The sequence below is a fragment of the Lethenteron reissneri genome, chromosome 66, assembly GCF_015708825.2.
Source record: "Lethenteron reissneri isolate LAM-NWPU_2019-01 chromosome 66, ASM1570882v1, whole genome shotgun sequence".
NCBI lineage: Eukaryota > Metazoa > Chordata > Hyperoartia > Petromyzontiformes > Petromyzontidae > Lethenteron > Lethenteron reissneri.
The window spans coordinates 2,247,693-2,512,659 of record NC_083844.1 but is presented as its reverse complement, the minus strand read 5'-3'; the positions used below and the strand labels follow the sequence as shown (position 1 = coordinate 2,512,659).

Genomic DNA, 264,967 nt, shown 5'->3' with positions numbered 1-264,967 from the left:
CGCGCACATCTTCGGCGTAATCACGTAGATCTTCGCCAGGTTGGCGACGGCGCGCCTCTAAGGCCGATTTTGCTTCCTCCTCGTCACGCGTGCCAAAACGCTGATCGAGTCGGCGCATCAGCTCCTCTAGCTGTGTCTGTGCGCTCGCGGGTAACGCTTCTACAAAATCGGCTGCCCGCCCATCAAGATTCATATTAAGTTGACGTACTGCCTGCGCGTCCATCCATCCATTAATTTCCTTGGCCCCTAAGAGATTGCGGGCGAATGCCTTCCACGAAGGGGCACCCCGGCCGGTAAATATTAGTCTTATTTTAGCGTGAGGTAACGCGGGGGTCCGTACCGCTTCCGACACCATTTTGTGGGGGCCGTTGGCCCCCGGGGTCCCTCCCGCCTGCATCCCCTATTCCGTTTACGTTACCCCACCTCCCTATTACCCGCTACGGTTTCGCCGGCATTCGAATGCGACACCCCTACTATTACAGCCTCGCGCCGCGCTCCCACGCTGCGAGCATACGTGCGCACATCATCCTCAATCAAACGCCGTACTCGCAGTATAGCCCTGTGCGGCACGTTACCAATGCGCATCTGTATCCGACACGTAACGAACGTATGCGCACTCCCACACACAGCTCTGCACTGCACTCACTCAACACTGACCACTCGCGTTAGGATCGCGCACCTGTATTACACACGTTCACACTTATAACACGAGATCACACGAGGCCACGAAAACGGGGCACACGCCGACACGACGACTCAAGTTGCCGCCGCCGTGCGCGCGAGATAAACCGTACAACAATGCGCAGCCGATTACGCGCTCGAGCCGCGGGGCTGGGGGTCAGGAACTCACCACCGCGCCGCACTTTACGCACGTAACGAGCACACGCAAGCGGAGCACACGCCGACACAACGACTCAAGTTGCCGCCGCCGTGCGCGCGAGATAAACCGTACAACAATGCGCAGCCGATTACGCGCTCGAGCCGCGGGGCTGGGGGTCAGGAACTCACCACCGCGCCGCACTTTACGCACGTAACGAGCACATGCAAGCGGGGCACACGCCGACACAACGACTCAAGTTGCCGCGGCCGTGCGCGCGAGATAAACCGTACAACAATGCGCAGCCGATTACGCGCTCGAGCCGCGGGGCTGGGGGTCAGGAACTCACCACCGCGCCGCACTTTACGCACGTAACGAGCACACGCAAGCGGGGCACACGCCGACACAACGACTCAAGTTGCCGCCGCCGTGCGCGCGAGATAAACCGTACAACAATGCGCAGCCGATTACGCGCTCGAGCCGCGGGGCTGGGGTTCAGGAACTCACCACCGCACCGCACTTTATGCACGTAACGAGCACACGCAAGCGGGGCACACGCCGACACAACGACTCAAGTTGCCGCCGCCGTGCGAGATAAACCGTACAACAATGCGCAGCCGATTACGCGCTCGAGCACACGCAAGCTCGCACAAAGCTAACAGCTTCACTGCGCACCGCGGTTTCGCACACGCGAGCGGGGTGCACGCCGACACGACGACTCGTCCCCTCCCGCACTCGCGCGTACACGTCAACACAAGTATCGTGCAAGGACGACTCTCCTCTCACACGGCTGCGTAGGCACGCCAACACACAAAAGTGCTCTCCCCGGGCGTTAACACACACACCTCCGTACCCGCACCATCATACAGAGACCACGGCCTTTACGCATACAACGACCACACACCCGCGAATGCAGTGCACGCTAATACCACGTTCAAAAACACCCAACAACACGGTTTTGTTACTACGCTCGAGATTTTATTAACCCTTGTTAACCCACCGAGCCACCCGTGTGTGTGTACGAGCCAGCAAGGCGCTTCCAACCCACTCTCTAGTGGCGTGCAGCCCTATTCTATGCTGCGCTCTCTGTTACACCGCTTTCCTACTCGTCCTTACCCCGAACTAACCTTCTCCTACGGATCCTACTCTCCGCTCTGAGGTTTTGTAAGGCACGTAATACGATACCGTCTGTAGTCCTAGGTGACCTTGCGGCGCTCAGGTCGTCCTGCAGACGATCCTGCGGCTCGCCCGATGACTCCCTCGTCGTTGACCCCGTGTCACTACTCCAGAAGAAGAGAGCTCCCTACTGCCCCTGCGTTTTCTTTTAAACTATCCACATCAAAGGCTAGGCGCCCCCGTCCCGACCGCCTTGGTCTCTCGACCAATCCTGAGCCTAGGATTTCCCGCCCTTTTGCGATCCCGCCGGCCTTTGACCTTTTGGCTAAGCAGCAGCCCTGGGTCCTGATCCTAGCTATCTGCCTTGCTGACCCGTGTTTGTGTTTGTATGCGTTTCTAACTGCGGGGCTCTCTGAGCTCGCCGTGGTCGTGCGATCTCAAATCCGCCCACGGCGCCGCAGTGTTACTTAGCCTGGGAAGGGTCCTGTCCAATTCCCTGGCCCTGAGAAACCGTGGGGTAACCCCCCGAGGGGGCCCTCGGGTGAAAACTCAGGGTGGGTGACCCGACCACAAGGCCCTACGTGGGTGCGGGTGCGTGCTTATGTGGGGGGTGATGGGGGGCAGTGCAGTGGTGGAAGCCGGGCGGCTCCCTGGCTCGGCAGAGCGGCCCCGTCGTTGTGGCACCACACGCGCTCTCTCCACTGCTGCCCTGAGGGAGAGCTGCGCTTTCTCCACTGCTGCCCTGAGGCAGAGCCGTGCTCTGTCCATTACATTAGTACTGTAGTTGTTTTGGTGCTTAAATCCACTGCTGGATGAAGGCCCACTGCACGCTGTGCGAGTGGATCGTAAGGATTTACTTGACCAGTCTGTTGGGGGCCGCCGCAGGCTGTGGTTGATGGGGGGCGCCGCAGGCTGTGGTTGTTCGGGGGCGCCGCAAGCGCACCCGCCAAACCACGCCATAGGCGCCCCCCAACAACCTAGTAACTCGAATAGTTGTAGTTTATTCTCACGGTTGAGCTGTAAGCTGGATTGGCAAATAAGTTTTTTTACCTAAGCGGAAGAACATCCGTTTTTTTGCTGAATTGCATGAGGGATTATCTGTTGTAAAGCGACTTTAAAGGTTTTGATCAAAGCTATCTTTTTTACTGGAAGAGGACAAAAATTTATGCATTGTCTTTTAAACTGATTGGCCATCACCAGAAACAGCCTTCTTTATGGCCTTGTCTCACCAGTGTCAGACCTGTCTCTGGTGTATGCCAATCAGTTTCAAAGACAATGCAAGTACAGTATATTATCAGAGCATGTTTTTTTGCATGTTCACCACAAGTACGTGTGGTTAATGCAGACTTGATTCCGTGCAAAAGGTATCTATTTGGTGTTTGAACATCTGAACACAAGTCCTGTTTTATTTCCAGAAAGGGTAAAAACCTATTCTTATTTTTCATTCTTTGATATTGGTGTAGTGACATAGTACGCCCCCCTTATAATTAGACATTATGAAACATGCCCATAACCGCGATTACCCCTTCAGGCCGACAGGTGGCACCCTGTCTTTACACATATGTAATGACAGGGTGCCACCTGTCGACCTGGAAGGGTAATCACGGCTATGGGCAAGGTTATGTAACAACTAATCAGAAGGCGGGCATATCTGGGTTAAAGAAAAAAGGCGGGTTAGCCAGGAAGCTCCAGGAACCTGCTCGAAGGTACTGGAAGGGGGCGTGGCCAGAGGCGGGGCCTGGCCACGCCGAGAGGTATATAAGGGGGATGGACCCTAGGGTTCAGGGTTGTCCTGGCTGTGTCGCTGCTCGCCGTCATCTCTCCCTGTCGTCCGGCCGCATGGAAGATCCTCTGCACAGCTCCCATCGCCGTCATCGTCACACTAGTCAGCCAGCTGTGTGGTTGGATGTCGGTGATGGGACTATGTAGAGAGGTCAGCTGTCCGTAGCTAAAGTAGAGACATATATATTACCCAGTGTTGTGCCCAGTGAGAGGAGACGTGTATATATGTGTAATGCGGGCGCGGGCGACCTCCCGGATGTGACGTCACGGAGAGGTGGTGACGTGGGAGCAAGGTTAAGGTTCTTAAGGGATGAGACCGGAAGAGGAGGGGAGAGAGTGAGAGACTGGACAAGAGTAAGGCCACGTTGGGCGAAGCCAGGAAGAGTGGCACCGGCCGCCAGCGGTGGCCAGCTAAGGGAGCAGCCAGCGGAGCTGCGAGAGAAGACAGCAGTGTGGCTGCTGGAGAGAGGGCGGTTGAGGAGCTGCGGTGAACACAGCTGGCGAGGCTGTGTGTGAGAGGCTACGAGAGCGACGAGAAGAGAAACAGCAGCGAGTGCAGCCAGTGGGGGCTGCGTGAGGGTAACAGCGGCGAGGCTGCTGGAAGGTTACGAGAACAATGGGAGACCAACAGAGGAGCTGTTGGCGTGACGGGGTTAACAGCAGTATCAGTATCAGTGCGGAAGGCTTATAGAAGGACAGCCGTGTGGGTTACGAGGAAGGACCGAATAAAGGACACCAAGCCAGACTTCGTGGTCGAGTCCTTTATTACATTGGTGTCGGAAGTGCAACGGCATGTTGAAACAAGTGAGAAAGAAAAATGTTCCAGCGCCAGCATCGGCTTCTTCGTCCGAAGACGACGACTTCCCTCCAAACATGGATCCTGCCGGGGTGGTGGAGGAGAGCCCTGCTGAAACGAGTGCGGGGACTGGGGTTGAAGATGTAGCCGCAGTGTCGGGGCCGCCGACAACATCAGACGCTGATCCGCGATGGCTGCAGGTGGCGGAGCAACTGGAGACTCTCAAGGACGTCCTGGGCCAATTGTGTCATCTCGTCACCCCAAGGACGGCGACGGAGAGAGCGGAGAGTGTTCCACAGGCCGCCACGGTATCTTCGCTCCCGGCGCCATCGGCCACGCGGCAGGAGGCCGCCATCTTGCGCGTTCCGCGGCGGGAAACCGCCATCTTGACCACGCCGCGGTTTGACGCCATTTTGAATTTGCCACCGGAGGAGCCATCGGCGGAGGGCGGAGTAAAGAGAAGTCGGAGTCGCCATCTCACCACGGTCAAAGAATTCGCCATTGGGGGCGACTGGAGCGCTTTCGCCTGCAGATTTTTGGCGGCAGTCCGTTCTGCGAGATGGACCGATGCTGAGGCCTTAGAAGTGTTGCCGACTCTTCTGGACGACGAATCTGTTTGATTTTTTCGTTCCATTAAGGCCGAGAAGAAGAGGACATTATATGGAGTTTTTCAAGAAATGGCCGACGCCTACGAGCCACCTGACGACGCGCATCGGCGATTTGCTCAACGACAACGAGCGCCCGAGGAATCGCCCGTGGCATACAGGGGTGCGGTGCTTGATTTGGCTATGGCCGCGTATCCAGAAACAACACCTGACCTGCTCGAGCCTCTCATCTTGGGCAAGATGCTCGAGCTGTCGCGGGATCTTGGGATTCCCATGCCGGTGTGTGGGCATGAGAAGCTCACTTCCCCGGCGGCGGCAAAATGTCTGGATGCACAATTCAACCTCTGACGGTGGAAACAAGTCGCGGCGTGGACAGGGGGGCCCGTCGCAGAGGGTGACGCTCTGGGTTGGGACCCTACGAAGTCGGTATACATGCCGGATGGGGGGGGCCCTCAGGAGCTGACGGCCGCCTCTGGGCCATGGTCAGGCCGCGGTGGGCCGGCCTCTCGCGCTGCACCACCGGTACGGGGCCGGCGGGATGCAAGGCCTGCGCTTCGGCGCAACGACGCCGATTGTTTCCGCTGCGGACGGAGGGGCCACTACGCGAAGGACTGCTGGGCCCGCATCCCGGGTCCGCCGCAACAGGAGGCCTCATCCACGGCCAAGCCGACCAAGGAACCACCGAACCAGGCAAGTCGGCACGCACCAGACACCCGGCAAGGCTTTACACCTTACCCATCACCTTCGTTGTGCGATCCTAGTGTTTTTGTTAAAGAGAGACCTTCGACGGGGCCTTGTCGCTCTGTGACGCAGTGGCGCAAATTGGCACGGAGGGTTGTCGCGGCCGCTACGGGTTCGTCCACCGTGCCGGGGTCTATACAAGGGGTGGACGTGCGCATTTTGGTCGATTCCGGGGCGTCCGCGACTATTATTTCGGATGTCATTTTTCATCTGTTGGGCATCCCACCCGGGGCCGTGCGTCCGGTTTACGGGTCGTGCGTCGCTGCAAACGGGGGTAGTATGGGCATCGTGGGCCAGGTGGACGCTAAAATATCTATCGGGGATGTGTCGGCCTCGGGCGTTGTGTTGATTTCAAGATCCTTGGCAGTTCCTTGTTTATTGGGCACTGATTTCCTGGCTAAGATGCCTATTTTGATCAAAATTAATGAGAATTGTATTGAACTGCCGGGTGGCCGTCAAATTTCGTTTCTGCCGTCGCCCTGGGGGCGACCTGCTTCGGCCGTACAAGTGCAGGCGCTATCCGTGGCATCTGTTGACATCCCACCTGGTTCACAGATGCTTATTCCCTTGCGGTATCGGAAGCCCCTGCCTAGTCAGCTAGGAGCGGTTGGGGTCTTGTTGTCACCTTCAGCCTCGATAACGGCCGGGTTGGCGCTGGTTGGGGCACAGACCATCGTCCGGCCAGATCAATTGCCGTTTTTGCAGGTGCTCAATGCGGGTACTGAAAATGTTTGCGTGCCGGCTGGCACGGTTGTGGCACATGCCACTACGGCATTTACGGCTCACGATTGTTCGCATAGCCAGGAAGTGGTTGCTGGTGTTTCCGATCCTGTGGCTTCGGATGATCGCTGGATTGCTAGCTTATGTGACGGAAATTCTTCCCTGTCTGTGGATCAACGGGGTGCGCTTCACAAATTATTATTGACGTATTCGGATGTGTTCAGCTCCAATGATTTGGATTTGGGACGCACCTCGTTGCTTCACCATCATATTGATACAGGCGACGCTGCCCCTATTCGGTTGAATTCGCACCGAATGAGTCCCGCCGAGCGAGAACACGTTCGGGGGGCAGTGGAAGACATGTTGGCTGCGGATATTATATCGCCATCAAACAGCCCATGGGGCGCGCCTGTGGTTTTGGTTAAGAAAAAGGATGGCAAATTGCGATTCTGTGTTGACTTTCGAAAATTGAATAAGATATCGGTGGCAGATGCGTATCCCCTGCCGCGTATGGACGACTCCCTCGACGCATTGTCGGGGGCTAAGTTCTTCTCTACACTGGACCTCTCTTCGGCATTTTGGCAGCTTCCCCTTGACGAGCCCTCACGGGAGAAGACCGCATTCCGTACGCCGCAGGGGTTATTTCAATTTAACTGCCTTCCGATGGGGCTGAATGCGGCCCCTGCCACATTTCAAAGGCTCATGGAGCTCGTTTTGACGGGGTTGCAGTGGGAGACATGTCTCATATATTTGGACGATATTATTGTCTTCAGCCGCACATTTGATGAACATTTAAGGCGGCTGGAGACGGTGTTCACGAGGATGCGCTCCGCGAACTTGAAATTCAAACCAAAGAAATGTCACCTACTGCAACGGTCCGTCCGTTATTTGGGGCACATAGTGAGTGCTGAGGGGGTGTCTACGGACCCGGAAAAAACGGCGTGCGTCCGAGATTGGCCAACTCCGGCCACCGTGGGGGATGTACGTCGCTTTCTGGGATTTGCCTCGTATTATCGAAGATTTGTACCGAATTTTGCGACCATCGCGAGGCCCTTGCACCTCCTTACGGGTAAGGGACGTAAGTTTGCGTGGGGACCGCCAGAAGAGGCGGCCTTTCAGAGTTTGCGCAATCTGTTGGCTACGGCCCCAACATTGGATTATCCCGATTTCGATCAACCGTTCATCCTTGATACGGACGCGAGTGACACAGGTATTGGCGCGGTGTTATCTCAGTCTAAAGGGGGCATAGAGCGCGTCGTTGCGTATGGTAGCCGGGTCTTGTCGCCCGCGGAAACCCGCTACTGTGTCACTCGCAGGGAACTCCTAGCCGTTGTTTTTTTCCTACATCAGTTTCGACCGTACCTGTACGGCCGTTCCTTTATCGTACGTACGGATCATGCGGCCTTGCAATATGCCCTTAAAATGGATCAACCTTCCGGCCAGCTGGCGCGTTGGTTGGACACGCTACAGGAATTTTCATTTCAAATTCACCATCGCAAAGGGGTGCGCCATGCGAACGCAGACGCACTTTCCAGATTGCCGCAGCGCTCCCCTTGCAAATGCGCGTCGGGGACGCATAGATGTACGCCCAGCCTATCCCCCCCTCAGCCGCTGGTGTTGGCTGTTGAGGAGTCGGATGCTCCTGTGGAACCGGGGCCGACTGATGGGGTTTTGAATCTGCCACGGTCTGTTTGGATACGGGAGCAGATGATGGATGAGTCGTTAGTGTCCTTGCGGAAGCGATCTAAAGTGGAGATTGGGGGTCCGGTTACGGAGGGTGCGCCGGAAACCGCGATCCGAGATGGTCTGCTCATGTGGAGGGAAGGTCTCCAGGAGCGCTGGCGTCTGGTGGTGCCTGCGTCCCTGCGATACGAGTTGATTAGAACTCTCCATTGTGACACGCTATTACATCTGGGTGTGCAGAAGACCTTGTTGACGTTGCAACGTCATTATTTTTGGCATGGCATGGCGACGGATGTCGTGGGGCACGTCCGCGCGTGCCCTGATTGTGCCCGACGTAAACCACCTAAACATCCTTATGTGCCGCCTTTACAGTCAATTCAGGTGTCTCGGGTTAATGAATTGGTGGCACTGGACATTTTGGGACCTTTCCCACCATCGGCGAGGGGTAATAAATATTTGCTGGTCGGGGTTGAGTACCTCTCCCGTTGGCCGATGGCCTGGCCGTTGCCCGACCAATCGGCCTTGGCCATTACCAACGCCTTTTTGTTCGGATACGTTATGGACAAGGGTGCGCCGGAGAGACTCCTCACGGACCAGGGCCGAAATTTCTCTTCTAAATTGTTGGCGGAAGTGTGCGCGGGCCTAGGGACTAAGAAGGTCCGGACATCCCCATACCATCCGCAAACGGATGGTATGGTTGAGCGGCTGAACCGGACATTGTCCGCCATGCTGTGCCATACGGTGAGTGAACAACAATCGGATTGGGACCTGCACATCCCGGGGGTGCTTTCGGCGTACAGGATGACTCCTCATGCGGCTACGGGTTATTCGCCGTTTTACCTTATGTATGGTCGGGAAAACGTGCCGCCGATGGATGTGCAGCTGGGAACCGGTGTGAAGGGACCTTGTAAACCACTCCCTGATTACATTCGGGACACTGTTCGCCGGGTCTCGGAGGCGCGGGAGAGTGCCCGCGTGGCTACGGCCAAAGCCCAGGCCCGGAACGAGAGGTATGCGCGGCGTTCCAAGGGGGAATGCCCCTGGAAGGTTGGGGACCTGGCCTGGCTCCATTGCCCGCAGGTGCGGCCGGGTACCTCTCCCAAATTTCACAAACCTTGGCAAGGGCCCGTCCGCCTCATTGAGGTTCCTAACCCTCAGTCAGCGCGTGTTCAGATTGGTTCTCGCCGCTGGTTTGTTCACACGTCGCGCTTGAAACCGTATGTTGCTCCCCTACATGATGCTTCATCTCCCAATGTTGCCTTGCCGGGGTCTGTTGCTGCCGACTCTCCCTCGCCTGCGTCCATTGATCTTGCTAGAGCGCCTGTCATACCTGTTCCAGGCAGGCCGGCCTTGACACCAGAGGGGACGAGGCGCCCTGCTCGGAGGGTGCCTGCCAGATCTGCGGGAACTTCGAGCCCTGCAGCCCTTCCGACCCCGCTGCAGACACATCCGCGGGACACGCCCGAGACTGATCTTTCAGGGACACGGGACGTTGGTGGACTTCCAACAGCGACAGGGGGATTTCACCCTGTCACTCCTCAAACTCCATCACGTTCCCGTTCCGCGGGTGGGCCGCCAACCGTCCGGGACGGGCCGGCGACCCGCACACGTTCTAAATCCCTTGTGTTTCGTTGATTGTTACGTTGCATTATTGCTCTTACTGTGTATTTATTGCCTGCTTCTGGTACGTTCCTTGATTATTATGTTGTGTTGATTGTTCTTACTGTTATATTGCATGCTTGGTGTCCTTTGGTGTATTAGGGTCGGTTTCGCCCGCATTACTGTTGGTGTTGTTCAGCCGAGGTCGGCTGGGTTTTTCTCCACGGGGGAGGGTGGTGTAATGCGGGCGCGGGCGACCTCCCGGATGTGACGTCACGGAGAGGTGGAGTTAGGTGACGTGGGAGCAAGGTTAAGGTTCTTAAGGGATGAGACCGGAAGAGGAGGGGAGAGAGTGAGAGACTGGACAAGAGTAAGGCCACGTTGGGCGAAGCCAGGAAGAGTGGCACCGGCGACCAGCGGTGGCCAGCTAAGGGAGCAGCCAGCGGAGCTGCGAGAGAAGACAGCAGTGTGGCTGCTGGAGAGAGGGCGGTTGAGGAGCTGCGGTGAACACAGCCGGCAAGGCTGTGTGTGAGAGGCTACGAGAGCGACGAGAAGAGAAACAGCAGCGAGTGCAGCCAGTGGGGGCTGCGTGAGGGTAACAGCGGCGAGGCTGCTGGAAGGTTACGAGAACAACGGGAGACCAACAGAGGAGCTGTTGGCGTGACGGGGTTAACAGCAGTATCAGTATCAGTGCGGAAGGCTTATAGAAGGACAGCCGTGTGGGTTACGAGGAAGAACCGAATAAAGGACACCAAGCCAGACTTCGTGGTCGAGTCCTTTATTACATATGTATCGGCCTGTGTTGTGCCCAGTGTGAGAATAAATAAGAAGAAGCCCTCTACACGACGTGTCTTGGAAGTCGCTCATTTCATTTGTAATAAACAGAACTTCTGACTGTCATTGTCTTGTTAGCAAAGGCAAGGTGTTCCACAGTCTGGGAGCTGCACTGAAAACAGCCCGATCACCCTTGACCTCGGAGTAACTTAGAACAAGGCGATCTGAAGATCTCAGGGACCTTGTTGGAAAGTAAATATAAATAAGTTCCTGTAAATATTGTGGGGCTAACCCACTGAATGCCTGGTAGGTCAGCAGCAGGATCTTATAGTCCACTCGATATTTGACAGGAAGCAAATGTAAAGACAAGAGAGCAGGTGTCTGTGATGTGCTTGTGAAACGGTGGAAGTAACGGTGTAGGCCCATTGTTGCATTCAATCCAATAAATCTATTCGGCCTATGAGTAGCGGCTTTCTAACTTATGTTCATCTTCTTGGTTCTTTTGGTAAAGTCACGTAGAAGGAAAATAATAAAATAATAAAAATAAAACATAATAAAATAATTCTCACAACGTTTCAGCCACAACGCAAGCAGCCGTCTTCAGGTGGAATGGCACGCCCCAGGCTTGGAGCGACTATTTATGCTGGGATGGAGGGGCGAAGAGCGGCTTGACAAAATAATTTGCATATCAAGAGGAATTTAGCATATTTATGGGAAATGCAGATATGCGATTAGTACTACTTGTGAAATGCGTAGGAGGTGTGGCGAGGGGTTTAAAGTCATTATGCACATGCATTATGCAGGATTAGCAGTATCAAAGGGATAGTCTATAAGCATATTAGTTGCTGTGACGCCATATTATTAACATTCCTTCCTTTATTAATTCTAACCTTTCTCCCTCCATTCGATACTGCTAATCCTGCATAATGCATGGGCATAATGACTATAAACCCCTCGCCAAACCTCCTACGCATTTCACAAGTAGTACTAATCGCATATCTGCATTTCCCATAAATATGCTAAATTCCTCTTGATATGCAAATTATTTTGTCAAGCCGCTCTTCGCCCCTCCACCCCAGCATAAATAGTCGCTCCAAGCCTGGAGCGTGCCATTCCACCTGAAGACGGCTGCTTGCGTTGTGGCCGAAACGTTGTGAGAATGATTTTATTATGTTTTATTTTATTTTTTATTATTTTCCTTCTACGTGACTTTACTGAAAGAACCAAGAAGATGAATCCCTGCAGTCACGAAAGCTTTAAATCTAAATTTAACCTCCACTACGGGGTGGGTTTCCACAAAACTTTAAGATGCTTCAAGAAGCTCCGGGATAAGAAGGCTCAGCTAATCGAGTCTCTCACCTTTCTGAAGAGATGCCGCGACTTTAAGGTAATACCAATCGCACTAACCTTTTTTACACTAACCTCTGCTGCTGTAACTTCTTCTAATGCTAAACGAATTCTGTCTAGAACTAGCTTAGCTCTTATCTCAGAGAAAATCAGACTTACGCGCACCGAACTAGATTAGTTAGACAAGACACTCTACAAATCACACTTATCTTTGACTGCAACAATGTCTACATCGGATTGGGAACATGTAGACAAAATGACTGCCTCTTCAGCTGCCGCTATGTTGACCAAATGTAAGGATAATTTGATTTCCAAATTTAACCGCCTCTCAAACAAGAGACCGGACCCACACACTGAAAAGCTAGACGTTAACAAAGTCGTAATTAATCGCAGTAACAGTTCTATTTCGGACGGTCTGAAATCCGTTTTAGCTAAAGGACTAAACTTTGCAGTCACACCTAGACACATACCAGTTAATGATATCATTGCCCGAGTAGATGTGGCTCTCAAGGGCCTGAGTCACATCGCTGCAGACGTAGCAAGATCTGAAATCGCCGCAACCCTCAAAAACGCTAAGATGCCAGCTAGCAACATCAGCAAAGATTAGCGTTTTGAATTAGCTCAATTATAAAAGAGGGATGACATTGTCATCCTCTCAGCCGACAAAGACAATGCCACTGTCATTATGGACAAAATAGAATACAACAACAAAATTCAAGAACTACTCAACGATGGTAGCTATACAAAAATAAAAAGAGACCCCACCAACAGCCTCGTCATTAAAACCAACAAAATCATTTCTGATTCAACCGCATTATTGGATCAAACCAAACAGTTCTCGTTGAAACCTTCTGCAGCCAGACCACCAAGATTATATGGCTTGCCAAAGATACATAAAGAAGATACACCTCTTCGTCCCATTGTCTCTACTATCAACTCCCCCACTTACAAACTGGCTCGTTTTTTCTCTGAAATCCTGCGGCCTTTCACTGGAAAAACCACCTCTGCAGTACTTAACTCTACTGATCTGGTATCGACAATCAAGGGAATTTCCCTGTCCCCAGACGACCTGCTTGTCAGTTTTGATGTGGTTTCCTTATTCACCAAAGTTCCTGTACCTGACACCATCGCAATCATTGAAGACTTGGTTCATCAAGGACTGGATACTGGGGTACCCCCCCTGGTGAGACACTGCTTAACCAACACATACTTCACCTGGAATGGAACTTTCTACAAACAAAATGAGGGCACCCCAATGGGCTCCCCCTATCTCCGGTTGTAGCCAACGTTTTCATGGAGAAATTTGAGACTGACGCCATCCAAACTGCCACTCTACACCCGACCTTATGGAAGAGGTACGTAGATGACACTTTTGTCATCTGTCCACACGGCCGGCCTGCTCTAGACCAATTCCTCGACCACATCAATTCTATACATCAGATTCACCATGGAAGTCGAAAAAGATGGCAAGCTACCCTTTTGGATGTCCTAATTAAAAGGAAACCTGATGGTTCAATGAGCCACTCTGTCTACAGGAAAGCCACCCATATGGATGATTACCTAAAACCGGATTCCCACCACCATCCATCCCAGAAGAATTCCCTCATCAAGACTCTATACCATAGAGCCCAATGCATCTCCGACCAGGAACACATTGCCAGTGAACTCAAACACGTACGCCAAGCTCTTAAGGCTAATGGTTACTCTGACTACACAATCCGCAAAGCCATCACTCCAACCATCAAGAAGGATCCTGTTGAGGAGCCTTTCAAAACCATCACCTTACCCTGCATTGCTGGGTTCACAAAAAAGATCTCCAAAGTCCTGGTAAAACACAAGGCTAATGGTTACTCTGACTACACAATCCGCAAAGCCATCACTCCAACCATCAAGAAGGATCCTGTTGAGGAGCCTTTCAAAACCATCACCTTACCCTGCATTGCTGAGGTCACAAAAAAGATCTCCAAAGTACTAGTAAAACACAAGATCCAGGTCCGATTCAACACAGTACATAAAATCCGTGATCTGGTCCCGTCTGTAAAAGACGTCGTTCCAGACATACAGTACCCTGGCGTTTACAAACTAAGTTGCCTCTGTGGTAGCAGTTACATTGGAGAAACCAAACGACATGTCTCGGACCGCATCCGTGAACATAAAGCAGACTTGAAACACGGTAGGACAAACACCTCAGCCGTGGCAGATCACTGTTACAATTCAGTGGGCTCACATGATATTGACTTCTCTAAGACAGAGGTTCTCTGCAAGCCATCCGGCTACCATGAGAGATTCGTCCATGAGGCGATCTACATATACAAACACAGAGACAATTTCAACTGAGAAGATGAATTCTGGCTCAGCAATCATTGGAAGGACGTAATAAACCATTTCGGATCTTAACTGATTGTGTTCACGTTTACGGTGACTTTCAGACCGCAGTCCACTCACTGACATTGACTATATATCTTGTATTCTCCGCAGGGAATGGATTCTTTGCTCCGCTGCAAGCTCCCCACCACTACTCTCCCATTGACATATTTCGTTGCTTCCTCTTAGTACCTTTCACGCGACGGTCAATGGTATAGTGTATAGCATATTGTATAATAATAAATAGTATTAAAGTGTAATGTTTAATACAATGTATAAGGTAATATATAGTATCGTAATTGTATAGTGAATATATAGCAGTGTGGTATACAGTTGGGTGGGTAGAATAATACATATTGTAATATTACAATGTATAGTCTATAAGCATATTAGTTGCTGCGGCGCCATATTATTAACATTCCTTCTTTTATTAATTCTAACCTTACTCCCTTCCTTTGATACTGCTAATCCTGCATAATGCATGGGCATAATGACTTTAAACCCCTCGCCAAACCTCCTACGCATTTCACAAGTAGTACTAATCGCATATCTGCATTTCCTATAAATATGCTAAATTACACCTGAAGACGGCTGCTTGCGTTGTGGCCGAAACGTCGTGAGAATTATTTTATTATGTTTTATTTATTATTATTTTATTATTTTCCTTCTACGTGACTTTATCGAAAGAACCAAGAAGATGAATCCCTGCAGTCACGAAAGCTTTAAATCAAATTTAACTTATGTTCAGTTATATTAACAGGTGAGCCTCCAATTTTGCAGGGGAGTTAGTATAAGTATATGGAGGGCAGATTTGGAGAGCACACATGTTGGGGGAGTAACATTGAATAGTGAGAGAAATAGTGTGGAAAAACATTTTATTTTAAGAGAGAAGAGAGCTGCGGTGACCTCATAGCCGTGTGGCCAGCATTGAACGAACCGCTCCTACCCCTACTTCAGAAAATGTCATTTTTTTAACCAACAATTCACGTGCTTACCTGTGTAAGTAATTAGCGAGCGCCATCTCCTGCATAATTGAGGGGTTACACTTTACATACTGTCATAATGTCCACGCCTTATCAGTAGTTGGGTTCTATCTGGGGGGAAGGTTAATGGGTGGAGCTAGCATGGAAGCCTCTGGAACGTTCTTGAAGGTTCCTGGAGGTACATCGCCAGAAGCGGGGTTTAGCCTCGCAAAAGCAAATATAAGCATGGGATAGCGGAAGACAGGGGGTCGGTGATTGAAGATCGAAGAGGAGCTCCCCGTCGCTGCTGCCTCACCATCTCCACCAGCCACGTGGCAGCTCGACCTCCAGCCGCTCAGCTGCTCCCCAGCACGACTCCAGCCAGCGGTGCGGTTGAGAGCGGGGTGAGCGCCACGTGGTACGGGGCAAGCGCAGTCACGCCAGAGAGCAACAACGGCATCCGCGGGAACGAGAGGAGTCGTGACTGTGCAAGAACCTTTCATAAATATTAAATCAAGTTCTGCCGTGACGGAGCCACTTATTACACCTGTTTGATAGTTTTATTATTTTACTCCCTAGCCTTGGACATTTAGAGAGGGGCCTCGGAAAGCCGTTTTTTTCTCTTCAACTTCTTTGTTCAAACCACAGGCTCCTTAGGCCTCGGGCCTTTAATACGTAGCTCGAGCCTGACTTCGTGGCTAGGCCAAGGGATTCCCCTGCCCTCGTATCTGCGTGCTAAATGGAAGATAGAGCTCCCCCCTGGGAAAAAAACCACGGCTTAATATCCACTGTAAAGTCGAGACCGGAGGCTCCAGTGGGAGAAACACAAGAACTTCTACAAGCTGCCCTCCTTTGGGTTCTCAACCAGAGGTTGGATGAGGTTTGCGGGAGGGTGAAGAGGCATGAGGCAGCTACAGTGAGGGAAAAAAGTATTTGATCCCCTGCTGATTTTGTACGTTTACCCACTGACAAAGAATTGATCAGTCTATAATTTTAATGGTAGGTTTATTTGAACAGTGAAAGACAGAATAACAAAAAAATCCAGAAAAAGGCATGTCAAAGATGTTCTAAATTGATTTGCATTTTAATGATGGAAATAAGTATTTGACCCCCTCTCAATCAGAAAGATTTCTGGCTCCCAGGAGTCTTTATACAGGTAACGAGCTGAGATTAGGAGCACACTCTTAAAGGGAGTGCTCCTAATCTCAGCTTGTTACCTGTATAAAAGACGCATGTTAACAGAAGCAATCAATCAGATTCCAAACTCTCCACCATGGCCAAGACCAAAGAGCTCTCCAAGGATGTCTGGGACAAGATTGTAGACCTACACAAGGCTGGAATGGGCTACAAGACCATCGCCAAGCAGCTTGGTGAGAAGGTGACAACAGTTGGTGCGATTTTTCGCAAATGGAAGAAACAAACGAACTGTCAATCTCCCTCGGCCTGGGGCTCCATGCAATATCTCACCTCGTGGAGTTGCAATGATCATGAGAATGATGAGGAATCAGCCCAGAACTACACGGGAGGATCTTGTCAATGATCTCAAGGCAGCTGGGACCATAGTCACCAAGAAAACAGTTGGTAACACACTACGCCGTGAAGGACTGAATTCCTGCAGCGCCCGCAAGGTCCCCCTGCTGAAGAAAGCACATATACATGCCCGTCTGAAGTTTTCCAATGAACATCTGAATGATTCAGAGGACAACTGGGTGAAAGTGTTGTGGTCAGATGAGACCAAAATTGAGCTCTTTGGGATCAACTCAACTCGCCGTATTTGGAGGAGGAGGAATGATGCCTATGACACCAAGAACACCATCCCCACCGTCAAACATGGAGGTGGAAACATTATGCTTTGGGGGTGTTTTTCTGCTAAGGGGACAGGACAACTTCACAGCATCAAAGGGACGATGGACGGGGCCATGTACAGTCAAATCTTTGGTGAGAACCTCCTTCCCTCAGCCAGGGCATTGAAAATGGGTCGTGGATGGGTATTCCAGCATGACAATGACCCAAAACAAACGGCCAAGGCAACAAAGGAGTGGCTTAAGAAGAAGCATATTAAGGTCCTGGAGTGGCCTAGCCAGTCTCCAGACCTTAATCCCATAGAAAATCTGTGGAGGGAGCTGAAGGTTCGAGTTGCCAAACGCCAGCCTCGAAACCTTAATGACTTGGAGAAGATCTGCAGAGGAGTGGGACAAAATCCCTCCTGAGATGTGTGAAAACCTGGTGGCCAACTATAAGAAACGTCTGACCTCTGTGATTGCCAACAAGGGTTTTGCCACCAAGTACTAAGTCATGTTTTGCAGAAGGGTCAAATACTTATTTCCCTCATTAAAATGCAAATCAATTTATAACATTTTTGACATGAGTTTTTTCTGGATTGTTTTGTTGTTATTCTGTCTCTCACTGTTCAAATAAACCTACCATTAAAAGTATAGACTGATCATTTCTTTGTCAGTGGGCAAACGTACAAAATCAGCAGGGGATCAAATACTTTTTTCCCTCACTGTATTAGGACCATTTAGACTTTGCAAGAAGAGCGCAGCGGTGCAATGAAGACCGACAAAACCAGGCTACTGGAGCTTGAGGAGGCGTACAATGGACTGGATGCTAAGGTGTTAACTGAGGGTGTACGGCCTCCCAGCAGGGGTCGAGGGCAACGCTCCTCAGGGCACTTTATCCTACATTTGACTACATCTGTCTAAAGCTCTGAGAGGCCCTGATTCTCCTGGAACGCTGCCTGTTAAGCCAGAGGAGATTGTACATGCTTACCGGGAGAGACTTGAAGGAGACGAATAATGTAGAGACTCCGTCCCCTTCTGATCCCGTTTACAATCCGCCAGGGCACCTTGGAGGCTCTGAAGGCAGCTAGGGTAGCAAAAAGTGAAGGGCACTCTTCTGAAAGGCAACCGTGCTTTTCACTCCGGACCTTACCACGGTGGATGCCGATATGAGGAACCTCCTCCTGCCCCTACATAGGGATCTGGGTGGGAGAAATGGGGTGCGGCTCCCAGCTGCTCTATCCTGCAAAGCTGTGAATCCATATCATGGGGAGGCGGTTGGATTTCTTGATGCCGGACAAACCACGCTGGAGACGGCGACCTTCCGGCTCTGTGCGGCGGAGGGCAACCTGAGTCCACGACGGCAGTCCCCCGGGCAGTCTGCACTCATGAGGTGGCAGAGTGGAGCGGGAGGCTGCCATGCGGTTCCCCAACCCCTCTTTATTTAGCCTCCTCTTTTTTTCTTCCTCTTTTTCTTTAGTTTTCCCTCTCTCTTATCCGGATCTTGAACACACCGCGTGATAAATGCATGGCAGTGGACCTGTGAGTGACGATGCTGGACGCCCAGCCTTCTTCCCTTTTTTATCCCTTCATTGTGGAATGAACATGGTACCGTGGTCGCGCACATCACGACCTCGCAGCCCAGGGTGGTGGGGGCAGCGGTGTGGTGGGGGGGGGGAGAGCTCCTCCCCCTTCATATCCTCCTACTCTCTGCAACCCCAATTTTTTATCGCAGTTGCACCATATTTTGAACAATGTAAAATTTGTTTCAATGTGACTCCCGCACTTTCTCTTTCCCCCACCACCACATGGCAGCGCTCGCCCCAGGGATCCGTGTACTCCTTACTGGGGGCCCCTGCCCATGCCCTACGGCAGACATGGGCAAAGTACGGCCCGCGGGCCGTATACGGCCCGTTGGGCTTTTTAATCCGGCCCGCCGAACTTGTCCAAATATTATTATTAAATACAATTTTACCTTCCTCCTGTAATGCCCCCATTTCCCAATTAGATGGCGCACTTTGACCGGGAGAGAGAGAATATTCGTATGAGCAATTCATGTTTCTATTGAAAGTAAGTTAACAGTAATATTTGGGTACAGTTTTGTTTTTGAAAGCATACACTGTAATATCGTATGAACGTTTACTTCACCGCATCATCGTATGAATGATGCGAGAAGAGATTAACGGGTTTTTATGTTAGCGATTTACATACTCGGCGCTTTCGCTCTCTAAATTACGGCTTGAATGAGGGGGAGGGGTATGACTACATCACAAAATTAATATCTTACTAGGAATTGTATATAACAAAAGTTATATACATAACTGTTACGCTTTGTGTAATTCAACAAAACAAACAAAACTTAACTCCGAGTTCTCTCCGAATTTCACGAGTCCGTTCTAGACCCCACAGTTTTTAAAAGAGTTTTAAGCACAGAAAACATAATTAAAGTTTGAAAAATCATTAATTATACAAACTTTTCAATAATTTCCTTCTTCACTTCGATTTAAATTTTCTTTATAAACTTCTTCTCACCAACATTACCACTCATTACCACTTTCTCCGAAGGCAAGTTTGTAAAAGAATACATAGTACAGACAGCAGACATCTTGTGTCCGGAGATCAAAAGTAAATTTGAAAAAGTCAGTTCATCACGCAGGACTGTGACTCGCCGTGTGGAACTGATTGATAAAAATATAGCCAGTCAATTAAACAAAAAGTCTGATTCCTTTGAATTATATTTACTAGCACTGGATGAAAGTACGGATGTAAAAGACACTGCTCAGCTCCTCATTTTTATCCGAGGCATTGACGACAGTTTTGCGATAACAGAGGAGTTTTTGACCATGGAGTCCCTGAAAGGAACAACGCGGGGAGAGGACTTGTATAACCAGGTATCTGCTGTCATCGAAAGAATGACGCTACCTTGGAGTAAACTTGTCAATGTCACAACGGATGGATCGCCAAATTTAATTGGAAAAAATGTTGGGCTGCTGAAAAGAATCCAGGATAAAGTGAAAGAGGAAAACCCTGTCCAGGATCTTATTTTCCTTCACTGCATCATCCATCAGGAATCCCTGTGTAAGTCTGTATTGCAGCTTAATCATGTCGTGAATCCAGTCGTAAAACTTGTGAACTTTATACGAGCAAGGGGACTTCAGCACCATCAGTTTATTACGTTCCTGGAGGAAACTGATGCGGATCATCAGGACTTGCTGTACCATTCTCGTGTCCGCTGGTTAAGTTTGGGCAAAGTGGTACGAGTGTGGGAGCTGAAATAAGATATCATCGCATTTTTGGAGTTGATGCGGAAATCTGACGAATTCCCTGAGCTAAGCGACAAGAACTGGCTTAGTGACTTTGCGTTTGCTGTGGACATATTTTCACACATGAATGCGCTGAATGTGAAACTGCAGGGGAAAGATCAGTTTGTTCACGACATGTACAAACATGTGAAAGCCTTCAAATCCAAGCTCACTTTGTTCTCCAGACAAATTGCGAACAAATCTTTCGCTCATTTCCCCACACTTGCCATGCAGGAAGAGGCACCGCGAAACGCAAAAAAAATACAGCAAATCACTTGAGGACCTGCACGGAGAATTCTGCCATAGGATCTCTGATTTCGAAAACATTGAACAGTCACTTCAGCTGGTGTCCTGTCCCCTGTCACAAGACCGTGAAACAGCACCATAGGAGCTGCAGTTGGAACTGATAGATCTTCAGTCTGACTCCGTCCTTAAGGAGAAGTTCAACTCTATGGGGACCTCATTTTCCAGTAAAAATATGATAATTGGTTCTTTACCCTTCTATCTGGCAACAAAACTGACACCTTTTTGCAAGGAGTCATGTTTGCATAGACCGCAATACCTGCAGTCATAATACAAACAAAAGAACATAACTCTGATAATGTGCACTGTCCTTGAAGTTGATTGGTCCACACCCGAGACAGCTTTCCTTCGAGCCTAGTCTCATATGGGTTGGACCAGATGACGCCAAAAGGCGCCTTTTGGCGTCATCTGGTCCAACCCATATGAGACTAGGCTCGAAGGAAAGCTGTCTCGGGTGTGGACCAATCAACTTCAAGGACAGTGCACATTATCAGAGTTATGTTCTTTTGTTTGTATTATGACTGCAGGTATTGCGGTCTATGCAAACATGACTCCTTGCAAAAAGGTGTCAGTTTTGTTGCCAGATAGAAGGGTAAAGAACCAATTATCAAGTTCAACTCTGTTAAACTGAATGACTTTTATGCTTCAGTTAACAGAGCCACGTTTCCAAACCTCCGGAGGACTGCACAGAAGATACTGACTTTGTTTGGCTCGACTTATGTGTGTGAGCAGACATTCAGCGTCATGAACGCCAACAAAGCCCGTCACAGATCAAAGTTAACGGATCAGCACCTCGGATCTATCCTGAGAATTGCCACAACCAAAATATCTCCAGACTTGGATGCACTGGCAAAAATGGGAGATCAACAACACTGTTCCCACTGTAACTGAAAGTGATGATGTGTTGCTGCAGCGAGGTTGGAGCCAAATATCCGACACAGCCTGCGCGGCTGCTCTAACCTGTTAATGTAGATAATAAAGAAGTTCAAGTGAAGTAATTGGTTTGGGCGCAGGCCTCAGATGTTTTCATGATGTTTGATCAGTCACGTTACGACATGTTTTTGTATTGTTCATGTTCGTGCAATTTGTTAAATTGCCTTGCAAATATATGCTTTGCTACCTGTTAAAGGCCAAATCCTTTCATGTAATGATTTTTACATGTCATTTATATTAGTTCACACAAACACTCCATCTATCTGTTCCTGGCCCGGCCCCTCTGTCAAATTTTAGAACCCATTGTGGCCCGCAAGTGAAAAAGTTTGCCCACCCCTGCCCTACGGCCATCGACTTCCCCCGTCTCCCGAGCTTCCAGATCAGCCGGCGGCTGGACTTCCCCCGGTAAATACTCCAATGCAGCGTGGTCCCGCGTGGCCGCCGTTCTCTGCCACGTGAGCGGGGGGGGGGGGGGGCTTTCCTCGTGAGCGGGGGGGGCTTTCCCGAGAGTATGAAACGGAGGTAGTCTTCGTGCCTGCACGGAGCCATTCATTTCTGAACGACCCCCCCCCACCCACACCCCCCTTCGGACAGCCCCTACAGGCACCCGACTCCTATTCCCTCGAGGATCCGCAGAGGTGGCCCTCGGTGCCGCAGTGGCTGGGACCCGTCTCGGCTACCGTGGTGCGCACGAGGCGCCGATATTTCTCAAGAAAGCAACTCGAGCGCATGGGAATGGGCGGAGAATGGGAATTGGGGTACATTGGGGATACGGGGAGAATGGGGATATGGGCGGAATGTGGATATGGACAGAATGGGGATGCGGGCAGAATGGGGATGCGGGCAGAATGGGGATACGAACCAGAACTGAGACAGCACGATCAGCGGCGGCAGTGGCGCTACTCGCGCCCTCCCAATCCCCTGCCCGGCTGTGTCGCGCTATCCTTTTCGCACCTGGCCTCAAACATTTATTATTGTTGTTTAGCTTGTTGGCCCAAAATCTCAAGCCTTTTTTCAAGAGGGTCCTAAATTTTGGCAGTCGTGAATGAGGATGCTCTGTGTGCTCCCAAATGAGTCAATTATGCAGAATTAGGATACATTAATCACGTGGTGCATACCATTTATTTATTTATTTCGGTGTGATAATTTGGTGCGATATCCATCGGAAACATCTTGATAGGCTAATAGAGATACACAGAACCATTAGAAACTCATATAGCTACACAGATACTCGTAGAGATATAAAGACATACGTAGAGACTTATCGAGATACATATAGATGCATAACGATAGACAGAGGCTAATCGAGATGTATATAGACTCACAGAGATACATACAGGTTCATATATACACAGGGACTCATAGAGATACATACTCATAAAAACACTCAGATTCAGAGAGACGCATTGGTACTGGATAAAAAGTGGGTTAAGTGTTACCCAATCCTGGGCAGGTTGCTCAAAAATAATACAAAATAAAGTAAGTTGGGGGGGGAGGGGTGAAAGGGAAGGAGGGTGTGATTGGGACAGCAGGGGAGGGCGTGATGGGGAGAGGAGGGGAGGGGATGATGGGGACAGGCAGGGAGGGGGTAATGGGGAAATGGAGGTGGGGTGATGGGGAGGGGGGTGATGTGGAGAGGAGGGGAGGGAGTGTTGGGGAAAGGCGGGGAGGGGGAGATGGGGGGGAGAGGAGTGATGAGAGGAAGGGAGGGGGTGATGGGGACAGGAGTGGGAGAGGAGGCCAGCAGGTGATGGGTGATGGTAAGAGGTGGGGAGGGTTATGGAAAGGGATGGGGAGGGGTGATAGGGAGAGGAGGACGTGATAGAGAGAGGAGTGGGGGAGGTGACGGGGAGAGGAGTGGGGGGTGATAGGGAGAAGAGGGGAGAGGCTGATGGGGAGACGAGGGGGTGATGGGGAGAAAAGGGGAGGGGGTGAAGGGGCGAGGAGGGGCGGGGGTGATGGGGAGAGGAGGGGGTGATGGGGAGAGGAGGGGAGGGGGTGATGGGGAGAGGAGGGGGTGAAGGGGAGAGGAGGGGGTGAAGAGGAGAGGAGGGGGTGAAGACGCGAGGAGGTGCGGGAGTGATGGGGTGAGGAGGGGAGAGGGTGATGGGGAGAGGAGGGGAGGGGGTGATGGGGAGGGGGTGAAGGGACGGAAAGGGGAGGGAGTGATGGGGAGAGGAGGGGAGATGGTGATGGGGAGAGAAGGGGTGGGGGTGATGGAGAGAGGAGAGGAGGGGATGATGGGGAGAGGAGGGGTGGGGGTGATGGAGAGAGGAGAGGAGGGGATGATGGGTAGAGGAGGGAGAGGATGGGAGGTGTTGGGAATAGGAGGGGGTGATGGGGAGGGGTGATGGGGAGGGTAAGTGAGGGGAACCGATTCGCATCGCCCACACTCGTATTGGGCTTTGCTTTGCGTGGCACACTGACGAAAATGCTTTCTAAAATGAGGAACTGGAATATCTTGTTTTCGCGTCAAGCTTGCTCTGATTACACTGTGTAGCATTTTTTTTGTTCCTGGGTAGTCAGTGTTATTTCCTAATTTCTTATGCCTCTAAAGTATAGAAAATGGCTATTATTCCCCCCATATTTCTGCAGTCACGAAAGCTTTAAATCAATATTGATTCCTCACAAACGTTGCTTTAGTGACCAGGACAGCGATATTTCAAAATTTACAGATTTTCCAGAACATTCCAGATAGATTCAGTGTTGAGTAAACTTTAAGTAACTTCTAGAACATTCTAGAACTTTCCAGTAATATAAATCGTAGTATAAATACAGGTGCCTTAAGCTCACCAGTTCAATTTAGTTCGAGCTGCCTCAGTGGATACATATCTGCATTTTTCTGAGATGGCATCAAGAGGCTGCAAACAGCCTGTTTGGCTCAATGAGCCATTCTGTCTACAGAAAAATAACCCATACTGACGCCTACCTAAAACCTACTTCCCACCACCATCCATCCCAGAATAATTCCCTCATCAAAACGCTACACCATAGAGCTTAATGTATCTCTGACCATGAATACCTAACCAGTGAAATCAAACACGTACACCAAGCTCTCAAGGCGAATGGATATTCTGACTACACAATCCGCAAAGCCCAACCGTGAGGAAGGAGCCATATGAGGATCCAATCAAAACCATCACCTTGCCATACATAGCAGGGGTAACCAAAATATTTCCAAAGTCATGAACAAACACAAGATCCAGGTCTGATTTAACACAGTACGTAAAATTATTGATCTGATCCCATCTGTGAAGGACAAGATTCCTGACATGCAATATCTCGGCACCTACAAACTAAGCTGTATCTGTGGCAGCAGTTACATTGGGGAAACTAAGCGACATGTCTCGGACCGTGTTCATGAGAATGAGGCAGATTTGAAACACGGTAGGATCAATACAGCTGCCGTGACTGATCATTATTTTTATGCAGCTGGCTCACACGATACTGGCTATCAACAAAGATTCGCTCATGAAGTCATTCATATATACAGACAAAGACACCCTTCCAAACGTCTGACTGGCAAGAATGCACATGTTATCATGTATCCAGACCTTCCTTCATCCATCACCCCGGTGCCACAATGCCATGAGCTCCCCGTACCCACTCCTTCGGAGAGAGAGCAGCCGTCTTTAAAAGAGAGCAGCAAGTCAGAAAGCGAGGAAGACGTAGATCCAGATAACAATTATAGAGGTGGAGCTGAGGACAGAAACCCATACTACCCCAACCAAAAATACCTCAACGACTTGATCAGATATCTTGGTCTCACCAAGTCCAATGCCGAGCTTTTGACATCTAGGCTCAAGCAGTGGAACTTGTTGGATAAAAGTGTGCAAGTTGCAGATCAAAGGCAGCATCATCAATCTTTTTGCAGCTTCTTCACCCGTCAAAATGGGCTCTGCTTATGCCACAATGTGACCAATCTGTTCGAGGCAATCGTAATCACCTGTAACCAGAATTAATGGCGCCTCTTCATTGACAGCTCATCCAGGAGCCTCAAAGCCGTGCTGCTTCCATTATGGTAACAAGTACCCGTCTCTTCCCCTGGCTCACTCGGTAAACCTCAAAGAGGATTACAATAGCATCAAGACCTTGCTGGATGCCTTGAAGTATGATGAGTAAGGCTGAGAGGTCATCGGAGACTTCAAAATGGTGGCATTCCTGATGGGTCACCAAGGCGGTTTTACCAAATTTCCCTGCTATTTTTGCCTTTGAGACAGCAGGGACACCAAGGCGCACTACCACAGGCGGGACTGCCACAGCGGACCGAGTTCTTTGTGGGGGAGGAACAACGTCAAGTGGGAGCCACTGGTGGGCCTCCGGAAAGTGCTGATGCCAACACTGCACATCAAATTGTGCCTTATGAAACAATCTGTCAGAGCTGTAGATAAGGAGTCGGCAGCCTTCAAGTACCTTCAAGACTTCTTCCCTAAGCTGTCTGAGGCAAAGGTCAAAGCTGATGTCTTCGTCGGACCACAGATAAAGAAGATCCTGGAGTGCAATGAATTCCCCAAGAAGCTCACTAGTAAGGAGAAAGCGGCTTGGAAAAGCTTTGTTGCAGTGGTTCGTGGCTTCCTGGGCAATCACAAGGTCAAAAATTATGTGGAGCTGGTTGAGACTCTGGTGAAGAACTACGGCACAATGGGCTGTAGGATGTCCCTCAAAGTCCATATCCTTGATTCTTATCTTGATAAATTTAAGGAGAACATGGGAGCATACTCGGAGGAGCAAGGCGAGCGCTTCCACCAGGATATACTGGACTTTGAATGTCGCTACCAAGGACGGTATAACGAGAACATGATGGGAGACTACATTTGGGGGCTGATTCGTGAAAGTGATTTACAGTATAAACGTAAATCTTGAAAAACTACTCACTTCTAAATCTTTTGTAGTAAGTTTTGTATTACTTTAGTATAAATACATGTAAAATTTTGATCCATATGTTTTTTTCTGACTTTATTGAAAAGAGGAAAATGTCAAAATATCACTGTCCTGGTCACAAAAGCAAAGTTTGTGGGGAATAATAGCCGTTTTCTACACTTTTTAGGCGTGAGCAATTACGAAATAACACTTACTACCCAGGAACAAAAATTGTGTTACATCGTGTTATCATGGACGATATCGAATACTTCAGTGGCAATAAACGTTATCCTTGCAGATAATAATCCAGGAGGTGTTAAGATATTTCAAACATCAACCAAATACACACCCATTATCTATCACAGGGCATTTGGAGTTGAAGATGACAGCGTTCACACAGCCCACTCTGTTAATTGAGAAATTACGACGAATGCCGTCAACGGGGCAACCAAACATCGATCATCGATCTCCTGGTCTCCAGAGCAACAATACAAGCCACGCCAATGGCCTTGTTCATGACCAAACAATGCGCCAGTTAGGCCCAGGGACAAGGATCCTCCATTTGAACTTTGAGGGACTCTCCCGGGCGAAGTGCGAGTATCTCGCAAACATAATGCAAACCTCTTCTTGGTTCTTTCGGTAAAGTCACGTAGAAGGACGGCTGCTTGCGTTGTGGCCGAAACGTCGTGAGAATTGTTTCATTATGTTTTATTTTTATTATTTGATTACTTCCCTTCTACGTGACTTTACCGAAAGAACCAAGAAGATGAATCCCTGCAGTCACGAAAGCTTTAAATCGAAATATAATGCAAACCCATAACAAGGATGTCCTGACGCTCCAAAAAACCCACATCTTGGGTGACCTACATACCAGTCGCTACCACATCCATGGACACAACCTCACGACGGGCCATTACCACCTGACATATGGCTTGGCCATTTACACGTGAAAAACACCATCACAGAGTTATATGCCTTCACACCAATTGAAAAATAATTCACATACACCACCAGAATCAAGATAGGGAAGTTGCACATCACCAATGTGTGCCAGGCCCAAATTCAAAACGACCAAGGCCAGCCACCCAAATGCACAAATCCCAGCCCTATATGTTGGTGACTTTAATAGCCACCATCCTCTGTGGGACTATGCAGTAGCTCAGGCCGACGGCGAATACCTCACTGACTTGATATCCATCAAAGTTCTGCACCTGGTTTTCGATCCCATGCAGCAAGCAATTTTCCACTCTGCTCGCTGGCAACTAGACTAAATCCTGGACATCACCATCGTGTCCTAAGATCAAAGTGGGTGCACACTTAAAGGATTTTGCAAAATACTTCCAAGCTTCCCCAAAAGTCAACATAGACCCATCATTACCCCAAATCAGCATCCAACTCCCCGTGATTTTGTTAAAATTATTACCAAGGTCGAACCTGGTCAAAGCTGACTGGGACCACTATAAGTAGGCTGTATAAAGAGCGGTGAGTCGAATTCGCATGACATCAGAATGTTATCACCGTTCTGTTGGTCTTTTTACTGCAGCTAAGAACAGCATCCCCCGAGGCTTCTGGAAAGAATCCACTCCCTACTGGATAAAAATGACCCAGGACCTTGCTCCGACAGTACAATCAGTCGGACAGCCTACAGGTGGGAAAGGCCCTGCTACTAGATAATTTAGGCTCAGCTAGACATCAGTGGTTCACTGAGTGCGTCGAAGGCCTGGGCTTTACACACTCCAGTCGCCATACATGGGTCCTACTACGACGCCTGGGTGCTGTTAATCCAACAGAATACCGGACCTCAAGAGTCCTGCTCAACTCTATAGCCTCCAAATTAGTGGAGAACACAAAAGGACCACTCAATAAAAACATCCAGCAAGAAATACATTGCCAATTACAACAGAAATTGGCCTCATTTATCCACAAGACTCCACTGCCATCCAGCACAGACTAAGTGAGAGAGGGTCTGGCTGAAATGAAGACAGGGAAGGCTGCTGGCAGAGATGGTATCCTATTCTTAGGTTTTTTCGGTAAAGTTGGTATCCCCCCCAGAATTCCTCCATTACTGAGGCCATAGGGGACTCCAATGGCTGGCAAAAACAATACACCAAAACCATGAAAGCCGAATGCATCCCAAAAGCATGGCGGGACACAATGGTCATTGCAATATCCAAACGGAGCAAGCCAACCGACGACCCAGGAGGCTATAGGCCGATATCACTCCTGTGGTTTTGAAGTTTTCGTGACTTCAGGGATCCATACTCCTTGGTTCTTTCGGTAAAGTTACGTAGGTGAAAATAAAAAATATAAATAATAATAAAAAATTTAATGAAAAATAACTAAATTAAATCGCGTCATCAGGTGGGGACAACCACCGCGAAAACAGTTGCCAAGATATGCCCAAGAGATGGCTCTGACAAGGGATTATAAAGCTGAGGGGGGGGGGGGGGGCGGGGAAGAAGAAACACGGCAGGACTAACTCTTACGCCGTGGCTGACCACTGTTACAACGCTGTGGGCTCTCATGATATTGTTTTCTTCGATACCAAAGTGCTTTGCAAGCCGTATGGATACGACCAAATATTTGTCCATGAAGCCATCCAGATATACAAACATAGACATAACTTCAACCGAGAAGATGGATTCAAATTTAGCAAGTTAAACCTAAGCTGCCTTATATTTTATATTCATATCCACATCTCCAGTCTTTAACTCCCAGCCCTGCTCACTACCATCACTGGGAAATTTGACGTGCAGCGTTTCGATCGCGCAGAGTCGTCGTCCCCCCACCCAACGTGTCACAGCGATGTGCGCAGCTTTTGGATTGGCCTCTCCAGCCCACGCCCCGCCCCCACACTCACCCTGTCTTCGTCCCCCCCGTCTTCTTTCCCCCCTCTCAGCTATATAATCCCTTGTCAGAGCCATCTCTTGGGCAAACATCGGCAACTGTTTTTGCTGTGGTTGTCCCCACCTGATGATGGACGCTTGTGTTGTGCCCGAAACATCGTGATTTAATTTAATTATTTTTATTTTCACCTACGTGATTTTACCGAAAGAACCAAAGAGTATGAGTATCACTCCTGTGCATGACCGATAAACTCCGGGAACGCATCTGTGATGCCGCCGCCGCAAAGCCGTTCGGCAGGCGCCAAATCCCCGACCTCGCCACCACCAAGCAACGGAGCCGACCCCGCGTCCCCCTCACCTCACCTCACATGAACACACCCGCACTCATTTCCCCCCCCCCCCCATAGAGCTCCGAGGGGAGGTCGCCTGGCCGACCGGTTTTTATCCGAGAAACCCTTATCGGGATCAACTCTCACGGTTTCCAGCGATCAGGGAATTGGATGACCTCCCCCGTGCTACGTTGCGCCGCGGCGCTGCGGCCGGCCTTAATATTGTGTGGTCGCGGCGTGGGGCATTCGGCCACCGCGGTTGAGGCGCATTTCCCCCCACACACACCAGTATCGACGGGGCAGGCAGAGGGAATAAGCATTGTGATGGAGGAGCATCATTAGAAAACACGCAGCGCACCTGAACTGCATAATCCGGCACCCCCGCACCGGCAGCGGAGGGACGGCATAATTACGCTCGGGTACGCAGGCACCATTGTTAGGGGAGTTAAAGGATAAGGCTATTAGTATAAATAATCGGGAGAGGGGAAGCGCGCGAGGAGCCATGCACAGCTTCCCACGATGGGCCTTTGTGATGGACACCGCCGCATGAACCTCGATGATGGGGGCCTGCGTGAGAAAAGGATTGATTGGAATTTGCGCCGTGCAGGTCGCTCATTTGATTAGCGGAACAAAGGCACCGTGGAGTTGCCTGGCCCGGGCGAGGGGGGGTGCGTGCCATTGTTTGGAGTTCACGCCGCGCGGACAAAGGATTAATTAGCATAGCGAAGGCGCACGGTGCGTGGGAAGGGGGTAGGGGTCCGGGAATCAGGATAAATGGGGAGCGCAAGGGGGAAATCGCTCTCTTACTCCAGCGCCAGGCGACCAGACGCAGCTGCAGCCAGCGACCCGGACGTCCGTGTGACGCACCGAGGCACGCAGTTAGCACAAGGATCAGCGGACCGCCGTGGACACTTAACAGAGAGTAAGAAGGTGAATTAGAATCATAGCAAATAAATCGGGAATAGGTATAGAGGTATCAGCGTAGGCCAGCCTCGTCGACTCACTGATTTGACATCAATTCGCAGGTAGCATATAATAAATCATTAATAGCGAAGCGTGGTCTCGCGTGATCTTGTCGTGCAGAGTGTCGCGTGGGGAGCTGCGTGTGTGTGCGTGCGTCCACCCCGGGTGCGATACAGGTGCGCGATCATAACGTGAGTGGAGTTGGAGTGCGCGGAGCGGCGTGTGTGTGGGAGTGCTCATACGTTCGTTACGTGTCGGATACGGATGCGCATTGGTAACGTGCCGCACAGGGCTATAGGCGGGCACACGCTCGCAGTATACGAGAGCTGTACGTAGCGGTGTAAAGAGGGGGAGTGTGGCGTTTGATTGATGATGCTGTGCGCGTGTATGCTCGCAGCGTGGGAGCGCGGCGCGAGACTGTAACAGTAGGGGCGTCGCGTTCGAATGCCGGCGAAACCGTAGCGGGTAATAGGGAGGTGGGGTAACCTAAACGGAATAGGGGATGCAGGCGGGAGGGACCCCGGGGGCCAGCGGCCCCCACACATCATTGTCCAGAGAATAATCCCCATCGACGTCGTGATCCCTGAAGAACAAGTGCAGTGACTCCGGCCTAGACCCAGCCGCTGTGATCAAGTATTAGCCCTTGTGACACACATTGAGGCCAGATTCCAGAAGAAATCCAAGACTGACGCAGCCTTTGTGGACTTGTCATTGGCCTACGACACAGTCTGGATTAAGGACTTGATGTTGAAGCCCCCAAGGATCATTACTTGCCTCAAATAATACGCCTGATATTGACGAGTCTGAGCAATAGGTGACAAAGCCAGCTCACCCTCGTTCCTCAACAACGGATTGCCACAAGGTTTAGTACTCGCGCCAACGGTTTTCAATGCCTATACAACCAGCATGCCTCCAACCGGGTAACGCTAATTTGTATATGCGGAGAACCTTGCCCTGGCAACGCAAGCAGCCACTTTCAACGACATTGAATCTACTCTGAACCAAGACCTAAACACCAGGGGGAATACATCTAAAAATTGATTATTAAGTCAAATCCCCAAAAAACAACAATCACTGCATTTCATCATGATAACAGGAGCGACAAGCACACCCTGAAAGTTATCTTCTGCGACAACACTGTGCAACACGACCCCACTCCAACATATCTCAGAGTGAAGCTGGATCATACGCTAACCTTATATGACCACCTGAAAAAACAAAAACAAAAGGCAACCTAGTCCAGAAACTGGCCAGCATAAGCTGGGGAGCATCAGCACCAGTAACATGGACATCGACGATGGCCCTCATGTATTCTGTATTCAAATACTTTGCACCAGTATGGACCAGAAGTATTCACATTCGACTTGTTTATGTCCAACTGAACACTGTATTACTGGAGCCCTCAAGTTGACGCCAACACCCGAGCTGCCCATACTGTCACCACATCTCCCCCCCCACCCATCCGCCGCAACGCTGCATGCAACCCTCCGGAAAGTCCTCTGAATTGAGGAAAACAATCACCTTCCCATTCATCAGGACCTCTATAAGGTCCCTCGTCATCCCTTGAAGCCACACAAGTTATTTTCGACCCATGTGCACCCTAAATCACATCAGCACAAACTATGGCAGTAGATGCGGATACCTGATGCACAAATGGAAAATTAAAAACTCTCCAGTGTGTGACTGTGGTCATGCAGAACAGACCCAACAACATATAACGATGTGATGCCCGATTCACAAATACGAAGGAAACATCACAGCGATACACTCTGCTACTTCTGGCGTGGTTATCTGACTTAACCAACTTAATTGTAGTTTTAGCTCTGCATCTACATTAGCCAAACGAAAGAAGAAGACAAGTAACTTGAACATCTTAACACCTCCTGTATTCTTACTACAGTGATTTATGTGCACCATAGATTCAACACTGCCCATAGACTCAACACTACTCACAGATTCAAGAGTTTCCATACACTCAACACTGCCCATTGACTCAACATTGCCCATAAACTCACCACATGAAGCAGTCCCCCTCCTTAACCTCCTGTTCTTCTCTAAAAGCCTCCCTACCTCTTCTCCACTGCCCATTCCCTTCCTCTTCCCTCCCCTCACCACTCCGCTCCTTTCCGTCCCTCCCCTATAGCCCCTTTTGTGATCCCTAAGTATCCTTCTTTTGCTGCTGTCACTCATTCCTCAATCCTTGTAGCATTCCGCCTGTCAACTCTACTATTCTGTTCTGTGTCACTGCTTCATAAGCTGCCAAGCGCCTTGAGTGAAGGCACCATATACATATATTAGATATTTAAAAATGTTCACAATTCTACTCAGTAAATTAAGTCTAATGTAAAATAAATTTGCGAATTGTTGTTTGACATTTCACAATCGTGCACATTTTTGACAAAAAACTGTGTTATAGTGTATGGCATTTTCACTGGAAATACCAGTCACAAATTATTTTAGAATTTATTTTTTTGTTTACATTGTTCTCCTTCTCCTGCACCTCCGATTACCATGTTTGGCTATGTACGGTGTGAAAGAAGTTAAACATTGAGTCGATACATACATAATACCTGGCTGGTGCTAATATCTTATCGCTTGGCTCAGCCACTAAGCTAGCAATTCAGCTTCTAACAACTTTCCTTTATGGCCTTATCTCACCACCAGTGTTCGACCAGAGAACAACGCCAAAAGGTTAACAGTACAAAGACAATGCAAGTATCAGAACACTTATGGCAAAAAGGTCCCACAGACAACAGAACAAAAATATTATAAACAGACTACGTGGACATTTAGGAAAATGAGAAAATGTCCACACGCACAGTTTTCGATCTGGTTGGTCTGGGTTTCATTTGAGAGTTTTAGCGCAGGAAATGTGAGCCTGCAGTGTACATTGTTAAAACTCATCCGCATCAAAGCTAACCACCGTATTTCAACTCGCAAGCATAACTTCCTCGTGCTCTCATATATTTACACATACCACCGTTCACAGATTTTGTTACATATGTTTTATTCCCTTGTCCACAGCTAATTCATATTACCTGATACATTAACTAAAAACGAAAATAGAAAAAATTTGTTATTTACCAGGCAAAGCTCACTGAGCTATTAGCTCTTTATCAGAAGCGACCTGGCGACAAATGGCAGCACAACAAAGTGGCTTATCACATGTGGGAATGTATAGTAGCACCCATATCATCTAAATGTATGTTGATTCTAAATGTGGAGGGAAACCCCGGAGAAAAATCCACAAACCACGGAGAGACACGCAAACTCCAAATATATAACAGGTGTCAGGGTCGGGATTTAACCCACAACCTCCTGCATACGAGGCGAGGGAGATAACATCTCGCGACCGTAGTGCACCAACGGGTGGATGAAGGCCACCCCAATGAACCAGCATTAAGGCCCTTGAGGTACAAGGATCCATTAATGCACCTTCACATTAACCCATTACATTGCTCTATACCTTTACTGCAGCCTTGCACCACTTTGGTTCTCAATCGTAAAAAAGATATATGTATCATGTTAATAAATACATTGGTTTGATGAAACAAAGTAGCTGTACTTACGTGCCCGTGTTTAATTTGTGTTTCAATTATTTACCTTTAAAAAAAATCAGGCATGTCTCGCACCCCCTGAAAGGGCATTTCGCACACTCAGGGGATGCGTGCGCCACAGGTTAAGAACCACTGCTCTAAGGTATGTTCACCCCTTTGGCTGACACTCTGTCTCTAGCATCGACTACCAACCATCATCCCCTATAGGGCGCTGTTCTGCCCAATCCCACTTGATTTTCTATGTCAATGCCATTTTACTATTGCCCAATAGCAGCATGAGCCATTATGTATCCACTGCTGGATGAACTTGTCCACAAGTCGTCGACATTTCTCTGCAGTGTGATACCATGTAACATCGCGCCATGGTGGCGAGATGTTAACTACCTCGTCTTTTATACAGGAGTTCGTGAGTTATCCAGGTCCCCCGGTTTGTCCCTCCACATTTAGAAACGTGCTTTTAGATTATTTGGCTGCCATACATTTCCACGTGATAAGGCACGTCGTTGAGCTCTCAATTGTGGCCAGGTCGCTTCTGAAAAATAACTAATAGCTCAGTGGGTTTTACCTGGTAAAATAAAAATAGTGACGTTTATTTATTCATTTTCTGTTATTTGCTTACCTTTCCTATACTTTTTTTGTATTGTTTGTTGTTGTAACTTTCTGACCTACACCTACTGGACATCTGTAAAAAAAACCTTCCTATCTCAGGATAAATACAAATTCTGATTCTTATTCACTCACCCACCCACACACTCACTCACGCACCCACGCATTTACCCACTCATTTACTCATGCACTCACTCAACCACTCACCCACCCAATCTCCCACTTGCACAACAACAACAACAGCCGCCATTCACCACTAAGTGGTGGTGACATCACTACAGCGCCTGTGCCAGACCAAGTGCACTTTGAGGCCACGTGTGAAGTGTCGAATGCATATTGGCAGCAGGTTATGGGATAGACCTAGGTGCCATAGGTTGACTGACTGAGATGACTGGCAGGTGCATCAGTTGTGCCCCCTACTGTGCCAAGTTGCTGCATTTTATCCACCTGGCACTCCGCACGTAGTTGTAAGCATCGCTCCTCTGCCCTCAGTTGTTGCTGGACGGCGAAAGTCTCCAAATGCCCAGTAGCATCCTTCACGGGACTCCCCCATAGAGGCCGATCTTGACACCGAAGGTATCAGTCTTCGACAAGTTCCCTCTATCTGGCCAAACATAAGCTGCTTGGGAATGTGGTGGCTGGGCATGCGAGCTACATGACCCAACCAACGCAGCATTGCCTGCCAGAGGAGCTCGCTGATGGGAATGTGTCCAGATATTCCTATGATTTGTGAGCTCCTCACACTGGAATCCAGCCTACTTAACCCCAGGCAGGCCAACCTGAATGTTTATATCTTGCACAGATGTTCCATTCGAGAGGTCCACGTTTCACAAGGATAGAGGAGGAAGGGCATGACTGTGGCCGAGAAGACCCAAAGCTTCGTGTTGAGTAAAAGACCAGGTAGCCTTCACACACCAGTATGCAGCTGATGATAAAATAATGCCACCCGACTGATTGGGCGTGAGACCTCTGCTGTCAATCCAGAACTCGTCATAAGCACACTGCCCAGGTATCAAAAACTCTCCATTCGCTCCACAATTGCTTCATCACCAACTGGGTGTTGAGGGGTGGAGCGTTTGATGGCACGAAAAACCCAGGCAGGTACTTAGTTTTGGTGGGGCTGATGTTAAGGTCCTACTTCTTCATGGCATGCGCCAGGTTCAGCAGCAGCGCCTCCAACTCCTTCTCTGAGTGAGTAGCTGTCATAAGATTATTAACATATTCTTAGTTTTTTTCGGTAAAGTCACGTAGGTAAAAAAATTTAATTAATAAAAGTAAAATAAAAATAAAAAATCACGACGTTTCGGAGGCAAAGGACATCCCTGTCGCACCCGAAGGTGAACAGGGAATGGCTTTAACTGCTGGACACGCAGCTTTACCTAGGCCTGTGCACCACCTGAAGACGGAAGCTTGTGTTGCCTCCGAAACGTCGTGATTTTTTATTAATTTTAAATTTTTACCTACGTGACTTTACCGAAAAAAACCTAAGAATATGAATCATTGCAGTCACGAAAGCTTCAAATCTAAGATTATTAACATAGATAACATGGTTTACCAATAGGGAGCAATCCCTCAACCGCACCCGGGCATCGATCAACCGCCCATTATATTTGTACCAGATAGAAATTCTTCCAGTACGGCCTTGAAAAGCGTCTCGAACTACGTGATCGAAGATGATGTTAAATAATGTGGGAGTTAAAGGACATCCCTGTCGCACCCGAAGGTTTTACAGTATGTACTGTAAAATCTAGCTATGTCCGTCCAGTGCTCGCTGAGTTGCATTGGCTTCCGGTTCCTGAACGAATACATTATAAGGTCGCACTCATTACACACAAAGTGCTTGCACAAATTAACTACAATAACTTACTAATCTCGTCAAGGAACATAAACCATCACGTGAACTCCGGTCATCCTCGCAGCAGCGGCTTTTGACTGGCCATCGAACAATTACAGTCACTGCATCACGCGCTTTCAGATGTGCTTCTGCAGCCATCTCGAACGCTCTTGCTTTCCATATTAGGAAGCCACTGGAGCTATGCACTTTTAAATCTGGATTGCAAACTCTTTTTAACTGCTCTTTGTGTTTAGTTTGTTGTCCTTCCCTCGCACCTCCGATGAGCACGGTTGGCTACATACGTTCGAAAAGAAGTTCGGCATACATACGTCGCGTCGGAAACGAGTACGCACACACTGCCTGTATCCACTTACCTGCAGTTACAGCCAGAGGTCTGTAGGGTGTGCTAGCCTGTACAAGGGGATAGAGAGAGAGCCGGACTTAGGGAGGCTGGGTTCCCCTCTACCCCAGGCGGGGGGAGCCCTTCCAGGATCCTCTGGAAGGTTCCAGAAAGGGGGCGTTACCAGGGGCGGAGGGTCCCCTGGGCCCGTTGCATCTCCGACCAGCACCACCTAGCCAGTGAGTTTGAGCACGTACACCAATCCCTCAGGATGAACGGATACTCTGACGGTACAATCCGCAAAGCTGTCTCCAAAGGCCATTTGGAGACAACTTTCTGACGATCCAACCAAAACCATCACTTTACCATACATAGCAGGGGTTACCAAAAAGATTTCCAAAATCTTAAACAAACACAAGATCCAGGTTCGTTTCAACACAATACACAAAATCCGTGATTTAATCCCATCTGTAAAGGATGTGATTCCTGACATGTAATACCCTGGTGTCTACAAATTGAGTTGTGGTTGCAGCATCAGTTACATTGGGGAAACGAAACGACATGTCTCGGACCGCGTTCGTGAACTCAAGGCAGATCTGAAACCCGGTAGGACCAATACGTCTGCCGTTGCTGATCATTGTTTAACGCTGTGTGCTCACACGAAATTGATTCGTCCAAGACGAAGGTACCCTGCAAATGACTTATTGTTAGTAGTTCAGCTTATTGGAGATTATATTGAGTATATTGATGATATTGATGTAGTTTATATTTTAGTTTTTTATCGGTTCACTATATGACAGTCATTATAAGTGTATTGTATACCCAGTTACTTAATTTTCGATTTAAAGCTTTCGTGACTGCAGGGATTCATCTTCTTGGTTCTTTCGGTAAAGTCACGTCGAAGGGAAGTAATAAAATAATAAAAATAAAACATAATATTACGTTTTATTTATTACTTACCTTCTACGTGACTTTACCAAAAGAAACAAGAAGACAGTTACTTAATGTTAATAGCTCAGCTTATTGGAGAATATATTGAGTACATTGATTATATTGATGTAGTTTATATTTAGTTCTTTCACATCGGTTTATTGTATGATAGTGGGTGGTTGCAGTTCTTTTGCGTCAATATACTAAATGCCTCTTGATATGTAAACTATGACGTTAACATAGCCACTTCCGTTTACCAGTTACATGCTAATTCCTCACATTAACATCATGCTAATCTCCCAGTTACATGCTAATTTCTGACTTTAACACCCTGCTAATTCTCTCACATTAACACAGCTTAATAAATGGAAAATTATTCTGTTGATATGTAAACTCCTTTGTCAAGGCGTTCTTCTCCTCCCAACCAGCTTAAAATATGCAGCCAAGCTTAGCAGTGTTCATTGGAGTGCTGTCTTTCAGACAGCTCTGTCTTCACCTGAGGACGGATGGTTGTGTTGTGGCCGAAACGTCGTGAGAATTTTATTTTATTATGTTTTATTATTATTTTATTATTTCCCTTCTATGAGACTTTACTGAAAGAACCAAGAAGATGAATCCCTGCAGTCACGAAAGCTTTAAATCGAAATATATACAATATAGTTGATATAATTTCTGCTTTTTTCTTCACTTTGAGCAAACTAATATTGATAACTATTCAGTAGTGCACAACTGGAGATTGATATCTATGAGACTTTTTGCTAGTATCAAGATGATGATTTTTTTGGGCGTTGTTCTCTAGTCTAATAATGGTGGTGAGAGGCCATAAAGGAGCTTGTCTCTGGTGTAGCCCAATCGGTTTAAAAGACAATGCATACATTATTATGGAAGCACGTTCGTTTGCATGTTTTACCACAAGTGTGATGATGTGTGGTTAATGCAGAATTGATGATGCCTTGTCATGTGTGTCTATTCGGAGTTTGAACATTTTAACACTGATGAATTGAGCCTTATGAGGTTGCAAGTTTGTATTTTGCCATACTCTCTGGTTCTTTCGGTAAAGTCACGTAGGTATAAATAAAACAAATCATGACGTTTCGATTGCAACAAAGGTAATCATCATCAGGTGGGAAAACCACAGTAAGAAAAATTAAGCAAAAAGGGCAGCGTACTTCAATAGGGATTACCGTTGGTAGGGCTATTTTAATAATAAACACAATAGACAGGAATGGCAAGGTCAAAGGGCTCGCATAATGCACATGCATAATGTACGTTGCCTCAGTAATCCCCCCCCCCCCCCCACATTGTGCAAGAGCGCAGAAGGGTGTTCAACACAACTACGCCTCTATATAAGAAACGAAACAGTAAGACTTCTCCACAAATCTGGCTGTCGCCTGATGAAGCTAGTTGTAATTACTGGCGAAACGTCGTACTCAGTTTGTGAATGTTGTGGCTTGGTACACCAACACGACGGAGTGCTGTACTAGTGTAGTGGAGTAAACGCACGCGGGGTTTTACAAGCAGGGTGTGCACCCTGCATGTCTGAGCCGCGGACAGTGAAGTCACACCAGGACAAGCAGGTGCGACATGAGGTCGATCCAGAGAGAGACGACCAATTAAAGTTCATAGCTGTGATTGGCTAGCTGCAAATGCAGGCACGGAACAGGCGCGAGCTTGACGGGAGATTGAAGCGATAGCAGCAGACGCCACGTGCGAGAAGCAGAACTCTGCCATTTCTGGATATTCTGCTCGGACGGGGTAGAAATTATAAAATAACACACAGTGTTTACCGAAAGAAAACGCATACTGATGCCTATCTGAATGCAGTCACACCATCACCCTGCACATGAAATCTGCTCTTATCAGGACGCTCATTCAACGAGCTAAGAAAGTGTCGGATGGTGAGAGTCTGAGAAGTGAAATTCAACATGTTAAAGAAGCGCTGCAAATGAACGGTTACAATGATACACAAATCAACAGGGCATTGCATACCAAAACCAAATCAAATAACACGAGCATTGAAACTGCCCATTGCGGGAGTAACTGATCAACTAGCCAGATGTTTGGAAAAACAAAACATCCAAGTCAGATTTGGCACGGTACATAAAATACAGATTTTAATATATGGTACAAAAGATGCATTACCGAAGCTATCAACAGAAGATGTATACAGGATTAACTGCACTTGTGGTAAATGTTATGTTAGAAAAACAGGACGAATGATCAGCACGAGACGAAAAGAACATAACAGAAATATTAAATTCTCCCAAATACAACTGTCAGCAGTAGCAGAACACGCGTACCAACAAGGATACTCAATTGATTTTGATAATCTTCTTGGTTCTTTCGGTAAAGTCACGTAGAAGGGAAGTAATAAAATAATAAAAATAAAACATAATATTATTTTATTACTTCCCTTCTACGTGACTTTACCGAAAGAACCAAGAAGATGAATCCCTGCAGTCACGAAAGCTTTAAATCGTGATTTTGATAATGTTGAAGTTCTGTGCAAAACCAGCTACTACTGAAACAAATCAAAATAACTTTAACCGTTCGGATAGCTACCGTCTTAGTGCTGCGTGGAAGCGAATAATCAAATGATACTTGATTTAAATGCATGCCTACAAAGGGCAGCGTACTTCAGTAGGGATTACCGTTGGTAGGGCTATTTTAATAATAAACACAATAGACAGGAATGACAAGATCAAATGGCTCGCATAATGCACATGCATCATGTACGTTGCCTCAGTAATCCCCCCCAACATTGTGCAAGAGCGCAGAAGGGTGTTCAACACAACTACGCCTCTATATAAGGAACTAAACAGTAAGACTTCTCCACAAATCTGGCTGTCGCCTGATGAGGCTAGTTGTTATTACTGACGAAACTTCATACCCAATTTGTAAATATTGTGGCTTGGCTCTCCAACACACCGGGGTGCTGTGCTAGTGACGAATTGGCATGTTCTGTTTACGTGACAACCCAACCCTTAGGGGCCGTCCATAAATGACGTCACGCACCTAGAGGGGGGGGGTCAGACATTTGTGACGATGTGTGACGAGGGGGGGGGGGGGGGTTGAGAAATGTGACGTCACGTAAAAATGCGCAACTATAAATAAATATAAACAACACGTTCTATTAACATACTTTTCACATTAAATACGCACTACAATGACAATAGTTTAAAGCGATTTGAAGCATGTTTTATATATTTGGGGGGGGGCAGAGCTTTGCGACGTCATCTTTGAGGGGGGGTCTGATTTTTTGTAACGTCGTGTGACGAAGGGGGGGGGGGGGTCAAAAATCGTCCAAAATCGCGTTACGTCATTTATGGACGGCGCCTTACTAATTGGCTGTGTCGGGTGGTGGTGGGTTTTAACGACATATTTACGCGCTCTAACCCAAAAAACCTCTACCATGTAGTTCATGGTGCATGATATTGATGCTCCACCACCAACACTCTATGGGCATGCGTCCGTGGTATGAGCATGCTCGCTCTGCGTGCTTGTTCTTTATTGTGTTTACATTTTTGAAAAACAACCAATTCTGGACCAACCTGGCTTCGGGTGTAATTTTATTTTGTTGCAACCTGTAGTCTGTATTTTCTTCTGAAAAAATGGGACATTGTGAACAGGCGTTCCATCGTGACTCACAGCATGCGAGGAGAGGTGAGCATTCCCAACACCGTGCCAAGTCGTGGGGGTTAATTTAAACCATTATTTACCACTCGGGTCAGTGACGTATCATATAAACGGCTAAATATTCACGGAAGATTAGACGATTTTTTTTAAATCTTGACTTGAAGCGTTCGTGACTGCAGGAATCCATACTCTTTGGTTCTTTCGGTAAAGTCACGTAGGTATAAAATAAAAGAAATCACGACGTTTCGATTGTAACACAAGCTATAACACAATATATGCGCTGCAATTCAAGTTACTCATACGTTATATTTATTATTATTTATATTTAGTGACTCGCTTACTTTTTTCGATGTTGCACTTCTATTGTTGTTGAAATGTTTGTTGTTGTAACTTTACTGATCCGCCCCCTACCGGATATCCGTGAAAAAGAGATTCATAGCTCATCGGATTCCTCCTCCCTCCTCTTCCTCCCTCCTCCCCCACCCTTCCCCCTCCCTCCTCCTCCCTCCCCCCTCCCTACCTCATTCCTCCTCCTCCAGTCGAAACAAATATTCGGATATTTGTTCAGAGCGCAGTTTGAGGTGTTGACCTTGATCGGCGGACATGGCAGCGGGGTGGCGTTGTCCGCATCTTCTGCTGTGGATTTTACTCACAGCCCACACGGGTACGTGACTTGCGAATTACGCTTACAAGTTAAACAAAAACACATCACTTTCACGCGGTCTCTATAACGCATTGCAATTAGGCATAGCGAGTATACTTATAATTGCAATCAACACGAAAGTATTTTATTTGCAAAAGATGAATATTCGTATTTTTTTGTGCAGGTGACGCGCAGACCACGACATCATATCCACGTAAGTCGCACCACCTCGTTTTGCTGCAGACGTTCAGCATGTTGGGACAATTACAATATTGTACTAAATAACGATACGAAATTAGCATTCGCTTTTTAGTTTTGTGTGAATTATATAGGTGACAATATATACAAGTTAGACACTACGTCTCCTTCCATCTATCCCTTCACGTTAAACAACTAAATATTAATCTTTACACATCCCGTCAGCCACATGGCCTTGTGGGAGTGCACGTCTTCAGCAGCATTGGTTCAACATAAGCAAATAACTCTGGGCCGGCTTCAACAATCAGTGTCTCATCAGCAGAGCCGGGCTTCGCTTGAACCGATTGTCTTGTGCGTATTTACAAGGACCCTGTCTATTGGATACGAGTCCTAGTGTGGTGCAAACCTGGGATAGCATCGTTTTGCAGAATGTAACCAGGGTCAGAGATGGGAAGGAGGTATCGTCTACTTATCTGTTTAGATTTGACAGGTCAATTTCCTTGACGGTCATCATATTACAAATGTGAACCTTATAATGCCGGGATTTTTAATAGAGCATCAATCACAAAACATGGTTCACTCACTTGTACAATATAATTGAATACAGTTTATTTACTACTATAGTTACTCAATAATGTCAGTGTGTAACGCGCGTGACGTCACTCCACGTCGCCCAGCCCCCCTCATTAATACTCACGAACAGGCGACGTCCTCCAAATGGACACCCCCCCTCCATTAATAATAATTAGCGGGTGACGTCACTCCACATGGGAGGGCGAGGCGCCTCCTCCCCCCTCCTCGGCGTCAACTTACAACCCTCACTACAAAGGCAGAACCCTCACGTCACGCGATCTCCGTAACGCTATTGAAACATAGAAGTGTTGTGTACTTAATGACGACGTGAAGGCAGGTCTTCATGTAAGGGCTTGCGCCGGTTTATTAATAAGGGTTGAGACAACTTCACCAGAGGTAGGTGCCCTACACTGGGTCCTTCACGTGGACCCTCGGCTCTGTCTGTCCCTAGCTCGGCTAGCTCTTGGGCTCTCTACCTCGAGTCGGATCGGGGGATCAGCCAACACCAACCGACCGGGAATAGCAGCACCTTCCACAACTTCAGCTGGCTTCTCTCCAGACTCCCTGAGCTCTATCCCTGGCTGTCTCTTCAACCTCTCTCCATCCGGGCTCCCACAATGACCCCGCTTTCGTCACGGGGTCCCCCTTAAATATCACAAGGAGACATGACGTCATCGCACCGCATAGCGCGCATGACGTCACGTCCCCATTTTACTCCTCTACAGAAGTAAAAAAGACGTCTTGATGAACAAGGGATTATAATCTTTTAATTAAATAAGTCTGCGTCACGGCAGCCTTACAAATTGCGCACGAATGGATGCAATAAATATTACGTCACGCGTTGCTTTTCGCTTTTTTTTGTTTCAGATTTACTGCTATAGGCTAGTATATAGAAAACCTGCACAAGTGCATTGCAAACACACACCGAATAGGCATTACCCTTTCCGGCGATAATGCAACAGGGAGTGTCAAGATGTTTAAACACCAAATAGATGCACCTATCGCAAGACATCATGGTTGCGGTAAAACATGCAAACAAGCACGCTCGGAAAAAATGTATTGTCTTTGTTTCTGATTGGCCTACACCAGACACAGCCTCCTTCGTGACCTTGTGTCACCACCAGTCTTAGACCAGATAATGCCAAAAGGCGAGATGTACAAAGACAATACAATTATCAAAGCATTGATAGCTCGGGTTGAGCAGTTATATATTGCAATAGGTGTCTATTTGGTGTTTGAACATCTTAACACCTCCTATGTTCAGATGTTTTGTTGATTTTTAACGAGTGAAAATAATCAAAGATAACACCAAATACCATGTGTTGTCCAGCACGTCGATTGACACGTGCAAAGTAAAGCACATAAACGCACCTGAAATGTCGGTATAGCAAACCCCTATTTTCTCTAGCGGGTTTAGCTATCGCGGTATTAGGGCTTTTTCACGCCTAAATGTATTGAGGTATAGTTTGCTGATCGCACCCCCGCGAGATTCCTGCTGCACGGCATCGTAACTGCACTGCTCGCGATGATGACGCCGCCGCTGCTGCCGTGGAAGAAGAACGCACGAGGCGCCATTTTGTCTCCATCTCGTCTCGCACGCGGCCCCATTGCGGGTCCCAGGCCACGTGGCGGCGTTCCCAGCCTCGAGTGAGGAGGAGGCAGCGAGGGTTGAGCCATTTGCGATGTTTTCCCATAGTGTACTACAATACTGTACACGGATACTACGTTTGCATTATTGGCCACGGGTAAAATACTCAAATTCCAAATATATATTTTTAAAAATGTCTGTATACAGTATTGCACACTACATTTTTTTTTCATTGTATTCAAGTTATGTTCAACACTCGACAATATTAATCATATTTTACATGAAAAAATACTTCCTGTTTAACGTTTGAGTTGATCTACATCATTCGACCTCCTTTGCCAGTACCAAAATACAAAAATAGGGTTCAATTCTAGATTTAAAGCTTTCGTGACTGCAAGGATTCATATTCTTAGGTTTTTCCGGTAAAGTCACGTAGGTAAAAAATTTAAATTAATAAAAGTAAAATAAAATAGAATTTTTTGTTGCTATTTCATTTATACCTGATGATGATTGCTTGTGTTGCAATCGAAACGTCGTGATTTTTATTTTTATTTTATTTTACTTTAATTCATTTTAATTTTTTACCTACGTGACTTTACCGAAAAAACATAACAATATGAATAAGAATAGGGTTTTTCCCCTTTTTTCAGGCAACCGAAGATGCCAAAAGGCGTCCTCTGGTCTAGCACCAATTGAGACAAGGCTCAAAAGAAAGCCGTCTCTGATGTGGACCAATCAGTGTCAAGGACAATGCATATATTATCAGTGTGTTTTTTGTTTGCATTTTGACCACACGTATTGTGGTTAATGCAGACATGATTCCTCGTAAAAAGGTTTCAGTTTTGTTGCCAGAAAAAAGGGGAAAACCCCTATTCTTATGTTTGGGTTGATGTTTGGGCACGAGTCGAACTCCATTGGACAGCGGGCCGATTTGGATTCAAATGCATCTCCCACGGGCCACACAAGTGAAAAGCATAATAATACTGTATCAATTTACTGAAAATCAGCTTTAAAAAAACGGGAAAGCTAAATCCATGGCAACAAAACCACGTAAAGTTTAAAATGCTTAATTTTTTTTTTGTAATTGCATCAAAGTTCAGAACAATCGGATTGGGATCTCGCTACCTTTCATTGCTTGTGTAGTGGATTCAACTGAGTCGCAGACGTACTCTTTGGAGGCAACACATTTATTAATACCAACACACGGGGTAATTACCCCTTAACACTATAACAACCTATGGTGGTGGATCACCAGGCTAACTGCACTAATTACGCAGTAACTAGCTACAATGGACCGGACCACAGCTTGAGTCCAGGTCCACGTGTTGGACTCTGTAGGAAGTAGAAAGTAGATTAAGGTTTCTTCAGGATGAACAACAGCAGCTGGTCCCTTTCGGGGACCCGGCTTATATCCTCCGTGGAGTGGCTGGCTCCGTTCTTAGCCACGATCACCTTCGAGAACCCTCGAGCAGGATCTTGGCCCTAACATGTGACCACCCCTAGCCCCCACTTGGGGGCCCTGTTGTAGACATAACCGGTCACGTGTCCTCTGGGGTCAACCAGAGTGCCACGGCCTATAGTATCCCCATTCCCTGTGGCCAACACTCTCACACCGTATCCTGTAGGGGTCGGCACTGCACTTAGAGCGTGGTGCCATCCAGCGCTGTCAGCGCTCACCGAGCACCCTCCAGGGCCGGTACTCCACCCACATACACGTGGTTCCAGCGATGTCAATACACCGCACATCGTGCCTCTCTAGAGCCGGCATTACACAGTGACATCCGTGATGTCACTACATCACCCCCACTTCGTAACACTCAGCCGTCACGGCTGCCACCCCCCCCTATTAAAATGAACAAGGTGACTAGCAATATAAAGTGAATAAAGCGAGTAAAACCCCTATTTGTGCCTCAACAATAACAATTAACAAATAAATACCCAAGCCCACCTATACAATACATACACTATCTACAAATGTACAGTAATGAACAGGAAAGATGGCGGAAGTATAGAACAAGAACCACGAGAAAAAAACCAAAATGCAATAAAACACGAATGCTCAGAACCCGTTCCATCACCAACATCTTCCACCCTCACCATGTAACAACACCCACACGCACAATAAAGGCCAGGTTCAGCCAATGACCGATACGGCCTGCCGAGTGCGACAACCAACTGATGGTGTGGGAGCGGGTGTGTATGGGGATCACAAAAACCGAAGAGTCTTTGATCAAGTCCGTGTGCCCGGGCCCCCAGGAGAGGTGGGCTCGCTCTCGCTGGAGGTCCCGGAAGAAATATGCAAATGTCCCTTCGAAGCCGGCTCCTCATGAAGAGCAGTCGGCCGGGTGGACGGGTTCTCCTTTCCCGAATCTGGAGGCGACGGCACAGGCGGCGGCTCGGGGGACGTTAGGTGCATGGTACCTGAGAATGGGATCACACGACTCTGCTGAGGACCAACCTCAGCGGAAACACACCTCACCTCACCGGACACATCTGACTCGGCCCCTGCGGTGTGGAGATGGAGTGAACTCACGCAGAGTGATGAAAGGCTTGAGGCATGAGGGATGTACAAACCAACTCCCCTGCCCCAAGCGGATCTGGACACACTGTGGTCAAATGACCCGAATCACATCAACTGGCTCTTTCCAGGGTTTAAACAATTTGGGCGATATACCCACCGGTACCTGTGGACAGTGCAACCAGGCTCCGTCCCCTGGCACCCACTCATGTGCAGAAGTACGGGAACCCTCAGCTGCTCTTTTTCCGATTGGCGCAAATTGGTATTTTCCCTGGAAGCCTCCCGCACTTCGGAAAGCTTTTGAAGGGTAAAGCGCACGGAGTCAGAAATTTCAGATTTAGCCTTGTTGGGCGCGGCTCGTAACTGGACATCAATCCGGGGGTCGTGTTCTCTCCTGTACATTAAAAACGGTGAGTAGCCGGTAGATGCATAAGGAGCCATCCTATATGCAGCCAGGACTCCGGGAATATGCAAATCCCAGTCGAACTGGGATTCGCTGACCTGATGGCTCAACATGGAGGTCAGAGTTCTGTGCAGCCGCTCAACCATGCCATCCGTCTGCGGGTGGTATGGTGACGTGAGTACTTTCTTTGTTCCCAACAAATCGCACACCTCCCGCAACAATTTTGAAGAACATGAATTGCCCTGATCGGTCAGAAGATGTTCGGGAGCACCCTTGTCCATTACATAGCCATTAAGGAATGCCTCAGTGATCGTCGCTGCCGACTGGTTGTGGAGCGGCCAGGCCACAGGCCATCGTGATAAATACTCGACTCCCACTAGCAAATACTTATTCTCACACGGGGTAGTGGGAAATGGACCAAGGATGTCCAGAGCAACTAATTCATTTACGCGGGAGACCCTAATCAATTGCAAAGGTGGACAACAGGGTTTCGCCGGCGGTTTCTGCCGCGTGCACTGCACACACCCTTTCAATAAATTAGCGACGTCTTCAGCCATGCCAGGCCAGAAGAAGTCCAGCTTAAGTGTGGCCAATGTCTTATGCACACCCAGGTGCAACAAGCGCTCGTGTACCGCCCAAATGGCCTTACCCCGCAGGGCAGTGGGCACAACAATGTTATAATGGTGCAACCCTCCATCCAGGGTAACTCAAGGGCGGAGCACTCACCAGGGCATCACGAAGGGAACGGAAAGCGGTCTCTTCCTCCTGTCCCCAATAAAATTTTACGCTCTTTGCCATCAAGGTGTGGAGGGGTTTGTCTATGGTGGAAAAGTTTGCGACGAACCGCCAATAGTAGGAGGCAAACCCGATGAAGCTACGGACCTCACTGACCGAAGTGGGCGTAGGCCATGAGCTGACACACTGTGTCTTAGCGGGATCCATAGAGATACCTGAACGACTCACAATGTGCCCCAAGTACCGCACGGATTCCCGGAGGAGGTGGCACTTCTGCAGCTTAAATTTCAAATTAGTGGACCGCATTTTCAGGAATACCACCCGCAGTCGTTCGAGGTGTTCCTCGAACGTCCTGCTGAAAACAATAACGTCGTCCAAGTAAATCAAACAGCTATCCCATTGGAGACCAGCCAAAACTAATTCCATTAACTGTTGGAATGTCGCGGGAGCTGAGAAGTCCCATAGGGAACCGATTGAACTGAAACAGGCCCAAAGGTGCCCGAAAAGCGGATATTGGGTCTTGACTCCTCGTCAAGGGGGAGTTGCCAAATTCCGATAGCAGGTCTAATGTGGAAAAATATCGTCCATGCTAGGGAGTGTTAGCAGACAACATGTCATTAACAGACGATTTGACATGTTCCTTTTAGGAGGGGCTTAGCCGGAACGGATTTTGACGAATGGGGGCGGCGTCACCCGTGTCGATGTGGTGGCGCAACAAGTTAGTGCAGCCGATATCATATTTATGTTTACTGAAAACATTGGAAAATTCAAGTAACAGGGTGCGCAATGCGACAGGTTGTGAACTGGACAGGTCACTGGATCCGGAAGAAAGCGAATCCAGCCACCCTTGATCACGGCCCAAATGCGGATGCGGAGCAGGATCAGTGTTCACATGCCCTATCACCGGCTCCCCAATGGGTGCCGGCACCACGTGAGCCAGCACGGTCCCCTGTGGTACCACAGCCGTCCGTGATCCCGCATTTAGGACCATGACGCAGGAGTCCCTGTCACCCCTCACTATAGTCTGTGCCACCGCCAAATCCAAACCATTTACCGCTGCGTTAGACGGACCCAACAGGACACCATGATCCGTCATACCCACACCGAGAGGTTTCCACAACCGTAGGGGCACCAACATCTGCGACCCTGGCGGTACGTGTACCGTCTGGGTAACCACCGCTTGTACAGTCCTGCAAGCCGTACGTAGACTGCTAGGGGAGGCCAAAAACGCTATGCGGTGGCCCGAAGAAAGCTCAATGCAGCCTTGGTCAATGAGGATTTTAATCGGAATCTTAGCCAAAAAATCCGTTCCAAATTAACATGGGACTGCGAGAGAGGATGAAACCAAGACTGGCCTGGACAGTTTAATATTTCCAATGCAAATTCTTGCCCAGATTTGACCAATGATGCCCAAAGATCCTCCGTTTGCCGCATAGCACGGAATGTCAACTGGAAGTAACGGCCGACATTGAACGGGGAGTATGTTATAAATGAGGTCGGAAATGACCATTGCCGATGCCCCTGTATCAACTAGCACCCGAACCTCGACACCCTCAATTGATCCTGTAACCAAAGACGACCCGGCCGACGCAGCAACTACCCTATGAGTCAACTCGGACCACTGACCTGGTCCGAGCTCCCGTACAAACCCACCTCCCCTCACCGAACCGACACCCGAAGCACAAGAATTGTCAAGCTCGGCGCGGTGAGTCGTGTGTAATGTGTGTGGGGGCCGAGCATGTGTGGTGCCGCGACTTCCCGGAGAATGCTGTGATGACTTGGGAACTTGGGTATCGTCCGGTCGAGGTCCTGATTCGGGCTGCCGCGGAGCCCAGCACCATGAAGCAACGTGGCCCCGGAGGCCACAGTTGTAACAGGTCACGAAGGCCGTCGCCGGCCTTGGTTGCTCCTGTTTTCGCGCCGTGTACTGGGTTGGACCTCATTCTGTGGGATCACACGCACCCCCCAGCCGTCTCCCCTCAGGAGGCCCTGGTGCTTGATAACACAACCACCTAGAACAGGTTTGTACTACTTCCCATCGAGGGGCGGGGTTCTGTGGGATCACACACACCCCACAGCCCCCTTCCCTCAGGAGGCCTGGTCAGGGATGACACAATCACCCGCACCGGTAAGTATTGTAAGTCGCCCGGTTTGGTGTGTGCGTGTTCCAACATCACCACCACACATGCGCGGGTGAACCGGGTGGGGGTGGTGGGGGAGAGGGAGTGGTGGGGGTGGATGTCTGGGCGAGGGCATCGAGAGGTGGGGTTAGAATGTGTGGGAAAAGAGAGTTGGATTGAGATAGAAGCTTTAAAACTAAAATGTATAATAGCTCGTAAATATTAAAACACGTGGCACGCCGGAGGAATGGGCTTTAGGCGCTGGGTCTGGCCCGTGGGCCGTATGTTTGACACCCCTGATGTATGGTAACTTCAAACAACAGGATGGGGTGGGTGTCATTCGGAACCGTCAACCAAACTCGAGTTTTCCTATTGGTTGCTTTTGAGTTTGTAGATCGCGGATTTGCTGACTGCGACTATTTTCAAGGATGTAACCAGACCTACCTATGATGGGCAAGGGTTTGTGCTGTGCTACGATACATCCAGTGGTAACACCAAGGAGTGCGTGGCGTTGAATTACAACTTGAGCCCCTTTTATGGGGTCTATGATTTTCTCTCATTACAAATGAATAGCAACGTAAATGGCATTGGCCAGACATACCAATTTTCACAAAAAACATCTCAAGGTGACGAGATGTTATCTCCCTCGCCTGATATGCAGGAAGTCGTGGGTTCGATCCCAACCTTGATGCCTGCTGCATGTTCTCCCTGTGGTCGTGTGTATTTTTCTCCGGGTCCTGCTGTTTTTCCATCCAGATTTACAAACAACTGCTTAAATAATGTCTGCTATAAATTTCCACACGATGCTAAGCTACTTCCTTCAGCTGTCATTTGTGGCAAGGTCATTTCTGAAAAAAAGAGCTAATAGCTCAGTGGGCCTTACCTGGTAAAATAAAATATTTTATCATGAGGCCTCCTTTGCCAGTACCAAAATATAAGAATAGGGTTGTCCCCTTTTTTCTGGCAACAAAACTGAAACCTTTTACGAGGAATCATGTCTGCATTAACCACAAGACTTGTGGTCAAAATGCAAACAAAAAACATACTCTGATAATATATGCATTGCCCTTGAAACGGATTGGTCTACACCAGACAGCTTTAGACCAATCAGTTTCAAGGACAACTTTCTGTCTCTGGTGTAGATCAATCAGTTTCAAGGACAATGCATATATTATCAGAGTATGTTTTTTTCGCATTCTGACCACAAGTATTGTGGTTAATGCAGACATGATTCCTCGTAAAAGGTTTCAGTTTTGTTGCCAGAAAAAAAGGGGAAAAACATTCCTAAAATATTTTAGTTCATAATCCTTTACAGATGTTTTACGGGAAGATATCCAACAGACAATGGTTATGTTCAAGGTGTCAGTTTATTTTTAAGCTTCCCTCATCACCAATTTTTTCTAAAGTCACACAATCCCCCATAGAGTAGTGTGGTTAATGCAGACTCGATGCAATGGAATGGGTGTCTAATTGGTGTTTGAACATCTTAAAACCTGTAGAATTGCCGCAAAGCATACATCCAATTTGTGTTGCATCACCTTGATACCGACAAAAAGGTTCCCGCAGGTTAAACGGCCAACCAGAGCGATTTAAGGTTTGATATTTGCATTGCCTTGTGCCGTTCGCCTTTTAGCGTTGTTCTCTGTTCTAACACCGGTGCAGAGACTAGACCATAGAGGAGGTTGTCTCTGCTGTAGACCAGTCAGTTTCAAGGTCAACGAATACATTATTATTATTCTCACAGTACATTCGTTTGCATGTTTTATCACCAGTATTGTGTGGTTCATACAGAATTGATGCTTTGTGATAATACAACTCCCGTATTCTTGCAGGACGGGGTAAAACGTATTATTTTTTCACAATATTGATACAGGCAAAATGGGTTCCGTAGATTTGAATATAGCTTATTCAGCCCTTGCTTGACAAGGCGCACAAGAAACGCTGGCAGTGTGATTTGAAAATGTTTTTTTCCCCACGTGCAAAATCGTCACCCAGGCATTACCTGAACTGATTGTTTAACACCGGGCTTGTGTTACAAAACACACTTCACCCGTTCCATTAAGGAACGAGGTTTGGTTTACTCCTCTGCTCCGGTCTTCCATTGCATCATCCCCTTTTGACTCTTTGGGTCTGTTTTATTTTACGACTAGAGGGTTATCTGAGGCTTAAATCATTCGAGTCATCAGATCATAATATTCGATTGCATTTTCCGGCCTAGCAATCGAAATTGTTTTATATATTATTTTAACCACTCATTTTACGCATAATTTCGTCAGAAAAAACGATACCTGTGATGATTATATTGAACCATGTGAAAAAGAGCTTTATAGTTCATGAGATTTTTCCAGTCTAAATAAGGATTCTGATTCTGTAGGTGATGCATGGGAATGTAAATGTTTATACAGTTCACAAATATGATAACTATGTTGCTATTAACTCTGGTGACATTGCTTGTGCTCCATAAGAGGTTTTTTTGGTTAGATCGCTTAAATATAAATGTGTTGTTAAACCTGCCACCACCCGACACAGCCGATTAATAAGGTTTGACACGTAAACAAACGTGCCAATTCGTTACTAGTTTAGCACGACGGTGTCTTGGAGAGTAAACCCACAATATCTGGATTACATGACGCCAATAAGGCGTCATGAAATCCAGAAGGGGTATTTAGCCTTTGGGGATGAACCTAGCCTCCCTAAACTCCCCCAGACCGTCGGAGTGGGGTGGGAAGACACTTGATCTCAGCATGATTCACCCCGTGATCAGTCCAGAGTGCGGACAAAAATGTAATGGCCCCAACTGATACCCCTGGGTGAATACCATGTCAATCGTGTGGCCGTTATCATGGGTTGGGCCCTGAATAAACTTAGAAAATCTCATGGAACCCATGGTATCCAAACGGTCTGTAGCCAAACCGTCAGATGGGTCATCCATGTGTTGAAATCCCCCAGCACAATGTGCGAGGGAATTCCAGGAACAAGGGAGAGATAACCTCAGCCAGCTGAGATGTAAATCACCTTTGCTTCCACGTTGCCTTTCAACAAGAGTGAAATACAGGCCCTGATTCCCATTCATGGCACAACGCACGATTATGTATTCAAATGACCCAACTTTGGGACCAGGGCACATGGCACAGATGAGACCAGTCTGAAAGATCACAGCCACACCGCCACCTCTCGTTTTACTTGGTCTGGGAATATGCAATCTTGATTACCCATCTGGGACTAAATCAGCCAAAGGTTGACTGACTCCAGGTCGACACCAGGTCTCAGTAATAAAAGCTAGGTGAGGACAGCCGATAGCAATCGTGTCACGTACTAAAGGGGCCCATTGCACGACGGACCTAGCGTTCACAAGCATAAACTTTAGTACAGGCTCCTTGCCACTGATGCTTCTATTTTGTAGCTCAAGTATAGTAATCCTATCCCGAGGCCGATGGGGATGGGCATCTGGGAATCTGGATCTCTTGGGTACAATGCAGACGTGAGATTACGGAGATCGTATGAGTAGACAGTGAATTGGAACCATCAGTCCTCACTGGCTCTAATATTCAAACCTCCATACAGGGCTCCTCCGTCCACCAGTCAACCCGAAATTCATCAGGGGTAAGGGGATGGAGGCTCCTAAGGTATTGAACTGAGTAGCCCATATCAGGTGATGAGCTTAGCTTAAACAAGACAAGCTGGTTGTAGAGCACAGCAAACTCATCACAGAACAAGACGGGTAGGTGTGGTGGTAGGACAATCAGTGGTTAATACTGAAGCACCACTCAAGCGATGATATTAACTGGGCTTGAGTCAAGGTGCAGCTCGGGCAGATCCAGGGAGCAGCAACTCGGACAGATCCAGGGAGCAGCAGCTCGGGCAGATCCAGGGAGCAGCAACTCGGGCAGATCCAGGGCACAGCAGCTCGGCCAGATCCAGGGTGCAGCAGCTCGGGCAGATCAAGGGAGCAGCAACTCGGGCAGATCCAGGGCACAGCAGCTCGGCCAGATCCAGGGTGCAGCAGCTCGGGCAGATCAAGGGAGCAGCAACTCGAGCAGATCCATGGAGCAGCAACTCGGGCAGATCCAGGGCGCAGCAGCTCTGGAAGATCCATGGAGCAGCAGCTCGGGCAGATCCATGGAGCAGCAACTCGGGCAGATGCAGGGAGCAGCAACTCGGGCAGATCCAGGGAGCAGCAACTCGGACAGATCCAGGGAGCAGCAGCTCGGGCAGATCCAGGGAGCAGCAACTCGGGCAGATCCAGGGCACAGCAGCTCGGCCAGATCCAGGGTGCAGCAGCTCGGGCAGATCAAGGGAGCAGCAACTCGGGCAGATCCAGGGCACAGCAGCTCGGCCAGATCCAGGGTGCAGCAGCTCGGGCAGATCAAGGGAGCAGCAACTCGAGCAGATCCATGGAGCAGCAACTCGGGCAGATCCAGGGCGCAGCAGCTCTGGAAGATCCATGGAGCAGCAGCTCGGGCAGATCCATGGAGCAGCAACTCGGGCAGATGCAGGGAGCAGCAACTCGGGCAGATCCAGGGAGCAGCAACTCGGGCAGATCCAGGGAGCAGCAACTCGGGCAGATCAAGGGAGCGGCAGCTCGGCAGATCCAGGGCGCAGCAGCTTGGGCAGATCCAGGGCGCAGCAACTCGGGCAGATTCCAGGGCGCAGCAACTCGGGCAGATCCAGGGAGCGGCAGCTCGGCAGATCCAGGGCGCAGCAGCTTGGGCATATCCATGGAGCAGCAGCTCGGGCAGATGCAGGGAGCAGCAACTCGAGCAGATCCATGGCGCAGCAGCTTGGGCAGATCCATGGAGCAGCAACTCGGGCAGATCCATGGAGCAGCTGCTCGGGCAGATCTAGGGAGCAGCAGCTCGGGCAGATTCAGGGAGCAGCAACTCTGGCAGATCCAGGGAGCAGCAACTCGAGCAGATCCATGGCGCAGCAACTCGGGCAGATTCAGGGAGCAGCAACTCGGGCAGATCCAGGGAGCGGCAGCTCGGGCAGATGCAGGGAGCAGCAGTTCGGGCAGATGCAGGGAGCAGCAACTCTGGTAGATCCAGGGGGACAGCAGCTCGGGCAGATCCAGGGCACAGCAGTTCAGGCAGATCCATGGAGCAGCAGCTCGAGCAAATCCAGGGCACAGCAGCTCAGGCAGATCCATGGAGCAGCAACTCGGGCAGATTCATGGAGCAACAGCTCTGGCAGATCCAGGGCACAGCATCTCAGGCAGATCCATGGAGCAACAGCTCGAGTAGATCCAGGGCGCAGCAGCTCGGGCAGATCCAGGGAGCAACAGCTCGAGTAGATCCAGGGCGCAGCAGCTCGGGCAGATCCAGGGAGCAGCAGCTCGGGCAGATCCATGGAGCAGCAGCTCGGGCAAATCCAGGGCACAGCAGCTCAGGCAGATCCATGGAGCAACAGCTCGGGCAGATCCATGGAGCAACAGCTCGGGCAGATGCAGGGAGCAGCAGTTCGGGCAGATGCAGGGAGCAGCAACTCTGGTAGATCCAGGGGGACAGCAGCTCGGGCAGATCCAGGGCACAGCAGTTCAGGCAGATCCATGGAGCAGCAGCTCGAGCAAATCCAGGGCACAGCAGCTCAGGCAGATCCATGGAGCAGCAACTCGGGCAGATTCATGGAGCAACAGCTCTGGCAGATCCAGGGCACAGCATCTCAGGCAGATCCATGGAGCAACAGCTCGAGTAGATCCAGGGCGCAGCAGCTCGGGCAGATCCAGGGAGCAACAGCTCGAGTAGATCCAGGGCGCAGCAGCTCGAGCAGATCCAGGGCACAGCATCTCAGACAGATCCATGGAGCAACAGCTCGAGTAGATCCAGGGCGCAGCAGCTCGGGCAGATCCAGGGAGCAGCAGCTCGGGCAGATCCATGGAGCAGCAGCTCGGGCAAATCCAGGGCACAGCAGCTCAGGCAGATCCATGGAGCAACAGCTCGGGCAGATCCATGGAGCAGCAGCTCGGGCAGATTCATGGAGCAGCAGCTCGGGCAGATGCAGGGAGCAGCAACTCGGGCAGATGCAGGGAGCAGCAACTCGGACAGATCCAGGGAGCAGCAACTCGGAAGATGCAGGCAGCAGCAGCTCAGGCAGGCAGATATCCTCCAGGAAAACACGTAGGCTTTCGCGACCAATATTATCCATAATATAGGTTTTTTGGTTAGACCGTGTATATATAAATGTGTTTGAACTCGCCATCACCTGACACAGCCAATTAGTAAGGTTTGTCACATAAACAACACACCGGTGTGCTATCCTAGTCGAAGAAGGAACACACAGGCTCAACATATGGAGAAGGGCTTTCTTTATTCACACATCGATATCCCAGTCTTGGCTGCCATCTTGTCCTCCTCTCTTTCAATAATCACAATGACCCAGCAAATTATCGATCCACAACCAGCCCTCTCCACCCTCTTAAATCCCCTTGCTCTGCTACTGCCTACTGACCTATCCCAGTGAGACTGCACCAAGTGTCCCTAATGACATTGCTTCCCTCGTGGAGTATGATTGAATTAAGATTAATCTCAGGACTTCCTTGGATCCCTTCATATAATAAAATATACAAATGTAATTCGGGTTCATTTGATTATATATCTCTCAGCCTTCACAACTTCAACAACAACAGAGTCTACAACTAAATCAACAAGTTCGTACACTTTCGCTCAATGCCTCAACAAATTAAGCAAATTAAAAAATATCAGTGGTGCCGAAGCAACTTTTACTGTTCCCAGAGGTGTGTCAGCTATTCACCACGATGGCTAGGAGATGTTATCTCCATCGCCTGGTATGCACGCGTTAGTGGGTATGGTCTTGACCTAACGCCTTCATTTTTGGATTCTTCATGTCTCTCTGCCCGTGGTGGTGTGCATTTTTCTCCAGGTCCTCTGGTTTCTTTCCCTCCACATTTAGAGTCATATTTTAACATATTTGGCTGCTGATATAAATATCCAGGTGACAGGCCACTTCGTTGAGCTATAATTTGTGACCAGGTTGCTTTTGACAAAGAGTTCTTTACCTCAGTGGGCCTGGTAAAATGAAATACAGTCATCGACTTAGGAACGCCCGTACTTACGAACCATGCAGCTTCAATGGCCCGAGATCAAGTATTGCTCACAGCCAACTCTAGTTCCTGGTGTTTACACACCAGGTGCAGTGCAAGGGGCTGGTAACCCCTCCACATTCAATTAATTACCACTATACCTTTAAACAGTATCCAGCTAAACTTGTGCCAGAGGCCCCGGGGGACAGCCGTCTATGACGTCTCCTGGCCAAACCCCATTTGGGGGCGCCAGGAGAATCCTTACCCTCGGGGTTCTTCCAGAAACAGCAAAAAGCCACGGCGGATGGCCACGTGGAATGTTTGAATGCTCACTGCGAAGGAGAGGTTGCCACTCCTCTCTCAGGAGCTGGACCGATACTGCCTGGATCTCTGCGTGATTCAGGAGGTCCGGTAGACCGGCTCTGGCTCCTGCCACAATGAGGGGTGGACAGTCCTCTACTCGGGGTAGGAGACTACCAAACAACATGGAGAGGCTCTTCTTCTGAACAAAATAATAAAGGGGGCATGGGAGCATGGCGGTGAGGTGTCGGAAGCTGTAAGCCAATAATCTGGTGATTGCTGCTCACTCAGAGAAAGAGTTGGAGGCGCTGCTGCTGCACCTGGAGTGTGCCACTAAGAGGTGGGACCTTATCATTAGCCCCACAAAAACTAAGCTCCTGCTTGGGTCCTAGATTTGAAGCTTACGTGACTGCAATGATTCATATCCTTAGGTTTTTTCGGTAAAGTCACGTAGGTAAAAACATTAAAAAGTAAAATAAAATAAAAAATAAAAATCACGACGTTTCGGAGGCAACACAAGCTTCCATCTTCAGGTGGTACCGTCACAGCCACGACAGCTGTATCAAGTAAATGAGTGACTCCTGAGATTTCAGGAGTTACTCCTGAAATCTCAGGAGTCACTCCTGAAATCTCTTCATTTACTTGATACAGCTGTCGTGGCTGTGACGGTACCACCTGGAGTTACTCCTGAAATCTCTCATTTACTTGATACAGCTGTCGTGGCTGTGACGGTACCACCTGAAGACGGAAGCTTGTGTTGCCTCCAAAAACTCGTGATTTTTTATTTTATTTTACTTTTTAATGTTTTTACCTACGTGACTTTACCGAAAAAACCTAAGGATATCCTGCTTGCGTATTTTGTACCATCAGGCATTCCACTTCTGCAACTCCCAATTCGTGATTGGGCAGTTGTGGAGAGAGTTTTCCATACCTGGGCAGTGTGATCATGACCGACTCTGGTTTCACAGCAAAGATTTCACTCCGAATCATCAGTGGCATCTTTTCATCGGCTGCATAACGCTGTGTGGAAGCTATCTGGTCTGCCGCTCCACACGAAGCTTCGGGTCTTCTCGGGGATGATCATGCCCTCCCTTCTCTATGCTTGTAATACGTGGACCCCCCTAATGGAACATCTTCGCTAGTTAGAAACATTTAGGCTAGCCTGGACTGTAAAAAATGTGACCCATTGTTACTTTAAAAAATTATGGCAACAAAGTGACACGTAATATAATTGAATAGATTTTAAGCACTATAACTTTGAATACAAAGTATTGAATACATTAACTAAAATAAAATAAAAAAGTTAGTACATGGTAATAAAAGCAACAGTTAAAATGTGTTGGATTTAGTAATAGCATGCCAAATGATGGGTTATATAGCCTAAAAAATAGTGTAAATCCAAATAGATTTTACAACAAAAAGTGATTTATATTTACTAAATATCTGAGCAATGGTAATATAGATTTACTAAATATCTGGTGGAATCTGATTATTATTTATTAATGATCTGGGTGAAATTGATTTACATTTACTAATTGTCTGGGTAAATTGATATACGCTTACTAAATATCTGGATCAAAATGATTTGTATTTACTAAATAAAATACTTATATTGAATGTCTGTTGCCATAACTTTTCCATTTTTAATCCACCCAATATCGTGCCTTCATGGTGCCACAAATCACTTACGTTAAGTCAACCGATCACCATGAAAAAGATAAGAACCATGAAAAGGAACAGCAGGTTAACATTTATTCGTGAAATTTTGTCTCAACATGTTTATCCAACATATTACAAGTACAAAATACAGAGGGGCTATAAGAAAAGAAAGACAGAAACCATGTATGTGTACAATAGGGATACAATACTGGAAGTCTATTTATAATTTGTGGGCAGTACAGGCACAGATTACTTAAAAAAAAGAAAAATCTGTAAAAATACTTTTAAATTATTATTTTTTATATGCGCAAATTGAAATCCTAAGGGCGAATATGTTTTTCAAACAGCTAAACAAGACTAAAACATCACGTGAATTAACGTACATTCCCTGTACTTATACTAGTAGCCATAATCCACAATCCGGGTGAACCTATCTTTTTTAACATGCACAATTACAATCATGGCTTCCTAACAAGTAAACTAGCACAGCCTACAGATGTTACATGCATCTTACATCTATTCCTTTAGAACAAACACTTGCAATGGCCTAGGTCAGCGTCACATCAGAAGAAAGCACAATGTTAGAACACCCAAGAAACATAGCCAAAAAAATAAAGCAAACATTTAACAAAAATAAAGATAGCTTTCAATGACAAATGAGTGCACTCTCTGATAGCCTATCAGATGTATAGGCCTATAACGCAGAACTTTGACAGTCAGACTCAGTTATTGGACCCTATAAGCTACTGCTGCATGACAAGCTTTGCTGTCTACCACTGCACTGACCTCTCGCTCCTTTGGTTGAATAGGCCCATAAAAAAGGGACCTGAACAGTTAGAACAGTGACTTAACAATTCCCTTTCTTTTCGCAAGGGTCTCTTTTCTTAAGCTAGAAGCTTATTCTTGAGACTGTTCACTTTTGGGGACAGCTTTGAACAATCCAGCTCGAGGAGTTTATGGAAGACTACCAATGTGTACCTGATCTCCTTGGGATAGGCAAGATTCAATTCATAAGCCAACCCAACGAGCATGAAGCAAGCCCTTGGAAAGTTACCCAGAGCAGTCAGAACTTTCATGCCCTCTACCATGATACCGATGTCGTCGGGACCTTCTGAAGTATTAGTCTTGATGTTGTAGATGTTCATCCTTTGTACAGCAAGGTCCTGCGACACTGTCTTCATCAGGATCCTGAAATAACAAGAACAATGTTTAGTTCAGACTGTACAGCCAAAGGAGGTCAAAATTTAACATCTCCCAAATGGCTTCCAATCCTTTGGTCAAGAAAACCTGGGGCTCCCATAGCTATTGCACGTATTACACCCCATTCACATCAGTGTTTTTGAAATATCTGAGATAATGTACTTGTAAAATAATATTTTCATGTCATTTTAATTCTGCTAGTTGGTGAATTCAGATTGAGATGGTGAGCATTTAGTAACACATTTTTGCCGTAGTATTAAAATTCCTTAATGGAAAAAAAAACTTCACATATTTACAGAGGACAATGATACTTACATGACTCCACAAAACTATAAAACTCTGTAGCTTGCCAATAATTAAATTTGCTGGGAGAAATAGTTAATGCTGCCTTTTGGGATTTGACCTTCTCAAGACATGGGAGAAAGAAGAGTGGGATATTAACATGCACTTCTACTTACATCATACTCTTTTAAGAGTTGATCTGTAGATTCCCCAAGGTACATCATCAAACACCGAATGACAACATCTCTGGTCATGTTGATGCTAGGATTGCTTGGAGCCTGAAATGACAAAAAGAAACTATGAATATGAAGCTAAAACCAGCAACACAGCTTATAATGAAAACTGGAAACAGGGAAACAATACCTAGTCTGCTCCAAAGGTAAGAGGATTTGATTACCAGCACATCTAAGGCTCACTCATTAACATGTTTTGTCTATTCTAGATTTGAAGCTTTCGTGACTGCAAGGATTCATATTCTTAGGTTTTTTCGGTAAAGTCACGTAGGTAAAAAATTAAAATTAATAAAAGTAAAATAAAAATGAAAATCACGACGTTTCGGAGGCAACACAAGCTTCCGTCTTCAGGTGGAACTGTCACAGCCCGACAGCTGTATCAAGTAAATGAGGGATTACAAGAGATACCACTCCGTATATATAATGGTTGAGGGGGGCAGGGCCAGGAACTGCACACTTTTGATTAATATAGTGAGGTGAGGCTTAAGACTAAGAATAGACTGCATAACAATTGACTGAGCCTTTGTTATGGAGAGGTGCGGTTTGTGACTAACGCAGGTTACTGATAGACAGGTTACTGATAGACAGCCAGTTCTGTTTTACCAGGCTTAGCTTTCTTTTTTCACACTTTTGTTATGTAGGCCAGTCACAAACCGAACCTCTCCATAATAAAGGCTCAGTCTTTTGTTATGTAGCCTATTACCATCTGCATGGCAGAGGCTTGGTCTCATTTGCAGCATTTGTTATGTAGGCTAGGCGTTAGTCACAAACCGCACCTCTCCATAACAAAGGCTCAGTCAATTGTTATGCATTCTATTCTTAGTCTTAAGCCTCACCTTACCATATTAATACAAAGTGTGCCGTTCCTGGCCCAGCCCCCCTCAACCATTATATATACGGAGTGGTATCTCTTGTAATCCCTCATTTATTTGATACAGCTGTTGGGCTGTGACGGTTCCACCTGAAGACGGAAGCTTGTGTTGCCTCCGAAACGTCGTGATTTTTTTAATTATTATTTTTATTTTACTTTTATTAATTTTAATTTTTACCTACGTGACTTTACCGAAAAAACCTAAGAATATGTTTTGTCTATGTTTGTTTAATCCATACAAAAAGCAAGGTGTAAAATGTTGTGGTTTTATGGGAGTTTGTGCTATGCACAGCTGGTTCCCTGGAAAACCTCAGTATTGACAGGAAGTGTTTCATTAGACTGGTCCCTGAGACAGCACAAAAAAGGTATGGAATTATTTTATTCTCTTTTTGTAGAGGTAATCACAGGCTAACATTACCTCCTGTAGATTTATTTAATAAGCTAATGATATTAGAGCAGTTTGATCACAAAATCCCTAAAAATTTAATATTAGCAAACATAATACTCAGTGAAGATACCTTGAGTGGGATAGCCTGCAACTTCAACCCCATGGTTCCGCCCTTGGAGTGGAAGAGGCTCAGAAGCCTGGGTGCGTATTCATACATCTTGGACATGAATTTTTATTCAAGATGTACCGTTGTGATTCTCTGAAACCCCATCCTGGATCTGAAAACAAATAAGGAAATCAGCTATGAAGCCTTAAATAATGACTAGGAATATTTCTAATTAGCATGCACTTGTAACTCACGTGAGATGCTTCAAATAGAGCTGGCCATCTGGCTTTGATGTCATCTATGCTGGGCGTTCGATTGACGATTTTGTTTCTTCTGTGTGCAAATGTTTTGGACATTTTTTCTTTTATCACTTGGTTGTTGTCCCTTTGCTTTACTTCAGTAAGCAACTGAATCCTCTCTTGTTCTTGACTCTCTTCATCCTCTCCTGCCGGGTAAGGGTGGAGGTAGTTTACTTCTGCCTTTCTAGGCTTTTTTACACTCTTTGCAGACTTCTGATCTGCAGGGCTCTTGCGCTTCAGTGAATTGCATATCACCTCAGGAACACCGTAGCTTCGGAGTTTGGTGCGATAATTTGCCATCTTGTACTTGATGCTTTGTTGCCAGCCATAGTAACCTGAGAAAGAGCCGGGTTCCTTGAGAAAAGGATATTTCTCGACAAGTGCTTGAGCAACATCACTTATCTGTGCACTTGATGGATAGGCTGTATATGCATATATGGTTTCAGACAGCTTCTCAAGTATGTCTGCTTTGACCTTTGAGGTAGTCAGAAGTGCTCCATTCTTCTTGTAGTCTTCAGAGGCTCTTTCAAGGTACATCTCAGTTTCGTATGCAAACAGTGGAATGGGGAACTGCTTTGGCCATGGCTGACATCATTCTGTGGTACTTCGCCTGGACAGGATAATGGTGTCATGTGAAGAAGACGTTCTAGCACGTGACACTGCATTTGATTCAGTTGACTCTACATAAGATGCTGACTCACACTCGGTTGACTATTGACCAAAGGAACTGCCAAAACTTTTATTAACCAAGTTAAGAAGAATCGGGGCATCATAAACAACCTTAATGGTGTCTTTGTGTTTAATTTGGTCACTTGTAGTAAGATAAAAGTAATCTTCAAATTCTGAGTCCAAATACTGAAGACTGAACTCATCAGAAACTCCAAAGGTCTCCTTCACAACAGTTTTCAGCTCCTCCACAGTGGGTGGGATTCATGATGGAAGGACCAACTTCTGAATTCGGTCATCAATGATTACTCTGACCTTTGCCTCCATTTCTGCCAGCCTGACAAGAATAAAAATAGACAAAAATAGCATCATAAGCGTATAGATCAAACCAGACATACAGTGAATATGTAATGAAGACCCTGGAGTGTGCCACCAGAACAATTAAGAGTGAAAAAAATCTTAAGAATTAATAAAATCAGAGAATGTTAATGGTAATTTGTCTGATTTTCATATTCAATTTCAGAATACATTTGTTTCCTGTGTAATATCTTCAATAATGGCGGGAGACGAGTTGACGGGGCAGCACTCTTTTATTCACAACGGTTGCACACGTAACAGTCCCAACCGAGATAACACCTATCTTTCACGTGCCTGACTCGGCCACGTACTCCGTCTTCCCCGTGGGGTATGCGTACCTATCTCTGCCTCGACTCAGGATCTCTGGCTACGCTCTCCCCACGGGGAGCTATCAGACTCCTATGCGCACTCGGCTCGGGCCGTACTCAGTCTCCCCCGTAGGGTACGCGTGCCTAGCTCTGCCTTGACTCAGGCTCTCCGGCTACACTCTCCCTACGGGGAGCTATCAGACCCCTCTTGTCAGACTACGGGTCTCGACCACTGGGCTACACAGCCCGAGCCCTTACAAGGGCGTCGGACCGTGAATCCCAAGGCCTTGCCTCTGAGCCTCTCAGAACCCCGGCCCTTACAAGGGCAGCGAGGCTAGGGGTCCCAGGGCCTATCTCTTCCTCCGTCTTCCGTCTTCTCTGGTTACCAACTCCCCGAGTGCCAGCGCGCACCGCCTTACATAGCCCTCCGCTCCCGAGGGGGCGGAGCCTATGCGGACCGCGATGTGAGCACCCACTCGATGTAACCAATCACCACACGCTGCCTCACGATCCCTCCTGCCAGCGCGTATCACCACTACATCACCCCCTCCCACATAGCTCGCAGCCGGCCCGGCTGACAAAAAAAAAAAAACCCCACTCTACACGTGCGCCCCGTAACATGAACTCAACGCAACACAACGTAACACAACACAACACAACAACCCTGAACACCATTTAGTAATAACAAGGAACATATGTACAACCCGACGAGTAACTGAATACAATTTTTTTTTCTTTTCTTTTATAAAACCGACCTGTCCAGAGTCTCTTTGTCCCCCTGGTCCTCCTCCCCCTGCTCGCCCCTAGAACGGAACAATAGAGCGGTAGGACGGATGGGGAACGCTGTGACGGGACGTCCGTCCGATGCGTCCCGCACCCCCACTTATTTATTCAGTCATGAAAAGTGGCCCGACCTAGCGCGAGTCCGCCTGGCCGGTCCGTCATACGGGACGGGACGTTGTCGATCATCCGGTGGCTCCGGCAGCCCCGGAAGGCATGGAGCAGGCCTGGAAGAGCCGCCCGTGACTTGGGGATCCGGCTGCCGCTGGTCGACAGCCGTCAGTCCCGAGACACCTGGGAGGGGATCAGGCGAAGACATGTGAGGATCAGGCGAAGACATTTCCCTCCCCAAGTCGCCGGTCACATCACATGCTCGGTCATCATGACATAAAGGAAGGCCACAAGGTGTCGAGAATGGTTTCAGCCGGGAGGGGTGAACGTACCAACGTCGCTTTCCCCATTTTATCTGTACACACTGGGGTCGTGCAACCCGCACGACCTCCACGGGTCCCCGCCACGGCCTCAGTAATTTAGGAGACGTAGCCAACGGCGCATGAGGGCAGTGCAGCCAGGCCCTATCGCCCGGTTTCCAATCGTGCACGTACACCTTCCGTGCACGCAAGCGCTCGTTAGCGATTTGGCGAGACCTCGAATTCAGCCGTGCAGCCTCCCGTGCCTCGGCCAGTTTCGCAATGTTAAATTTAATATAGTCAGCCAACTTGGACTTAGGCCCTGGCACGGAAAGCCCCAGCTGGGTCTCTATGGGCGGATCGGCCTCCCGACTGTACATCAGATAAAATGGGGAAAATCCCGTAGCAGCATGGGGGGCCATCCTGTACGCGGCGAGGACACCCGAGACCTGCAAGTCCCAGTCAACCTGTGCCTCACACACCTGTTGGCACAACATGGAAGTTATAGTTCTGTGGAGTCACTCAACCATCCCATCAGTCTGTGGGTGGTACGGGGAGGTACGCACCTTCTTAGTACCCAACAGGTCGCACACCTCATGCAGCAATTTGCTCGAAAAATTCTTCCCCTGGTCGGTCAGCAAGCGTTCGGGAGCACCCTTGTCCAAGACGTAGCCCTGGACAAAGGCGTCCGCCACGGCCGCCGCCGACTGGTTGGCAAGTGGCCACGCCATAGGCCATCGAGTGAAGTATTCCACCCCAACCAGCAGGTACTTGTTACCCCTAGGCGTCACCGGAAAAGGCCCCAAAATATCTAGCGCAACGAGCTCGTTCGTGCGCGAGACCTGAATGGACTGTAGCGGCAGATTATGTGCGATGGGCGGTGGTTTCCGTTTAGCGCAGCCCACACACCCCTTCAGTATATTGACTACATCGCTCCCCATCCCCGGCCAATAATAGTCTCGCTGGAGCAGAGCGAGCGTTTTGTTTACCCCCAGATGCAAGAGGCGTTCGTGTGCGGCCAGAACAAGTTTTCCCCGCATAGAGGAGGGCACGACGAGTGCGTGCCGCCGGGACATACTTTCCCACCTCATGAGCAGGCCCTGCACAAGCAACCAGGAGCCGGCTCCCTTCTGACCCTCCTCGGGACCCCCCACCCGACGACGCAACGTTAGTAGGGAGCTGTCGGCCATCTGGAGTCGGCCCCACTCAACGAGAGACAGTGAGAGGAGCGAGTCTCCGCCCGTGAGAGTAGCGGGGACATCGACCAGCAGTGCATTCGCAGCCGCGACCAACTCACCCTCGGGGACAACGACATGTGGTTTACAGCGCGCCGACCCCAGAAAACATGCACATTCGGGACGAGGCGACAATCGCGACAGGGCATCAGCGTTGGTGTGGCGCAACCCCTTACGGTAAGTGGTCGTAAATTGATAGTCCTGGAGGACCTCCAACCACCGCGACAATTGGCCGGAGGGTTGGGCGACCCACAATGCGTACTGAAGTGCTGCATGGTCAGTACGGACCGTAAAATGACGGCCGTAGAGATATGGTCTAAATTGCTGTACAAAAAAAACAATAGCCAGCAACTCGCGACGGGTCACACAGTAACGCTGTTCGGCTGGCGATAAAACCCTGCTACCATAGGCGACCACCCGTTCGACTCCCCCGACCACCTGTGAGAGCACCCCCCCAATGCCTGTGTTACTGGCATCCATATCCAGCAGGAAGGGTCTCGCAAAATCAGGGTAAAACAAGGGCGGGGCACCCACCAAGGCGTCCCGAAGGGAGCAGAACGCGGCCTCCTCCACTGGCCTCCAGCGAAATTTCACCCCTTTGGCCGTCAGAGCATGTAAGGGTTTGGCAATGGTGGTAAAATGCTCAACGAATCGACGGTAGTAGGAAGCAAACCCAATGAAGCTGCGGACCTCGGTAACCGACGTGGGCTTCGGCCATGAACTAACGCAGCTCGTCTTCGCGGGATCGGTAGAGATCCCCGAAGAGTCGACAATGTGGCCTAAGTACCGTACGGACTCCCGCAGCAGGTGGCATTTTGCCGGTTTCAACTTTAACTGAGCCGACCGCATCCTCAGAAACACCCCCCTTAATCGTTGGAGGTGTTCCTCGAAAGTCCTACTAAAAACAATGACGTCGTCAAGGTAAATTAGGCAGGTATCCCATTGCAGGCCTGACAGAACCAATTCCATAAGGCGCTGAAACGTCGCGGGAGCAGAATGGAGTCCCATGGGCAACCGATTAAACTGGAACAGGCCCACAGGAGTCCGGAATGCGGTCTTAGGTTTAGACTCATCATCGAGTGGCAATTGCCAAAATCCCGACAGTAAGTCTAGCGTCTAAAAATACCGCGCCCCAGCTAGCGCATCCAGAGACTCGTCCATTCTGGGGAGCGGATACGCATCAGCCACGAAGATCTTATTAAGGCGACGGAAATCAATGCAAAACCGCAAGGACCCGTCTTGTTTTTTAACCAGAACGATGGGTGCTCCCCACGGACTGGATGAGGGCGAAATGATGTCGGCGGTTAACATGTCATTGACGGCCGATTGAACGTGTTCCTTCTCAGTAGGACTCAACCGGAACGGATTCTGCCGAACCGGTGCCGCGTCACCCGTTTCAATGTGGTGGTGTAACAGGTCCGTGCACCCAATATCATATTTGTGCCTGCTGAACACATCTGAGAATTCGATGAGCAGAGCGCGCAGTGCACCCAACTGCACACTCGACAAATGACTGGAGCCCGCACACAGCGAATCTAACCACTGCAGGTCATCCCCCGATTGAAGTTTTTGCGCTGGGACAGGATCAACGTGCGCAATAAGCCGCTCTTCCGCAGGGAGCGGTGCCGCGTGAGCCAGCACAGTGCCCTGCGGAATAACGGCCGGCCGCGAACCCGCGTTCAAAACCATGACAAACGGGTCCCCGTCACCCCGTACCAACGTCTGAGCCACCGCCAAGTCCAAACCCCCCACAGCTCTGTTCGACGGACCCAAAAGCACGCCCTGCCCCGCAGTCTCCCCACCCAATGGCTTCCGCAACCGGAGGGGCACCAACATCTGTGAACCCGGGGGTACGTGCACCGTATGGGTCGCCAGCGCTTGGACCGTCGCACAAGCTGTCCGCAATTTAGTAGGGTTAGACAAAAATGAAATACGGCGACCCGATGGCAGCTCGATACACCCTTGGTCCACCAGAATTTTAATGGGCATCTTAGCCAAAAAATCTGTACCCAACAGACATGGAACCGCTAGGGAAGAAGAGACCAAAACAGGTCCCGATAATTTAATATCCCCTATGCAAATGCTCGCCCGAATCTGGCCGACAATGCCCAACGAGCCCCCATTCGCAGCGTAACATGGCACGTCCACCGGGAGCAGAGGCCGACATTGGACGGGGAGAATGTTGTAAATAAGGTCAGATATGATAGTTGCTGACGCGCCCGTGTCCACCAGCACCCGGACTTCGATACCGTCAATAAACCCCGTAACCACAGACGCCCCAGCCGACGCGGCCACCATCCTGTGGCCCAACTCGGACCATTCAATTTCTCCCGGCCCCCCTACGAACCCCCCTTTCCGAACCGAACCCCCGGCCCCCATGTGCACCTCCTCAGCCGCGAAACGGCGGCCTACGTGTGACGTTTATGCGGACCGAGCATGTGTAGTGCCGCGACTTGCCGGGGGTAGTTGGGACGACTTGGGGCCTTGGTTGTCGTCCAGTCGAGGTCCCGCAGCACGCTGACGTGGAGCGCGGCACCCGGACGCCACGTGGCCGCGAAGGCCGCAGTTGTAGCACGTGACGAGGGACGTCGCAGGTCTCGGTTGCTCCAGCTTGCGGGCCGATCGCAGAGGCGAACTACCCCCCGACCTCCAATCCCCCGGTCGCGCCGCAGCGAAAGCCTCCTCCCGTGGGTGGCTGACTTGAGGTTCGGTGTCCACCGGGGCAGAAGCCGGGACCGCAGCAGAAGCGCAGACGATCGGCTGTTTTCGTTTTAGGACCTCGTGCGCCTGGATGCTCGTTGCAACTCGCAACGAACAAACGTCCACCTCGTCAGCCGTGTTGATGGGGACCCCCAGGTCCTGAGCCAGCGTCAGCAGCTGTTCCAATACCATGGCATCCTGCCCCTCCTCGTCCATGCGAGGGAAGGCGGCGTCCGCGAGAGCCAGCAGCGCCGTGCGGTATGCGAGCGCTGTCTCCATGTCCCCCTTCCGTCGCCCGTAGAATTGGTGGCGGCAGGCGGAGGGTGGACCGTACACCTTGGCCATGAGGCCCAGCGCGGCTTTGAGCGTGGAGCGGGCCGACCTCGGGGCGGACCCGAAGGCCGCGAGCGCGTTGTCGTCCAGCATTGCAGGCAGTGCCTGTAGGGCCGTAGCGTCGGACCACCCCGACATTTCCTGATGGGCGAGGAATCTCCGCTGGAAGGCGCCCCAGTCACCCCCTTCGGCTTTGAAGGCCGTCAGCGCGGGAAGTCGCTGCTGAAAAAGCATGTCGTCCTCCGACTGAAGATTTTCCCGCTCCACGCCATCGGCATGGGAAATGGCGGCCGCTATCACGGGCGGTTTATGGCCGCCCCCAGTGCCCGCTGATGACGTGAGCAGCAGAGAGTGGAGGTCCCCGGTCACGTGTGGCTCGCGGTTCCCGCCAAAAGACGAGCGCTCCGTAAAAATGGCGCCATTTTCAAAGTCCTTGGCACGAACCACATTTTGGCGGGAATCACCCACGCGACCCCTCTCGACGTCCGTCGACGTCCTCCCTCCTCCTGACGCAGTGATCTCCGCCAGGATGGACGCCGCAGCAAGCAGCAGTTCCGCCAGACGAGAATGTGCGTTGCGGAGTCCAGTGTCGGACCCTAGCGGATCGTCGGGCGCCCATGAAGGGTCCTGCGGCGTCGGCATCTCCTCCTCCTCACCACCCGAAGCTCGCTGTCCCGAATCGTCGTGGTCGTCCTCCCGGTCACGCTCGTGAGTCCGATGAGTCTTCCTTGTATCCATGACTTGAAGACAGGTTCACTTCTGACGCCAGTTGTAATATCTTCAATAATGGCGGGAGACGAGTTGACGGGGCAGCACTCTTTTATTCACAACGGTTGCACACGTAACAGTCCCAACCGAGATAACACCTATCTCTCACGTGCCTGACTCGGCCACGTACTCCGTCTTCCCCGTGGGGTACGCGCACCTAACTCTGCCTCGACTCAGGCTCTCTGGCTACGCTTTCCCCACGGGGAGCTATCAGACTCCTATGCGCAGTCGGCTCGGGCCGTACTCAGTCTCCCCCGTAGGGTACGCGTGCCTAGCTCTGCCCTGACTCAGGCTCTCCGGCTACACTCTCCCTACGGGGAGCTATCAGACCCCTCTTGTCAGACTACGGGTCTCGACCACTGGGCTACACAGCCCGAGCCCTTACAAGGGCGTCGGACCGTGAATCCCAAGGCCTCGCCTCTGAGCCTCTCAGAACCCCGGCCCTTACAAGGGCAGCGGGGCTAGGGGTCCCAGGGCCTATCTCTTCCTCCGTCTTCCGTCTTCTCTGGTTACCAACTCCCCGAGTGCCAGCACGCACCGCCTTACATAACCCTCCGCTCCCGAGGGGGCGGAGCCTATGCGGACCGCGATGTGAGCACCCACTTGATGTAACCAATCACCACACGCTGCCTCACGATCCCTCTTGGCAGCGCGTATCACCACTACATGAGCACCCACTCGATGTAACCAATCACCCCGCGCTGCCTCACGATCCCTTCTGCCAGCGCGTATCACCACTAGACCTGCAATACATCGGTTTTCCATTGAAATAGCTAGTCATGAAAAAAGGACACCACTGTTATATTTCCAGATAAACGGCAACAATACAGACATTGTAAGATGTAAAGGTTAACAAAATTCATTTAAATTACCTAAAATTAACAACAGATGTGACGTTTGAGTGTAACCAAGCGTTTTCCTCCCAAATTGTACGCAGCCAAGGGGTACACATCACCAAGTGTCTGCTGCTCCAAAAGAGCAATGTTCCTCCAGTTGAAAAGATCTTAAATGCTCTTCATATCAGGCAGCAAGTAACTTTACAATGAAATGTACGCAGTTATGCAAAATAGCCATCTGAATAATCTCAGCAAAGTCGGGTAGTCCACCAGTAGAGCCATAGGACAAGATCATTCCCACAGTGTATCTTGTTCCATAATAGGTGACAGTGTTAGCTAACTGCACAGTAGACAGAAGCAGTGATGTTTCTCTTAAAGCTTCCTGGATGTCTGAATGCAGCACATCTAAAGGCACTACAGAGATTGTTGTGACACACAATGCCTGTTTTCCAACATCTGTATGCAAGTGGTATGCCATCCACATCTGATGTCTTGTAGAAAGGGTCAACAACACATTTCTGAAATTGTTAGTGTGCCTCACAATTTGATTAAATAAACTGTATTTAGCTTCAAACCGCATTGTCCATACACAAACCAGAGGCCCATTATATTCAATCAATGCAGGGTAGTGTTCCAAAAAATGGTGTTTGGGTGTCAGTCTCTCTTCAGGAACAACTTATAAGAATCTATCACGATGTTCAGATATGTTCAAGTCAAGGAATGCAATATTTCAACTGTGTGAACAGGGGCAGCCACCAATTCAATTATGTCTTTAAAGTCAGAAGAACCTGCCAGGTAGAATCACCCTCAGGTACCCGTGAACCAACAATGAGTGGCAACACCCGTATTAGAGCCCTATTTTCATGGGCATTTCCACCTATAGTTCGGCGATGAATGTAGTTTTGAGGGATTGCTTGAGGGCTGTTGGCTTTTTCGAGCCGTTATATGGTAAACGTGTGATTAACTCGTTAAGCACAGTCAAACTGAAGTACTTTTTCTTGGTGAAAATCTGAAAACACAATGCTAGTTCCCTTGGGACTATGCCTTCCAAAAGGTCATGTAGTACATCTGGTGGGTACCCAGACTCAAAATGAAAGTTATTTAATTGATCAGTCAATGGACACGATCGCCTTATGCCAAAGCAATGCGTAACATTTGGATTTTCTCTCACAGTTTGCACATGCAAACTATGTCCCTTCTTTGTCCGAGGTGGAAACACTCCGGTCCGCACTTCGTGTGTCTGGTACTCTGAAGAATGTCCAAGTCAAAATCTACAGATGTACAGCCCCGTGAAACTTTCAACTAGTCCACTGATCGAATGTGCACCGAGATTGTCAGCTACAACACGATATACAGTCCCTTTAATGTTTTTTTCAACACTGGAAATTAAAATCCCTTCCTGTTCTAGAATGACAAGATCCTTCAAGAGTGGTTCCAAAACTGCTTTGTATTCAAACTGTTTGACATCAACAACTTTGCAAAGTAAAGCTAGGTGTATTGACGTTAATGCAGATTGAAACTCGGTTGGCAAATTTGCCAAAACCCAATAAACAGCTGTTATTTTGTGTTTTTTTCTCGAAGTTCCTAGTGGGTTACACACCTGAAAGTCGTCAACGTAAAGGATTATAGACAGTCTTGTTTCTTCCCCAGCATAAAAGTAATTTTGTTTGAAGGATTTTCCATCAAAAATTTACTTAATATATCCAGTACTATTTGATTTTCTGGATAACATTATTTTTGCAATGTCTTTATTCTTCAAGACTTCCTGCAAAGTCTGGAGAATAGGCACATATTGAAAGGTATTGTTCTTTTCAGTATCAATAATATATTCAACGCTATCAACACACTGGAAATGCACCTTAAAATACTTTCTTCTCTTAAAAGCCGAACCAAGTGGACCACATGCTCTGACAACTCAGTTTGGATGGCCTGGTCAACAATGCATTTATTCACCTTCAATGTTGAATCTAGTATGTTTTTAACAACTGCAACTGATGCTGAAGATGAAATTAACTGAAGGTCTTCAACCAAGGCATCAATGCACTTCACTGAGGCATTATAGATGGTTTCTAGCTTCAGCAGAAGTAAGCCAATTCTTTGAAGAACCAAGTATGATGCACTTTCCTGATCACAATCTAAACTAGTGCCCTCACCATCACTGGCCTCTGGTAAATCAGAATGGTCAACAGTCTAATTATGGCGACTCTGTTACACGTCTTTCTTAAAATCACTCAAAGAATATGATTTGTGTCTTCTGCTTTTGTGTTTTAGAAATGTATTTTTATATTTGTCTGAAAGTTGCATCCTTCAAATACACAAAATACAGTTTCGTGGCTCTTCAGATGATTTCTAATATGCTGAAAGTAGTCCTTCTCTATAGATCAACAAGCATTGCAAACTAAACACTTAAAAGCAGAAATGTTTCCTCACCGTATAATTTCTTCAGCTGAATGGTATCTGGACAAATGTGTGCAAGGGCAACTGTCATAGGCATGGCTGGGATTGCCCACGACCAAATGTTTCGTGTTGTAGTCTGTAATGCTTTAGTAGATTTCCCTTTGTGGCAGACAAAGATTTGCAGATCTTACACTTCCATTCCATAAGCAAAAACCTGAGGCAGAAAAAGGTCCATGTATCAGATGCAAGGCCACCAGGTCTCTAATCACATGAGGACAATAGGAGCACATTTACAAGATAATTCCTTATTATTATTAATATTCAAATTATAATGCTCAAATTTTGCACATCAACTTCTTGTCACTCACATCAGCTAGCTAGCTAGCAACTACACAACAAGCTAGCCACAACGTAAAGGTGACGTTAACTAACTGGTGGCAAGCTAGCTAACGTTAGCATACTGTACTTACATCAACACATAGATATAATATACTAGAGGTGTAACGGCAGGTACAGGACTTTCGGTTCGGTATGCGCTGTGATCAGAATGAATATAGTCTAGTTTTAATCACGCACGTTACTTTTTTGTGTGCAGAACAAAAATTATAGTGTCATGCTTTTAGTCGAATCAGACTGACTTCGAAAGGCCTAACGTTGTGCTAGTTAATTCTGATATACGCTACAGCCAGTTAAATTGGCATGCTGGTAACTTGCAGTAACGTATAACAATGTTCAACTGCTACCAGAACTTTTGTAAAAAAATTGTTCGCTAAAATAATGAAACATGTCTTACCTTTGGGAGAATGGCAGTCCCTGAAACGTGTCTGTGGAAGATGATTGATATCCACGTGGTGCGAAAAAATGCCTTGAGTTGGGGCGGAAGTGTAATGTAATTAAATTAAAAAACCTCCCGATTAGTAAAATGTTTGACTTTCCTGATAAAATACAAATAAATTCTACTCAGTTATTGATGGTTGATTTTATTCGAACAAAACTGAGTAAAATACAATAAATAAATAATAGAAATGTGTTGAATTCAGCTCAATGTGATTCCAAACTCCACATAGTCTGTTTTATGTACAGTATAGGCTACTCTTATATATTTATTATTATTTTACCTCTTATAGCTTGGTACCGTACCACTTTCCGCAGTTTTGACTCTGAAAGTGACTCAAAGTACGTTTTGAGTAGTGTTTTGAGCAATGTTTACAGCGTGGTATTTTATATATTAAAGGGGAGGCGCCCCCCTGCATCACGATTTACTGCTGGAAGACAAAGGTGGTTGGTGAGGCTCTGATCCTATAGAATACATATCATCTTGGTCGTGTGTGATTGACCTGTTTCGCATTCTATGTCTTCTGAATGACCCTCGGTCTAAAACTTCATGATTGTTATTTATTTTATTGAATATCTTTCTACGTGTCTTTGCCAAAAGAACCAAAGAGAATTATTATTTGGCTCATGCCTCACCAAGATTTGTGTTATACCATAGTTACCACAGGTATTCCGAGGTTTTTATTAACCTTTGATCCCCGTCTGTATTACCAGGGATCCGTGCTTCTTATTCAAGTAATATTTTGATACCCTGATGTAATGTGAGGATATATCCGGCTCACTGACGTATCACAACTCGTCACGATGATTGGCTCTGCCGGTCCTGGTCCATAGCCAATGGGGGGAAGCCTAGGGGCGTGGTCCTGATGTAATGAAAGGTGACAGCTGTAAGTAGAAGATTGGTTCTGCTGGCTTTGGCCACAGCCAATGGGGAGATGAGTCAGGGGCGTGGTCCCGGGAGCCTATGATGGAGTCTCGAAGATTCCATAGAGGCTAACCAGGATTGGTAGAAACGTACCACGTGAAGGAGAGCTGTAATGAAAAGTGAATAAAAGACCGGATTCCAGAAGTCGCCACAACGACCTTAATTACACTGAGTTTGACGAAATAGCTAAGCATCGACTTTTTACTGTTGAAAAAATAAATATCACCAGTTGCAATGTTTCCCGCCCCTGTTGCTCTCGCCGTCCGTCCGAGGTGATCCGTGGCCCCTAATGTTTGTCCGTGTTTTATGGCGGCCGTTGAAGCCCGGTAGAAATTTCCCCTGAATCACATTATCCCCCCGCTCCTTGCACTGGGTTTAAAAAAAATACATTTTATGGCTACTTCCTTTCCCCAGCTCTACATCTAGATCAAACTTATAAAAACAGTAGGCAGAATCATTCTTAATATACATTTTTGGAAAAAGGCATATATATACAACACACTTCACGTGGCCTCAAAGGGCACTTGGCCTGACACAGGTGCGTGGTGACATCACCGTCACTTAGCGAATAGCGGGAATTGGTGTGTGCATGTGCATAATTGAGGCAACTCGATGCCCCCCCCCTTCCGACTACCAGCTAGCATCAGGAACTGAGATAAAATATTTTTTTCAATTAATGTTTATTTTAAATTGCATTTACTATAAAACATTTTTTACAGTGTTACATGCAAATGTTCAAGTATGAGTTTAATGATGCTTTCCTTTTTGTTGAACTGGAACACATTTCATAAACACCACCATATGGGAATTTAAATACAATGTATTATTGTGATCCGATTTACGAACCGTTCTACTTACGAACAGGTCTCAGAAACGAATTATGTTCATAACCAGACCATTTAAACCTGCTGCTCAAGAAACCAGACTTTACTAATCCCAATGACCCAATTATTGTTTATTTGATTCTCTTTCAGCCTTGACAACTTCAACTACATCTGAATCAATGAGTAAGTACAATTTCACTCGTCATTTTACATTGAGGTTGGTTTATCAACGCACATTCAAACTCTAGAAAATAATACTTTAAAATGTTTAAGTAAAACAATAATTATCATACCTCATACGGGCGGAGGTAGCACGTGGCAAACAAGATCCTATTCTTGAACTAATATTATTTCTATGGATAGGGGTTGGGGTAGTGATAGAGGCAGTGGGAGGAGGAGTGATAGGGGTAGATGTAGTGGTGTAGGTAGCGACCTATATTACATCTAATCTCAAACATTCTAAGAGAACACCGAGTAGCAGCTGTCCCTGTGTAAGCACACAGTGACTCAGCACCAGCGTGCAAGTGGACATTCATTCTATCAGGAGGTCCAATGTTTGCTATGTGTTATCCCAGTCGAGCAATTTGTGGTGTCATTTCTCAAATTTGTCAAATTGACTGACACCAGCACACAAACATGATTTAAATGTTTTATTTACACTGATGATGACTATGATGCAGATTATAACTTTTATGACAACTACAGTGGTGATTTTAATGAATATCGATAAGTTATAATAATTTCAACTTGGACCGTACACAATATTTACCCACTCTCAAAGAGAGAGAGAGAGAGGGAATAACTTGGAAGTGCAAGTCGCCACATGTGAGTGGTATGGTAGCTGCCAGGTGATGAGTGGCACTAAATTCCCCCCCAAGCTCTGTGGTCCTCTATGTATGTAGGTGTTATTGGGCAATGAGTGAGTGTTTACACGTGGGAGAAAAACCAAAAAACACAGAGAAAACTCACGCGTGCAAGGGACAACACTTTATCCCAAACATATTATTCATTAATTACGTTGTTGAGCCAGCCGACCAGGATTGGGAAAAACCACGCCCACTTTTTATCCAGTCTTTATGTATCTCTATGAGTCACTCTGTATTTATATGTATAGTAGATTATCGATTATCCGGCGGACAATTATATACGGCTTACAATATTATCCTGCGGTCCCAGGCCGATCCGGCGAAACCGGCAAAACAGCTCCAAAGGCTGTAACCAGTCCAGCGATCGGCACAGTGTGCCTGACAAAAAAAAGTAGCTATGCCCGATTTCAGTATCAAATATTATATACAGTACATTATAAACTACATACAACAACTTAAACAATCCATAATAGAGGTTTTTTGGGTTTTAATCGCGTAAATATATAAATGTGTACTTAAAACCCGCCACCACCCTTACTAGATGGCTGTCGGGTGGTGGCGCGTTTTAACGATACATTTATATATTTACGCGATCAAACCCAAAAAAAACTCAATTATGGATGATATTGGTCGCGAAAGCCTACGTGTTAACTTAAACAATGACAATACTGAACGCATATAATTTTTTCATGCAATATAACAAATAAAAACTTAAAACATACAGTGCCAACCATCAAAAAGTTATTCGAATTTCACTGGAGCACCAATATAAAGGCTGCATCAGTCTGGCAATTGTCCAAAACAAATAATTGAAACAAGAGCGTGTAGTACGTATATCACTCCATTCAGAATCTTCGAGATTGAGTGGTAATTTTGGTACAGTAAAAAGGTAACTTTTTAGAGTAGGATATTTATTTTTCTCTATTTCTACGTAATAATTAGTGATTATCCAGCATTTTTGGAAATCCAGCATCCATTTTTCCCGCTACGCCACCAGATAATCGATGATCTGTATCTCTATGAGGCGTTATGTATTTGTAGTCAGTCCAACTGAGTCGCAGATGTTATCTTGGGAGCAACACCTTTTATTTACATTAACACCAACACAACATAATGTAACCTACACTCGGGTGTTGAATGCCCATCTAACCACTCTATGGCAGAACTAGACACGGTCCCACTATCCCAGTCCGGACCACAAGCTGGGTCCAGGACCGTGTGGCTAGAGGTTTCTTCAACCCGACGTGGATCTTCTCTCACCAACAGACAAGAACCCCGGGCCCCTCACGGCCCCCGTTATATCGGGCCGGGTTGGGGCTGGCTCCGCCTCTCATCCAGCCCACCTTCTCGGTCTCTCGAGCTTTTTCCCGAAGGCTCCATAGAGCTCTTCTATACCACGTGACTGCCCAGCGGCAGGTCAACCAGCGTATCATGCCCCAACGTAACCCTGCTGGCTGACACTCTCTCTCGCTCCCTCACCGGGAGCCCACACCGCACACTGTACATGGTGTCCCCATGCTAACCAAAGCTCACCCAAGCGCCGCTAGGGCTGGTACTAAGCCTAGTAACCGGGCTAATCATAATGACAACATAACATCTGCTGTGGCCTTGCAGGCCCGGAACCACACAGTGACATTCCCAGTCACTACATATTTATGAGTTTTTGTGTCTCCATGAGTATATCTGTATCTCAATTAGTCTTTATATAGCTTCATCTATCGATATGAGTCTATATGTGAGTTCACTTTGTAATAAAGGCGATGTAGGTCTCCGTTCGTCCTTTATTTGGGTTCTTCTCCGCACCCCGCTGGTCTCCTCCTCAGACCAGCGTCGTCTCTCACGCGCCCCGTGCACTCGCTTCCTCCTCAGCTCCTCCACTCGTCCTTCACCCCGCTGGTCCTGACAAGGGACCAGCGTCTCTTCTCGCGTGCCACGCATGCCCTGCTAGCCACTCCGCTAGCCCCGAGTGCCCCGCACATTCTGCTAGCCACTCCGCTAGCCCCGTGTGCCCCGCACACTCTGCTAGCCTCTTCGCTAGTCCCATGTGCCCCGCACACTCTGCTAGCCACCCCGCTAGCCCTGTGTGCCCCGCACACTCCGCTAGCCACCCCACTAGCCCTGTGTGCCCCGCACACTCTTCTCTCGCTCCACACATCGCTAGCTGACGGTGTGTCAAGCCCCATCAGCCACGTGGCTGATGGCGCAGCGGCCACCCAACGTGGTCCCGCCTCTTCACTCCATCGACTGGCCCTGATCTCTTCTGGGCTCCCATCTATAACCTCTCTCCCATGTGACCCTGACTTCTCCCTTCCGGATCGTCACATCCGGCCTTCCCATTTACGCTCGCATTACATGACCCCCCCCCCCCTGATGAAAAATCCAGCCGTCCCGGCAGCAATAGGATAAAATAATGCGAGCGACAACCAGACCATCAGGATTCACCCCAGACGCAACGGAGATTATAACAACAACACAAGTAACGAAAGAGGAGGGATCAGGATCCGGCACAGAACACCGGCCCGTCCTCCGCGCAACAAGCAACAAGAATTAAGAATGGAAACAATGCACAACAACGGCAACCGACACGCAAGAACGGCCGACTCGCCTAAACCAGGAATACGGTGTTTTAGAGTGTGTCCGTGTTTCTGGTCCTTCCGCCTGGCTCAAGTCCAACTTCAGAGAGCAACTGGTACAGCAGGAGTGATGAACAGGCTCTCCACTCCCCCTTCAAGTCCACATCCGGTTAGCACAACTGGTAACACCCAGTGTGGCAGGTGCCGAAGATCTGTGACGAGAAGGAGAATCCAACCCCCTGAGGCACAGCACAACGAACGCACATCCGCATGTCGTACACGACAGCCACCCCAATAATTACCCAATTGCCCCAGTATTTACATTTTAACTAAAAAAATATTATTTACACGTGACAACAAAAAAATTCCTGCCCTTGCCCATCAGCAGTCCTCCCTTGAAGACCAGCACAGACATCTCACGTACACAGCATCTATCCACTGTCATTCTCAACAAAGCCCCCAGCAACACACCCTCTCGTGGAGAGAGCCACGCTCCCCAGCGGTAACATTTAACTCGCCCTCACCCTCACTGTGGTCGTCCAACCACAGCAACGTCCACTGGCCATACACTCGGCCAGTGCAATTTCCGGGACGAGACAATGGCACATCGCAAAAACTCAGCCACGCTCCACCCCATATTATCCCATCACCAATGGACCCACCCCAGCATCTTATAGTCTGGCGCTTTACAGACAAGGGAAGGTTCATCCCTTGGCAAGGCCAGACCCCATCGACCCCCCCCCTCCACGGGGCAATGTTCCCTTATACATTCAATAACGTCCTAACCCAGAGCGGAACAAGTCCGCGGCCCTACCCGCTGGAGGACCCGCAAGGGGAATCCCCGCCCCATGGTAGCCAGGTCTCCCCGTTCGCTGCCACGTAACGGAACCTCTACTCCTGAATCCCGTGAGCCCCCAGCACACCAGGTTCAGTCTGCCACCGCACAACTGAACCACGACTCCCCAAGCCATATGAGCACACGGCCATTAGTTTGAGACAAACCACGGAGTGTCTCGCCTCCGGGCTGTCAGGTCAGCCATCGGCCATAGGCCGGTGTGACCACAACTCGAGCATCACCCACCCAACAATGGCAGGTGTATACTGGTGAAATATTTGCCCCAGAATAGAACCCAGCCAGCATCTCTGTCCCAAATGCTGGTGCAATGACACGCCCCCCCTTAGTCAGACACGGGCCCATTATGCTCCTGTTACCCCGATGGGCGCCAACACGCCAGCATTGCGCACAACACGCAATGCACGCACACAAGTTAGAGCGCAACACGAGAGTCAAGGGATGACATCTATAACCACATCCCCACGGCTCGACGTGTATACTCAAAATGGTGGCGGCCCGCGCAAAGCGCCCTACCAAGGCTTCTCCTGTGCGCTCAAAATGGCGGCCCCCTGCGCCAAGCGCATCCTCGCGATTTCCCACGCGCGCTCAAAATGGCGGCCCCAATGTGCGATCACGTCGCCAGTTTTCCCCGTGCGCGCACCCCAGCTGCCCTTTGCTGGGGGTCACAACACATATCCCCCGTCACGTTTTAACAACCCCCAACGATAGGACACACAGCCGCAGCTCGCTGCGCACAGCAGTCGTATCAGGGGAATTTTTACCCATATTTGACCAAGACACTTTGCTCACACACACCAACTCGCAATGCAACCCCTGGCCGCATGCAATCAACAGAAAGAGCGACGCCACTTGGCGACAATTTATGGCCCCATCTCTCAATACTCGCAATTTGCTTTGAACACACACGCAATCTCGCGTACATGAACATCCATACAACCAACATTTTTGGGTCCCCCCCGAATTTACCAATTTCCGAACAGGTACGCACAACTAATAACAATCCCGAACCCAATGGTCAAACAATGCACCGCACTCCATATCCGTACAGAAAACAGTCTATACAGTACATGCAGTCAGCATATCGCGATTACAACGTACATTATGCACAATCGCAAGCAGAGTTGCACCTTGCAGCAAACAACACATTTTTTTTAATCAAAATAAACACGTCGCACACAGCAACCTACGGGATGGTACAGCGCGGGATACACGACGCAACCAAATTAATAATTAACTTCGCCATCAAGATAACATCTCCATGCCGCAACACACACACTAATTGACACCGAGCAAACAAGCAGATAGCGCGTCCATCCACAACACACACACACCTACACAGTCCGAACCGCGCTCCGCATGCTCGAGACATGACAACAATCGCCCCCCCCGCACACGCTAGATGGGTGAGGTGTGTGTTAAGGCCGGGTGCATATCGTCACGACTCGCCCGGGGCTGCATCGAGCAGAGGGCGGCAGGGTGGTGACTTGAGACGCCTCACAGAACTTGAATGGTGAGCGCGGCGTCCTCCCGCGCCTGCTCCGGTGTCTCGCACACGAGCCAGGACGGGAGTGCTCCCGCCTCGGCAGCAGCAGCATTGGCGTCCTCTCCTTGCGGCTCCTCCCCGCAAAACAGCGGCTCAGCAGCAGGCCGCACACCACGCGGCGCCTCCCAGATGGCAACGCACGGCCGCCTCTCCGCCGCGATGTTGAAGATGGCGGCGGCTTCCCGCCGCGGCGGCGACAAGATGGCGGCTTCTCGCCGTTCGTCACCGACCACACCCAAGATGGCGGCGTCCTGCCGCGTGTCGGAGAGGGCGGGAAGCGTGGGCCAGGCCCCAATGGCGGACGGCTCATCCCCACTTGAAGGCTCACCGCTTGCAGGCCCGCCGCGTGGCCAATCCGGCATCGTCGCCGGCGCCACCAGGGTGACAAAATCCAGCAGAACGGCCTGCAGCGATGCAAGTTGGACCGCCACGTGGTCGCTGGAGGACGTGCACCGGCGGCCGTTTCTTCGTCGTTGGAAGACGTAACAAGTGGGTTACGCTTTTTCAAGTTCTCGGCCATCTTCCTCGATGTTATTTAGCCTTGAAAAAGTCCACTTCTGACTCCAATGTAATAAAGGACTCCTTCACAAGATGTCGCTCTCCGTTGGTCCTTTATTTAGATTCTTCTCCTCCGCACCCGGCTGGCCTCCTCCTCGGACTAGCGTCTCCTCTCGTGTGCCACGCACCCCCTGCTAGCCCCTCTGCTAGCCCCGTGCACCCCGCACGCTCCTCTAGCCACTCCGCTAGCCCCGTGCACACCGCACGCTCCGCTAGCCACTCCGCTAGCCCCGTGCACCCCGCACGCTCCGCAAGCCACTCCGCTAGCCCGTGCACTCTGCACGCTCCGCTAGCCACTCCGCTAGCCCCGTGCACCCCGCACGCTCCGCTAGCCACTCCGCTAGCCCCGTGCACCTGGCTGACGGTGTCCCAAGCCCCATCAGCCACGTGGCTGATGGCGCGGCGGCAACCCAACGTGGTCCCGCCTCTTTACTCCATCGACTCGCCCTGATCTCTTCCGGGCTCCCTCCTTTAACCTCTCTCCCATGTGATCCTGACTCCTCCCTCTCGGATCGTCACATCCGGCCTTTCCATTTACGCTCGCATTACACTTACAGTCACGAAAGCTTCAAATATAGAATCATCAACTTCTTGTTACTCACATCAGCTAGCTAGCTAGCAACTACACAACAAGCTAGCCATAACGTAAAGGTGACGTTAACTAACTGTTGGCAAGCTAGCTAACGTTAGCATACTGTACTTACATCAACACATAGATATAATATACTAGAGGTGTAACGGCAGGTACAGGACTTTCGGTTCGGTACGCGCTGTGATCAGAATGAATATAGTCTAGTTTTAATCACGCACGTTACTTTTTTGTGTGCAGAACAAAAATTATAGTGTCATGCTTTTAGTCGAATCAGACTGACTTCGAAAGGCCTAACGTTGTGCTAGTTAATTCTGATATACGTTACAGCCAGTTAAATTGGCATGCTGGTAACTTGCAGTAATGTATAACAATGTTCAACTGCTACCACAACTTTGTAAAAAAAGTTGTTCGCTAAAATAATTAAACATGTCTTACCTTTGGGAGAATGGCAGTCCCTGAAACGTGTCTGTGGAAGATGATTGATATCCACGTGGTGCGAAAAAATGCCTTGAGTTGGGGCGGAAGTGTAACGTAATTAAATTAAAAAACCTCCCGATTAGTAAAATGTTTGACTTTCCTGATAAAATACAATTAAATTCTACTCAGTTATTGATGGTTGATTTTATTCGAACAAAACTGAGTAAAATACAATAAATAAATAATAGAAATGTGTTGAATTCAGCTCAATGTGATTACAAACTCCACATAGTCTGTTTTATGTACAGTATAGGCTACACTTATATATTTATCATTATTTTACCTCTTATAGCTTGGTACCGTACCACTTTCCGCAGTTTTGACTCTGCAAGTGACTCAAAGTACGTTTTGAGTAGTGTTTTGAGTAGTGTTTTGAGCAATGTTTACAGCGTGGAATTTTATATATTAATAAAGGGGAGGCGCCCCCCTGCATCACGATTTACTGCTGGAAGACAAAGGCGGTTGGTGAGGCTCTGATCCTATGGAATACATATCATCTTGGTCGTGTGTGATTGACCTGTTTCGCATTGTATTTCTTCTGAATGACCCTAGGTCTAAAACTTCATGATTGTTATTTATTTTATTGAATTTATTTCTACGTGACTTTACCAAAAGAACCAAAGATAATTATTATTTGGCTCATGCCTCACCAAGATTTGTGTTATACCATAGTTACCACAGGTATTCCGAGGGTTTTATTAACCTTTGATCTCCGTCTGTATCACCAGGGATCCGTGCTTATTGAAGTTATATTTTGATATCCTGAGTTTGACGAAATAGCTAAGCTTCGACTTTTTACTGTTGAAAAAATAACTATCACCAGTTGCAATGTTCCCCGTCCCTGTTGCTCTCGCCGTCCGTCCGAGGAGATCCGTGGCCCCTGCTGTTTGTCCGTGTTTTATGGAGGCCTTTGAAGCCTGGTAGAGATTTCCCCTGAATCTCACTATCCCCCCACTCCTTGCACCGGTTTTTTTTATTACATTTTATGGCTACTTCCTTGCCCCAGCTCTACATCCAGGTCAAACTTATAAAAACAATAGGCAGAATCATTCTTAATATACATTTTTGGAAAAAGGCATATATATACAACACACTTCACGTGGCCTCAAAGTGCACCTGGCCTGGCACAGGTGCCGTGGTGACATCACCGTCACTTAACAAATAGCGGGAATTGGTGTGTGCATGTGCATAATTGAGGCAACTCGTTGCCCCCCCCCCTTCCGACTACCAGCGAGCATCAGGAACTGAGATAAAATATTTTTTTCAATTAATGTTTATTTTAAATTGCATTTACTATAAAACATGTTTTACAGTGTTACATGCAATTGTTCGAGTATGAGTTTAACAATGCTTTCCTTTATGTTGAACTGTAACACATTTCATAAACACCACCATATGGGAATTTAAATACAATGTATTATTGTGATCCGATTTACGAGCCGTTCTACTTACGAACAGGTCTCAGAAACGAATTATGTTCATAACCAGACCATTTAAACCTGCTGCTCAAGAAACCAGACTTTACTAATCCCAATGACCCAATTATTGTTTATTTGATTCTCTTTCAGCCTTGACAACTTCAACTACATCTGAATCAATGAGTAAGTACAATTTCACTCGTCATTTTACATTGAGCTTGGTTTATTAACGCACATTCAAACTCTAGAAAAAATACCTTAAAATGTTTAAGTAAAACAATAATTAGCATACCTCATATGGGCGGAGGTAGCACGTGGCAAACAAGATCCTATTCTTGAACTAATATTATTTCTATGGATAGGGGTTGGGGTAGTGATAGGGGCAGTGGGAGGAGGAGTGATAGGGGTAGATGTAGTGGTGTAGGTAGCGACCTATATTACATCTAATCTCAAACATTCTAAGAGAACACCGAGTGGCAGCTGTCCCTGTGTAGCACACAGTGACTCAGCACCAGCGTGCAAGTGGGCATTGATTCTATCAGGAGGTCCAATGTTTGCTATGTGTTATCCCATTTGAGCAATTTGTGGTGTAATTTCTCAAATTTGTCAAATTGACTATGACACCAGCACACAAACATGATTTAAATGTTTTTTTTACTTCCATAATGAAGCAGAGGACACATATTTAATGGTTAATACACCCAGGTTAATACACCCAGAGTATTAACCAGGCCATCCTGCCAGATTCGAACTGCGGACATCTGCAGCAAGTGGCGAATGTACTACTGTTTGGAGATGTCACCGAATAGAGATGTAGACCACGAAGAAAGACTACACTTTTTGTTTCCCCCCCCTTTTTCGATGGCCAAGTGCTTCGTTAAACACTGATGATGACGATGATGCAGATTATAACTTTGATGACAACTACAATGGTGATTTTAATGAATATCGATAAGTTATAATAATTTCAACTTGGACCGTACACAATATTTACCCACTCTCAAAGAGAGAGAGAGAGAGGGAATAACTTGGAAGTGCAAGTCGCCACATGTGAGTGGTATGGTAGCTGCCAGGTGATGAGTGGCACTAAATTCCCCCCCAAGCTCTGTGGTCCTCTATGTATGTAGGTGTTATTGGGCAATGAGTGAGTGTTTACACGTGGGAGAAAAACCAAAAAACACAGAGAAAACTCACGCGTGCAAGGGACAACACTTTATCCCAAACATATTATTCATTAATTACGTTGTTGAGCCAGCCGACCAGGATTGGGAAAAACCACGCCCACTTTTTATCCAGTCTTTATGTATCTCTATGAGTCACTCTGTATTTATATGTATAGTAGATTATCGATTATCCGGCGGACAATTATATACGGCTTACAATATTATCCTGCGGTCCCAGGCCGATCCGGCGAAACCGGCAAAACAGCTCCAAAGGCTGTAACCAGTCCAGCGATCGGCACAGTGTGCCTGACAAAAAAAAGTAGCTATGCCCGATTTCAGTATCAAATATTATATACAGTACATTATAAACTACATACAACAACTTAAACAATCCATAATAGAGGTTTTTTGGGTTTTAATCGCGTAAATATATAAATGTGTACTTAAAACCCGCCACCACCCTTACTAGATGGCTGTCGGGTGGTGGCGCGTTTTAACGATACATTTATATATTTACGCGATCAAACCCAAAAAAAACTCAATTATGGATGATATTGGTCGCGAAAGCCTACGTGTTAACTTAAACAATGACAATACTGAACGCATATAATTTTTTCATGCAATATAACAAATAAAAACTTAAAACATACAGTGCCAACCATCAAAAAGTTATTCGAATTTCACTGGAGCACCAATATAAAGGCTGCATCAGTCTGGCAATTGTCCAAAACAAATAATTGAAACAAGAGCGTGTAGTACGTATATCACTCCATTCAGAATCTTCGAGATTGAGTGGTAATTTTGGTACAGTAAAAAGGTAACTTTTTAGAGTAGGATATTTATTTTTCTCTATTTCTACGTAATAATTAGTGATTATCCAGCATTTTTGGAAATCCAGCATCCATTTTTCCCGCTACGCCACCAGATAATCGATGATCTGTATCTCTATGAGGCGTTATGTATTTGTAGTCAGTCCAACTGAGTCGCAGATGTTATCTTGGGAGCAACACCTTTTATTTACATTAACACCAACACAACATAATGTAACCTACACTCGGGTGTTGAATGCCCATCTAACCACTCTATGGCAGAACTAGACACGGTCCCACTATCCCAGTCCGGACCACAAGCTGGGTCCAGGACCGTGTGGCTAGAGGTTTCTTCAACCCGACGTGGATCTTCTCTCACCAACAGACAAGAACCCCGGGCCCCTCACGGCCCCCGTTATATCGGGCCGGGTTGGGGCTGGCTCCGCCTCTCATCCAGCCCACCTTCTCGGTCTCTCGAGCTTTTTCCCGAAGGCTCCATAGAGCTCTTCTATACCACGTGACTGCCCAGCGGCAGGTCAACCAGCGTATCATGCCCCAACGTAACCCTGCTGGCTGACACTCTCTCTCGCTCCCTCACCGGGAGCCCACACCGCACACTGTACATGGTGTCCCCATGCTAACCAAAGCTCACCCAAGCGCCGCTAGGGCTGGTACTAAGCCTAGTAACCGGGCTAATCATAATGACAACATAACATCTGCTGTGGCCTTGCAGGCCCGGAACCACACAGTGACATTCCCAGTCACTACATATTTATGAGTTTACGTGTCTCCATGAGTATATCTGTATCTCAATTAGTCTTTATATAGCTTCATCTATCGATATGAGTCTATATGTGAGTTCATTTTGTAATAAAGGCGATGTAGGTCTCCGTTCGTCCTTTATTTGGGTTCTTCTCCGCACCCCGCTGGTCTCCTCCTCAGACCAGCGTCGTCTCTCACGCGCCCCGTGCACTCGCTTCCTCCTCAGCTCCTCCACTCGTCCTTCACCCCGCTGGTCCTGACAAGGGACCAGCGTCTCTTCTCGCGTGCCACGCATGCCCTGCTAGCCACTCCGCTAGCCCCGAGTGCCCCACACACTCTGCTAGCCACTCCGCTAGCCCCGTGTGCCCCGCACACTCTGCTAGCCTCTTCGCTAGCCCCATGTGCCCCGCACACTCTGCTAGCCACCCCGCTAGCCCTGTGTGCCCCGCACACTCCGCTAGCCACCCCACTAGCCCCGTGTGCCCCGCACACTCTTCTCTCGCTCCACACACCGCTAGCTGACGGTGTGCCAAGCCCCATCAGCCACGTGGCTGATGGCGCAGCGGCCACCCAACGTGGTCCCGCCTCTTCACTCCATCGACTGGCCCTGATCTCTTCTGGGCTCCCCTCTATAACCTCTCTCCCATGTGACCCTGACTTCTCCCTTCCGGATCATCACATCCGGCCTTCCCATTTACGCTCGCATTACATGACCCCCCCCCCCCCCCCCTGATGAAAAATCCAGCCGTCCCGGCAGCAATAGGATAAAATAATGCGAGCGACAACCAGACCATCAGGATTCACCCCAGACGCAACGGAGATTATAACAACAACACAAGTAACGAAAGAGGAGGGATCAGGATCCGGCACAGAACACCGGCCCGTCCTCCGCGCAACAAGCAACAAGAATTAAGAATGGAAACAATGCACAACAACGGCAACCGACACGCAAGAACGGCCGACTCGCCTAAACCAGGAATACGGTGTTTTAGAGTGTGTCCGTGTTTCTGGTCCATCCGCCTGGCTCAAGTCCAACTTCAGAGAGCAACTGGTACAGCAGGAGTGATGAACAGGCTCTCCACTCCCCCTTCAAGTCCACATCCGGTTAGCACAACTGGTAACACCCAGTGTGGCAGGTGCCGAAGATCTGTGACGAGAAGGAGAATCCAACCCCCTGAGGCACAGCACAACGAACGCACATCCGCATGTCGTACACGACAGCCACCCCAATAATTACCCAATTGCCCCAGTATTTACATTTTAACTAAAAAAATATTATTTACACGTGACAACAAAAAAATTCCTGCCCTTGCCCATCAGCAGTCCTCCCTTGAAGACCAGCACAGACATCTCACGTACACAGCATCTATCCACTGTCATTCTCAACAAAGCCCCCAGCAACACACCCTCTCGTGGAGAGAGCCACGCTCCCCAGCGGTAACATTTAACTCGCCCTCACCCTCACTGTGGTCGTCCAACCACAGCAACGTCCACTGGCCATACACTCGGCCAGTGCAATTTCCGGGACGAGACAATGGCACATCGCAAAAACTCAGCCACGCTCCACCCCATATTATCCCATCACCAATGGACCCACCCCAGCATCTTATAGTCTGGCGCTTTACAGACAAGGGAAGGTTCATCCCTTGGCAAGGCCAGACCCCATCGACCCCCCCCTCCACGGGGCAATGTTCCCTTATACATTCAATAACGTCCTAACCCAGAGCGGAACAAGTCCGCGGCCCTACCCGCTGGAGGACCCGCAAGGGGAATCCCCGCCCCATGGTAGCCAGGTCTCCCCGTTCGCTGCCACGTAACGGAACCTCTACTCCTGAATCCCGTGAGCCCCCAGCACACCAGGTTCAGTCTGCCACCGCACAACTGAACCACGACTCCCCAAGCCATATGAGCACACGGCCATTAGTTTGAGACAAACCACGGAGTGTCTCGCCTCCGGGCTGTCAGGTCAGCCATCGGCCATAGGCCGGTGTGACCACAACTCGAGCATCACCCACCCAACAATGGCAGGTGTATACTGGTGAAATATTTGCCCCAGAATAGAACCCAGCCAGCATCTCTGTCCCAAATGCTGGTGCAATGACACGCCCCCCCTTAGTCAGACACGGGCCCATTATGCTCCTGTTACCCCGATGGGCGCCAACACGCCAGCATTGCGCACAACACGCAATGCACGCACACAAGTTAGAGCGCAACACGAGAGTCAAGGGATGACATCTATAACCACATCCCCACGGCTCGACGTGTATACTCAAAATGGTGGCGGCCCGCGCAAAGCGCCCTACCAAGGCTTCTCCTGTACGCTCAAAATGGCGGCCCCCTGCGCCAAGCGCATCCTCGCGATTTCCCACGCGCGCTCAAAATGGCGGCCCCAATGTGCGATCACGTCGCCAGTTTTCCCCATGCGCGCACCCCAGCTGCCCTTTGCTGGGGGTCACAACACACATCCCCCGTCACGTTTTAACAACCCCCAACGATAGGACACACAGCCGCAGCTCGCTGCGCACAGCAGTCGTATCAGGGGAATTTTTACCCATATTTGACCAAGACACTTTGCTCACACACACCAACTCGCAATGCAACCCCTGGCCGCATGCAATCAACAGAAAGAGCGACGCCACTTGGCGACAATTTATGGCCCCATCTCTCAACACTCGCAATTTGCTTTGAACACACACGCAATCTCGCGTACATGAACATCCATACAACCAACATTTTTGGGTCCCCCCCGAATTTACCAATTTCCGAACAGGTACGCACAACTAATAACAATCCCGAACCCAATGGTCAAACAATGCACCGCACTCCATATCCGTACAGAAAACAGTCTATACAGTACATGCAGTCAGCATATCGCGATTACAACGTACATTATGCACAATCGCAAGCAGAGTTGCACCTTGCAGCAAACAACACATTTTTTTTAATCAAAATAAACACGTCGCACACAGCAACCTACGGGATGGTACAGCGCGGGATACACGACGCAACCAAATTAATAATTAACTTCGCCATCAAGATAACATCTCCATGCCGCAACACACACACTAATTGACACCGAGCAAACAAGCAGATAGCGCGTCCATCCACAACACACACACACCTACACAGTCCGAACCGCGCTCCGCATGCTCGAGACATGACAACAATCGCCCCCCCCGCACACGCTAGATGGGTGAGGTGTGTGTTAAGGCCGGGTGCATATCGTCACGACTCGCCCGGGGCTGCATCGAGCAGAGGGCGGCAGGGTGGTGACTTGAGACGCCTCACAGAACTTGAATGGTGAGCGCGGCGTCCTCCCGCGCCTGCTCCGGTGTCTCGCACACGAGCCAGGATGGGAGTGCTCCCGCCTCGGCAGCAGCAGCATTGGCGTCCTCTCCTTGCGGCTCCTCCCCGCAAAACAGCGGCTCAGCAGCAGGCCGCACACCACGCGGCGCCTCCCAGATGGCAACGCACGGCCGCCTCTCCGCCGCGATGTTGAAGATGGCGGCGGCTTCCCGCCGCGGCGGCGACAAGATGGCGGCTTCTCGCCGTTCGTCACCGACCACACCCAAGATGGCGGCGTCCTGCCGCGTGTCGGAGAGGGCGGGAAGCGTGGGCCAGGCCCCAATGGCGGACGGCTCATCCCCACTTGAAGGCTCACCGCTTGCAGGCCCGCCGCGTGGCCAATCCGGCATCGTCGCCGGCGCCACCAGGGTGACAAAATCCAGCAGAACGGCCTGCAGCGATGCAAGTTGGACCGCCACGTGGTCGCTGGAGGACGTGCACCGGCGGCCGTTTCTTCGTCGTTGGAAGACGTAACAAGTGGGTTACGCTTTTTCAAGTTCTCGGCCATCTTCCTCGATGTTATTTAGCCTTGAAAAAGTCCACTTCTGACTCCAATGTAATAAAGGACTCCTTCACAAGATGTCGCTCTCCGTTGGTCCTTTATTTAGATTCTTCTCCTCCGCACCCGGCTGGCCTCCTCCTCGGACTAGCGTCTCCTCTCGTGTGCCACGCACCCCTGCTAGCCCCTCTGCTAGCCCCGTGCACCCCGCACGCTCCTCTAGCCACTCCGCTAGCCCCGTGCACACCGCACGCTCCGCTAGCCACTCCGCTAGCCCCGTGCACCCCGCACGCTCCGCAAGCCACTCCGCTAGCCCGTGCACTCTGCACGCTCCGCTAGCCACTCCGCTAGCCCCGTGCACCCCGCACGCTCCGCTAGCCACTCCGCTAGCCCCGTGCACCTGGCTGACGGTGTCCCAAGCCCCATCAGCCACGTGGCTGATGGCGCGGCGGCAACCCAACGTGGTCCCGCCTCTTTACTCCATCGACTCGCCCTGATCTCTTCCGGGCTCCCTCCTTTAACCTCTCTCCCATGTGATCCTGACTCCTCCCTCTCGGATCGTCACATCCGGCCTTTCCATTTACGCTCGCATTACACTTACAGTCACGAAAGCTTCAAATATAGAATCATCAACTTCTTGTTACTCACATCAGCTAGCTAGCTAGCAACTACACAACAAGCTAGCCATAACGTAAAGGTGACGTTAACTAACTGTTGGCAAGCTAGCTAACGTTAGCATACTGTACTTACATCAACACATAGATATAATATACTAGAGGTGTAACGGCAGGTACAGGACTTTCGGTTCGGTACGCGCTGTGATCAGAATGAATATAGTCTAGTTTTAATCACGCACGTTACTTTTTTGTGTGCAGAACAAAAATTATAGTGTCATGCTTTTAGTCGAATCAGACTGACTTCGAAAGGCCTAACGTTGTGCTAGTTAATTCTGATATACGTTACAGCCAGTTAAATTGGCATGCTGGTAACTTGCAGTAACGTATAACAATGTTCAACTGCTACCACAACTTTGTAAAAAAAGTTGTTCGCTAAAATAATTAAACATGTCTTACCTTTGGGAGAATGGCAGTCCCTGAAACGTGTCTGTGGAAGATGATTGATATCCACGTGGTGCGAATAAATGCCTTGAGTTGGGGCGGAAGTGTAACGTAATTAAATTAAAAAACCTCCCGATTAGTAAAATGTTTGACTTTCCTGATAAAATACAATTAAATTCTACTCAGTTATTGATGGTTGATTTTATTCGAACAAAACTGAGTAAAATACAATAAATAAATAATAGAAATGTGTTGAATTCAGCTCAATGTGATTACAAACTCCACATAGTCTGTTTTATGTACAGTATAGGCTACACTTATATATTTATCATTATTTTACCTCTTATAGCTTGGTACCGTACCACTTTCCGCAGTTTTGACTCTGCAAGTGACTCAAAGTACGTTTTGAGTAGTGTTTTGAGTAGTGTTTTGAGCAATGTTTACAGCGTGGAATTTTATATATTAATAAAGGGGAGGCGCCCCCCTGCATCACGATTTACTGCTGGAAGACAAATGCGGTTGGTGAGGCTCTGATCCTATGGAATACATATCATCTTGGTCGTGTGTGATTGACCTGTTTCGCATTGTATTTCTTCTGAATGACCCTAGGTCTAAAACTTCATGATTGTTATTTATTTTATTGAATTTATTTCTACGTGACTTTACCAAAAGAACCAAAGATAATTATTATTTGGCTCATGCCTCACCAAGATTTGTGTTATACCATAGTTACCACAGGTATTCCGAGGGTTTTATTAACCTTTGATCTCCGTCTGTATCACCAGGGATCCGTGCTTATTGAAGTTATATTTTGATATCCTGAGTTTGACGAAATAGCTAAGCTTCGACTTTTTACTGTTGAAAAAATAACTATCACCAGTTGCAATGTTCCCCGTCCCTGTTGCTCTCGCCGTCCGTCCGAGGAGATCCGTGGCCCCTGCTGTTTGTCCGTGTTTTATGGAGGCCTTTGAAGCCTGGTAGAGATTTCCCCTGAATCTCACTATCCCCCCACTCCTTGCACCGGTTTTTTTTTATTACATTTTATGGCTACTTCCTTGCCCCAGCTCTACATCCAGGTCAAACTTATAAAAACAATAGGCAGAATCATTCTTAATATACATTTTTGGAAAAAGGCATATATATACAACACACTTCACGTGGCCTCAAAGTGCACCTGGCCTGGCACAGGTGCCGTGGTGACATCACCGTCACTTAACAAATAGCGGGAATTGGTGTGTGCATGTGCATAATTGAGGCAACTCGTTGCCCCCCCCCCCCTTCCGACTACCAGCGAGCATCAGGAACTGAGATAAAATATTTATTTCAATTAATGTTTATTTTAAATTGCATTTACTATAAAACATGTGTTACAGTGTTACATGCAATTGTTCGAGTATGAGTTTAACAATGCTTTCCTTTATGTTGAACTGTAACACATTTCATAAACACCACCATATGGGAATTTAAATAAAATGTATTATTGTGATCCGATTTACGAGCCGTTCTACTTACGAACAGGTCTCAGAAACGAATTATGTTCATAACCAGACCATTTAAACCTGCTGCTCAAGAAACCAGACTTTACTAATCCCAATGACCCAATTATTGTTTATTTGATTCTCTTTCAGCCTTGACAACTTCAACTACATCTGAATCAATGAGTAAGTACAATTTCACTCGTCATTTTACATTGAGCTTGGTTTATTAACGCACATTCAAACTCTAGAAAAAATACCTTAAAATGTTTAAGTAAAACAATAATTATCATACCTCATATGGGCGGAGGTAGCACGTGGCAAACAAGATCCTATTCTTGAACTAATATTATTTCTATGGATAGGGGTTGGGGTAGTGATAGGGGCAGTGGGAGGAGGAGTGATAGGGGTAGATGTAGTGGTGTAGGTAGCGACCTATATTACATCTAATCTCAAACATTCTAAGAGAACACCGAGTGGCAGCTGTCCCTGTGTAGCACACAGTGACTCAGCACCAGCGTGCAAGTGGGCATTGATTCTATCAGGAGGTCCAATGTTTGCTATGTGTTATCCCATTTGAGCAATTTGTGGTGTAATTTCTCAAATTTGTCAAATTGACTATGACACCAGCACACAAACATGATTTAAATGTTTTTTTTACTTCCATAATGAAGCAGAGGACACATATTTAATGGTTAATACACCCAGGTTAATACACCCAGAGTATTAACCAGGCCATCCTGCCAGATTCGAACTGCGGACATCTGCAGCAAGTGGCGAATGTACTACTGTTTGGAGATGTCACCGAATAGAGATGTAGACCACGAAGAAAGACTACACTTTTTGTTTCCCCCCCCTTTTTCGATGGCCAAGTGCTTCGTTAAACACTGATGATGACGATGATGCAGATTATAACTTTGATGACAACTACAATGGTGATTTTAATGAATATCGATAAGTTATAATAATTTCAACTTGGACCGTACACAATATTTACCCACTCTCAAAGAGAGAGAGAGAGAGGGAATAACTTGGAAGTGCAAGTCGCCACATGTGAGTGGTATGGTAGCTGCCAGGTGATGAGTGGCACTAAATTCCCCCCCAAGCTCTGTGGTCCTCTATGTATGTAGGTGTTATTGGGCAATGAGTGAGTGTTTACACGTGGGAGAAAAACCAAAAAACACAGAGAAAACTCACGCGTGCAAGGGACAACACTTTATCCCAAACATATTATTCATTAATTACGTTGTTGAGCCAGCCGACCAGGATTGGGAAAAACCACGCCCACTTTTTATCCAGTCTTTATGTATCTCTATGAGTCACTCTGTATTTATATGTATAGTAGATTATCGATTATCCGGCGGACAATTATATACGGCTTACAATATTATCCTGCGGTCCCAGGCCGATCCGGCGAAACCGGCAAAACAGCTCCAACGGCTGTAACCAGTCCAGCGATCGGCACAGTGTGCCTGACAAAAAAAAGTAGCTATGCCCGATTTCAGTATCAAATATTATATACAGTACATTATAAACTACATACAACAACTTAAACAATCCATAACAGAGGTTTTTTGGGTTTTAATCGCGTAAATATATAAATGTGTACTTAAAACCCGCCACCAGCCTTTACTAGATGGCTGTCGGGTGGTGGCGCGTTTTAACGATACATTTATATATTTACGCGATCAAACCCAAAAAAAACTCAATTATGGATGATATTGGTCGCGAAAGCCTACGTGTTAACTTAAACAATGACAATACTGAACGCATATAATTTTTTCATGCAATATAACAAATAAAAACTTAAAACATACAGTGCCAACCATCAAAAAGTTATTCGAATTTCACTGGAGCACCAATATAAAGGCTGCATCAGTCTGGCAATTGTCCAAAACAAATAATTGAAACAAGAGCATGTAGTACGTATATCACTCCATTCAGAATCTTCGAGATTGAGTGGTAATTTTGGTACAGTAAAAAGGTAACTTTTTAGAGTAGGATATTTATTTTTCTCTATTTCTACGTAATAATTAGTGATTATCCAGCATTTTTGGAAATCCAGCATCCATTTTTCCCGCTACGCCACCAGATAATCGATGATCTGTATCTCTATGAGGCGTTATGTATTTGTAGTCAGTCCAACTGAGTCGCAGATGTTATCTTGGGAGCAACACCTTTTATTTACATTAACACCAACACAACATAATGTAACCTACACTCGGGTGTTGAATGCCCATCTAACCACTCTATGGCAGAACTAGACACGGTCCCACTATCCCGGTCCGGACCACAAGCTGGGTCCAGGACCGTGTGGCTAGAGGTTTCTTCAACCCGACGTGGATCTTCTCTCACCAACAGACAAGAACCCCGGGCCCCTCACGGCCCCCGTTATATCGGGCCGGGTTGGGGCTGGCTCCGCCTCTCATCCAGCCCACCTTCTCGGTCTCTCGAGCTTTTTCCCGAAGGCTCCATAGAGCTCTTCTATACCACGTGACTGCCCAGCGGCAGGTCAACCAGCGTATCATGCCCCAACGTAACCCTGCTGGCTGACACTCTCTCTCGCTCCCTCACCGGGAGCCCACACCGCACACTGTACATGGTGTCCCCATGCTAACCAAAGCTCACCCAAGCGCCGCTAGGGCTGGTACTAAGCCTAGTAACCGGGCTAATCATAATGACAACATAACATCTGCTGTGGCCTTGCAGGCCCGGAACCACACAGTGACATTCCCAGTCACTACATATTTATGAGTTTACGTGTCTCCATGAGTATATCTGTATCTCAATTAGTCTTTATATAGCTTCATCTATCGATATGAGTCTATATGTGAGTTCATTTTGTAATAAAGGCGATGTAGGTCTCCGTTCGTCCTTTATTTGGGTTCTTCTCCGCACCCCGCTGGTCTCCTCCTCAGACCAGCGTCGTCTCTCACGCGCCCCGTGCACTCGCTTCCTCCTCAGCTCCTCCACTCGTCCTTCACCCCGCTGGTCCTGACAAGGGACCAGCGTCTCTTCTCGCGTGCCACGCATGCCCTGCTAGCCACTCCGCTAGCCCCGAGTGCCCCACACACTCTGCTAGCCACTCCGCTAGCCCCGTGTGCCCCGCACACTCTGCTAGCCTCTTCGCTAGCCCCATGTGCCCCGCACACTCTGCTAGCCACCCCGCTAGCCCTGTGTGCCCCGCACACTCCGCTAGCCACCCCACTAGCCCCGTGTGCCCCGCACACTCTTCTCTCGCTCCACACACCGCTAGCTGACGGTGTGCCAAGCCCCATCAGCCACGTGGCTGATGGCGCAGCGGCCACCCAACGTGGTCCCGCCTCTTCACTCCATCGACTGGCCCTGATCTCTTCTGGGCTCCCCTCTATAACTTCTCTCCCATGTGACCCTGACTTCTCCCTTCCGGATCATCACATCCGGCCTTCCCATTTACGCTCGCATTACATGACCCCCCCCCCCCCCCTGATGAAAAATCCAGCCGTCCCGGCAGCAATAGGATAAAATAATGCGAGCGACAACCAGACCATCAGGATTCACCCCAGACGCAACGGAGATTATAACAACAACACAAGTAACGAAAGAGGAGGGATCAGGATCCGGCACAGAACACCGGCCCGTCCTCCGCGCAACAAGCAACAAGAATTAAGAATGGAAACAATGCACAACAACGGCAACCGACACGCAAGAACGGCCGACTCGCCTAAACCAGGAATACGGTGTTTTAGAGTGTGTCCGTGTTTCTGGTCCATCCGCCTGGCTCAAGTCCAACTTCAGAGAGCAACTGGTACAGCAGGAGTGATGAACAGGCTCTCCACTCCCCCTTCAAGTCCACATCCGGTTAGCACAACTGGTAACACCCAGTGTGGCAGGTGCCGAAGATCTGTGACGAGAAGGAGAATCCAACCCCCTGAGGCACAGCACAACGAACGCACATCCGCATGTCGTACACGACAGCCACCCCAATAATTACCCAATTGCCCCAGTATTTACATTTTAACTAAAAAAATATTATTTACACGTGACAACAAAAAAATTCCTGCCCTTGCCCATCAGCAGTCCTCCCTTGAAGACCAGCACAGACATCTCACGTACACAGCATCTATCCACTGTCATTCTCAACAAAGCCCCCAGCAACACACCCTCTCGTGGAGAGAGCCACGCTCCCCAGCGGTAACATTTAACTCGCCCTCACCCTCACTGTGGTCGTCCAACCACAGCAACGTCCACTGGCCATACACTCGGCTAGTGCAATTTCCGGGACGAGACAATGGCACATCGCAAAAACTCAGCCACGCTCCACCCCATATTATCCCATCACCAATGGACCCACCCCAGCATCTTATAGTCTGGCGCTTTACAGACAAGGGAAGGTTCATCCCTTGGCAAGGCCAGACCCCATCGACCCCCCCCTCCACGGGGCAATGTTCCCTTATACATTCAATAACGTCCTAACCCAGAGCGGAACAAGTCCGCGGCCCTACCCGCTGGAGGACCCGCAAGGGGAATCCCCGCCCCATGGTAGCCAGGTCTCCCCGTTCGCTGCCACGTAACGGAACCTCTACTCCTGAATCCCGTGAGCCCCCAGCACACCAGGTTCAGTCTGCCACCGCACAACTGAACCACGACTCCCCAAGCCATATGAGCACACGGCCATTAGTTTGAGACAAACCACGGAGTGTCTCGCCTCCGGGCTGTCAGGTCAGCCATCGGCCATAGGCCGGTGTGACCACAACTCGAGCATCACCCACCCAACAATGGCAGGTGTATACTGGTGAAATATTTGCCCCAGAATAGAACCCAGCCAGCATCTCTGTCCCAAATGCTGGTGCAATGACACGCCCCCCCTTAGTCAGACACGGGCCCATTATGCTCCTGTTACCCCGATGGGCGCCAACACGCCAGCATTGCGCACAACACGCAATGCACGCACACAAGTTAGAGCGCAACACGAGAGTCAAGGGATGACATCTATAACCACATCCCCACGGCTCGACGTGTATACTCAAAATGGTGGCGGCCCGCGCAAAGCGCCCTACCAAGGCTTCTCCTGTGCGCTCAAAATGGCGGCCCCCTGCGCCAAGCGCATCCTCGCGATTTCCCACGCGCGCTCAAAATGGCGGCCCCAATGTGCGATCACGTCGCCAGTTTTCCCCGTGCGCGCACCCCAGCTGCCCTTTGCTGGGGGTCACAACACACATCCCCCGTCACGTTTTAACAACCCCCAACGATAGGACACACAGCCGCAGCTCGCTGCGCACAGCAGTCGTATCAGGGGAATTTTTACCCATATTTGACCAAGACACTTTGCTCACACACACCAACTCGCAATGCAACCCCTGGCCGCATGCAATCAACAGAAAGAGCGACGCCACTTGGCGACAATTTATGGCCCCATCTCTCAACACTCGCAATTTGCTTTGAACACACACGCAATCTCACGTACATGAACATCCATACAACCAACATTTTTGGGTCCCCCCCGAATTTACCAATTTCCGAACAGGTACGCACAACTAATAACAATCCCGAACCCAATGGTCAAACAATGCACCGCACTCCATATCCGTACAGAAAACAGTCTATACAGTACATGCAGTCAGCATATCGCGATTACAACGTACATTATGCACAATCGCAAGCAGAGTTGCACCTTGCAGCAAACAACACATTTTTTTTTATCAAAATAAACACGTCGCACACAGCAACCTACGGGATGGTACAGCGCGGGATACACGACGCAACCAAATTAATAATTAACTTCGCCATCAAGATAACATCTCCATGCCGCAACACACACACTAATTGACACCGAGCAAACAAGCAGATAGCGCGTCCATCCACAACACACACACACCTACACAGCCCGAACCGCGCTCCGCATGCTCGAGACATGACAACAATCGCCCCCCCCGCACACGCTAGATGGGTGAGGTGTGTGTTAAGGCCGGGTGCATATCGTCACGACTCGCCCGGGGCTGCATCGAGCAGAGGGCGGCAGGGTGGTGACTTGAGACGCCTCACAGAACTTGAATGGTGAGCGCGGCGTCCTCCCGCGCCTGCTCCGGTGTCTCGCACACGAGCCAGGACGGGAGTGCTCCCGCCTCGGCAGCAGCAGCATTGGCGTCCTCTCCTTGCGGCTCCTCCCCGCAAAACAGCGGCTCAGCAGCAGGCCGCACACCACGCGGCGCCTCCCAGATGGCAACGCACGGCCGCCTCTCCGCCGCGATGTTGAAGATGGCGGCGGCTTCCCGCCGCGGCGGCGACAAGATGGCGGCTTCTCGCCGTTCGTCACCGACCACACCCAAGATGGCGGCGTCCTGCCGCGTGTCGGAGAGGGCGGGAAGCGTGGGCCAGGCCCCAATGGCGGACGGCTCATCCCCACTTGAAGGCTCACCGCTTGCAGGCCCGCCGCGTGGCCAATCCGGCATCGTCGCCGGCGCCACCAGGGTGACAAAATCCAGCAGAACGGCCTGCAGCGATGCAAGTTGGACCGCCACGTGGTCGCTGGAGGACGTGCACCGGCGGCCGTTTCTTCGTCGTTGGAAGACGTAACAAGTGGGTTACGCTTTTTCAAGTTCTCGGCCATCTTCCTCGATGTTATTTAGCCTTGAAAAAGTCCACTTCTGACTCCAATGTAATAAAGGACTCCTTCACAAGATGTCGCTCTCCGTTGATCCTTTATTTAGATTCTTCTCCTCCGCACCCGGCTGGCCTCCTCCTCGGACTAGCGTCTCCTCTCGTGTGCCACGCACCCCCTGCTAGCCCCTCCGCTAGCCCCGTGCACCCCGCACGCTCCTCTAGCCACTCTGCTAGCCCCGTGCACACCGCACGCTCCGCTAGCCACTCCGCTAGCCCCGTGCACCCCGCACGCTCCGCAAGCCACTCCGCTAGCCCGTGCACTCTGCACGCTCCGCTAGCCACTCCGCTAGCCCCGTGCACCCCGCACGCTCCGCTAGCCACTCCGCTAGCCCCGTGCACCTGGCTGACGGTGTCCCAAGCCCCATCAGCCACGTGGCTGATGGCGCGGCGGCAACCCAACGTGGTCCCGCCTCTTTACTACATCGACTCGCCCTGATCTCTTCCGGGCTCCCTCCTTTAACCTCTCTCCCATGTGATCCTGACTCCTCCCTCTCGGATCGTCACATCCGGCCTTTCCATTTACGCTCGCATTACACTTACAGTCACGAAAGCTTCAAATCTAGAATCATCAACTTCTTGTTACTCACATCAGCTAGCTAGCTAGCAACTACACAACAAGCTAGCCATAACGTAAAGGTGACGTTAACTAACTGTTGGCAAGCTAGCTAACGTTAGCATACTGTACTTACATCAACACATAGATATAATATACTAGAGGTGTAACGGCAGGTACAGGACTTTCGGTTCGGTACGCGCTGTGATCAGAATGAATATAGTCTAGTTCTAATCACGCACGTTACTTTTTTGTGTGCAGAACAAAAATTATAGTGTCATGCTTTTAGTCGAATCAGACTGACTTCGAAAGGCCTAACGTTGTGCTAGTTAATTCTGATATACGTTACAGCCAGTTAAATTGGCATGCTGGTAACTTGCAGTAACGTATAACAATGTTCAACTGCTACCACAACTTTGTAAAAAAAGTTGTTCGCTAAAATAATTAAACATGTCTTACCTTTGGGAGAATGGCAGTCCCTGAAACGTGTCTGTGGAAGATGATTGATATCCACGTGGTGCGAAAAAATGCCTTGAGTTGGGGCGGAAGTGTAACGTAATTAAATTAAAAAACCTCCCGATTAGTAAAATGTTTGACTTTCCTGATAAAATACAATTAAATTCTACTCAGTTATTGATGGTTGATTTTATTCGAACAAAACTGAGTAAAATACAATAAATAAATAATAGAAATGTGTTGAATTCAGCTCAATGTGATTACAAACTCCACATAGTCTGTTTTATGTACAGTATAGGCTACACTTATATATTTATTATTATTTTACCTCTTATAGCTTGGTACCGTACCACTTTCCGCAGTTTTCACTCTGCAAGTGACTCAAAGTACGTTTTGAGTAGTGTTTTGAGTAGTGTTTTGAGCAATGTTTACAGCGTGGAATTTTATATATTAATAAAGGGGAGGCGCCCCCCTGCATCACGATTTACTGCTGGAAGACAAAGGCGGTTGGTGAGGCTCTGATCCTATGGAATACATATCATCTTGGTCGTGTGTGATTGACCTGTTTCGCATTGTATTTCTTCTGAATGACCCTAGGTCTAAAACTTCATGATTGTTATTTATTTTATTGAATTTATTTCTACGTGACTTTACCAAAAGAACCAAAGATAATTATTATTTGGCTCATGCCTCACCAAGATTTGTGTTATACCATAGTTACCACAGGTATTCTGAGGGTTTTATTAACCTTTGATCTCCGTCTGTATCACCAGGGATCCGTGCTTATTGAAGTTATATTTTGATATCCTGAGTTTGACGAAATAGCTAAGCTTCGACTTTTTACTGTTGAAAAAATAACTATCACCAGTTGCAATGTTCCCCGTCCCTGTTGCTCTCGCCGTCCGTCCGAGGAGATCCGTGGCCCCTGCTGTTTGTCCGTGTTTTATGGAGGCCTTTTAAGCCTGGTAGAGATTTCCCTTGAATCTCACTATCCCCCCACTCCTTGCACCGGTTTTTTTTATTACATTTTATGGCTACTTCCTTGCCCCAGCTCTACATCCAGGTCAAACTTATAAAAAAAATAGGCAGAATCATTCTTAATATACATTTTTGGAAAAAGGCATATATATACAACACACTTCACGTGGCCTCAAAGTGCACCTGGCCTGGCACAGGTGCCGTGGTGACATCACCGTCACTTAACAAATAGCGGGAATTGGTGTGTGCATGTGCATAATTGAGGCAACTCGTTGCCCCCCCCCCCTTCCGACTACCAGCGAGCATCAGGAACTGAGATAAAATATTTTTTTCAATTAATGTTTATTTTAAATTGCATTTACTATAAAACATGTTTTACAGTGTTACATGCAATTGTTCGAGTATGAGTTTAACAATGCTTTCCTTTATGTTGAACTGTAACACATTTCATAAACACCACCATATGGGAATTTAAATACAATGTATTATTGTGATCCGATTTACGAGCCGTTCTACTTACGAACAGGTCTCAGAAACGAATTATGTTCATAACTAGACCATTTAAACCTGCTGCTCAAGAAACCAGACTTTACTAATCCCAATGACCCAATTATTGTTTATTTGATTCTCTTTCAGCCTTGACAACTTCAACTACATCTGAATCAATGAGTAAGTACAATTTCACTCGTCATTTTACATTGAGCTTGGTTTATTAACGCACATTCAAACTCTAGAAAAAATACCTTAAAATGTTTAAGTAAAACAATAATTAGCATACCTCATATGGGCGGAGGTAGCACGTGGCAAACAAGATCCTATTCTTGAACTAATATTATTTCTATGGATAGGGGTTGGGGTAGTGATAGGGGCAGTGGGAGGAGGAGTGATAGGGGTAGATGTAGTGGTGTAGGTAGCGACCTATATTACATCTAATCTCAAACATTCTAAGAGAACACCGAGTGGCAGCTGTCCCTGTGTAGCACACAGTGACTCAGCACCAGCGTGCAAGTGGGCATTGATTCTATCAGGAGGTCCAATGTTTGCTATGTGTTATCCCATTTGAGCAATTTGTGGTGTAATTTCTCAAATTTGTCAAATTGACTATGACACCAGCACACAAACATGATTTAAATGTTTTTTTTACTTCCATAATGAAGCAGAGGACACATATTTAATGGTTAATACACCCAGGTTAATACACCCAGAGTATTAACCAGGCCATCCTGCCAGATTCGAACTGCGGACATCTGCAGCAAGTGGCGAATGTACTACTGTTTGGAGATGTCACCGAATAGAGATGTAGACCACGAAGAAAGACTACACTTTTTGTTTCCCCCCCCTTTTTCGATGGCCAAGTGCTTCGTTAAACACTGATGATGACGATGATGCAGATTATAACTTTGATGACAACTACAATGGTGATTTTAATGAATATCGATAAGTTATAATAATTTCAACTTGGACCGTACACAATATTTACCCACTCTCAAAGAGATTTAAATGTTTTTTTTACTTCCATAATGAAGCAGAGGACACATTTAATGGTTAATACACCCAGGTTAATACACCCAGAGTATTAACCAGGCCATCCTGCCAGATTCGAACTGCGGACATCTGCAGCAAGTGGCGAATGTACTACTGTTTGGAGATGTCACCGAATAGAGATGTAGACCACGAAGAAAGACTACACTTTTTGTTCCCCCCCCCCCCCCCTTTTTCGATGGCCAAGTGCTTCGTTAAACACTGATGATGACGATGATGCAGATTATAACTTTGATGACAACTACAACTTGGACCGTACACAATATTTCCCCACGCTCAAAGAGAGAGAGAGAGGGAATAACTTGGAAGTGCAAGTCGCCGCATGTGAGTGGTATGGTAGCTGCCAGGTGATGAGCGGCACTAAATTCCCCCCCCAAGCTCTGTGGTCCTCTATGTATGTAGGTGTTATTGGCCAATGAATGAGTGTTTACACGTGGGAGAAAATCCAAAAACACAGAGAAAACGCACGCGTGCAAGGGACAATACTTTATCCCAAACATATTATTCATTAATTACGTTGTTGAGCCAGCTGACCAGGATTGGGAAAAACCACGCCCACTTTTTATCCAGTCTTTATGTATCTATATGAGTCACTCTGTATTTATATGTATAGTAGATTATCGATTATCCGGCGCACAATTACATACGGCTTCCAATATTTTCCTGCGGTCCCAGGCCGATCCGGCGAAACCGGCAAAACAGCTCCAAAGGCTGTAACCAGTCCAGCGATCGGCACTGTGCCTAACAAAAAAAGTAGCTATGCCTGATTTCAGTGTCAAATATTATATACAGTACATAATAAACTACATACAACAACTTAAACAATCCATAATAGAGGTTTTCTGGGTTATATCACGTAAATATATAAATGTGTACTTTAAACCCGCCACCACCCGACACAGCCAACTCGTAAGGGTTGTCACGTAAACAGAACATGCCAATTTGTCACATGCTAGTGACGTGCTAGTAACGAATTGGCATGTTCTGTTTACGTGACAACCCTTACTAGTTGGCTGTCGGGTGGTGGCGCGTTTTAACGACACATTTATATATTTACGCGATCGAAACCAAAAAAACTAAATTATGGATGATATTGGTCGCGAAATCCTACGTGTTAAACTTAAACAATGACAATACTGAACGCATATAATTTTTTCATGCATAATAACAAATAAAAACTTATATAGTGCCATCCAGCCAAAAGTTATTCGACTTTCACTGGAGCACCTGTATAAAGGCTGCATCAGTCTGGCAATTGTCAACAACAAATAATTGAAACAAGAGCGTATAGTACGTATATCACTCCATTCAGAATCTTCGAGATTGAGTGGTAATTATGGTACAGTAAAAAGGTAACTTTTTAGAGTAGGATATTTATTTTTCTCTATTTATACGTAATAATTAGTGATTATCCAGCATTTTTGGAAATCCAGCATCCCTTTTTCCCGCTACGCCACCAGATAATCGATGATCTGTATCTCTATGAGGCGTTATGTATTTGTAGTCAGTCCAACTGAGTCGCAGATGTTATCTTGGGAGCAACACCTTTTATTTACATTAACACCAACACAACATAATGTAACCTACACTCGGGTGTTGAATGCCCATCTAACCACTCTATGGCAGAACTAGACACGGTCCCACTATCCCGGTCCTGGACCACAAGCTGGGTCCCGGACCGTGTGGCTAGAGGTTTCTTCAACCCGACGTGGATCTTCTCTCACCAACAGACAAGAACCCCGGGCCCCTCACGGCCCCCGTTATATCGGGCCGGGTTGGGGCTGGCTCCGCCTCTCACCCAGCCCACCTTCTCGGTCTCTCAAGCTCTTTCCCGAAGGCTCCCGAGAGCTCTTCTATACCACGTGACTGCCCAGCGGCAGGTCAACCAGCGTATCATGCCCCAACGTAACCCTGCTGTCTGACACTCTCTCTCGCTCCCTCGCCGGGAGCCCACACCGCACACTGCCGTGGCCTTGCAGGCCCGGAACCACACAGTGACATTCCCAGTCACTACATATTTATGAGTTTATTTGTCTCCATGAGTATATCTGTATCTCCATTAGTCTTTATATAGCTTTATCTATCGCAATGGGTCTATATGTGAGTTCATTGTATTAAGTTGTTGAGTCACCTGGCTAGCGTTGGCAAAACTTAACCCACTTTTTACCCAAGCAACTGAACAACAGCACAGATGAACTTCGTGTTTCTAACCTAACATTAAAACCAAAAATAACAAGTTCAAGAATCACAATTAAGAGAAAAACAACATATATACTAGTAAAAATAATAAAAATAACAAAAAATGAAACTTTAAATTTGAATTAAATAACATTTTCTGTTTAAACAGGGGAAAGAGTTAATTTTCCTTCAATCTGTTAAGGAGATTTAATTTAGTGTGCTCATTAACCCTTACCCATTCCGATTCCCCGCATACATACGTCATTGAAAATAAATTGGAAGAGTCACGAAAATTAAATAACTTTATCTATTCCGAGGCTCCCACAGGGTCATGTGGAAGGGCATGTGGTACAGTTTGGTGTTCGCTATCATAGAGTGCGGTCTTGTCGGTACAGTTTTTTGCGGTGTTTTTAAAAACAATGGCGCTATGCCTCTCTAAATACAATTAACGCTGAACAGCTTGCATGTTCCAATATTCAGCGGTGAACGGAACCCACCCTGCAACTTACAGACGTCTCTGAACGGGAGGTTAAGGTGCTTCGTGCAGATTCGACAGGTAGAGTTCATAATTGTTGAACTGCATTCTCCCCGCCAGACAGGATATAGAACCTAGAATTAAAATGAGAATCTTAATTTAAACTGCAGGAGGAATCCAATTAACTATGGAGCTCGGTAGGGGTAAATCAATATGTTACAATAACACAATACAAAACACGATAGGAGTGCAATTCCTGCTTATTTTTCATTGATAAATGCATGCTTGGGCATGGCAGAAAAACAAAAACAGCCCCAGACCACAGCAAGACAACTCACAGTCCCTCAATAACAGTACACATTCAAATTAAAATATCAATATGTAGTGACATCGCTGGATGTCACCATGCTGTAGGTGCAGTACCGGCCCTAGTGGGCACGGTGTGTGTCGACCTGAAGGGAAAGTCAGGTAAGGCCATGACAGCCTAATTGACCCGGGAAGACACGTGACCGGTTATAATGACAGAGGGTCACTTGATGGAACCGAGTTTCTTCGTGAAGGTTCTGGAAAAGGGGCATGGCCAGGGGCGGAGTCGGTCACGCCGGACAAAAATATAAGCGGAGTCCCGAGAGGGAGCCGGGCTGTCCGTCCCGGGGAAGAAACCCTTTGTCTACTATCTCCAATCTCCAAGTCCTCCAGCACGTGGACCCAGACAGAATGCTGCTGGTCCTGGTCCGACGTTTATAGTTACCTTGTAAACTGTGTAGTTCGCCAGGGTGGTTACCACCCTAGGTTGTTGTCATGTTAAGGGGAAAGTTACCCCTTTGTGTTGAAGTAATAAATGCGCTGTCTCCGAGTTTAAGTGTGCGACTTAGTTAAACCCACTACAAATACACAGGTTAAGATCAAGGCTAGAAATACATTGGCCAATGTGGTTGTATCCAGCACTAATATTCCCATCATCATACAGATCCATGGGCAGATAGTCCATAGGTGTACACTGCACATAATCTTCTGCTTCAGGATATTTTTGGATGGAAGTTATTATTTGAAGGAAGATGCAAGGGGAAGGAGTTTCAAATCATTTGCGTGATCCACCAATCTTTGACTCCACTGGGCTGGTTGACAGACATGCACCACCACTGCCTAGATTATAAGTTGATGTAGCCATCAGGAAGTGTAATTTAAGAAGACTTTCAGGACCTCATAGGCCCCTTCACATAAGAAGATACACGAATATAATTGACGGGCTGCCTGGTCACGGACAAAGGTCGGAGACTTCCAAGACCGTTGATGGTGTCTTTATCCTGAGGTTGAACAGCCCCGCTCTCTGTTCACGCACCGCTTATAACTGCCCCCATTCTCGATCCTTCGGGAAGGTTCAGTCCCCCAACCACGTGACCACCGAGCTCCACCTTGGGGCCCCTAGCTCCCCTCTATCCGGTCACGTGTCCTGTTGGGTTCACGCAGCGTGTCACGGCCTGACATGACCCCCGTGACACCCGCCTACAGCCCCCATACCGAGCCAACACAGTAGTGACGTCATATTCCCTACGGTCATACAGTCCCGACACAGTAGTGACGACGTATGTCACTACATATGTAATACACCGTATCCACATATAGTGACATCGCGGATGTCACTGTGTGGTGCCGGCCCCAGAAAGGCACAGCATGCGATGCACTTACATGGCGGATATCACGTATGTAGTGACATCGTGGATGTCACTGGGTAATGTCGGCTCTAGCGAGGCACGGCGTGCAATGTATTACCATCACGGATACCCCGAATATGTGGGTGTAGTACCAGCCCTAGACGGGGCTCGGTCAGCACTGAGTCATAGTGCTCAGTGGCACCACGCGTGGCGTGCAGTGCTGACTCCTATAGGATGGAGTGTGAGTGTGTCAGCCATGAAATGAGGTTACCCCAGGCCAAAGCACTCTGGTTGACCCTGGAAGGCATGTGACGGGTAAGATTTACACAGGGGCCCCAAGTGGAGGCTGGGGTGGTCACGTGCCGGGGCGAGATCCTGCTTGAGGGTTCGAGAAGGTGGTCATGGCCAAGGGCGGAGCTAGACACGGCCAGCGAGAATTTAAACCGGGTCCCCGAGAGGGACCTGGGTTCTGCGTTGCTGTTGTCATCTAAAGATCTACGCCCATAGGTTCTTATCTGGTAAAGGGGCAGTTACCCCTTTGTGTTAAGTGTGTTGGTTTTAATAAATGTGTTGCTTCCAAAGAGTACGTCTGCGACTCAGTTTAATCCACTACACATATTTAGAATCACATTAATTGACCGATGTAATTATAATAATGTAATAATGATATGGTTAGGTATTAATGGGTTGACAATGTGTCCATGTGTTTTAACTGCCTTTTGTAATAAGTAAATAAATCGATGAACATGTACTTTTTGCTTCCTCAGCATCTACTGTTTACCCATGGAAAATAACTAACTCATCAAGTAAGTGTTTTGCACTAACATTACATTCATGATATCATGTTTACCATCTGTATTATTAGTTGCATGATTACCGATACCCCAATGAAGCCCTCATATTTTTTATCATATATAAGTAAGAAAGAAAGCAGTCGGGAACACATCCCCATATACACAATGGTATGATGACCCCTTTTAGTACTGATTCGATTAGTGCTCATTTCTATAGGAACGCATTTTGAGTACTAAGCGAGGTCTGACTGTTTAGAAAAGTAAAAGCGCTTCAGCAGTACACATAAAGGCCAGATGGGTTGATGGCCATGGGGCAAGACTGTTGAACGAAAACACACTGTTTTTTTTTTACCAGATAAAGCCCACTGAGCTGTAGTTCTTTTTCAGAAGCGACCTGACTACAAATTATAGCTCAGTAGCTTATCTTGTGGAAATTTATAGCAGCCAAATACTCGAAATAAATGTGTATACAGTGAGGGAAAAAATTATTTGATCCCCTGCTGATTTTGTACGTTTGCCCACTGACAAAGAAATGATCAGTCTATAATTTTAATGGTAGGTTTATTTGAACAGTGAGAGACAGAATAACAACAACAAAATCCAGAAAAACGCATGTCAAAATGCTATACATTGATTTGCATTTTAATGAGGGAAATAAGTATTTGACCCCCTCTCAATCAAAAAGATTTCTGGCTCCCAGGTGTCTTTTATACAGGAAACGAGCTGAGATTAGGAGCACTTTTTGACATGCGTTTTTCTGGATGTTGTTGTTGTTATTCTGTCTCTCACTGTTCAAATAAACCTACCATTAAAATTATAGGTTGATCATTTATTTGTCAGTGGGCAAACGTACAAAATCAGCAGGGGATCAAATACAATTTCCCCTCACTCTATATATGGAGAGAAAATATGGAGGACGTGGAGAAAGATCCACGCAACGACCGGGAGAGAGAGAACACGAAGACTCCAAATATACAGGCACCAGAGTCGTGATTTAACTCACAGGGGAGATACAATCTTGCCACAATGGCGCCCAGAACGGCAGCTCCAGGAATACTTCCTAGACGTTGATGACTGCAAAGATGGCAACGATGAGATCAGCTGATGTGTGGGTGTAATGGTTTGTGGCGTCATGGGACCATCTCGGGTAGCAATTAATGATATTCACCCTTCAGTCAGTTGATCTTGCCTGATAAGGATACCATTAGGTTATTATAACCTATTTAGTGTCATGCATTGTTTCCCAAACTCTTTAACAACTGTTCAGTTAACATGCAATTTCAATTGTGAGATTTTACATTTTGGCTTAAAACTTTCGTGACTACAGGAATTCATATTCTATGGTTCTTTCAGTAAAGTCACGTAGATAGAAAAATAAGAACAATAAAATAATAAAAATGAAAATAAAGTGAATACAAAATAATAAAATATCACGACGTTTCGATCGCAACACAAGTGGTCATCATCAACACAAGATCCAGGTCCGATTTAACACAGTGCATGAAATTCGTGACCTGATCCCATAATTGAAGGACAAGATTTCTGACATGCAATATCCCGGCATCTACAACTAAGCTGTATCTGCGGCAGCAGTTACATTGGGGAAACCAAACGACATGTCTCAGACCGTGTTCGTGAACATAAGGCAGATCTGAAACACGGCAGTACCAATATTTCTGCCGTGGCTGATCACGTGAAATTGATTTCTCTAAGACGATGGTACTTTGCAAGCCGACTGGCTATCAACAAAGATTTGTTCACGAAGCCATTCATATATACAAACACAGACACAATTTCAACCGAGACGACGGTTTTAAACTCAGCAATCATTGGAAAGATGTCATCAACCACTTTGGGTCATGACTTGATTTGTGTGGGTGTGTGGAACGAGGTGCAATGCTTTGATTGGTGTAGACCTACTGCCGGTGTTGGGGCCCTCTCCTACATTAACATTAGCTGCCCCGCCCATCTATAAACCTTTATAAACAGCTTGCCCTCAGAGGATAACCTCCCTGTTCCTGATGACGACCACTTGTGTTGTGATCGAAACGTCTTGATATTTTATTATTTTGTATTCACTTTATTTTTTATCATTTTATTGCTATTATTTTTCTTTTTTCTACGTGACTTTACCGAACGAACCATAGAATATGTATTTCAATTGTGAGGTTTCATAATTGCGCATATCCGAATTGTTAACGAGGAAATCATAAAGCGTGAAATGTTTTTCTTTCTCACAGATGCGACCCTGCGTCTGGTCGATGGGCTGTACAGCTGCCAGGGCCGAGTGGAGATACTTCAGAATGGCACATGGGAGAGTGTATGCTTCTATTACCCATACATTAGCTATGCTGTGTGCGAGGAGTTGGGCTGTGGCCAATCATACCCCTACTATTATTACGGAGTGGAAGGATATAACACTGCATTGGTCGCTTCATGCACGGGATTAGAGAATTCCCTGTCACAGTGTACACTATCGCAAGAAAACCGATACTGCAGAGGTGATACTTGGGATACAATGAAGAGCTATGTTTCATGCTCAGGTATGCCTTTAAACATATATTCTAACTGAATGAAACCCAGGGTGACACACACACGATTCCATTGTTTGCAGTGGTGGCTTATGGTTCCAGTTAGAGCGATAGAAAGTGTCAAACCCTGTTCTGCACTGCTCATAGTCTGTACAGCATCCACAAGAGCCCAGTGGTGACAGCTCAACACCGCTGCATTTAATGTACACCGGTGTTGAGCAACACCTGAGGTGTTTTAAACACCTGAGGTGGAGATTTCCGCTTCCTAAACTGGATCCCATCACTCGGGATGCCAGGTTTTAATTCACGAAATGTGCAACAATATCTGCCGAAAAGTTAGAATAAGCCCTGATAAAGTGGACAGCAAATGGAGCAATATATAGTAACGTGTCTTAGATTGATTTGCAGAAGCCTAAAAATAATATTTTCTCAATTTGCACTCAGTTTCTAGTATTTTATTCCGAATATGTTATGGAACTTTTTTTAGACGTTAAGTATTTTTTTCTAAGAAAGTGCTTTACCCTTTCCGGCAATAATACAGGAGATGTTAACATGTAAAACACCAAATAGACACCTATTCCAAGGCTAAAATTGTCCCATAGATATTATGTATTTCTTTAATTGTGTTAAATTTAAAATAATTATTTTATTGGGTCTTCCATTTTATTTTCACAAGTTATATTTAATACTTTTTATTGTGATTTATTTTACAGTCTTGACATTCTGTGGTTTTATATTCAACAGTTTACTGTTTTTAATTGAATCACTGGTTAAAAAAAATATAATCACAACTTTAATTGTGTTTCTAGAGATTGCATATTAATACCTGTGTCGTGATTTATTCATTATGGATTATGATAAAATAAGATAAGAAAGATGAATAGTAAAACTAAATGGACACAGGAAGTGACTACTGGCTGTAAATAGATTCCTGAAGAGCTAATTATAATGAAAGCATTACACTTTGTATTATGTACTTATGCGTCATGTTTTGCAATGGCTTTTATTTTGATCTGCAGCTGCAGGGCTTCGTCTGGTTGGTGGAAACAACCGCTGTGAGGGCCGGATGGAAGTCCAAAAGAACGGCATGTGGGGCGAGCTATGCAGCTCCACTTTGGACAGAAACATCGGAGATGGCATTTGCCGTCTCCTTGGCTGTGGCTGGAGCCTTGCCTATGGAAACCTGTCAGCATTTGGACAAGGAAATGGAACCATTTTCCCAGATAACTTAAACACAGTTGGCAACAGGATATACGAGAACCTTGCATATGGAACCAATGATTGCAACCATTTCCAGACAGCTGCCATCATTTGTGAAGGTGAGCAATGAATTGTTTTTGGTTTTGATAATTGAAAGTACTTGTAAATATCATTGTCTTGTTGCATACATTTTCTTACAGAGTTCTATTAAATATTTTGAATAATTTTTTCTATATTTCCCAAAAGGAGGGTTTGTTCCTGATTAAAACTACATTTTAGTAGCCATTGCGAGTATTCACAATGTGACTTTCCCCACCCACTACCCATCATCCATCACTACTTTCTAGGAAGCGGGATTTCATGGTAGTGGTTGTTAAACACAGAATTAGACCACTTTTTCCCAAAAACAAAGGGGCTAACCGAAAAGGGCTGACATCTAGCAACTGCCTGGTGCAGATCTCTAGAATGAATAGCTCAACCCAGCCATCCAACTGGTTAAATCGATTCTAGATTTGAAGCTTTCGTGACTGCAAGGATTCATACTCTTAGTTCTTTCGGTAAAGTCACGTAGGTAAAAAAATGAAATTAAAATTAATAAAATAAAATAAAAATCATGACGTTTTGGAGGCAACACAAGTCTCTGTCATCAGGTGGGACCGTCACAGCCAGATTTGCTGCATCAAGTGAGGCAGGGAACAAGATGCAAGCTCTTAAATACAAGTTAAGGGGGAGGAGAGGGGGGGAGGAGCTTATCAGAATGTGGTAGCCAATGAATGGAACGTATCGGGAGGGGGGGGGGGCTAAAACAGGGCACGAGGTGCTCGTGGGCGTCGTCGACGTGGACGTGTTTGTGCGCAAGTCACTGTTGATGCACATGATAGAAAAGAAACGAAAATGCCCATGTTTATACCAGTGTTGGCTGACAATAAAGAGAGTACTGTTAAACGCTGGGGATGTTAACATTCGGTAAAGTAAAATAGTGCCTGTCAGATAAGATGGTCTAAAAATGTGTAGTTAAATCTTTTTTGCGTAGTTAATAACATCTTTCCAATGATTACTAAGTTTGTACCCATCATCACGGTTGACATTATGTCTGTGTTTGTATATCTGAATGGCTTCGTGTACAAACATTTGATGGTAGCCAGAGGGTTTGCAGAGCACCTTAGTCTCGGAAAAAACAATATCATGAGAGCCCACCGAGTTGTAGCAATGATCGGCAATGGCGGAATACTCAATTTTGCCGTGTTTCAAATCTGACTTGTGCTCGTGGACACGATCAGAAACATGACGTTTCGTTTCCCCAATGTAACAGTCACCACAGCTGCAACTCAGTTTATAGACTCCAGGGTATTGCAAGTCAGGGATGACATCCTTCACAGATGGAATTAGATCACGGATTTTATGTACTGTACTGAATCGGACTTGGATCTTATGTTTGTTTAGAATGTTAACATCCCCAGCGTTTTAACAGTACTCTCTTTATTGTCAGCCAACACTGGTATAGACATGGGCATTTTCGTTTATTTTCTATCATATGCATCAACAGTGACTTGCGCACAAACACGTCCACGTCGACGACGCCCACGAGCACCTCGTGCCCTCTTTTAGCCCCCCCCCCGTCCCGATACGTTCCATTCATTGGCTACCACATTCTGATAAGCTCCTCCCCCCCTCTCCTCCCCCTTAACTTGTATTTAAGAGCTTGCATCTTGTTCCCTGCCTCACTTGATGCAGCAAATCTGGCTGTGACGGTCCCACCTGATGATGGAGACTTGTGTTGCCTCCGAAACGTCGTGATTTTTATTTTATTTTATTAATTTAAATTTCATTTTTTACCTACGTGACTTTACCGAAAGAACTAAGAGTATGGTTAAATCGAGATTGCAACTCTGATTAGTGCAACAGGCACTGTGGATTAATAGAACGCATTAAGATAATGGACACATGGAGGGTACTTGGGCCTGCTCTCCTAATGTTAAGAAGAGGCTCTCCACACAAAAGTCAAACCTCTTCTTTCACATATTTTTATTTTGCAAAATTCTGATTCACGATTTAATATTTCAACTACTGTATTTGCATTATGTGGGAGGGGTATTGTACTTGGACAGTACAGCTAGGCACACCTACAAGTACTGTACTTGAACAGTATAGTACTGTAGCAGATTGTTGCTCGTGTGCCGCCATCCACAGGCTGCGTTTGGCTGTCAGGTGCTGCACGATTTTAACTACGCAGATTTGGTCAGATCCATGTGGTCCAACATACAATAAATTTAGAATCCTAATATTGGCTGTGAAATCAACTATGTTACTTTATGTTGTGATTGCCTGTTCGAAATACAAACTTTGTTATCCCCCCCTCCACCCCATCAGCTGCAGGGAATCAAAACTATACAATGATCACAACTACCTCGACAAGTAAGTACATTGGGGAGGGGGTGACCGTGCTGAGTTGAAGGGTGCACATTTTGTCTCACCGAGTACCAGCCTGGTATGGGAACCCACATCTATCAGCTAGTCACACCTACAAGACTCTCAAGCATCTTTGCTTGAAATGAAAATATTATTGTCAGAACTCAAACAATGCCAGACACGTTTTAAACGCATAGCTGCAAATGCAGTAATTATGAAAACGACTTCATGTTTCAGGTGACACATGTTTATGTTATCTTACATTGTGAATTGTCAATTTGAGCCTAAGCCACACATAATGTGTGCTACTTGGAAAGTCAAGTCTTGTTGGGGGATGAAGGTGGTCAGGTAATGGTGGCAATCCGTGTGTTGGGGACTAATGGCATGATATTCATTATAATAACTTATCTACTGTTGTTTGTTTCATACGTAATTACTTATGTGATGACAAATATACACGTGTTTATTTAGGTGATATAATCCGTCTGGCTGACCGTGAAATGGAATGTCAAGGCCGCGTGGAGATATTTAGCAATGGCCAATGGGGGACTCCATGCAGCGTCAGGAACTACTTGGGAAACATTGCCTGCCGTGAATTGGGATGTGGATATCAAATCACGTCCACATCTCAAAACACTCCGCTACCAACGCCCATCTTGAGTGTTCAGTGCGATGTTGCTGCAGAGAATGCTTCAGAATGCACTGTAGCACCAATAAATAAGTATAACTGCATGCAGCAAGGATCTCAATATACTACTTGCACAGGTATGTATTGTCCAGACTACCAAATCACACATTTATGAAAATTATGCACACGTTGGGCTGCTACTACGAAGAAAATTAAATACATGCATGTCTTGCTTAACGAGCGAGATACGTTCCGAGAAATGTTTTGGTAAGCAAAAATAGTTTAACGATCATCGTTTTCCCATTGACTCCTATGTTCAAAGATGAAATAAGTTTGAGCCCCAAAATGTTAAAATCTTGAACAACTTTGTTAACGTGAGAAATATGAATTACTGTATGTTTAAATAAAGGAATAAAACATCACATTTAACACTTACCACGCATGATGGACCAGAGTGCAAGATCCCCCTTCACAGACTGCTGGTGCAAGTGCTATTAGGGAGTGCCTCTGAAGGCCAGTATGGTACACGTGGGGGTGGTTGGCTATCACTATGCCCGGCCGCATTTGTCTCCCTAGTGCCAATGTTTACACACCGCATCAGGTACTCATTTGAGTCTGAGTCCTAGGGGAGGTCCAGGACCGATTCAGATGCTCAACAGCGGTTTTGGCCGTGAGCGGGAATCGAACTCGGGTCGCCAGTTTCGTAGCACCGCACACGAGCCGTTGTGCCACTACTCTCCCACCCACCCACCCATTACAGTGCCACCACAAGGCCCCCTTCCCGACACAGTGAATCACGCTCTGAGGCAGCATACCACAGGAGACGGAAAACAAACAACTGCAGGCCGCGTTTCACCCCCTGCTGCCATGGGATGCATTTGATCGATCGGTCTCCAGAATCAGAATCTCCGCTCGTTACGTTAAAATGTGCTCGTTTTGCGAATATGGGCTAAATTCAAATTGCTTATTAAGCACGACACACCTGCACCATACATAAGCATTTAATTACTTTGAGAACCAATATTACAACTGATTTAACTAATTTAAATGGAGATGCTTTAAAATCCACAAACTATCAGTTGTCACTAAAATAAAAACTAAATTGTCTTATCTAAAAAAAAGAATATCTTAATTTAAAGCTTTTGTGACTGCATGAATCCATATTCTTTGGTTCTTTCGGTAAAGTCACGTAGGTAGAAAAATAAAATAAAAAATAATATATCACGACGTTTCGATCGCAACACAAGCGGTCGTCCGGAACAAATAATCCAGTAGTGGAACTGCTGAACCAGCGAGAGAGCTGTTACAACAAGAGGTTAAATATGTGGCGAAGGGAAAGCAGGCGGGGTCAGAGCTGCAAAGGAATTCCATCCCCGGACGCAAGCACGTCAGTTGATTAGGGAGAGAGAGATTAAGGAAAGAGATTAGCATGAAATGATCTTCCGTCGCCACATAAGAGTATCGTCCCCGCATATGCGCACAACAGCAGTGTTAATAGGAGATTAGTACTATGTTAATGTGAGAGATTAAGCAGTTAGGGGGATTAGCAAGTTAATGTCACGTCTATGTGTAACACAAGCTGCGGCGTTGCCAACTGCGCTGTGAGAGGCAAGCGCGTCCACGCAAGAGAACCACCACAACGGTGGTCGCGCCAGTGAGACACACAGCCCATCACACAGCCAGTACCATCGATACATCGAGGCTAAGGGAGCAGAGGTGGCCATGTTAGTGAGACCCCAGCCCGTTAATGCAGAGGCACCTAACAGGGCAATGCAACTCAGAGAGTCGGAGATAACAGACAAATGGCAGGGAAGAATGGAAGCACCATAGCAAGTTACGACTTTGCTTGGTTAATAACTTGAAAAGTATTTAACCCAATCCTATGAGTAGTGACCGGTGATTCACCTGAACTGGGATAGTGCAGAAGATCGTGTAGGTTGTGGAGGGTTCAATAAGTAGAGCAGAACTAGGAGAGTGGTGGGAGCTGTCATGGGGCAGGGTATGAGAGTGGGGGGTGAGCAGGGAAGGTTCTGGAAGAAAGGCGGGGTTCAGGAAACGTTATTGAAGAACGGGCAGAAAGGGGTCATTCATTTAGTACGTAGGCATAGAGGGGGGAGGGTGTAAACCCAAATACGCATGCTTGCGTATGGGGGGTCTACTGACAATGTGCGTACACATAGGAAACGGGGGGGGGGGGGTAAAGCCTCGATTATAATGCAGCGTTCATATTATTAATCCTTGATCGTTTCTGCGTGGATTAAATATCAGCCGTTCTGTAGGATTCGTACAGGGAGGGGGGTCGGGGTCAAGTTTTGACAGATTTTGCATACATACTAAATGGATGGCGCCAAAGAGGGTTTGGGACACTGGGAGCCGGGTGTTCCGAGTGGAGGAAGATGACAAGGCTCCTGAGCAATGGCTGGGGTAGCGGGTCTACTCAGTTCAGGCATCAGTCCTGTTCCATTGTATGAGCCCTTAGAGACTGTGTGCCCTATGGCTTTTTTGAAAAGACTGTGTGGGGGGTGATTCCATGTCGGCTTGGGAGTCCACACAGAGTGGCCAGGAGGAACACTTGAACTGAAGTGTTGAATTACGTAACATTTTCATTTCATGTCTATTTCAGCTAAAGGACTCCGTCTGGTGGGTGGAACAAATCGCTGCGAGGGCAGGGTGGCGATTTTGAGAAATGGTGTTTGGAATGAAATCTGTAATTCAACTGTCAACACTCAAGATGCAGACGTGATTTGTTATCTGCTCGGCTGTGGTTGGAGTGTAGCCCATGGAGTCATGTCACAGTTTGGCGTTGGAGCTGGAACAGTGTTGTCTGATAATTTAGATTGCTCGTCAACTACGAATGAAATATTTGGCTGCTTGCAGTCTGGGACAAATAATTGCAACCGACTTCAAACCGCCGCAGTAATATGCGAGGGTATGTTATCCCTGAATTTACATGACTATTGTATCGGAAACAACTGGTACACTTTATACTTGATTTGAACTTGGTAAACTTGGTAAACTTTAATTTTCGTTTTGGTTTCTACTGCAGGTAGATATTGATTTTAGTCATTTACATATTGTGATGAATGATTCAAGCATTGCCATGTCACAATTCATGGTTCGTGATTAATTTCAAGAAGCCTTGTTTGGTCTCAATTTCATGGCCACTTTTGTACTTTTTTATCGTTATCTCTCATTTTTCTGCAGCACCATTAACGTAATATAAACCTTGTTGAGAGCATTTAAATACACAACTTATTAAATTTTTCTCGTGCAATATTTAAAATATATAACCGACATCATTCTAAATACATGCATTACATAGCACTATTTTACAGCAATTACAATGCAGGTTTCTCTCACTTTATGCGGTAGATGCATTGCAAAAAAGTGTACCCAAAGCAAAATTGCATAGCATAGACTGCACAGTTACCCAACCCAAAATGCACTGCACGAGACAGCAGCCTGCCAAGTAGCGCATACAGTACACACAAATTTGTCTCACGACCGCGTAGCGACATACGAGTGAATTCAAACTGCATAAGAGCTAATTTTGGGTCAAAATAGATTAGCCGCATAGAGCGAGGGAAATGTGTATATTATAAAGTCATAATGGTCACCATAATGCTAATTACTATCTTCATCATCAGCAGCATTATAATTTTCATCACAATTGCTTAACATGTAGTGCCAAGCTACCGGAACAACTCCTCCACCCGTTAGCATGTTGTGTGTGTGTATGTGTGCGATAGAGGAAACTTGATATGTCAGTTCCGTCACTGAGTAGGCCGAACGTGCCAAAATCAGCAGTGCCCCTCCTACTTACACGAGATCAACATGTCACCATGGCCAAAGCTGTGGATGCCACCACATCTCGCCGATGCGTTCTTTCCTACGCCAGATCCTGTAGCTGTCCTACAGTAGATACGCTACCTCCAAAATCTGCCTTAGCCCGAATCCCACCATCTGCCCTTACTTAGGTCTTGTTTGACCTGGATAGATAATTGAAATAAAACTAAATACAATTCATAACATATTTTCTTATCTGTGCAATGTCTATGTAGCTCATAATGTATGTACATGTGGCTGATTATTGGGTTAGGTTAAAGTACCTAGTCTGCATTCAATTTATTGTTAGAAATGTAGTAAAATCCCATTTGTCATTGTTACAAGAACATTAATTAATACATGATACGATTTTTCAGCTTCAGGAATGGCAAACCCTCAACTGATTGTTACTGGATCTGAAAGTAAGTTGAACTATAATTATTGGTTAAATTGTAAAGCTAACTATTTAGACATTTCATTGGTTTAAAACACACCAGATATACTTAATTTATGTCTCATATTTACATACGGCTAATGAACCAAAATGTGTATTGATATTTACAGCACTTTTTTATACTGATATAACCAATTTTTTACGTGTGACATTGTGTTTTCCAGATGGAACAATTCGGCTGGTGGATCGTGAAATGACTTGCAGAGGCCGAGTGGAAATATTTAACAATGGATCTTGGGGTTCGCTTTGTGACTATGCCTGGAGTTCATATGGAGCCGATGTTGTGTGTCGACAAATGCAATGTGGACACGCTGTCGATAACCAGGCCAACTATGGCAAAGGCCCAAGCCCGAAGTGGACAGCCACGTGTGGTTCATTGGAAGAGTCTCTCTTCAACTGCACACTGACCAAAGGAATTGCAAACACTTGCACTACGAGATCCGATGCTGGTGTTCAGTGCACAGGTTTGCTGTTTGTCCAATATTTTTTCTCCAGTAATATATTTTGTTTGAAGTCAATGTTATCTAATTTTCTAAAAAAAGAGCTATTAATGCTTTGAAATTTGCATTGTCTTTATGCTCTTCGCATTTCCACCTTGCCCTTGTCTCTGCCCCGGTCTATCACCGGGGCAGAGACAAGGGCATAGAGGAGGATGTCTCTGGTGTAGGCTATTCAGTTTCGAGGTCAATGCATATGTAACGCGATAAACGGGGTACTTACTTGCACTAGCAGACATCCACCAGTAGGGTGTGATGTGTGGGCCACCAAGGTTCCCCAGACCCCAAGAGGGGGGCTGCGGGAAGATTCCAGGTCCCTCTGGAACTCTGGAACTCTGGAAGGGAGGCATGGCCAGGGGCATGGGGTCCCTGGCAGGTGAATAAAATCCGGACCCCTGACCCGGGTTGGGCAGTGTTCATCAAGCCAAAGACTGAAGACCTGGCCTAGAGTAGGACCCTGGGACCCCCAGACCCGCTGCCCTTCTAAGGGCCGGGACTGAGTGGGCCAGTGGCCGGGACCCGAGGACCTTGGCTGGGTCGGGTCAGGATAGCCTCCCCTAGGGCCCCTAGTGCCCCTAGCCGGAGGGCTGAGTGCAGAGTGGTCCCCAGTGTGAGGAGGCACGATAGCCCGGAGGCTATACCTTCCCAGGTAGCGGGTGTAAGGGGCCGTTACCCCTTTGTGTTAGGGACCCTGTACATTAGTGTTGTTAAATAAAAGTGTCGCCTCCACTACCGGCTCCCTCTCGTCCTTGGGCTCACTACATTTGGTGATAGAAGTGGCCATGGACACGAAACACAAGAACTGTGCCAGGAGCCCAGAGGAAGACGACGACGACCAGGCGACCGTGGGTGCAGCGATCCCGACTGGGGACGGCGAAGTGCTGCCAGCCAGGCAGCTGCCCGGCCCGCCACCCGCCGTCTCCCCATCACCACGCAGCTCGCTGCAAGAGGCGCACCTCCGCCTTGCAGAGCTGCTTCAGGCCGCGGCCACCATCCTCGGCGACATTCACCGCGAGGAGGCCAGGGCCAAGGTGGAAATCATAGCACAGCGGGCAACGGATGCCGCCGCCACCGCTGCTGAGGATCCCGCCAAAATTTTCTAATTTCCCGCCATGGTGAGGGACGCTTCCGCCGGCGCGCAATGCAAGACAGGACGCGCGTCACTTCCGGACCTGGCGGGAACCAACCGGATGGCGTAACGTCATTGATGGCGCGATGGCCAAAGGAGGCCGACATCTTGGTCGCTGGAGCTACAGTAAGCGCCAAGCCAGAAGACCCCCCGCTGCCCGGGGGACGATCGCTGACCGTCCAACAGCGCCTACCGGCACTGAAGGCGTTTCCGGCTGCGGGGGGCGATTGGGTTGCCTTCCAACGCCGCTTTCTCTCGCACTGCGAAATGGCCGGATGGTCCAAGGGGGAGGCACTCCGGGCGCTTCCAGCGGCATTGGACAATGGCGACCTCACCGCACTCATCACCATACCACGGGGGGACCGCTCCACACTGCAACAGGCGCTCCTCCACATGCAGGCTATCTAGGGACCGCTGTCAGAATCACGCCATCACTTCAACAACAGAAGGAAGGGTGAGTCCGAATCTCCCCTTTCCTTCCGCAGTGCGCTACTGACCCTGGCCAGAGCCGCATTCCCGCGCATTGATTACGAAGGGATCGATGTGCTGGTGTTGGAGAAGCTCCTCAACCTGGCATGGGAGTTGCGCATCATAATGCCGGCAGTGGACGACGACAATTTTTTCTCCCTGTGCGCTGCATGGTGCATTCAGGCGCACTTGGTGCTGCAGAGGGACTCCAGCATTGCGGCCTGCACTGCGCCGATCAACGCTGTTCATCCGCGACACAGACGCTACTAACACCGGGATCGGAGGGGTGTTGTCCCAGGTCATCGATGGTGTCGAGCGTGTCGTTGCCTACAGCAGCCGGATCTTGTCTCTCGCGGAGCAACAATACTGTGTCACCCATAGTGAACTGTTGGCAATTGTTTTCTTCATCCAACAGTATAGGCCATACTTCTATGGGCGACATTTCACGGTGCGTTCCAATCACGTGGCGCTCCAGTACGCGTTGCGTGTCGACCAGCCTCCTGGACAACTGTCACGCTGGCTAGAGGTCCTCCAGCACTATACGTTTACCATCACCTACCGTAAGGGCGTCCGAAACGGCAACGTCGACGCGCTATCGCGATTGCCGCCCGCTGGCTGATGTGCTTGGTTCATGGGTTCGGGGCGTTGCAAGTTGACGTAGGACGGTTCACCTCCGGGCCTTGCAGCCGCGGCTGATGTCGATGCTGCCCCACATTGCGCTCCCGCAGCGTCTGTCCCACACGATGCCCTGTTGGACCTTACCTTCGACGAGTGAGGACGTCTTCAGCTGGAAGATGGGTCCCTCCTTAAATTTCGTCGAGGCGCCTGTGGCTCACGCAGGGGTACAGGTCGGGGGGGCCCCGCTTCCATTGAACTGCGTGATGAGCTCCTCATGCATTGGGACGCTTGCTCGCGCTGCCACAAATTGGTGGTGCCAACTTCCCTGCGGGGGAGGGTGGTATGGGCTGCACATGAGTGGCTTCTGCATCTGGGGGTGCAGAAGACACTTGCCATGCTACAATTGGATTACTTCTGGCTGGGCATGGCAAGCGATGTCGCTGATTTGAACTATGGCTGCTTCCAGTGTGCACAGAGAAAATCCCCCGCCAAACCATCTCACCCGCCATTGCAATCTATTCATGTGTCCCTCGTGAATGAGTTGGTGGCGCTGGACATTTTGGAGGGGTAATAATTACCTGCTGGTTGGGGTTGAAAATTTTACACGGTGGCCCATGACCTGGTCTCTCCCCAACCAGTCGGCAGCAGCCATTACAGAGGCTTTTCTCCTGGGCTAAGTCCTGGACATGGGTGCTCCCGAACGGCTGCTCACCGACCAAGGGAAAAACTTCTCATCTACCCTGTTGCGGGACGTGTGCTACCTGCTCGGCACACATAAGTTTCGCACCTCGCCATACCATCCTCAAACGGCGCCTCCACCGAACGCTCACCTCCATGCTGAGCCATCAGGTATGCGAATCACAGGTAGATTGGGACCTGCACATCCCCGGAGAACTGGCCGCGTATCGGATGGCACCTCATGTGGCAACGGGGTTCTCGCCGTTTTCCTTGATATATGGGCGCGAGGTCAACCCCCCCGTGGACATGCAGATGCACGTCGGGACGCCCGGACCTAAATCAAAGGTTGCCAACCACGTCCGGGTCAATGTGCAAAAGTTGGTTGATGCGCGGGAGGCCGCGAAACACAATTCCGAGTTGCGTCAATTGGCCAACGAACGCCTGCGGGGCCTTCGCACATGCAGTTATGTTTGGGTGGCAGGGGACAGGGCTTGGCTCAACTGCCCCCAGGTACCCCTGGCGACCTCGGCAAAGCTGTTGAAACCATGGAGGGGCCCCGTCGAGATTGTTCGCATTGTCAGGCTGCAATGTGTGCAGATCCAGTTCAGTAGGCGCTGCTGGTTTGTTCACCCGTCGTGCCTCAAACCCTTAATCACACCACACACTCCACCCACACTACACGGGGGCCGGGAGCGTGGTGTGACAGACGAGCCGAGCCATACGTCAGGTGTGCCTAACCCTCAGCCCAGCCATACTGTTGCGCCCTCTGATGTCACAGGAGTGACGCCGCCGCAGCCACCTACGCCGGCTGCTCCTGCTGCTGAGCACCCGCCCGCACTGCCGCCAGCCCTACAAACGGTTCCTGTTGTTGGGGATCTAATGCAGCGATGCGGACTCGATCAAGAACAAAGACATTTTCTTGACTCATTCTCCCCCATTCTCACGGACTCCACACCACACACTCGTCTCACGTCCGCTCGGCAATTAATTTGTGTGCCCGACTGCCTTGTCTTGCCGTTGGCCGATTGTTCACCTGGGATGGCTCAAGCGGGTGCGGTCGTCCGTGCGTTCGGTTGTAGATATGTGTATATTTGTACAGGTGGGCTGGGGTATTTATATGGGGCCGTTCTTGTGTTATTGTTTGCACTCTCTAGTTAATGAGGCAAACTTACTCGGGTTTTTTTATTGTTGTTCACAGGGTTTTTATTGTTAATTGACAGCCGGGACGGCTGGTTGATACAATGCGATAAACAGGGTACTTACCTGCATTAGTAGACATCCACCAGTAGGGGGTGATGTGTGGGACACCAAGGTTCCCCAGACCCCAAAAGAGGGGCTGGGGAAAGATTCCAGATCCCTCTGGGACTCTCTGGAAGGGAGGCGTGGCTAGGGGCGTGGGGACCCTGGCAGGTGTATAAAAGCCGGACCCCTGACCCAAGTTTGGCAGTGTTCCTCAAGCCGAAGACTGAAGACCGGGCTTAGAGTAGGATCCTGGGACCCCAGACCCGCTGTCCTTCTAAGGGCCGGGACTGAGGTGGGACAGTGGTCGGACCCTGGGTACCCCCAGACCCGACGTCCTTGTAAGGGCCGGGACTGAGTGGGCCAGTGGCCGGGACCCGAGGACCTTGGCTGGGTCGGGTCAGGATAGCCTCCCCTAGGGCCCCTAGCCGGAGGGCTGAGTGCAGAGTGGTCCCCAGTGTGAGGAGGCACGATAGCCCGGAGGCCACAACTCCCCAGGTAGCGGGTGTAAGGGGCCATTATCCCTTTGTGTTAAGGACCCTGTACATTAGTGTTGTTAAATAAAAGTGTTGCCTCAACTACCGGCTCCCTCTCGTCCTTGGGCCCACTACACATATAACCAATTATGTTTTTTTGAATGTTTTACCACAATCCTTATGTGTGGTTAATGCAGAATTGATGCCTTGCAATGGGTGTGTCAATTTGGTCTTTGAGCATCTTAACACAACTCCTGGATTATTGCCCGAAAGGCTAAAGTATATAATTTTTTCAATACATATTTTTACACGATGATTAGTTCACTAAACCTCTAAAATAGGCTTTATGTTTGATGATAGCATAAAGTTGCGTGTGAATACAGCGTTACTTTCCATTTATTACAGAAAAAAACATCACAATAGTTTACATATTTGATTTAAAAAACTACAGTATGTATACGCGGATTTACTTCTGTATACTTGTTTACCGCGATACAAAGACTCCCTGAAGAGCGATACAAAGACTCCCTGAAGAAGTCCCTCACTGCTTGCTGCATCGATCACCGTCAGTGGGCAACACAAGCAGCTGATCGCAACTCCTGGCGGCACACAGTCCACCAGGCCACCTCCTTCTTCGAAGATACCCGCAGGGCCCGTATGGAGGACAAAAGGAGAAGGAGGAAGAACCATGATCCCTCAGCACCCATCCCAGATGAGACCTATACTTGCAGCTGTTGTGGTAGGACCTGCTTGTCCCGCATAGGCCTCTTCAGCCACCAGCGTGCCTGCAGAAGACGTGGATGTCCTTCCTAGATCTTCGTTCGCGAAGCCAAGCCATGATGACTTGTTTACCAATCGCGAGCATCTCGGTTTGAATATACGCGAATCGGTAACCATGCCGAGTCGTGAAATCTAAATTGGACCCAAAGCCTGCAGTGAATGGAGAAGGGGAGAGTGTTGCATCTGTGGTCCGGAGGAAGAGGGTGAGGGGTGGTGTGAGCCCCTCCTCCTATACAACTTGAGTTACGGCGTTTGATGATTACAATAATAAGCAGAATTGTGAAGTCTTCCTGTCATCACTGTGCGCCTACAAGTGTGAAGAACCTAGGGGCGTTAATGTGTTAATATGAAATTATGCTGTACGTGTTATTGGTTACGTTAGTCACAGTGATGGAATATTACATGAATAGGCAATAAATTAACGGTGTTGTGTGCAGGAACTGTAGTGTGCATGTTGGTGTGGTTATATTTACGCGATCCAACCCAAAACAAATATGAATAATATTGGTCACGAAAGTCTACTTATTAAATTGAGATACTGTATTTAATGTTCGTAAAAACAGCAATCAAAACAGTGCAAATATAATACCAGAGTAAAAGGAGCCATGTAAAGTTAGGTACAGATGAAAGCAAGCTATACATGTTAGCCTAACAGTGGCATAAAGACACGCAAATTGAAAAATACAAAACACATGGGAGCAAGAGGCACCAGAAAAAAAAGTTACGTGGAGTGGCAAGTCAAATATGGTATTGTCTATATTTAACCCAGATTATCCTGGCAAAATTGGCAATTAAGTTTTATTGCATCTCCTGTTCCAATAAATGAGACTGAATTATGTTATTTGGGTCTTTTGGTAAAGTCACGTAGATAGTGACTTTACCGATAGACCCAAAGAATATGGATTCCTGCAGTCACGAAAGCTTTAAGTCGAGACCGAATTAACCGACTAAATTATACTGATGATACTGACTGGCATTTAAAAGTTGTATAAGTCCAGATCACATTGTAATTTTACTGAACAATTTTCCTATCCACAGCTGCGGGACTTCGTCTGGTGAGTGGCAGGAACCGTTGTGAGGGACAGATAGAAGTCTTCAGGAACTCTGTGTGGAGTGGAGTGTGCAGTTCGGCGTTAGACACTCACGGCGCAGATACAATCTGCCGTCTTCTGGGCTGTGGATGGAGTTTGTCTCATGGAAACTTGACCCAGTTTGAGAATACATCCGCGACAATCCTATCGGACAGCATAACGTGTGGAACATTTCCAAATTCCATATTTGATTGCCTTCAGACGGGAATACATAGTTGCAGCAATGTGGAAACCGCTGCCGTAGTTTGCGAAGGTAAGTACCAAATGCACCCGATTGACAATAAAAATAGGTCTGTGGATATTTTATAACTCATGCAAGAGACATAGCATATACTCATTGAAAAAAAACAGTCACAAAAGAGCTGGTCTAAATTTGCCATGTTTAAAACGTTACACTGCATACTACTCAATTGAGATTACATAGAGCAATGTCACCTCATACCTGCAGCCTAATGCCTAATTGTAGGTCGGTGCTGAATTGCATTTTGCTATATAATGCCAACTGACACGGGAGGTCCCCTCCGAATGTTTGAGTTGTGATGTAAAGTGTTTTGAGTTGAGAATTAGATTTGTTAAGGAAAGAGAGTGGTGCTGTGGTAAAATATGCCTTAAAGGAAGCGAGTCTTGGGTTTGATTCCCGACTTGGGTGCCTTTGTGGAGTTTCTATGTTCTGCCCTTGTTCTGCATGTTTCCTCTGTAATATCCGATTTTATTACATAGCTAAAAAAGCTAAGACAAGGATCCTCTTTATAGCCTTAGCAGGCTCGTGGTGCAAGTGCTGTTAGTGCGCACCTATGAAAGCCGGCACGGCACACAAGGGGATGGGTGACCAGCACCACACCCGGCTGCCTATATCTACCTTGTCGCGATGTTTACACATTGCAGCAGATACTTATTTGAGGCTGAGTCGACCTAGGGGAGGCCCAGAACTGGTTCAACTAATAGTTACTGGTGTTGGCCGTGAGCGGGAATCAAACTCAGGTCCTCGGGTTCGTAGCATTGCACGCTAACCGTTAAACCACGGCTAAACAAAAAACGTGTAACTGGAATTGGCTAAACATATTGGTTTTTAAAAGGGGTTTTGGGGTCATCCTTTAATGAATCTCACAAATGTGTTGTGTGTTTTTGACAGCTGCTGAACCTACAAGCCAGAATTTGGTCATAACTCAAAGCCAAGGCAAGTATTGTCTATATTTATATTCTTACCATGCCACATACATTTTATTTTAGCAACAACACCATATAACACATCATTGTTGCAGACTACATCTTGGGACCTCCTATGCCAGTACCAAAATATGAGAATAGGTTTTTTTCTCCTTTTTTCTGGAAACAAAAAAAAACCTTTTACAAGGAATCATGTCTGTATTAACCACACTACTTGTGGTCAGAACGAGGCTCAAAAGAAAGATGTCTCTGGTGTGGACCAATCAGTGTCAAAGACAATGCATATATTATCAGAGTATGTTTTTTTTATTCTGACCACAAGCTTTTCTCTTCCGCCGTATGGGTATGTACAGTACAGACCGTCAATCTGCAGCTGTACTAGAGCAAATATTTGTTAGCATTATTTTCATTTCTTTTCGTGGTCAATTTAATTTTTTTTCATGGTGTCTAATGGGTGTCCAGGAACGGAACCCCAATTCATTACATAGCACCTATGGGAAATAAGGGTTACGACTTACGATCGTCATCCAGGAACCAATTAGGTCGTAGGTGCAAAGGTCGTTTGTAAATATCAATATCATAATTGCATTAAGGCATAAAGCACCCGTATAATTTATTTTGGTTGAAGAATGTGGGCCCCTTCAAGTAAGATATTTGGTTTAACCTATTAGGCAGGCTTGCTTATGCTTTACCCATGACTTATTGTAGCTTAATTGCCCGAGTTGCACAAAAACAACTATGATAATTAATTCAAATAAATGCAGGTTGATGAAGATATCTAATACGTATTATCCTTTTTTTTTTGCTATGTATGCATCTCCAAACAGTTAAACTTTTATACAGGCTTGTCGGTTTGGTTTAAAAAAAGAATGTAATGGTTAATTAATCATTAAATGTTTAGCATGTGTCATTGTTTATTTAATCAATGGTAATACAGCATAACATTCCAAATTATAATTGTTTTACATTTGATTGATGGTACGACATGTGGTTTGTTGTATACAATGGTGGTAATGTACTTGTTAACAGAATCTTCCTCTGCGGTTTATATGGGCAAATGTGAGAACTTTGTATATTTGAGGTTACATTACGTCTAAATGTTTTGATATCAAGGCTTTCTCGTGTAATTGGTTCGTGTCTAATATGTTGGTAATTTTATTTCTTCTAATATGAATATTGTATATGCGTAATGGAGGATATGGGCATATCCATAGAGCACGTATACAGTGTATACATATGCAGTAAGTCCTCATGTAACGCGCTAATAGTAGATGCGTTCCTGAAATGTACTGCGATAAGCTAAAAACGCGTAAAGTGAAAGTTATTTCCCCATAAATAATGTAACGATGAAGTTTGGTGAGATACGATGAAACTACTTCGCATACCACGCAGTGAAGGTGCGCCGTTACTGCATTTCTTTATCAGCGTTATCGAATGCTATTAGCATGAATGACTCTATACAATGTAAGTATCATTTCGCATACTGAATCACTGTAAGATGTATTCTTGTTCATGTTTTTGTTTTTTGTTTGTTGCGGTTGCTCACAGGGCTATACCTAATAAATGAACTTGAACTGTACTGCTCAGCTGTGCAGCTCCAAAAAGTAGTTGTCGACCGTTCAGAATCTACGTTATAAAGGTGCACGTTTTGCGTTATGATGGCGTGCACGTTCCCTCATGGAAGAACCTTATTATTGCGAAAATGCATTGTAAATGTGTGTTAAGCGATGGCGTACCATACTATGAGTATATACTGTATGTATATAACACGTACAATATATACACATGGTATCTGTAGAATTATATGTGCTAAATTTATAACGGTTGTTATTCTCCCAAATAATCTGTTTAAAGTTTTTATATCGTTGTTTTCCAGATGGAAGAGTGCAGCTGGTGGATCGAGAGTTAATGTGTCAGGGAAAGGTGGAATTTTACAACAATGGTTCTGTGAACACATTTTGCAGAGACAGCTGGAATGTGTTTGCAAGTGAAGTCCTGTGCCAGCAATTGGAGTGTGGCAGCAATGTAGAATATTCCTACTACTCGAACGACCAATATTACTTTGGCATTGGTCAGGGAACGTTACGGCAAGCCTCGTGTGGTGGCTCAGAGAAATCGATCACCGATTGCCAGATGTATCCAGCAAGTTCCTATTACTGCACAAACAAGGGGGCAGCTGGTGTTTCATGTACTGGTACGAGCACTCATTCGCTGTGTTGCTCTCGATTCCCACAGCCTCCATCCACGTAGCTTTAAAAAATATATTTTCCAAATAAACTGTGTGGAAATTTAGAGGGAAGATTGGTGCTAATGTGTCGTTTTTGTGAAATGGCACATTCATAACTAACTAAAAAATGAAAGGGAAATTTTATTTCTTTGTTTGCCATGGTATGATTTTCCCCTCAAGTGTGTTTTGCAAAATACTAATGTAATAATACAGCTCCTTTTAACTATACTGTTGGATAAAGGCCTTCCTACAACAACTTGTCACGCAATTAAATAAATTATATCATGTAACCTTTATACACAATTAAAACCGTCATCTTGGTGAATTGGACATCACTATTTCCAGTTCCGATATGCTTAGTTTAACACGTTGGCTTTCGCAACCAATATCATCCATAATAGAGGTTTTTTTGGGGTTAGATCGTGTAAATATATAAATAGGGATTACCATTCGTACGGCTATTTTAATACACAGGGAGGACAATATCAAAGGGCTCGCATAATGCGCATGCATAATGTACGTTGATTCATTAATCACCCCCCCCCACCCAAGAGCGCAGAAGTGTGGTCACCACATCTACGCCTCTATATAAGGAACGAAACAGGTGGGCTTCTCAACAAATCTGGCTGTCGCCTGATGAAGCTAGTTGTAATTACTGGTGAAACGTCGCACTCAGATTGTAAATGTTGTGGCTTGGCTTGCTGTACTAGTTACGAATTGGCATGTTATGTTTACGTGATAACCCTTACTCGTTGTCTGTGTTGAGTGGTGGCGGGTTTTAACGACACATTTATATATTTACGCGATCTAACCCATAAAAACCCAACTCTATTATGGCCAGGTAGGCTCATTAGAGATTTGACTTCGTGGCGATAAATCGAAGGGAAAAGAATCATAATTAGAAGGTTATTTCCTGAGTAAAGCCCATTGGGCTAAGAAGTATGTTTTCAAGGGCAACTCGGCCAGCAAGTAACATTAAAGTATTCCACAATTACAGATTTTAAAAAGAAACAAACTTTACAATAGTAATAACTGTTCAAAATTACATTCACACTTACATTTGAATGATTTTAATACAGTCAATTTAAATAAGGACAGGGAATGCAGAATTTAGATGCCAAGAGACGAAACAAGGTGGTTCCAAAACTTTCCAGCAACAGTTACATTAAATGTTTTTGATCCAAACTGTGTAGGATATCTGGGAAGTCTTAATAGACAATCAGACTTGTGTCACAGATATTTAGGATGGTCCATTGGTAATAATAACAATAGCCTCATGAATGAAAATTTGCCGTGCAGTGAAAATGTCTTCTCACATACAATGACATTTTCTCAGCCATGGCATAGAGGTAACAGTGATACATCCTATAAAATAACAGCAAACAGTCACCTTATAGAAGACGCAAGTTGAGGATAATGCACAGGTGGTGAGTTACAGAAGAAATTCGTTGAAAACTCTTTGTTGCTGCTGCCATCTTCCACCCTAAACATGGTATCACCACCTTCAGCAGGCAAGGCCTAATATCTAAAGTCCACCACAAGTGATGACACATTGAAGATAATAAGTTGTTCAGGTGATGGACATCAATGTAAATATAAACCCAAAAAAGGAATGGCCATCACCACATCTACCAGCAGCCACTCACCCGGCTATAGATGTGGGTGGCTACAATAGCCACCACACACAATGGGCCTACTCGGTTAAATGGCACGAGACACATTTCTTATAAACAAACTCTAAATAGGCGGGCACATTTTGCTCTCAGTCCAGTAGAAAACAAAGTACTCCCACCCAAAACGAATGCAACATCTTAAAAGAGGTCAAGAATGGACAGCCACTAATTTCTTTACAAACAATTGTAGGCAATTTTCCGAAGGGCCAACTAAAATCGGCAGTCCTGCACAGTGGATTCCTGATACCGGTCATCACCCCGCCTTTCCGATTGGCACGGTTAGCTATGTACGGTGTGAAATAAGTTCAACATACACCTAAAATCACAGCTACCACTTTCGTACCTTTGGAAGGCCAACTGGGCTGGCTACACAAAGAAGTGGAAAATAATTGAAGAACCTGGGGCCAAAGCTTGACATAGCTTTGTAAAAAAAATTACATCTGCCGCAAAAAAAGAAATCTCGAGGGGTCTCGGAAAATTTACATGCCATGTTGGCAACCAGAGCAACTTTTGAAAGTGTTGATCAGAACTGATGACCTGATAATTGAATCACACTGCTGGAGTTTATGAACTTGAAGGAAACACTGGGAAGACATCAGACTTGTACTTCACTCACTCTGGCCATAAAGCCTGGCAGCTCCTCAGGTGCATATACCAGCAAATCTATAGTGAATGCTGTGGCTTCCCACATGCTGTAATCCTGATCAAATACACTAATGGACATGTTCAGCAAATAAGCGGTCCAGAAATAACTTCCCTTCACTTTGAACCAACTACCGCAAGCAACAGAACTATCCAAGCCGTGAATGTGGAAGCAGTCCTCAGGGCCACAAAATACAACACGGTACTGAAATATGATCGTCTGTGTCCTGAGTTTCTGAACAACCTGCGACTATATGGCCAACCTTGGCTCGCAAACTTATGTACTGTCATACACAGGGCAGACAATATCCTGAAAGCATGAAAGCAAGCCAAATCCATCACCATTCTGGAACCGGAAAGCCACAAGACCACCTCCAACTACTAGGCCAATATCGCTATAGTTCTCAACTTCCAAGCTAATGGAACATGCCATCCTTGCCAAAATTTCCCCCACCTACCTCCCAAACGAGCCAGTTTTGGAACACGCCATAGCTGCTGCGAACAAATCATTGCCTTTATATCACCGTAATTGCAGCTGGTTTCCAGCGTCAATAGAAAACCAACGTAGCAATGAGTAATGCCTCTTCTGATGCCTGTGACAGTGTTTGGCGTCATGGCCTGCTGCTGAAGTTGGTCAATATCAGATGCCAATCTGCTGCTCACCTACTCGACGCGATGTTCAGCAAACGTACTCTCAGGATGAAAACCAACACCAACTATCGCCATTCGCCACTATGTGGTAATGATATCAATGATGGTGCATTTGCCATACTATGTGCACTTTAAGACCACGTGAAATGTCGAAGGGTCGCTGTCAGGAGGTAATGGGACAGACCCAGGTGCTATGGATTGACTGACCAATGACTGGTGCTTTCACCACCTGTGCCCCCCACTCGGCCCTCCGTTGTTAGAGGGCGACTGTCTCCAACTACCCAGCAGCATCCTACACGAGCTTCCTCCACAGAGGCCGATCTTGACATTGCTAATACCAGTCAGTGGCAAGTCCACTCAGCTCCGCATACTCTTGTACGACATCAATTAATCTCTTTCCTAACCCATGCTACACCCATTTATCACCTATCTTGAAAAAGAAAAGCTGTTTTGGTATGCATGAGGACTACATATCCCAGACAATACAACGTTTCCTGTTGGAGGAGCTCACTGATGGGACTGTCCAGATCTTTCAAAGATTTGTGAGCTCACACGATCCAGCCTGGTTAAACTCAGAATGCATCATAGGCAGGCAAGCTTGATTTTTTTAACATGTTCCATGAGGGAGGGTCCACATTTTGCAAACATAGAGAAGGGAGGGCATTATTGTGGCCGAGAAAACCCGAACCTTCGTGTGGATTGACAGACCAGGTAGCTTTCACGCAGCATTATGCAGCCAATGAAAGATAATGGTGCTCGACTGATCTGGAGTGAGACTTCTGCTATCAAACTCGAGCTGGTCTTAAGTACACTGCCCAGATATGTAAATCTCCACTGCTCTTCACAAATGCCTTATCACTAATGGAGAGTTGATGGGGTGGCGTGTTTGATGTCACAAAATACCCATGCAGGTGCTTAGTTTTGGTGGGGCTGATGGTAATGCCCATCCTCTTAGTAGCATGCTCCTGGTTAAGCAGCAGCACTTACACCTCCTCTGAGTGAGCAGGAATCACCAGATCAGCAAACATTACATGCTTAACCAATAGGAAGCCATCCCTCGACTGCACATGGGCATGGATCAGCCTCCCATTGTAACTGTACCAGATGGAAATTCCTCAGGTAGAGCCATGGATGGCTTCCTGAACTACGTGGACGAAAAATATTTTAAATAATCTAGGAGCCAGGTGACATCCCTGTCGCACTCCAACGTGAACAAGGAATGTCTCTAACTCCCAGGCACGTAGCTTTATCCGGGTTTTCCCACCATCATGGAGGTCCTTGGTGATTGTGAGCATCGAGTCAGGGACTTCGAAAGCATGAAGAACAACCCAGAGCCGTGGCCTATTGATAGTATCATAGGCCTTAACCAGGTAAATAAAGCAGAGATGTAGGTCCTGTTGAATTTCCCTTCTGATGTAGAAGGCGGACAGAGAATATGGCATCTGTGCAGGACCGCCTTAGCCTGAACCCACATTAGGGCTCAGCAAGCCTCTCCAAAATGAGCCTGGCAGGTCCGCCTCGACGGACCTGGTTTTCACCTGAGGACGGCTGCTTGCGTTGTGGCCGAAACGTCATGAGAATAATTTTATTATGTTTTATTTTTATTATTGTATTACTTCCCTTCTACGTGACTTTACCGAAAGAACCAAGAAGATGGTCCATATTGTTGTATTGATATCACATAGTACATTCTACACATAAGCACCACCCTCCATGGGCAGTGCGCTTGGGAGATGATCTCTGCCCAGAACGTTTCCTTGTCTCAGACTCTGGATGGGCTTCCGTACTTCCTCAACATCATCCCCACCTGCCCAGAGTTCCCATTTGCTGCTGTAATGGCATTGTTCATAGCCAAGACAACAGACTGAACACCTCATTGGTGAACACAGCCACATGGGAAAGTAATGCTCGATACTAGCACCAACGCTAATTTATATACATAGATGACCTGCCATGTACATCATCTCACAAGTTCATATCTAGAGATGGCATAGCCCTTGCTTCACAAGGCACAAACCTCAAGAAAATTGCCATTACTCTAACAGCTAATATAAAAGTTTAACATGTAGACTTTCACAACCAATAGGATCCATAAGGAAGGTTTTTCGCGTAAATATAGACCAAAAAAACTCTATTTTGGAGCTCATCATTTTATTGCAGCCATGCTTCTGTCGCTGGAGACTCCAATCATATACTTTCAAAAACAGCACTTTTCTCCTGAAATATTCAGAAGATGCCTCCCTTGATGTGTTCTTCGGTAGCCCAGTGAGCTATGACCCCACAATAATACATCTAGGAGTTATGATGGACAGAAGCCAGAATTTCAAGCCACACATCCGATAAAACACCGAAGCAAAAATCGCCATGTTACAGTATCTAGCAGCAATAACGTAGGCACCGCAGCTGATGAGCTGTGAACTGCTTCGCTCTGAGGAATCTAATCGGTGGCAGTCACCAAGCTCCAGTCTGGTCCGGGAGCTCGTCCACAAAACTCACTGGCAATGTGTTAATTCTGCCACTGAGTGATACTGGACTTCCCCACACGGGCAAGTCAAGCCTTTTGTAGCTCAGTTACTGTACACCTAAATGATTGCCGTACATGCATCTCTAATTATTGCGTGTTCAGACCATGAGACAATACTCAATTATGGCAGCCATCCCAGTGTCAGCATGGTTGGAAGCTTGCCCACACGTTGAATAGTTACTGCACCACGTTCTGCACTCAGTGTGGTGGAATATGTTTAAGAGGTTACTCTTTGTGCCCTACCATTCGATGTAAGGTGAAAACCACTTGAGGAAATTACCATACTCAGCAGAACTGCAGGTGCTCCAATAGTGCACCGAGGTCCAAAGTGTCAAATGCCATGAAGTGATGAAGGAGGACTAAGATGAAGCGAGTGTTGCAATCTTTCGCTATTAGGTTATCATTAACCACCCTAACAAGGACTGTCTCGATGATGCTCCTTTGTCAAAATTGGGAGTGCGAGAAGACCATAGATGTTTTGATTGACCAATGATCATCCAGCTGCTGTGCAACCACCATCTTAATAACTTTACTCACAAAGGGCAGGTTCGAGACTGGTCCTTAGTTATAAAGTATGTCTTACCAACGGAGGACTTTCTCAATAGAGGTCGAATGACCATTTTGTTAAGGGGACCGTGGGAGGTTCATCTTTCCATTGATTGCCAGACTATTTCATCCAGGGCTGTGCTGCAATTAAACATTTTTCCTTAGTGTGTTCAGTTGGTGGCTCACATTTTTTAAAGTTACATAATAATGGTTGGGCACTGGGACAAGTGCTCCGAATCGTATGAGGACCATTTATGATATACAATGTGATTTAAATTCTTCATTTTAATAGTATATGTTTTTCTCTTTATTTAATTCTTAAATGTGTTCGTGTTAATGTTAGGTTACATACTCGTTGGTTCTTTCGGTAAAATCACGTAGATGAAAAATAAAAATTATAATAAAAAATAAAATGAAAATAACTAAATTGACGTTTCGGAGGCAACACAAGCTTCCGTCATCAGGTGGAACAGCCACAGCAAAATTACTGTAGTGAGTGCTCTTTCTACTCACTACAGTAATTTTGCTGTGGCTGTTCCACCTGATGACGAAAGCTTGTGTTGCCTTCGAAACGTCGTGATTTAATTTAGTTATTTTCATTTTATTTTTTTATTTTTATTTTTCATATACGTGACTTTACCGAAAGAACCAAAGAGTATAGATCTTTGCAGTCACGAAAACTTCAAATCTAGAAATGTTAGGTTAGTAACACTTAGTGAGGATCATAGAGATACATAGAGACGCATAGAGATACCTAGATGCTCATAGAGACTCAAAGATATCTGGAGATTTAGAGTGATAAAACACTTCATAAATGAGTCTTGTCGGATGTATGATGCTCATGTTTCACAATGGCTTTTATTTTAACCTGCAGCTGCAGGGCTTCGTCTGGTTGGTGGCAACAACCGCTGTGAGGGCCGGATGGAAGTCTACAAGGACGGAATATGGGGCGAGCTATGCAGCTCCACTCTAAACAGAGACATTGCAGACGGCATTTGCCGTCTCCTTGGCTGTGGTTGGAGCCTTGTGTATGGTAACCTGTCGACATTTGGACAAGGAAATGGAACCATCTTCCCAAATAACTTGTATTCCATATCAAACACAATAGCCAACAGTCTTAGTTTCGGAACAAACATGTGTAGCCATAACCAGACTGCTGCCATCATTTGTGAAGGTAAGCCTATACGATTGGTTTTATATTGTTGGCGGTAATGAATTTACATATCTTACTGGAGGGCAGACTGTACTACAGACTGCGTTATCTTCGCCAATGGTTTTCCCCTACTCTCAACTCTTTCACCTTACTGGTTTCTCCACCATTGGCTGTGCCAACAATCACCAGACGCTGCTCACCACCTGATATTGCGACACGATACTCACAAATCACCTGACACCAGTTCCAGTCACCCACCACTCAACTGGCATTTGACCCTTACCAGACACCATTCACCAGACATCTCACCACTCCCATGACACAAGTCATCCACCTGCCCCTTACAACACACACCTGAGATGTCACCACTCGGTAGACACTCACCAAACACGCGACTTTCTTGAAACTCAGCAGACATCACCCAGCACTCACCAGTTTAATCGTTTACATACACACACAAACAACAACACCACTCTACACAATTATACCATTTCACCACACCACTGCATGACTTACTACACCACTACACCATTACAGTACACACTACATCACCATTCTCTACACTACCACACTATTTCACCATACCACTGCATGAATGACTACACCATTACAGTACACCCTACACCACTCCTGCAAACTACGATGCCATTTCACCACAGCACGACATGAATACACTACACTCCTACACAACGTTACTGTGCACACTGCACCACTGCTTGACATGACTACACCATTTCACTATTCAACAAACACTATACCGCACTACTAAACTACACTCCTAATCACTGCACTACACCATACACCTACACTTCATCACACGAATACATTACACCGTATTCAATCACTCATTCGCTCACTCGATCCCCTCATTTCTTTATTTACTCGTGCAGCCTTTATTTACTCATCATATCATTCACGCGTTATTTCTGCATTTTCTGATTTCTTTAATTTTCATTCTTGCCTCAATCCAATCAAACATTCCGTCCATTTCCTCTCCCCACGGCCATGGCTTCCTGCAGGCCCAGCTGTTGCTAGGGACGCCGTTGCTAGGGAAGCCATTGCTAGTGACGCCGGTCACGAGCCTCGCGGTTGGCCCGAGCTGCCAGAAGCTATACATTTGATTTCGTGGTGCATATAATCTACTTAGTTTCGTGGGATTGTTTATTCTGTAGTCCACATGTTTATATTGATTCACATCGTGCCTTAATTTAAGGTGTTTTACAATAATTATACACTTATGCATAAGATAGTGGTTAAAATTAACAGTGGGTTATTAAAATTGGTGGTGTAGTTTTGGTGACAGGAGGACAGGTGGGAATGATGAAGGGTGTTGAGGTTAGAGATAGTGATAGAGATAGTGACAGGGGTAGGTATGGGTAGAGTGGTGATAGGGGTTTGGGTAGTGATAATGACTGGGTAGTTATAGTGGTAAGTGTGGTGATAGGGGTAGTCATAGGGGTTGGGGTAGTTATAGGGGTGGTGATAGGGGTTGGGGTAGTGATCAGGGTTGGGGTAGTGGTAGGGGTAATGGTGGTGAAAGGAATAGGAGTAGTGATATGGGTAGGGGGTGGTGATAGAAATAGGGTCGTGATAGGGGTTGGAGTAGTGGTAGGATTAATGGTGTTGAAATTAATAAAAGTAGTGATATGGGTAGGTGTGGTGATAGGGGTAGGGGAAGTGATCAGGGAAGGGGTAGTGGTAGAGGTTGTCGTAATGATAGGGGTAATGGTGGCGAAAGGGGTAGACTTTGTCGTAGCTGGGGGGCGCTGGCAGGCAGTTGCAGGGCTAGGGGAGAAGTGATGGGGGTTGTTCTAAGGGAGGAATGAACGCTGCAGATTGTTGTTATAGTGAAGATGATTACTGTGTGTGCTGCAATGGGAGTTGGTTCAGTGAAGGTTAGCGAGAAGGGAACCGGGAAGAGAGAGTGAGACTGGGCGCAGGGCGAGGGAGGTACAGAGAGGGGGACGGTGGAGACTTAGGAGTGTAGATGACGGGATGGGACAAGAGTAGCGAGGGATGAGATAAGCGAGATGAGGTGGGGCAAGACAATGGAGGGATTAATGAACCCAGAGTGAGAAATGTCAATGGACAGCGATGGTAGACAGGGAGCCGGTGGAGTTGAGAAAGTAGAGGAGTAGGGCTGTCGTGTGGGAAATGTATGGGAGGTTAAAATTATCTGCGCTATTTTTTTCAGAACTCAGAAACATAAGATCGTAGATTATTTTGTCTTGCTTGCACACCTGACACGACGAACATTAAAACTATACCAAAGTTGTGCCTGTAGCTATAAAAATGGGTATTTGTATCAAGTTTTAACACATTTTACAAATAAACAGGGGTGTGATTTTAGTGTCTCTGTGAAGTGTCTCTGTGAAGTCAGTGTCTCTGTGAAGTCAGTGTCTCTCATATGGCTAAGGGTGGCTCGGAGGTGAGAGCACTAACCTGAATCAAATCTGAGCAGTTACCCGTGATTAAACCAGGTTGTCAAATCTAGCAAGCTGTTGGTCTCAGCACAATCACCAATAATTTCACACACACACATGTAAAAAATTGTGACATTTGGTTTTGAACTTATTATGAAAAAGAATAGGCGATACCCTTTTCGGCTATAATACAGGAGGTGTTAAGGTGTTAGATTTGAAGCTTTCGTGACTGCAAAGGATTGATACTCTTAGTTATTTCGGTAAAGTCACATAGGTAAAAAATGAAATAACAATTAATAAAAATAAAATAATAAAATTCACGACGTTTCGGAGGCAACACAAGTCTCCGTCATCAGGTGGGACCGTCACAGCCAGATTTGCTGTATCAAGTGAGGCAGGGATTCCAAGATGTAAGTTCTTAAATACAAATTAAGGGGGAGGGGGTGGGGGCTTATCAGAATGTGATAGCCAATGAATGGAACGTATTGGGAGGGGGGGGCGGGGCTAAAAGAGGTGTGTGTAGGCGTCGACGTGTAAGAGAGGACGAGGGGTACGTGGACGTGGACCTGTTTGTGCAAAAGCACATGTTGGTGCACATGATAGAAGAGAACGAAAATGCTTATGTTGTTTTTATCAGTGTTGGCTGACAATCAAATACGAGAAAGGAGAGTACTGTTAAACGCTGGGGATGTTAACACTCGGTAAAGTAAAATAGTGCCTGTCAGATAAGATGGTCCAAAAATGTGTAGTTAAATCTTTTTTGAATGGTTAATGGCATCTTTCCAATGATTACTAAGTTTGTACCCATCATCACGGTTGAAATTATGTCTGTGTTTGTATATATGAATTGATTCGTGTACAAACCTTTGATGGTAGCCAGAGCGTTTGCAGAGCACCTTAGTCTCGGAAAAAACAATATCATGAGAGCCCACCACGTTGTAGCAATGATCGGCAACGGCGGAAGACTCAATTTTGCCGTGTTTCAAATCTGACTTGTGCTCGCGAACACGATCATAGACATGACGTTTCGTTTCCCCAATGTAACAATCACCACAGCTGCAACTCCGTTTATAGACTCCAGGGTATTGCAAGTCAGGGATGACATCCTTCACAGATGGAATTAGATCACGGATTTTATGTACTGTACTGAATCGGACTTGGATCTTATGTTTGTTTAGAATTTTGGAGATCTTTTTGGTCACGCCAGCTATGTATGGCAACGTGATAGTTTTGATCTGAGTTTCAAGTGGCTGTTTCTGTAAGGTGGGAGAAACAGCTTGGCGGATGGTGCGGTCAGAGTATCCGTTCATCCTGAGGGCTCGATGTATATGTCTTAATTCACTGGCCAGGTGGTGTTGGTCAGAAATGCCATGAGCTCTGTGGTATAGCGTTTTGATTAGATAATTCTTTTGAGATTGGTGGTGGTGGGAATGAGGTTTCAAGTAGGAATCTGTGTGGGTGCCTTTCCTGTAGACAGAATGTCCCAAGGATCCGTCAGAGAATTCTCTCATCAAAACGCTATACCACAGAGCTCATGGCATTTCTGACCAACACCACCTGGCCAGTGATTTAAGACACGTACATCGAGCCCTCAGGATGAACGGATACTCGGACCGCACCATCCGCCAAGCTGTTTCTCCCACCTTACAGAAATAGCCACTTGAAACTCCGATCAAAACTATCACGTTGCCATACATAGCTGGCGTGACCAAAAAGATCTCCAAAATTCTAAACAGACATAAGATCCAAGTCTGATTCAGTACAGTACATAAAATCCGTGATCTAATTCCATCTGTGAATGATGTCATCCCTGACTTGCAATACCCTGGAGTCTATAAAATGAGTTGCAGCTGTGGTGATTATTACATTGGGGAAACAAAACGTCATGTCTCTGATCGTGTTCGCGAGCACAAGTCAGATTTGAAACACGGCAAATTAGAGTCTTCCGCCGTTGCCGATCATTGCTACAACGCGGTGGGCTCTCATGATATTGTTTTTTCCGAGACTAAGGTTCTCTGAAAACCCTCTGGCTACCATCAAAGGTTTGTACACGAAGCCATTCAGATATACAAATACAGACATAATTTCAACCGTGATGATGGGTACAAACTTAGTAATCATTGGAAAGATGTCATTAACCATTAAAAAAAGATTTAACTACACATTTTTGGACCATCTTTTCTGACAGGCACTATTTTACTTTACCGAGTGTTAACATCCCCAGCGTTTAACAGTACTCTCCTTTCTCGTATTTGATTGTCAGCCAACACTGATAAAAACAACATAAGCATTTTCGTTCTCTTCTATCATGTGCACCAACATGTGCTTTTGCACAAACAGGTCCACGTCCACGTACGCCTCGTCCTCTCTTACACGTCGACGCCTACGCACACCTCTTTTAGCCCCACCCCCCTCCCAATACGTTCCATTCATTGGCTACCACATTTTGATAAGCCCCCCTCCCCCTTAACTTGTATTTAAGAACTTACATCTTGGAATCCCTGCCTCACTTGATACAGCAAATCTGGCTGTGACGGTCCCACCTGATGACGGAGACTTGTGTTGCCTCCGAAACGTCGTGAATTTTATTATTTTATTTTTATTAATTGTTATTTCATTTTTTACCTATGTGACTTTACCGAAATAACTAAGAGTATGTTAAAATGTTCAAACACCGAATAGACACCTATTGCATGGCATCAAGTACGCATTAATCACACATCTTCGTGGAAAAACGTACAAATAAACATGCTTTCACAATAATGTATGCATTGTATGCAGAGACAGCTTCCTCTATGACCTTATCTTGCCAGTGTTAGACCAGAAAAACAATGCCAAAAGGCAAAGAACACAAAGGCAATGTTTTACCCCAACCATCTGTGGCTACTCCAGATTTGATGATGCCTTGCAATCTGTGTCTATTTGGTGTTTGAACTCCTTAACCCCTCGTGTATTCACTATGAGACCTCCTTTACCAGTGGCAAAATATAGTAATAGGTTTTTACCCTTTCAACTGGTACAAAAACTGACACCTTTATACAAGGCATCATGTTTGCAATAACCACAACACAAGAAGTCAAAATGCAAACAAAAAGAAACAACTCTGATGATGATAATGATATGCACTGTCCTTGAAGTTGATTGGTCCACACCCGAGACAGCTTTTCTTAGAGCCTAGTCTCCATTGGTGTTGGACCAGATGACGCCAAAAGGCGTACAACTCAAATACAGCGCACTATCAGAGTATTGAGAGCTCGGGGTAAGCTTACCCCGACCAATAAACTTCAAGGACAGTGCATATCATTATCATCATCAGAGTTGTTTCTTTTGACTGCTTGTGTTGTGGTTATTGCAAACATGATGCCTTGTATAAAGGTGTCAGTTTTTGTACCAGTTGAAAGGGTAGAAACCTATTACTACCCTCGTGTATTCTTGCTGGAAAGGCTAACGCCTATTAATTGTTTTCATAATCTTCGCATTGTACATTCATTTTTTGTTATCTCTAGGGATAAATTTATCCTTCCCGGAGACACTAACTGAAAGTGCAGTCCTAGGGATAAAACAGAGCCAGGGAAATATAGTCCAGTTGACGAATGGTTATCTTGCTGTGGGGTTAAATGGGCAGTTCAAGATGGTAATGGCTTTCGGAAGCATGCTTTCATAATTGATGATTATTGTTTCATTATGAATTGATGTCTAGCCATATATGATACCAAATGTTTATTACAAATGTATTTTATATTGCATTCTCTAAACATGCAAAAAAACGTCTGTGTTTCTTTTAATCAGCTGCTGGGACTGCCGACAATTATTTGTTTGTAACTACATCAAGAAGTAAGTTCCTTAAGATGATTTCCCATGCCATCAAAATATTCAAGTGATATTCCATTGACACTGCAGTGTTTTTACATTCTATTGTGACTTTATATACAGGACGGGACTTTTGGTCATATCTGAGGTATTGCTATTGATGTTCCAAATAATTTACGAGCACAATTCTTCTATTTCTTATTACAATATGGATATTCATCGATGTTCTTTTATGTGGAAGTGGATTACAATAAATAATTTTAAATTGGAAAGGGGCTGGTCTTGGTCTTCCCCTCATTAAAAAGACAATGATTTTAGTAAACACAGGAGTACACACTTCATGACCACACCAGATTTAAATGTTTGGAGATGAATATCACCTGCCAAACGTAGCGAATGGGAGTCGTTTTACTTCTGAGATACCTTAAAAGGATCTTTGTTCCACTAAGAAGGAAGCAGACCTTACCTACCCACCCTGCTACAGAGGTATGTTCGCCGTATTACAAACAAAACTGACATTAAATTCTCAGACGTATAATTTTACGAAACTTAGTTTAATTACAGGCAGCAATGTACATTTGAACCCAAGACCTCAGCAATACCACCTCCTTTAAGCCACCTGGACACCTCTGTAGAAAATGTTTTATTTAAAACATTAAAATACTGAAGTACAATATAGAGTAAGCACACTATTTGCCAGTAATAGGATAAATTGGCACATAGTCTGTGAATAACGCAGCAGCATATAATGGAAATATACAGGCAGTCCCCTAGATACGAACGTCCAACTTATGAACATCCGCACTTACGAACGAACCACAATACGATTTGATTTTCAACCATCCGACTTGCGAACTGAGGTGTCAAACAATTTTGTTTGGTGGAGCGATCCTCCGCGAGATGTAATGAGTCCCAGCATCCTGCATGATGCACAATGACAGTGCACCATTTGGCACGATTTTTGCACATCTAACATCGTGTGCCTTTTGTGCTATTATTGCACACTTTTTTATATCTTTATGACCCTCATGTCTGACTGTATGTACAATTCAATACTTAGTGCCGAGATTCGAACAAATTACTTAACAGGTCTCAGGTATGTCACCCATTCATAAGTCGAAAACTGCCTGTATGATCGGTGATATTATGGACAATAGCCTTTATTTATAGCATATGAAGTGGCTATCCACTCTATCTGTAATAGAGAGATACCTTTTGGAGAATCCAAGAGTGGTTGTCCTAAAGATAGACTCGTCCTCACTAGAGAGGGTCACTACAATTGTATTGCAATTGTTATTACGTTGGTGAATGGAGTATGAAGATAACAACCATTTCATCTATCTATAGTGACCATACATAAAACAAGCAATTGCAGCTACTTAAACTCATACATTTTGGTAAAGAAAATACAAATAATTTGTTAATAAAAGTCATACGTACTGCTCGTGTCAGTGTGACATTGAATGCCTTCTAGGTTATTGAATTATGCTATAGAGATACATATTTTTAAAACACGTCATTTGGTTGAGATTAATAGTTAATCTAAAACTTAGGTTTTCGTAGCTTATAAAATTATTCACATTTCTTTTTGGATTGAGCCACAGCCACGTAGGTGTGGCGTATTATGTAAACAATATTGCCATTAACCCTCTACCACTCAACAAGATTTCTGACCATTGAAGCTTTAAACTCCTTTGAGTTTATTTAGGTAACATGTGGTAAGTCCTCGCTAAATCCGTGGTGTTCAAACTATAACGCTCTTTTGCTACAATGCTGCTGTTCAATTCGGGAACACTTCGCACAACACTGAACACGCACCATTATAATGCGGAATGCACACCGTTATAACGCAGTTTTTCAGCAGTAGGGAATCCACTACTCTCCTGAGTTGGCATTCAGCACGGTAATTTTGGGTATACGTGCAAAAATATACAATACGCGGAATGATACCAAAATCTGAATTTTTATACTAGAGGAATCTGATGAGCTATGAAGCTTTTATTGACATGTCCAGTCGGGCGGGTCAGAAAGTTACAATAACAAACAATACAAACCCCGATAGCAGTGCAAAGTACAGAAAAGATAAGTAATTCAGAAAACTTATAAAACTATGTTTTATCTTGCCAAGTAAAGCCCACTGAGCTATTAGCTTATTTTTCAGAAGTGACCATACATACATGGACATTTATAGCAGCTAAATAATGGAAACGCATGTTTTTAAATGTGGAGCAAAGAACAAGAGGACCCGAAGAAAAAAATCTACACTATAACGGGGAAAACATGCAAACTTCAGATATATCGGCAACAGGGATGGGATTGAACCCTCAACCTCTTGTATATCAGGCGAGGAATATAACATCACACCACCGTTATGGCCCTTAAATAGATACTAAATAAATAAAAGTATATAAGTACAAATTGCAGTAGACGGAATAATCCAGTACACAAAATCATACAGTATGTGAAATTATTCAGTTCACGGAATTATATTGGAAGTGGCGATGTACCCTATCTCAGTTCTTTGACCTGCGGGCTGATTTTATAGTGCAAATGTGATTTCAATCTCGAATCTTCTACTTATTTTTGCCATGTAACGTATATACCTCACTTAACATGTGTTTGCTTAAGGCAGAACCTGTTAAGAGCACATCTTTGTTAAATGAGAAATTACTGTACTTGGAAATAGTGGACTGCATCATCCTCACCATAGTAGTGAGAAATTGCCATCACTGGCTCATAGCTGTAAACGGATGAGCACCACCTCAATGCAAAATTTATCAAGAGATCACTTTGACTATTCAAAAATAACACTAAGGTTTTTCATGAAACTTTTATATTTCAGATGGAAAAGTGCGTCTGGTGGACCGTGAGTTGCAATGCCAAGGCCGCGTGGAAGTGTTTAACAACGGCTCCTGGGGCACGTTGTATGGGTTCAACTGGGATGTGTGTGGAGAGTTGCAATGTGGAAGTCTCATGAGTACCGTCAGTCAACGTGGTCTATGGCAGCGTCAGACATGGAATGCCTATTGCAGTAGCGTGGCGCAAAGTCTTGCAAACTGTACTCTGACTCCAGCAAACAAGTATTATCGCACGCAGAATGGAAATGATGGCGTTGTTTGTTCAGGTAAACAGTGTTTCATGACCTATTCTTGTCAAGTTCTCTGCTCATGGGGCAGGTCTCTTGCTTCAACCTCCCTCCATCCACACTTGATTCACGGCCCCTCTATACCTTGCAATGGGGTTTTATGGCCTTAGCCAGGGAAGGATACTTGAAGTGGTTTACCTTTGTCTTACTTGGCCGTGTTTTTCAGGTGATTCCATAATAATAATGCGAATACAATGTTGGTTGTTTACATGTGTAGTGATGTACTTCAGAGACAGGGATCATGAAGGTACCTTCTTTATTCTCGCACTTCAGGGAACTACAAACGCCCTACGTGCTTACACACTGGTCACACATCCGTCTAATTCAACGGCACTATCTAGCTAGTACAGTTGGCAGGCTGTCTGGATAGCGGCGTCTAAGGATCGTTAAGACGGTAGCGATGAAGGTGACGAACAGCGACACAGCGAGGGGATCCATTTCCAGCAACAGCCCTGAGCTCTCACCCCAGGCCCCCTTTTATCCTCCTGGTGTGGCCTCACTCTGCTCTCACCACGCCCCCTTTCTCAAACCTACTAGCATGATACTGGGCTTCCAGATGGACCCCTTCCTGAGCTTCTCTTTAGTTCTCCTCACCCCCATATATACTCCCTCTGCTGACGTGTATACTGCCCTCTGCTGTCAGTACCACTTTTTCGTCAGCAGCCATCGTTATTACACTGCACATGTAACTAATGCAACTGCATCACATGACACTTTGCAATCCACATATTACGATGTTTCGGCCAATTAATACATGTGGTAGCAAACTGTAATACAAAGTGAAAACCCACATGTGCAAGGCGGCAACACTCTATTCCATATGTAATAAAGGACTCTCAGGCGATGTTGTTCTCCGTGTCCTTTATTTGGGTTCTTGCTCGCACCCCGCGATGTCTCTGCGCGGACCCGCATCTTCTCCGCCTCGTGCCTCCGCACGTCGTCTGAGTCCTCCGCTCTCTCTCTCTGCAGCCACACCGCTGCCCGTGTGCTCCGCACACTCCGCAGCCACCCTGCTGCTCCGTGTGACTCCGCACACTCAGCAGCCACTCTGCTGCTCCGTGTGCTCCCGCACACTCTGCAGACACCCCGCTGCCCCACGAACACCACTGGCCGACTGTTCCGTGACTCCCACCTCGTGGCAATCGCGCCACTCCTCGCCAGCACTCCGCGTGGCCTCTCCCTTCTCTATTCTGTCTCCACTCCCAATCCCCTTCCGGTTCTCCCCTTATATCCTCCCCCTCACGTGACCCTGACTCCTCCTCCTCCTCACGTGACCCTGACTCCGCCCACACTCACGTGACCCTGTCCTTGCTCGCATTACAAATATGCTGGGACAGATTGAGATTAGTCCACACTTGCTCTTCCGCCTTATGACGAGCCAAGATATGGCACCTCATCAACACCCACTGGAAGGGTATTTCCCATCATTTGTGTGGTGATCCACCAACCCTCACTGCCTTTAGTGCTAGATTGCAGGCGACGTGCAATAGCCATCACCAACAGGCTCCATCATTGAATTCAGTTTAACTCCATACCTAGGATATAATGTTTAATAAACGTAAATAAATGCAGATCTGCTCTCACTATATCGGCGAAGAGTACAGGGCAACTATGGTAATCGAAATGTGGATTCCACAAGATGATGGGAACACAATTTAGGTATAGCCAATTACATGGTTCATTTCGTATTGAAAATAATGTTCCATGGATCTGATCTGGAACTATTTTTCATCCAATACAGATTGATATAATTATTGTATAATAATGTGTTCGTGCAATACTATCATGCCAGGATAATGTTAACTCAGAAGAACCATCAAGTCCATTGACCACACATCCTTGTGGTAAAACCCGCAATCAAACATGCTTTGAATATGTATGCATTGTCCGTGAACCTATGAAATCTCATATTTGTTACTTTCACTAAAATTAACCAATGACCACATCACACTAAATAAAGAACATGTTAGTGACATTTTCTTGGTTCTTTCGGTAAAGTCACGTAGAAGGGAAATAATAAAATAATAAAAATTAAACATAATAGAATACAATTCTCACGACGTTTCGGCCACAACGCAAGCAGCCGTCCTCAGGTGAAGAACAGGGCTGTCGGAAAGACAGCGTCTGAATGAACACCACCAAGCTTGGCAGCGTCAAGGCTCCCTCCTCCTCTAACCCAGCTTAAATATACGCTGCCAAGCTTGGTGGTGTTCATTCAGACGCTGTCTTTCCGACAGCCCTGTTCTTCACCTGAGGATGGCTGCTTGCGTTGTGGCCGAAACGTCGTGAGAATTGTATTTTATTATGTTATATTTTTATTATTTTATTATTTTCCTTCTACGTGACTTTACTCGAAAGAACCAAGAAGATGAATTCCTGCAGTCACGAAAGCTTTAAATCGAAAATTTGGCTTTCTATATTGTTACAGAGATGTTGTTTTATTTTACACGCTTTTATTTAACTCACTCTGTTGTTGTTTTCGTATCCTCAAATCTTGTAACTCAAATTTTTACCCACTTACCAATGTGGTATTGACTGCAAACTTCGTTTAGTTATGTCTTACTGATGACAATACTATATTCTATCATAAAAAATATATTTTTAAACACTCTTTTTATTACACACTTTCTATTAACTGTCTGTTTTTTTGTCGTATCATCAAATCTTGTAACTCAATTTTAACCCACTTCCCAATGTGGTATCGACTGCAAACTTGTTATACGTATGTCATACTGATGACAATACTATATTCTATCATAGAAAATAAAATATATATATTTTTAAACATTATTTTTCACATGTTGTTTCGGCTTGGGTCTTATTGTCCATGCTCAACTAACGAAGGCTGTAAATCACCACGGTCCCTTACGTTATGGAAAGCTTCGGGGCCAATTCCTGGAGTCGTGGAGTTCTTCCATTAATCGTACGGTACATTTCAATTAAGCGTGTTTAAAAAAAAGTTTTTTTCAATATTACTTATTTTTTCTTGCAGCTGCTGGCATTCGACTACTGGGAGGCGACAGTCGCTGTCAGGGTCGGTTGGAAGTCTACAGGAACGGAGACTGGCATGGAATTTGTAGCTCAGTGTTGGATTACCAGGATGCAGATGTAATGTGCAAGTCTCTTCAGTGCGGAAATGCATCGTTCGTTGGAAACACAACCCAGTTTGGTCCTGAATCTAGCTCAGTTTTTTCACAACGTGTATCTTGCCCCAAAACTGCAACTAGTGTACTCAATTGCTATTGGAATGACATACTCTGTGATGATACACAAGCAGCTTCTTTGATATGTGCAGGTTAGTAAAAGGCAAATATGCACTACTCTGATGCACACGCGAAGCTAAACATACACTTGCTACTAAAGGTTTAATATTGAAATTTTAACGGGCTGGGGTATCACTAACATGGCCACTTTTTCTCCCTTAGCCTCGATACATCAATGGCTCTTGCTGTTCTATGGGCTGCATGTCTCACTGGCACGGCCACCATGGCCCTTTACACTCTTTCCTGCCACAGCGCAGCGGCCAACGCCGCAGCTTGTGTTACACATAGACGTGACAATTAACTTGCTAATCTCCATAATTTCCATAATCTTCCATTAATATCCCATTAACACTGCTCCTGTGCGCATGTACGGCCACGGTGTTCTTATGCGGTGACGGAAGCTCATTAACTTTGACTTGCTAACCTCTCTCCCTAATCTCTCTCCATAATCTCCCCATTAACTCAAACCTATATAACCCCTTGTTGTAACGGCTCTCTCTCGCTATTTTCTTCCTGGTTCAGCAGTTCTGCTACTGTATATTTTTTTCGCCTGAGGACGACCGCTTGTGTTGCGATCAAAACGTCGTGATGTATTATTTTAATTTAATTTATTTTATTTTATTTTTCTACATACGTGACTTTACCGAAATAAACAAAGAGTATAGTGGTGATTCATGTTTGAAAATCAGAAAATAATTCCATTTGACTCAACCACAGTAATTGAAGGTTTATGCAAAAACATTTCATAAAAACCTTGTAAAATATATTGGTAATTTATAAGGCTAAGGGAGCAGAAGTATGGTCATAGTTAAGCAACATTGCATGAGCAGAGTAGAATTGTGATGGATGAAGATAATCACTTTGATGTGAAGAGACAGATTATTGACACAGGAGTAATGAGTTTTCAAGACAGAGCTGCACTTTGAAAATACAAATCAGGAACAAAAAAACTACTAGCTTTTAAACACCAATGATAATGATGCTCAGTGCTGCGTCCTTGAACTTGGAGTTTGTGAATTGAGTGGAATACGTTCCATGGAAAGTTTCTGCCAACAGAAAATCCCATCTTAAAATTTCCCTGCATTGTGCTCATGACCTCGTGATGTTGCTCATGCCCAGTTCACATACGCACTGCAATGTACCAACATGCAATGAACAATGCACGGTAAAAAAATACATCACATTCAGAGGGGGGGGGGGGGGGATGTCACCAACAAAGTTGCCTAAGCCAAACGAGTAGTGAGTATAGGGAAACTAAGTCAACTTATTGAACATTTAAAATTTGTGAAACATTCCATGCTGGCGAATGCAGCTGTCTTGTTTAAAGTACGTTAAACACTACACTTGCATTAGTTATCAAAGGATGACCAAAACTCGTATATGTAAGGATTTTTCTCTGATGCATTTCATATTATTTTAAACTCTTTAAATGTATAACATATACTTTTTATTTATCTTTCTTTAAAGTTCCTGTGGAGAAGACAATTACTCTTTCAGGACATGATGGAGTCATATTATCTAATAATTTTACCCTAGATAACACGTCTTTGACGTATACATTTGTAATACAATCCGTGTCTCCAAATGTAATAAAAATTAAATTTGAGAACATAAGGTAAGAAAATATTGTTTTAAACATAAAAAACACCACACATCCACACTACAATACACTATACACGGCATGTTTTATCTTAATCACTATCAAATCACGGATTACAGGAGTTTGCCCCTGTACATTTTAGACATACTTGCAAACCGTGGAGGTCTCGTAAGTTGAACAATTCGTGGATTACAGGGTAGCATGTATTTCGGACCAAGGACCCCAACACAATTTTTCCCATGAGGTCTATTATTTGTCGAACGCGGTTTCGCCCAACACGGAATATTCAAGGAACGTAACCCCCGCATTGTGTGTATTTTTACGCACTTAATCGACCCTAATGATAAACATGCTAATTACAGTACCCGTTGCAATCAGTAACAGTCAGAGCGGTTCTGTTCTGAAAATTTTAAAGTTACCAAATGTATAAAAGAAAAAATTGGTAATTTTGATAAAAATGAGTTATTGATTCTAATTTGAATATTCTGCAATGTTTTGATAGACCAAGGTTGACTGAACAATATTGCTAGGTTTAATTTGTGCAAGAGATGGCAACCCTCTGGATGTAAATAATAATGTTTAGATTTTTAATACTAGCTAGCAGCGACATGAGAAAGCCATTTAAGGTTATGTGGTGGCGAGATGTTAGCTACCACACCTTGTGTGCAGGAGGTCGGGGGTTTGATCGGGACCCTGAATCCTGTATATTTGGAGTTTGTATTTTCTCCCGGTGGTGGCATGGATTTTTCTCTGGGTCCTCCGGTTTTTCCTTCTAAATTTAGAAACATGCGCTCAGAGTATTTGGCTGTTATAAATTGCCACATTATAAGCCACTTCGTTGAGCTATAATTTTTGGCCAGGTCGCTTCTGAAAAAGAGCTACATAGCTCAGTGGGCCTTACCTGGTAAAAAAAAAAATGTTTGTTTCAAATTAGTTTTAAAAAACTGCGGATAGACTCTCACCTTGCCGTTTCATTATACAGCTTGCAAGAGAGCAACTCGTGCGTACTGGAACGGCTCGAGGTTTGGGATGGACTGGTAAGTGAAGGCAATTCCCTGGCTGTGCTCTGCGGGGGAGCTGCTGTCGGCCAACACATCAAGTCCACCAAACAGGTCATCTCCTTGGTGTTAAAGGCAAGAGGACCATTAGATGGTAAGTGCGATTAAATGGCGAGCAAAGTGAACTGAGGTTTCCTGTTCATTTTGACGAATGTTTTCTTAAAGTAGTAGCGATCTGATTTAATCAAAATATATTTAATTTCACTCTTGTACTTATTAGTGTCTGCATGTGGGATTATTGCTAATCTGTTGATGGGGACTGAGAGATAGAGTAATGGGCCAAAGTTATGGAAGCCACAGAACAAGGCACAGTTGCAAATTACTGTGGAACGGCTATTGGCACAGTTCTTCTTTCGTATGGAATTTTTGGAGATTGCAACAGATTACAAATTGATGTCGAGATTTGATATCTATGCGACTACTTCAGAAGTATCCGTGTGGATTTGTTTCAGATCGCCATTTGAAATATGTGATTGGGCAGTCGTTTACAATGTTGCAGGGTCTGAGATGTCGCACCACAGTGACAAACTGGACTCTATTAGTGCCGTGTTACATAAGGGGCACTGAAGAGTGAGACAATGCCACAGCAGTCAGTTTTTGTTTTTCGGTTAATGTTTCACCTCCCATAGGGACCCCATGGTTTTGAGTTGTGTTAATATTTCGATTAACGGTATGTTTACGTTATTCACGCACGCCAATTTTGGCTGATCTGAGCGCTCATAAGTGGGCTGAGCATGCCCCAGCCAATCAGCCAAAGCCATTTATGAGCGTTTAGACCTCGACTGTCTTTGTTTACGTTATGTTTTGGCAATGGAAATAGCTCTCTTGGAGGCTCAGTGATGTTTTACTTAATTTTCAAATTACAAGGGAATTAATAGTGATTGCAACGTCTCTTAAATCGAATTAGGAAAAGAAAAGAGGTAGGAAAGTATTTTCCCTCAAAACAAAGCAGGTAAGTATTGATAATCATGAAAAAGGGGTAAAAACAGTGCACGTATGAGTGAGTTTGCTTTGAGCCACCATTTTTACAATTTGCAAAATAAGGGCAATATTAAAGCTACCAATGTGAAGGATTCCTCTACCAGGATATTCAAGGGTAGGGCCATTATTGTAGAAATGGAAAGAGAGCTAATGATATGGAATCGGAAGGAAATATGAGGCGAGTCTGTAGATAGCTTCGCCATATTTGAGAGGGCTAGAGCTGTCTTCGAAGACAGATTCATGCTTTTAACTTGCAATTCCTAACAGTTATTTTGATGAACATCACTTTTCGTTGAACGGATTAAAAACGTTAACCCGAGCGACTACTGTATAATATTCCAATTACGTTGTGATACCTACTATAGTCACCCAGGAATGTCTGTCCTTAATGCTCGTGATGTAACTCCACGTCGACCAGCCCCCCTCATTAATAATTATGAATAGGTTACGTCCTCCACATGGACCCGACCCTCATTAATAATCATGAGCGGGTGATGTCACTCCACATGGAAAACCCCCCCCCCCTCATTAATAATCATGAGAAGGTGACGTCACTCCACATCAAACAGCCCCCCTGATTAATAATCATGACCAGGTGATATCCTCCAAATGGACACCCCCCTATATTTATAATAATTAGTGGGTGACGTCACTCCACATGGGGGGGGGGGGGCAAGGCACCTCCCCCCTCCTCAGCGTCAACTTACAACCCTCACTACAAAGGCAGAACCCTCACGTCACGCGATCTCCGTAACGCTATTGAGAGATAGAAGTAAAAAGGACGTCATGATGAACAAGGGATTATAACCTTTAAATGAAATAAGTTTGTGTCACCGCATCCTTACAAATTGCACACGAATATGATGTCGCAGTCTGCTTTTTGCTTGCTGCAATACACCTGTAGTGATTTCAACTGAGTCGCAGACGTTTGCTTGGGAGGGACAATTTATTTAACACAAAAGCGCCGACATAACATAACCTACACTTGGGTCTTGAATGCCCATCTAGCCACGCTACAGCAGAGCTAGACACGGTTCGCTATCCCGGCCCGTCCACAAGCTGGGTCCCGGACTGCGTGGCTTGAGGCTTCTTCTCCCCGACGTGGCTCTTCGAACACCAACACTTGAAGAACCCCGAGCACCTCACGGAGCTCTCATTATATGCTTCTGGGCTGGGGCTGGCTCTGCCCTTAGCCCCGCCCACCTTCCAGGCTCCTCGGGCTCTTTCTCGAATGTTCCCGAGAGCTCTCTGGGACCACATGACCGCCCCTCGGCCCCCATCCATCTGTGGTCCCCCTCCAGTATCGTCCGGTCACGTGACAACAGGTCAGCCAGAGTGTCATGCCTCAGAGTAACCCTGGCTGGCTGATGCTCGTTCTCGCTCCCTCACTGGGAGATAGCACCACTTGCTGCTCGCAGTGCCTTCACGCTCACCCGCGTTTACCCAACAACCACTAGCGTTGGTACTGCAGCCCGCAACCCGGGCTGCCCGCAATGACAACATCACCGGCCGTGACTTCGCAAGTCCGGGCACCATACAGTAACAATCACAGTCACTACATCACCCCCCCCCTACGTAGCTTCCAGCCGTCCCAGCTGCTAACTCCCCCCAAAGCAAGCAACCGACATAACATACAACAAGTGTGCTCCAACAACATAACAAGGCAACAAAAAATAACTCAACCCAACTGTACAATATATACACGTGAAAAAAAACAATCGGTCAACCCGACAACCCCGGTGCACGAAATCCCCACAATCAACATCTCCCACCCTCAACGGGTAACAACGCTCGTGAGCTCGATGGCGAACAGGATCAGCCAAATACTGGCCAGGACTCACGCGACAGCCCATGACGGTATGAGAGTGTGCAATGTGCGGGATCATACAAATCGAGTCTTTGAATGAGTCCGTGATGCCGGTTCTCCAGACGGGTTGGGTTCGACCACTTTGGGAGGGCCAGAGAGAGCAAGAGATTGACCGGATGAAGCCGGCTCCTCACGCAGAGCAGTAGGCCGGGTTGTCGGGTCCTTGGCCTTCCGAGCACGCGAGGCCAACACGAGCAGCCGCGTGCGAGGCATCAGACACGCGGCGCCTGGGGGCGGAACAGAAGCGCTCTCCTGAGGACCCGCATCGGCAGATGCACTCCCCAGCTCGTCGGACACGCCCGACACTCGGCCCCTGCGATATTGAGATGAAACAAACTCGCACGGCGTGAAGAAAGGCTTCAGGCGAAAGGGGTGCACAAACCAGCTCTGCTTACCAAACCAAACCTGGACACATTTGGGCCCCACGACCCAAACGACATCAACCGGCCCTCTCCAAGGTCGCAGCAATTTAGGCGATGTGCTCACTGGCACCTGCGGACAATGCAACCAGGCCTTGTCGCCGCACGACCAATCATGCATGGAAATGCAGCCACCCTTGAGCCACTCGTTGGCCAGCTGCCTGGCCCAGGAGTTAACACTCGCGGCTTCCCGCACCTCAGAAAGTTTGCCCATTGTGAATTGAATCGAATCGGAAAGTTTGGATACCTTCGGGGCGGGCGCGTTCTGCAACTGCACATCGATGGGAGGGTCATACTCTCTACCATACATAAAAAAAGAAGGGGAGAGTAACCGGTGGACGTGTGTGGGATCATCCTGTAAGCAGCAAGATATACAAATCCCAATCAACCTGCGACTCGCTGACCAAGTGACTCAACATGGCAGTCCGGTGTAAGCGCTCGACCATGCCATCTATTTATAGGTGCTACGGGGACATACGTACCTTTTTTGTACCCAGCAAGTCGCCAACGTCACGCAGCAACATGGAATAATTTGTTTTACCTTGGTCCGTCAACAGGCGCTCAGGAGCCCCATTATCCAAGACATAGCTGTTCAAGAACTCGTCGGTGAAAGCAACAGCCGACTGATTTGGGAGCGGCCAAGCCATAGGCCAGCGTGAGAAATATTCGACGCCCATGGGTAAATATTTGTTTCCCCGCGCCAAAATGGGAAACGGCCCGAGAATATCGAGGGCAACAACAATAGCATAATGGCACAATCCTCCATCCCAATACATGAGAAATCCTCCCTGCAGCACAAACGAACTCACATCCCGTGGTGTATCACCATCGGCGGTCACCATGACACGCCGGCGCAGCTTAAGGAGGAACGAATCCTCCGCCTGTCGACGTTCCCATACTATATAATTTCGACCCAAGGTAGCATCACACACGACGGGGACGTTGCCCGTCCCCTCAACGGCTTTCGATGCAGATGCAACGGGAGGGGAGGGGGAGGTCGAGCTGCATGGCCGACAGCGACCCGAACCGGAAAAACATGCGCACTCCCCGGGTGCTGGCAATCGCGAGAGGGCATCGGCGTTCGAATGGTGAGTACCCTTACAATATGTGGCATTGAACGAAAAATCCTGGAGGATTTCAAGCCAACGCGACAATTGGCCCAAGGGCTGGTCCACACGCAACGCATACTGGAGCGCCGCGTTGTCCGAACGCACTTCAAGGTGCCGCCCATACAAATACGGCCGATACTGCTGCACGAATACGACAATGGCCAACAGTTCCCGGCGTGTAACGCAGTACCGCTGTTTCGCCGGGGACAGCACCCTGCTGCCATTCGCAACCACGTGCTCCACGCCATTAACGATCTGAGATAACACGGCACCAATGCCGGTATTACTGGCATCCGTGTCCATAATGAACGGCAGCGAAAATTCGGGAAAATGTAGGGGACGACAGTTAACAAGCCATCGCGAATGGAGCGAAACGCAGCTTCCTCCGCCTCCCCCCAATGAAATGGTGAGTACCCTTACAATATGCCCTTGGCCATCAGGGCACGGAGAGGTTTAGCAATGGACACGAACCCCGCAAGCAACAAAAACTGCCCACCTCGGTAGCCAAGGTGGGTGCCGGCCACGTCCGAACACAAGCAGTTTTCTCGGGGTCAGTCATGATGCCCGATTCACTGACTATGTGGCCCAAGTAACAGACATATTTCTGGAGCAAATGACATATTTGGGGCTTGAACATCAAGTCGGCGGCATACATCTTAACAAAACAGCCTGCAGGCGATCCAAATGCTCATCAAACGTGCATCCGATAACGATGACGTCATCTACATTTTTCAGGCATGAAACCCATTGCAGGCCCGCCAAAACCAATTCCATCACTCTCTGAAAAGTGGCAGGCACAGAATGAAGCCCCATCAGAAGTCGGTTGACCTCAAACAGCCCTTGTGGTGTCCGAAAAGCCGTCTTGGGCTTCGAGGCCTCGTCAAGCGGCAATTGCCAAAACCCGGACAAAAGGTCGAGGGTCGAAAAATACCGCACGCCTGCCAGAGCGTCCAAAGAATCATCCATGCGAGGCAGGGGGTAGGCATCTGCGACTGACACCTTGTTAAGTTTTCTAAAATCGACGCAAAACCGCAGACTGCCGTTGTGTTTCTTAACAAGGACAATCGGAGTCCCCCCATGGACTGGTGGACGGCAAAATGATATTCACAGCCAACATTTCACCCATGTTAATATGGTGGCTCAATAGACCGATATCAAATTTTGACTCATTTGGCCCGCGGTCAAATCGCCACATTCTGAACATAATTTGTTGATCCATGCCTCATCGACCACTGGAGGTCCGTGAGATCGAACGCCGACCTCGACATTTCCCACCACATCCGCTTTCGGACATGCCGGGGACGCGTGAGCGATCACGGAACGCTCTTGAATAATCGTAGTGTCAAACCTGGTGTTAAGGACCGGTATAAATGGCGGCTGGTGCTGGGAAACCAGCGTCTGTGCCGCAACCAGTTACATCCCTCGACTGATTCTATTCGAGGGACCAAGCACAATGCCATCACTCATGGTGTGCGCATCAAGCGGTTTCCGCAAATGAAGAGGCACTAGCATTTGCGCGCCGGGAGGAATCCGCATCTTGCAGCATGCAAGTGCCTCTACTGTAGCATTAGCAACATTAATGCAAGTCAGGGACGGAAGAAAAGCCATACGCCGTCCCAACGGCAACTCCAAACATCCCTGATCGATCCGAATTTTCAGGGGCATCTTGCCAAGAAAGTCAGTCCCTAGCAGGCACGAGACAGCCAGAGCCATGGAAACCAACACGTGGCCCGACAATTGAACATCCGCAATGCCCAGCGCAACAGGGATGCGGCCAATTATTCCCAACGAACAGCCATTAGCGGCGAAACACGGAGCATCAACCGGCTCTAAAACGCGACACCAGCGTGGCTAAATATTATAAATCAATTCAGAAATAATGGTTGAGGACACGCCAGTATCCACAAGCACGCGTACCTCCGCTCCCTCAACAAAACGAGCATGGCCGAAGACCCCGCGGTTGCCGCGACCACACGACCCGCCAGCTCCGACCACTGATTAGGTCGGAGCGGCCGCGTGTCGCGAACACAACCCGACTCCCCCCGAACATGCGCGCGACCCCGACACACACCGGACTCCCCTGATGAATGAAGGAAACCCTGGGCTAAGTGTGAGGTGCACCGCAACTCGCCTTAGGGGGGATGGAGTCGTAGGACGGCGGACATCCCAAGACCCACCGTCGAGGAACCCGGCAGCCCGACTGGACATGCCCCGGTAGGAGGCAGTTGTAGCAGGTCACCCATCCGTCGCTGGAATGGGACGAAGCAGACCTCGCCCGCCGCCGATCGTCCCGGCACCGATCAATGTCACCCCGTCGATCGGTGCCCCACTGGTATAGCGAGCACGCGGACACGGCCACACCGACCGGATGACCCTCGGGTTCGGCGGAAGACGCGGAGCACGCCACCAGCACTCTCTCACACTGCAGGGTCTGCTGTGCCTGGATACACCTGGCGATCTTGAGAGAAGACACATCCCCGCCGTCGGCAGCAAGGACAGTGCGAAGCTCCTTGGCGAATACGCGACCTTCGCCAGCGCCCAAAGCGCACTCCTGTACACGAGGGCTGACTCAGCATCACCCCTCCACTGCACCGCAAACTTCTGGCGTGAGGGTCAACTTCTCGAACGGCAGGATGGCGAGGAATGCCACTAAAGCATCGTCATCAAGGGCGGCAGGAAGCGACTTCAGCACGTCCGCCTCTGACCACCCCGCCATGTCAGCATTCGTGAGGAATCTTCTCTTAAATGCCACCCAATCTCCGCTTGAGGCAACAAATTGTTTAATGAAGGGCAGCCGACGGCGGAGCGACTGGACGTCAAATGACGTCCCCGCTTCAAGCTTGGCGGGCTCCGCACCAGCAGCAAAATGGCGCCCGCAAGTGCGGGCAGCGGCGATGGCGTTTCCGCCCTTCGCGAAATAGCGGCCAAGTCGCCTCGCCCGGATAGCACCGCCGCCCCTTCCTTTGCCGTCGACGAGGATGGAGGACACCGCATGGAGGAGGTCAGTGAGATGGCCATGTGCGTCCCTGACGAGCTCCTCAACAGAAGGCGAGGTGCCCCACACCCCGACTGCGCCCTGCTCCGCGGCCAGCGTCTCTGCTCCGTCCTCGGCGGCCGTGGACAAAATTAGCTCATTGTCATCTTCATCGTCCGACTCTCACACACGAACTCTGCAATGTGTAGTCATCTTCCGTCTACCGCTAGCTATAGCCGAGCAAGTTGGCCACTTCCGACACCAGTTGTAGTGAGTCCAACTGAGTCGCAGACTGTTGACTTGGGAGCCACACTATTTATTTAACACAACAGCGCCGACATAACATAACCTACGCTCGGGTCTCGAATGCCCATCTAGCCACACTACGGCAGAACTAGACATGGTTCGCTATCCCGGCCCGGACCACAAGCTGGGTCCCGGACCTGCGTGGCTAGAGGCTTTCATCTCCCCGACATGGATCTTCGAACACCAACACTTGAAGAACCACGAGCTCCTCACGGAGCTCTCGTTATATGCCCCTGGGCTGGGGCTGGCTCCGCCTTTAGCCCAGCCCACCTTCCAGGCTCTTCGGGCCCCTTCTCGAAAGTTCCCGGGACCACGTGACCACCCCTCGGCTCCCGTACACCGGTGGCCTTCCTCCAGTATCGTCTGGTCACGTGACAGCAGGTCAACTAGCGTATCATGCCCCAGAGTAACCCTGGCTGGCTGACGGTCGCTCTCGCTACCTCACTGGGGGCCAGCACTGCACGCTGCTCGCGGTGCCTTCGCGCTAACCAGCACTCACCCAACCACCACTAGTGTTGGTACTGCAGCCCGCAACCCGGGCTGCCCGCAATGACATCACCGGCACTATACATCGACAAGTACAGTCACTACACACCCTTCCATGGACGGTCAAAAGGCTAGTACGGATATTTGTTGAATACCATAAGTGTAAGGAGTAAAATGGGGACGTGACATCATGTGTGCCGTTCAGTGCGATGATGTCACGGAACGTGGCGTCATGCGCGCTGGGCGGCTCGATGACTTCACGTCTCGGAGAGTACTTAAGGGAGACCCCGTGACGAAAGCGGGGTCACTGTGGGAATGAGTAGAGTGAGAAGGGTAGAGAGGGAACCAGGGGTAGAGAGGGATCGAGTAGTGAGTCTGGGGAGAAGCCGGTGGTAGCCGATAGAGGTGCTTTCTCTCTGGCCGGTGGAGTCAGCAGAGTCCCCGATCCGACACGAGAGAGAAAGACCGGAGCTAGCCGGGCAGGGACCAGGACTCAGCGTAGGACCCCTAACCCCTGGGAGTTGTGTACCCTTGTGTTAGATTGTAACAACCCTTAATAAACCTTTGGCGAAAGCCCATAACCTTACCTGTCTCCGAGTGCGTCCTGGGAACTCCTGAACATAAGTATATACACAATAAGAACCTTTTTTTGCATTTTATAAATATACAGAAAACTGGAGTATTAGGATAAGATTTGCATTTCGTTCATAAATTATGCATTGCTCATAAATTGAGTTTAAAAGGAATAAAAGGTATCCTTTGGGTCTTTTGGTAAAGTCATGTAGATAGGTTGAAAGAAAATAACAAAAATACTACGACGTTTCAATCACAACACAAGTGATCATCATCAGGAGGAGAAAAGATGAAAAAAAAGATGATGAAGATCGCTTGTGTTGTGATAGAAACGTCATAGTTTTTTTGTTCTTTTTAGTTATTTTCTTTCAACCTATCTACTTGACTTTACCAAATGACCGAATTAATATGATTTCCTGCAGTCACGAAAGCTTTAAGTCAAGGAATAAAAGGGATTTTTTTATAGTGGGACTAAAGATTGTGATATATTTAAGGTTAGCATGACAGTGGCTTAGGATTAGGCACTCAGCAGAGCTATCTTTAAACACACTTTTAAATATGTAATCAGTTATGTATTACAATGCATGGCTTAGGTAAACAGAAAATAGATATCTAATAGATTGGCATTTGCAACATGCAAAACATGTTACCTTCTAACTTGGCTGAGGGAATTACACCTTTTGGCAGTTTTAATTACCGAGGATTTCCAAAACATTCTAATTAAGTTAATATATATGTTAACATATTCACGATCTATTGTGTAATTGTAGTCAAAGCCATTGATACCACCACACCTGGTCAGGTCTTGGTTAACCGACTCATGAAGACCACTCAAATGCCTGTGCCCCACTGGGGGTAGGAGATGTTAACTACCTCGCCTGGTCTACAGGAGGTTGTGGCTTCGATCCCGACCCTGACTACTCCTGCCTGTATATTTGGAGTTTGCATGGCTCTATACCTGTGGTCGCGTAGATTTTTCTCTGAATCGTCCGTTTACCCCCTCCACATTTAGAATCACATCACGCGTTTGGAGTATTTGGCTTGCTATAACTTTCCACGTGATAAGCAACTTCGTGGAGCTAGAATTTGTGGCCACATCGCTTCTGAAACAATCTATATAGCTCAGTGGGCATTACCTGGTTAAATAAAATTGTTTAATGCATGTCTCAGAAATAGGCCCTCCGCCACATTGGAGCTACAAAACTCACCTGCTGTGTTCCCTTCCAGACTCATGCATTATTTCTGTCTCGCCACAACATTCATAGCATCTGACTCCTGCAAGTATATTTGATGATAAAAAAATATAGGCTTTACCCTAAAGGGTCTCGTAAAAAGTGTACTGTATTTGAATTTTACACCATGCACTCTACATAGATATAACACAACAGCGCCCACTGCTGCCGAGAACCTGCAGATGCACTGTTTAGGCTCAGGAAATATTGAACCAAATGAAGAGCGAGGTATACCATGCTGAGCTAGGCCCAACGATGGACAAACATGTCATGGTGCCAGGTCAATCCGGATATTGGACTGGAACGTATTAACGTCTACAAAGCAAATCCAAAGATCATCTCCATACTCTAAACTCTTAGTCGATATCTCTCTATACAATCTGACCACAAAAATTCACGACTGCAATTGTTTAAAGTTGTCTTTTCTTTCTGATTCTTCATTCTAGTAGAGATGTCAGGTAAAATTCTTATCTGACCTTTAAGATGATATTTGTAAATCTAGTTCACCACAAAAGTAGATCTAAGTCTCAAGGCTTGTTTTTTTCAAGAGGGTCCCACCACGAGGCGTTGATGTTGCTGGTATGTGCGATCCCAATTAAGTAATTAGTTCTCAGGTATTTTTTAGTATTTGTATATTTGTTCTTTGGTTCTTTCGGTAAAGTCACGTATAAAGATAAAATAATAAATTAAATAATAGCATACTACGACGTTTAGATTGCAACACAAGCAATCATCAGGTATAAAAGAAATAGCAACAAAAATCTAACCAGAAAACTATAGACAGACATATAAGCAGACAGATATCACACAGATACACAGAGAGAGAACACGCATCGGCACAAAGAGAGAGATCGTCTCTCTGACGAGGCCTTAAATAGAGAGAGGGGGCGGGGGCGGAGAGAGGGAGGGGGCAGAGAAAAAATCCCTGCAGTCACGAAAGCTCCAATTTAATATTTGTATATTTGGCCAATGCAACTTAGTTTTGGATGTTTTATTAGATAAGGGAGAAAACCTGAGAACCCTGTGGAAATTCATACAGAATAGTGAGAGAACATTACAAATTTCCCAAGTCAGGAATCGAACCATGGGACGTCTTTATGTGGGACAAAAGTGTAACCACTGCACCACAAAATATTAATCTGTATAATGAAGATATCAGAATTAAGTTATGAGGTATTGCATTATCTTGGTTCTTTCGGTAAAGTCACGTAGAAGGGAAGTAATTAAATAATACAAATAAAACACAATAAAATAATTATTACGACGTTTCGGCCACAACGCAAGCAGCCGTCCTCAAGTGAAAACCAGGTCCGTCGAGGCGACAGAGTCTGAATGAAACAGCACACGAGCTTGGAGCATATATATAAGCTGGGCGCCTTGACAAATGAATTTGCATATCAAGAGGAATTTAGCATATTTATGGGAAATGCAGGAATGTGATTAGTACTACATATGCATGTGCATTATGCAGGTTTAACAGCATCAAAGGGAGCTGCAGTTGCTGCTGCTGCTGCTGCAGTTGCTGCTGCTGCAGTTGCTGCTGCTGCTGCAGTTGCTGCTGCTGCTGCAGTTGCTGCTGCTGCAGTTGCTGCCTTATCCATTTTGATATAACACTATGTATTATTCTACCCACCCTAATGTGTATCACACTGCTATATATTTACTATACAATTACGACACCATACATTACTCTGCACAATGCACCAAGCATACAAATGCCACACTATCTGCCACTATACACTCTACCATTGACCGTCGTGTCAATGGGTGAGTGGTGGGGGGAAACTTGCAGCGGAGTAAAGAATCCATTCCCTGCGGAGAATACAATGCCAGTGAGTGGAACGCGGTCTGAAAGTCACCGTAAACGTGAACACAATCAGTTAAGATCCGATATGGTTTATTACGTCCTTCCAATGATTGCTAAGCCAGAATCCATCTTCTCGGTTGAAATTGTCTCTGTGTTTGTATATGTGGATCGCCTCATGAACGAATCTCTCATGATAGCCAGATGGCTTGCAGAGAACCTCTGTCTTGGAGAAGTCAATGTCATGTGAGCCCACTGAATTGTAACAGTGATCTGCCACGGCTGAGGTGTTTGTCCTACCGTGTTTCAGGTCTGCTTTATGTTCACGGATGCGGTCCGAGACATGTCGTTTGGTTTCTCCAATGTAACTGCTACCACAGAGGCAACTTAGTTTGTAGACGCCAGGGTACTGTATGTCCGGAACCACATCTTTTACAGACGGGACCAGATCACGGATTTTATGTACTGTGTTGAATCGGACCTGGATCTTGTGTTTAATCAGGATTTTGGAGATCTTTTTTGTGACCCCAGTGGCAGATAGTGTGGCATTTGTATGCTTGGTGCAGTGTGCAGAGTAATGTATGGTGTCGTAATTGTATAGTAAATATATAGCAGTGTGATACACATTAGGGTGGGTAGAATAATACATAGTGTTATATTAAAATGGATAAGGCAGCAACTGCAGCAGCAACAGCAACTGCAGCAGCAACTGCAGCAGCAGCAACTGCAGCAGCAGCAGCAACTTCAGTAGCAACTGCAGCAGCAGCAGCAACTGCAGCAGCAGCAACTGCAGCAGCAGCAGCAACTGCAGCAGCAGCAGCAACTGCAGCAGCAGCAGCAACTGCAGCAGCAGCAGCAACTGCAGCTCCCTTTGATGCTGTTAATCCTGCATAATGCACATGCATATGTAGTACTAATCACATTCCTGCATTTCCCATAAATATCCTAAATTCCTCTTGATATGCAAATTCCTTTGTCAAGGCGCCCAGCTTATATATATGCTCCAAGCTCGTGTGCTGTTTCATTCAGACTGTCGCCTCGACGGACCTGGTTTTCACCTGAGGACGGCCTGCTTGCGTTGTGGCCGAAACGTCGTGAGAATTTTTTATTGTGTTTTATTTTTATTATTTTATTACTTACCTTCTACGTGACTTTACCGAAAGAACCAAGAAGACTTTTGAAGTCTGTTTGATAAAAAGGGGAGCCCGGGGGCCATTCTTGAGTTGTTCATCAACATTTGGCCGTCAAGACCCCCCCTGCCCATCCTGCCTTCTCCAGCCGCTCGCAGTGTCCGTGTGATGCCAGTTAGTGTCGCAACGAGGCAGTGTTAGGGAAGGCTTTCTCGTCGCGAGTACAGCTACAAGGTACATGGTAGGACGCTTGAGTGGGAGTGTAGACACTAGTAGGCTAGGCTTTTCTCGCAAGATACTCACCCCGGGTAGTGTTGACTGGGCAGCTTACTTTACAGGATTGTGGTTTGCGCCGACAATAAAGGTTAGCACAGAGCATAGGTAGTGTGATGTGTGCGAATTCTGTGTGGCACGACTGCGTGTGCAAGCTGAGTCCTGGGTAGCGGTGGGGGAACGCGCGGCGTGAACGCAGGGTGATGATCGTAGGATCGCTACCACGTTTGCGCAAGGTAATCATGCAGGCATGAGCATGCTCACAGCCCCCTTTTGTTAGTGGGACAGTGGTGTGCACGGGCTTCGTGTTAAATGTTAATGGCGTGCAAGTGGAAGGTTTTTCTGTATTCGTGGCTTTTTGAACATTGGCCAAGCTGTTTGTGAAAGGGGTTCCAGACTTGCTTGTGAAAGCTCTCCTTGATAATCAAGACAGATGCATATAAGGGGAGTTGGGGTTGGAGGAGAGTGGTATGTGAGGAGAGGGAGTGTACGTCTCTCCCACATCTCTATCTTTTGTGTCCATTACTGTTATCTCTCACCGTAGCTATCTGTGGCTGATGCTAACACACTTCACATTTGCCTGTTTGCTTTGACCACATTTGGGAAGTGCCACACAGGTCATACTTGAAAATCAAGTTCCGTTCTTACAGCGTCTCACTATCTGACCTAAATAACATCAACTTGGATCAACTTTGGTTATAGGCAGACCTCGCTTAGTGCTCAAGATGCATTCCTGGAGAAGTGAGTGCCAATCAAATCAGCACTTAAAAGGGTCATCTTACCATTGTAAATATGGGAATGTATTCCCGACAGAGTTATTTATTTCCTATGAACAATATATGAGGGCTTTATTTGGGTATTGGTAATAGTGCTGATAATAATGCAGATGGTAAACATTTAATGAATAAAAAATAAGAAATTATTACAATAACATCAGTAATCCGGAGGCGACAGCGTCTGTCGCCTCCGGATTAACACCCGACTGACGTCGTGAATGACGGCTGGCCCGGTAACCTCTTTGCACCCATACACTATTAAGCCAATTCAGGGGCACCACGATGTATATTGTCCTGCGAGGGTCGGACAAGTCCCTGGCACCGGGAAACCGTTGTACTTTCCTCATAGGGACCCTTCGGTTTAACACCTGTTGTGCCAAGCAATTCCCCATCAGGACACTCCGCGCGTGCGCTGCATGTGTGTATGCAGTGTGGGGGCCAGGGGGGGTCGCGGCGCTTGCAGAGTGACTTCGAGGCCATGGCACCACGTACAGTATTGTACACTACATTTATTATTTAAATTCTATACATTTACTGTACAAGTTATATTCAACACTAGAAAATATTCATTGTAATTTTACATTCAAAATACTTCCCATTTAATGCTTGCGCTGATGTAGGTCAACATAAAACTTAAGGAGGGGTGGGTGTCATATTCCGAACCGTGAACCAAATTCCGCGTTTTCCTGTTATCACCATTGCGGATACTTTCAAGAATGTAACAAGACTCCGTAATGGGCAAGGGTTTGCTGTACAGGACAAAGATTTCCATTGCATTAGGCGAGTGAAAGTGCCCTGCTCCCCATACAGCCAATCAGCACCCTGCACTGACCACCTCGCGTGCTAGATGGGCACATGGCCTCCAGCCAATTAGAACGGCGGTGAGAAATTGCATCTAAAACTGTTAGATTGTTTGTCAGAATATTTATGAATCTGTTTGGACTCAAGAGTTGTAATGCTGGGATGAAGTCAATCCGAAAATGCCAAATAACGTGGTGTTGTTAAACTTTCAATTTCACCACAGGTCGAGGCTTCATCGTAAGCTATAGCTCCATTAAAGTAACAAGACGTTCAGAAGGTGAGTACATGCCACAGTACACACTGTCAGTACGTGTAACAAATACACATTAAATACACTATACATTTTACATTGTTTAGGTATATTACCACTTCTTACTTGAATATTCATTTGAAATTCATTGCAATCCCGTTAGGCTTCTCTTAACAAACCAAATAACCACAGGTCCAATTATCCGTATAACCTATTGGGTCATCTGCACCCTATTTTTACTTTTTATCCGCAGTTATGTTTGCTTTCTGTTCATATTCTTAGGTTTTCGGTAAAGTCACGTAGGTAAAAAATTAAAATTTATAAAGTAAAATAAAAATAAAATAAAAATCACGACGTTTCGGAGGCAACACAAGCTTCCGTCTTCAGGTGGAACCGTCACAGCACGATAGCTGTATCAAGTAAATGAGAGATTACAAGAGATACTATCCCGTATATATAGTGGTTAAGGGGGGGGGGGGGTGGGCCAGGAACGGCCCACTTTTTAAATCCTTTATATTAAGTTCGCATGCTTGCTTGCTTGCGTGCTTGCTTGCTTGCTTAGGACCGTGCAAATCTTTCGGTCGTTTTTTAACCCACTTCCCGTTATCCAATCGAGCTAACATTTTTCACACAGACTCGTTGTGCCAGACAATTATTGTTCGTGAAAAAAAAATTCCCAAAATGTTACACTTTTTAGGCAAAAAAAATGTATTTTACATATATTCAAATATAACTCATTAATGGCTTTGGCTGAACGTCAGAGTGTAAGAGCCCAGAGCGTAACCCCTCCACAGGCCGTGGCGGAGTAGCGCAGTTGGTAGCGCCCTCGCATGCCAAAGGTCGCGGGATCGATCCCCGCGTCCTCCACAGGCGAATATATTTTTTAATCCTTTATATTAAGTTCGCTTGCTTGCTTAGGACCGTGCAAATCTTTCGCTCGTTTTTTAACCCACTTCCCGTGATCCAATCGAGCTGACATTTTCCACAGACTCGTTGTGTGTGACAATTAATTTTCGTGAAAAAAAAAATCCTAAATTTTACACTGTTTAGGGAAAACAAATTAAATATTTAATTACCAATTGCTTAATACTGGCAGACAATCATCTGACCCATAGAATGCAGCCATCTCAAGCCAGAGGACGAGAGAACTCTAGCCGCCACGCATATAAAGGATTTAGAGTGAAAAACTTTGTTTTTACGGGTTTACTTGTTATTATTATGGTAAGGTGCGGATTGAGACTACGGTTAGTCTACATAATAAAGGACTGAGCCTGAGAGGGGGGGGGGGGGTGCCAGAGTTGTTCAAAGTGCAACTGCTACTAATGAGACCGAGCCTCTGCCATGTAGATGGTAAAAGCACAAAAGCAGGTCAGGAAGAAACGGCCTCCTGCTATGTTGTAGCAGGAAACCAGTGTGTGAAAAAAGAAGCTAAACATGGTAAAACAAAATTGGCTGTCTATCAGTAACCTGTACAGTAACTCAAGAATAGTTATCTGTCAAATAAGATGGTCCAAATATGTGTAGTTAAATCTTTTTTGCATGGTTAATCACATCTTTCCAATGATTACTCAGTTTGTAACCATCATCACAGTTGAAATTATGTCTGTGTTTGTATATTTGTATGGCTTGGTGTACAAACCTCTGATGATAGCCAGGACGTTTGCAGAGCACCCTGGTCTCGGAAAAGACAATCTCATAGTAAAGGCTCAGTCCTTTGTTATGTAGACTAACCGTAGTCTCAAGCCGCACCTTACCATAATGATAAAAAGTGGGCCGTTCCTGGCCCATCCCCCCCCCCCCCCCTTAACCACTATATATACGGGATAGTATCTCTTGTAATCTCTCATTTACTTGATACAGCTATCGTGCTGTGACGGTTCCACCTGAAGACGGAAGCTTGTGTTGCCTCCAAAACCTCGTGATTTTTATCTTATTTTTATTTTACTTTTATAAATTTTAAATTTTTACCTACGTGACTTTATCGAAAACCTAAGAATATGCATACTTGCAGTCACAGAAGCTTCAAATCTAGAATTGCTTTCTGTTCTCCAATTGCTCAACAGATTCCGCTTTTTTCGTTACAAGCAGATTCCTGCCATCCTCATCATTTGTATTCAAATGGTCATTTTAAAACCCATGAACGAAACAGGTGAAAGAGCCCCCTGTGTTCTTCAAATGTCCATTGAAATTACCTACTATAATCACCAAGAAATGCCCTTACCGCGCGTGACGTCACTCCACATGAGGCCCACCCCCCCGTGACGTCACTCCACATGAAGCCCCATCTCATTAGTATTAATGAGTGGTTGAATTTTTACGCTCACGCAGAGGAAGGTCGATCTGTATTGAATAATTTATTGCGCAGTCGCTTCAAATATGACGCTTCTTTCCAGAAAGTGACGGTAAAAAATAAATCTACACAGCACAGTGCTACATCCGTGCGGGACGTCACTGCAAAAGAGCCCCCCCCCCCCACCTTCATTTATATTCATGCCGCGTGGAAATTTACACTCACGGACAAGAAGGTCGCGCACTCCACATGCCGCACTCCTCCCCTCATTAATAATCATGAGTGGGTGACGTCACTCCACGTGCCGCACCCCTCCCTCAATAATGGACATGTAATCCCTCTTCATCCCCTGATAACATCTCAACGGATGTGTATGGTCGGGGCACTTTGCATATGTAATTGCATAGACAGTGGGAAGGGGTGCTTATAGGTCATCCATGGACGCAATTCCATGGATGACTCATGAGTATTTAAAAGGACATAATTTACTGTACAGCGCACGTGCATTTCACAAATGTGCACACAGGCTGCATGTATCACACACGCAGAGGCCACTTTAGTAATCATGATTTTTTAGTGTGTGAATAAGTGGAGTTCACGAGTGAATGCATCCAATTATCCACAGATTATGATTATTCATAGGATTTCCAGCTGACCCAGTCTGGTAGTCTACATATGTGTTCGGTGGCAGGAATTGATTAGTTGCCGAGATGTTGTGGAATTTCATTGAACTTTTATTACAGGATCGGCGTAGTTTTTATAGCTTACTGAGGAACATGTTTGGGTTTGGTCCATGAAAAAGGCAGCAACACGAGTTATTTGTTTATCTTGTCCGGCCGTTATCCCTGTCATTGATTTTGGTATAATCGTCACGACTCATATGCCTCACATTTTTTTAAAGATAGGTGCAGTTCATCAATACATAATTTTTATACACATTCTGAGAGTTGTTTTGTTGTTGAAGATGGAGTAAATCCGAATGGAGTCAGGCATAACTTAGAGGATAATAGAAAGGATCCGCAATGTTTATTCCCCACATCACCACGGATAAGACGACTTTTATTGTTGTATAGCTTTAGTTATTTGGATGAGTCTTTTAACATTTTCCACTTTTTTACATTCCATTTTAGTGCCTGCACCTTGTGGGATAACAGCAGATAACACGGTTCAACTGCAGAACATGTATGGTTATCTCTCTTGCGCTGCTGTGTTCATTGGAAGTAGATGGATACTGGTTGCAGCAAACTGCGTGCACAAGTGAGTTTCGCGTATGCTATATGTGTCTGTACAGTGTTCATGTAATGCATTTCTAATGTTTAATGTGTGGTGCAATTAAATGTGCATTTAATTGGCAATATCTTCTGTAAAATTTCGATTTAAAGCTTTCGTGACTGCAGGGATTCATCTTCTTGGTTCTTTCGGTAAAGTCACGTAGAAGGGAAGTAATAAAATAATAAAAATAAAACTTAATAAAATAATTCTCACGACGTTTCGGCCACAACACAAGCAGCCGTCCTCAGGTGAAGACCAGGTCTGTCGAGGCGACAGCGTCTAAAAGAAAACACCACCCTGCTTGGAGCGTCTATTTAAGCTGGGTTGGAAGGGGGGGGGGGAATGTGCATTGGCAAAAGAATCTGCATATCAAGAGGAATTTAGCATATTTAGCATATTTATGGGAAATGGGAAATGCAGGAATGCGATTAGTGCTATTTGTGAAATGCATCAAATGGAGGGGATAGGGGTAGCATTAATAAAGGGAAGGGATGTTAATAGTATGTAGCTGCAGTAACTAAACAACAACGTAAAAAGCTAAAGTATAAACTGCATAGGGAGGCGATAGGGGTAGCATTAATTAAGGGAAGACATTCTAATATTACGTAGCTGCAGTAACTAAACATCAACGTAAAAAGCTAAAGTATAAAATACATAGTATTAAATTGTATACTGTACACTACCCTATTTCTTAGAATAATACATAGTAAATTTACTAGTGAACAACTTCATATAGATTAGAAAAACTACATCTAAACACATTCATTAATAACACTAACTTAAAATAAATATAATCAGCCCGTTTTGGAAAATGGCCCTTCTTGATAGCACTTAACGAAAATGCCAGCGAAACATTGAGTTCTGATTAAAAAATAATGAAAAATATATTATGATCAATGTTTAAAGAAGGATATTACTAATGGCCTAATAGTAACTATTTAGTAACAGAAAAATACCTCTACATTGAATATGTATAATTCAAATTAACTCCTTTATATCTGTAGGATCCTTTTTGCCAGTGTAAAAATAATGAAATAAATAATAGGCTTTACTGTTTACAGCAATAATGCACTGTTTAGATGTTCAAACACCAAATATACACCTAAAAAGGGTCCCATACATATAACTGCTCAACCCAAGCTATTAATGCTTTGATATTTGTGTTGCCTTTGGATGTTAACCTTTTGGCATGCTCTCGTCTAATGCCTGTGCATAGACAAGGGAATAAATGAGGTATAGACCAATCAGTTTCAAGAGCAATGCATACATTATTATCAAACCATGTTTGTTTGCATGTTTTACTCCAAGCACGTGTGGTGAATATATACTTGCAATAGGTGTCTTTTTAGTTTTACTGTTTGAATATCATAATACAACTCCTCCTGTTATTTCCAGGAAGGGTAAAGCCGAATATTTTTCATCATAACGGCAAAAAGGGTCCCATAGTTAAATGTGTAATGCGAGCAAGGATTGAGGGGGGGGGGGTGGAGTCTGGGTCACGTGGGGAGTGGGTGGAGTTAGGGTCACGTGGGGGAGAGGATTTAGGGAGAGAACCGAAAGGGGAAAGGGGAGTTGAGACGGAGTGAAATACGAGGAGGCCACGCTGGGCAAGATGGAGAGTGTGGCGCGGTTGCCACGCGGTGGGAGACGTCGACACCGACGGCCATCGGTGTCAGACGAAGAGAGCTAACGGGGCAGTGAGAGGCTAGCTGTGAAAGGGGCAGCAGTGACGCTAGATAGCGGGGCAGCGGTGTGGTTGCAAGGATCGCCTGACGGGGCAGCAGTGAGACTGCATATTGGAACAGCAGGGAGCCCGCACAACGGAGCAGCCGAGGGCTGTGGAGAGGTTGTCGAGCGGGACGCGGGCCTGAGCGAGACGCCGTGGTACGGAGATTCTACGAACCCAATAAAGGACAACGGAGATCGACATCTGAGAGAGAGTCCTTTATTACATTTGTAATGCGGGCGCGGGCGACCTCCCGGATGTGACGTCACGGAGAGGTGGAGTTAGGTGACGTGGGAGCAAGGTTAAGGTTCTTAAGGGATGAGACCGGAAGAGGAGGGGAGAGAGTGAGAGACTGGACAAGAGAAGGCCACGTTGGGCGAAGCGGAGAGAAGACAGCAGTGCGGCTGCTGGAGAGAGGGTGGTTGAGGAGCTGCGGTGAACACAGCCGGCGAGGCTGTGTGTGAGAGGCTACGAGAGCGACGAGAAGAGAAACAGCAGCGAGTGCAGCCAGTGGGGGCTGCGTGAGGGTAACAGCGGCGAGGCTGCTGGAAGGTTACGAGAACAACGGGAGACCAACAGAGGAGCTGTTGGCGTGACGGAGTAAACAGCAGTATCAGTGTCAGTGCGGAAGGCGTATAGAAGGACAGCCGTGTGGGTTGCGAGGAAGAACCGAATAAAGGACACCAAGCCAGACTTCGTGGTCGAGTCCTTTATTACACATTGGTGTCAGAAGTGAAATGGCATGTCAAAACAGCTCAGGAAGAAGACCGTCCCTGCACCATCTTCGGCAACATCTTCCGACGACGATCTCCCTCCAGCGGTGGCGCTGCCCACGATGGAGGAAGACAGCGGAGCGGGGACGAGCGGGGTTCCAGCCGTGCAGGACGTGGCCGCCTCGGTGGGCCCACCCGCGCGACTGGACGCTGACGACGGATGGCGACAGGTGGCGGCGCAACTGGAAGCGCTGAAGACGGTACTGGCGCAATTGTGCGTTCTCGTCACGCCGGCGACGACTTCGGGGAGGCCCGGCGAGGAACAACGGGCCGGGGCCTTGCCGTCGCCGTCAGCCCTCTCGACCACGCGGCACGAAGACGCCATCTTGGGCGTGGCCGAGGAAGAACGGCGGGAAGCCGCCATCTTGCGCCCTCCGCCACGGGAAGCCGCCATCTTGCACACAATGCGGAGCGACGCCATCTTGTCGCTGCCGCGCGTGTTACCATCGGAGGAGCAAGAACCCGCAGCCGTCACTTGACAACGGTCAAAGAATTCTCAATCGGCGGCGATTGGAGCACATTCGCCTGCCGCTTTCAAGCAGCTGTACGCTCCGCCATGTGGACGGACGCGGAGGCCCTGGAAGTCTTACCAACACTTCTCGACGACGAGTCCGTCCGGTTCTTCCGCTCCATCAAGGCCGACAAGAAGAAGACGCTGCAGGGTGTCTTTGAGGAGATGGCGGATGCGTACGAGCCTCCGGACGACGCTCATCGGAGATTTGTTCAGCGCCAGCAGGCGCCTGATGAATCGCCGGTGGCCTACAGAGGCGCAGTTCTAGAACTGGCGATGGCGGCATACCCCGAGACAGAGCCCGATTTGTTGGAGCCCCTCGTGTTGGGCAAGATGCTCGAATTATCTAGAGACCTTGGGATCCCCATGCCGGTGTGCAGCCATGATAAATTGACGTCCCGTGCTGTGGCTAAGTGCTTGGACGCTCAATTTAATCTCCGACGCTGGAAGCAGGTGTCGGCTTGGACGGGGGGGCCCGTCGTTGAAGGCGGTGCTACGGGGTGGGATCCTACGAAGGCGATCTACGTTCCTGACGACAAGGGATCGCAGGAGTTGACGGCCGCCTCCGCCCAGTGGCCTGCATGGGGGGGGACGGGGCCGAGGTCCGCGCTGCTGGCGCGGGATCGTCGGGACAGGGGGGGTGCTGCGCGTCGGAACGACGTCGAGTGCTTCCGCTGCGGCCGTAAGGGCCACTTCACAAGGGACTGCTGGGCTCGCATCCCGGGGCCGCCCCAGCAGGAGGCCTCGACTACGGACGTCGCACGAAAAGACCCACCAATACAGGCAAGTCGGTGCGCAACAGACACCCGGCAAGGCCTGTCACCTCATGCATCACCATCGCCGCGCGGTCCGTGTGTCGTTAACAACAAGGTGCCTCCAGTTGACCCGGGTCGCTCGCTGACGCAATGGCGCCGATTGGCACGCAGGGTAGTTGCGGCCACTACGGGGTCGTCCACGGTACCGGGTTCCATTCAGGGGGTCAAGGTGCGTATTTTGGTGGACTCCGGTGCGTCCGCGACCATTATTTCGGATGTCATTTTCCATCTTTTGGGCATTCCGCCAGGGAAAGTGCGAGCAGTTTATGATTCATGCATAGCGGCGAATGGGGGAAGTATGGGCATTGTGGGCCAGGTGGACGCCAACATAACCATCGGAGCGGTGTCGGCTTCAGGGACCGTGTTGATCTCTAGGTCCCTCGCGGTGCCCTGTTTGTTGGGGACTGATTTCCTGGCAAAAATGCCCATTCAAATAAGGATTGATCAAAACTACATTGAATTACCGGGGGGGCGTAAAATTTCGTTCCTACCATCGCCATGGGGCCGGTCTGCCCCTATTTGCCAGGTGCAGGCGCTGTCCGAGGTATCTGTTGACATTCCACCTGGTTCGCAGATGCTTATCCCGTTGAGATATCGGAAGCCAGTACCTGGCGTTGAGGGAGCGGCGTGGGTTCTGTTATCGCCGTCCACGGCTATAACGGGCTGCTCGGCGCTGGTTGGGGCACAAACAATTGTCCAGCCAGGCCAGCCCCCGTTCTTACAGGTGCTAAATGGGAGTGCAGAGAATGTCAGTGTCTCGGCCGGAACAGTTGTGGCTCACGCCACGACCGCGTTCACGACCCATGACAACCGGGTCTGCCGGGACATGGTAGGGGGGGTTTCGGGGCCAACGGGGCAGGATGACCATTGGGTTGCCGAGTTATGCGGGGAGAATTCGTCCCTGACCAGAGAGCAGCGGTCCGCGCTTCGCGCGCTGTTGCTAAGTTATTCCGACGTGTTCAGCTCGGATGATTTTGACTTGGGACGCACCTCCCTGCTTTCCCACCACATTGAGATGGGGGATGCCACTCCGATTCGGTTGAACTCGCATCGGTTGAGCCCGACGGAGCGGGATCAGGTTCGCGGGGCAGTGGAGGACATGCTAGCCGCTGATATTATATCCCCGTCTAACAGTCCATGGGGCGCGCCGGTAGTCCTTGTGAAAAAGAAGGATGGGAATCTGCTATTTTGCATCGATTTTCGTAAATTGAATAAGGTGTCCGTCGCAGACGCGTACCCATTTCCGCGTATGGATGATTCCCTCGATGCCTTGTCTGGGGCGAAGTTTTTTTCAACATTGGATCTCTCTTCGGGATTCTGGCAGCTTCCCCTTGACGAGTCTTCGAGGGAAAAGACGGCTTTTCACACGCCGCAGGGACTGTTTCAGTTTAATTGCCTTCCGATGGGCTTGAATGCGGCTCCAGCCACTTTCAGCGGTTGATGGAGATGGTGTTAACGGGTCTGCAGTGGGAGACATGTTTGATTTATTTGGACGATGTCATCGTCTTTAGCCGCACATTTGACGAACATTTGCAGAGATTGGAGACGGTTTTTGCTAGGATGCGCTCCGCAAATTTAAAATTCAAACCGAAAAAGTGTCACCTACTGCAACGATCCGTGCATTATTTGGGACACATAGTCAGTGCGGACGGGGTGGCCACGGACCCGGAGAAGACGGCGTGCGTCCGTAATTGGCCAACCCCGGCCTCGGTTGGGGACGTCTGTCGCTTCTTGGGGTTCGCCTCATACTATCGCAGGTTCTTCCCAAACTTTGCTATGATCACTAGGCCCTTGCACCTCGTTATGGGTAAAGGTCGGAGGTTCAGTTGGGGTCCGCCGGAGGAAGCGGCGTTTCAGGGCCTATGCGATCGGTTGGCAACGGCGCCGACATTGGACTATCCGGATTTCGATAGACCGTTTATTCTGGATACGGACGCTAGTGACACTGGGATTGGGGCCGTTCTGTCACAGTCCAAAGGCGGCGTGGAGCGCGTGGTAGCCTACGGTAGCCGTGTACTGTCCCCGGCAGAAACCCGCTACTGCGTCACTCGCCGCAAATTATTGGCTATTGTCCATTTTCTCCGCCAATATCGGCCGTATCTTTATGGCCGGTCATTTATTGTGCGCACGGACCATGCGGCTCTGCAATACACCCTGAGGGTTGACCAACCATCTGGCCAATTGGCACGATGGTTGGAGACCCTGCAGGAATTTTCATTCGACATACAATATCGGAAGGGGTCGCGTCACGCGAATGCGGATGCACTCTCCAGATTACCGCAGGGGTCCCCTTGCGCTTGCGCGTCGGGTACGAATAGGTGTACGCTGGTTCGGCTACCCCCTCAGCCTGTCGTGTCAGCTGTCGAGATGCCTGGGGCTCCGGTGTGCCCAGGACCGGCCGATGGGGTTCTGAACCTGCCGCGCTCGGTATGGATTCGCGAACAATTGCTTGACGACTCGTTGGGGGCTTTATGGAGTCGGGCTGCGAAGGGAGCGGGGAAATTGCTGTCTGGTGGGACGCCGGGGGCCGCTCTCCGGGATGGGTTGCTCATGTGGAGAGAGGGATTGCATAACCGCTGGCGTCTGGTGGTACCGTCGTCGCTACGGTACGAATTGATTCGGACTCTGCACGGCGACACTTTGTTACATCTCGGGGTGCAGAAGACTTTGTTAACATTACAGCGTGACTACTTCTGGCACGGCATGACGACGGATGTCGTCGGACACATTCGGGCGTGTCCCGAGTGTGCCCAGCGGAAGCCGCCTAAAAACCCTTACGTGCCGCCGGTGCAGTCTATACAAGTGTCTCGAATCAACGAGTTGGTGGCGCTGGATATTTTGGGACCTTTCCCGCCGTCCGCTAGGGGTAATAAATATTTGCTGGTCGGGGTAGAATATCTTTCACGCTGGCCGATGGCTTGGCCCTTACCCGACCAGTCGGCGGCGTCTATCACGGACGCCTTCCTATTTGGATATGTGATGGACAAGGGGGCGCCGGAGAGGCTACTCACGGATCAGGGGCGAAATTTTTCTTCCAAATTGTTGGCGGAAGTGTGCGCTGCTCTGGGAACCAAGAAGGTTCGTACGTCTCCATACCACACGCAGACAGATGGCATGGTGGAACGCCTTAATCGGACGCTGTCGGCCATGCTATGTCACACGGTTGGCGAGAAACAAGCTGATTGGGACTTGCATATACCTGGGGTACTCTCCGCGTATCGGATGACGCCTCATGCGTCCACTGGGTATTCTCCATTTTTTCTCATGTACGGCCGCGAGAATGTGCCGCCGGTGGAAGTACAACTGAGTACGGGGCGAAGGGTCCTGTTAAACCTCTCCCCGAATATATTCAGGACACGGTTCGACGCGTCGCCGAGGCACGGGAGGGGGCCCGGTTGGCTACTGCCAAGGCTCAGGTGCGAAACGAGCGTTGCACCCGACGCTCGACTGGTACATGCCCCTGGCGAGTGGGGGACATGGCATGGCTGCACTGCCCACAGGTGCGGCCGGGGACCTCCCCTAAGCTTCACAAACCATGGCAGGGGCCGGTTAAGCTTATTGAAGTCCCTAACCCGCAATCCGCACGGGTTCGGTTCGGATTGCGGCGCTGGTATGTTCATACGTCTAGGCTGAAGCCCTCTGTTGCCCCGCGGACGGATGCGTCATCCCCTGATGTTGCCTTGCCGGTGTCTGTTGCGCCCGACGCACCTCTGCCCTTGCCTGTTGACTCTGCAAGCGCGCCTGTCGTGCCTTCTACAGACAAACCAGCCGTGACGCAGGCGGATGTGGCGAATCCTGCTCTGGGTGGGCCTACCACGGCGACGGGGCCACTTGGCCCCGCTGCCCTTCCAACCCCACCACAGACACGGTTGCCGGAGACCCCGGACTTGGGTCTCCCTGGGAGACGGGAACTTGGCGTTGACGGGCATCCAACAGCGGCGGGCGGTTCTACTCCCGTCGATCTTAAGACCCCGTCGCGTTCTCGGTCCGTGGGGGTACCGCCGCCCGTTCGGGATGGGCCGGCGACCCGCACGCGTTCCAAATCCCTTTCCTTTCGTTGATTGTTATTGTTCTTGTTATCGTTTATACTCTTCGTTGTCCAGTGATGCCAGATGGTTCCAATATTGCTCGCATTATTTTTTTTGTAATTGTTGCAGCCGGGGACGGCTGGGTTTTCATTAGGGGGGGGGGGTCGTGTAATGCAAGCAAGGATTGAGGGGGGGTGGAGTCTGGGTCACGTGGGGAGTGGGTAGAGTTAGGGTCACGTGGGGGAGAGGATTTAGGGAGAGAACCGGAGGGGGAAAGGGGAGTTGAGACGGAGTGAAATACGAGGAGGCCACGCTGGGCAAGACAGAGAGTGTGGCGCGGTTGCCACGCGGTGGGAGACGTCGACACCGACGGCCATCGGTGTCAGACGAAGAGAGCTAATGGGGAAGTGAGAGGCTAGCTGTGAAAGGGGCAGCAGTGACGCTAGATAGCGAGGCAGTGGTGTGGCTGCAAGGATCGCCTGACGGGGCAGCAGTGAGACTGCATATTGGAACAGCAGGGAGCCCGCACAACGGAGCAGCCAAGGGCTGTGGAGAGGTCGTCGAGCGGGACGCGGGCCTGAGCGAGACGCCGTGGTACGGAGATTCTACGAACCCAATAAAGGACAACGGAGATCGACATCTGAGAGAGAGTCCTTTATTACAAATGTAAATAGTGATACTAGACAATACTGGTGTGGCTCGTACAGCCAAGGATTTGAACGAGGTTCCCCATAACACAATGAATATATTTACAACTAACATGACTATAATAAATTAGAATGTAATTTAAAGAAGTGTTAACTGCTATGTATTTTGCTCTTTTTACATGTGGTATATAGAGGAAAGGTGAGGATTTAATAGAGGAATGGAAGGAGGTTAAGGAGGGGGGCTGCTTAATGTACAGGGGCAGTGTTGGGTCTATGGGCAGTGTTGGGTCTACAGGCAGTGTTTGGTCTATAGGCAGTGTTCGGTCTATAGGCAGTGTTCAGTCTATGGTGATTGTTGGGTCTACGGCAAGTGTTGGTTCTATGGGCAGTGCTGCTTAATGTATAGGGCAACTTCATTCCAGTGGAGGGGTGCAAAGAAGGAGAAAGATTGGAAATGAGATTGGGCACAGGGAGGAGGGACAGGAATTGAGAAAAAACTGTGAAAGAGCAGGAGAGGGGACATGATGGGAGACGCAAGATAAGGTGGGAGATTGATGTGTTAACATGCGTTTAAAAGTCGTAAAGAAATCATAAATTGGCTATGAAAAATCCAAGTGTTAACATCATGCTTTTTGATGTGTGATGTAATTCTTGATAATGTACAATGTAGAATAAGAGTTTGCGATTGTGCCAATTAAATGATATTATTACGGAAGCCACGTTCTTCATGAGCTTTATCTGAGGTGAAATCTGGCAATCAACCTCCCTCCATGCTGAAAGAACTGCATTTACGTGAAGTCAAAAAAAGAATTCAAATAGATGTATACTTTTGGTTGGTCGTATGAATGCATCGGCAGATTGCCTGTGGTGGGGTAGAGTGTATAGTGGAGGTCATATTGCCAACAGTGGCGTAAGCGATTAATAGCAGAGCTTCACCTTTGCATTTATTTTACTTGACTTGTCCTAATAATTTACAGGCAAATATACATTATTTCTAATAACATTTCTTTAAAATAGTAATATTTTAGTATTGATATGAGCTTATGCCTCCAAGTTGAATCACTGTAGACGAGTTAGATGCAACATCAGAACGTGTAGTCTATGTGCCTCATATACCACGAGATGAATATACAGTATTTGAATACAAATTTTAAGTTAATTTAATCTTTATTCATGTGCGTGTGATTTTCAGCCGACCAACTTATGAGTGGAGAGTGAATTGGTGGCAAATAATTAGCACCTCATGGTGGGGATCGAATTGGGGCTGGGCTGGAAATATTCCAGTGACCAATATATTTTTACACCCAAAGTACAATGCCTCCCTCCCTGACTACGACGTAGCTGTGGTGGAGTTGAGTCAAACCATACAGCCATCGGAGCATCTAAAGCCAGCATGTTTGCCATATTTTTCTGAACCCGTACCTTATCCTGGAAAATACTGCTACCTTTACGGAAGTAAGTGTTATTTGCACATTTACAGCATGACAGCAAGTCCTCGTTTAACGTGGTAGTAGATACATTCCTAAAAAGCGCCGCATTTCCCAAAAAATGTGCTAAGTGAAAACATTTGCCTATGAATAATCTAACGATAAAGTTCGGCGAGATGCACCACACATCACAGTGAAATGGCAGGACAAATAACTGTATCATTGCACGTATCGTATCACTATCGCTCAGCCTCGCAGCTCAAGAAAATAGTTTGTCATCAACCACTCACAAACCGCGTTTTATAATGGTGCACATTCCGCATTGTATGGAAATGTGTTGCTTAATGGGAAAACTACATTTAGAGATAAAATGTGTACGAACACGATGAGTTAATCTTGACTTAAAGCTTTCGTGACTGCAGGAGTTCATATTCTTTGGGTATTTCGGTAAAGTTACGTCGAACTATTTTTTTTACAAAAAACTACGACGTTTCAATCTCAACACAAGCAATCGGTGTCATCGGAACGTCGTAGTTTTTTGTAACAAAAAATTGTTTTTGTTTGTCGTGACTTTACCGAAAGACCCAAAGAACACGACGAGTTAATCGAGGACTTGCCATATGTTGAGTCTGCACATTCTCTCTCTCTCCCTGTGTTGGTCGCATGGATTTTTATCCGGATGACCCCTCCACATTTCGAATCAAAATGCCTTTACATTATTTAGCTGCTACTATAAATTCCTACGTGCTGATATAAGCCACTTCAATGAGCTATCATCACGTGTAGCCAGGTCACCTCTGAAAAAAGGAAATAGCACTATGGACTTCACCTGGTGAACACAGTAACATTGTGTTTTTTGTTACTTAGTCATGATGTATATTTGTGTACTGGTTGTTTAGCCTCAGCTAGACAAACTGCACCCTTCAGCATCATCGACACGAATGAGTGCAAATCTTTCCAGTACAACAACAGCGGCATCACGAGTCGGATGATCTGCACGGAGTCCGCAACATGCGTGGTAAGTGATAGGATGAAACATTATGGCGATGTATACCAATATTTTCATTTTGTGCAAAGATGCAATATTTAATTCTCACACGTGGCCTCTGCTCCTTCAACTCCACTGGCTTCCCTTTGTAACGACTCTGACGATGATGTAATAAGAGCCACTTTATTGGGACACAGCCACAATACGGGACCCGAGGCTTGGTTTTTTTCCTTCAGATTGTAAATTCCTTTGAACGTTCCCACTCCTCGAGCCGCCTATCTGGAACCGTCTGTCACTGTTTTTCCCTTAGCCAATCCCTGATCTTCCTCTATAATGGCTCCTCTCTGTTTTATGCCTAATCCCGTTCAAATCGTATTCCTCCAATCCCTTTAAAAGCAGGGGCGGTTTCTTCATTAGGGCGATTGGGCGACGCACCACCAATGTCATTCAACCACAGAGTCACGCTAGCCGTCACTGTGCCTCTGGATATAGTCCAATCAGCGTCATGCTACGTTCTGTGGAGTACCGCCTCTTTTTGGGCGATTTCCCTCCAGCTGAGAATCGCCCCGAGTGGCCCCATAGACTTACATTCAAAGATGGTTTTTTTCGAACGGGGGCGCTGCAATGCATTCTCTATGGCTTCCGGGAGGGCTCGCCCTAACGTGCTTACGTCATCATACGTGCTTACGTCATCATACGTAAGCACGTTTCATCCAACAATATAATTTGTTGCCACCTAGTGGAATCTTTAATAAAATAAACTTGAGTGGTTTGTTTTAATAGTGAGTATAGAAACAAACAAGATGTATTGTAAGAGTCACTTTATTTTTCATTAATATTAAAGAAGTGAAGTTGCCTTTACATGCTTAAGCTGTTAATGTATCCATTGCATGGGTGGACCTTATCCTTATCAATCATCCAGACATTTGCCCCCCCGTGAGAGATTTTGCAGGAGCCGCCACTGTTTAAAAGTCTGCCTCCTGACCAATCACCATGGAAGCCTCTTTCTACCAATTGGAAACCTTGTTTATTTTTCAACCGTATTTATGCTGCATGTTGGCTTGGGGTGAGTGGTTGCTAATTTCGGTCATTCCACCTTTACTTTTTCCGCTGTCTTTTCAAACACCTGACGCTAGTGTAGCTGGTCCACCCTGTCCCTCTACTATCGTTACTCCTTGCGAGGGGGGACAGGTAGGCTAAATAGATTACAATAATAAACAATACAGTTTGGAGACAATGAGTAGGTCATCTGCATTGTGTTTTGTACTCCGGAGAAGTGGGCAACTCTACAACAGCTGAGCACCAGGGGTTTATGAATTGGACAAACTTTATTTCAAAGTCTTCTTCAGAAAGAAGATTAGATTCCATAGATATAATTTTTGTTTCAACACATTTTGTCTGAATGGCCAAATATTGTACTAATTTGAAGCATGGCTGCATGTGTTTTGGAGTAAAACAAAAGTTTAATTAATTATGTCCTCTTGTATTTCAGGATAGAGCATCCCAAATCTTGATGTGTCAAGGGGTGGATGGCCTGTGGTACGTGACGGGCATTGGTAATCGTCTGGCACGCTGTGAGACCAATGACGTAGATCTGCGCGTCTTCGCAAGGGTGTGGAAATTCTTAGGCTTCATTAAACTAACCTCGGGCCTAGAATCCCACCGAACAAATTAGCAGTGTGCAGTATGGAAGAAAACAAAAGACAAAATTAACATCAAATTAGCATCATATTTTTTTATGGGACCCTTTTTTTCCCTATCAAATTTGTGCAAAAAAGAATATGCTTTACCCTTTCTGGCAATAATTCAGGAGGTGTTAAGTTATTGTGGTTAACTATGCAAACATGTTGATACCGGCAAAAAGGGTTCCATAGATATAACTGCTCAACCCGAGCTATTCATATTTCTACAGACTGGTTAAATTTTTTATTAATACGGTATCATGCGTACAAAAAAAAACATAGTTTGATTCTTTCATTTTTGAAAAATGTTATCCTTTAATTAAAATTACATTTTAATCGAATAAATATAATAGCTCAACTAAATATAATACATTATATGGTATGGAATTTATAAAAAGATGCCAGATTTGTTTAAGGGGAACTGGGTATTTTTGAGATATTGTGATATAAATGTGATTTTAGTGTTACATTGTCAGTGATCATAAAAAATGTGAGAGTGGACAGGTGCAATCGGATAAATCCCATTATGCTACATTACCATCTTTAACAACTTTCATGAAAATTGAGATGTTGCCCTTAGTTTATAATTTCCCTCCCGGGTAAACATTGCAACTTCGTGAGCGGCATAGCCAGGGCCGGATTATGACATTGCTGGGGCCCTAAGATATGTCAGGCGTAGGGTTTGTAAATCGAGGAATGCCTGCTTAATTTTGTTATATCGGAATGAAAATAACGTTTTAGAGTATTTTTCTAAATAAGCTACAGCTTAAAACCCTAAGCTGTAGCTTATTTAGCTTTAACCGAAATCCGACACTGGGCATAGCATCTCCTCTCCGGAGAGAGCACACGTGTGCTTTTGGCATCTCACCCAGGTGTCTGCTGGTCTCAGGGAACTGCGGAGAGAACGTGCCATCCTCATTCCATACAGCCGAGGCTTGGGATTGGCCGATACAGTCAGCCAATCGGTGGTAGTTGTAGAGCAGATACTAAACACGCCTCCTCAATTAACATAAACACAAACAAAAAACACCTATTTTATTTACCAGGCAAATCCCACTGCTCTTTTTCAGAAGCGACTTGGCCACAAATGATAGCTCAGCAAAGTAGCTTATCATGTGGAAATGTTTAGTAGCAGCCAGATACTCTAAACACATGTCACTGATTGTGAAGTAAAAAACCGAAGGACCCAGATAAAAATCCATGCGATCACAGGAAGAACATGTAAACTCCAAATATACAGGCGTTATGGTTGGGACTAAACCCAATACATCCTGCATACCAGGCGAGGGAGATGATGTAAGGAGGGGCTAACATATCCTGGTTAAAGCTTTGAAGAATTCGGGGACATCCTCGCCCATTGACTCAACACTGCCCCTGTACGTGAGCAGTCCTCCTCCTTAACCTCCTTTCAGTTCCTCTATTGAAGCCTCACCTCTTCTTCGCATGAATGGTCATACATATATGTTAGACTAAATTGCAAGTTCTGCATTACAGTTTGAACTTAGATCCCTATTTTACATCACAATTAAGGAACCCTTATGTTTGACGAAACGGTTGTATAAATCCATGTATTCTGAAGCTGACAATGTGAACTTTTATATTATATATTACGTGATTGCAATATTAGATTGTATTATGGGCATATGCAGATGTTGAGAATTACAACGCTGTCATTTAATTCTTTTGGGAATAAAGGATGTTTAAAAAATTAGCAATCTGTTCTGTTCCTGTTTTCTATTTATGTTTTAAATATAATACCCTATATATGTCCAAATCTAAACATAGCAATCAATTGACTTTGTTTGCTAGGTGGCCAGGTGATAGCGGTGCTGCAATGGATTCTTGAATACATCTGTGCACAACTATGAGCGTTGCTGCCTCGTATATGAGAGGCATTGTGGTCTGTCACTGTTGAGGGTAGCTGTTTTTTATCAATAAGGGAGAGAGAGGAGTTCCGCTCCATTTTCTCCCCCATGCAATTCCCTTAATATAGGGCACCAATGCGGACTTTTAAATGTTCTTTAACGGTGACAGAAAGATAGACAATGCAATCGGGAATACAGAGAATCTTAACAAGATTTTGAATTTATAAACTATTTTTTTTATTCAATCTAGATTTGAAGCTTTTGTGACTGCAGTAATCCATACTCTTCGTTTATTTCGGTAAAGTCACGTTGGTAGAAATAAAATCAAATAAATCACGGCGTTTCGGGGGCAACACAAGCCTCTGTCATCAGGTGAGAAAAGTGGAGACACCGTCTCGAGAAAGGGTTTATATACGTTTGCTTGTGCCTAAACGTCGGTTTAGATGGATTAGCAAGTTAAAGGGAATATGTAAAGAAGTTATTAGAAAGGTTCGTAAAGGGGATGTTAACGTTCGTGGGCTCGATGAAGTCACGCAGGAACTGAACAAAGGCAGCCGTGTTGTCCACTGCGGAGGAGCAGAAGCAGCTGCATTGTCTGCTTTAGTAGCAGTGCTGTCTGCTGGGCTGTGAGAGGATCACAGCGAGTTCGGACAAACCTGGTTAACGACATACTTATGCAATTACAGGTTTGTAAAACGTTTGAGAAGGCCAAGAGCATAGGCATAGGCTTGTACACAAGTGATACGTTTGAGAAGGATTAATAAGTTAATAGCATGTTGAGAGACCCATCGCCACATATATAACCTTGTTGTAACTGCTCTCTCGCTGGTTCAGTAGTTCCACTGCTGGATTATATTTTTTTCCGCCTGTGGACGACCGCTTGTGTTGTGATCAAAACGTCGTGATTTATTTTATTTTATACCTACGTGACTTTACCGAAAGAACCAAAGAGTATGTATAACGAGCTTTGGGAAAGAGAGTCGCATGTTAAGGTTAATGAACTCGGTAAAATAATGCAGGTAGATTGTGGAGGAGCAGAAGCAACCGCGTTGTCTACTGGAGCCACAGTGCTGTCTGCTGGGCTGTGAGAGGATCATAGTGAGTTCGGACCAACCTGGTTAATGGCATCCTTCCAGTGGTTATTCAGTTCATACCCATCTTCTCGATTGAAGTTGTCTCTGTTTATAGATCTGGATGGCTTCATGAACAAATCTTTGATGGTAGCCTGAAGGTTTGCAAAGTACCTTGGTCTCAGAAAAAAATGATATCGTGTGAGCCCACCTTGTTGTAACAATGGTTGGTTCTGCCGTGTTTCAGATCTGCCTTGTGTTCGCGAACCTGGTCCGAGATATGTCGTTTCGTTTCCCCAATGTAACTACTGTCGCAGGTACAACTTAGTTTGTAGACTCCAGGGTATTGTAGGTCAGGAATTACCTCCTTCACCGATGGGATCAAATCACGGATTTTGTGTACTGTATTGAATTGGACCTGAATCCTTTGTTTGTTTAAGATTTTGGAGATCTTTTTGGTAACACCTGCTATGTATGGTAAAGTGATGGTTTGATTGGATTCTCAGATGGTTGTTTCTCCATGGTTGGAGAAACAGCATTTCGAATAGTGCGGTCCGAGTATCCATTCATCCTGAGGGCTTGGTATACGTGCTCCAGTTCACAGGATATGTGGTGTTGGTCGGAGATGCAGTGGGCCCTAAGGTGTAGTGTTTTGATGAGCAAATTCTTCTGGGCCGGGTGGTTGTGGGAGTCCGGCTTAAGATAGAAATCCGTGTGGGTGGCTTTCCTCGATGATGCGTCATGTTCCAACGAGCCATCAGGTATCTTTTTAATCAGAACATCCAAGAATGGTAGCTTGCCATCCTTCTCTACTTCCATGGTGAATTAGATGGATGGGTGTATGGAATTGATGTGGATGACAAATTGGTTCAGTGCTGGCAGGTCATGTGGCCAGATGACGAAAGTGTCAACAAAGTATCTGTTCCACAAGTGTAATGTGAGGTTACACCTGGATGATAAATGGCTTACACCTGGATGATTAATTGGTTACACCTGGATGATAACGATTGACTCTGCCGGCCTCAGCCCACAACCAATGGGGAGTCGAGCCAGGGGCGCGGCCCTGATGTAATGCGAAGGTTACACCTGGAAGAGTATGATTGGCTCTGCTGGCTTCAGCTGCAACCAATGGGGAGGCGAGTTAGGTGCGTGGCCCTGGAGCCAGAGGATGGGCTCTGGAAGGTTCCAGGAAGGTGGCCGAGGATTGGCTGCGAGGCACCATGTGGGCCAGGGATTAAAAGGGGTGGAGACGGACAGCAAATGGTCAGAGCTGGAAGGAACGAAGGCGAAGCCACGCTGGTGCCGTGGTCCGGAGCCTGCCACGTGGCGGGTCGAAACAGTCTCTTTCTCCCTCTCTCGCTGTCTGCCAACAGCGTGAAGGAGCCATAGAGCAAAAGGAACGAGTATAGGGAGAGCTGTGACCGAACTTAATAAAGAATACTGAAATTCAGAAGTTGTCTCCACGACCTTTATTACACAAGGAAGGACGTAGGGTGGGATGTCTGGATGACATCTGTTTCAAATGTCTCCATAAAAACATTCGCTACCATTGGTGAAATGCTGTTTATCCAACCACGGAGAAACAACTATCTGAGAATCCAATCAAAACCACCACTTTACCATACATATCAGGGGTTACCAAAAAGATTTCCAAAATCTTAAACGAACAGAAGATCCAGGTCTGATTCAATACAGTACACAGAATCGATGATCTGATCCCATCGGTGAAGGCAGTCATATTCCTGACCTACAATACCCTGGAGTCTACAAACTGAGGTGTACCTGTGGTGGGTGTTACATTGGGGAAACGACATATCTCGGACCGTTTTCGCGAACACAAGGCAGATCTGAAACACGGCAGAACCAACACCTCCGCAGTTGCCGACCATTATTACAACATGGTGGGCTCACACGATATAGTTTTTTCCGAGACCAAGGTACTCTGCAAACTTTCAGGCTACCATCAAAGATTTGTCCATGAAGCCATCCATATCTATAAACATAGAGACAACTTCAACCGAGAATAAGAGGATAAGCTGAATAACCACTGGAAGGATGTCAATAACCAGGTTGGTTCTAACTCACTGTGATCCTCTCACAAGCCCAGCAGATAGCACTGTGGCTCCAGCAGACAACGCAGTTGCTTCTGCTCCTCCGCAGTAGACAACTCGGCCGCCCTTGCGATCAGTCTCCCTGCATTACTTTACCGAGTTCATTAACGTTAACATGCGACTCTCTTTCCCAAAGCTCGTTATACATCTTCTCTCTCTCTCTTACGAGCCTCTCAACATGCTATTAACCTCTTTAATCCTTCTCAAATGTATCACTTGTGTACAAGCATATGCTTATGCTCTTGGCCTTCTCAAATGTTTTACAAACCTGTACTTGCGCAAGTATGTCGTTAACCAGGTTTGTCCGACATCGCTGTAATCCTATCACAGCCCAGCAGACAGCACTGCTGCTACAGCAGGCAACGTAGCTGCTTATTCTCCTTCGCAGTGGACAACACGGCTGCCTTTGTTCAGTTCCTGCGTGACTTCATTCGAGCCCACGAACGTTAACATCCCCTTTACGAACCTTTCTAATAACTTCTTTATATTCACATGCTAATAACTTCTTTGCATATTCCCTTTAACTTGCTAACCCGTCTAAACCGACATTTAGGCACAAGCAAACGTATATAAACCATTGCTCGAGACGGTGTCTCCCCATTTCTCGCCTGATGACGACGGAGGCTTGTGTTGCCCCGAAACATTGTGATTTATTTTATTTCTACCTACGTGACTTTACCAAAAGAACCGAAGAGTATTTTTGATTCGTTATACACAATTGATGCACTATGCACAAGGACACGAACCAACTTTGATGGATAATCATTTCCTAACAAGTACAACACACTCTTCAACGCTAACAGCACACATCTTCACAGGGTACCCACGTCTTGACAATCACTGAACACCGTGGCGACTAAACGGATACAGAAAACGCGACGACTTAGTACCAACCTTTACGCACGATCCACTCTTGGGTGATAAAACAACGCAGCAAAAGTCCTGGGTACACAACGGCAGTCTCGGGACTTGGCTAGCGCCATCAATAGCACGTTGAGCAACTCGACATGGCTGCAGCCTTGGTCACGGAGTTTATGCTCTCGAGAGCGTTCCGATTGACTCCACGCGACGACAGTCTCAGGACTTAGCTGGTGACTCCAACCACACGTTGAACAACTCAACGCAGATGCTGTCTTGGTCACTAAGCTGCCTGCCAAGCAGTAGTAGCTGGGTTTCTCCCAGAGTCCCTTGGTTATGGTGAGAGTCGATCGTCTGCCCCACCCCAGGTGAACACCGACCGCCTCGGCGAATGCTAAACACACCGCGCGCCCCCGATGAATGCTGACCGCATCCGGTGAAGGCCACACACACCACGGCCCCATACACGTGTAGCCCTCACCTAAATACCCAAATTTAATCCCTCCGTTGCTGCCTCTCTCTCTCTCTCTGCCTCTAGCAGCCAACCAGCTGCCTGTTACTAGGTGCCATGCCTCCGTCTCTCTTTTTTTTTTTTACGATCAGTGGAAACAAGATGATGCTCGGTGTATTCGGCACTTTGTTTCGTTCATCATTTCGTAAATTTTTTTTTTTTTTTAAACGGGGCTTTATGTTGCCCTCGCTCGCTCGCTCTCTCGCTCACTCTCTCGCTCGCTCGCTCTCTCGCTCGCTCTCTCGCTCACTCTCTCGCTCGCTCTCTCTCTCGCTCATTCTCTCGCTCCTTTTCTCGCGCTCACTCTCTCGTTATGTACGCCGCCCCCCTCGCAGTCCGACGGCCTCCGACGGGTAGCTCATAACAGCATGCAGAGCTCCCCGTCATCTGCCACGGAGCACATGGCCTCCCCCATCGCCCACTGCTCCTTGAAGGCTGGCACGGCGTGGGTCAGCCGCGCATGGCGGAACTCCAGCCACACCCTGGCTCCGACCAGAGCGCGGAAGATGCCCAGGCTGCTGGCCGGACGTTTCCCCTCAAGGGCCACCTTCCTCGCCCTGTATATGGCGAGCTTGGCGTAGCCGACGAGCACGTTGACCAGCCCCTGGAGATGTTGGGGTCCGTCGCCCTTTCGGTATCCAAAAATGAGGACCGTCGGGGAGAAGTGGAGGCTGATCTTTAGGAGGATGTTTCTCAGGACCTTGAACAGCGAGTCCAGGCTCTTGCACTCCACGTATTGGTGCGCCACCGTCTCCACTTTTCCGCAGAACCGGCACTCCGGGGGCGTGTCGGTGAAGCGCGCCAGGGAGGCGTTGGTGGTGACGGTGCCGTGGGCGATGCTCCAGCTGAGGTCGCCGATGCGGTTGTACGTCGGGCTGGAGTAGAGTTGCCTCCAGCGAGGCCTCTCCGGAGAGATGCAGGGCAGGGCTTTCCTCCAGGCATGGTCCTTATGGCTCCTCAGGGTGTCCTGTTGGTGAAACCGGACCGACCCTCAGCCCCTGTCAATCAACTTGGCACGTGCAGCGTGTGAGGGCCGTTGGCCCCCGGGGTCTCTCCCGCCTGCATCCCCTATCCCGTCTACGTCACCCCACCTCCCTATTTACCCGCCACGGCTTCGCCGGCACTCGAACACGACGCCCCCACTGTCACAGCCTCGCGCCGCGCCCCCACGCCGCGGGCACACGTGCGCACAGCATCATCAATCAGACGGCACACTCCCCCCCTTCACACCGCCACGCACAGCTCCCGCACGCCGCGAGCGCGTGCCCGTCCACAGCCCTGTGCGGCACTCGCCTCCACGCCGAACAACCACGTTACCAATGCGCATCCGTATCCGACACGCAACGAATGCATGCGCACCCACGCATACAGCTCCCCGCGGCACTCCCTCACCACTGAATACTCGCGTTATGATCGCGCACCTGTATCACACACGGAGTGAACACACGCGACACCCACTCTCGCGCCACTCTGCACAGCGCTCCCCCGAGGCGAGCCGCAGCACTACGCTCACCCCTGACTACTCGCGTTATGATCGCGCACCTGTATCGCACACGAGGTGGACGCACGCACACACACGCAGCTCCCCACGCGACACACTGCTCAACAAGATCACACGAGACCACGCTTCGCTATTAATGATTTATTATCTGCTACCTGCGAATTAGATGTTAAATCAGTATAAGTCGACGAGGCTGGCCTATCCTACTTCCCTTGGACCTATTCCCTATTTATCGGCTTACGATACCCTACTTCACCTCCCCACTCACTGTTTGGTGCCCGCGGTGGTTCGCCGCTCCCTGTGCTAACAGCGCACCTCGATGCGTCGCGCGGACGTCCGGGTCGCTGGCTGGAGCTGCGGCTGGTACGCTGGCCTGGAGAGAAGAGACCGATTTCCCCTTTGCGCCCTCTATTTATCCTCCCTACCTCAAAAGGATGCTGCGCTGAACAATGGGCTCGCGCACCTCGAGCACGCGCACGGCGGTTCCGGGCGCTTTTGATATGCTAATCAGTGAGCGGCGTGCGCGGCGTAAATCCTAATTAATCCCTTACCCTTCCTAACAATGGGGCCTGCGCGCTCAAGCGTAATGATCCCAACCCTCCATGACTATGCGCAAGAGCCCCTGCGGTCCCGCTATTCATGCTGTTCCCTCTTTCCTCCGCCTGTCTCGTCGACCCGTGGGGGTGTGTGTGGGGGGGAAAATGTGCCTCAACCGCGGTGGCCGAATGCCCCATGCCGCGACCACACCATATTAAGGCTGGTCGCAGCGCCGCGGCGCAACGTAGCACGGGGGAGGTCGTCCAATTCCCTGATCGCCGGAAACCGTGAGAGTTAATCCCGATAAGGGTTTCTCGGATAAAAACCGGTCGGCCAGGTGACCTCCCCTCGGAGCTCTATGGGGGGGGGGGGGGGAAATGCGTGCGGGTGTGTTCATGTGAGGTGAGGTGAGGGGGACAAGGGGTTGGCTCCGTTGCTTGGTGGTGGCAAGGTTGGGGATGGGGCGCCTGCCGAACGGCTTCGTGGCGGCGGCATCACACAGCGTCCTCCAATCGGAACTTTGTGAATTCGTTTATATTAACCCTGATTTTTTGTTAACCACACTTGGCACCAATCACGCATAACCCCATCGACTGCCCCTCACCCACGCCAACTGACCTGCCCTGACTGGCCAATTCGTGTCCCGCCCCCAGTCAAGGCCAAACTCTGGCGCCATTATGGGGGATTTCCCCCCATAACCGCTCACCCCCCTTACCTCATGTAACTCCGGTCACCTTGGGTCGTCCACACCGTTACAGTCATCCTTCTAGGGAACGTTTGTTTATTAGGTTTGTTGAGCCAGCTGGCCAGGATTGGGCAACACTTAGTCCACTTTTCACCCAGTGTCTGTGTCTTTATGAGTCGCTATGTATCTCCGAGTCTCTATGAATAAGTTTAGTTTATTACGTTTTTCGACCTCCCAAGGCGCTTGTGGGTTCAGTTGAAATGCTTCCGGTGTCATCAGGCCAGAGTGTGTGCGCTTCCAAACATCGATGGAGCATCATACTAAGTGACAACCAGGAGACCGTGGCGCACCATGGTCTCTGGCTGTGGAGTCTGTCAGGGCATGCCAGGCGGACTGTTTGTTGCCCTACACGGGCTGGAGGAGGAGGCTGTCACGCGGCTCTGTGGCTACGTGGGCTGACGTCCACTCACACGCAATATAACATTGAAAGCATATGTATTTCTTTTGTCTTGCATATCTGGTGCTCTAACTGTATGGCATTCACGTGTAAAAGCATTTGCTAAATACATGAATGACGTTTTTCAGCAAGCTCGCCATGGTTGGGCATTACTAAAAGTTTATTATTTTAAAACACAGTGAGCCACCAACTGAACGCTGCAAGGACATGTTTGCAATTTAAAAGCAATTGAACGCCATTGATTTGGGTGATGGATACGGTAGGTAAATTTATCTTTCAGATGATACCATTTTCTATTTTTACTATTGTGTTTAAACAGAGAATAGAGTTCATATAATTAATGAATTATCCACGCAACGAAATCCTGCCAGCTAAGGGTGAAGGTTTTGGTATTCTGAATTACTGTTGGTGATAGAGTTAACAGTTGTGGTTTTTAGGTTGAATTTGTTTTCATGTGATTGGTCATAAATGTGGATGATTGTTACATTCTGAAAGTTAAAGGATAGTTTTAAGCTCAGAATCGGAACCAGAATCGTTATTTATCCTGGAGGAGTCCGATGAGCTATGAAGCTCTTTTTCACAGATGTCCAGTAGGGGCACGGGGGTCAGCGAGTTACATCACTAAACAATACAAAAGGCGTTATGAGTGCAAGATAGAGAAAAGGTAAACAAGTCACTAAAAACTTAATAAATATTGATACAATATATTAGTACAAATTGCATAAGTACATACTGTACATTCCTGCTTATTTTACACGCTTTTATTTAATTCACTCCGTCAGTTGTCCTATCCTTAAAAAATATATTGTAACTCAAATTTTACCCACTTCCCAATGTGCTATCGACTGCAAACGTGGTACACTTATGTCATACTGATGACAAGACTATATTCTATCATAAAAAATATATATATTTTAGACAATCTTTTTTACGGGTCTAATTGTCCACACTCAACTCACGTTGCCTGTAAATCACTACGGTCCCTTACGCTATGGCAAATTGCGGAGCCACTTCCTGGAGTCGTGGAGTTATGCCATTACGAGTACGGTACATTTCATTAAAGCGTGTTTAAAAAATATATATATTTTTAAATATTTTATTTTTTACACGCTTTCTATTACCTCACTCTGTTGCTGTTGTATCCTCAAATCTTGTAACTCAATTTTAACCCACTTTCCAATGTGGTATCGACTGAAAACTTTTGGTATACTTATGTCATACTGATGACAACTAGCAGTCGCCGCCCGCTTCGCGGGCGGTGTGTATATGCTTGGTTGGTGGGGAGTTGAAAGTGGCTGGACACAATATACATGTTTTGGTGATTGTTTTATGTTTATTTTTGTGAGGTTATATGTATTTTAATGATACGCTCAATCGACAATATTCAATAATGCAACTTATTCAAATATAGAATGCAACTTATTCAAATATCTGGCGATACACGATATTCTTCGTGTACACTCCGTCTTCCTCCTCGTCGTCAGGTCCCTCAATAAGCGCCTTGATGTTGGATCTTGCCGTGACTCGCGATAGTGCCACGTACAGTTGGCCGTGCGAGAAGCATGGCGTTGGTAGATATAATCCCAGGTTGTGAACAGTTTGCCCTTGCGCCTTGTTGATGGTCATCGCGAATGCTGGGACAATGGGGAACTGTTTGCGCCGAAGTCGAAATGGGAAGTCCTTCGTGTCCAATTCGCGGCGGATATGGTTGTTCTCAAGCAGCGAGTCCAAGACCAAGTGTGGGTACTCGGAAAGCTGCGGGAGGTCGTCAAAGTCCGACAGAGCCATCCCACCTGCCGTGAGGAACTCGTGGAGGCTGTGAAGGGTCTTGAACTTTACCATTTCTTTTATTTTCTTTGATGCTGCTAATCCAGCATAATGCACGGGTATAAGTAGTACTAATCACATACCTGCATTTCCCATATCCCCTCCCTTTGATGCTGCTAATCCTGCATAATGCACGGGCATAAGTAGTACTAATCACATACCTGCATTTCCCATATCCCCTCCCTTTGATGCTGCTAATCATGCATAATGCACGGGCATAAGTAGTACTAATCACATACCTGCATTTCCCATAAATATGCTAAATTCCTCTTGATATGCACATTTTTTTGTCAAGGCGCCCTTTCCCCCCCTTCCAACCCAGCTTATATATATGCTCCAAGCACGTGTGCTGTTTCATTCAGACGCTGTCGCCTCGACAGACCTGGTTTTCACCTGAGGACGGCTGCTTGCGTTGTGACCAAAACGTCGTGAGAATTATTTTATTATGTTTTATTTTTATTATTTTATTACTTCCCTTCTACGTGACTTTACCGAAAGAACCAAGAAGATTTACCATTTCTTCTTTGTTGGTCAGCTGGCGGTACTGGTACTCGTAATCGCGAGCCAATTCGTCGTAGAATTTATCCCAGAGAGCCTTCGTATCTGCTGGCATGGAATACAGCAGTATCGTAGCGAAGAGATGACGAAGCTGGTACGGCATCTGAAAGAGCGAGGCTTCTTCCAGACACGCAACCTATTCGCGATCGCTCTCAAGGTAGCCTGCTCGCATGGCTGCTTCCAGCGGTTTGTTTTATTTTATTCGTAACGCACCATCCATATGCGCTCCACCATCCACCATGCCCTTGCATCGCAAAGACACAGCTCCGGTGTGCGTCAGCGTGTGCGCCATCCACAGTGACATTGGTCAGCAATTGCACCGTTCCGATCGCACACAGGTTGGCCCCTGCATCCTCCGTCTGTATGTACACACACAGGCAAATCCGTTATGGGGCCACCTATTTTTTTCTTATAAAAAAATATTTTGTTGGTGTTTTTACGTTTACGTATTCCCATTGTGGGTGTTTTACGCATGCGTCAGATTTTTGGGTTCCTCACATATGGTATCAGAGGTGTGGGTCACTCCATTTCTCAATCGATCAATAACGGGGATCGTTTCAGTTATGACAGCTTTCAGATAGAAACATTGCATGATCGTATACTAATAATGACAGAATTTGTACCCCAGTGGAGGGCATCCCCCACCCGGCGCTTCTTACCGGTACTGTGAGACTTACAAATCCAGACCTCCCCTCCTCCTGAACCTTTCACAATACCCTGTGGTAGTACCATAATCATCTCAATAAAGCGATCACTTTCCCATGCCCATTTTGATCCCGTGAGTTACCCGGGTGGTGTCACACTGTACTCATTGTTTTAGCATGTCGCAAATTCCGATATGGCTTGTGCAACGGCCAGAGAGTGACAGCGGCGGGGGCCGGGCTGCAACCTTTTTTGACAGTACATTTCAATGTGCATGGGATTGTGTGGTGCCACAACGACGGGGCCGCTCTGCCGAACCAGGGAGCCGCCCGGCTTCCCCCACCGCACTGCCCCCCATCACCCGCCCCACATAAGCACACACCCGCACGCATTCCCCCCCCCCCCCCCCCATAGAGCTGGAAGGGAAGGTCACCTGATCGACCGGTTTTTATCCGAGAGACCCTTATCGGGATTAATTCTCACGGTTTCCGGCGATCAGGGAATTGGATGACCTCCCCCGTGCTACGTGGCACCGCGGCGCCGCGGCCGGCCTTAATATGGTGTGGTCGCGGCGTGGGGCATTCGGCCACCGCGGTTGAGGCGCATTTTCCCCCCACACACACTCCCACGGGTCGACGGGGCAAGCAGGGGAGGCACGGGACAGCATGAATAGCGGGGTCACAGGGGCTGTTGCGCATAGTCATGGAGGGTTGGGATAATTGCGCTGGAGCGCGCAGGCCCCATTGTTAGGAAGGGTAAGGGAGTAATTAGGATGTACGCCGCCAACGTCGCTCACTGATTAGCATATCAACAGCGCCCGGGGAACCGCCGTGCACGGGCTTGGGGTGCACGAGCCCATTGTTCAGCGCAGCATCCCCTTTGAGGTAGGGAGGATAAATAGAGGAGCGGAGAGGGGAAATCGCCCCTTCTCTCCAGGCCAGCGGACCAGCAGGAGTTCCAGCCAGCGACCCGGACGTCCGTGCGACGCATCGAGGTACGCTGTTAGCGCAGAGAGCAGCGAACCTCCGCGGGCACCAAACAGTGAGTGGGGAGGTGAAGTAGGGTATCGTAAGCCGATAAATAGGGAATAGGTACAGGTTTAGTGGAATAGGCCAGCCTCGTCGACTCACTGATTCAACATCAATTCGCAGGTGGCCTATAATAAATCATTAATAGCGAAGCGTGGTCTCGCGTGATCTTGTCGTGCAGTGTGAGCGTGTGGGTGCGCTGTGCGCACAGTGGTTCGCCACGTGAGTGAGCGCTGCGCGGAGCTGAGCGCGCGGGTTGCGCGTGGGTACGCAGTGATTCTGTAGTGCTGCGGCTCGCCTCGGGGGAGCGCTGCGCAGAGCGGTGCGAGAGTGGGTGTCGCGTGTGTTCACTCCGTGTGTGATACAGGTGCGCGAGTATAACGTGAGTTGAGTTGGAGTGCGCGGAGCGGCGTGTGTGTGGGCGTGCGTGCGTTCGCTCCGCGTGGGTTGCAGGCGCGCGATTAGGAAAGGGAAGTATCGTAGTAGAGAGGGGCAGAATACTAATCGGTAATTAACCATGCCCATTACGCGGACCCGCGGTGGAGGGGAATCCGCGGGCGACGGCTCCCCCGCCATAGGTGAGGAACTTAGCAGCGGTTCGCTTAGCAGCGGGGGGGCGATTGATGATGCTAGCCCGGCCGTTAGCATTATCGAGGGAGGGATCTCGGGGGCTAGCGACCCCCACATATTGGTGTCAGAAGCGGGATGATCCCCCGCACCCCCAAGGGAAAGAGGCCCCCCAACCCAGGTTAAAATCAAATGCACATTTACGGGCAAAGGAATTCCATCATGGAAATCGTTTGCCCGCAGCATCAGGGGGGCTAAAAAGGTTAATGGGTGGTCGGATGAGGAGGCGTTGCAGCAGTTAGAGATACATTTAGATGGACGGGCAGCTGACTTTGTGGAAGCTTTGCCCGCAAGCACACAAACTCAGTGGGAAAAATTAATGTGCGAACTCGAACGGCGCTTCGGCGCCTATGACGAGGAGGAGGCGCAGGCGGCCTTAGAGGCACGCCGCCGCCATCCCGGCGAGGATCTGCGAGATTACGCCGAGGACGTACGCATGTTGACCCAGCTTGCGTACCCGGAGCACGAGGCGAAAGTAATTGAGAGCCTCGCCGCCGGGAAGGTCCAGCGATATTTGGCACGCACCCCGTGGTGGCAGCCAAATATAGACGGTGCACGCCTCTCCTTTAACACACTTGTCGAGCGCGCGCGTAAATGCGAGAAGCTCTCTGGTGAGCGCGCGCAGCCTCGAGGGAGGGGACGAGAGTGCGCCGTAGCGAGCCTACTCTCGGACGAGGAGGAGGAGCTCGCCATCGCAGTAAGGGGACGGGCAAGGGAGCCCCAGAGACCCAGCGAAACAACTCCGGGGTGGGTAGCTGGGTTACAGACCGGCATCGGAGATATGGATGGTAAGATAACCCACGTAGGTGAGAAAATGACCAAACTGCAATCCTCCGTTGAGACCATCCGATCCGAAATGGGGGACCTACGCGCCACGGTGGGAGGGTTATCTGGAAGGGTAGCCCGACTTGAGGCGGAGGGTGGACAGCGGCGTAATGGGGGGGGAGGGATTGGGCAGGGGACCCACTACGGAGCCGCTCCCCCTCCTCGGGCATGTTATATGTGCGATCGCCGAGGGCATTTAGTGAGAGACTGTCCTGAAATCACCCGAGCTAGGCAGATGCGGGGGTTAAACTCCAACGCCCCCTAGAAAGCGGACCAACTAGGGGTGCAATCGACGCGGTCCCGATACAAATAGACGATAATGAGAATAATGGCGAGCGAGTGATCTCCACACAGGTTCCAGCAACAACGCCCACGGAAACGATGATTCCTGGCGACTGGCTACGGGAGCTGGTGGCGGGGATCACGGGGGCCACGTCGCTGGTGGAAGGGGAGGTTAACGGAGTGCGTACCCGAATCCTGCTGGACACGGGGGCGGTGGCCTCGCTCGTGAGCGCAGCGCACTGCAGCGCGATCGGGGTCGACGTGCGTCACCTGCAGGCCCCGGACCACGCGCTGCACACTGCGAGCGGAGCCGGAATGGGGCTGCTGGGGAAAGCCACCCTAGAGGTCCGCATAGGCAGCCAGGTGTGCACGCAGGAGTTCTACGTGTCGAGTGCGTTGTGTCACGAGTGTATCGCAGGCACCGACCTCCTAGAACGGTTGGGACTCAACGTGCAACCCCGCCAGCGATGCGCCACCATGGAGAGCAACGGCGAGCGGATACCGTTCCTGGGACGAGAACCAACGCGCCGCCGCTTTGCACCTGTGGCCGCTATCCTGACGACGGCAGTCACCATCGGCCCGCTCACCGAGATGCTGGTGCCGGTGGCAACATCCCCCACCGACCCCGCGCTCCGACCATCAGGGGAGGTAATGCTAACTCCTCACCCGGAGTTGGCAAAACGGTATGGGGTTGTGGGATCCGCCACGTTGGTAAACGCAGATGGGGACCGATTGTTTATGCGGATGTTTAACCCCCACAATACCCCCGCGATACTGCGACGGCGCACCCCGATAGCCACAGTACACCCCCTGCACGCACGCCACTCTAACGACTCGGTGTTCGCACTCTGGGCTGAGGACCCCGGTCGTCCTGAGGGTGAGCAGGACCTGGCCTGGCGAGTCGGCCCGACTCCCCGAGCCGAGGTCGTTCCCCTGCTCGACGCGTTACATGTACCATGGGCGGACTTACCTAAGGGAGAGGCCGATCGGCTGCGCGAGTTACTGCGGGAGTATGCCGACGTGTTCAGCGAACACGACTCGGACGTGGGTCGGTCCGACCTTGTTAAGCATCAAATTGACACCGGTGCAGCCCGACCCATCAAACTCCCTGCGTACCGAGTGGGCGCACCCGAACGCGCCCAAATCAAAGAGGCAGTTGGGGACATGTTTCGCGATAACATAATTCAGCCCTCGGCGAGCCCCTGGTCAGCCCCGGTGGTACTAGTAACGAAAAAGGATGGGTCAACCCGGTTCTGCGTCGATTACCGTAAACTAAACGCAGTCACGCTCGGCGATGCCTTCCCCATACCTCGCATCGACGACACCTTCGACAGTCTCGCAGGAGCGCGGTATTTTTCCACCCTCGATCTGGCGTCCGGTTACTGGCAGGTGGAGATGACGGAGGAGGATCGGCCAAAAACAGCATTCACCACCCCGATGGGCCTGTTTGAGTTTCGAGTGTTGCCGTTCGGACTCACTAACGCGCCCGCGACGTTCCAGCGGTTGATGGAGTTGGTGATGCGGGGCTTGCAGTGGGAACAGTGCCTGATTTACTTGGACGATGTGATAGTGTTCAGTAGATCTTTGTCTGAGCATTGGTCCAGGCTTCGAGAGGTGTTCCAGCGACTGCGAGCGGCTCATCTCAAGCTCAAGCCACGTAAGTGTTACATCGCACAACGCGAGGTGGGGTACCTCGGGCATCGCGTCAGCGAGGCAGGCGTGCGCACCGATCCGGAGAAGGTACGCGCCGTAGTGGAGTGGCCACGGCCAAGGAATCTGACGGAGATCAGATCATTTTTGGGGCTCGCCACCTATTATCGTCGATTTGTAAAGGGATTCAGCGAGATTGCACGCCCCATCACCCAACTCACCTCCCCTAAGCACCCCTACCAGTGGACGGGGGCCTGCCAGACGGCCTTCACCACTCTCAAAGACCACCTCACCCACGCCCCCACCCTCGCTTTCCCCGATTTTACCACCGATTTTATTTTGGACACCGACGCCTGCAGCAGCGGGCTGGGCGCGGTGTTGTCACAGGTACAGGATGGGACGGAACGAGTCATCGCGTACGCCAGCCGGACCTTGAGTGGGGCCGAGCTGAACTATTGCGTGACCCGCCAAGAGTTGTACGCCGTGATTTTCGCATGCAAACAGTTCCGGCCGTATTTGTACGGCAGGAGATGTCGCGTACGCACTGACCATTATGCTCTGCAGTTTCTTCTTACATTCAGGGAGCCGCGGGGGCAGATGGCCCGGTGGTTGGCGCAGTTGCAGGAGTACAACCTGCAAATCGAGTATCGGGCTGGCCGGACGCATGCAAACGCGGACGCCTTGTCGAGGCGACCCACGGTGTACGCCGAGACGAGGGCGGAGGAGGCCTGCCCGTGTTTCACGGGGGGACGCTGCCGGCAGGCAACGGACCCCCGAGAGGCCGCGGCCACTGACCCCCCCCCAGCGAGAGAGAGTGCAGTGTGCGCCACAGAAACCCTCACAGGTGGCACTGAGGATCCCGTCGACCGCCCGGCAAGCGCGGGACCCGCGGCTCGGGACCCGATCGGACGGATCCAGGAGGACGTCGGCTGCGCCTTCCCGGGCCTAAACGACGAGCAGCTGAGACAGACCCAGCAGCGAGATCCGGATCTGGCGGCAGTGGAGGCGGCACTGCGGGAGGAAAAGAGCGCCCTACCAGGACCCTGGAGCGGTTTGTATGCCCGGTTGTGTGTGCGGAACGGAGTGGTACGGGAGTTAACCGAGGCCGGCCAGCCGGGGTGCATCTGTGTTCCTGCCCAGGTGCGACCCCAGCTGCTACGGCTGGTGCATGACCACCCACTCGGGGGCCACGATGGGGAACGACGCACTCGAGAGACCCTGCGTCGCCAGTATCTCTGGCCCAAATTGGCACAAGATGTGGCCGCCTAGGTGCAGGGCTGCCGGGCCTGTCAGCAGTGTGGGCAAAAGCCGGCGAGGTACCAGGTACCCCTGAGGCCGTTCCGAGTCAGTCGGACGAATCAGTTGGTCGGAATCGACCTGCAGGGGCCCTTTCCACGATCCCACCGGGGCAACCGATATATTCTCGTAGCGGTGGAATACTTCACCCGCTACCCCGTGGCGGTGGCTATCCCGGATAAAACAGCCCTCGTAGTGGCCCGGGCCTTCGTGAAAAACTACGTACTTAAGTGCGGGATCCCCGAACGAGTCATTACCGACCAGGGTAGTGAATTCGAGGCCGAACTATTTCAGGCGCTGTGCCGAGAGTTCGGGATCCAGAAGGACCGAACCACGGCGTATCACCCCCAGGCGAACGGGATGGTAGAGAGGATGAACCAGACTCTGGCCGGGAAGCTTAAACGCATGGCGGCCGCGAATCAACAGGACTGGGACGAACACCTTCCCTATGCCCTGTTCGTCTACACCACCGCCGTTCACACCTCTACAGGACAGACCCCGTTCCTAATGATGTTTGGTCGCGAGTCTCGCCTGCCCGCAGATCTGCTGTTCGGTGTTCCTCCGCCGCAACGGGAGGAAGGGAGCCACCCCGTGGAGCACTTGCTGGAGACCCTGCGAGGGGCCAGGGGCCGAGCCTACCCGCACGGAGAGGCCGCGCACCAGCGGCAAGAGCAGGGCGCCCGACCCCGTATGGAGCCCCCCTTCTACACTGCGGGCTCCGAAGTGTGGCTGTACACTCCCCGCGTCGGTGCCGGACAGGTGGGGAAGCTGACCACCTACTGGCGAGGACCCTGGATTGTGAGACGGCAGATCTCACCATGGACGGTGCTGATTCAGGGAGGAGAGAGGGGCCGGGAGATGGTGGTCAACATCCGCCGACTGAAGCCGTGGCGAGCAGCCCCCGAGGGGGGGAGCCCCGCCGTCCAAGTACCCCGAAACCCCGGGGTCCCCCCACCCCCCGTGCCCGGGGGCCTCGCGCAGTACATGGGCCCCACGGAGCCCCGGGCTCCGAGGGGCCCCGGGCGGGGCCGGGGGCGACGAGGACGGCGACCCTTAAACCCCACCGCCTCTGAGTTTGTTCCCCAGCCCGCAGGTGCCAGAGGCCGAGGGGAGCCGTTGGAATGGAGGAGGAGACCACCGCCGGAGCCCCAGGAGACGGAGCCGCCACCCCCGAGGCCAGCCACAAGGGCCGGGCGAATCCCGCGGACCCCGCGGCGATACCTCGTGGGGGCAACCCAGGCGAGGTGCTCCAGTCAACCCGGGACGGGGACTGGCACCCCGGGGGGCTATGTGGTGCCACAACGACGGGGCCGCTCTGCCGAACCAGGGAGCCGCCCGGCTTCCCCCACCGCACTGCCCCCCATCACCCGCCCCACATAAGCACACACCCGCACGCATTCCCCCCCCCCCCCCATAGAGCTGGAAGGGAAGGTCACCTGATCGACCGGTTTTTATCCGAGAGACCCTTATCGGGATTAATTCTCACGGTTTCCGGCGATCAGGGAATTGGATGACCTCCCCCGTGCTACGTGGCACCGCGGCGCCGCGGCCGGCCTTAATATGGTGTGGTCGCAGCGTGGGGCATTCGGCCACCGCGGTTGAGGCGCATTTTCCCCCCACACACACTCCCACGGGTCGACGGGGCAAGCAGGGGAGGCACGGGACAGCATGAATAGCGGGGTCACAGGGGCTGTTGCGCATAGTCATGGAGGGTTGGGATAATTGCGCTGGAGCGCGCAGGCCCCATTGTTAGGAAGGGTAAGGGAGTAATTAGAATGTACGCCGCCAAAGTCGCTCACTGATTAGCATATCAACAGCGCCCGGGGAACCGCCGTGCACGGGCTTGGGGTGCACGAGCCCATTGTTCAGCGCAGCATCCCCTTTGAGGTAGGGAGGATAAATAGAGGAGCGGAGAGGGGAAATCGCCCCTTCTCTCCAGGCCAGCGGACCAGCAGGAGTTCCAGCCAGCGACCCGGACGTCCGTGCGACGCATCGAGGTACGCTGTTAGCGCAGAGAGCAGCGAACCTCCGCGGGCACCAAACAGTGAGTGGGGAGGTGAAGTAGGGTATCGTAAGCCGATAAATAGGGAATAGGTACAGGTTTAGTGGAATAGGCCAGCCTCGTCGACTCACTGATTCAACATCAATTCGCAGGTGGCCTATAATAAATCATTAATAGCGAAGCGTGGTCTCGCGTGATCTTGTCGTGCAGTGTGAGCGTGTGGGTGCGCTGTGCGCACAGTGGTTCGCCACGTGAGTGAGCGCTGCGCGGAGCTGAGCGCGCGGGTTGCGCGTGGGTACGCAGTGATTCTGTAGTGCTGCGGCTCGCCTCGGGGGAGCGCTGCGCAGAGCGGTGCGAGAGTGGGTGTCGCGTGTGTTCACTCCGTGTGTGATACAGGTGCGCGAGTATAACGTGAGTTGAGTTGGAGTGCGCGGAGCGGCGTGTGTGTGGGCGTGCGTGCGTTCGCTCCGCATGGGTTGCAGGCGCGCGATTAGGAAAGGGAAGTATCGTAGTAGAGAGGGGCAGAATACTAATCGGTAATTAACCATGCCCATTACGCGGACCCGCGGTGGAGGGGAATCCGCAGGCGACGGCTCCCCCGCCATAGGTGAGGAACTTAGCAGCGGTTCGCTTAGCAGCGGGGGGGCGATTGATGATGCTAGCCCGGCCGTTAGCATTATCGAGGGAGGGATCTCGGGGGCTAGCGACCCCCACAATTGCCACTCCAAAACATCATAAATGTACAGGAACGCCAACTGCATCCGTGCCAAACATGATACGCGGACACATGCTGCATATTATACAACACATGCCCTTACCAGCGGCAGCATGCACAACATCTGAATTACACAACCGAAGTAGACAGCAAGCCGTCCATGGAGACGTGATCAACGTCAATACATAATAATGGTAATAAGCCGGATAAACCGAAAAGTACCCATTGTACCCATCAAACAGTCAGCTGGGTTGCCCCATGGGGGTATTGACCCATGGCCGAAACTGTAGGGTGCGCTACGCAACTGGCCGTGGTCCCGGCAGGTGAAGCTGCCAGCTCAGTCCGCTAAGACTTACTGTATAGCGACCCCTGCCTACTCGTAGGGTAAAGTTGTTTGGGGACTCCACTAATCGCAGCACGCAGCACCCATTTTTTACATAAATATACGTAATATTAGCGTAACTACCATTCGCACACTTGCATACACACCACACTCACACAGCGCAGGGTCTGCGCCCACAGTGCACTGCAGCACTGCGGCGCAGACCTTGCCAAACCTATGCTATCGCTCTCTTCCGGGCGTGTTAATTATTTATTTTTATCGAATCAAAGTGAGATGTGGCTTTTTGCCGGCTGTTTTATTTTCATCGAATCAGAGCGAGCTGTTTGGGCGGGTCCGTAAATAAATTAACGTCCAGATACGCACGCAGACGACCAAACCAGCGTAGTTGTTTAAGATACTATATTCTATCATTAAAAAAACTTTTTTTAAACATTATTTTGTATATGTTATGTTTCGGCTTGGGTTTAATTGCCCACGCTCAAATGACGTTGGCTGTAAATCACCACGGTCCCTTACGTTATGGCAAGCATCGGGGCCACTTCCTGGAGTCGTGGAGTTCTTCCATTACTAGAATGGTACATTTCATTAAAGCGTGTTTTTTTAATATTACTTATTTAAACACCAAATGCAAGCTTGCAACAAGGCAGCAAAACAATAACAGTCCTAGACCACACCAAGATAACAACAACAGTCCCTCAATTACACTGCATATTAATATTGCAATATCGATACAGGGTAAGGATCAAAGTTATAAATCATATTTGCAAATGTTGCTGTGAAGCACTAATCTTCTGCTTCAGGATATTTTAAAGGAAGATGTATGATGTGAAACATGGTTATTCATAAAGTTGGTGCTGCAAAGGCTTTGTGACATTCAATTTCTTGTTCTAGGGATAGTTCGATTGACGTCTTTGGTTTATTTGATTTAACATTTCAGTTAACGTGTTCGTTAAGTACAGCACAAATTTGCTTATAAGAATTGTATGGATGAACAGGGCCCCTATGTAGATTTTTTTTCATCAATTGACGTGAGTTTGAATTTTTAGTCGAGGTCACAATGGAACTGCAGAAACTATTATTATTGATAAGTAACAGATAATATGAGCAAAACTGCATTAATCTTGATTTGAAGCTTTCGTGACTGCAGGAATTCATACTCTTTGGTTCTTTCGGTAAAGTCACGTAGATAGAAAATTAATAGATCACAACTCTCCTAGAACAAATATTACATGTTCATATGTTCAGTGTAGGTCGTACCTAAGGGAAAACACCAACATAGTACAGTGGAGGAAATCAAATATTCCATTCAATGCATTAAAATAGAAAACATGTATGCCAAGTTATCAAGGAAATTTTATATTTGCTTAAACACGTGTCACTTTTCTGGCACAAATCTGCCACCCAACGCGCGATCATCACATTAACACTCATACAGATGAACACATACAGATGAACATGGACAATTCTATACTACAGTGAGAGATAAAAACATGTATACCATATATAATAATTGAAAATATTAAAATAAAATAAAGTTGTGACTGAGTTGTTGACATTTAAGTGTTCATATTTAGTTACATAGTCATGTCATGTCAGGGATGGTCGTAAGGGCCCAAGTCCAGTGATAAATGCGACAATTATAAGGAAACCTCTGACAGATGTGGTTAATCATTGATGTTTAATGATTTAGTTTAGTGACTTCTTACATATTTTGTACTATCGTGTTGTTTACCTCATATATTCTGCACTCATATGTATTGTTTGTTGTAACTTGTTGACCCGATCCCTTTGGACATCCATGGAAGAGAGCTTCATAGCTCATCAGATTCCTGCATTATAAGTTCGAATTATAGTTATTAATCAAATATATAGCAGATAGAAATAAAAGTTTATTTGTGTTGAGTATGCAATTACATATGCTAGTAGGGATCGCAGAACACACAGCGCACACAGCACTGTCTTAGTAATCTCGACCAATCCTACACCAATACCAGTGAAGTTTTAGACAATTGGGTAGAGAATGATAAAGGCGATTCTATCCTTGTTTTTATTCATGTAGAGCAGGGGTGGGGAATGTCCCGCCCGAGGGCCGTATAAGGCCCGCGAAATCATTTGGTGTGGCCCTGCCAAGGCGACCGAAAGCGGGACTCGAAATTCAATAAAACTAGAAGCAAACCTGGAAAAGCAGTTGCGAGTAGCAACATCATCAATACTAGCTAACATCACACGCCTCGCCAAAGAGAAGCAGTTCCAACCATCACATTAGGGGTAAGTTAATTCAATGTTTGACCAAATATAACAGACTAATTTTTAAGTTGATAATTTTGTATGGCCCGCAAATGATGTTATAAATATCCAAATGGCCCTTGGCAGAAAAAAGGGTCCCCACCCCTTATGTAGATGGCACCTTCGCCCCCCCCCCCCCGCAGTACCCCGTCGCCTTGAGAAAAAAGGCCAACCTGAGCACACACGCGCATGCAGATGTCAACAAATACACCAACCCACATGGTCACAACAACGACACAGATTTCTTGTATTGCCTGAATAGACGTGTTGGGGGGGGGGGGTGTAAGTGCTATGACGGCCGGCACAATATACGAGGGGGTGGGTGGCCAAGACCACACTCTGCTGCCTTTATCTCCCTAGTGGTGATGTTACACACTACACCAGGTACACATTTGAAGCTAAGTCGACTTAGGGGAGGTCCAGGACCGGTTCAGATAATCGTCACTGGAGTTGGCCATGAGTGGGAATCGAACTCGGTTGTCTGGGTTTGTAGCGCAGCACAATAATGTGGAACCTTATGCAAATGAACTGCCTCTCGTTTTGTTTGGAGCCATAAATCACTTATTGAGGTTATACACTGAACCCTGCACGTTACATTCTGACGTGGGCAGGGCAGGCACCCCAGGGGAGTCCAACTGTAGCAGATTAACATCAGCACATACCCATAGTTGCTATCGTAGCCATGGAAAAGTAAATGGGTACACGAGTACGACAGGGGACAAATGAACATTGGTCTCGAAGGCCCTGTTGATTAGGGGAGGGGCAAGCTGAATGTGGGAGATGTTGTTTATGGATCACTCTCTCTAAATATCTCACTCTCTCACTATCTCTGGTCATGCTAAGCGGATGAAATTGATATATTCACTGGCGTTCCTCAAAAGGTGCAGAGATTCGAAGGTAATACCAAACGCAGTTAAAATAACATCACATAAAGTCTTCTAAAGCTAATCAAATACTACACGAAGCTAGCGAATTATTATTAATAGAGAGAATACAGCACAACAGGAGTGAATTATCTGACATTTTAGAATCGCTAAAGCAGTTACACTTAGATATAAGCAATAGTGTATCCCTGCATTATTGGAATATAATCGATACCAAAACACAACAATCGGCTGATAATGTGTTCAATCTAACAAAAACTAGCCAAATGACTAAATTCTCTAGACTTCATAATAAACAAATCCCTACTAAAAACGAACAATTTAAAAACAAAACCGTAATGAACTTGACTAACACTGTTTTAACCAGTGACATGACCTCTGTCCTTTCTAAAGGCCTTAACTTTGCCGTTACCCCACGCACAATTCCAGTGGATGAGATAATTGCTGAGGTAGAATCAGCAGTAAGACTCCTTCCACATAATGAGGCAGAGATGACTAGACACGAGGTTGCCAAAATAATTGAGAATAGCAAAGTACCAAAAGTAAAATTAGCTCGAACGAAGCAAAAGCCTGAAGAGACATCCGTTTAAATAAAGAGATTCAAATCCTGGCAGCTGATAAAGGCCGCACTACTGTAGTGATGTCACGAGCCGATTATGATAATAAAATTAGAGATTTACTAGAGGAAAGTACCTACATTAAAATTAAACGAGATCCAACGAATACTTTAGAACGTAAGACTTCTGCAATCATTGCAAATGCATTAATCCCTAAGAATGAGCAATTCCAAATTAAACCAAGGGCCTCAAAACCGCATAGACTGTATGGGCTACCAAAGATTCATAAAATCGGCATCCCATTACGACCCATAGTACAATTGGCTCTGCAACATATAAATTAGCAAAATACATAACTAACCAAATACAGCCCTACATCGGTAGGACATCTTCATTCATAAGAAATTCAGAACATCTTGTGAATATGATTAAAGATATTAAACTTAACCCTAATGATATTCTGGTGAGTTTTTATGTGATTTCTCTATTCACTAAGGTTCCAGTGAACGAGTCGCTTAAATTACTTAATACACTAGTAAAGAATACAGGTTTACCAAAAGATATTCCGAAACTCGCTGACCATTGTTTAAATAACACTTCTTATGAAGAGGTGATTTTTGTAAACAAAAAGGAGCAGCAATGGGCTCTCCTTTATCTCCTGCTAAAGCAAATCTCTACATGGAATACTTTGAAACAAGAGCACTTGCCTTTTTGGTTTAGATATGTGGACGACACTTTGGTTGTCTGGCCACATGGTAAAGATACACTTAATGATTTTCTAAATCATCTCCATGCACAAAACCCGGTCATCCAGTTCACCATGGAAACGGAGGTGAATAACACACTCCCGTTCCTAGATATTTTGCTTGGACATGGTCTAAATGGTAAAATAACACACAGCGTTTACAGAAAGCAAACGCACACTGATGCCTATCTGAATGCAGATTAACATCATCACCCAGCTCAGAAATCCTCTCTTATCAAGACGCTCATATATCGGGCTAAAACAGTGTCCGATGGTGAAAGTCTAGTGAGAGAGAGTAAACATGTTAAAGAAGTATTACGACAGAATGGCTACAATAGTGCTAAAATTAACAGCACTAAATGCCAAATTATGATCGCAAAGCAACACTGCTAAAAGCGATCAGATTGTTAAAACAATTAAATTACCATATATCTCAGGAGTAACTGACAAATTAGCTCGTGTTTTGCAAAAGCAAAACATTACAGTAAGATTTGGTACAGTACACACAATTCAAAAACTAGTATCGTGCACTAAAGACGAATTACCTAAATTATCAACAGAAGGTGTATATCGGATTAATTTTTGTGGTAGATGCTATATTGGACAGACGGGGCGTAACATCAGCGTAAGACTAAAAGAACACCAAATAAATATTTAATTATCTCAAACATAACTGTCAGCAGTGGCAGAAAATGCTTGCCAACAAGGACACTCAATTGATTTTGATAACGTTGAAGTGTTGTGTAAAACTAATTATTACTGGCAAAGACTTATTAGAGAATCCATTGAAATTGAGAGAAATAGAAATAACTTTAATCGCTCTGACAGCTACAGGCTTAGTGCGGACTGGAAGCGTATTATTAAATAATACATATTACAATTCCTTATAGGAGAAACAAATACTAATTAACTGATTACTAACGTATCATATAATTACAATAACATATTAGAACTAATTACTAATCTACAACTCATTATCTAATCGTAACAAGTGACTGATGACCAATCTATTATATAATTACAATACCCCCCCTCCACCTCAAATCATTGCACCTTATGAGTTCAATGATGACGTCACCCTGCTGTTCCTCTATTTAAGACCGGAAGCTAGAGGGTCGCCTCACCATTCTGGCGAATTGCCCGATGATGCTGGATGTAACTACCAATGAAACGTCGTACTCAAAAATTGGAAATGTTGTGAATTCACTCAACACACCGGTGGGCTAAAGTAGTGAACTATTTGTTTTTCGTCAACGTGACACTTTTTTTGCTGATTGGCCTTGTTGGGTGGTGGAGGGTTACGACACATTTTATAAATAACGCGATCTAACCCAAAAACATGTATTATGAATGCTCGGCTTGCTATTCCCCACACCTCGGATAAAAGGTTTTTTAGGCCAAGTAATGAAAAGTTTATTAACGTTTAACGGGTGAATTTCGATTTAAAGCTTTCGTGACTGCAGGAATTCATCTTCTTGGTTCTTTCGGTAAAGTCACGTAGAAGGAAAATAATAAAATAATAAAAATAAAACGTAATAAAATAATTCTCACGACGTTTCGGCCACAACGCAAGCAGCCGTCCTCAGGTGAAGAACAGGTCTGTCGGGAAGACAGCGTCTGAATGGGCACCACCAGGCTTGGCAGCGTATATTTAAGCTGGGTTGGAGGGAGGAAGGGGCACCTTGACAAAGGGGTGCCTTGATATGCAAATTCCTTTGTCAAGGCACTGCTGGTCTCCGTTGCTCTTTTATTTAGCTTCCTTCTCGCAACACATTCAGGAATCACAACCGACACAACGGAGAGCACAATAACGACGAACACAATCAACGAAAGGGAAGGGATCTGGAACGAGTGCGGGTCGCCGGCCCGTCCTTCACGAGAAGCGGCGCCCTCGGAGGTCGCAGTCCCGACAGGGTTTGAGGAGCGGCGGAAACGTAATCATCTGCCGCTGGTGGAGGCCTGTCCTTCCCAGCACCCCGTTCATCAGAGAGGTCCGTAATCGGGGTCCCCTGCAACTGCAACCTCGGCGGGGTTGGAGGGGCAGTGGGAGCAGGTGCCCCCGTCACCGTGGTAGGCCCACCATGTGCAGGAATCCTTTGGTCCGGCAGGATCACCGCCGGCCCGTCTACAGGAGGCACGACAGGCGTGCTTGCAGGTTGAACAGGCAAGGGCAGTGGCGCGTCGGGGCAACGTAGGGTTTCAATTGGGACGTGTGAACGTACCAACGTCGTGACCCGACCCGAATGAGTGCGGACTGTGGGCTAGGGACCTCAATCAGCACCACCGGCCCTTGCCAGGGTTTGTGCAACTTAGGGGAGGTCCCCACCGGCACCTGTGGGCAGTGGAGCCAGGCCATGTCCCCCACTCGCCAAGGGGACCCACGATGAGAGCGCCGGGTGCACCGTTCGTTCCGGGCCTGGGTCTTGGCCGTAGCTACTTGGGCCGCGACCCGCGCCTCCGCCACGCGCCGGACGGCCTCGCGAATATACTCGGGGAGGGGTTTAACAGGACCCTTCGCCCGCGTGCCAAGTTTCACCTCCACAGGTGGCATATTCTCGCGACCGTACATCAAAAAGAAAGGTGAATACCCCGTCGACACATGTGGTGCCATCCGGTAAGCAGAGAGCACTCCCGGGATATGCAAATCCCAATCGGCCTGCTTCTCGCTAACCGTATTGGCAGAGCATGGCCGACAGGGTCCGGTTCAACCGTTCAACCATCCCATCAGTTTGTGGATGGTAGGGAGATGTCCGAACTTTCTTAGTTCCCAGTGCATTGCACACATCCCGCAATAGGTTTGAAGAAAAATTTCGCCCTTGGTCTATAAGCAGCCTTTCCGGCGCCCCCTTGTCCATCACGTACCCGAACAGGAATGCCTCCGTGATAGACGACGCCGACTGGTCGGGCAAAGGCCAAGCCATTGGCCATCGCGAAAGATATTCGACCCCGACCAACAAAAATTTGTTTCCCCGAGCAGACGGGGGAAAGGGCCCCAGAATGTCCAACGCCACCAACTCGTTAACCCGCGTCACTTTAATCGACTGCGCCGGGGAAACATACGGTTGTTTGGGCGGCTTCCGCCGGGCACAGTCGGAGCATGCCTTAATATGCCCGACGACGTCAGTCGTCATGCCGTGCCAAAAATAATCACGTTGCAACGTCAACAAGGTTTTATGCACCCCGGAGCAACTCGTATCGCAACGACGCCGGCACAACAAGGCGCCAGTGACCCTGCAAGCCCTCCCTCCACATCAACAACCCGTCAGGGAGAGCTGCTCCCGGCATCCCATCAGATGACGGATACCCTTTCGACTTCGCAGCCTGACTCCGCAAGGCCGCAATCGAGTCATCGAGCAATTGTTCACGAACCCACACGGAACGCGGCAAATTCAAAACCCCGTTGCCCGGTTCCGGACATGTGGAAGCCGCGGGCATCTCCACAGCAGACACGACAGGCCGCGGGGGCTGTGGAACCCGCGTGCACCTATTTGTGCCAGAGGCACACGTGCAGGCGGACCCCAGCGGCAGTCGGGAGAGCGCGTCCGCATTAGCGTGACGCGAGCCCTTACGGTATTGAACATCAAACGAGAACTCCTGCAAAGTTTCCAGCCATCGTGCCAGCTGGCCAGATGGCTGGTCAACTTTCAGGGAGTATTGCAAAGCCGCATGGTCCATGCGCACAATTAATTTCCGGCCATACAAATACGGGCGGTATTGTCGGACAAAATGCACAATAGCTAACAATTCCCGCCGGGTGACGCAATAGCAGGTCTCCGCCGGAGAGAGAACGCGGCTCCCGTAAGCCACAACGCGCTCGACGCCACCTTTACACTGCGATAGGACGGCGCCAATACCCGTGTCACTAGTATCGGTATTCAAAATAAAAGGCAGAGCGAAATCAGGGTAATCCAGCATCGGCGCTGATGCCAAGCAATCGCGTAGGCCGTGAAACGCCGCCTCCTCCGCCGGCCCCCATCTGAACCTCTGGTTCTTAGCCGTAAGGAGATGCAGTGGCCTAGCGATCATAGCAAAATTTGGAACGAATCTGCGGTAATAGGAAGCCAACCCGACAAATCAACATACGTCTCCCACCGTGGCCGGAGTCGGCCAGTTCCGAATGCACGCCGTTTTGTCCGTGTCCGTGGCCACACCATCAGGGCTAACAATGTGACCCAAATAGCGCACGGAGTTTTGCAAAAGGCGACACTTCTTGGGCTTAAATTTAAAATTGGCGGAACGTACCCTAGCAAAAACAGCATCCAATCTCTGAAAATGCTCCTCAAACGTGCGGCTGAAAACAATAACGTCTTCCAAATATATCAGGCACGTGTCCCACTGCAGGCCGGTCAACACAAGTTCCATCAACCTCTGGAACGTAGCAGGGGCGGCGTTCAAACCCATGGGGAGACAATTAAACTGAAACAGGCCCTGCGGCGTACGGAAAGCCGTCTTTTCCCATCGATGATTCGTCCAGGGGGAGCTGCCAGAACCCCGAAGAGAGGTCAAGAGTCGAAAAATAATTTGCCCCAGACAAGGCGTCGAGGGAATCATCCATACGCGGCAGGGGGTAAGCGTCTGCAACCGATACTTTGTTTAACCTCCGAAAATCAACAAAATCGCAGGCTACCATCCTTTTTCTTTACCACGATCACCGGAGCGCCCCATGGGCTGTTGGACGGAGAGATAATGTCGGCGGCCAGCATATCATCTACTGCGCCGCGGACATGATCCCTCTTTACTGGGCTCAACCGATGCGGATTCATCCGAATGGGACTAGCATCCCCGGTATCAATGTGATGGGAGAGCAGCGAGGTGTGTCCCAGATCGAAATCATCTTTGCTAAAGACGTCGGAATATTTGGACAGCAGCGCGCAAAGTGCGGATCGCTGGTACGTAGTCAGGGACGTGTTTTCCTGACACAACCCGGCGATCCATCGATCGTCCTGCAATGTAGAGGCTGAAACCCCTGCCATGAGGCCCTGTTGATCCGGATCATCATGGGCCGTGAAAGCGGTCGTAGCATGGGCCAGAACCGTACCGGCCGGCACCACAACATTGTCCGCGCCTCCATTTAACACTTGCAAAAACGGAGGCTGACCCGGCCGAACAATCGTCCGGGCTGCGACCAGCGCCAGGCTGCCCGTAACAGCATTGGACGGTGACAACAACACACCCGCCGCCCCCTCAACCCCAGGCATGGGCTTCCGATAGCGCAGTGGAATGAGCATCTGCGAGCCCGGCGGAATGTTGACCGAAACGTCAGACAGCGCCTGCACCTGGAGGTCCGGGGTGGACCGGCCCCACGGCGATGGCAAAAAAAAAATCTTACGGCCCGCCGGTAACTCAATGCAACCCTGATCGACCCTTATCTGAATTGGCATCTTCGCCAGGAAATCGGTCCCCAATAAGCAAGGCACAGCGAGGGACCTGGAGATCAACACCTTCCCCGAAGCCGACACATCCCCAACGGAAATGCGTGCTTCCACCTGACCCACAATGCCCATACTCCCCCCGTTAGCAGCAACACACGAATCGAAAACCGGTCGTACCCGCGACGGCGGAATGGATAGGAGATGGAATATAACGTCCGAGATGATAGTGGCAGACGTGCCTGAATCGACTAAAATCCGCACGTCAATCCCCTGTATAGAGCCCGGCACAGTCGAAGACCCAGTAGCGGCTGCAACGACTCTGCGAGCCAGTTTCTGCCACTGTGTCATCGTCCAACGCGGATCACTTAGAGTCCCCCCATTAGCACAGGCCCCCGGAACGCACTCCGACGGTGATGAATGAGATGACAGGCCTTGCCGGGTGTCTGATACATACCGACTTGCCTGACACGGGTCACCGTCCGACGTCGATGGCGCGTCCCTGGTCGGGGACTCCGGGCGAAGAGGTGGACGAGGGCGGCTCCGGCAGTCACGTGTGAAATGTCCGAGACATCCGCAGCGGTAACACGCCATGTCGGCCCGTCGCCCGGCTCCCCCGGTGTCCTGGCGATCCATCGACGAGGGCCCCGAGTGTGACACCGCTCCCCCCCGAGGAACCCACTGGGCCGCCGCCGCAGTGAGATCGCCAGGTCCCCTCTTGTCCGGGACGAAGACGGCCTTCGACGGTGTCCAACCAACGGCCTTCCCCTCCACGGTCGGACCCCCCGTCCAGGCGGCCATCTGCGCCCAACGGCGCAAGTTAAACTGCGTGTTGAGGCACTTGGCAGCCAACCGGGAGGTCAGCTGCTCGTGGCCGCACATGGGCAGTGGAAGGCCCAGGTCCTTGGACAGTTCCAACATCTTCCTCAGTATCAAGGGCTCCAACAGGTCGGGGTCGGTCTCGGGATATGCGGCCATGGCCAGCTCAACCACAGCACCACGGAAGGCCACAGGTGATTCCTCCGGCGCCCGTTGTCTTTGGACAAATCTACGGTGTGCCTTGTCTGGAGGCTCATATGCTTCCACCATCTCGTCGAAAGCCTCTTTCAGCATCGCCTTCTTCGCAGCTGTGATGGAGCGGGAAAAATTTAAGGACTTGTCATCGAGGAGCGTCGGCAGAACTTCCAAGGCCTCTGCATCCGTCCACTTGGCGGATCGGACAGCCGGCTCAAAACGCCAAGCGAATGCGCTCCAATCCCCACCGACGGTAAATTCTTTAATAGTCGTCAGACGGTGGCTGCGAGTCCCCCCGCTGCTGTCATCCGAAGCGGGCGCCCCACGTGGCGGTGACAAGATGGCGGCTTCCCGCCAGTCAGTCGTGGCCGCGCCCAAGATGGCGGCGTCTTGCCGCGTGTCGGGGAAGGCGGGAAGCCTCGCAGAGGCCGCAATGGCGGATGGCTCGGCCCCACCCAAAGTTTCCCCCCGGAGAGGCCCGACGCGTGGCTGTCCCGGCATCGTCGCTGGCGTGACCAGGGTGACCAAATCCAGCAAAACGTCCCGTAGCGAATCAATTTGCTCCGCTACGAGCCGCCAGCCATCCTCGGCGCCGAAGACGCAGACGGCCCGGCTGCCGCGACGACATCTTGTGCCCCTGTCGTGTCGCTCGTCGCCACTTCGCCCGCGCCCTCCGTGTTCGGGACCGCCACTGCCGGAGGAAGGTCCTCTTCGTCCTCTGAAGAAGGCGTAGTTAGATTTTTCTTCTTGAGATGTTTTGACATCTCGAAGCGCTTCTGACCCCAATGTAATAAAATACTTCGTCAGGCACTGCTGGTCTCCGTTGCTCTTTTATTTAGCTTCCTTCTCGCACCCCGCTGGTCCTGACAGCGGACCAGCGTCTCCTCGCACGCGCCCCGCACGCACTTCCTCGTCAGCTCCTCCGCTCTCCACTCCGCACACCGCTGGCCGACGGTGTGCCGAAGCTCCTCCAGCCACGTGGCTGATGGCGTGGATCCCCTCCGGCCACCCAACGTGGCTCAGCTTCTTCACTCCAGCAACTGACCCGGAGCCCTTCCGGGCTCCCACCTATATCCCCTTTGCCACGTGATCCTGACTCCTCCCCTTCCAGGTCGTCAGATTCGGCCTTCCCATAGCGCCCTGCTGGCTCCACCCCCATTCACCTCGCTTCCGATTGGACCCGAGGTGAACGGCGGCCCCTGCCATACGCCCCCATACTGGGCTCCGCCCCCCAATACCCCGGGCCATATGATTGGGCCAGAGCCCAGCAGCGAACCCCGTTTACACTCGCATTACACATATAAAAAAGAATGTTTAAAAAAAATATATATATTTTATGATAGAATATAGTGTTGTCATCAGTATGACATAAGTATACCATGTTTGCAGTCGATACCACATTAGGACGTGGGTAAAAATGTAGTTACAAGATTTGAGGATACAACAACGACGACAACGACGATGACGACAACAACAACAACAATGACAACAAGCGTGTAAAATTGGAATCATCGAGAGTATTCTATATGAATAAAGCGCTCTACCTAGCATTTACCATTATTAACATTGTTCATGTGTAGTTCCCTAGTAATTACCCTGTAATCGGGTAATTTGTATGGGGTAAGGGTAAAAGGTAGGGTAAACGGTAGGCTCGTTGCTTTTTAATTTAACCTTACCTGCTAAAGGGTAGAAGGTAGGGTAGAGTATTGTGGTAAGGCAAAAGGTAGGGTAAAGATAGGCTCGTTGTTTTTACCTTTTAACTTTTACCTTACCCTTCCGAGGCCTATGCATTGGCCAGTCACCTTATTCAGGCAGCAGAAGTCAACACAAAAACGTAATGAGCCATTTGGTTTCTTCACGAACATAACAGGTGCTCCCCAGGGACTTGTCGATGGAGAGATGATGTCTGCCTGAAACCTCTATTCCACCACCTGCTGAACATGTCCTCTTTCCGCTGGCCACGCCCGATCAGAAATAAGGCAAATTGGCTGTGCGTAACACGTATGAATGTGATCCGAATATGTCCTGGAACTCCCTCAGTAAGTCAGTTCGTTTTTATTTCTGCATCGTGGATAACTCCAGGTTCTGCATTCAGATGGCTTTCATCCATGAGTCATCTCGTGGTATGTCTATTTCTGTCACCTTGGCAACCAATTTGGCACCCTCGTGTGGTGCCAACGTTTGCATTTGTGTGACATGCACCAGCACCGTCCCTTTGTGAAGGACAACTGGTGTGTCGGCTGTGTTTAGCACTTGTAGAAATAGGTCTTGGTGGCGACAAAGGACTGTGTCCGCTCCTGGCAATGAATGGCGACTTGCCACCCCGGCCACCGGAGTTACCAAAATAGGGGAATCTGGCTGAGTTGTAACAAAAGGGTTTCAATATCAAAGAGGGAGCAAAATCTTTGCTGCTGACGGAATAGTGACAGACTCTTTGACAAGAGCCTGCACAAAGAGCACCCCACTGGTCTCCCCTGCTGGCCTCAAATATACAGCCGACCACCAGACGGTATTCCTACACAACCTTGATCCATGAGGATCTTGAGGGGCATCTAGTTGAAATAATCAGTCCCCAGTAGGCAGGGAACAGCGAATATGGAAGAGACTAGAACCGGGCCCGTAACACGTAACTCCCCAATACAAATTACTGTATTTACTTGTCCTACAATTCCAATGCTTCCCGCATTCCCGGCTACAAATTGACTGCACGGGATCTAATTACAGATCTCGTACTGCCAGAATGTCAAAAACCATGATTGAAATTAGGTTACCAATGCCCCCGTGTCAACTAAAATGTGTTAACTAAAATACATATTCTGTTTCCTCTTACTGTGCCCACCAATACTGATGTCCCTATCGCCACTTCTACAACTTGTCTCGCTAGATGTCGCCACTTTGTAATGGACTCGGGCCATGTGCCCTGTGAGGTGACGACAGCTCTCCTGACTGGGGACGCGAGGTGCTTTGGTGATGTTTAAGTTTCATTTATTATTTTCAATTTAATTTATTAGGTATAACGCTGTGAGCCATGCGGCTCTTGACTCGGGTGCAACCGCAACAAAACAAAAACATGAACAAGAAACTTCTTAAAGTGACCCGTAACAGAAGAAATACTGGAAAAAAACAGCAAAGTCTTCCAGAAAAAACACCACATTTCAACGCTGTGTGCAAAAAATCCCAGTGGGATGCAAGTCAAACAATAACAACCATAAGACAATGTAGATTGAAGTTATCAGGCCAACTCTGTACTACAACAAACAAACATGGCCAGACCAAACCGTCCTCAAAATCACCTAAATTAAGCCACAAAAACAATGTAACAGTGATCATATGAACTGTGATTCTAATCCAACAATAAACGATATACGGTACATAACATGTACGACCAAACCCCGCAGCCATAGCTGGCTGTATGAGTCACTCCATAACAGCAGGAGCATCAGTAGCAGAATAAACATTTCTCAATATACCTTTAATGATCAGCACACCACAATCAAAACTCAAGATCATACTTTGCAGCGGTCATCCGGAATGATACATTTGATTTCACGCCATTTTCAATAGCAGTGACAGGTAGGTGTGTACAACTCCTCTAGAACAGTTTTGAGTGAAGATCTCACAGGTAGTGATCCAAGTAGCAGTTTATTGGCGATAATATTCCAGACCCTGGCGGCATCAATAGAAAAGGCCCTTCCTCCAGTATTTGTACGGCAATAGGGAATGTGAAGCTGGAAAATGAGCGAAGACCTTAGATCACATTTGTTCTTCGAAACGGCGAGGAGATCCAGCAGGTAGTCTGCTGATTTTTTTGTAAGTACATCGTGAATAAATAAGAGTTGATGCACAAGCCATCGATCATTAAGAGAAGTTCAGTTTGACCCAATGTAGAGATCGCAGTGGTTGGTCCTATATGGACAGTTCAATGCAAATCTTAAGCCTGACTGATAAATTGAGTCAAGCTTCTTCAATAAAGTACTGGGGGCTGATTTATATACGATGTCACATTAATCAAGTAGAGGCAGTATGGTAGCTTTTATCAATTCCAAGCGGAACATAGGGGGGAAGCAGTGCTTGTGTCGATACGGAAAACCATTTTGTTTTTTTGTCTTTTTACCAATATAATCAATGTGATCTTGAAAATTCAGTTTAGAATGAAATATGACCCCAAGATACTTGTAGATCTTGACTTGCTCTATTTGATGATTATTTAAGGAATATAATTGGGGGAAAATAACTTCCTGCTTTAGTCCTGGTGAGAAGCGTAGCATATCCTCACTCGCGATCTTGGTCCTGTCCCCCGGTTGGAATCTGTTAATTCCTGATTCCTGAATAGCCGCTACCATTCTCTACATGGTTGCTCTCAACATCATCATTGAGGCTGGCTCGGACGTTATGGAGGATCTGGATCAGGGTGGTTCCTCATGTGGTGGACTTCCGGCCCACTCTTCCACCTCTCCTATGCCTGCAATCGCTCGTGTTGGCTTCGTCATAACCTCCTGGATCCTTATACACTTTGCAATCCATAGCGATGTTTGCTCCTCTGGCACTATTGAAATAACTATCTCCATCTCTTGGGTCAGTTCCAGCAGTCTCTCTGCATTGTCCAGTTGGGGGAAGGTAGTTTGGGCAAGAGAAAGGAATGCACTGCAATACGCTAAGGGTGACTCCAACTCTTTCCATGATCGGTACTGGAACCAGCGCTTCGCACTGGATGGCGGGTCAAAGATCTCGGCCATCTTCCTATAAGCGTCCATCAGTGTGGATCTTCTTGGCTCTGGAATCGTTGAGAAGATGGTCAAGGACTGTGGGTAGGGCCTTCAGTGCCTCTTCCTCTGACCAGTTCAGGTTCTTGTAGGACGCTTTCAATCACCATACAAAGCCACCAAATCACCTCCCGTCACCATAAACTGCTTCACGGGACCCAGATTGTGGTTCCGGGCCCTCCGTCCATGGTCTCCATGTTCTTCACTTGGAGATGGCTGCCTCCTACTTCCCTCTCCTTGTCGTCCTTATCTGCCCATCCTCTGTGACTGTCATGGTGACTCCCTCTCTTCTTCCACAGGTATATTCACCTACTGTGACTCGCTGTTGTAAGGAGTGCCCGACGACGTGGTTCCACCGGCAAACCTGGAGTTGGTTCTTTTTGTCGCATCTCCTGTTTCATTACTTTGATAGTGCATTGTCTTTGAGCTGTACGCCTTTTGGCGTCCTCTGGTCTAGCACCAATTGGGTCGAGGCTCAAAAGAAAGCCGTCCCTGTTGTGGACCAATCAGTTTCAAGGACAATGCATATATTATCATAGTGGTTTTTTTTGCATTTTGACCACAAGTGTTGTGGTTAATGCACACATGATGCCTTGAAAAAGCTTTCAGGATTGTTGCCAGAAAAAAGGGGGAGAATCCTATTATTATATTTTGGTACTGGCAAAAGGAGGTTTAATGATGTAGATGCTTACCCCCAGCCCTCATTACTTTGATAGTGCATTGTATTTGAGCTGTACACCTTTTGGCGTCCTCTGGTCTCGCACCAATTGGGTCGAGGCTCAAAAGAAAGATGTCCCTGGTGTGGACCAATCAGTTTCAAGGACAATGCATATATTATCATAGTGTGTGTTTTTGTTTGCATTTTGACCACAAGTATTGTGGTTAATGCACACGTGATTCCTTGTAAAAAGGTTTCAGTTTTGTTTCCAGAAAAAAGGGGAAAAACCCCATTGTTATTATCTCCTGTCTCTGTCCCTCTGCCTCCAGAGGCAGTCCCCTTGCTTGACTGGTTCCCACAGAAATTAGCTTTAGTAGCAGGAAGACGGCGCCTGTGAGGCGATCCATTCACTTTTCCATTCGTCTCCATCCCCCAGTCGTCTGTGGTCCTTCTGTATCCAGCGTCTTTCTCTCTTCGGCTTTCCGCCTCAGCTCTGCCCCCTCATGGAACGTGGCCACCAACGGGCTTCTTAATGGTCGGCCTTCCAGGCCATTTCAGCCTGGGGCGCTAGGTTAGCCGCTGCCACATCCTCTTCTTCTCCTGGAGTTTCAGTGGGGTTCCTTTTTCGACCAGCATGATACATCTTGTAGTCGATCCCACTGCTGCCACCACTGTAATGACTCCAACAAGTTGGTTGTTGAAAAGGTGTAAGAAGATTGTATTATCTTCTGCAGCGTGTGTTCATCTCAACTTCCACCTTAAAAAGAGCCACGAGCCCTCTCTGATCCTCTTCTATTGTCTCTTTTCTCTCCGGTTTCTCTCCATCCAATCACTCCTCTTCTCCCGTCCCTCGTCATACTTCTTCTCATCTCCGATTTGCTGCGCACACCTTCCGACGTCTCATGTTCCGCGTCGGGAGGTATGTCTGACGTCATTCGTCTCCCTCCACCAACGGCAAGTGAGCTTATTCGTAGGTTCGCTCTTTCAGCCAATAGGGAGGCATGTTGCTCGTCGGCTCCGCAGTCCACATGGTCACACATGTCTGACCGCCTCTCCATTTCTGCAGGTAAGTACTCTATACTCTTTGCAAACCCAATTATCGTAGCATTTGTACAAATTCGCTGGCATCAACTATCCATATGGAGAATGTGTGGATTCTCACAATACCAGTTCAAAGTAACAATTCAGGCAAGATTTTTTCGTTTTACACAACTATAATGACACTCAGTGCTCTTAGAATATTTATACATGGTCTGGGCCCCATTAACTTTAAAGTTCGCCTAGTTACATATAAATGTACTTATATAACTCACATATCTTGTGACAGTCTAACTAAACCCGGCCGATGTGGTTGACTCCTTCCAAGCCAAGATGGCGCCCAGGAGCTGGCTATGAGGCACACAGGCCTATGTCACTCAGGATAAAGGAAAATCGCCACCCTCCACCCCACAAAGTAACACTAAACAGACCAAGCGATGCGATAAAAAATGAACTATAACCGAATTACTAATCATGCAGATATTAACCAATTGCAAAACGTAGACAGTTTACGTGACCCAATAATAACCAATGGGATTACTTGATCCATGGATCGCTTGCCAATTAATCCATACAGTGATTAACCTTCGATGAAAGAATAACATTAAATCAGACATCAGAATAGCATTGTTTCGTATGCACTCTCATTCGCAGAATGTCGACATTTTAACATGGCAGTCGAATCGATAATAAAATTAATCGATATATTATACCTCGATTCAGGTTCCACAAGACCATACATGGCCAAAGACACGCCACAACGGCAACACCACATCTATGTTCTTGAAATATAGTTGATATATGATGATTATTTTGTCGGCTGTCCGATTTTTTTGTATTGACATCACTGCCGTTCTTGACAAACCGGTACCCATCGAAGAAGTACAAAGAGAATGGGTAAAACATGCAGTAATTGGCTGTCACCAGACGCGATCGCTGACGAGACTGGAGTGTATTTTGAAGAAAACTGGTTTCAAGACTGTCTGACTCACGTACAGAGTCGCCTGCTGACCTGCCAACTGACTCAATATCGAGTCTCACAGATTATTCTATGCTCTACACGTTATTGAGTCGGCTCTGTGGTGCGTCATAAACGGTCTGCTGCACTTCAACCACCCATTCACTAGTCAACCTGGACCATGCACAGTACTTGTGTAATCTTTCTCCAATAAAATAGTGATGATCAATCTGGCAGTTTCTAAATTTGAAGGCAATGCATTCTCCTAGTCTGCTACCTGAGTTTGATCAATCTGGAAGTAATGCAAAACTTGAGACCCTAGCACCAACGTCTGTGGCAGAGGTGTCGATATTCATTGCACTGCTGCCAAATAAGACATCACTGCTCGACTACATCCACACGTCGATTCTCAAATCATGCTCGGATGTGCTTGTACCGCTGATTGTCCAACTGTAAAATATGTTGTTCAGTGATGACTGTTTTCGAGACCAGTTCAAAATGGTGCAGATAACACTACTGAAAAAAACGGGCTTGAATCTTAGCGACCCCACTAAATATCACTCAATCTCAAGCCTAAGTACGATTTAAAAGTTCATAGAGCGCCTTTGTTTGATGCGGTTACGTCCCCACAATACTGCAACAGGAAGATTCAATCTGTTTCAGTTGGCATACTGGAAGTTCCACAGCATGGAGATGGCTCTACTTAAGATCACTGATGACCTCCACAAGCTCATGGATGACCGGTGTGCTGCAGCGTTGGTTGGCCCCGATCTCTCAGTCGCCTTCAACACCATCGACCATGAGATCCTCATCAGGCGGCTAAGTTCAATGTTCGGTGTATTGGGTATGGCACTGGGGTGGCTTGAGTCATGCCTACATGGTCGATCACAGGTCGTCATGCTGGGTGACGAACAGTCATCGCATATACAGTGCCTAGTTGTACACACAGCCAATCATGATCCAACACATCGATCACTTTTCCGCGGGCCATGCTATTGCACTGATTATTCCCTTCCCTGGACTCTGTGCCTGGCCATTAGATTTACCCTCATTGTTTAATTAATCATGGGGACAACGCTCAGCTGCAGTAAAGCTGCGAGCCTATCCCTCTGTGCCGGGTGGACAGCAAGGCATCAGTCCCTCACCGAGTCACCCATGAGCCCCTCTGATGCTAATGTTGCTGCTGCTGAGGGCTCTGTGACAAATTTAGGCGCTGGGGATGCACTGCTCACCTGCAGGAATGTGTGTGAGGGCCTCTGCCCAACCAGGGTGCACATGCGAGTGGCCGCGTGCTGGAAGCTCGTTGATCTCGCGCTGGCGGTGGGTCGATGCTCTTCTCAATGTGGGGACAGCAGCTCGCGCTCCTTGTCGGCCACATGAGCTAGAGCCGCTTTCTTGTTCTCGTCCAGAGTCGATCTGATGCAGGGTGAACTTGCCTTCGATGCGCTGCCTCACACCAGTCATCGATCCCTGCCAGGGCATGTGATTACAAAAATTTGAAATAAATACCATTCGGAGAGCCCTTTATCATCAATAAACTTGGCAAGTGGCACTATGATTAAGACGCGTGACTTGTTTTTAACAATACCATAACGGGGCCCATTGACATCACATTGTGTCATGTGCTTGAACCGTCCACATGAGCTAACTCGGTGATAGAAAGCAGAAAGAGGGGAAGCAGACCCACTGCCCCAAACAAGACTGGGGGCCACCGAGAGGGGCAAGGTGAGTATTTAATGAAGGGAGAGGCAATGACACTCGAGGAAGGCAAGAGTCATAGCTATGCCCAAACCAGGGAAAGACCTTTCATCAACAAAAAGCAATAGACCAATCTCCCTCCTTAGCATCACTTACAAATGCTATGAATGTCTTCTGCAACGAATTTCACCCCTGGTAGACCTCATGACGGGGCGAAAAGTAGATAGCGTTCCCAAAAGAATGGCTTACCACAAGGCAATGTGCTCGCCCGACTTTAATCTTAAACAACTACGCTGGTTTGGTCGTCTGCGTGTGTATCTGGACGTTAATTTATTTACGGACCCGCCCAAACAGCTCGCTCTGATTCGATGGAAATAAAACAGCCGGCAAAAAGCCACATCTCACTTTGATTCGATAAAAATAAATAATTAACACGCCCGGAAGAGAGCGATAGCATAGGTTTGGCAAGGTCTGCGCCGCAGTGCTGCAGTGCACTGTGGGCGCAGACCCTGCGCTGTGTGAGTGTGGTGTGTATGCAAGTGTGCGAATGGTAGTTACGCTAATATTACGTATATTTATGTAAAAAATGGGTGCTGCGTGCTGCGATTAGTGGAGTCCCCAAACAACTTTACCCTACGAGTAGGCAGGGGTCGCTATACAGTAAGTCTTAGCGGACTGAGCTGGCAGCTTCACCTGCCGGGACCACGGCCAGTTGCGTAGCGCACCCTACAGTTTCGCCCATGGGTCAATACCCCCATGGGGCAACCCAGCTGACTGTTTGATGGGTACAATGGGTACTTTTCGGTTTATCCGGCTTATTACCATTATTATGTATTGACGTTGATCACGTCTCCATGGACGGCTTGCTGTCTACTTCGGTTGTGTAATTCAGATGTTGTGCATGCTGCCGCTGGTAAGGGCATGTGTTGTATAATATGCAGCATGTGTCCGCGTATCATGTTTGGCACGGATGCAGTTGGCGTTCCTGTACATTTATGATGTTTTGGAGTGGCAATCCCATGCACATTGAAATGTACTGTCAAAAAAGGTTGCAGCCCGGCCCCCGCCGCTGTCACTCTCTGGCCGTTGCACAAGCCATATCGGAATTTGCGACATGCTAAAACAATGAGTACAGTGTGACACCACCCGGGTAACTCACGGGATCAAAATGGGCATTGGAAAGTGATCGCTTTATTGAGATGATTATGGTACTACCACAGGGTATTGTGAAAGGTTCAGGAGGAGGGGAGGTCTGGATTTGTAAGTCTCACAGTACCGGTAAGAAGCGCCGGGTGGGGGATGCCCTCCACTGGGGTACAAATTCTGTCAGTATTAGTATACGATCATGCAATGTTTCTATCTGAAAGCTGTCATAACTGAAACGATCCCCGTTATTGATCGATTGAGAAATGGAGTGACCCACACCTCTGATACCATATGTGAGGAACCCAAAAATCTGACGCATGCGTAAAACACCCACAATGGGAATACGTAAACGTAAAAACACCAACAAAATAATTTTTTATAAGAAAAAAATAGGTGGCCCCATAACGGATTTGCCTGTGTGTGTACATACAGACGGAGGATGCAGGGGCCAACCTGTGTGCGATCGGAACGGTGCAATTGCTGACCAATGTCACTGTGGATGGCGCACACGCTGACGCACACCGGAGCTGTGTCTTTGCGATGCAAGGGCATGGTGGATGGTGGAGCGCATATGGATGGTGCGTTACGAATAAAATAAAACAAACCGCTGGAAGCAGCCATGCGAGCAGGCTACCTTGAGAGCGATCGCGAATAGGTTGCGTGTCTGGAAGAAGCCTCGCTCTTTCAGATGCCGTACCAGCTTCGTCATCTCTTCGCTACGATACTGCTGTATTCCATGCCAGCAGATACGAAGGCTCTCTGGGATAAATTCTACGACGAATTGGCTCGCGATTACGAGTACCAGTACCGCCAGCTGACCAACAAAGAAGAAATGGTAAATCTTCTTGGTTCTTTCGGTAAAGTCACGTAGAAGGGAAGTAATAAAATAATAAAAATAAAACATAATAAAATAATTCTCACGACGTTTTGGTCACAACGCAAGCAGCCGTCCTCAGGTGAAAACCAGGTCTGTCGAGGCGACAGCGTCTGAATGAAACAGCACACGTGCTTGGAGCATATATATAAGCTGGGTTGGAAGGGGGGGAAAGGGCGCCTTGACAAAAAAATGTGCATATCAAGAGGAATTTAGCATATTTATGGGAAATGCAGGTATGTGATTAGTACTACTTATGCCCGTGCATTATGCATGATTAGCAGCATCAAAGGGAGGGGATATGGGAAATGCAGGTATGTGATTAGTACTACTTATGCCCGTGCATTATGCAGGATTAGCAGCATCAAAGGGAGGGGATATGGGAAATGCAGGTATGTGATTAGTACTACTTATACCCGTGCATTATGCTGGATTAGCAGCATCAAAGAAAATAAAAGAAATGGTAAAGTTCAAGACCCTTCACAGCCTCCACGAGTTCCTCACGGCAGGTGGGATGGCTCTGTCGGACTTTGACGACCTCCCGCAGCTTTCCGAGTACCCACACTTGGTCTTGGACTCGCTGCTTGAGAACAACCATATCCGCCGCGAATTGGACACGAAGGACTTCCCATTTCGACTTCGGCGCAAACAGTTCCCCATTGTCCCAGCATTCGCGATGACCATCAACAAGGCGCAAGGGCAAACTGTTCACAACCTGGGATTATATCTACCAACGCCATGCTTCTCGCACGGCCAACTGTACGTGGCACTATCGCGAGTCACGGCAAGATCCAACATCAAGGCGCTTATTGAGGGACCTGACGACGAGGAGGAAGACGGAGTGTACACGAAGAATATCGTGTATCGCCAGATATTTGAATAAGTTGCATTCTATATTTGAATAAGTTGCATTATTGAATATTGTCGATTGAGCGTATCATTAAAATACATATAACCTCACAAAAATAAACATAAAACAATCACCAAAACATGTATATTGTGTCCAGCCACTTTCAACTCCCCACCAACCAAGCATATACACACCGCCCGCGAAGCGGGCGGCGACTGCTAGTGGGTTATGTGGTGGTGATTGGCTGTGTGTTGGTGACACGCGCTGACAGGGAGTGATCGTGTGGCAGCACGGGGCGATTGGTTGTGTAGTGGTAACACGCGCTGGGAAAACGGATCGTAGGAACAGCGCGCCGTGATTGGTCGACTAGTGGGTGCTCACATCGCGGTCCGCAAGAGGGCTATATAAGGCGGTGCGCGCGGGCGCTCGGGGAGTTGGTGACCAGCGAAGACTGAAGACGGCGGAGGAAGAGATAGGGCCCTGCGGCACCTAGTCCCGCTGTCCTTGTAAGGGCCGGGGCTCTGTGTGACCCAGAGGCGGGACCCTGGGACCCGGGCCCGAACGTCCGTGTGAGGGCCGGCTCTCGGGACCCAGAGGTTGTGACCCACGCCCAAGCTGGGGTGGGTCTGTAGGCTCCACGGACGTTACGGGGCTGGAGTGTAGTGTGAGCATGCAGTGTGAGCATGCAGCGTGAGCCATAGTCACTACACGTGTCAGTGGAGTGTGTAGTGGGAGAGGTAGTGACCACACGTGTCAGTGAAGTGTGTGTAGTGTGAGGAAGAGTGACCACACGTTGTATCGTGACAAGTCAAGGTTTAATAAAAAGTGTGCTACCCGTCAAGAGGTTTCCTGCCGTCATTCCGATACTTCATATGTACACGGCTATGCATAGCTGACCCATCTACACAGCCCCATCGTCGGCGTCTAACTATATGGCTGGCTGACTAAAATAGCGACGACGATGGGAGCCGTGCAGAGGATCGGCCATGCGGCCGGACGATGAAGAGAGATTACGGCGAAGACAGCGATAGCAGCTAGGATCCGACAGCCCCGAAACTTCGGTCACGTACCCCTTATATACTCCCCGGTGTGGTCAGGCCCCGCCTCTGGTCCCGGAGCTTCCCGACTAACCCCGCCTATTACCTTTAACCCAGTTCCGCCCCCCTTCTAGTTGGTTATTATATAACGCACCCATTCTCGTGATTATCCCTCCTGGTCAACAGATGGCACCCTGTAATTAAACAAATATATCAGATCACTTATACCTCGGGTCGAGCAGTTATGTCTATGGGATACCTTTTTGCCAATATCCGAAAATTACGAAAAAAGTATCTATGTGGAGTGTGAACATGTTAACACACCTGTTTAATTGCCAGAAAAGGGTAAACACCTATTCTTATTGTTCATCAGTTGTGATACTTTTATTAAAGAGTGGAATTTCAGCACAACCCGGTATCCTCAGTCGCAATGTGACGCGCGTCTGATTGTCTCTTAACAGTTTAAAGATTTCGCACACAGTTTGGATCAAAAGCATTTAACGTAGCTGCTGCTCCGACGTTTTGGAACCACTTCGTTTCGTCTCTTGGCATCTCCATTTTGCCATCTCTGTCCTCATTCAAACTGACCCTCTTAATGCGTGAATATTTGCATTACCTTTGTGCTGTTCACCTTCTGGAGTTCTATGGTCTAAAGAGTGATGGTGAGACAAGACCATGAAGGAGGCTGTCTCTTCCTTCCGATATTTGCAAGCCACTGGATCTATTCCATTATAAATCATCTGGATTGAAAACATATTTCTTAGAACTGATTTTTGTCTATTAGTTTGTTATCCTTCCACTGCACATCTGATTAACACGGTTGTATACTTACGGTGTGAAAAAGTTCAACGTACATACGTACCATTGCGCCACTCAAACGGGCAAACCAACCCATGGCTCGGGAAGCTGGAGGAAAATGTCACTTCTGTGTACGACTTGGAGAATCTGAATTTTAATTTTGACTGGAGGAGGAATCCGATGAGCTATGAAGCTCTTTGGCAGCCTTCCCACGCGAAATAAGATTAACATACATATATACAGGCCAATCCGTTTCAAGGACAATGCATACATTATTAGCAAAGCATATGTGTTTGCATCTTTTACCACAAGCATGGTTAATGTAGACTTAATGATGCCTTATGAAGGTTTCAATCTGGTGTTTGAACATCTTAACATTATTATTGCTGGAAAAGGGTAAAGCCAATTCTGTTTTTCCTATCATTAATTATTACGTTGTTTCGTCTGTACAAATATGAGTTTCAACCATTTTAAGAGTCATGTGTCCTACCTATTTGGCACAGATCTATCCCAATCAATATAGTTGACCCTATGGGGACTGAAGCCTCCCGCGGCCTCAAGGCATCAACATGCTCTCCTTCAAACCTTCAATATAGCTCGGATGGTTATTCTGGTTAATTGGAAGAACCACGAACCGCCCACCAAGAAGCAGTGGTCTAGTACGCTACTAATACATGTTAGTCGTATGGAGTACCTGAGCCATAAGCTTAAGGGAAAGGTGGGGGAATTTGAGGCCAGATGCCTCACTTGATGCAGCTAATCCGGCTGTGACGGTCCCACCTGATGACGGAGACTTGTGTTGCCTCCGAAACGTCGTGATTTTTGTTTTATTTTTATTAATTTTGATGTTTTACCTACGTGACTTTACCGAAAAAACCTAAGAATATAGGTCACTTTGTCGCTGATTTTTCCCATTCTTTTATCCAAAGGGAAGTTCTGGCCTATTCTGACGATGTGGTCAGTGGTACAGTGGAGCACAAAAAACTGTTTCTCGATGAGAGATGATGGTGTGTTGGCTGATGGCCATGTTGTGGATGGCGGACATCCCACTCTATGACTTGCTGGTCGTGGTTACCTGACACTCTCCTCCTGATGTTAGTGGGCGCTATGCCAGATAGTGCATATAGGCAGGGAACAGGGGTGGCTCTCAGGCACACTGTGATGATTCTACACGTATCATTTAGGGCAGTGTCGACGTGTTTACTGTGTGTTGAGCGTCCCCAGGTGGAGAATGCATATTCAGCCACAGAAATACAAAGTGCAAAGGCGACGGTGCGTAGATGGATGTGCTCCCCACTTTGAATTTACGAGCTTTTTCATAATGTTTCATGTGTTGACATTGGCTTTAGTATTTAAAGTGTGCGTTTATTAAGCTGAATATACGATCCAGTGTTACCCAGAGGTACACCTGGTTACTCTGGTGTTCAAGGCTCGTCCTCCAGTGCCCTCTCCAGGATCTTGTGTGTCAGCATAGATAAACCGATGACATTCAGCAGGAAGTGGCTGATCGTTGGTGTAGATATTGAACTAGCAGTCGCCGCCCGCTTCGCGGGCGGTGTGTATATGCTTGGTTGGTGGGGAGTTGAAAGTGGCTGGACACAATATACATGTTTTGGTGATTGTTTTATGTTTATTTTTGTGAGGTTATATGTATTTTAATGATACGCTCAATCGACAATATTCAATAATGCAACTTATTCAAATATAGAATGCAACTTATTCAAATATCTGGCGATACACGATATTCTTCGTGTACACTCCGTCTTCCTCCTCGTCGTCAGGTCCCTCAATAAGCGCCTTGATGTTGGATCTTGCCGTGACTCGCGATAGTGCCACGTACAGTTGGCCGTGCGAGAAGCATGGCGTTGGTAGATATAATCCCAGGTTGTGAACAGTTTGCCCTTGCGCCTTGTTGATGGTCATCGCGAATGCTGGGACAATGGGGAACTGTTTGCGCCGAAGTCGAAATGGGAAGTCCTTCGTGTCCAATTCGCGGCGGATATGGTTGTTCTCAAGCAGCGAGTCCAAGACCAAGTGTGGGTACTCGGAAAGCTGCGGGAGGTCGTCAAAGTCCGACAGAGCCATCCCACCTGCCGTGAGGAACTCGTGGAGGCTGTGAAGGGTCTTGAACTTTACCATTTCTTTTATTTTCTTTGATGCTGCTAATCCAGCATAATGCACGGGTATAAGTAGTACTAATCACATACCTGCATTTCCCATATCCCCTCCCTTTGATGCTGCTAATCCTGCATAATGCACGGGCATAAGTAGTACTAATCACATACCTGCATTTCCCATATCCCCTCCCTTTGATGCTGCTAATCATGCATAATGCACGGGCATAAGTAGTACTAATCACATACCTGCATTTCCCATAAATATGCTAAATTCCTCTTGATATGCACATTTTTTTGTCAAGGCGCCCTTTCCCCCCCTTCCAACCCAGCTTATATATATGCTCCAAGCACGTGTGCTGTTTCATTCAGACGCTGTCGCCTCGACAGACCTGGTTTTCACCTGAGGACGGCTGCTTGCGTTGTGACCAAAACGTCGTGAGAATTATTTTATTATGTTTTATTTTTATTATTTTATTACTTCCCTTCTACGTGACTTTACCGAAAGAACCAAGAAGATTTACCATTTCTTCTTTGTTGGTCAGCTGGCGGTACTGGTACTCGTAATCGCGAGCCAATTCGTCGTAGAATTTATCCCAGAGAGCCTTCGTATCTGCTGGCATGGAATACAGCAGTATCGTAGCGAAGAGATGACGAAGCTGGTACGGCATCTGAAAGAGCGAGGCTTCTTCCAGACACGCAACCTATTCGCGATCGCTCTCAAGGTAGCCTGCTCGCATGGCTGCTTCCAGCGGTTTGTTTTATTTTATTCGTAACGCACCATCCATATGCGCTCCACCATCCACCATGCCCTTGCATCGCAAAGACACAGCTCCGGTGTGCGTCAGCGTGTGCGCCATCCACAGTGACATTGGTCAGCAATTGCACCGTTCCGATCGCACACAGGTTGGCCCCTGCATCCTCCGTCTGTATGTACACACACAGGCAAATCCGTTATGGGGCCACCTATTTTTTTCTTATAAAAAAATATTTTGTTGGTGTTTTTACGTTTACGTATTCCCATTGTGGGTGTTTTACGCATGCGTCAGATTTTTGGGTTCCTCACATATGGTATCAGAGGTGTGGGTCACTCCATTTCTCAATCGATCAATAACGGGGATCGTTTCAGTTATGACAACTTTCAGATAGAAACATTGCATGATCGTATACTAATAATGACAGAATTTGTACCCCAGTGGAGGGCATCCCCCACCCGGCGCTTCTTACCGGTACTGTGAGACTTACAAATCCAGACCTCCCCTCCTCCTGAACCTTTCACAATACCCTGTGGTAGTACCATAATCATCTCAATAAAGCGATCACTTTCCAATGCCCATTTTGATCCCGTGAGTTACCCGGGTGGTGTCACACTGTACTCATTGTTTTAGCATGTCGCAAATTCCGATATGGCTTGTGCAACGGCCAGAGAGTGACAGCGGCGGGGGCCGGGCTGCAACCTTTTTTGACAGTACATTTCAATGTGCATGGGATTGCCACTCCAAAACATCATAAATGTACAGGAACGCCAACTGCATCCGTGCCAAACATGATACGCGGACACATGCTGCATATTATACAACACATGCCCTTACCAGCGGCAGCATGCACAACATCTGAATTACACAACCGAAGTAGACAGCAAGCCGTCCATGGAGACGTGATCAACGTCAATACATAATAATGGTAATAAGCCAGATAAACCGAAAAGTACCCATTGTACCCATCAAACAGTCAGCTGGGTTGCCCCATGGGGGTATTGACCCATGGGCGAAACTGTAGGGTGCGCTACGCAACTGGCCGTGGTCCCGGCAGGTGAAGCTGCCAGCTCAGTCCGCTAAGACTTACTGTATAGCGACCCCTGCCTACTCGTAGGGTAAAGTTGTTTGGGGACTCCACTAATCGCAGCACGCAGCACCCATTTTTTACATAAATATACGTAATATTAGCGTAACTACCATTCGCACACTTGCATACACACCACACTCACACAGCGCAGGGTCTGCGCCCACAGTGCACTGCAGCACTGCGGCGCAGACCTTGCCAAACCTATGCTATCGCTCTCTTCCGGGCGTGTTAATTATTTATTTTTATCGAATCAAAGTGAGATGTGGCTTTTTGCCGGCTGTTTTATTTTCATCGAATCAGAGCGAGCTGTTTGGGCGGGTCCGTAAATAAATTAACGTCCAGATACGCACGCAGACGACCAAACCAGCGTAGTTGTTTAAGATGACCCCGCGCTGCCCTGTGATCCCTCACTGTCAGCGCGCGTCACCGGCACACAGCCAATCACCACGCGCTGCCCCACGATCCCCACTGTCATCGCGTATCACCACTACATCACCCCCTCCCACATAGCTCGCAGCCGGCCCGGCTGCTAAACAACACAACAACAACAACAATAGTAACACAACAAAAACCCAACCCCCCAGTGTGCCCCGTAACACAACAACAACAACACAATGACATAACACCAACCAACAACCTATGTACAAACCGACAACAACACAATAAAAAAACCAACAACAACACACAACACCTAGACAACAAGTTATGTACAAACCGACGAACAACACAATAAAAGCAAGTCCGAGAAAAAGAACGTGTCCAGTGTCTCTGTGACTATCGATCCCCCTCCCCGCTCCGCTCGCTCCTCCACCGGGGTGATGGAGCGGTCGAGCGGAAGAGGAACGAAGTGACGAGGCGCTCCGGCCGCATCGGCCCCTCATTCGGTTGGTCAAGAAAAGTTGCGCGACTGAGCGCGAGTCCGCCTGGCCGGTCCATCGTATGGGACGGGACGCTGACGACCGTCTGGTGGCTCCGGCAGCCCCGGAAGGCGCGTATTGGGCCTGGAAGGACCGGCCGCGCCGCGGGGATCCGGCCGCTGGTAGTCGGCAGCTGTCAGTTCCGAGACACCTGGGAGCGGATCAGGCGGAGACATGTGAGGATCAGGCGGAGACATTTCCCCCCTTTGGTCGTCGGTCACGTCACATGCTCGGCCCTCACGACACAAAGGGAGGCCATATGGAGGCGAGAACGGTTTCAGTCGGGAGGGGTGGACGTACCAACGGCGCTTTCCCCATTTTATCTGAACACACTGGGGGCGTGCAACCCGCACGACCTCCACGGGTCCCCGCCATGGCTTCAACAATTTAGGCGACGTAGCCAAAGGTGCCTGAGGGCAGTGCAGCCAGGCCCTATCGCCTGGTTTCCAGTTGTGCACGGACTCCTTCCGTGCACGCAAACGCTCGTTGGCAATTTGGCGAGCCCGCGAATTAAGCCGTGCGGCCTCCCGTGCCTCGGTCAGCTTATGAATGTTAAATTTAATATGTTTAGCCAATTTCGAATTCGTACGTGGCGCGGACAGTCCCAGCTGCGTTTCCATGGGCGGGTCGGCTTCCCGACCATACATTAGATAGAATGGGGAAAATCCCGTTGCTGCATGGGGGGCCATTCTATACGCGGCGAGGACCCCCGGGACCTGCAGGTCCCAGTCAACATGTGCCTCACACACCCGCTGGCACAGCATAGAAGTCAAAGTCCTGTGGAGTCGCTCCACCATCCCGTCTGTCTGTGGGTGGTACGGGGAGGTGCGCACCTTCTTAGTACCCAATATGTCGCACACCTCTTGCAGCAATTTACTTGAAAATTTTTTCCCTTGGTCGGTCAGCAAGCGTTCGGGAGCCCCTTTATCCAGCACGTAGCCCTGGACAAAGGCGTCCGTCACAGCCGCCGCCGACTGGTTGGCGAGTGGCCACGCCATAGGCCACCGGGTAAAGTATTCGACACCAACCAAAAGGTACTTATTTCCCCTAGGCGTGACTGGAAAAGGCCCCAAAATATCGAGCGCAACGAGCTCGTTTGTGCGCGAGACCTGAATAGATTGCAGCGGTGGATTTGACGCCACGGGCGGCGGTTTTCGTCTGGCGCACTCAACACACCCCTTTAGAATATTCACCACATCACTCCCCATCCCCGGCCAATAATAGTCACGCTGAAGCAGAGCAAGCGTTTTGTTTACTCCCAAATGCAAGAGGCGTTCATGTGCGGCCAGGACAACTTTCCCCCGCACAGCGGAAGGCACCACGAGTGCGTGCCGCCGGGACAAATTGTCCCATCTCATCAACAGGCCCTGCTTGAGTACCCAGGAGCCAGTTCGCTCCCGGCCCTCCTCGGGACCCCCCGCCCTGCGACGCAACGCTAGCAGGGAGCTGTCAGCCATTTGGAGACGGCCCCACTCAATGAGCGACAGTGAGAGCAGCGAGTCCTCTCCCTCAGGGGTAGCGGGAACATCACCGATCGGTGCATCCGCGGTCGCGGCCAACGCCCCCCTACTTTCCGCAGCTGGCGGTTTACAGCGCGCCGATCCCATTAAGCATGCACATTTGTGACAAGGCGACAATCGCGACAGGGCATCGGCGTTAGTGTGGCGCAACCCCTTACGGTATGTGGTCGTGAACTGATAGTCCTGGAGGACTTCCAACCACCGTGACAATTGGCCCGAGGGTTGGGCGACCCTCAATGAATACTGAAGCGCCGCGTGGTCCGTCAGGACCGTAAAGTGATGGCCATAGAGATACGGCCTAAATTGCTGTACAAAAAAAACAATAGCCAGCAACTCGCGACGGGTGACGCAGTAGCGCTGCTCCGCCGGCGACAAAACCCTGCTACCATAGGCGACCACCCTTTCGATTCCCCCAATGACCTGTGAGAGCACCCCCCCCAATGCCCGTGTTGCTAGCATCCGTGTCTAGCAAGAAGGGACTTGTAAAGTCAGGATAACGCAAGGGCGGGGCACCCACCAAGGCGTCCCGGAGGGAGCAGAATGCGGCCTCCTCCTCCGGTCCCCATCGGAACTTGACTCCTTTTGCCGTTAGAGCGTGCAAGGGTTTTGCAATGGTGGCGAAGTGCTCAACGAATCGGCGGTAGTAAGAAGCAAAACCGATGAAACTCCACACGTCCGAAACTGATGTGGGTGTAGGCCATGAACTGACACAGTTTGTCTTCGCGGGATCGTTAGAGATCCCCGAAGAATCGACAATGTGGCCCAAGTATCTCACGGACTTACGAAGAAGGTGGCATTTGGCCGGTTTAAACTTTAATTTAGCCGATCGCATCCGCAAGAATACCCCTCTCAACCGCTGGAGGTGTTCCTCAAACGTTTTACTGAAAACAATGACATCGTCTAGGTAAATCAAGCAAGTATCCCATTGCAAGCCCGACAAAACCAACTCCATAAGGCGCTGAAACGTCGCGGGAGCGGAGTGAAGTCCCATGGGTAACCGGTTAAACTGGAACAGGCCCCCTGGAGTCCGAAATGCTGTCTTAGGTTTAGACTCGGCGTCGAGTGGCAGCTGCCAGAATCCCGATAATAAATCAAGAGTTGAAAAATATCGCGCACCCGACAATGCATCGAGGGACTCGTCCATCCTGGGGAGCGGATACGCGTCAGCCACGGATATTTTATTCAGGCGACGGAAATCTACGCAAAATCGCAAGGACCCGTCTTGCTTTTTAACCAGCACAATAGGTGCTCCCCAAGGACTGGAAGAAGGCGAAATAATGTCTGCCGCCAGCATATCGTTGACGGCCGACTGAACGTGTTCCTTCTCAACAGGACTCAGCCGGAAGGGATTTAGCCTGACCGGTGCCGCATCGCCTGTTTCAATATGGTGGCGCAACAGGTCCGTGCACCCAATGTCATATTTATGCTTACTGAACACATCAGAAAATTCCAACAGCAACGCACGCAGCGCACCCAACTGTACTGTTGACAAATCGTTCGAGTCCGCGCACAGCGAATCGACCCATTCAAGATCCTCCCTCGATGGATTGTCCTGCGTCGGGTTTGGATCAACATGCGCAACCAGGCGCTCTTCCGTAGGGACCCGTGCCGCGTGAGCTAGCACAGTGCCCTGCTGAATAACGGCCGGCCGCGAACCAGCGTTTAAAACCATCACGAACGGGTCCTTGTCAGCCCGAACCAAAGTGTGAGCCACCGACAAATCGAGACCCCCGACAGCCCTATTCGAAGGACCCAAAAGCATTCCTCGTTCCGAGGTCTCCCCAACCAATGGTTTCCTCAACCGGAGGGGAATTAACATCTGTGAACCCGGGGGCACGTGCACGGTCTGTGTCGCCAGCGCTTGTATCGTAGCGCACGCCGTCCGAATTTCGGTAGGATTCGTCAAAAATGAAATACGGCGACCCGATGGTAGCTCAATGCAACGCTGATCGATGAGAATTTTAATGGGCATTTTTGCCAAAAAGTCTGTGCCCAACAGACAAGGAACCGCTAAGGAAGAAGAAACGAAAACGGGTCCCGACAATTTAATATCTCCAATGCAAATGGACGCCCTAATCTGGCCGACAATGCCCAACGAGCCCCCATTTGCCGCGTAAAATGGCACGTCCACCGGGAGCAGAGGTCGACATTGGACGGGGAGAATGTTGTAAATGAGGTCTGATATAATAGTCGCCGACGCTCCCGTGTCCACTAACACCCTGACCTCGACCCCGTCAATGAATCCCGTAACGACCGATGATCCCGCCGATGCAGCCACTATCCTGTGCCCCAACTCAGACCATTCAATGTCCCCTCGGTCCCGCACGAACCCCCCTCGCCGAACCGAATCATCGATCCCTAACCGGCCTTCCCCCGCCGCAACGCGACGGCCCATGTGTGTCGTGCATGTAGGCCGAGCATGTGAAGTGCCGCGACTTGCCGGGGGTAGTTAGGGATGACTTGGGGCCTTGGTCGTCGTCCAGCCGAGGTCCCGTGGCGCGCTGACGTAGAGCGCGGCAACCGGACGCCACGTGGCCCCGGAGGCCGCAGTTGTAACACGTGATGAGGGACGTCGGAGGTCTCGGTTGCTCCAGCTTGCGGGCCGATCGCAGAGGCGAACGACCCCCCGACCTCCAGTCCTCCGGTCGTCCCGTGGTGAACGCCTCCTCTCGTGGGCTGACGACTTGTGGCTCGGTGACCACCGGGCCCGGAGCCGAGCCCACAGCAGCAGTGCAGACGACCCCCTGTTTACGCTGGAGGACCTCGTACGCCTGTATACTTGTTGCGACCCGCAAAGAAGAAATATCGACCTCGTCGGCCGTGTTGATGGGGACCCCCAGGTCCTGCGCCAACTTGAGCAGTTGCTCCAAGACCATCGCGTCCTGGCCCTCCTCGTCCATACGAGGGAACGCGGCGTCGGCGAGAGCCAACAACGCCGTGCGGTAGGCGAGCACGGTCTCCGTGTCCACCTTCCGTCGGGCGTAAAAGTGATGGCGACACGCCGAGGGAGGTCCGTAGACCTTGGCCATGAGACCCAACGCAGCCTTAAGCGTGGAGCGGTCCGACCTCTGTGCGGACCTGAAGGCCGCGAGCGCGTCGTCGTCCAACATGGCAGGCAGTGCCCGCAGCGCCGTAGCGTCGGACCAGGCCTACATTTCCTGATGCGCCAGAAACCTGCGCTGGAATGCGCCCCAGTCTCCGCCTTCCGCCTTGAAGGCTGACAATGTGGGAAGGCGCTGCTGGAAGATGAAGTCGTCGTCCTCTGCCACGTGGTTCCTCCCCGCCGCACCGTCGGTCTGCAAGATGGCGGCCCCAATGGCGGGTGGCTGATGGCGGTCCGCAGCGCGCGTTGATGACGTAAGCGGGCGCGCTTGGAGAACCGCCGCCACGTGTTGCTCGCCGTTCCCGCCAAAAGATGTCCGCGCAGGTGAAATGGCGGGAATCGCCAAATCATTTTGGCGGGAACCTGCGGGGCGACCCTGTTGAATGTCCGCCGACGTCCCCACTCCTCCCGACGTGTTGATTTCTGCCAGGATGGACGCGGCGGCTAGCAGCAGCTCTGCCAGACGGGAGTGCGCCTCGCGGAGTACGGCCTCGGTCCCCAGTCGCTCGTCCGGCGCCCTTGGCGGGTCCTGCGGCGTCGGCATTTCCTCGTCCTCTCCCCCCGATGCCAGCTGGCCCGAGTCGTCAAGGTTATCCTCGCGGTCATTCCCGTGAGTCCGACGGGTCTTCCTTGTATCCATGCCTGGAAGACTGTTTCACTTCTGACGCCAGTTGAAGTATCGGAATGACGGCAGGAAACCTCTTGACGGGTAGCACACTTTTTATTAAACCTTGACTTGTCACGATACAACGTGTGGTCACTCTTCCTCACACTACACACACTTCACTGACACGTGTGGTCACTACCTCTCCCACTACACACTCCACTGACACGTGTAGTGACTATGGCTCACGCTGCATGCTCACACTGCATGCTCACACTACACTCCAGCCCCGTAACGTCCGTGGAGCCTACAGACCCACCCCAGCTTGGGCGTGGGTCACAACCTCTGGGTCCCGAGAGCCGGCCCTCACACGGACGTTCGGCCCTGGGTCCCAGGGTCCCGCCTCTGGGTCACACAGAGCCCCGGCCCTTACAAGGACAGCGGGACTAGGTGCCGCAGGGCCCTATCTCTTCCTCCGCCGTCTTCAGTCTTCGCTGGTCACCAACTCCCCGAGCGCCCGCGCGCACCGCCTTATATAGCCCTCTTGCGGACCGCGATGTGAGCACCCACTAGTCGACCAATCACGGCGCGCTGTTCCTACGATCCGTTTTCCCAGCGCGTGTTACCACTACACAACCAATCGCCCCGCGCTGCCACACGATCACTCCCTGTCAGCGCGCGTCACCAACACACAGCCAATCACCACCACATAACCCATGACCCCGCGCTGCCCTGTGATCCCTCACCGTCAGCGCGCGTCACCGGCACACAGCCAATCACCACGCGCTGCCCCACGATCCCCACTGTCAGCGCGTATCACCACTACACATATATGTCGCCCAGTGATTGTGCCTGAAGTGTGAAAAATAAATAAGGAGCCCTCTACACGTTGCGTCTCGGAAGTCGCTCACTACACTTGCATTGTCTTTGTACTGTTCGACTTTTGCCATTGTTCTCTGTTCTAACATTGGTGCAGAGGCAATGGATACATTACAATTATCAGAGCATGTTTGTGTTGCATCTTTTGTCACAAGTATGTGTAGTTAATGCAGGCTTGATGATGCCTTGAAAATGGTATCTATTTTTAAATCTTTTATATTAAGTTCGCTTGCTTGCTTGCGTGCTTGCTTGCTTGCTTGCGTGCTTGCTTGCTTGCTTACGACCGTGCAAATCTTTCGGTCGTTTTTTAACCCACTTCCCGTGATCCAATCGAGCTGACATTTTCCACACAGACTCGTTGTGCCAGACAATTAATGTTCGTGAAAAAAAATTCCCAAAATTGTACACTTTTTAGGCAAAAAAAATTAATTTTACATATATTCAAATAGAACTCATTCATCGCTTTGGCTGAACGTCACAGTATAAGAGCCCAGAGCGTAACCCCTCCACAGGCCGTGGCGGAGTAGCACAGTTGGTAGCGCCCTCGCTTCCCATGCCAAAGGTCGTGGGATCGATCCCCGCGTCCTCCACAGGCGAATGTATTTTTAAATCCTTTATATTACGTTCGCTGCCACGCATATAAAGGATTTATAGTGAAAAACTTTGTTTTTACGGGTTATACTTATTACACTTTTAACACAACTCCTGTTTAATTTCCAGAAAGGGTAGACAAACCTTATTCTTATTTTTCATCATTTTGGACACTGGCTCAGATACTCCATACGACCAATTTACATTTACTGCTTTGATATCGAATCGTCTTACGTTGATTACATTCACATACAGAGCATTTCCTGATCGTTTAGATTTTTATTAATTCCAATACCTTCGTAACAGGATTATAAGTTGTACCGAACAACCGGTTGCATATTAACGACTGGTATTTTGGCTTTTAGCAAAAAAAAACCTTGCTTGCATTGGACCCGTTCCCGTGTGTGTGGTTTAACAGTATGTTATACCATTTCGTTGCATGCGATGCTGTCAAACGAAGCTGATTTCCAATGGGTTACTGTCATTATTCAGTTGAACAGGTACATTAATAGAGGTTATTGGGTTAGATCGCGTAAATATTGTTAAAACCGCCACCACCCGACACAGCCAAGTGGTAATTAGCCAGAGTTGTGAAGAAATCCTGTTTCGTTCTTAAATTATAAAATTACATCCTAGACAACGAAACACCAATAGAATTGCCATATACCAATTGCAACGACATAACCACCATCATAATCACCACAATCATTAGCAGCATTACTTTCACCATCAGCACCTGTGTAAAGGAGTATAAGAGAGTGGTGGCGTCATGTGCGCTGTACGGTGCGATGTCGTCACGGGACGTGGGGTCACGCGCGCTGGACAGTGCACATGACGACACAGCTCCTCGAGGGTAAAGGGGGGACCCCGTGACGTAAGCGGGGTCGGTGCTGGAGTCAAGGGTCGAGAGAGGGTGAAACGGGGAGCCAGGGGCAAGAGGGTAGAGATAGTGGATATAGCACAGCGCCAGGGCTGGGCGTGGCTGTGCTCCTCGGTCGGCCGTGTTGGCTGATCCCACGGCCGGCGCAGAGGAGACAGCACGGGGCAGACGGCTGTGTCTGGACCCAGTGGGACCTAGTAGTTCACCCCCCCCCCCCCCCCCCCGTGTGTTGGATAGCCCTTAATAAACGGCGAAAGCCTCACCTCCGCCTCTGAGCCGTCGCCAGCCTCTCAACACCTGTACAATCACCACTGCTACCATCATCATTATCAACACCGTTAGCACCAAGATCGTAATTATCACCGTCATCATCACCGCCATCGAGACCACAATAATCATCATCACCACTAACTGATTATCATTACCATCACCCCTATGACTCTCATCACCAACATCATAATCACTACCAAAGCCATCACCACCTCGATTGTAATCACAACGACCATCAATCATCACCACCACAATCATCATCACCACCACAACCTTCACCATTATCAGTATCATCACGATCACCACCAATATAACCACTAATGCCAACATCAACACCATCATGTCATCAAAAACACGAAAATCATAATCACCACCATCATCATCACTTCTAACATTAGCACCATCACAATTTCCACCATTTTGACCACCATCTTCTCAATGAGCACGTTAATCACCATGATCATAATTACCATCATTATCACTATCACCACTTTCACCACCAACATGATAATCTTTAAAGACAAAGATCCCCCGTATAGCCTTAACAAACTGTTGGGGCAAATGATGTTCGTGAGCACCTATGAAGGTCGCAACGGCATACGAGGGGTGGGTGGCTAGCACCACGCCCGGCCGCCTTTGTCTCCCCAGTGACGAAGTTACACACTGCACTAGGTACTCATTTGAGGCTTAGTCGACCTAGGGGAAGCCCAGAACCGGTTAAGATAATCCACAATGGTTAAAGCCAGGATGAATCGTAGGCCAAATAACCTGAGTGTTTCAAACAGGCGCAGATGTTCCTTTAGAGGGCTCCATATCTCGCAAGCGTAGAGAAGGGGAGGGCATGACTGTGGCCGAGAAGACCCGGAACTTTGTATGGCGCGACAGGCCAGGTAGCTTTCACGCATCGTTACGCGGATGATGAAAACACAGTACCGCTCGACTGATTCAGAGGGAGACCACCACAACAACACACAAAGATAACAAAGATAACCTACACACACTGTTGGGGCAAGTGCTGTTAGCGAGCACCTATAAAGGCCGGCACTCTGGCACACGAGGGGGTGGGTGGCCAACACCGCCTTTGTCTCCCTAGTGGCGATGTTCACACATCACACCAGGTACTCAGTCAACCTAGGGGAGAGGCCCATGACTGGTTTAAAACATTTGTGAGGAAAGGTCAGATTTATTTTACTTAGATGTTTGCTGTAAAGTGCACAATTTGTTGAAGAAAATTGCACACTTTAAAACTTGTTTTTATTATAATTTTAAGACTTATTCTCGATATTCCAAAACTTTGCTGAAAATTAGCCTTTAGAGTCGGTGTGACTTCCCAGGGTAAATAAGTCCTCTTTTAAAGTTGTTGATGTAAAGCAATGCAAACACGGAACAGTTCACCACTATATCTCAGTCACGTGTCCCTTAACTGCATTGTAAAATATCAACATTCTTACAAACCGGTCGAGTGAGGCTATTTTACGTGTGTAGTGAGTCACTCAGAGACACTAAGAATAGGAGGCACTCTATGTATTATAGCCTTCACAGGTACAGGGAGTAACGACACTGGTCAGGACAGTTAACAGGCTGCCTGATCCCCTTCTTTGCCAGCCACCAGCACTCCGCGCCATTCCATGTCACGACACGTGTTACACTTAATCATGTGTCTGTGTACGTGTATGTGTGTGGTGTTGGAGAACGATAGTGGAGCGGTTAGCGCCGACGATCCGAGTTCGATTGCCACTCACGGCCACCAACACCCAGTGACGATTATCTGAACCGGTCCTGGACCAACACCCAGTGACGATTATCTGAACCAGTCCTGGACTTGCTCTAGGTCGACTCAGCCTCAAATGAATACCTGGTGCGATGTGCAAACATCGCCACTAGGGAGACAAAGGCGGTCGGGCGTGGTGCTGGCCACCTACCTCCTAATGTTCCGTACAGTACTGGCCTTAATAGGTGTGTGCTAACAGCACTTGCTCCCAGTCTGTCTTAGGCTATAATAGGGGAGCTTTGTATTTGTTCCAGAACACACACACATATACAGTGGTACCTCGGCATACGTCGTTAATTTGTTCCAGAAGGTAGTACTTATACCGAAAATGACGTATACCAAACGAATTTTTCCCCATAATAAATAAAGGGAAAGGAAATAATCCGTTCCAGAGTATAAGAAATTTTCTTTTATATGGCATATTATACATTAATGGGGTTGTATAAAATAATTTAGACACTACTTATTACTAAAATGCATACATAAATTCCAATAAATGCATATATAAATTTAAATTAATTGAAACAAAAATAAAATGTAACATCACTTTACCATGCTGAGAGGAGTTGATAGCCTACGAGGATGGTGGTAATAATAATAATAGTTCAATTTATAACGCGCGCAAATTTGCGGACGTAATGGCTGCAACTCAGAGGCGCCGAGCCGAGCTCAGAGTCGCTCAAAAGCATGATTATAGAGGTGAATTTTTAAGTCTCTCTTGAAGGAGGCGATTGAGGTGATGCTGCGAATGTGCTGAGGGATATCGTTCCAGACTGTTGGGGCTGCCACCGAGAAGCGGCGCATAGACATGACCATCCTGGATCTTGGTATCAAGAGGAGGTCGTGAGTCGCGCTGCGCAGGCATCTGCCGTGTGCTGAGCTGCAAGTTGTCAATAATGAAGAAAGGTACGGCGGGCAGGCGGATATGAAGGCATTGTGGCAGAGGCAGGCGATCTTGTATAGGACCCTACTGGCGATGGGTAGCCAGTTGAGAGCACGGAGACAGGCTAGTGAGTCGAGATGGGGATGAGTGTGGCCAATGACGACGCGTGCCAGGTTGTTTTGTAGTCTTTGAAGTTTATTTAGGTTGCCAGCGGAGGTCCGGACTAGGACGGAGTTGCAGTAGTCAAGGCGAGACCCAACTATGCAACATGCCAATGTGTTGGCAATTTCAGTAGAGATGAGTGGACGTAGGTGTCTGAGAGCCTTCAGGTGAAAGTTACATAAACTGATGATATGGTTGGTTTGACGGTCGAAGGATAAAGTTGAATCTAGGATGACACCGACATAGCTAAAGTGGTCGGTGAACTTGATACTGTGACTGAAGATGTGTATGTGTGTTGGGAGTGCTGATGAATTGAGACGTTGCTTGGTACCTAACATGATGGCCACTGACTTTTTCGGATTAAGGGCTAGGTTGTGTGCAGTGAACCATTGTTGCACGGCGGTGGTACATTCCGAGAGCCTCTCGAATCCAGATGCATTGCTAGAATCGATGGCAGTGAATAGAATAGTGTCATCCGCGTATGAGTGATGCTTAACACCGAAGCTTGCGATGAGCCGGACGATCGGGGAAGTGTAGGCTGTGAAGAGCAGGGGACCTAGTACAGAGCCCTGGGGAACCCCGCATGATGCTGTTGTTTCAGGCGATGTGGACATGCCCACCTGACTGAAGATTGCCGGTCAGAAAGGTACGAAACTATCCACTTGAGTGCTGAGCCACATATACCGAAGTCGGATTTCAGGAGGGAAGTAAGGAGCGAGTGGTTGATGGTGTCAAAGGCTGACGATATGTCCAGACTTACAAGTGCAACAGTTGAGCCGGAATCAATGCTCATTAAAATGTCATCGAGCACTCTAGTGAGTGCTGTTTCTGTGGAAGTTCTGACGGTAAGCTGACTGGAAGCAGCAGTAGTTTGCGGAGGAGGTGATGTGTGGTTTTAGCTGGGCGAGGACTAGTTGTTCAAGGAGTTTAGAGAGGTTCGAGAGGTTGGTGATGGGACGATAACTAGATGGGTCATCTGGGTCGAGACTTGGTTTCTTTAACAAGGGAGCAACCAGGCCAGGTTTGAGGTTGGACGGAAAACACCCCATGGAGAATGAGGCATTTGCGATGTTCCTGATCATGATGGCGAGTTCCGGAGCACATTGCTTGAACAAGGAACCTGGGAGCACGTCGAGTGGAGATGACTTCAATTGAAGTGATTCAATTAATGAGAAAACGTCTTTTGTAGACACCGGCTTTAGCGTAATTAGGAGAGTGTCTGGGTGAGTGCTTACAATTTCAGGTAACTTGAGCGGGGTACAATGGTGTGATGTGTGAGTATACGTGCACGAGTTTGCGACGGTGATTAGCTTGTTGGTGAAGTAAGTATTAAAAGAGGTGGCAAGTTTCAGTGAGGCAAGGGGATCGCTAAGGTGAGGGACCATGGTGCTACCAGGATGTAGAAGATCTTTGAGGGTTTTCCATAGAATGCACGGTTTTCCGGTTGCTTTTTTGATGCGTTCCTCAATGTAGGAGGAACGTGAGACTAGGATCAGTTTGTTAGTTTTCCTGCAGGCGACTCTGTAAGCAAGTCAATCAGCAGGTAGACCGCTGCGGGCTGCAATACTTTCAAGGCGCCTCCTGGTTCGCTTAGCAATGATCGCATCTCTTGAGAGCCAGTGAGTGTCGTGGGAAGAATGCCTAGTGGTTCGTGATTTTAATGGAGCTAGTTTGTCCAGCGCCGCCCTAATGTCAGCTTCTAGTTGGAGAGCGCAGACGGTTGGATCCGATGATGGGGATAACGTTGAAGGCGAATTTGCGAGGAGGTGGCGTAAAGCAGAAAACTCAATACCCTTGAAATTACGCGAGTTGCGGGTGAATTTGATGGTGATTGGCTTGGGAATTTGGAGGGAAAAAAGTATGAGGCGGTGGTCGGAGTAACCAGTTTGGAAAACTCCCAGTGCAGTGATGCGTCGATGCTGGTCAGGTTCCAGAACCAGGTCGAATCTGGCTCTCAACATTTGTTGAGGAAGCTCTGGTGGGGCCTGAGTTTGTGATGACCAGGTTATGGCAGGCCAAAGTTGACTCAAGGTGACTATCGATGGAGGCTAGGGTATTGCCGGGGCAATTAAAGTCACCAGTAAGTACGAGCCTGTGAGATGGGTTAGGAATCAGATATAGGAATTCTGAAAGCTCGTTTAAGAAGGTGTTGATGCTGCCATCTGGAGGGCGATAGATGGAAATGATGGAAATCACTCGTTGTTATTAGTGAGGGATACGGACTGGACCTCGAAGGTGGCGGGAGCCATCGGTAGATAGAGCTTTTAATTTTCAAGTGTGCGTTATAGATAGATCGTTTAGATAGATAGATCGTTTATTGTCATTGTCACCACCCCGCTGGTTAGTTGCACGAGGTTTATGAAGAACCTTATATCCTGAGGGCGCAACTTCCAGAGAGATGGCTGGCGGGGAGTCTTGCCTGCACCAGGTCTCAGTGAGAGACCTGGTGCAGCAAAAGGTCGATGTGGTGGTCCGAGATGGTGTCGTGAATCAGGGCTGATTTGTTGGTGATGGAGCGTGAATTGAGTAGGCCCAGGCAGATGTGTGAAGGTAGGTGAGAAGATCCGTGGAGGTGAGGCGTCGAGGGAATAGAGATGGCTGGTTCGAGGTCGACCTGTGAACGGCGGTCCCTGCCACCTCTGCAACCACGGTGCCGATGCAGTCTCCGACGTTGACCTCGGAGAAGCTCGAGGACAGAGAGCGTCCTCAGCAGCGCGGGTTCCAGGTGCAGGTGATAAAGAGATGGTGCATGTCGTAGCCCTATTATATCAGCCCATGCTGCACCGATGGTGCTGATAAAGGGGCCCGGATTCGGGTGGACTCCAATCAGCGGCTCTGCTGCCCTGAGCAGAAAGTCGAGGTGGCGTTGACCAAGCTCTACGCTGTCAGCAAGCAGGGGGGACAAACCTCGCAGAGCTCCCGTTCACTGGTGGTGCTGGGCAGCAGGCAAGCCAACTCTCTCGTGTTGAGGAGATGACAGTCTGCTTCACGTTCCCACTCGCTGATGGTGGTGGACATTTGATGGAGCACGTCGAGCTCCCACTTGCTGGTGGTGCTGAGGTACGCCAAGCTCACACTCACTGATAGTGCCGGAAGAGGTGCCTTGTGAGGACGTTGCTAGCATGAACCGTACCCAGGGCGGCTGTTAAGCCGCGCTGCATGAACAGTGCAGCCAGCGTCCTCCAGCCTCGTGAGTCGAAGCAGCAGGCCTCGTTTACCCGCACTGCCCCTCAGCTGTGCGATGCGGCAGTTAAGCCGGGTTGTGTGACACTGCAGCAGCCGGCATTGTTCACATGTTGTATCGCCGAGGGCGTGTGCAGTGAACACGGAGGCGGGCGGGGTTGGGTGCAGGGATCTGCCGCCACACAAAACTCGGGCGACGCCAAAGTAATAATGAACATAATAAAACAAAATAAATGATATGAAAAATGTAATGGAAGATGAAAGTATGAAGAGCGGTGGTGAGTGAAGAAGGACGTGGGTAAGGTACGAGGTGTGGTTACGGTCGATGAACTGTGAGAGCGATCCGGGACTGCAGCCAGCTGCGGCGCTGTCGCCATCTTGTTGAGGAAGGGGAGGAGTGAACCGGGTATACGCGGGTACGCGGTGACTATCCCGACCCATACAAGTTCTAGCAAGCGCGTCGTATCCCAAGCAAGACGTCGTATCCCAAGACATTTTTTTCTCGTCAAAACACGGCGTATATCAAATTCGACGTATTCCAAAGCGGTCGTATACCGAGGTATGACTGTATAGTCATCTCCTTCAAACCATGTACCTGGGTCTGTCCAGTGACCTTCTTGCCACTGAACCTTCGACACTTCACGTGGCACTCAATATGCACCTAGCCTGGCACAATCCATGCACAAGCCAGACTAGGTGCTAATGAGGCAGTATTGTCCGTGTGTTCTAGTCGTGGGACGGTGACCAGGAGATGTTAACTACCTCACTTGGTATACAGGAAGTCGTGGGCTCGATGCCAACCCTAAAGTCTGCTGTATATTTGGAGTTTGCATTTCTCTCTCCCAGTGGTCGCGTGGATTTTTCTGCGGGTCTTCCGGTTTTCCCCTCCGCGTTTAGATTAATGCGTTTACACAGTATTTGGCTACCGCTGTAAATGTCAACACAACGATAAGCCACTTCGTTGAGCTATCATTTGTGGCCAGGTCTCGTCTGAAAAAGATCTACATAACTCAGTGGGCCTTACCCGGTAAAAAGTGTGGTTTGCGTGTAACAGCAGATGTGGGAGCTGCATACTAGTACGGTCGTGTTTTGAGTGAATAATGCACTCATGGTGTCGTTTTCATAATACATTTTTGAACAGTTCACTATTTCATCACTTGCACTTTAAGGTCCCAAATATATAACTGCTCGACCCGAGCTATGTGTGATGCCTTTTGGCATTCTCTTGTCTAAGACTGGTGGTGAGACAAGGCAATGCAGAAGGCTGTCTTTGGTGTAGGCCAATCACTTTCACAGACAATGCTTATATTTTCAGAACATGTTTTTTCGGTAAAGTCACGTAGGTAAAAAATACAATAAAATAAATGAAAACAATTAAATTAAATCACGACGTGTCGGGCGCAACACAAGTGTCCTTCTTCAGGTGTGGACAACGTAGCGAAAGCTCAACCGCTTAAGTGTGTGTGTGTGTTGCGCTCGAAACGTCGTGATAAAATTTAGTTGTTTTCATTTATATTATTTTTTTACCTACATGACTTTATCGAAACAAACAAAGAGTATGGATCCTTGCAGTCACGAAAGCTTCAAATCTAGAATCAGAACATGTTTGTTTGCATGTTTTCTACATGTATGTGTGGTGAATGCAGACTTGATGATACCTTGCAAAAGGTATCTATTTGGTGTTTAAACATCTTAACACAACTCCTGTTGTATTGCCCAGAAAGGGTAACAACCCATTCTTATTTCATGGAATCTCCTTTGCCAGTACCAAAATATAATAATTGGTTTTTCCCCTTTGTTTCTGGCAACAAAAATAAAGTTGTCTCTGGTGTGGACCAATCAGTTTCAGGGACAATGCATATATTATCAGAGTATGTTTTTTTGCATTCTGACCACAAGCATTGTGGTTAATGCAGACATGATTCTGTGTAAAAGAATTCAGTTTGGTGTTTTAACATCTTAACACCTGTTTTGTTGCCAGATAAAAGGTGGAAAAACCTATTATCAACCTATTCTGATTTTTCTTCGTTTTTTAAACTGACGCAAAAAGGTCGCATTAGGGGCGGTCCATAAATGACGTCACGAGATTTTGGACGATTTTTGACCACCCCCCCCCTCGTCACATGGCGTCACAAAAAGTCAGACCCCCCCCCCTCAAATATGACGTCACAAAGCTCTGCCCCCCCCCCAAATAAAATATGCTTCCAATCGCTTTAAACTATTGTCATTGTAGTGCGTACTTAATGTGGCGCTGCACTCTGATATTGTAGGAGAAAACATTTATAAAAAAAAGTATATTTAATTAAGTAGAACGTGTTGTCTATGTTAATTAAAAGTTGCGCATTTTTACGTGACGTCACATTTCTCAAACCCCCCCGCCTCGTCACACATCGTCACAAATGTGTGACACCCCCCCCCCCAGGTGCGTGACGTAATTTATGGACGGCCCTTAAGAGATATGACCAAGATCTGTATTTAAATGCCAAGTGTACACGAACAGTAACAGCCATTCAGCATTCAGTGTAACTTGATCTCAAATGAATGCGGACCCTCGGCGTTCTTTCGACACAGAGGCAAGAGAGGAAGAGGCACTTCCTCGTCTTCCTCAGTCCGACCTGGCAGTGCTGGTGGCTGTGCGCTTACACCCCCCCCCCAATCTCTCGCTCTCGTGTGCGATGGCTGCTGCATCGAGTGAAGAAAGGGAACTGTCGTGCTCCATCTGTCTCGAGTTGTTCAACCTGCCCGTGGGGTTACCCTGCGGCCACACGTTCTGCAAGGCGTGCGTGGAGCGTCACTTCGCGGCGCAATCGGAGGTCGGCTTCACCTGTCCCGAGTGCCGCGAGGTTTTCTACCGGAAGCCGAGGCTCAACAAGAACGTCTTCATAGCCAACGTCGTGCACAAGTTCAAGGAGGCGAATGTGGGCAGGAGGTGCGACCGGCATGGCCATGGCCTCGACCTCTACTGCAGGACCGACGCGCGGTTGATGTGCGTGGAGTGCACGGACGCGCACGAGAAGCACGACATCGTGTCCGTGCGGAAGGAGCGCGCACACAAGTGGGTGAGTGGGAGCACCGCTGGTCCAATCGCGCAGCGACTCGAGGTTAACGCGAGCTTGTGGGAGACGTTTCGGGGGGGGGGGCGTCTCTTTTGCACGCGCCATGATCACCCTCAACTCTGGGTCCAACGTTTACCTGTTGAGGTGGAATTACTCGGGGGAGGGTGGGGGACGGGGATTGATGGGGGTAGGCGCAGTGGCTCTGTGAAGTCGGTCATCCGGATATGTTCAGGGTGAAGCTGGAACACGAGACGACGATGGTTAGTGGCAGAAACCGTGTGATTTTAAACAACTGTAGGCAATATATGTAAATAAAGATATTTTTCGTATCTCGTTGTTTAGAATGTCCGCATTTTTAACGTTGAGTATTAAATGTGATAATGGCGCTTTGAGTGGCAGATTTGTGTGAGAAATCGCCACCACGTGTGTAAGTTGTGTTCTGTGTTGCACCACACACGCACGGGGTATAGTTTATTAAGCGGTGGTGGTCGTGGGGGAGTTATCAGTAAGTAATGGGAGAGAAACATGCCCGATCAACATAGCAGATGCATAAAAATAGAATACAGCACACAGCTAATAGGGTCATGAGGAACACTGGGTGGCTAATTAAATAATAAATACATCTAGAGGAATTTAAGAGGGACCCCCTGCCCCCCCGGACGGGGCTACTGCTGCTGTGTGTAGAGGTCTCTGGGTGTTGTGGGCCGGGTTCCGTGCTGCGTTTTAGCTGCTTTTTGGTGTACGCAGTTTTTTTTTATTCGCGCTTTAATAACTTTATTTTACTGAATTATATAGCTCTTTTTCAGAAGCGACTTGGCCGTCGCAAATGGATAGCTCGGCCAAGTCGCTTAGCACGATGTGGAAAAGTAATAGCAGCAGCCAAATATTCTTTAGCACATTTTTCTAAATGTGGAGGGGAAAACCCCGAAGGACCCTGATAAAACTCCAAGCGACCATGGTGAGAGAGACACTGCAAACTCCAAATATACAGCAGGCATCAGGGTCGGGATCGAACCCACGACCTCCTGTATACCAGGCGAGATGTTTGTTGTCGCTCTGGCGAGCTGAGTAAACGGACCGAGCTGATAAAACGTGTACAAAAACAACAGCGTTAAAGTGACTTGCATTTTCCGTCGGAGTAACAGCCATCCAGTCTCAGCGGGCATATTGTGTGAAAGGTGATTCAACACGTAGCAGTAGCGGCTTTCCCGACCAATGTTATCCAGAGGTTTTTTCTTTTGTTTTGTTAAATATAAATGTGTCGTTAAATCTGCCACGATCACCCGACACAGCCAATCAGTAAGGTTTGGTACGTAAACAAAACGTGCCAATTCGTTACTAGTTCAGCACTAACTGCTTGTGCGTTGGAGAGTAAATCCACTACAACGTTTCCAATCCAGTACCCGTGTGACGTTTTGCCAGTAATTACAACTCGGCCTCATCAGGCGACAGCCAGAGTTGTGGATAAACCCTCATCTTGTTTCGGTGTTAAATAGAGGTGGGTAAATGTGATGTCGTCACTGTAAGAAAAGCAGGTGTGTAGACCAGTGGGGGTGGTGGGTTAACTGTGAGCAGCCAATAACAGGTATTGTGATTTAAAGCCAGTCGAGGGAGATATCGGGCATCATTAAAGTTCTGCCCCACTCATCAAAGTGCTTGCGGACTATGACGGAGCCGTCCCGCGATCGAACCCACGACCTCCTGCATTCCAGGCGAGGTAGTTAACATCTTGCCACCGTGGCGCCCTTTACATTGTAGGTGGTGAAGGCCTTGCCCACTGTCTTGGCATGATTGTCAAGGATGGCCACCAAACCACTGGCCAACGGGTGATAAAACGCTATTTCCACTATGATGTACTTGCTCCCCGCCCCGTTAGTGGCAGGATGTGGCCCCACCAGATTCTGGGCCCACCAGTTGATTCTGCTAAGGTCACCCATAGAGGTATCGGTCGCACTAGGGAGGTAGCACTGTGACTTGTATCCCCTACTGCTTGGCAGTCCAGGCACCCTTGAACCCCAGGCTGTCACATTTTCGGTGCATTTCGGCCAGCAGTTGGATCGCTGCTAGGGTGTACCTAATCTCTCCAAGGCTGTCATGTCCGCTGGTCAAGTTGAGCTGCATCTGGGCTGGCACGTACACACACTTGTCCACTCCATCTTCCTGAGCCCTCTCGTGCATGAACGTGGAAGTAAATAGTCGACGTCATGGCAGAGTGGGTGGGTGAGTTAGGAAGAGAGTTGTCGTTTCCTGCACAGTTTGGTAGAGAGAAAACAGTCAGTTTGATAGGCAGGGTACTAAACATGGGCAGATGTATCAATTAGTGAGGTTTATGTGAACAGTAACCGTGTAGTAGCCACAGAAGTTTGATGAGTAGCTGACTGTCCACCAGTGAGTAACTGAAGTGATTGAATGATTGATAGGTCATCAATCAACCAAACTACTTTACCTTGAAGCACAGTAAGGTAATAACTGGTGATCTATTGGTGTGCTTCAACCCAGATACAGTCAGTTCTGCTATAACACTGCATGTTTTCATAACGCGAATTGGATACAACGCGATGAATGTATTAGGGAACACATTTTTTTAACGCGGATGCGAATTAGATATAACGCGCGGATTTCGGAATAATCGGTTGTGTGGTTGCCTCGGCGTACCATCACACAAGGAATTGTAATGCTGCTAGATGCTTTTAGATTCTACCCACACGCCTCAGTTTTTGTTCAGCCTGCGTATGCATCTCACGTGTTATCGCGGACTGTGCGTTACCCTGCATTATATAGACTTCATTATAACGCGATCATTACATAATGCGGTGTTCTTCAGGAACGCAACTACTACCGCAAGTATAGGGACATGGACTGTTTTTTATATAGATTGGTTAACTGTGGTTGTGTATAACCTTGTGATGTAAAATACTATAGTTTAATGGTAATAATTAATTTTCATCATCATCATCATAGACGGCTGTGTGTGATGTTTTTTATTGTGGAGAATCTGTTGCACAGCAGCTTCCACACAGTTCTTCACAGAACGGAACCATGAATCCAACGAGACGGAGATGATTGGAGATCTCGCTATGCTGCAGCCTTCTGTTGTTTACATTAGGTCTGGAAAAAATAATAAAATTTAATGCAAATAAAAAAAAGTGTAATTTCCAAAATTATGCTAATTTGTTGTCTAGGGGTGTAACCAATCATGATAATAAAATTATTCTCGCTTTAACGTTTACTGATTATGTTTTAGTGTGTTTTATGTCAGGTCTCAAAATTCAGATCTCACCATAGGATATAGTTCTTATAATTAAGATCATTACGCATTAACTTAGGAAGGGACACTCAGACTCTTCTGCATGAAAAAACTTAAATATCTAAAAACAAAACACTGTAATATGAGAACTCTTATGCTAGGAATTGTCAACACAGTACTCCTGGAGATGTTCTACTCATTGATCCGTAAAATTAACCCTCAATGGTTACGTTTGTTAACTGGATAACAGAACAATCGGCTAATTCCTCAGAGTAAAGCGACCATACACGACAATAGGAAAAATTCCTAAAAGAATCTGTGACATACAAACAGTAGTAAAGAAACATGTGCCCAAGGAAAAAGTAGTTTTCAATGAATTCATTGGTAAGATTATGCAATTAACGAAATGCCCTGGAACAATAGTGTGCAGCAGTGTGCCTGTTCGCCTAATAGATGCTTATGAATTGGCTAATGGGCTTGAATTGATTCGCGGGCAAGATTCCGTGATCAAACGAAAGAAATCTCAACACAATAGTATTCCTGTAAGTGTGTAGATTCGTAACATCGATGCTTATAAAGGTTTAGCGTCAATTAATTAATTGCTAAAGCTATGCAATTAACGAACTGAATGACTACAATACTTCTAAACGACCATATTCATGCAGCTCAATAGACCGAACAATGTTTTCCACGATCAGCTAATAGTTAACTAACCACCTTAGGATGGTCCTTTTCGAAACACAAAGATACATTTTGGAGCAATCGTTTTAGTCTCGATGTGTGTTATGTGTGTGTGGGTGTATTGTCTTCGTACTCAACTCTTTGAGTTAAGCGGGCGCCAAGGTGGGGCTTTCCTTGTGCCGATAATTCCTGCTGGGCGATGAGTTGTGTGTGTGTGTGGGCATGCTATACACACGGCGCTCTCTCGCTCTCTCTCTCTCTTGGTGGCAGCTCCAGGCTTCTCCACTGCTGGATGATTGCTGAGTCGGCACGATGATTGCCTTCGGCGGTGTCCGATAGCACTCGCAGCTCGTCCGCTGGTCGCCAGCGCTGACACTCTTTCTCGGTTGCGCTGGTCACGCTCTTTTCTCCACTGCTAGGTGATTGTTGAGTCGGCAAGATGCTCGCTTTCGGCGGTGCCCGATAACGCTCACAGCTCGTCCGCTGGTCGCCAGCGCTGACACTCTTTCTTGGTTGCGCCGGTCACGCTCTCTCCCTTGCACCAGGCACGGTTGATCCTTGTAGACTCGACCTTTGCAGGAGTGTTCTCGGCTTCCGAGTCCATATGCTCGTGATTAGTCATTAGCCGCTGCTGCTGGTCCTGTGCGATGCTCGCTTGGTCAATACTTTGCGCTTTCCGCCCTTTCTCCTGGCTGATAGCTTGTCGTTGCTCGTCACTCTTTCTCTTTCTCCACCTGTTGGTGGGAGCTGGAACTCAATGTAGAATAAAACTTTTAGCGATGCTTCGTCTGTCAGCGCCGAACTCACACTGGGTGACACATCGCTACTCTGCAAGCCTCGTCATCCATGGTCGATTGCGGGGCCCACCCCCGGAGCTTGCCGCAGCAAGACTGATGTGCGTGATTGCTGCTCGTCGTTATATAAAAAAATCTCCCACCTCGGCTCGTCTCCTCACAAGGGACCGGAATTCCCTTTATTTGCTCTGAGCCTGTGGGAACAGCTGTTCAGTTGCCCCTCAGAGTCGAGCGACTGGTTTTACGACCTTCCACAATTATTAATCTGAAAGGGGGGGGGGGTCCTTTTGGCCGTTGTCCGGCTGCGTTCCCCCCCTCTTCCCTCATGGTTCGGGGTGTAAAATTTTCTTGTTGTCTCTCTGGCCTTTGAAGTCGTTGGGCTTTCCCAGACTCTCATTATCCCCCCCTTGCACCGGGTTTTTTCATAATTACATTTTATGTCTATTTCCTCCAGCTGCCTTTTGTGTGGCGAGGCAGGAGGCAAGGGGGGGGGACCCCTTTTCGCGCCCCTGCACTATACCCCGATAAATTATTACAACAACAAAAAAATATTGGCAGAATCACTCAATATATTTTTTTGGAAAAGGGCAAATATACAACACTTCGTTCGACTTCACAGCCGTTGAGATCTTAACATCTTCTGCCTGCTCTGCCCTTGAGAACGACAGTGATGTTTAAACAATCGAGTAATCAAGAAAGGTATAGTTGAATTTTGAGCGGGAGCTGATCCGGTGCCATTGCAGGGGCAGCTGAGCTCAGTTAAAGATCGACTGAGCGAGAGAGAGGAGACAGCAACTTCGTTCGTGAGCAGCCTCCAGGACTCGACCGACAGAGTGGAGGTGCGTAGGTCACCGTGCAACTCACAAATAAACCCCCAAAACTTTCTTACGAACAACATTGCCGGTGAAAGTCTGCTACGTGTTATATTAAAGCCACGTAGTCCCCATTGTTTTCAGAAATCAACGATTTTACAGCCGCCGTGATACTCAAAACTCTGCTACTATCACCACTACCGCAGGCAGCAGCAGAGCAGATAAAGGAGAGGCTGAGCGGCAGCTACGACGAGCTCCTGCGCCTCATCTCCGAGGACAAGGAGTCGGCGCTGCGGGCCGTGGATAAGGAGCGCGACCTCAAGCTCTTGGGGATCTGCCGGGAGATTGAGAATAGCCGGACGACTCTGGGCGGCCTGACAGAAGCGCTCGGCAGAATCCGCAGCCTGGAGGAGACCGAGGACCCCGTGGAGTTTCTCGAGGTGCTGCCACGCGCGCGAGCTGCGGACAAACTTGCGTCTGGATCATTCAGCCACGTTAGCTGTGTGTCTGTGTGTATGATGTATGTGTATATAGTGGGAGCGGTAGCGTAGCGGTTAGCACGCTGTGCTACAAACCCGGCGAGCCGAGTTCAATTCCGGCTCACGACCAACACCAGTGACGATTATATGAACCGGTCCTGGGCCTAGTGTGATATGTAAACATCACCACTCGGGAAACAAAGGGCGTGATGCTGGGCACCACCCCCCCCCCTTGTTTGCCGTGCTGGACTTCATAGGTGCTCACTAGCAGCACTTGCCCTAACAGTCTGTTAAAGGCAATATGGGATATCTTTTGTTGTATGTGTGTATGCTAGATATATGTGTGTGCGTCTGTGTTTCCTATATACTCTGCCTGTATCTGTGTGCTGTCTGCGTAATCTGGACACAGTTCCATCAGTGAACTCATCCAGCAGGCAAGGCAGCGTTGGCTGGACCATGTATTCTGTATACCCAGCCTGCTAGCTAGCGGAAGGAAGAGGCGGGTGCTCTAAGGTCCCATTCATAAGCCATGGTCTACGCCGTAAAGCGGGAATCTGTGCTGGCCCCCACCCTCTTCACTCTTTTCCTTGCAGCAGTGCTCACAACCGTGAGTGTAAATCTTAGCGCCGGTATCTATATACGAACCTGGAGCGACGGCAAGCCATTTAATCTGGCTTGGCTACATGCTAACACCAAATTGAGAGAACAGTGTGCGTCCGAGAACTTATTTTTTTTCCGATGACACGGCCTTAGTTGCTCACAGCCGGAGTGACATTTAAGAAACCGCCAACCATTTTGCTGCATCAGCAAACCAATTTGGGCCAAAGATCAACACAAGTAAGACTGATATGTTGTTACAACCAGCAAAATTAACAAAATATAACCAATGATCACTCAGAAATATTTGTCAATGGTGAAGCTCTCAGAGATGTGTGAACTCGTTCACTTACCTGGGAAACACCGTGTCTAATAACAACTCTATAGACACTAAGATCTTATGGTGCCTTGAAGGTGTATCTAAGGCATTCAGTAGCCTTAATAAGCGATTTTGGTCCCAGCATGGTAACAAATTGTCCACCAAAGTAAATGTCTGTTGATATGTAAACTCTTTTGTCAAGGCGCTCTGCTCCACCCACCCAGCTTAAACATACGCTGCCAAGCTTAGCGGTGTTCATTAGGACGCTGTCTTTCCGACAGCTCTGTTCTTTACCTGAGGACGGCTGCTTGTGTTATGGCCGAAACGTCGTGAGAATTTTATTTTATTATGTTTTATTTTGATTATTTTATTATTTCCATTCTACGTGAATTTACCAAAAGAACCAAGAATATCTAACAGAGCAGTTAGTAATTCATTCAATGTACTTTACTCTGCAGAAACATTGACACTATACAGACGACACCTGAACAAACTGACGAGCCTACAGCTGAAACATTTGAGACAAATCGCGAGGAACGAGTGGCAAGACCTGAATTCTGAGCACCGAGGTGCTGGCGAGAGCTGAGATTCCCAGTGTAGATAGGCAAAAGTAACGTGCTCTCGGTTGAGATGGTCAGAGCACGGAACTTGAATATGCCAGATCAGGTTCTTAAGTTTTTTCCTTATAGTAAACTCGAACAGGGCTAAAGTGTGTTCCTGTGGTGGCCAAAAAACTGTGTGCTACAAAGACGTCCTTAAAAGACACGTCAAGACGGCCAAATGTCAATGTTGGGACACGTGGGAGGAAATGTCAGCCAGCGGTAAGTAGTGGAAGAGGAGGCTGTAAGCCAACTCGGACAAGAGGCTTGAAGAAAACAGGGGGGGGGGAGCTATCGCCATCAACACCAGCAGCAATGGCACAACACAAATTCCATTAAGTGGACGAACAACTCTTGGCCACAGTGTGGCCGATGCTTCCGCTCTAGTACTGGATTCCCATCCCACCATCGTGCAGGAAAACCCTACTGCTTAGGTGTTCTCGACAGTCATCATTGTTCAGAGATGGACATCTGAAGAAGAAAAATAAGTTACCCAGCCACCACATGTCCAAGCAGCTTCTGTTTGGATTGGATAGAAGGGGGTAAACGGGCATGACATGGTCTATAAAGGAGGTAATGATAACGATGCATGTTTGATGTGTGCAGTGGTGTCTCAGAGCGCTGTACATCACAGTCCACCTCAAATATTTCAACGGGGCACCCCCAGTGCCAACTGTTTCTGTGGGCACGAGGCGACTCAACATCTGCCTTGTAATGGACATTTGTTTTGACAGTAAGGGGGAGGTGATTATTGCTATGCATGGTCTAGCCGAGGGGCACCCACAGTGGCAGCTGTCCTGTACATTCGTCTGCTACCAGCAAGGATAGAGATGATTGCTCTGTTAATCCCAATTGAGTGATTTTGTGGGTTAATTTTTATATGCGGTACATCTGGGCCCCGACGCCAGGAACACGTTCTCTTACGTATGCCACCCCGGAGATATTTAATATCCCACTGCAGCAGATATAGAATATCGTTGTAGTTGTTAAACCCATGGTAATAATCAGGGTGACCACTGCCTTAAAACCATGAACTTCTGTAACAAAGCTGGCGATGTCGCCACCCCCAACATGGAGGCTGATGTGGGATGGGAGCTTATTGGATTCGCTGATGACTGCTAGCAGTGGTCAGGATTCACCACGGACAGTCATCTCAGTCAGTCAAATCTCAAAAACTCTGGGTGTTGCCCTGTGACCTCATGTTTGCTGTGTATCTTGTTTCAAAATTAAAACTCCGACTTTTAATACATTTGCTAAGAAGATGAAGGTGTGTGTATGTATGCATGTCGTGTTTGTCATGTCTGTTGTATCTGCTGAGTGTGTTGTATGCATACTCTATGTTGGAACTGTGTTCACCTTTTGATATTAGTTACCTCTTACCAGTGTCGTGATGCAGTTCGGAGACAGTTGTAAATGGAGGCACCTTCATTTTATTCTTGCATACAATGGGGGCTATACGCACCCTACGTGGGTGCACATGATATAGACATATATTGTACACGCAACCATCTATTGTCGGCGGCACTATCTAGCTAGAACAGTTGGCAGGCTGTCTAGCTAGCGGCGCCCAGTGATGGTGAAGATGGCGGCGACGATGGTGGCGAAACAGCAGCAAGGCGAGGGGATCCACTTCCAGCAGCAGCTCTGAGCTCTCACTCTGGGCTCCCTCTTATGCTCCCAGCATGGCCTTGCTCCGCCCTGGCCACGCCCCCCTTCCGGAACCTATTAGCAGGTTCCTGGGCTTCCAGGTGAACCCCTTCATGAACTCTCCCTAAGATGTCCCGTATAAACTGTCGCCTGCTGACATGTGTACTGCTGTACACTGCAGGTACCACTTTCGGACTTTTCGTCAGCAGCTATTACTGTACACCACTCTCACACATGCACCGAATGAGACTTTAAGGGGCATGTATCGACACCCCTTGCATTGACGATTTGTGTTGTGCATTAACTCTTTATTTTACGTTTTGTGTGTCTGTGTGACAGGGCTACACTCTCCAATGGGAAAGGTATGTCAGTTCACCTCCTCAGTCACGTTCCGATCTCTCACCCATGCAATGGATACTCATTATTGACCTACGCATGATTTTCAATTTTCTCGTTCTCATCCTCTTTGCTTCACCATCACCACCGCACTTGGTGCTCATCATCTCACCGCAGCTTCGTGAACCTGGCAAGTGAGCCAATGGAGGAGACACCGTCTAGCGCTTCGCTCGACTTCGAGATGCCAACTCCACTGCAGGAGCAGATAGACGAGCTCCTGAGCGCATTCAGAACCTTCAGAGGCGAGGACCCTACATCAGCAGACCAGCCCAAACCCAAGACTCCTGAGGGGAATACAGCTCAAGTGCAGCGGAGGTCACCTCCAGTTAGTTTGCGGGAGATGGCAGCTCCACATGAAGTTCAAGCAGCTGGAGCATCTGCACAACCCACAGCCTCTCTGCACGGCCTCAGCAGAGCTGACATCATCATGAGAAGTTAGTTGCGCTGCGTACACAATGTTGTTGTTAGCTTGGCTCGAGTGAACGGCCAAAACGTTAACTCCAAAAAGAAGATTGTTACTGCAACTTAACCAGGAGTCGAAAATAACCCGAAAACCAGCACTGGAAATCAGTAAAAGCTGGTTATTTAACTTGGACTGAATTTAAACCTAAATTAAAGTGAACGTGTCAAAAAGCTTTCACGACCAATGTGACGATGTATCATTGGTGTTTGGGTGAGACAGCGTAGGTAAAATACATTGTCATTAACCCTTATCCACCCTACACAGCCAATTATAAAATTGTCACGTGATGAAAATAATACTTGGTAATGTATTACTGCTAGGAGAGCAATCCACAACATCTCACCATTCAGTCCAACGTTTCGCTGGTAATTTTGAAAAGAAATAGGTGGTACGCTATCCGGGAATAATACTATTATTAAACTATTTTTATTTTACCAGGTAAGGCCCACTGAGCTATAAAGAGCTATTTTTCAGAAGCAACTTGGCTATCAAAAATGATAGCCCAATGAAAAGTGGCTAATTATGTGGACATTTATAGCAGTATCCAAATACTCTAAATGCGCAATTTTTATTCTAAATGTGGAGCAAAACTCGGAGGACCCGGAGGAAAATCCACCAACCATGGGGAGAGAGGGACATACAAACTCTTAACATATATGCATTAGGGTCAGAATCGAACCCACAACCTCCTGTATACCAGAGTAACTCGCCACGGAGGTGTTAAGATGTTCAAACAGCAAATAAACAGACCTATTGCAAGGAATCATCAAATTTGCATTCACCACATTTCATGATTGTGGTAAAACATGCCAAAAAAACTTGCTCTGATAACACTAATGTATGCTTTACCCTTGGAACTGATTGTCCTACACCAGAGATGCAGCCTCCTCTATGGCCTTGTCTCACCACCGGTGTTAGACCAATGCCAAAAGGCAAACAACACAAAGGCAATGCCAATATTAAAGCATTGATAGCTCAGATTGAGCAGTTTAACCTATGTAAACCTTTGTTACCGGTATCACAATGATAAAAATAATCGTACTAAACAATAGGCTTTATCATTTCTCGGCAATAATACAGGAGGTGTTAAGATGTTCAAAAACCAAATAGACACACTTGTTGCAAGGAATCAGAGACAATGCGTACATTATCAAAGCATATTTGTTTGAATGTTTTATCACAAGTGTGTGTAGGTTAATGCAGACTTGATACCTTGAGATAATCATTGTCTATTTGGTGTTAGAACATCGTAATACCTCCTGTTTTATTTCTAGAAAGGGTAAAACCTATTCATATTTTTTCATCATCTTGGATACTGGCAAAAAGGTATCCCATGGATATAAGTACTCAATCCAAGCTATAAGTGATCTGATACTTGCGATGCCTTTGTACTGTTCGCCTTTTGGCAATCTCTTGTCTAAGACTAGTGGTGAGACAAGGCCATAAATAAGGCTGTCTTTGGTGTCGGCCAATCAGTTTCAAAAACAATGCATGCTACCTGACGTAACACAATTTTTGTTCCTGGGTAGTAAGTATTATTTCCTAATTGCTTATTCGTAAAAAGTATAGAAAATTGCTATTATTCCCCACAAACTTTGCTTTGGTGACCTGGATATTTATATTTTGAAATGTACCTATTTTCAATGATAAAACGGGCGAATTTGTGTCTTTTCGTTCACATGAAGTCAGAAAAAAACAACATGAATCAAAATTAACATCTATTTATATTATAGTAACACAAAAATGGACTCGACCTTTATGGGATGCGTAGTGGCCAGGCTCCGCCCTTGGCCACGCCCTTTTTCAGATCCTTCCCGAAGACTCTGGCCCCTGCATCACATGTCCCTCTCCCCTCCTTTTGGGCCCCCCTTGCCACCTCGTCCAGTCACGTGCCCTCTCCTAGTCACCAGGACTATGCCCCCGAGGGCCCGCTTCCATGGCATACCCACTCTGGTGCCAGAGAGAGGCCCAAGACACACAGCTCCACTCTTGTGACGATAGCTGGCGCTAAATACCATAGTGACTCCATTTACGTCACTACACTAGTGAGCTTCTTGGAGAATTCATTGCACTCCAGGATCTTCTTTATATGTGGTCCAACGAAGACACCAGCTTTGACCTTTGCCTCAGACACCTTAGGGAAGAAGTCTTGAAGGTACATGAAGGCTGCCGACTACTTTTCTACAGCTCTGACAAATTGTTTCATCAGGCCCAATTTGATGTGCAGTGGTAGCATCAGCACCTTCCGACGCTTCCTCTAATTTGCAACTTGCACACTTTCATCCAACAAGTTCCACTGGTTGAGCCGAGACGTCAAAAGCTCGGCATTGAACTTGGTGAGATCAAGATCTCTGATCAAGTCGTTGAGGTCTTTTTGGTTGGGGTAGTATGGGTTTCTCTCCTCAGCTCCACCTCTGAAATTGTCAGCTGGATCTACGTCTTCCTCACTCTCTGACTTGCTGCTCTCTTCTAAAGACGGTTGCTATTTCTCTGGAGAAGTGGGTATAGGGAGCTCATGGCAGTGTGGCACCGGGGCGATGGATGAAGGAAGGTCCAGATATGTGATAGCAGGTGCATTCTTGCCAGTATGATGTTTGGAAGGGCCCACCATGCAGAAGTAGCAGTTGCTTGAATGGTCAATGGGTTCCCGCTAAATTCTTGGGATAGCAAACTTCATGGCTCTCTTTTCCCCTCTGTAGCATCCTACAAAAATACATTTATTTCAGC

General features: G+C 47.8%; 2 protein-coding genes across 8 annotated transcripts in view; both read left to right on the top strand.

Annotated features, from left to right (window-relative positions):
- Positions 1-42,069: 42,069 nt before the first annotated feature.
- LOC133359879 (deleted in malignant brain tumors 1 protein-like) lies at positions 42,070-186,074 on the top strand. 5 transcript variants are annotated; one of them, XM_061578436.1, is made up of 28 exons: positions 42,070-42,190; positions 42,354-42,383; positions 76,202-76,234; positions 85,085-85,117; positions 94,199-94,231; positions 103,311-103,343; positions 109,292-109,330; positions 111,559-111,861; positions 112,869-113,168; positions 115,420-115,464; positions 115,930-116,223; positions 118,710-119,015; positions 120,289-120,333; positions 120,530-120,829; positions 127,289-127,594; positions 128,474-128,518; positions 130,385-130,702; positions 137,646-137,945; positions 144,137-144,181; positions 147,000-147,281; positions 150,295-150,597; positions 152,033-152,180; positions 153,148-153,317; positions 168,178-168,231; positions 171,625-171,751; positions 181,459-181,721; positions 182,593-182,711; positions 184,174-186,074. In XM_061578436.1, exons 1-28 carry the CDS (start codon positions 42,130-42,132, stop codon positions 184,354-184,356), a joined length of 4,518 nt encoding a protein of 1,505 aa, XP_061434420.1. In that variant the 5' UTR covers positions 42,070-42,129; the 3' UTR covers positions 184,357-186,074. The 5 variants fall into 5 exon arrangements, with proteins under 5 accessions (XP_061434420.1, XP_061434422.1, XP_061434424.1 ...); XM_061578438.1 differs by lacking the exon at positions 94,199-94,231; XM_061578439.1 differs by lacking the exon at positions 76,202-76,234 and having other exon boundaries at positions 42,101-42,190.
- Positions 186,075-251,810: 65,736 nt separating this feature from the next.
- Positions 251,811-264,967, top strand: part of LOC133359752 (zinc-binding protein A33-like) — a 19,163-nt gene continuing 6,006 nt past the window's right edge. Inside the window, exons 1-5 of one of the 3 annotated variants that reach the window (XM_061578270.1) lie at positions 251,811-252,209; positions 257,672-257,767; positions 257,947-258,180; positions 261,721-261,743; positions 261,895-262,211. In XM_061578270.1, the coding sequence (XP_061434254.1) occupies positions 251,826-252,209; positions 257,672-257,767; positions 257,947-258,180; positions 261,721-261,743; positions 261,895-262,211 (1,054 nt within the window). In that variant the 5' untranslated portion in view covers positions 251,811-251,825. The remainder of the gene's footprint in view (positions 252,210-257,671; positions 257,768-257,946; positions 258,181-261,720; positions 261,744-261,894; positions 262,212-264,967) is intronic. The other 2 variants (XM_061578271.1, XM_061578272.1) reach the window with 2 other exon arrangements.

Coding starts and splice junctions, on each gene's coding strand:
- LOC133359879 (XM_061578436.1), top strand. CDS start 42,130: ATGGCAGCGGGGTGGCGTTGTCCGCATCTTCTGCTGTGGATTTTACTC. Junction 76,235..85,084: donor AACTACATCTGAATCAATGA/GTAAGTACAATT, acceptor ATTCTCTTTCAG/CCTTGACAACTTCAACTACA. Junction 181,722..182,592: donor ATACTGCTACCTTTACGGAA/GTAAGTGTTATT, acceptor CTGGTTGTTTAG/CCTCAGCTAGACAAACTGCA.